Here is a 277,633-nt window from a genome sequence, read left to right on the forward strand (position 1 = left end):
CGCTGCGTTCCATCACAATGACACGCGGTGACATAGGAGGCTTGTGATCTCGCCGGCCGCCGTACTTACTATCTATTACACATGCGCATAGATAACAAGTCACGTGAGATTCAGGAGGCGTGACCTATAGTCCGGCATCCGATGTGGTTGTGCGGGTGGCAGAGCAGAGAGTGAGTGTGCGGGCATAAAAAATACACAGCAGAAGCTGCCAGTTCCTGGCATAAAGTGCAGGCATAAAAATCGCAACAGAATCTGCTATCTGTACCCAGCCAGGCATTTATTGACTGACTTTCTCTCCACTCCATCTGCCAAATCAAGCTATCCCTGTGCAGTTTTCAACTTTTTCCTTCTAACGCAGATTTCCAATAAACTACATCTTTTACTGCCAATACTGATCCCAAAATGTCCAGGAAAAGAAAAGTTGATGGTGAAGGCAGACAATTTAATGACAAATGGGAAAATGAATACATGTTTGTGCTTAGAGAGGGCAAACCACTGTGTATATTGTGTTATGAGACAGTGTCGGTGATGAAAGAGTACAATATACTTCGTCATTTTGACACCAAACATAATGTTAAGTATGGCAAATATACTTTGGAAGAAAAGCATAAAATTGTTAAAGAACTAAAAGGCAAACTACAATCACAGCAGCAAATGTTTACAAAGGCTACAGCGAAAAATGCTGCTGCAGTGAAAGCAAGCTTTATAGTGGCTGAAGAAATTGCCTGTACTTCAAGGTGTTTTTCAGAGGGTGCCTTTTTGAAGCAATGCATGCTAAAAGTGTGTGAGCAAGTATGCCCAGACCAGATACAGAGTTTTCAAAATGTCAGTTTGTCAAGAAACACCATTGCAGATAGAGTTCAAGAACTCTCAGGAAATCTATCATCACAGCTGGCCGAACAGGCATGCAGTTATCTCGCTTTTCCACTTGCTATCGATGAAAGCACAGACAACACTGATACAGCGCAGCTGTCCATCTTTATACGTGCTACGAAGACCGACCTCTCTGTCACTGAGGAACTTTTGGATGTAGCTGCCATGCATGGGACGACGACTGGTAGAGATATATTTGAGGCTGTGGAGAAATCTATAAATAATTTTAAATTACCCTGGGAAAAGTTGGTGGGGCTAACTACCGATGGTGCACCTTCAATGTGCGGAGAAAAGAAAGGCTTGGTTGGACTAATGAAGGAAAGAATGCAAAAAAGTCACTGCCACACACCCTTGATTACTTATCATTGCATTATCCACCAAGAGGCTATGTGTGGAAAAGTTCTGGACATGAATGACATAATGACCACAGTCATTAAAACTATTAACTTTATACGGGCACGTGGCCTGAATCATCGCCAGTTCCAGCAGTTTTTACAGGAGGTGGGTGCAGAGCATGGAGACGTGCCATACCACACAGAAGTAAGATGGCTGAGCAAGAGCGCAGTCCTCAAAAGATTTTTTGAGCTCAGAGAACAAATTGCTCTTTTCATGGAAAGTAAAGGAAAGCCCTTGCCTGAACTGTCGGATCCCGCCTGGCTATGTGATTTTGCTATGATGTGTGACATATGCGAGCATCTCGCCCAACTGAATCTGAACCTGCAGGGACGCAAACAAGTCATCACGAAGATGTCTGACATGATCACAGCATTCCAGCGTAAACTTCAACTATGGAAGTCCCAACTGGAACAGGACAATCTTGCCCACTTTCCCGTTTGTTTGAGTATCTCAACCACTATTTCTGGTACTTTTCCTTGCAGTCGGCTGGCTACCAAAGTTAGCCGTTTACTAAGTGAATTTGAGCGGCGCTTCTCTGACTTTAGAACACAGCACTCAGGCTTTGACATCTTTGCCAATCCTTTTACAGTTGATGTCAACAATGTGCCCCATCACCTTCAGATGGAGATAATCGAGCTTCAGTCTGACAGTGGCCTGAAATCAAGGTTTCAGGATGTTGAAATTGAGGACTTCTACCCTCTACTGCCCCCTGACTCAATGCAGAGCTCTGACTTCATGCTGCCCGTATTCTATCCATGTTCGGGAGCACCTATCTTTGTGAACAGATGTTTTCAATAATGAATCTGAACAAAAACAAGCACAGATCACGCATTACCGATGACAACCTCCATGCTGTTTTGCGGGTTGCTACAGCCCAAGAAATAAAACCGAACATTGACTCATTGATCCGGGGAAAACGGTGTCAGACATCTAGCCAGAAAACAAAACAATGAGCATTTTAGGTACATTCCAATATTACTGTTTTGCTTGATACCAATATTACTGTTTTGCTTGATAGCATGTGAGTTGGTTAACAGCACTGTTAAGGAAAAGATTGTTCCACTCATTTTAAATTCACATTTCTGGTTAACACTGTCAGTTTATGACTGTTCAGTAAACCGTTCGGCCCGCGATTTAGGCTGGATTTTAGATTTTGGCCCCTTCTCTGATTGAGTTCGACACCACTACTCTAAAGTGAAAGATTTGCATCAGAAGGGACACATCCTAAGTTGTTCATACTTTTATAGTAAGGCAGGGGGTCTTCAGACTCAGAGGAAGTGAGAAAAACAGGTGTGTGGTTCTCTTTCATGTAGACTCTCTGATATTTAATTCAGCAGTAACTCTCAGAGAACTTTTGCTCATTCCTATTACATTCAAAGGCTTCTCTCCAGTGTGAATTCTCTGGTGGCGAACAAGAGCTGAACTATACCTAAAGGCTTTCCCACACTCATTACATTCATAGGGATTCTCCCCTGTGTGAATTCTTTGATGCTGAATAAGGCCTGAACTATAGGTAAACTTTCCCCCACATTCCATACATTCATAGGGCTTCTCTCCAGTGTGGATTCTCTGGTGCTGGTAGAGGTGTGAGCTCTGGCTGAAGGCCTTCCCACATTCATTACATTCATAGGGCTTCTCTCCAGTGTGGATTCTCTGGTGATGAATGAGGGTAGAGCTTCTACTGAAGGCTTTTCCACATTCATTACAAGCATATGGTTTCTCTCCAGTGTGGATTCTCTGATGATGAGCAAGGGTGGAGCTCCAGCTAAACGTTTTCCCACACTCGTTACATTCATAAGGTTTCTCTCCAGTGTGGATCCTTCTATGTATAATGAGAGCAGAGCTACAACTGAAGGTCTTCCCACAATCATTACATTCATAAGGTTTCTCTCCAGTGTGGATTCTCTGATGCTGAATCAGATGGGAGCTCTGGCTAAAAGCTTTCCCGCATTCATTACATTCATAGGGCTTTTCCCCAGTGTGAATTCTCTGATGTTGAATAAGGTCTGAAGTTCGATTAAAGCTCTTGCTACATTCATCACACTTATGGGGTCTGTCTCCCACAGGAAGTCTCTGATGTGAAATAAGGTTGGAACTCACAGTGAAGTTGTTCCCAAAATCATTATATTTCTCACTTCTCTCTATCACAGGGGTTAGCTTTTCCTCAACTGTCACTTGACCAAAATCTTGTATCTTCCTATGCAGTTTTTCTCCAGAAGAGTTCCCCAGCTGCCTGTTGAGACTGACTTCTTTTTCATAGGCTTCTTCAAACTTAAGACCCTGAGAAATATCCTTTTGGAATCTTCCCAATAGCACCCCATGTGATTCTGTATCTTCAGAAATTTCTTGGTCATGCTCAGTTCTGGTCTCACCATCTGGCACAATACAAAATACAAACATCACTGGTTCCTTGTGGAAAAATCAAAACCAGAGGACAGGATAATCATGGGCATGCCTCTTACCTGCCCAGGTTGTATGTAGTAAGGCAAAATAAAAGAAGAGGAAACAGGAAAGGAAAAAGGTAGGAAGCAAAACTGAGATACCAGCTAGAAGTATAGAGAAAATTGGATTGTAAGGAGAGAATGGATCAGGTAGAGGCAGGGAAGAACATGTTTAATGAAGTGAGCAAGTCTTCGGAGAGGTTAAAGACTGTAGATATAATTTGGGAGATGGTGACTACCAGAACTATTTAAGAAAAGGTGTTGAGAAACAGTAGCAGAGCAGGAAGGAACACCAAGGTTGAAATCATTAGTAATCCCTTACGGCCCTAGGTCAGTTGTTGGCAAACTGCGGCTCAGAGCCATGGTTTGCCACTCTGTTCACTAATGAGTTTGCCGACCACTGACCTAGACTCTGATTCCAACAACTGCAGGCTGTTGTTGTTCCTTGTGATTAAGTCCCTATCCCAGTGGTCAGCAAACTCATTAGTCAACAAAGCGGCAAACCACAGCTCGCGAGCCGCAGTTTGCCAACCACTGCCCTACGGGAAAAGAATAATTGTTTGTAGCTGTGCCATGTATGTCTAATTCAGGAAACAAGCAAAGTCCATTTGTGGGCCTTACGCCTATGATGTAAGAATATGTAAACAATATCCATTTATGATTTCTCTATTTTCACTGTCTTAAGAGTTTCTAAAGGGAACTTCACATTTATAAAGGGTCTAGATGTTAGCATTTTTAGGCTGTCAATAAAAAAGTGTTAGAACCAGAAATAGCTATTTATCCCTTACTTGAACAGGTATCTTTCAGAATCTCTCTCTTCTTAATTCCCTTCAAACCTAGGACCCTCAGCTCTTCCTCAGCCTAGATATCATGTCAAAATACAGAAACGGGAACCCTGGTTGGCATACCAGAGGATCTTGGGTTTGATGCCCAGCCAAGGGCATATACCTGGGTTGCAGGTTCAATCCCTGGCCCCAATCAGGGCGTGTTCGGGAAGCAACCAATTAATGTGTCTCTCTCATATCGCTGTTTCTCTCTCTCTCTCTCTCTCTCTCTCTCTCTCTCTCTCTCTCTCTCTCTCTTTCTCTCTCTTCCCCTCCCCCCTCCCTTCTATATACTCTAAAAAAAAAATCAATGGGGAAAAATCGTCATTCCTCTGATGAAGATTTAAAAACACACAAAAAACACACACACAGAAATGGGAATCCTGCTCACTGGAAAAAACATGGGACAAGGCTTTATCCTGCTCATATCAAGCAGGCCCAGAGCTCAATCCCTAACTGAGGATCTGCAGGTACAGAAAGGAAATGTCAAGGAGGTCTCAAATAGGAGTTAGGAAGACCTGGCACTGCTCAGGAAAAAGTTTTCACTGAAAATAGGAAAGAGACAAGGAATTAACAGGCTACAGACTAAAGGTTAAAAAGATAATTGCTCCCGCCGGGACCGTTTTGGCTCAGTGGATAGAGCGTCGGCCTGCGGACTGAAAAGTCCCGGGTTCGATTCCGGGCAAGGGCATGTACCTTGGTTGCGGGCACATCCCCGGTGGGGGGTGTGCAAGAGACAGCTGATCGATGATTCTCTCTCATCGATGTTTCTAACTCTCTATCCCTCTCTCTTCCTCTCTGTGAAAAATCAATAAAATATATTTAAAAAAAAAAAAAAAAGGGGGTTCCAGAATGTTCACCTGGGCACAGGCCAGTACTTCACATGTTCAGGGACCCCAATTTGTTAATCTTTTGGAAAAGTCTCTGGATTATATGTTAAATTCTAAGAATAGCATGGGAAAAAGCATCATATCTGGACTTAAAAGACCAAGGCTTGAGCTGCCACCAACCAGTTATCAGACCATGTGTAAAACATTTAAGCCCTCTGACCTCTCTTTCCTCACCTATAAAGTGAGGATAATTCTTGCTACTTCCACTGCCATTACTATGAGGATTAAATGAGAATATATATGTGAAACCTCTTTATAAACTGCAAAGCACTATACAAAAGGGGTTACTATTACTGTTAGAATTTTCTGAGACTAAGTCAGTCCTTAGTTATTTCATCAACTCAAATGTTACTAGCCGGACTGAAAGGTCTCAGGTTCGATTCCGGTCAGGGGCATGTACATTGGCTCTCCAATGTACATTGTACATTGGCTGCGGGCACATCTCCGGTAGGGGATGTGCAAGAGGCAGCTGGTCGATGTTTCTCTCTCATCAACGTTTCTAGCTCTCTATCTCTCTCCCTTCCTCTAAAAAAAAAAAAAAAAATCAATAAAATATATTTTTTAAAAAAATGTTACCAGCAAATAAGGAAGCAAAGAAATGCCAAGGGAGTTTTATTGAGGAAGCATAACTCCTTACCCAATGAGAACACATTCCCATAATTCTCCAGCATCACATCTCTATAGAGATCCCTCTGAGCAGGCTCCAAACGCTTCCACTCCTTCCGGATAAAGTATACAGCCACATCTTCAAATGTCACCAACTCCTGAAACAACACATTCCTGCATGAAATTTCAGGGTGAGGGTAGGACTGGCAGCACCAAAAATGAAAATTAAAATTGGGATGGGGTTGAGTAATATTTGGGAATCTGGGGAAAGGTGATTAGGGTGAAGAGATATGAGAGTCCAAGAAAGTCTTACTCAGCAGGAAAGGACCGCAGTCCTGATGGAGTGAATTGTGGTTGGGGCATTGAATGGGATGTTGCTATACCAAAAATGTCCACAAAATGGGAAAGAAAAAGATAAGGGGACCACAGCTTACCTGAGACTTGGCTTTTAGGAGTGCAGCTGCCAGCATCTCATCCCCCAAACTGTCCTTGTTGGAAAATTCGGGAACTTTTGAGGAAGGAAGATCTGAGGACAATAAAAGTGTCTATGAGTGAGTCTATCTGCTGCTGTCTGGCCCCCCAACTTACAGAAAACTCATAGGGTCCTGGGACAACCTAGGACCTACTCCTCTGACATTTCTAAGTTCACTTCCTCTGCAGCTACTAAGGTGTTATAACAGGTACATTTAGTGTGGGCCTATCCTAAAGAGAGATGTGTAAAGCCCTATTGATTCTTGCTCTCTACTCTGCCCTCAGTCCCTTTCTTTCTCTCCAGTCACTCTACTCTCAGTGAAAGTTGCCGTCCTATAATTAGTGATGGATGTGTTCTTGTCTATTCTCCCAAACTTGGCCAGAAACACAGGCTGTCCTGCTCATATCCCTTCCATCATTCGCCACATCACTGAATTCAAACTATCGCATGATGTTCTCTCAGACCAGAGGAAAACTAGGAGCTTCACCCCATCTCTGACTGAAGACGTAACACTCCATGCCTCAGATCTATAAATCCCAAAACACTATTGGCTGCTGCAAAGCCCCTAGAAAATGGAATTTGGTGACTGTCACAGTTTTCTTAATCTTTCACAAGGAACCCACAGACCTTAATCATATTAGGATTCTAGCAATTATCCTAGTACTTGAAATTTCAATAGATGATTATTGAATGATTGAATAAAAGAATAAATGAATCCCCTATTCCATACCACTCTCAAGCAGGGACTGAGGTTCCTGAGATGCATGATCAGCCTGAGTTTCCATGGATAAGGCCAGAAGCTCGTGTCTCTGGTCTCCTATTTGCAGACTCAGCAGGAAATAGGTTTTCTAAATGAGAAAGAGGAAGCACTGCAGAAGCAAAACTTCAAGGTTCAAAGATTTTAAAAAACACACAACCCATCTCCTTAATACACAGGGGAACTAGCATTTTAGTTAGTACCTAAGAACAATAAGAGAAAAATGCAGCAACTGGGGCTAGTCTTTAAGACCCTGATGAATATACATTCTCCAACTCCCTGTAATGAAATTATAGGAGAATCACTAAAAGTTCCTTGACTATATCCTACCTTTGGCTCCACACAGAAACTGAGGGATATTTTTTAAAATATATTTTATTGATTTTTTACAATAAAATATATAGTATTATTTTATTGATCTCTTCCTCTCTGTAAAAAATCAAAATATATTAAGAAAAAGAGAGAAAGAGAGAGAGAGAGAGAGAGAGTTAGAAACATCAATGAAAGAGAATCATCGATCAGCTGCCTCTTGCACACACCACACTGAGGATGTGCCCACAACCAAGGTACATGCCCTTGACAGGAATCGAACCTGGCGCCTTTCAGTCCGCAGGCTGACGCTCTATCCAGTGACCAAACCGGTTTCGGCTTGAGGGATATATATATATATTTTTTTTTTTAAAATATATTTTATTGATTTTTTACAGAGAGGAAGGGAGAGAGATAGAGAGCTAGGAACGTCGATGAGAGAGAAACATCGACCAGCTGTCCCTTGGACACCCCCTACCGGGGATGTGCCCGCAACCAACGTACATGCCCTTGACCGGAATCGAACCTGGGACCTTTCAGTCCGCAGACCTACGCTCTACCACTGAGCCAAACCGGCTTCGGCTTGAGGGATATTTTTAACAGCAAAAATTGGAGAATACTAGTGCCAAATAATGACATTAATAGAATGAAATACTAAGCAACTATATCAAAATGAAAAGTATCAGAATAAAGTGAAAAAAAATAGTACACGATTAGATTGCAAAATCATACACATTTTGAGAATATTTTTTGGGGGGGAGTCGGGGGGAATATTTGGGCCCAGTTGGCATGGTTCAGTGGTTAAGCGTCAACTTATAAACCAGGAAGTCATAGTCCGATCCCAGTTAGGACACATGCCCGGGTTGCTGGCTGGATCTCCAGTTTGGGCATGCAAGAGGCAGCTGATCAATGGTTCTCTCTCATCAATGATGTTTCTTTCTCCTTTCCACTCTGAAATCAATAAAAATATACTTGAAAAATTTTTTGGGATAATGGAGAAAGCTATTTGTTTATAGAGGAGAAAAAGAAATCTCATAAACACTAGAATTGGCAGGAGAGAAAAAACACTTTATTAAATTTCTAGCTGTTATATTAAATTTAGCTATTATTAGAGGAAAAGGGACCATGAAAGAGCACCCAAATAACAGAGACCAGAGAAACTTCTCATTTTAAAAAACCTGGGGAAACAACACCTGTTTCACAGAACTAGGTCAAACAGCTCTATTAAATTAAATGAGATAAATTCTTCCCTTTCTTTCTAAAATGGTTTTCTGCTTTCAGTCCCAGTCATAGGTGAGACACTAAGAACTTGAGCCCTTTTTGTGGTCTTCCTGAGTCTCATTATAGGAACTGGGTGTATATATTTACTCGGACTTAAAACACTAGTCCCAGCCCTGGCTGCTTTGGCTCAGCAGTTATCCTGTTCATAACAAGCAGGGTTCAGGGTTCAATTCCTGGTTAAGGGCATGTACCTCAGTTGTGGATTGATCTCTTGTCCAGTCAAGGAGCATGTGGGAGGCAACCAATCAATGTTTCTCTCTCCCCTACCCCCCTTCTCCCTCCCTTCCATTCTGTCTGAAAATCTGGGGGGGGAAAATACCCTTGAGTGAGGATTAAAGAATAATATATATATATATATATATATATATATATATATATATATATATATATATGGATAATATGCTAAGTGTCCAACTGTCTGGGTAATGATGTCACGTAGCAATGACCAGCTTCCTCTCCCTAGTGGCGACTAGCCTCCTTACAGTTTTTTTAGCCCAGGAACACACTTGCTTTATAGCCAGGTGCAAACATTTCACACTTTAATTTTTATTTTTTTAAAGTTTCCCTTTTTTTAAAAAAAGTATATTTTATTGATTTTTTTACAGAGAGGAAGGGAGAGGGATAGAGAGTTAGAAACATCCATGAGAGTCATCAATCAGCTGCCTCCTGCACGCCCCCTACTAGGGATGTGCCAGCAACCAAGGTACATGCCCTTGACTGGAATTGAACCCGGGACCCTTCAGTCCGCAGGCTGCCACTCTATCCACTGAGCCAAACCAGTTTTGGCAACATTTCACACTTTATATGTCTGTGAAGCGTTTTCCTATGCCTCATCTCATTTGATTACAACAGAAGTCCTGGAGTAAGTAGATAGGAGACTCAGTGGAATCCTATTTTCTTTTCATTAGCCAGAAAATGGAGATCTATAAAGTTTAGAAACTTGACCCAACTGAAAAGAAGAAATGGTAGACCTTGAAAATGACTTCAGATTTTCTCACTGAGCAGAATATAGTCAAACACTGCTGCCGTTAAATGTTTTACCCTTTGTTCCCCCTATATGATCTACAATAATAATATGCTTCATGTTGATATTTACTGCTGTGTTGCTCACAATTATCTGAAAGAGAAGTTGTGGTGCTTCACTGGGCTGGAAAAAGTTTAGCTACATCAGAAAGCATATCTACTTAAGCAAGTTTATTCTATATATATAAAAGGCTAAGTTGACCAACACATGCATGATACATTGAAAGCTCTCGCTGGCACCAATCACATGTGTGTTTTGATCTGTCATTGCCGGTTTGAATTTGGTTGGCACTTCTATTATGGAGAAAGGGCGAATATCGAAATTAAAATATATTTTCTAGCCCTAACTGGTTTGGTTCACTGGATAGAGCATTGGTCTGCAGACTGAAGGGTCCTGGGTTCGATTCAGGTCAAGGGCATGTACCTTGGTTGCTGGCACATCCCCAGGAAGGGGTGTGTGAGAGGCAGCTGATCAATGTTTCTCTCTCATCAATGTTTTTAACTCTCTATCCCTCTACCTTCCTCTCTGTAAAGAATCAATAAAACGTTTTTGTGGTTTTTTTAAAAATATTTCTTCCAATTATTTTCCTTTCAATCTGCATGAATCCGTGCACTGGGCCACTAGTAAGTAAAAGATTAGTCCCATTTGGTATGTTTCCTCTCACTGAGAAGGTAGCAACCAACTTTATTTTTATCTCCCTTCTAATACATTTCCTTGGGTCAGAATATAAATCCCTGAAGAGAGACCAATACTTAAAAAAAAAACAAAAAAAAAAACAAGATTACTGATTACTGTTTTTATCCCTACTAATGTCCCTAAACCCCCAAATATTACAACAAGCAAAAGAGATCTTTTCTCTGGTCCTAGTAATTAAATGTAACATTAACACCTAATCTAAGGTTTGATCTCAGGTAAAAGTTTCCCTTCACTAAATACTGTGGCAAGAATCAACAGATCTAAACCCTGACGGGGTAGCTCAGTTGGTTAGAATGCCATCCCAATACACCAAGGTTGCAGGCTCGATCAACAGTCAGGGCATATACAAGAAGCAACCAATGAATGCATAAATAAGTGGGAACAACAAATCATTGTTTCTCCCCTCCCGCCTTCCTCCGTCTCTTTCAAATAAATAAACAATTCTAGAATAGATGCAGCAGCCATCTAAGCATCCTTATCCTCAAGCAAGAAAAAAAAATACACAACACCCTGGATTTTGTTTACAGCCCCTCTCTATACTTATTTGCTCATATAACTCAAAACTGAGTGCCGCTGAAACCAGTTTGGCTCAGTGGATAGAGCATCGGCCTGAGGACTGAAAGGTCATGGGTTCGATTCTGGTCAAGGGCATGTACCTTGGTTGCAGACACATCCCCAGTAGGAGGCATGCAAGAGGCAGCTGATCAATGACTCTTATCGATGTTTCTAACTCTCTACTCTGTATCTCTCCCTTCCTCTCTGTAAAAAATCAATAAAATATATTAAAAACAACAACAACAAAAAACAACACCTGAGTGCCAACTATATTAAAAAGCTCTACTAAAAGGAGTAAAAATCCAGGAACAATATTTGCTTTATCATCACAGACTGCTGCATTCCCACGGGCATAAAAAGGGAAGGGGCCTGGTCTGAGAGCCACTGAGAGTTCAGAGAACTCTAGTCTTTGGGCAACAAAGGGGTATATAATGCTCACTACCAACACCATTCACAGCGAAAAGCATTTAAATATATATATATATATATATTTTTTAACGATTTCAGAGAGGAAAAGAGAGGGAGGTATAGAATCATTAATGATGAGAGAAACCTGCACGACCCTACAATCTGGGCATGTGCCCTGACTTCCCAGCTCATAGCTCCACGCTCAACCACTGAACCACACCAGTCAGGCTGAAAAGCACCGAATCAGGTATGAGCCAGGCCCACCAGCTCAAGGTGGATAACATACCCTCTTGCCACTAACACTCTCCCAGCTAAGTCCCTTTAAACAATGTCTCTCAGAGCTAGCCATCTCTTTGTTCCTATCAACCAACTTTACAATTTCCTGGACTGTTAATTAGCACCCGTCCCCAAGAAACCAGCTCTCCATCCAAACTCTCCTTGGAAAGAAAATCAGAGGCTCTGACTCCAGAGACAAAAAGCAATGCTCCCTTCTCACAGCCGGGTTAACCAGAGCTGGAACTCAAAGGCATATTGTTGAGAACAAGTCCCCAGTGTCTAGAGCAGCAAACAATGTTTCTCGTAGAAAAAAAAAAAAAAAAAAAAAAAAAATCTCCATTGTGCTCCCACAGCTTCAGGTGCTCCACTGCCAATTCCTCTTCCCGGAGCTGCTTCTGGGCGCTGAGAAAGATGACCCGGTGGTGAAAACGAGCCATGGAAAGCTTTACCTGCTGTAATTCTTCCCTGCTTTCTTTGGAGCTCTCTCTCCGCAGCAAGTACTGGGAACCTCTGTTCAAGTTCCTGGGAATTCTGACTTCAGTTGATGCCAATGCTGTACGATTAAGGGGAAAGAAGAAAAAAAAAATTTAAATACTCACATAAACTCCACTTCTAATCTAGATATTTACAGATAAAGGGGAAGGGGGAGAGATGCATGCTAAGAAATACTAATGAAGACCACACTGGTATTTGTGTCCCACAGCTGAAGAACGTTGAGAGGGAACTGAAAGTTCTCCAGGTCTACCTCCCATTCAGTGTAAGCAACGTCTTCTAAAGTTCCTAACACTGTCAGCTAACTTGCTGGATACTCTCAATACTTCCGATTCAGCAAGGGTGTCTTCTGCTCCCCGGCTGCACAGATGGTAAGCCGAAAGCCTAAGCCCTTGGACCTTCACCTTACAGAGGCCTCATGCCCTGTGGAGCTTCAGTGATATGGAATCTTCTTCCACACAATGTTCAAAACCGAATGATGCCCCCCTCTCTCAAACATCTCTTCTTAGAACACCTACAGTTTCTTTCTTTCTTTTTTTTTTTTTTAGACTAAAGAAAGTTGGTATCTTTTTTTATTTTTATTTTTTTTAATATATTTTATTGATTTTGTACAGAGAGGAAGGGAGAGAGACAGAGAGCCAGAAACATCGATGAGAGAGAGTCATCGATCAGCTGCCCCCTGCACACCCCCTACTGGGGATGTGCCCGCAACCAAGGTACATGCCCCTGACCGGAATCGAACCCGGGACCCTTCAGTCTCCAAGCCAACGCTCTATCCATTGAGCCAAACCGGTCTCGGCTTTTAAATATATTTTATTGATTTTTTACAGAGAGGAAGGGAGAGAGATAGAGAGCTAGAAACATCGATGAGAGAGAAACATCGACCAGCTGCCTCCTGCACACCCCCCACCGGGGATGTGTCCGCAACCAATGTACATGCCCTTAACCGGAATTGAACCCGGGACCCTTAAGTCCGCAGACCGACGCTCTACCACTGAGCCAAACCGGCTTCGGCTACAGTTTCTCTAATTAGTCCCTCAGTTTCATGTTCATCATCCTCTGGAAGTTTACACATGCCCTTCAGAGGTTAAATGGCACGTCAAAAGCGTATCAAATTAGGGATCTAATAGTTACAAATGGGAGCCAAACAGCAGTACTCCTCACCATAAAAGACTCGCTTTACGCCGGAGGATTACTCCCACAGGCTGAGTCTGCACTCCCTCCCACACCTAGTCTAACCATGCACACTTGGAAGAACTCCTTCTCATCCTAAAACCCAGGTTAGTAAAACCAGGCCTCCTTTGCTGCCGCAGGCGCGAAGAGCTGTGTAAACCTCCCCTAACAGCGTCTCGGAGAGCTGCCAAGTCGGCGTCCCTGTCCTCGGCGGGTTTGAAGACAGGGACCCTTCCACAGCCACCGTGGAACTTCTAAGTGCTCGAGCCGGGCGCTAGGCCACCGAACCAGAACCGGAGCCCCTTTCTCCCCTCCCCTGCCGGGGACCGCCCGGGGAAGGGCGTCCCGGGGGCAGCGGCGTCGGGGCCCCGCTGCGGGCGAGGGAGGGAGCAGCGCCGTCGGCACCCGCTCCGGGCGGGCGTGGGGATCCCACGGGCCGCAGCGGCGCGGACACCACGCCCTTCCCCGGCGACCACAGCCTCCGTCTCCCCGCGGGCCCTGAGGGCGGCCGGACTCACCCTGCAGGCAGGGACGGAAGACTTGGGGGGTCCGGACACGGACCAGGCCCCGCTGGACACTGTCACGGACCCGCACACCAGGGACAGAACAAAGAACGGAAGTTCCTCAGTTTCGCTTCCGGGTCGGGCCTTCCCACCACCACCACTATCCCTTGCCCGCTCCCCACACACCTGTTTCCTCTAGGAAGCGGATGTCTCCGCCTCTCGGTGATTTGCTGACTGGGCACTCGAGCCTCACGCCCCGCCCACCGCGCCCCTCCGCCTCAGGGCGCATGCCCAGGCGCCGCAGGCCCGGCTAAGGCTGCGAGGCCGGGCGCTGGGGCGGGAAGGTGGAGCCAGGTGCATTAGCTTTTGCTGCACAGATGGTCTCCCCAGGGCGCCCAGTGCCTCTGAGCGACCCGGGTCCCAGCGGAGTTGTAGTCAACTGTGGAAGGATTTATCCATATGAAAAAAATCAATTTCCAAATAAATTAAGTTGATGCTTCCAAAGTTTTCTGTTATATGGGAAAAGGGCAGGACACCGCAAAATATCCCACAATACGTATTATGAAGTATGGTAGCAATCATACTTGGGTAAAAACTGCTGTTGGAATTTTAACCCTGCTATTCTGGCTTCTGCACTCACTTACTTGCTTAAACAATAGGGTAGTTATCTCAGCTTCCAGATTGACACCTGGAGGCTAAGGCAGTTTTCTTGTGCCTGTGGACCAGGACCACAGGAGATTGATTCCCGCTGACTCAGTAGCTCCAGGAGTTGAAACTGCAGATAACCTTTAGAGATTAACTTGGCTCAGTTCTGCTTCTGTAACTATCTGCTTTTGCAAGATAGGTCCATATTTCAACGTCCAGCAGGATGTGCTGGGAACGACCCTGCAGGCTGTTCCCAGCCCTTGGAATTTAGAATTTAGAACAAAGGAAAATTTTTGTGGTTTAGACCTTTAAAAGGACTGCCTACACCTGGAATGGCATGGTTGTGAGTGTGGATTCCACCTGCATATGGTGCTCTCTCGGCCGTCCTGGCCAGTTCAATAAATCCTTGCCTGTTTTGTTTTGTTTTGTTTTTAATATATTTTATTGAATTTTTTACAGAGAGGAAGAGAGAGGAATAGAGAGTTAGAAACATCGACCAGCTGCCTCTTGCACACATCCCCACTGGGGATGTCCCCTCAATCAAGGTACATACCCTTGACTGGAATCAAAACCCAGACCTTCCAGTCCACAGGTCAAAGCTCTATCCACTGAGCCAAACCGGTTTTGGCTTGCCTGTTTGTTTGTTTTTTGTTTTTGTTTGTTTTTAATCAATTAGCAGCCTCCAGTGGTCTTATTTTGACTCCAGGGTTGGACCCCACAACATTATTTTGAATTAAAGTTATTTAAGAAACGCCAATGCAAGAACTTTCTGACCTCTCCCCTGTCCCCAGAAAGCAGGAGATCCCTCCCATGTGAAAGGTGCCCTTCCCGCTGGAGTTAGGGAACTCAGAGGCAGGTGAGGGGGAAGAAGCTTAAGGTAAAACCCTTGTTACTAGGTAACTATCCAAGCCTAAGCTTTGTGTAGATGAGATTCCTCACCAACAAGCATACAAACCTGTCCTGTTGATTCTTCACCAATTTATTGTTTGTTTTAAGAAGTATAAAAAGATGACTAGTCTATCATTTCTCAGACCGTCATCTATGATTTCCCATGCCCACATTTTACATTGGTTTTTCTCCTGCGAATCTGGCCTTATATTAATTTTATTGTTAGTCCAGTTGTAAAAACTCAAGAATAGAGGGGTGGGATGGGGGTTGGGGACATGATATTGCCCCTCTCCAACAGTTCCATATAAAAATGCCCCCATAAATATTAAAATTTGAAGAAAACATTCCAGCCCTTTAGGGAGTTAAGGTGCAGATAAACCTGCATGAGGGATGACAGCAGAAAAGACTTGGGGAAGATACTGATCCAAGAAAACAGGAGGACCCACTGAATGTTGTAAAAACGCTTTAGGCCCATGGTCGGCAAACCGAGGCTCGTGAGCCACATGCGGCTCTTTGCCCCCTTGAGTGTGGCTATTCCACAAAACACAGCCTGGGCGAATCTCTCTCTCTTTTTTTTTTTTTTTAAATATATTTTATTGATTTTTTTACAGAGAGGAAGGGAGAGAGAGAGCGCTAGAAACGTCGATGAGAAACATCCATCAGCTGCCTCTTACACACCACCTGCCGGGGATGTGCCTGCAACCAAAGTACATGCCCTTGACTGGAATTGAACCTGGGACCTTTCAGTCTGCAGACCGACTGAGCCAAACCGGTTTCGGCAGGGCGAATCTATTTTGAAGAAGTTGAGTTAGAAGAAGTTTAAGTTTAAAAAATTTGCCTCTCAAAAGAAATTTCAATCGTTGTACTGTTGATATTTGGCTCTGTTGACTAATGAGTTTGCCGACCACTGCTTTAGGGAGTGAGGGCAAGGCTTAGTGGTTCACTCACTTTTATGCCTTCACAGGAGGAATTCTGGACAGGTTGTTCCCTGTTCAGGGCAGCTGGGTGAGGGGACAAGTGGGAACTGAAAGTCAGTCTGATCTCCAGAAGGGATATCCTTTTTACTTTGAGAATTTATAAGATTTACTCTCGCCCAGCCAGGTGTAGCTCAGCGGTTGAGCATCGACCCAGGAACCAAGAGGTCACTGGTTCTATTCCTGGTCAGGGCAAATGCCCAGGTTGCAGGCTCGATCCCCGGGGGAGAGTGGGGAGGGGCATGCAAGAGGCAGCCAGTAGGTGATTCTCTCTCATCATTGATGTTTCGGTCTCTTTCCCCCTCTCCCTTCCTTTCTGAAATCAATAAAAAATAGATTTAAAAAATTTACTCTCTTGCTGAAACCGGTTTGGCTCAGTGGATAGAGCATCGGCCTGCGGACTGAAAGGTCCCAGGTTCTATTCCGGTCAAGGGCATATATCTTGGTTGTGGGCATATCCCCAGTAGGGGGTGTGCAAGAGGCAGCTGATCAATGATTCTCTCTCATCAATGTTTCTAACTCTCTATCCCTCTCTCTTCCTCTCTGTAAAAAATCAATAAAATATATTTAAAAAAAATAAAGAAATAAATAAAAAATTTACTCTCTTATCAACTTTCAAATATGCAATACAGTACCGTTAAGTATAGTCGCCAGGCTACTAACTCTTTTTCTAATGATGCACTGGGACGTATAGCTGTAGACCTGAGTCATCTCCCACTGCTACCTCTACTGCTCAGGTCGAAGCTGTGGTCACTCTCACCTGGATTAAACAATAGCTCCACTTATGTGCTTCTATGCCCTCTACTGTCTTAACCTCCGTGCATCAGCCTGGGTGACCCTTTATAGCCTTCAGTCAAATCAGATCATTCTGATTCAGTCTGAAAGCCAAATCCTAATAATGAGTGGCCCATCTGTCATCATCTGTCACCTCACTGATTTCATCTCTTATTACTTTCTCCCTCACTCAGTTCTGGCCATTGACTTTGTTGTTATTCTTGGCACACACCAGCAGTCTCCTGCCTGAAGACCTTTGCAATTTCTCCCTCTGGAATACTTTTTCTCCATATAGTCTCATATCTTACTCTCTTATTCCATTTCAATCTTCCCCTTCCACGTAAAATACTACCCCTCCAATCCCTCTTAATATCCTGGTATGTGCTTATTATCTATTTCTTATAACTAGAACGTGAGCTTTATGAAGTCAGAACTTTGTTTTATATAGTGCTGTATCCCCAGCACTGGAATCATGCCTGCTGCAGAGTGGGCACTCCTAAATATCTGTGTTTGTTAAGTAAATGAACAATGGATGGGTGGATAATTTATTGACAACACCCTGACTCAAAGTAATTGGTGAGCCAGTCTAGATTATTTTCTGGAGGGCTCTCACTTCAGTGCTCAGTATCTTTTCTTTGCAGACTCTCTGAGCAGATATTTCCCATCAGTCATTAACTCCACCCTGTGGAAGGAAAGTTAACAACAAAGTGATGCGTTGTATTTTAGTTTTGTTGGAAGGTAGGAAGAGAATGGTGAGATAGTTGTTTTAACACAATTGCAACTTGAGTTTTTCTTGGTAGTTTTTAATATAATGCATTTTTTAAGAAATGCTTAGTAAGCCTTAGGCAGTGTGGCTCAGTGGATAGGGCATAGGCCTATGGACTGAAGGGTCCCAGATTCAGTTCGGGTCAAGGGCATGTACCTCAGTTGTACGCTATATCCCCAGCTCCCAACCAATCAATGATTCAATTTCAAAGTCATTCATGAATTTCACAATAACCATTGCTTTATGGGTTGTTTAATCACCTGAATAGTGTTTTGAAAGCATTTGAAACAATAAAAAGACAAAGGAGTACTTTAATGTGTGAAACAGCAACACAAACTATCAACTTTATTAACACCAGAATAATTCTTGCCTTTATTTTAGCCTTCAATATAGTTGAGAAACATTATACTCCTTAGAAGCTGCCTATCATTTAAAAAGGATATATATATATTTTTACCTCATTTTTCCTAAGAGAAGTAAGGCATATATGCTTTTTTCCATAAATATTTTACTTGGCTGAGAGGTTTTTTTCACTGGGGATTAGAATGAGATAACCTTTTTATTCACTTTCTCTTTGCCAGAAGACCTCTCTCTCTACAGGATTTCTCAGGCCCCTTCCTTTGAGGGTTGCTGGCCCTTCAACTTCCCTTTATCCAGGCTCCTATCTGGAAAGATTGCTTAATTCACATAAGTCACCATTATCATTGGAAAACATCTCCCAGTACCTGCTAGTTCTGGGCACTAGCGTAGGCTCTGCAGGGTTAAGGAACAGGTCTCTAACTGCTTTACAGAGCTTACACTTTGGGTGAGGTACAGACACATTAAAAGAGCCAATCAGATGGATGTGCTGGGGTAGCAAGAGCAGAGATAAAGGCAGTGTACACAACGTGATTGCATGTAGAAGTAGGGAGAGGGTCGGAGTAGTCTCTTTGCCAGAGGTGAAACTCATAGAATGGAGAGTGCAGGGAGGGTGGGAAGGGTTAAACATGCTGAGGATGTTCCGTACTGTAGGTAATACCAGTGTTTGGAAGAAGGAATGATAGGATATGCAGATGGAGCCACTCAAAGACTACGCTCCATCCAAAACTCTTCATCCATTTATTCAAAAATTATTTAGGGCTGAAACCGGTTTGGCTCAGTGGATAGAGCCTCAGCTTGCAGACTGAAGGGTCCTGGGTTCGATTCCGGTCAAGGGCATGTACCTTGGTTTCGGGCACATCCCCAGTGGGGGTGTGCAGGAGGCAGCTGATCAATGTTTCACTCTTACCGATGTTTTTAGCTCTCTATCCCTATCCCTTCCTGTCTGTAAAAAATCAATTAAAAAAATTATTTAGGTACCCAAGCTTAAGGTACTGAATTGGTTATAGGGTTTTACGATGGTTAACACAGCAGAAAGCCCTTAAGTGGGAGTGGGACGTGTGCAATGAACAGATGTGAGGGAGACTGTGACTGAAACATGGGGACTAGCGGGCAGAGAAGTAAAGGTCAGGGTCAGCCCTGACCGGTTTGACTCGTGGATAGAGCGTCGGCCTGCTGACTCAAAGGTCCCGGGGTTCGATTCCTGTCAAGGGCATGTACCTTGGTTGCGGGCACATCCCCGGTGGGGGGTGTGCAGGAGGCAGCTGATTGGTGTTTCTCTCTCATAGATGCGTCTAACTCTCTCTCCCTGTCCCTTCCTCTCTATAAAAATCAATAAAAAAAATATATATATATAAAAAAGTCAGGGTCGGCTGGTAGGCAGGGACCAGATCACATGGGGCTTGCAAGCCACCGCTAGCAGCTTGAATTTTATTCGGAGGGCAATACTATGACATTTCATTCATTCTGCAATAGACTTGAGAGCTAGGCTGTTTTTGTTACAATTTCACTAAGTAGGAAAGGTTGCAGTGGGGCCCAGAAATTCGTTCCCGGCCAGCCGCAGCCGAGAGGTGGTGTCAAAGTCAGCTCCCGGCGCCGCGGGCCTCGGGCTTTCCCCGCTGGGAGGGAGGCCGCCCTGACCCCCCGGGGAAGGGCCGCTGCAGCCCCGATCCGACGCGGCGCGCGCCCGGGGACACTGCGCATGCGCCGCGGCCCGACGGAAGCCGGGAGGGGGCGGGGCCGAGGCCGAGGCCGGCGGGCGCGGGGGAAAATGGCGGCGGCGGCGGCAGCAGCGGCGAACGGGACTGGCGGGAGCAGCGGGATGGAGGTGGATGCAGCAGGTAACGGGCCCCGCGGGATCGGTTCTGGAGGCGGGTCATGCTTATCTTCGGGGTCGTGAAGGCCGCCTTCCCGGATCCTGGAAGGTCAGGAGGGCGGACGGAACATCGACCCCTGGGATAACTGGCGGGAGGGATGTACGGCCCGGGCGGGCTCTGCCGTCTCCGGGGAAGGACACGGGGCCTGGATTCTCACCTTCTCTCCTCTTCCTCCTCCCTTAGTCGTCCCCAGCGTGATGGCCTCCGGAGTGACAGGGAGTGTTTCCGTCGCTCTTCATCCCCTGGTGATTCTCAACATCTCAGACCATTGGATTCGCATGCGCTCCCAGGAAGGGCGGCCTATGCAGGGTGTGTTAAGCCTAATTCTACAGCCTGCTCTGGTCATCTCCCTCTGTTTTCCTTCCTTTCCTGAAGCCAGTTACCCCTCGCCCAAATCACCGTTTCCCCGGTACTTGGTTCGCACTGACCTCAGACCCTCAGAATGTGATCAGGAAGCTTTAGGATTCCTTACCCTCTCCTGTGTGTCCTTCTCTCCCCCAGTGATTGGGGCTCTCATCGGGAAGCAGGAGGGCCGAAATATCGAGGTGATGAACTCCTTTGAACTGCTGTCACACACCGTGGAAGAGAAGATTATCATTGACAAGGAATATTATTACACCAAGGAGGAGCAGTGTGAGAGGGGAATAGGAGTGGGCAGAGGAGTGGGAGGAAAAAAAAAATGAAGTGGGGAAGATGGAGGAGGTTGGGAAGAAATACACAGGACATGGGATGAGTACTATGGAAAGTGAAGGCAGGGTAATTGGAGAGATCTTAGAAAAAGAACACATTCAGGTATTCTGTCCCCAAAAAGTAAAGGATGAATTATTCTAAACTGAGCCACGATTTGAGTGGGGTGGGAGAGAGGAGAAGCTCGTGAAAATACACCAAGAGTTTCAAAGTAAGGAAGGATGGTTTAAAGAAATACATTGTGCTCTGGCCCCTTCCTCCCCAGTTAAACAGGTATTCAAGGAGCTGGAGTTTCTGGGCTGGTATACCACAGGGGGACCACCTGACCCATCCGACATCCACGTCCATAAGCAGGTATGCATTGCTCACACATGTGCATGCCGGGTCAGAAAATGGAGGATGAGGGGAGGAGAGATGGGCATTACCACTCTTGTCTATCGTCTTCCTCTTCCAGGTGTGTGAGATAATCGAGAGCCCCCTCTTTCTTAAGTTGAACCCTATGACCAAGCACACAGATGTGAGTACACTGACTCCATGCTCACTTTGTCATGCTTGTCTATCCTCATGCTTATCTTTTATCCTCATCGACTTTTATTGTATGACATCTATTGAGTTGAACCTTCATTCTGCCACTTAAGAGCTATGTGACTTTAGGTTACCGGTAGTCATTTAGTCATTTAACCTCTAACCTGCATTTTCTCATGCATTTAACCTCTGACCTGCATTTTCACATTTAACAAGTGTGGGTGTGTAAATGGGAAGTTTGATGAAAAAAATCTAAAGTGAAAGGGCCAAGCCCAATTTTTGGCACATAGTATAGGTTCCGGTACATTTAACGTGAGAGCTGTTCTCCATCTCTTTACAGCTTCCTGTCAGTGTTTTTGAGTCGGTCATCGATATAATCAATGGAGAGGTAATGCCCTTTCAACCCTCAGATCCTGCCCCTGGTGTTTCCTGCTTTTGACTGTCCCTGTGTGCTCCACAGGCCACAATGCTGTTCGCCGAACTGACCTATACTCTGGCCACAGAGGAAGCTGAGCGCATTGGTGTAGACCATGTGGCCCGGATGACAGCAACAGGGAGTGGAGAGAACTCTACTGGTAACTGAGGCTGGAGGGGTGTCCTTGGACGTGGGGGGTGGAAGGTGTGTGGTCACAAGTCTTCTCAACCATGGCCTGTCCTCATCCTTCAGTAGCCGAACACCTGATAGCGCAGCACAGTGCTATCAAGATGTTGCACAGCCGCGTCAAGCTCATCTTGGAGTACGTCAAGGCCTCTGAAGCAGGTAGGAGAGGGGTCTCCCTGGCACTCTTCTTTCCTGGTGAAGCGACAGTGCCCATATTAATGCAGTCACTTTTTGTGCCCTCAGGAGAGGTCCCCTTTAACCATGAGATCCTTCGGGAGGCCTATGCTCTGTGTCACTGCCTCCCAGTACTCAGCACAGACAAGTTCAAGACAGACTTTTATGATGTGAGTGTGAAACCCAGGATGGGGAGGTGGGCATAATGCTGCCATTACCGCATGCAGGACATGGGACTCAACTGTCCCCTGGGCATACTGTGAGGAACTGGTTCTTTCTGTTCCCTCAGCAATGCAATGATGTGGGGCTGATGGCCTACCTCGGCACCATCACCAAAACGTGCAACACCATGAACCAGTTCGTGAACAAGTTCAACGTCCTCTATGATCGACAAGGCATCGGCAGGCGGATGCGGGGGCTCTTCTTCTGAGGGTACTTGGAGAGATGACGCTCAGGGGTCCCTCTGTGCTCCACGGGCCACGACTGTCGCAGCGGGGAGGGGTGCTACACTCCCTTTAGAGAAGCCTGTCATCAATAAAAGGGGAGCAGCTCCTCGGCACCCCTTTCAGTGGCTCTGTCCTCTTGTCAGGTACCCCAGATTCCTCAACCATCTTAAAGGAGACCCGTGGTTCCAGCCTTGTGCAGAGGCAGGAATCCCCTATCATCAGCTCTTCTCCATACTTTTCAGTGACTGGGGAGTTCATTGCCACTTGAGGTGACTGTCTAGTCAGGTGGACTATTGAGCAGAAAACTGCCTGCTTCCATCTACACAATCTGTTTAATGTCTTCCTGTAAGGACTACTTTCCCAAACTTAATCCTTTTCAGACTGGAAGAGGGATATTAAGCACATTTCTGAGACAACTGAAAGCTTTGATCCTTTGGGCAGTGAATATTACTGAGGTTTCCTATTTGTTGTTTGTTTATTGAATGCTTGTTACACTGGGTATATATTTGCCTGACCTACAGACATCTCAGCCTGATGAGGCAGAGGTGCTAGTGTTTATACTTTAGAGATGAAGCCAGGTGATAAAAACATGGGGATTGTCCTGTGTGATTACTTGTGCCAGGCATTACATTTCACATGCCTTCTTTCAGGTCCTTGGTTTCCATCACCCCCTGAATAAGACTTTCAAGTAGGAGTTGGGGACTAGGGAGGTGTAATGAAGTGCAGAGGCGTTTCCGAAGGAAACGGAGAGGCTGGTTCCTCAGAACCTGAGTGACACCTCGATGTACACTTGAGCTAAAGGGGATCCAGGGAACAGTTTCAGTACAGTGGGATTCTCATCTCACACCACATCCCATATCTATATGAATGGCAGGTACTTTACTCTGTATTTATGGAGTGGATGAAAGAAGACAAATATGAAGCAAACAGGTTATGCATATAGTACACACAGTACTTCATTTTGACAAAAGGCAGTAATCTATAAACACTTTATTAGCAAAAGGAATGAAGAAAAGTGCAGCTCAGGAAACAAGGGATCCTTTTCCCTCAAGGGCAATTCGGGCCTTTAAAGGGGGAGGGGAGTTTGCACACACTATGCGGAGTAGACTCCAGCGTCACAAGCAGGTTGGGATCAGACAAAAGTGATCCGAGTCCGGGCAGTATTGACCTGCCAGACATTTAGTTCCTCATACTCATCCAGAGCTGCCTGGAACTGGGCAGGTGTGAAACCACGAGATATGCAGCGCTGCTCGGCCTCGGAAAATCGGACACTTCGGCCTTCTGAGACCAACTCACGAACGGTGGCAAATATCACATCTGCTGGTCTTTGGGTCCTGAAGGCAACAAGTGTGAGTGTGTAAAGTCAGGGTACAAACAAGAGCATCCAACATGTCAGAGAACAGTGATATTGCAATTCTGAAGCCACCATCATACATGTGTCGTTGCAGAAGCCACAGGAAAAGTGGTCTGCTAAAGGAACTCCTCATTTCCGTTAAACCACTCACCTAGCCGTTTGTCCCTTGTCACTCAGCAGTGAGTCCTTTGACATCTCCATTAGCCTTATGGCTTCATTCACATCTTCCTTTTCTACTGTGTCCACCATTCGCAGACGTGCCTAAGGGGAAGGTAGGGACAGATGGGAACAGGAGGAGGGGAGTGGAACAGTCAGGGCACCCCCTTCTGTGTTGCCTACTCAGAAAACCAGTGGAGGCCCCCTTCCCTCCCCTCTAAACATCCGCAGTGTGGGGCCGGCACTGTCAGACCGAGACAAGTGCAATGCCCAGGGCAGCGTCCAGCAATTGCCCAAGTCTCCGCCTCTCAACACTGGCCAGTCCCGGTGTTCAGCTGTCTTGCGAGGGAGACTAGAGCCTTCTGAATTCCAATGGGCTCCCCCGCACCATGACAGATGGAGCTTGGGGAGCTCAGCCAAGAAAGCGATTGGCAGAGAGGTATCCCTGGGGCTCGGGAAGTGCTAGCTCAGCAGTAGGTCAGGTAATCACACTACCTGCACGAACAGCACTTTGGAGCCCCCAGGACTAAGGTCCAAGATGTGAGGGCAGAAATGAAGATTTCTAGCACAGGATCTAGGACATAATGAAATTCACCCCACCCACCCCCACAGTGAGGTTTGAGCAGAAAGGCCTTTCCCTCCGTGGACGCTGTGCGTGCCCTGCTGGAGCAGCAAGTACCCACAGTGCGGTAGCACGAGAGGACCACTATCTGCACTGTCAGCACTTTAGCCCCAGCAGGGCCTGAGTGGAAGGGAGGCGGCAATGAGAAAGGACAATGTTACTGCAGGCTGCCCAGTAATAGTCAAAACAGATAACCCTCAGCAGAATAGGAACCGGGCACTCACCAGAGCAGTGGACAGTCGCAGAATAGCCAGCAGAGTCCTGGCAGAAGTATAGGTGGCGTCCTTACTAGCCCAAGCCTCTCGCCTCATCTCCACATACGCTGCTGTGATATAGTCAGCCAGAGACTCTGGCACTGTGGGCTGCTTCTCCCGGCACATAGCTATGTATCGTCTATGAGTTTGTGAGAAAGCAGAAGAGAGATGGAGGATGCTTTTTCTGTATAAATTTCCCATTTAAAAAATCTCTTGCCCTAGCCGCTTTAGCTCAGTGGATACAGGGTGAGCCTGTGGTCTGAAAAGTCCTATAGTTAGATTCCAATCAAGGGCATATACCTGGGTTGTGGGCTGGGGAACCTGCCAGAGGCAGCCAATCAACAATTATCATTGATGTTTCTTTCCCTTCCTCTCTGAAATCAACAAAAACAAAAACACCCTCTTGGAATTAGGAAGGAATTTTTAAGTAAAAGAAAAAAAAAAAAATAGCTATCTTTGTGGCTTGAATATCACTGATGGATTTCTTGGTACATCTAAAATTATTTTGATTTTTGTCCTCTCCTTCTGAACAAGATATGGCTAAAGGGAACAAATATATTTTGTTTGCTTTAAGACAACTGTTCACTTGAAGAGAATAGGTGGCAGGGAAGAAAAACCTGGGGGGCCACTGGGAGCCCTATCACAGGCCCGTGGAGAACAGTGGCTTCAAGTATCCTTGGAGCAGGACCCAGCCTTGCCTAGAATCTGAACCTGCCTCACCCAAGACAGGCCAGTGATGTGCAAGATTAGTTCTAATGTGTGTTCTTCTGTGGCCAGCCTGGGGGGGACTGGACTCTGTTCTCAGACCAGAACATAGAAAGGGATGCACAGGGTGGTAGTAAGACTGAAAGCTTTCAAGAGACACACAAGGCCCAAGATACTGCCACACAAGGTGAAGCAGAACTGTCCTTCCTTACTCAGCTCTCCTACCTCATAAGCTTCATGTCCAATGGTTCAAACTGGGCGGGAGGCTGCCGGCTGTGCTGGTGTACATAGGTGATATGCTGGGCCAACCTGGGAATAGTGGAGATAAGGAGGAATACTCTTTTTGGTGCTATGCACCCTGTGCCCCAACTCTTATCTCCCTCTTCCCTGGGCTCCATCTCCTCACAGTATGGCAGGGGAAACCATTACTAAGAAATCCTTACTAATGTTTCAGCCCAGACCCACCATTTCCCTAAGAATTGTGGAGCCATTTTCATGAGAATTTGAGGGCTTTCCAATTTCTCCTCCCTCCCAATCATCTCTAAGATATGTCTCTTTGAGTGTTGAGCTTAATTCACCGTAGGTCATTGTCTCGGTCAGGGCGATCCTGGATTAGCCAGAGAAGGTCAAATCGAGAGAGGAGTGCAGCAGGAAGCTGTATGTTCTGTTCCAGACTTCGGCGAGGGTTGTAGCGCCCATAGGCAGGGTTGGCAGCAGCCAGGATGGAACAACGGGCATTGAGGGTGGTTAGAATGCCTGCCTTGGCAATGGAGATGGTCTGTTGTTCCATGACCTCATGGATGGCTGTGCGGTCGGCCTCAGCCATCTTGTCAAACTCATCGATGCAGCACACACCCTGGTCAGCCAGTACGAGGGCCCCACCCTCTAAGGTTAGTTCTCCAGTTACAGAGTCTCTCAGCACAGCTGCTGTAAGCCCCACTCCAGAGGAGCCGCGACCTGTTGTGTACTGGCCTAAATGGCAGGGTCAGGAAGACAGGAAACAAGCAGACATGTTTAGAAGGGAAAGGAACAAGGAAAAGAGCAAGAATAGGGCAAGGACCCAAGTAATGGGGACAGTGAAATGAGGTCTGCACTGACCTAATTTACTTGCTCACCAGGCCTTCCTGGGTAAAGATCTATGGGGTGCTGGCACTATCTCCCTGCCCCAACCCTCTCCCACCTTTCAAACCCCAAAGAGAATAAATGTGGCGATCCTATTCTTGTCGTCTACATTTACTTCCTCCCCAAGTCCGGTTACTCACTGCGGGGGGCCAGGCGATCAATGTAGGACAGGAGCTGAGACTTGGCCACACCAGGATCCCCCATGAGGCAGATGTTGATGTTGCCTGGAAAAAGAAAGTCCCCACAACTATTCTTTTAATACAAGCTGTCCAGCAACAGAGAAAAGTATTTCTGAAGCCTCCCCCACCACCATACTCAGGATCGTTCCTTCTGATCCATTCTAGTGCCCATGAAGCCAAGATTCCAACTCTTGCCTTCCCTTGTCAGAGCCTCTTCCCCATTTCCTCTTACCCCTGATTTTCATGCCCCGAGGAGACTGGTCCACTCCTCCCACCAGAAGGAGCAGCAGCGCCTTCTTTACATCTTCATGCCCATATATTTCTGGAGCAATGGAGGCCGCCAGCTTTTCGTAGAAATCCTCCTCTGAGGGAAAGTGAAAATTAGGAAAAAGAAGTGCTAGGAAGAAACATTCCAATCTTTCCCCCAGGCCCTCACCTGCAATTTGCCTCAGCTCCTCCCTGCTCAGCTCTCCAGACCCACACTCATCATCCTCACTCTTACTCATCTTCACAATCCGATGGGCTTCCAGGTAAGTTTCTGAAAGTAAACCCTTGAACAGGAAAAGACCATGATATCAAGTCCACACGGTTCCTTCAGGAAGGAGTTCCGGACAAAACCCTTTGTTCTATTGTTTTATTGTCAATAGTTTTCTCTGTGGGTGGAGTGAGAGTGAGTGGGCAAGGGGAAAGAGGGAACATTTCCTCCCTCCAAACCCCCTTTCTTACCTGTACCACCTGTCGGAACCCAGAGCGCAAGATTGGCAAGAAGATACCAGTGACACTGATGTGGTCCCCAGGCTGGGCAATCCGTGTGTTCTCTCCTTCTACCAACACCGTAATGCTACGAGGGATATTTCCCACGGGCACTTGGTCACTCTGGGGGATAAGGGGCACAGACAAGGAAAAAGAAACATAAGGCCCTTTAGGATAAGGTGACCAGACGTCCCAATTTTTTACAATTTGTCCCGTGTCCCAAATTGTTAAAAAGCGGGACGTCTGGTCACCTTACATTAGGATCTAAGCTCCTGTTCAGGGATCCCACTCTTCTACTTCTTGACCCACTCTAGCCAACAGGAATACAAAAATACAAAAGCAGAGATCTCCTTTACCTCTCCCCAGCTCAATAAAAACATTTCAGTTAAATATGCCTCTTGCCCTAGATGACTTCTCTGCCTCACTTCCTCCTATTCTGTCTTCCACTTCGTGACTAGAGTATTCAAAATGACTCCCAAGCTCCACCTTCCCTGGGCAATACTCCCAAAGCTCACATGTTCTTGCATCTTCATCTCCTGGAATTTTATGAATTTGGAGCCTCGTGTCTGTAAATATAGTCGCCCTCCTGAACGGTTGGTCTGGCACTCTTGGCTCGGGCACATAATCAAAGGCATGAAAGTGGGAGACTGGATCTAAGATGTAAGAAAGCACCAAAGGAAGTCAGAAGAAAACGAGCCACTTAAGAGTCAGTCACTTGCATCATGTTTTCTCATCATGGAACTGTCAAGAACATCTTGAACTATTCTGGAATAACAGTTGACAGGGACAAAAAACACTAATGGGTGAAAAAACCTCTCTATACCAGAAAAACAATGATAGGTGAAAACACAGATGTATTTTACAACAGAGAAAAGGTTACCTCATAGACAGAAATTCTTAAAAAAGACACTAACAAGTGCATCCCTGTTCCCTATTTCATACATACCGGCTGGTAGGTCTCTGCCCCACACTGGTCACAAGTGTAAGTAGCCACCACCATTCTGGGTTTAACCTCAGAGACCCGAGTGACGATTCCACGCACAGTTACCAATTTCCCTACAGAGTCAGCCTTCACTTCCCGGATCACTCGAGGCTTATTACTACTTGGGCCTTGAAAGTACAGCTCACTGCGAGAGAAAACAGTCATTAGCAAGGTCCTGAAGAACCAATTCCCACACCTTTCCCCACTGAGATCACTCACAATCTACGCATGAGTTCAGGAGGGTACTGGTTCTGGGGGCTTCGGGCTGCCCCAGGGTCCCGGCTCCGCTGCTCCATCATCAGTCGGTGCTCAATGTAAACATCCAGGACATCTTTACTTACCACCTATAGCAGAGGAAGGAAGATGGGGAAATGAGGGGCAGGCCCTAGCCAGTTTGGCTCAGCAGATGGAGCATCGGCCTGTGGAATCAAGGGCCCCGGGTTCGATTCTGGTCAAGAGCATGTACCTTAGTTGCGGGCACATCCCCAGTAGGCAGATGAATAGATGTTTCTAAAATCAACTATATATATGAGGAGCAGGATGGAGTATAAAGGTCAGCAGGCAGAAATCAACGCCCTCCTTTCTGCTAGCTCAGAACACGTTAATATCTGAGAAGCTCCCTGACATAAAAGTTCCTTGACCTGAATTTCCTTGCAAACACTCACCTCTCTCTCCTTGTACTGAGGCAGCAGCTCCTGAACAGAATCAGCAAAGAGCTTTGCATAGCGCTTGGTGTTCTCACAAATTGAATCCACCAACTCGGGGTCCTCCTCGGCTACATCATCGAGGTCTATGTACATTGCCACTTGTTTCCGATGAGCCAGTTGAACCTGGGGCGGGGAAGACCTCAGAGTTAAGTTTACTGTGCAAGGAACCATCGCTGTGAGCTTAGGACAGATTCCAGGTCTCCACAGGGAAGAAATAGTGTGGGACAGCAGTACTCACTTCTTAACCCCCCAAAGACGGCTTCTCAACTCCTTAATTATCACCAAGTATGGGGCACTGAACTAAACATGTCATTTACAGACAAATGTACTTGTTGAAATAAGCCAGGCCACCTTACAGCTCTTTAAGGTGCCATTCCCTCCAATCTTAAGACTTACCAACTGGTTCCCATACTTGAACTGCTTTTTGCCAAACTCGTCATCCTGGTAAAACTCTTGTAGGAATTTCTTCACCTTTTCTATAATGTAAATGTAAAATCATGATGATCAACGTTCCTTTCTTTCAGATACCTTTTTTGCAAACCCAACAGAAATATAAGAAACCCACTCTTGTTTAAGTGACTAATTAGTTATGTGAACATTTAAATCACCCCACCCCAAATAATTCTCCCCAAACTGGGCAGAATTCCTTTTCACAAGTCTGATTCATCTAAAGAATAAGGGTCACTTGGCAGTTGAAAAATTACCCAACACCCTCCCCCTGGGGTAATTTCAGTGTCTGCCTTCGTTAGAAGTCTCAGTGCCTGTTCCCAAAGGCCTCCCAACTCCCAGCAGCAAACTCAAGTCTCAAGGTTCTTAGCTTTTCTTCCATAATTATCATCCCCCCGCTTTCTTTCGGTCCCCTAAACCTATGCCACTAGTCCCATCCTCCACCCCACCCCCTCTACCGCCACTGCTTCCGCTCTTAGTAAACAAAGAAGCACATGGGCCCAGATGCGGCCGCCTCACGGCGCGGGATTCCTCCGCCCGGGGGGAGCCGGTCTGGCCATTAGCCAGCCGGTCCAGGGCCACGCCGTCTTCCCCATCTTGGCTCCTTACTACCTCCTCTAAGACTCGCACTAAAACCCTTAATTCCAGGCACGCCCCTGCTCTAGGCGGCTCTCTCGGAGGCTACCGCGCGGAAGGACACTGTTTACACACGGGAGCTCCCTCCAGGGCGTCGCGCAACTTCCGCCCGCCTTCACTTCCGCTTGTAAGTTGGCTTAAAATGGCCAATCCCCGCGCGCAGCGGCCCAGGTCAGCCCGCCCCCGGGGCTTCGATGTCCCGGGAAGACGCGGCTACTCCAGAGTGCCGAAGCGCGCGGAAGGCAGCGGGGCCAGGAGTGCCCGACTCTACGCCCTAGATAAGACCTTCTGAGGCCCCGGCCTCTCCAGGCGCTACCGTCTCCACGCGAACCCCCAACGGGGCTATCCGCCGCCCCCACTCCTTTCCCGAACACCATCACTAGCTCTTCTCCGACCTCGGGTCTCCACGTGCCTCCAAGGCACCGTGTGCCTTAGCCACGCCGCCTCTGGACCCCGGCTCCGGCCTCGCGCGCCGAGCGGCGGCCCCCGGGACCCTAGCTCACATCAACAGGTGCTGGCCAGGAGCGTCCCCGCGCCGGACGCTCCTCCCAAGCTTGCGAACCCTCACCTTTCTCCAGCGCGTAGTCCTTATGTGCCATCGCTGCTGAGGACCGTGCAGCAGCAGCAGCTGGAGCGCTCAGAGCTCTCACTCTCCCGTAGCAGCGATCGCTCCCGCTGCAGACTGGGGCTGACCAACCGAAATTGGCGCGAAACGTCGCCCAACACGTGACCGGCGTAGCCGCGTATGGGCCAATCCCATAAGGGGATTTCTGTCCCGCCCTCCCGCCGCGGGCCCAGCCTCGACCAATCAGCAGGCGTACTTGGGCTGAGTGACGGGGAAGTGGCGTGAGTTAAGAAAGAGACAGGTTGGGAGGGGTGGGGCAGGCGCCGGATTTCCCGCGTCGGAGACTCGGTCTTAAAGCGCCAGCCTTACACGCGTCCCTTTGTTTCGGGGCTGCTGTCCCTTTCCTCTCCTAGTCCAATCTGCAGAACGGCCATGATTTCCCAGTTCTTCATTCTGTCCTCCAAGGGGGACCCACTCATCTACAAAGACTGTATCCTTGACCTACGAGTCCAGGGGGGGAAGCTGGGGTAAGGAGTAGTGTCCCAGAGCTGGCTTGTGTGCCTCCCGGTCCTTAGCTGCCCTTCAGTCCGTGGGGACAGTGGCGGCCGGGATGTGGCCGAGCTCTTCTACCGGAAGCTGATGGGACTGCCTGGAGAAGAGTCCCCGGTTGTCATGGTAACCAAAAGGGGGGTTTGGAGTGCTATTCTTGCAGGCTCGGGTGGAGGGGACGCTTCCTCCCATTCGGGCCTGTGTCCTTGAGAGCTTCCGGTTGGGGTGGAGGCCGTGCATTCCTCCAGATACTATTAAGGAAAGTTTATTGAGCGCTAACTATATGGCAGGCACAGCTCCTTACATGCCTCATTCCTCAGCACCTCTGAGGAACTCTCATTAACTCCACTTTACACTTGGGGAAACTGGGCCCTTGGGAGGTTTCTAGTTTGCCCGAGGTCGCACTGCTGGGTAGTTGGGGAATCAGGGTACCAGCTAATCAGAGTACTAGTTGGGACCCTTAAGCACAACTCTCTTCCTGACGTTCCCCTCCTCCCCCTTCTGCCTCAGCACCACGATGACCGTCATTTTATTCACATCAGACACAGTGGTCTCTATTTGGTGGCCACGACTTCAGAAAACATTTCTCCCTTCAGCCTCCTAGAGCTGCTCTCTCGGTGAGGAGGGCAGGGCTGGGCAGCTGGGGGTTGGGGTGTGACCGGAGGAAGAGATGCACACTCCGTTCTTTTTCCTCAGGTTAGCCACCCTCCTGGGCGATTACTGTGGCTCCCTGGGAGAGGGGACCATCTCCCGCAACGTGGCTCTTGTCTATGAACTCCTGGATGAAGTGTTGGTGAGGTTCAAAGACGTCCTGCGTTGTCCCCGTTCCCTAAAGATCTATTCCTTGATTGTGAGGCTAAGTCCACTGCATTTCACTTCTTTTCCCCCCACTGGCCACCCTGAAACTGTTCTTCCTCTGTCTGTAGGATTATGGCTATGTGCAGACCACATCCACAGAGATGCTGAGGAACTTCATCCAGACTGAGGCTGTGGTCAGCAAGCCCTTCAGCCTCTTTGATCTCAGCAGCGTTGGCTTGGTGGGTAGAGAGAAAGAGGACCAGGGGGGAGAAGGTTTGGCAGGGGTTGTCAGACCTTGAGGACTGATTGTTTGGGTGCTTTGCAGTTTGGGGCTGAGACACAACAGAGTAAAGTGGCGCCCAGCAGTGCAGCCAGCCGCCCAGTCCTGTCCAGCCGTTCTGACCAGGTGAGGGACTAAACAGGTTCAGACCCCCTGATTTTGTTTTAGGGGAATCCCAGAGTCCAAGATCCCTGCATATCTTCCCACCTCTTCTAGATTTGGATAATCCAGTCCCTTCCTATACCTCGTCCACTAGTCAGCCTCCAACTACCCAAATGCCCTCTCTTCCTCAGAGCCAAAAGAATGAAGTGTTTTTGGATGTGGTTGAGAGACTGTCCGTACTGATAGCATCCAATGTAAGTTTGGGCCCCCAGATGGTATCTGGCAAACACATTTGGGGAGGTCATCTCTGGGCATTAACCCCTCTGCCACTCTCAGGGCTCACTGCTGAAGGTGGATGTGCAGGGAGAGATCCGACTCAAGAGCTTTCTTCCCAGTGGCTCTGGTGAGAAGTCTGCAGGCTGGGCCTAGGGTTGGGGTTGGGACAGACTTCTTGGTGGGGTTTGTGGTGCTATTTGGTGGCCTTTTCTGATGTCCTTTTTTTTTTTTTCTGACAGAGATGCGCATTGGCTTGACAGAAGAATTTTGTGTGGGGAAGTCAGAACTGAGAGGTGAGAAAAAAGTAGGTCTTTCTCTCCTACCAGAAGTTTCATGGAGAGAAGTTAGAGACAGATCCCTACCCCATCCCTGCTCTTCTCTCCCAACATGTGGGTTAGCAGAGGAGTCTTTCTTTCTAGGTTATGGGCCAGGAATTCGGGTGGATGAAGTCTCATTTCACAGCTCGGTGCAACTGGATGAATTTGAGTCTCATCGAATACTCCGCTTACAGCCACCTCAGGGCGAGGTCAGGATGGGCTGGCCTAGCCCAAGGGAAGGGAGGCAGTTCAGGTGTGAGGGCACCAGACTGATCTCTTGTTTCTCCCTCACCGTAGCTGACTGTGATGCGGTACCAACTCTCAGATGACCTCCACTCCCCACTTCCCTTTCGGCTCTTTCCCTCTGTGCAGTGGGACCGAGGCTCAGGCAGGTGAGACCATTTCCAGTTCTAGAATTTCTCTGGAACCCAAGTCCATAGGTAGATTTATTGGGGAGGGATGGTGGTTAGTGGTATAGGTTACAAATTAGAAAAAGGCACCGGACCCCCAAGTGGACTCAGTCCCATGAACGCTAGTGACTAATAAAGTTGAGTAGATTTCAACCCTTCTCTCTCCTTCCTTCAGTACATGTCTGGGGGCTGGTGAGATGCCAGCAGGTTATGGCTAGAGCAAGCATGTCAAACTCTCGGCCAGTGGGCTGCATGCCTTGTTTGCGTGCCAGCCACGAGTTTGACGTGCTTGGGCTAGTGTAATGGTATTGTATTCTCTCATCCAGGCTCCAGGTTTATCTGAAGTTACGATGTGACTTGCCCCCAAAGAGGTATGAGTGGGGTAGCCAAGACTAGTTCAGCTATGAGGAGTAGGAGAAAGGGCCCAGATAGATACCTGTCGCTATGGCTTTCAGTTGCCGCCACCAGCCTAGGAATCAGTTTAGTTAGAGGCTTGAGAGTTTGGGGAGGGTGGGGTGGCACTTGTGCTGAATTCCAGCTGTGACATTAATGAAGCATGGAGACAAGCCGTCACCTTTCTGGGGCTGACTGTTCCTTTCACGTTTGCAGCCAGGCTCTCAATATCAGGCTTCACCTTCCCCTGCCTCGAGGGGTGGTCAGGTGAGTGTGTGTATGCAGTGGTTTTACCAGCTTCCCTGGACGACAGGATGGCACTGGGGAGGAGAGTGTACATAGACTGTGGGGGTGACCTGGCCTGCCCCTGAGGCAGTCAGGGGCTGAGCCCAGCACCTTCCCAATCTCCAGCCTGTCTCAGGAGCTGAGTAGCCCAGAGCAGAAGGCAGAGCTGTGTGACGGAGCCCTTCGCTGGGACCTGCCTCGTGTGCAAGGCGGCTCTCAGCTCTCAGGCCTTTTCCAGGTATCGGCTGCTGGTTCTCTAAGGCCCTCCTCCACTTTCAGTCCCAACTCCTCTCACTATAGTTGCTGCATTGTTCCTAATGTAGTCACCTTCCTGGCCCTGGGGCTCCCCTGCCCACCTTCTTGTCTTCAGCACTCACCCCTCTGCCTCTGTCCCTCACAGATGGAAGTCCCAGGTCTGCCTGGGCCTCCTGGGCAAGGACAGTCCACCTCAGCGCCTCCTCTGGGGCTGGGCCCCGCGAGCCTCTCCTTTGAACTTCCCCGGCACACGTGCTCCGGCCTCCAGGTTCGCTTCCTCAGGCTGGCATTCAGACACTGCAGCAATGCCAACCCCCACAAGTGGGTGCGGCACCTAAGCCACAGCGATGCTTATGTCATTCGGATCTGAGGCTCCCCAAACAAGGACATGGGCAGGAAAGATGGCGGCCTGTGGTTCAGGAGGACGATACTGTCTTCTCCATCCTCTGGCCTGTGGTAATGGATCTGCTGGAAGAGACCTGAGTCCTAGAGACCACGAGGGCTCCACAGGTTAGATCCTGCCATTGTATCGGACACAGGAAGGACTGAGGTGAATCACAGCTTACAAATCCAACTTTTATTATGAGCTGGCTGTACAATATCTAAAAAGAAAGTTAAGGTGAGGGAAGCAAATGACTTACTTCCTTCCACCGTGTGTGTGTGTGTGTGTGTGTGTGTGTGTGTGTGTGTGTGTGTGTGTAGAGAGAGAGAGAGAGAGAATCTTGGGAAGAGAGATTGGCAGTTGTGTGACAGCATCAAGGGGCAGGCTGAGGCGAGCCAGATCCAGGGGGTTGGGAGCCATTAGCCTTTGGAGTCCCTGGAGCTGGAGGAGGGCTATCTCCAGCTTCCTGTTTTCCCCCACAGAGGGCACTGCCCCCAAGTGGGGAAGGGGCTGAGGATTGGGGAGGGACCGGGGAAGGGTGGGAGGTGGGGCCTCCTTTGCCATCCCCTGTTGGGGGAAGAGAGACCACTATGTACTTCTGGACACTGCCGGGGCCGGAGGGGGCAGTGCTGGGGGGTGCAGCTGTGGCAGTGGAGACCAGCTTGACAATGGGCTGCACACTGGGGACCGTGGTAGTGACAGGAGACGTGGTGGTGGAGCCTGAGCCAGGGGCTGAGGTGCTGAGGGACAGGACCTGGGGGAAGAACGGAAAGTCAGTGTCTGTTATCTTGCATCCTCACTACTCCCCAGACCTGGGGGAATACCTCACTTGCTCCAACCAAATAATTCGTCCTCTGATTCATCCTCAGGGGGAGAAGCTGTGGCCTTTGGGCCCCTGGGAAGTGCTCCTTCTAGCTGCTGTTTTGGGCCCAGAGGTGCTCCTTCTAGCTGCTGTTTTGGGCCTAATCTGGGGCCTCAGGACAGCATGTGACATGCTTCCCATCATCCCTGGTCCCGTGGGGCCGTACATACCTGTTGGGTGGATGAGGCACTAGAGGACGATGACATTACAATAAACTTGGTTGGAGGAGGGGAAGGCTGAGGTGGAGCAGCAGCTCGTGCAGACACCAGTGTCTGGACGGGCAGTGCGATGGAGCCAGGGACCTTCAGCAGGCCAGGGGTCCGAGGGCCCGGCTGAGGGGCCTGAGAAAGGGTCAGCGTGGGCCGGGGCTGCAGGAGGAAGAGGCAAGAAGAAAATGTCAACATCTGAGAAAAAGGGCTCGTCTTGCTCCTGAGCTGGTCTCACTGGGGTGGGGGTCCAGCTGCCTCCAAAACTTCTGACTCAGAGGGCCCTGGGCTTTCAAAAAATTAGTGCTCAGCATGGGCATGCCTGTAATCCCACATCCCAATGCAAACCAGGTCTCTGTCTCCCCTCGTTATTCTTCAATCCTCCTCTCCATTTGGTCACCCCTCCTCCCTGGACTGTCACAGACCTGAGTGATGGTCAGGGTGGTCCTGTTGACCTGTTGAGCCTGCAGAGCAGCTTGAGCCCGGGCCTTGACCACATGGGAGCAGAGGAGGGGTCCAAGGGACCCAAATTCTGCCCGATAGGCATCCTGATTGTCAGGTGGTGGGCGCAGCTTTGCCAGAACAGGGGCACAGTGCTTCTGTAGAGATAAAGCAAAAAAAAAAAAAAAAAGAAGAAAGTTGAAAGAGGGCTGGGATTCCCGGAAGCATGGTGAAGGCGTGAAAAAGGATATTACCATTTCAGTATGTTCTTGCTGGCATAGCAGTGTGTATAAGGAATGCTATGGTTTTTCTTCATAAGAAAACATAGGCACCAATTGTTGTGAACAGAGAACATGCTAAATACCCTGGTGCCATCTGAGGTAGTTTTGGTCCATAGGGCATTTGCCTTACACAGAATGGGCCACAGTGATGCAGTAGCATGAGGGGTAGTGCAGCCTGGAAGCCTTGAGAGTTAAGGCTTATTTCTTATCTCTTTCTTTTTTTTTTTTTTTTAATATATTTTATTGATTTTATACAGAGAGGAAGGGAGAGAGATAGAGAGTTAGAAACATCGATGAGAGAGCCATTGATCAGCTGCCTCTTGCACACCCCCTACTGGGGATATGCCCACAACCAAGGTACATGCCCTTGACCGGAATCGAACCTGGGACACTTCAGTCCCCAAGCCAACGCTCTATCCATTGAGCCAAACCAGTCCCTGCAAGACCTCTTATTTCTTATTTAACTCCTTTGTGCCTCAGTCTTTTCCATCTGCTAAATAGTATTGGACTCTGAGGTTTCTCTGAATATGAGGCAAAGATGGGATAAATGAATAAAAGACCACATTCTTGCTAAACATTGTATGTGTATATGTGTGTGGGGGGGGCGGGGGGGGAGAGGATGAGTGGGAAGAAGCTGGGGGAGGGCATGGGGGATCTGGTCACCAGGAGGAGGCTCTGCACGTGGTCAGCTCCAATTCGGTCAATGTTGCTCAGCACAGGGCCATCCAGGACACTTCGGATCCGCTCCCCCTCCTGCTGCAGCCGCGGCAGAATCAGAGTTTTAATCACCTGTTGGGAAGGAAGGGGTCACCACAGAGGCTCCCAGGTGGTAGGTATTGCCCACTATGATGTGATGCCTCCCTCCCCCAGTGCTTCCCCATGGGGGCCTGACATCGTGTCCCAGCTCGGCCAGGCCTGCGATGGAGCCATAACGTGTAGTCCATGGAGTCTTCTCGTCCACCCAGCTCTGTAAGGGGATGGAAAATAAATCCAGGTAAATGGGCCTGAAAGCCTAATTGGTAAGGACCCAAGTCTCAAACACACTTTTCCTTATAGATCATTAAGACATTACAGATATACATGCATACGACTCCAGTCCCATTCCCAATCCCTCTGCCGTTGTTTTCAATTCCTCCCCACAACTGACCCACCACTGCTCTCACTGTCCTGGCGACAACCCTGAGGTAGAGATGTGAAAGGGCTACATTCCTTGTTCTGGCTCACCTTGGTGAAGGTCTTGGTGATCCGGGACTGGATGTTATTAGTGGTTGTGCTGAAATGCTTGCAGATCTGGGCCACCAGGCGGGCAGCAAAGTCCCGGAGTGCCCAGTGATTGTCCACATCTGGCCTCAGACACAACTGTCTGCTCACGATGCAGGTCATCACAGCTGGAATCAATTCATGCACCTAAGAGAGAAGTGATAAGGCAGCTAATTATGATAACTGGCTTCCTGTTGGTGGCAGTGAGGTCTCCAAAGCCTGGGATGAGAGGTGGGTAGGCAGGACCACTCACGTATTTTTCTAGATACAGGGTAGGGTTGTCCATCAGTGCCTTCACCATGCGCATCAGATAGATGAGCAGGGCCAGGTTGTTCTGCACCACGTTCACACGGACCTGGAGGAGGGAGAAGTGACAGGGCAGGGAACACTAGATTAGTTTTCCCTGCCAACTCCTCACCCCCTGGAACCTCATGCCAGGGCTTTGACCCCATGGGAGCAGAGGAGGGGTCTGAATCCTCTCACCCCCTCTGAGATGAAGGTGCTGAATCGCGGCAGCATCTGGTAGAGCCCTGGGTCTGTGGCGATGCTCTGAAGGGCTTCCTGCGGGAGGAGGGAATGAGTGAGGCGGGGCAGATACCATGGGGAGAATCTGAGGCCTCCGAGAAGGGGACTTGCGGTAAAGGCAGGGTTGGGGGGGGCCTCACCGCTCTCTTGGCTTCACAGGACCCCACGCAGGCTTCAGTGATCTCCTTATAGTACAGTTGCTGCTCCACAGACAACTCGTGTATACTTCGGGACTTTAATCGAAAAGGGCCCCCCTCCAGGAGGGGAGGTGCCTTCTTCTCTTTCCCTGTGTAAATTGGGAAGATGGGCTTGGAAAAGAAAGCTCCAAAAGAGGCCTTCGTATCAGAGAAACCTTGACCCTCTGTGCTGGGTGATCCCTTTTGGGGCTTTCTGACTGACCTCACCAATTCACCAGTGACTATCTGGCTTTGGGGAAAGAGCCCGGAGAGGCCTGGCCTAGCAGGACTGACCTTTGCCATCAGCTGGAGCAGCCCCTTGACCTTTGCTTTTTAAGGGTCCATCTTCCTCCTGGCCGGGCTTTGCTGACTTCAGGGGTTCTGTAGCCTCAGCCTTCTGCTGCTCTTTGGGAGCTGGTGGGAAAGCAGTCAGTTGCAAGAGTGTTGAGAGAGGTAGAAGGTGTGTGTGTGTGTGTGTGTGTGTGTGGTGGTGGGGGGGAGAGGGAGAAAGGCAGAGGGGTGGGCTCTGGGCAGGGAGGTTACCTGGAGGTGGATTCTCTGGGATAGCTGGCTGGCAGCCTTCAATGCTCAACCAATGAGCTGTGAGGAAGGAAGGTATCAAGCTGAACTGCTGCACATGAATACTAGGAAGTCACTCCACACAAAGGAATGTGTGTTTTCATTCCTGTTCCCACTTCCTGCCACTCACCAGGGATCCCACACTGAGGGCTTCATCCCTGTGAGTCTCCTTAAACCCGTAAGCATTGCCCCTCCTTTCCTTGCCCTGCCACCCCGCTCTCCTCTCCCCCAACCTTTGAGGCAGACGTCCAGGGGCACCCGGGGCAGAGGGGTATTGATGATGTCACTCAGGTCAACCTCCTTCTCCTCATAGAAGTAGAGTTCCCGGCCCCCACCGGAGGCGAACCGGAAAGGAATGAACTCTTGAGCATGGAAGCCATACAGTGGCTATCTCAGGAGAGAGAGAAAGGCAGCAGGATGAGAAGGGGGGCCAGGGAAGGACTGTTCTCACCCCCATCCCCATCTCAGTCCTGTGTGTCCCAATCACCTCCACATTCTTTAGCTTCAGTGCATAGTCAATGTCACTGGTGGTGAGCTTCTGCCGCTTCCCCATGTGCATGAACTTTAAGGCATCCTGGGGTGGGAGAACAAATGTCAGCCTCAGACCCCGAGGAAGAAGAGGGCCTGGGCATCCTCCTTCATACAATGCAGGACGGGGTAGAGGGGCCAGGTGACCTGTGCGATCTCCTTGATGCGGTAACTGACTTCGTCTGTCAGCAGCTGACAGGTTTCTTCCTGAATCTGGGCGATGCCCATCGACTCGGCCACCACCTTCATTGACTCCGAAGGCAGCACCGTGTTGCTGAGCTTCAGCTTCTTCTCCTCAGCCATGCTGGAGCTCTTCCGCCCTCCTCTGAAGGATGGTGCCCCAGGGTGGAGAGGTGGAGACCCTGGCAGGGGGATGGGGTGGGCAGAAGAGATAAAAAGAAATGTGAGACCCAAAGTAGAGGGGTTGTCTGCTCAGGAGAGGCCACAACAAATGGAGGAGAATAAGGATGGCAAGAATTCGTGGGACCTTCTGTCCATCCCCACATGAGTCAGCATTGGGCGTAACAGAAGGAGGTAGCAATTCGATCCAGTTAAACGTAATTTATTGAGTTCTGATTCTATGCCAGGCACTATACAAGTGAGGTATAATAGGGATGATCTTTTTATTTTATTTTATTGATTTTTTACAGAGAGGAAGAGAGGGGGTTAGAGAGTTAGAAACATCAATAAGAGAGAATCATCGATCAGCTGCCTCCTGCACCACCCCTACTGGGAATGTGCCTGCAACCAAAGTACATGCTCTTGACCAGAATCGAACCTGGGACCTTTCAGTCCGCAGGCCGACGCTCTATCCACTGAGCCAAACCGGTCTCGGCAATAGGGATGATCTTCACTCTCAATTTAAATACTACAAGCCCTAGCATTACTGTGCTGTGTTACTAGGGCAGGTTACTTAAATTGTCCCTGGTTTGGGTTTCCATATTTCCATAAAACACTTTTTTCCTAAGGTTGTTTTACGCATGCTTCCATCTCTCTTGTCCCTTCTTGCATTATTACTTGACACAAATACAATCCTGGTTAAAAGCACTCTCCCACCTTGAGCCTATATTCTTGTACAATTCAATATGAGAAAAACACACAACCATCATGGCTAATTACCACTTTAAATTCATGGCCATAAACTTCAAATGGGCCCTTATCCTGCCAGACAAGCATACTATAACTCTGTGCACTCAGTCTCCCTCTGTCCTGTGTGACCACCTTTCTCCTTCCTCACCTTTGGCCATCAGAAGGGACCTCCAGACTTTCCCCATGTCTACCCACCAAGTAGCACTGGTATCCACATACCCTGTCTTCCCACCTGTTGCTATAAATTGTTCATGCCTGTCACCACCTCCAACACCATTCCAGTGTTTCTCCCATCTCTCTCTATCATCAATTGTGCAACCTACCAGGTCATTTCCATCAGCCTACAAAATGCAGTTCTTTTTCCTGGCTTAAAAACAGCCTTAAAAAGGAAGGACATTCTGACACATGCTACAACATGAATGAATCCTGAGGACGTTATGCTGATTGAAACAAGCCAGTCACAAAAAGACAAGTATGGTATGATTCCACTTGTGTGAGGGTCTTAAAGTAGGCAAACGCAGAGTCAGAAAGTGTGAATGGTGGTCGCTAGGGGCTGAAGGAGGAAGTTATTGTTTAATAGGGACAGAATTTCAGCTTTACAATGGGAAGACTTCTGGAGATGGATGATGGTGATGGTTATACAACAATGTGAATGTATTTACCGGTAATGCCACTCAACTACACTTAAAAATGGTTAGGATGGTGAGCTTTATGTGTATTTTACCAAATTATACATTAAAACACACCTTTTACCTTACTTTATATGTTATACCCAATTTTTTCTCATTCTTGCAATAAAACTCCCTCAAAAAGTTGTCATAACTTTGTTTCTAATTCTCCTCTCCTCTCTTGAACCTACTCCAATGGGGCTCTTGCTTCTCTAGATCCCTGACACTCTCAAGGTCACAGGTGACTTCACATTGCCAAATCCAAGGCCCACTCTGTCATCCTCTTTCACCTCAAAGCAGTACATAGCATAGCTGATTACTACCTTCTGAAAACTCTTTTTTTTTTTTTACTCCACTGTGGCACCAACCGCTGGTTTTCCTCCTACCTCACTGGCCATTACCCCTCAGTTTCCCCTTCCGGTTCTTCCTCCTCACCTGCTTAATGTTAGAATGTCCTAGTCTCAGACCTTATTCTTCTCTGGCTACACTTACTTACTTGGTGACCACAACCTCTCTGTTTTCAGTATCACTAATAGGGTGACGATGGCCAACTTTATATCCCAGGCCCAGAGCCCGCATCATCTACAACCCGGATAACTTCGATAGCCTCCTGAGAAGCTCTCCCGGCTCCACCTTGCTCTTTACTTCTACTCCCAACACAGCAGCCAGAGTGATTCTGTCAAATTAGACATCAGATTGGGTCATTGTTCAAACTCTGTAATGGCTCCCCGTTTACCATCCAGAAAAATCCAAAATTCCTATTATGGTCTACAAGGCCCTCTCTGCATGACATCTCTGACCTCCTTTCCTTCCTCTTCCAGCTTTTTCCAGCGCCACTGTCCGCCTTGCTGTTCAAACCTGACAGACCTGCTCTTGCTTTATGGCCTTTGCTATTTCTTCTGCCTGGAATGCTCTTTCCCAGATGACAGTTTGACTGCCTATTTCCACCACCCTGTTTAATACCACATACTCCACCCCATCCTTTCCCTCCCCTTGGCATTTAACATCTACTATATATTGTATCATCTCCTCCTCCTGCACCGTATGGACAGAGATCTTTGTCTACTATGTTCACTCATGTGTTCCAAGTCAGCAGACTATTGCCTGAGACACTGTAAATATTCAATATATATTGATATTTGAATAAATGAACCAACTGTGAGGATCATTAGAGATCTAAGTGCTCCACACCCACTCGGTACCAGTATTATCAAGACGAACAAGTACAGACCCAACCTTGGAACCTACTGCTTGGCCACCAGGAAAGGGGCTCGCTTACAGCTGGTGTGAGGACCACTGATGCCGGAAGCGTTTAGGACTGACGGCGGGATGTAGGTGGGTGGGGGCTGGTGAGGACGTGCTGGAGGCGTGAGAAGATGGGAGACCAAAGAGAAGTTGGTTCTTCTCAAAACACCCCAGCTTTCCTCCACTTTGGCAAGTCTTATTCATTCCACACAAATTCGCACTGTGCCTGGAGCAGGGCGTGCAAGCAGCGGTCGAGTCGCCGCGTCCTGGAGATTTACTAACCCACCAACACCCTGCCAGAAAAAGCTCACAACGCTCGACAGCCCCTCCTGTCAGTGCAGTCGGCAGAAAGGCTTAACTGCAGCTAGAGCCAACAGGAAAACGAAGGTCCCCCAGGCCATGGGTCCAGCTCGAAAGGAGCAGAGCGCCCACCTCATCCCCATCATCCCTCCCATGCAAACACACAAGAGTCCCCACGCATACGGACACACAACCAACAGTCCTCTTCCTGATCCCCACACAGGCCCGCCAAGGGGTCTAGGCCATGGTACCACCCGACCCGACCTCCTCCCGCCAGCCGAGCGCGCCAGGCACGAAAAACTCTCACCGCCGCCGAAGCGCCGCTCAGCCGGCGCTCGGCGCCATGTTGGCCCCGCCCCCTCCCGGGAGCCGGTCCTGGCAGAGAAAAGGAGCAAGTCCCTGCCCTTTCTCTGAGCAAGAATAAGTTCGTTACACTCACGGCCTGAAATTAAAAAAAACTCTGCTTTTTATACATACATGTCAGGAGCGGACACTTCTGTGGTAACTCCTTCTGTGTATTTCCTCACTACCCGGCGGCCAGGACCTGCCAGAGGCGCCACAAAACCCAGGCGGGGACGGCCGGAGCGCGGAGGGCCCCGCCCCCTCCTGGGTCGGCACTGCGCGTGCGCCTCCGGGGATAGGCTGGAGACTATTAGAGTTGCCGCCAAACCCCTCGGAATTAAAAGGGCCCGCGGCCTTCCCCGAAGTTGGTTAGAAGGCAAGGGGTGTTTGGTTGTGGGCAGCAGCACTTTGTCATGGGACCTGTGCCGTTGGGGATATTGCTTTTCGTTTTGACTGCACACTTCCCAGCATGGGCTGGGACGCCGAAGGAGGAGGACGATGACACAGAACGCTTGCCCAGCAAATGCGAAGGTATCTGAAAGGAATAGCTCTTTTGGCATCCCTCTGCTCCACCTCCTTTGTTCGGGCTGGACCAAATGGACCGTGATGGGTGGGTCACTCAACCTCCTTGAAGACCTTATGGAGGTTTTTTTGGTGGAGTTTGGCGGAAGTCGAATGGGATCCAGGGCTATCCCAAATCTATAGCACTACAATTCCCAGGAGACATCCAGAGAGAGAGCCCGCTTTTTCTGGCTGGTCTGGGCCCCAATGGTTTGTGGGAATTGTAGTTCAGAGACTATGCCCAGGATCACCAAGCTACTGAGCATCTTGTGTGCGCGCGTCTCCCCTCACATCCCCCACCCCTCCGCCCATGCCACTAGACGCTAGACCTCAATCTGGAGATCCTGCAGGAGTGGGATGTTAGGCTCACCTTGTGGATATCCTCTGCTCCACCTCGGCAGAGACACTCCCAAATTACAGGTTCCGCGTTCTCCTGTCGGGGCTTGGGGATGAGTGAATCAGCCCTTGAAGCTCATAAATGAAAGAGGCCACACAACTGGGAGAGATTCCCCATAGGTGTGAGGCTTTCCAAAGGGTGTGTGTGTGTACTGTGTGGATTTTACAGCAAGCAGTATCTTCTGTGGTTGCACTATTTGTGGGTCCCAACTGGTGTTAGGCAGTTATTTATTGGGCTCCATCTGGATGTACAATAGCAATAGAGAGCAATAATAGGGAGAGGGCGTTTCAGAGCTGGGCCATTCATTGAGTGCTCTGGTTCCCTAGTTTGCCGCCTTCCTGACTCTAATTTCTTCCCTGGATTCTTTTTCTTTTAACCTGCATTTCAATATCGTTGTTCCTCAAGACTTAGACCTAATCTCTACTCTCCTTTCACTTGTGCCCCTACTCCTCTGTCAGGATTTGTAAACACAGACCCAATCTCGTCTGTCCTTGCTTTAACACCTGTGCAGGCTTCCTGCAGTGATTAGAGCACAGCCAAGATTATTGTTAGGGCAGAACATATGTTTGTTTTATGACACCTCCCACCTCCTTCTTTCTTTTCCATAATCAAAATCCCAACCCCATAGTGCCCATACTGAAGCCACACTGCACTCAGCAGCTAGTGAGCCTGCCTTATCCTTTCTCACCTGTTTTTCCCTTTGCCTGGAATAACCCTCTCACTTCTGCATGTAGTTCTCCAAGATACAATTTAAATGTCACCTCCTTTGGAAGTCTTCTTTCATATCTGTCACCTCTCACTGTATTGTAAAGGAGGGAAAGAGAGTATCTGTGTCTCCCAGATCTTAGAGCAGTACCTGGCATATTTTAGGCACTTTGGTTACTTGCTCCCGGTTAGTTCACTTGGCACTTTTGTATAGGCCACTCCTTTCTTGGGACCCATAACATGCCAGATCACATGATGGTGCTGGAAAGACAGTGGTGGAACAGATGCAATGCTCACCCTTAAGGAAATCCCACGCTAGCAGGAAGTCAGTATGTAACCATTGAATGAATTTTGCATTTCCCAATGAGATTAAGTCTCTTGATCTTTTTTTTTTTTAATATAAGGGAGAGATAGAAACATCGATAAGAGAGAATCACTGATCAGCTGCCTCCTTCACACTCCCTCCTGGGGATCGAGCCCACAACCTGGGCATGTTCCCTTGACTGGAATAGAACCTGGGACCCTTCAGTCCGCAGGCTGATGCTCTATCCACTGAGCCAAACCAGCTAGGGTCTTAATCCCTATTGTAGGAATCATCACACCATATTGCCCTCTTTCTATTCCCACTGCATTGGCAGTGTTTCATGGATAGGGATGGTGGGTCTTACCTGCTCTCTATTGCTATTGTGCATCCAGAAGGAGCCCAATAAATGACTGCCTCACAACAGCAAAGACTTATACACTGCTCACTTTGTGCTGGCATATTGTAAAGGCTTTACATGGATGGATTTAATCCTCACCACATCCCTATAAGGAGATACTATTATTATCTCCATTTTAGAGGTGAAGAAACCAAGGCACAGCAGATTGCTACACAGCTTACTAAGCGGCTGCGTCAGGATTGTAAACCAGGCTGGCTCCAGAGTCTGCATTTGTAACCAGCAGGCTCTGCTGCTTTTGCTCATCTGCAGAATGAGTTGCTGGCATGTTTGTTTCTCTCTCATGTCCCTTTGGACATCTAGTGTGTAAGCTGCTGAGTCTGGAGCTACAGGAAAAGCTGAGTCGCACTGGACGATCTCGAGAGGTGCTGGAGCTGGGGCAGGTGCTGGACACGGGCAAGAGGAAAAGACACGTCCCTTACAGCGTTTCGTGAGTCCTTCTTGATGCCCCTCCACCTTTCAACCCCTAAGAGAGCTCTGGGAGCTCATACAGCATTCAAGGAGTCTTTGTTTCCCCTCTCCCCGCAGAGAGACAAGGCTAGAAGAGGCCTTGGAGAATTTATGTGAGCAAACTCTGGATTACAGTGTTCATGCTGAGCGCAAGGGCTCACTGAGATACGCCAAGGTCAGACTCCTCCCCAGGGCAGGATCCCACTGCTTAGGCCTATATCTTCTGGAGCCTCCTTCTCTACCTCTTCAGTGTCCCCTCCTCATCTGTAGGCTTCCTCATCTCACCCTCACAGAACTTACCCTTCACACTCCGACAAACTGATGTGGTGGAAAGGGAAAGGAAGAAGTTGAGGTAGTGGGCTGGGCTGATCCAAATTCCCATCTCACAGGGGCAGAGTCAGACCATGGCAACGCTGAAAGGCCTGGTGCAGAAGGGAGTCAAGGTGGACCTGGGGATCCCTCTGGAGCTGTGGGACGAGCCCAGTGTGGAGGTCACATTCCTCAAGAAGCAGGTAGGATGGCATCCAGCCCAGGGAGGGGTGAGAAGGGAACCTGAAAGGGGAACTAGGTCCTAGACAGTTCTACCTCTAAGCAGGGAGAAGGGGGCAGAGTGAGGACTGTCACTGATTGACAAGCACCTGGAGTATATCAAGAAGTAATAATGGAGACTAATAATAAGCATTACCACTTACTGAGTGTGCGAATTTGGAGCCACATACGTTTCAGCTGCTGCCTCATTTTGCCCTTACAACAACCTGATTACCATTTCCCATCTTACAGACAAGGAGCTGAAACTTAGAGTTTAATAACTTACTCAGGAGAGTAGGTGTTAGTAAATGTTTGTTGAATGAATGGGGATCACACATCTAGTAAGCCACGTTTAAACTCCTGGCTACCTGCATCTCCGAGGTGGGGGTGGAGGGGGGTGGGGAGACAGGTAGTAAAGAGCGAAGAGGAAGGTTCCCGGAGCCCAGCAGAGCAGATACTCTTCTGACCCTTCCACTTGACCAGTGTGAGAAAATGCTGGAGGAGTTTGAAGAAGTCGTGGAAAACTGGTACTTCCACCATCAGGAGCAGCCCCTGCAGCGTTTTCTCTGTGAAGGTCATGTGCTCGCAGCTTCTGAAACTGGTAAGTGTGTGGGCTGGTCCCTTTCCTGCCAGGCCACAACACCCCCTATCCACAGGGCCAATATCTAACTTGTTTTCTATCACCCAACTTAGCATGTCTACAGGAAACGTGGACTGGAAAGGAGATCACAGAAGGGCAAGAGAAGACAGAAGGGGAGGAGGAACAAGATCAAGAGGAGGAGAAGGACAAGGAAGAAGAGATGACCAGCACACCAGGCCACTCCAAACATGACCCAGAGGATCTTTGACCCTTGTTTTTGAGCCTCCAGAAAGGGCAGGGGTCGTGGAGAGGTCTCTGAAGTCTGAGCTCTCTCTACCCCACAGCTTTTATGGTGTGTGTGTGTGTGTGTGTGTGTGTGTGTGTCTCACCCCTAAGCTTGTAGTTGTTCTCTCCCATCTGGTCTCAGGCAGAATCCTGATGGTACAGCATAACATAGCTATGGGGAGAAAGGTGTGAGCAGTAGGTAGAAGCCGTACCCTCTGCCTGTCATCTAGCTCCCTTAACTGTAAGGTGTGGAGACAATAGTGAAGGCTTTCCTCTTTAAAAATCTCTACTACTTCTAAACCCCACCCAGAGGTCGGCAATGGCATAGGAGTTGTGGGCCTTGGGAACATCACTTTGCCTTTTTTTAGACCCTTACAAGGATGAAGCCAGAAGGGCATTCTCCGCAACTTATACACACTGCCTGCGAAGGCTACATGCCCACAAACTGTGACCGAAGAGGGGAGGGACACTGGATGGGGTGATGTTGATAAGTTAGGTGGAGTAGACACACTTAGTCTACTTCATATTAATTTCACCGATGGCCCCCCACATAATTTCACAAGTGCCAAATTTTTTATATATCGCTAGTAAGCTTTCTTTCTTTCTTTCTTTCTTTCTTTTTTTTTTTAAAGTATCGGTTGCAACCTTAAATTTCAATCAACTACCGTGCACACATCGTAGCTGGCTGATGTGGCAGCGCCCCGCCCAGAGAAAAGGGCGGTTGGCTGCCGTCCTATTAGTGCTTGGTAATAACGTTGCAGCCCAGGGAAGCTGGCAGGGATACCAGGCCGAGGACGGTATTTGGGCCGGGGGCCTGGTCCGCGCTGGCCGGAAAACGCGGCCGGGTTAGAACTCCTTGGGTGGTCCCGTGCCGGCCGCCATACTTGGGCTTATGGGAGCTCGCAGGGGACAAAATCCTTCGCGTTTTCCCCCGTTTCCATCCTTGCCTCAGAACCTAAGGGGCGTAAAGCTGGGTCCAAGGTAGAGAGCGGCTTAGGTTATAGTGAAGGAACTAAAAAGGGCCTCCTTGGGAGGGTGACGAGCGTGGACCTACCACGAGACGGTGGCAAGGCGGGGGCCCTAAAAACGCTGAAAAACGCGCCGCTTCACGGGAAGAAAAAGGTTGGGCGATACCATCCATCCTCGGAAGGGGGCCGAGGGCGATACCACTTTAAGAGAGGGGGCGGCAAGAACGGAGACCACTTGTCGGAGGTTCCGGCGAGTGTGGGGACCCTAAGGGGCTGGACCTGGGCCCACAGCCCCGCTTTCGCCGGCCATGAGCAGTGTGGTGCGGACCGAGCGGCTGCGCGGGGAGGCCCCGCTGCGGCTGCCCGGCGACCCCTTCTCCGTGGTGGTTCTGCTGCGGGGCTACGTGGAGCCGGAGGGAGTGGGCGGCGCCGTGCGCGCCGACGGCTCGGTGACCCTCATCCTGCCCTGCGCCTCCAGCCGCCTCCAGCCGCGGCCCGAGAGCGGCGAGGCCAAGACCGCCCTGGAGGAGGCCGCCCGGGGCCCCATCCTCGTGGACACCGGAGGCCCCTGGGCCCGGGAGAGGCTCCTGAAGGCCCTGGCGGAGCAGGGCGTGGCCCCCGCAAACGTGACACTGGTGGTGGGAACCCACGGACACTCGGATCACATCGGGAACTTGGGGCTGTTCCCAGGGGCCGCCCTGTTGGTCTCGCACGACTTCTGCCTCCCCGGGGGCCGCTACCTTCCCCACGGGCTCGGGGAGGAGCGGCCCCTGCGGCTGGGGCCGGGACTCGAGGTGTGGGCCACGCCCGGCCACGGCGGCCAGCGGGACGTGAGCGTGATGGTGGCGGGCACGGTCATGGGCACCGTAGCAGTGGTGGGCGACGTGTTTGAGAGCGATGGGGACGAGGACTTCTGGCAGGCCTTGAGCGAAGACCCGGTGGCCCAGGAGCGGAGCCGGAAGAGGATCCTGGGCACTGCCGACGTGGTCGTGCCTGGTCACGGAGCGCCCTTCAGGGTGGTCAGGGAAGCCTGGAATCCAGAGGCAAAGGATCCTTTGGCCACAAACGAGGAGGAGACCGGGAAGACACTGGGCGCCTGCGAGGAAAGCCCTCCCACCCAACCCCCCAGCCAAGGAACTGCCGTCTAGATTCGGAGAGGACCCACCCAGGCAGCCAGAGTCAGGAGTCAGGGTGGTCACTTCCAGCGAGGACAGAGTGCTCTGACACTGCTGTCACCAATATCACTATTTTTGCAACCAAACTAGGACCAAGAACGGACCAGCTGTGCCACCTCTGGGGGCTTCGTTAACAAAAGGGGAGAATATCCTTGGGAGAGTTGTCCCAAATAAAATTTGGAAACTGCATTGAAAATCATACCGCCTTAATGTAAATGTGAAATATTAACAGCGACAGTTATGAAAATGTAATCAACAGCAAACAGGGGACAGCTTTTGGCTAATTGTTTACTTCTCATGAGGTTGCAGGTTGCTGAGAGAAGGTGCAGGACATAGAAGTAACAAACACCACAGCCATCTGACATTAATTTATTCAAGGAATAGTTATTTACCTCTTGCTCTGTCTCAAACACCATCAACAGTGAACAAGTTAGACAAACTCCCTGTCCCTCATGGATATTACATTCTATTGAAACGGACAAGTAAACAGTAATAGGACTAAATCAAATATAGGTTTGGTTAGTGATATGAGGGGAAAAAAAAACACAGGCTGAGAAGGGGATACAGTTCTGAGGGGTGGGTAGTCAGGGAAAGCCTCTGAGATGATATTTATTTAAAAAAAAATATTTTATTGATTTTTTACAGAGAGGAAGAGAGAGAGATAGTTAGAAACATCAATGAGAGAGAATCATCAATCAGCTGCCTCTTGCACACCCCGTACTGGGGATGTGCCCGCAACCAAGGGGCATGTCCTTGGTCTGGAATAGAACCCGTGACCTTTTAGTCCACAGGCTGACTCTCTATCCACTGAGCCAAACCGGTTTCGGCGAGGAGATGATATTTGATCAGAGAACAGGATGAGGAGAAAGCTGGACAGCTTGATCTACTTGAGCAGCAAGAATCCATGGAGTTGGAAGTGGCAATAAATGAAACTGCAGAACTCCTGAGATTGAAGCCTTGGCTTTTGAGCAAGCCAATGACCTGTTCTCATATTTTAAAACAACCACTCCTGTTCTGAATAGAAAAGGGGTTAGAGTGGAGCGAGAATTGAACTGGCTGTGGTTGGGAAGCTTTGCAGTCTTCCAGGTGATAGGAGTTGATGGCAGCTGGCCCATATCCCAGAAGTCCTCTTCACCACTATCCCAGCCCCCTTGCCCTCTGTCCACACAGCTCTAGGAATGGCAGAGTGCTTAGGGGTGGCAGATGGAGAGGGGGAAGTCCACCTTGTGGGTGATGAGCTTCCCTGGGTGGATGCTACCAGGCAGGACCAAGCTGGAGGCCATTTCCCAGGTGTCTACAAAGGCCACACATAGGTCAGCAAAGTCAGCTCAGAAAAGCCAGTTCACCTGGAGAGTGAACCAGTCACATGGACTTGTAGGGTGTTGACCAGCTTGATGACCACAAGAGTGCAACCACAGGGGCCCAGATAAAGATGGCCTCAGGGAAGGTGGTAAAGTAGACCCCAGCGTTACCAAGTGTGAGGGTCCTGGCCAGTCCCGGACCTTGGAGTGCAGGGAAGCCACTGGTGTGTAAAGGATGTGCAGGGACCCGCTGTAGGCCTCCTAATGCAGCACTGTGCTCTGAGTGGTCTCCACAGCCATGTAGGTAGATCCTCTGGTTTCAGGATTGTGGGGAAGTCAGGGGCTATTAGAGCTGTGCACTCCTACCTTGGACAAATTCCTGTCCTCACTTACTTTCCAGAACATAGATGTTCTGCTCATTACCCAGGCCTGGTCATTCGGGGCAACACATCGCTTTGGCCACACTGTCTTCAGGATGGACAGGTCACCTAAACAGGTCTAGTCTTGGTAATATTAAGGTTTTTGCTAGAGCTAGTGGAAAAGTGTCCAGTTTTTTTCCTACAAGACTGACATGGAAAGATGCATCATCCTGCCATTTGTCCAGACAGCCCACTGCTGCTGGGGCCACCAAATGAAAACTAAAAATGAAGCTGATCAGCAGGGGCAAAAATGAGCAGTTAAGAGAAACAGACCTGATGACAAGTTTGAAAATCAGATCCTCTGCCTCTCATCAGTCACCTGGGCTGACTAATCAGCTCCTTTCCTGCCTAAGCTTCTTTGACTGTGTTTTCAGTTGTTTGTAGCAAGAGGAGTTCTGAATGGATACACACACTGCTGAAATGAGCCATTAAAGGCAGAGAGGATAGGTGGAGAGAGGGTTAACAGAGGGAAAGCAGTGCTTAGGGTATTAGGAAGTTGGGCCCAGAGTGTATGCTTAGAAATTTCTTTAAAGCTGCTTTTTCTGAAAACTCTCAGGAACACTTGTCCTATATGATTAGTTTCCTCTACTCATAAATATTCAATGACTCCACATTACCTGCAGGATAATCCAAACTTAACTTTCTGGTCCTTTTCAAGTCAAAGTTTGTCCAGTTTGGCTAGACTGCCTGCTTCTAGACAAGCCACACCCCCTCTTTCTCCCGCAGGCCTTTGATTTTGTTCTTTCCCTGTTGTCTTCCCTCTCTTCTTCACTTTCCAGGCTCAACTCAGGTCACCTACAGAAACCTTCCCTGGTGTTCCCAATTCCCAACCCTACTTTAAACTCCTGTAATGCAGTCTCTATATTATTCACTTAGCCTGATATTGGTCATCCTCCCCGCCACATATGTCCTCTCCCCATGATTCCCCTTGAGAGCAGAAACTATGCAAGATACTTCTCTGAATGCTGTAGAACTCAATATTTTGTCTACAAATGCCATGAAATAAATATATGCTATTTTTCTTTCTTTTTAAAAAAAATATATTTTATTTATTTATTTTTCACAGAGAGGAAGAGAGAGGGATAGAGAGTTAGAAACATCGATGAGAGAATCATCGATCAGCTGCCTCTTGCACTGGGAATGTGCCCACAACCAAAATACATGCCCTTGACCGGAATTGAACCTGGGTCCTTTGAGTCTGCAGGCTGACACTCTATCCACTGAGCCAAACCGGTCCCAGCAATATATGCTATTTTTCTAATCTACCTGGTTATCTGTTACCTGTTACCCAGCTCTGATTCCTTGTCTAGGATTTAGATGTCAATCCCTGCCCAGCCTCTGAGAATTTCCAACATCAAGTCAGTGTATGCAAACAAAGGGTTGTCTCTCAAAGCCCTCCCTATTCACCTCTTCATAAGGCTCCAGGTGTCTTGATATCTCCTGTCATGGACATTCATGGCAGTGTCACACAGATACACCCATCACTGCCATGGGATGGAATCCCTCATCATGTGGATGACATGGCCCACTAGGCAGCCCAAAATCCTATCAACAGTGCAGAAGAAACATCTGGAGCAGGACACCATATCTCAGTGGTAGAATCCAGAGAGCTTGGGAGCTAGAGGTCCAGCATGTTATGGGGGTCATGAGAAGAAGAATATAACACGCTAACTAGTAAAAAGCTAACATTTTTTTTTTTGAGTGTTTACTGTGTGCCAAGTGCATGTACTATAACCATCCTCTTAAAATAGGGAAATTAAGTGAAGTGAGTTGGTAAATGTCAGAGCAAGCATGTGAATGAAGGCTTCCAGACTCCAATGCCCATTCCTTAATTACTCTAGGTAATTAACATAAGTAGGTAATGAACATAACTCTCTAGGTCAGCTAGCCTCTACTCCAAACTATCCCAGTTGCACTCATTCAAGCTGCTCTTTTTTCTTGGCTGCCATTTGGCTGTGCGTCAGAGAAGCCCTGAAGGAGAGCTTTGTTGGTCCCATTCCTGGAGAGACAAATGTTTGTGATAAGAATGAAGGCATGCTGAGGGCTAAAAGCTTGATTTTAGGTAAGAGACTCTTCACAATTTCAACTATGTCTATTTTTTTTTAAATATATATATTTTTATTGATTTTTTACAGAGAGAAAGGGAGAGAGATAGAGAGCTAGAAACGTCGATGAGAAAGAAACATTGACCAGCTGCCTCTTGCACACCCCTACTGGGGATGTGCCCGCAACCAAGGTACATGCCCCTGACCGGAATCGAACCTGGGACCTTTCAGTCCACAGACCGACGCTCTACCACTGAGCCAAACCGGTTTCGGCGAACTATGTCTATTTTCAAAAAGGATTCCAAGTGGCTACCACAGGTGTATGTATATAATCTATATATAAAAGTCTAATGTCCTAGTTGTCCCTTTGATTGACCATTTGACCAGTTGTTATCATGTACACTGGCCACCAGGGGATAGATGCTCCGACCAGTCAGTTAGTTTGCTGCTGGGGTCCAGCTGATCAAGACTTGGTGAGATGGGCTGGTCACACCCTGGAGCCCTCCTGGGGTCCCTCCCCAGCCCCAATCGTGCACGGGGACCTCTCGGGAGATGTTGGAGAGATGGTTTCAGTCTGATCCTCGCAGGTCAGACCAAAGGACCCCACTGGTGCACCAGGCCTCTAGTATAGATAGTATCCTACATAATAAAAGGCTAATACACAAATCAAACTAATGGCAGAACGACCAGTTACTATGATGCACACCAACCACCAGGGGGCAGATACTCAATGCAGGAGCTGCCCTCTGGTGGTCAGTGTGCTCCCACGGGGTGTGTGTGTGGGGGGAGTGCTGCTCAGTCAGAAGCCGGGCTCATGGCTGGCGAGCAGTGCTAAGGATGACTGACTGCTGTGGGGAACTGGCCTACGTCGTAAGTTGGACATCACCTGAGGGCTCTGGGACTGTGGGGGCTGAGAAATCCCGTCCCCTCTCTCCCCCGCACCCCAAGTGCACGAATTTTGTGCTTCTGGCCTCTAGTTATTAACATAACGATTAAAAAGAAATAGGTAGAAGGTGAAGAAAATTTTATCAGGAACTTGAAAATTTTATCAGGATACTTCCTGAAACTGAACACTACATTCACTATCTCAGTCTGGCTTCATTCTAACCACTCCACCAAAACGGCTCTGGATGACATGACTCATGAATGTCATAATTGACAAATCCAAACTTCCTAGCAACACACACACACACACACACACACACACACACTGGATTTTGTATTTTTCCTTTTGTAGTAATAGAAAATATAAGAGCTTGTTTGGAAAGAAGTTTTTTCTTGTGTTTACATTCCAAAAGGATCAAGGAGTAGATGAAAACAGACAAAAGCATGATTGGAAACAACCAGACCGTTATGAATATGCTTTAAAAGTCATCTAAAGCCAAAACCGGTTTGGCTCAGTGCAGGAGCGTCAGTCTGCGGACTGAAGGGTCCCAGGTTCGATTCCGGTCAAGGGCATGTATGTGCCTTGGTTGCGGGCACATCCCTAGTAGGGGGTGTGCAGGAGGCAGCTGGTTGATGATTCTCTCTCATCGATGTTTCTAGCTCTCTACCCCTCTCCCTTCCTCTGTAAAAAAATCAATAAAATATATTTTTTAAAAATTCATCTAAAGAATGAGTGAATTAGCTTTTATTGTACAAAAAACCACCCCAAAAAGCAGTGGCTTAACACCACAGAGATTACTTCTTACAATCCCGTGAGTTATCTAGACTGCCTTGGCTGGAGCTGAATGATCCAGGGTGGCCTCATCACTCATCGGATGCCTCAGCTGGAATTGGTGAACCGGCAGGGCCTCTCTCTTCGTGGTTTCTCAGTCTCCAGTAGCCAGCCCAGGCTTGTTCACATGGTGGCAGAGGGATCCCAGTGTTAGGACAGAAGATGCAAGGCCACTTGCAGTTCAGGTTGAGGTTCAGAAATTGCACAATATCACTTACATCACCTTCAAAGCAAGCCATAAGGCCAATCCAGATGCAGGGATGAGGAAATAGCCTCCACCTCTTGATAGAAGAAGCTGCAAAGAATTTCTGTGTTTTTGTTCGTTTGTTATTGTTGTAAATGTACTAGGATGGGTGTGTGCATGAATTGGTGAGGCTAAAAGTTCAGTGTTTGGTTAAGTCCTTTTTATACTTTGCCTTTCCCAGATCACACCACGCCATTCCCTCCTCACTCCCAGAAGAGGGCAGCAAAGACCATGGTTCAGCTATCGCTGCTTCAAGATACCTCACCTGAGAACTCCATGTCCCTAACTCCATGTCCTCCTCCATGTCACTGACATCATTGTTTCCTTGGGAGGCCTGTACAGCATAGGGATCTGGGAAGGCAATGACATCTTAGTCCTGGGAGAAGGGCATTGAGAAGAGAAGGAGTAAGTTCACTTGATCTTAGCCAAAAGGCCGAGAAGCGATGAGAAGGAGTAAGTTCAAATCCTGGCTCGCTATTTGCTGGCTGTGTGGCCTTGGGAACCTATAACCATTCTGGTTCTTCATTTCATGTCTCAAATGAGTACAGCCTATGCCATATAGGGTTGCTAATGTTTATTTTTTTATTTTTTAATATATTTTATTGATTTTTTACAGAGAGGAAGAGAGAGGGATAGATAGCTAGAAACATCGATGAGAGAGAATCATCGATCAGCTGCCTCTTGCACACCAGAGAATCATCGATCAGCTGCCTCTTGCACACCCCCTACTGGGGATGTGCTCGCAACCAAGGTACATGCCCTTGATCAGAATCGAACCCGGGACCCTTTAGTCCGCAGGCCAACACTCTATCCACTGAGCCAAACCGGTTTTGGCTAGGGTTGCTTATGTTTAAATGAGGTGATGCATGTAAAGGCTTAAATGATGTCAGTTATTATTGCAAGGGAAGTAGAGTGGCTAGGCTGGAGGGCATCCCTTGGGTTACAGGCTGCCTAACAGTGTTCAGACACTTGCAGTCACTGAACAGAAGCACTAGAGAAGGGATCTTGGGCATGAGCTATGTATTGTAGTTTATTTTTGGCAAGAAGGACAGAAGCTGAAATCAATTTTTTTTTAGACGCATGCAGGCAAATCCTACAGGTACTTTTATTTTTGTCAGCAAGGGAACGAGGTGAAGAGGGAACTGGAACAGATGGCTATTTTTCTTAGGTCCTTGGTGGCCTTTGACCCCTGCTGGCTTCTGAGTCATCTGTGTCTAGCTGGGATTATTATGGGAAGTGGTGATCCCTCTGTGCAGCTTACTCTTCGGAAGTCATCATTCAGTCACACTCCTTAGGTCTTTTTTTTTAAAAAAAAAAATATATATATATATATATATATATTTTATAGATTTTTTACAGAGAGAAAGGGAGAGGAAGAGAGAGCCAGAAACATCGATGAGAGAAAAACATCAATCAGCTGCCTCCTGCACACACCTTACTGGGGATGTGCCCGCAACCAAGGTACATGCCCTTGACTGGAATTGAACCTGGGACCCTTGAGTCCGCAGGCTGATGCTCTATCCATTGAGCCAAACCAGCCAGGGCTCCTTAGGTCTTTAAGATAGAGTATAGAGTCTCTTCCTGGGGGCTCTCGTGGAGAAGGTGGCTAGGAGGTGCTGACGATGAGGGTGAGGTCAAATTGGAGAGGGTAAGGAAGGCATAGAGGATGCCATCAACCTGTGTGAGAACAGAAAGAGAAGGGGGTTAGAAGTGGAGGGGGAGCTGACCTCATCTCACATGAGTGATCTCATACCTGAGTGCCCCGCTGATACCTCCGTCCCTCTATTCTTTCCACCCCTTCTTCTCCAAGCTTCTCTTTAATTCTTTCAGGCTCTAGTCTGAACTTCTTACCTTTGGGTCCGACTTGGAGTTTCTGTGTAGGAAAAAAAAAAAGTGCCAGGATCAGAGCATGGCAGCCAGGGAGAGAACTGGGCAGAGGGCTCAGTAGTGAGGTCATCTGCTAGGTCAGGACCAGGGTCGGGGGAGGGAGGGGGGAGGCATGGGAAAGAGGAAAACGCTGGGGGCACGTGTGGGGAGAGAGTGTAAGGAAGAAGGAAGGGCCAAGGTGGAGAGCGGGGAGTGGTGGCGGTAGAACTGACCTTCATGCCCAACGTTCTCGTTCTCCTCCTCAGCGTTAGGGAAGGATCCCCTGTGTGGGAAGGAAAGGGTGGGAAGTGTGTTAGAGGCTGGGCAGAAAGGAGTAAAACCTGCGTCAGGCTGGTTCTCTCGGGGGCTCTGCGACCTGCTTGGACCAACTCAGAAGATGTAGGCAATGGTTTGAGGCTCAGAGGAGGCTGCCTGGACGAGTCTGAGAGGCAGTTTGTGGTGTAGCCCGGGAGAGGCCTGAGTGCCCCTGAAGGAGGACTGCTGTAGGGAGCCGCTGTTGTAGGAAGGGCACCGGAGGGTGGATTCCTGTCCTCTCTGCTGGCCCTGCCTCTGTGAGAACTGGAGAAGGAGAACAGTGACCTCACCTCACAGCCTCTGGGTGGGGGTCAGGCCTTGGTCCCAGGAGGAGACACCGTCCTGGGATGGGACCTGAGTAAGGCAGCTGGCAAAAGGCAGGGAGGGAGGAAAGGTGGGAGGGGGTCTAGGGAAGGGAAAGTGTAGAAATGGGAGGAAGGATGGAGAAAAGGAAACTGGTGGGAGGGTGAGGAGGACCAGTGCTCAGGGCAGGAAGGAGATCCCAGCACAGAGGAGAGGAGGCCAGGCTGGCAGCTGAGGGGGAAGGTGCTCTGAGAAAAGGCAGACGGTAGAGCAGCTGGAGGCAGATGATTCTTGTGGTTCCTCTGAGCACCTCACTCACCAGGGGGAAAGGCAGAAAGTACAATGAGCAAAAAGAGGGAAAATGTGGGAAAGGTAGATGTGTTCCAGAAGGATGATGTCCAAGATGGAAAGAAAATAGGATGAACAGAAGGAGAAACTTAGGAAGGGGGACAAAAGAAGGTGAAAAGGGGATACCAGAGAAAGAGAAAAGGGTGACATTCTGGGAAAGCATCAGAGAGAGTAATTAGATCCTCTGTTCTCAGTAAGAGAAGTGCTATCTGCTATGGCACGTAGGAAAATGTGGATGGGAAAGTCGAGGATGAGAGCAGCTGTGAAAGGCTTTCTAGCGCTGTTCTCATAAGGATACTTCCTGTTTCCTAAGTCCTCCCCCTCCCCTGCCCCTCTGTCTCACTATGAAGACAACACTCACCTAGCTGGGGCTCTGGCTCCAGTTCACAGACCTGCAGAGGAACCAACAGCAGGTCAGCGTGCCATCCATGCTCTCTGCTCCATCCTACTCTGAGACCGCCCTTGGATAAACCAGGGCAGCAGAGCAGCTCTGCTGAAACCCAGGCTGGAAGGGCCTAGGACTCAGAGTGGCACCAGCTGGCATCCTGAGGCGGCCCCACCTCTCCTGGTTTTGTCCTCAACACCAAGTCAGGAGAGCAGCTCTTCTCTGCACCCTGTGCCCCCTCACCCTGCCCTCTCTCCCTAACTTTCCCTCTGCTTCATTCCACTCTCTTTGAACTCCTTGTAATCTCTCAACCTTCTCCTTCCACTGCTGAGCCCGGCCCACCTCTCCTCTCCCTCCCCCTCCCCCATCTTGTCACAGGCACCATCGCTCCTCCTGCTGTGACAAACCAGCCTCTGATGCTTTCCTTGGAGTGCTGGCTGTTTCTCTCTCCCACCTCTGAACCTCAGGGCTGGAATCTGTGTACACTGCAGCCTGTTCTCTCTTCCACCGAGGACTCTGCTGTTCTTCCCCACATCCCTGCACTCTCCCCCTCCCCCTCCCTCTCAAGTCTCTCCAGCATTTCCCAAGCATTGGGCCCTGGTTCACACACATCCCTCCACCACAGTCACCTTCCTGTGAGGTCTGACACCCACAGGGACAATCCTCTCAGGCACTGACTCACCCATCCCCCAACTCCAGTGACCTCCACTCCCCTCCTCCATGCCCTGGACACTATTTTTTTTAATCACCAGGAAAGAAAACTCTGAAATATTACATGCTAGTATTATTTTTATGCTGTAGCTCTCTTTCCTCCCAGCTCTCTTTTGTCATCACCCCCCCTCCCCCAACACACCTGTGCTTTGACCTCCCTGAACTCCTGTCCCCGGATAATCCACTTTCTTTCAGGTTATCCAGGCTGACTCAGAGTCCCTCACCCTCCATTGGTGCCCGTTCACCAGCTTTTTGACCTCCCGATTCCCCTGTCGGGCCACACTGAGCTGACAAATCACCAATCCTGCATAGATGTCTATGGCATGGAATGTGGCTTGCTTACCCAGTATCCACTCACCTCCTCTTACTCAGTTACAGAGCCTTGATTTTATTTGGAGTGGCAGCGTGCTCCCCTACAGATAGGTGTGGGACATATGACTGAATTCTGGCCAATAATGCCCCACCAGCATGGCTCAGTGGTTGAGTATTGACCTATGAACAGGAGGTCAGGGTTTGATGCTGAGTCAGGGCACATGCTCAGGGTGTGGCTCGATTCCCCCTTCAGGAGCATTCAGGAGGCAGACAATCAATTATTATATCTCATTATTGATGTTTCTATCTTTCTTTCTCTCTCCCTTTCTCTCTGAAATAAATAAATTTTTAAAAAATTTTGGCCAATAAGATATAAGGGAAGTCTGGGTATGACTTTCAAAAAGGCTCTTTAAAAGGAGAACGGACAACTGGGCATAATCTATTGTCCTTTCCTCCTTTCTTCTGTTTCCTACTTGAATTCAGAAATGATGGCCAGAGCCTTAGCAGCCACCTTGGACCAGGAGACCACCTTCAGAATAGGAGCCAGTATCCAGGACAGTTAGCAGAAAGGGAGGAGCCTGGGTGCCTAGGGACAGTGGCCTCTGTTTTCTGCCTCCAGGTTCTTTATTTTATGAGAGAAAAATAATAAACTGTGTTATTTAAGCTATGGTTGCTTCTTCTGATCTCTGATGCTAGCTGCTAACCAGAACAGAATTGACAGGTCCTACAGGTTTTAAACTGCATGGGTGAATACTGCTGGGGAGAAACACCATCATGTGCAATGATGCTTCTACCGATTCACAGCTTCTCATCCGAGTTGAATCCTTAAACACTATCTTCCCTTTCCTCAGTGACGATGTCACATTTTCTCATCATCTTCAACCCTCATCCTCACTCAGGAAACAACCATGGTGTCTTTTTGCACTGCAAAGTTTATTTATTTTATTTTATTTTTTATTTAAAATAAATCTTTATTGTTCATATTATTACAAATGTCCCTTATTTTCCCCCCTCCATTGCTCCCCTTCATCAGCTTCCCATCCCACCCTCTGCCCTTTCCCCATCCCCCATTGTCCTCATCCATAGGTGCACAGTTTATGTTCAGTCTCTTCCCACACCCCCCAATCCCCTTTCCCCCAAGAATCGTCAGTTCACTCCCCTTCCATACCTCTGATTCTATTATATTCAACAGTTAATATTGTTCATCAGGTTTTTAAAATTCCCTTGGTTTTTAGATTCACTTGTTGATAGTTAAGTATTTGTTGTTCATAATTTTTATCTTTATCTTCTTCCTCTTCCTAAAGAATCCCCTTCAGCAATTCATATAATTCTGGTTTGGCGGTGATGAACTCCTTTAGTTTTTTTTTTATTTGTGAAGCTCTTTATCTGGGCTTTGATTCTGAGTGATAGCTTTGCTGGGTAGTAGAGTATTTTTGGCTGTAGGTTCTTGCTATTCATCACCTTGAATATTTCTTGCCATTCCCATCTGGCCTGCATGGTTTCTGTTGAGAAATCAGCTGACAATAGTATAGGTGCTCCTTTATAGGTAACTCTCTGCTTTGCTCTTGCTGCTTTTAATATTCTCTCTTTGTCTTTTGCTTTTGGAATTTTAATTATGATGTATCTTGGTGTGGTCCTCTTTGGATTCCTTTTGTTTGGGGTTCTATGCACTTCCTGGACTTGTAAGTCTAATTCTTTCACCAGGTGGGGGAAGTTTTCTGTCACTATTTCTTTCAGTATGTTTTCAATATCTTGCTCTCTCTCATCTTCTGGGACCCCCATAATTCTGATGTTGGTTCACTTGAAGTTGTCCCAGAGGTTTCTTACACTATCTTCAACTTTCTGGATTCTCTTGTCTTCTCGCTTCTGCAGAGAAGTGTCTTCTGGCTCTTTATGTTCCAAATCTTTGACTTGATTCTTGCGATCTTCCTTTCTGTTTTTAGGACTCTGTATAATATTTTTTTATTTCAGAGAATGTATTCTTTATTTCTAGTTGATCCCTTTTCATATCCTCATAGGTCTCATTTATTTTATCAGCCTTTTCTAGGAAATTCTTAAAAAACCTTATAAGTGTGGTTTTGAACTCTATGTCCAGTCACTTTTTGTCCTCAATTTCTTTAGTTTGTGATCTGTTTCCTTGTCTCAGCATTTTTGCAGCTTCCCTGAGTTGGTAGCCTTAAAAGTCACTGTGTTCAGCTTGGATGGGGCAGAGTTTCAGGTTGGAGCCTACAGCCTTGGCTTCCGTCAGCCCTGCCCCATGAGTTTCCTGAGTCTCAGTGTTCCTCACTGTCCTTCGGTACTCGCTGCTTTGGTACTCGCTGCAAGCACCTCTGAGAGAAAGGTGCCCTCAAGTTTCGCCCACTACCAGACAGTCTAGTCTCTCCTCCAATGAGCCCAGAACTGGGGTTCAGTGCAATTGGAACTGGGGCTCAGCACAGTCCGGAGCTTTTATCTTCTTCCCACTAGGGAAGGCCAGCCAGGCACTCAGCTGGCTCAGTCCTCTCCCCACATGCACACCATGTCTCTGTACCTTAGGCTTTTACAGTTCCTCTGATTTTCCTTCTGGTTTTTTCTTTCCTTCAAGTTGTAGAATTTCCAGTCAGTCAATTTTCCTGTAGTTTTGGATAATGTACATTTTGTATTTTAGTTGTATTTTTTGAAATTGTTGTGCGAATCCCCAGTAGCTCGCCGTGATCGTATAGTGGTTAGTACTCTGTGTTGTGAAATTGTTGTGCGAGGTTGCAGTTAGGTGTTTACCTATGCCGCCATCTTGGTTTCTCTCCGCAAATGATTCTGTACTGCAAAGTTTAAACACAATTTGTATGCAGTTGAACTTACAAATATTTCTACTCATGGCTTTTAAGCTTTATGTCTTACTTAAGGGGGTCATTTCCACCCCATGATTATAAAATAGTCTCACATGCTCTCTTCCAGTACTAGGGTTAGTTTTCTTCTTTGAATCTTTGATCTTCATGAAATTTATTTTGGTGCAAATGATAAGGTAGGGAAATGATGTTATTTTTCTCAAATGGTTATGCAATTGTTCTACTAATATGTATTGGTTAGACATTCTACCTTTTAACATACTAAATTCCTGCATATATTTGGGTCTACTATTATTTTTATCCTGCCTATATTTGAATTTTTTTCTTTTCTTCCATTACTTTATGTTTTGTGCTGTGCCAGCACAGCCAAGGGTTAGGTGAGCCTGAGGAGGGGCAGTGAAGATTAAAGAAACGACAGACAAGGGAATACAGCTAGATCTCCCGTGCCTGGGTGAGGCCGAGGCTTTATTTTATAGTGAGATCAAAACAAGGGTAGTGGTTAACATGTTTACAATGTTCTTGTGAGTTTCACCTTGTTTAGGCAGCACTTGCTGCACCTCCCACTGCCCATTAGCTACCCAGGAAGGAATTAGGGAGGGCTACAAGGTCAGGCTTAATTATGCTAGGAGAGCTCTGCCCTCCAAGCTGGGATTTGTTTGGGGCCCCGCCACAGGTCAATCTGAGGCTTGACCCTACAGCCCCTCCCTACAATCTTTTATCTTTTTTTTTAATGCTAGTATTGCATAACTTTAATTATTGTAGCTTAATAATTATAAGTGCTGATGCTCATCTAGTTGAAGAATCATTTTTCTCCCTGAACCATGGTCTTTGACCTCTTATGTTCCCTAATTCACTTGGTGGTTTCATCATAGCCTGTTCACCCAAGCTGTAAACATGGGACTTCTGGCTCCCTCACATCTACATCAATCCAACCCCCATATCTTACTTGTTCCTTCTTAATCTTTTCCAAAATCTGGCTCTCTCCTTCCACTCAAGCTGCCATTGCATTAGTCTAGTCTGGCCCTAGTCTGGCCCATGTCTGGTACCTCCACTGCAGACGGGATGTATCTGCAATCCCAAGTGAGGAGGCTATCTGGCTGCTTCACATTGCCTTTGGGATCTAAGGCTCTTGGATGTGATTTACAAGGTCCTCTTTTCCCATCTCTTGCCTCCTCCATAGCACTGACCTGCTTACAGTTCCACACATAGTTTCCTTCTCCTAAAAGAACAGTGATCTCTACACCACCCAGCTAATTGCCACTTGCCTGGCTAATTCTTTTTTATTCTTTGAGACTTTTTTTTCCCAAGTGTCACTTCCTCTGGGAAGTCCTCCTTGATTACCCCCTCCTTTACCTCAACTACTTTAGCTCTTTCCAAATGAATCAATAAGCCTTTCAGGCAACTGCCCCTATCTTGCCCTCCCCAATTAGTTCCATGAAGGGGTCTCTGCTTTATTTACTCTTGTATCTCTAATTACAAGTCAGGCCCTTGAAAACAGGTATCCCACCAATGCTTGTTGAGCTCAGTCAACTTTCTGTTTCTTCTTCTCTCTCCTTAATTTTCCAGGCAGACCTCCCCTCTCCATGAACAAAAAGGTGAGGACTGATGAGAAATGATTAAGTCAAGAAAAGTTTTGGAGAGGAGCTGGTTTGGAGCCATGGTTTTGACTCTCAGACAGCACTTGAGGAGATCATGAACAATGAATATTCCCAAGACTAGACCTCATGCCAGCAGGGATCTGCAATCATCCCGGTGCAGGTGATTATGAGAAACACCCAGTTGGGAAGACTGGGGAGAGAGCAGGGTGCTGGACCACTCACCTTGGCTTCTCTTCCACCAGAGGTAGACTATCAGTCCCAAAATTGCGATTTTGAGCACAGTGCTGGCCACTGCCAGGCTGACCACAACTTCCTTACTGAGGCTGTCTGTGGTGGTGGTGGTGGTGCTGGTGGTGCTGGTGGTGGTGGTGCTGGTGGTGCTGGTGGTGGTGGTGGGGGTGATGGTGTTGGTGGGGTCCATGATGGTTTTCTCAGTGGCTGAGAAGACATGAGAAACAAGCAAAGATAAACTCTTCCCTAGGTTGGGGAACATTGGGTGTGGGGAGCAACCCTCCGGAGCTCTTACACCAGGAGGGGAGTGACAAGGAGAAGTGCGGAAGGCTGAGAATCCACATTACTCAGTTCAAATCCTGAATCTACCACCGATCAGTGCTGTGACTCAGAACCTCATTTCATCATCTACAAATAGGGATAACTAGATGACAGGATTAAAAAAACCAACCCATTTATTGTGGTCAAAGACACACAGCATAAAATTTACCATTTTAACCACATTTAAGTCAGTACGAACATTTACATTGTTGTGCAACTCTTACCGCCATAACACTTCTTTCCAAAATAAAACTCCATCCCATATAGGCAACTCCTCATTCTCTCCTTCCTCAGCCTCTGGCAACCACTATTCTGCTTTCTGTTTTTATAAATTTGACTATTCTAGGTACCTCATAGAAGTGGAATCCCCCAGTATTTGCCCTGAAGACAGGAAAATCTATATTTAAGATTCCATGCCTCACTAACTAAGATAGGAAGGACTATTAATGCAGTACACCCCATACTGGGTTAAAAACAGGTAAGGATAACAAGTCAATAGAGGAGGTAAGAGGCTAGTGGTTAAGAGAGTAGGCTCTGGGGTTACACTGGGTTCAAATGCTGTCTGCACCAGCAGTGGGAATTTGGGCCAGTGTTTACGCTCTGCAAGCCTCAGTTTCCCCATCTGTAACATAAAGATGATAGCAGTACCTACTGTTATTGTGGGGTCATGGTGCAGACTCATTAGGGCAGTGCCTACCAAGGATTCAGCCAGACACAGTGCACAGCCTGCAGGAACTGCCCTCACTGCTGCTGCAGAGGGGCGGCTAACAACCAGCACAGAGGAGCGGGAGCAGGATGGAGAAGGGGACAGCACAGAGGCTCCCATGTTGGGGGCGGGGGGTGGAGCTCTGAGAGAGGCAAGGAAGGTAAAGAGGATTAAGAAAGGAAGAGGGAGATGGGGAAGGAGAATAAAGAAATGGGACTGGGGCTGAAACTGGTTTTCCTCAGTGGACTGAAGGGTCCCGGGTTCGATTCCGGTCAAGGGCATGTGCCTTGGATGCGGGCACATCCCCAGTGGGATGTGGGCAGGAGGCAACTGATCGATGTTTCTCTCCCATCGATGTTTCTGGCTCTCTATCCTTTTCCCTTCCTCTCTGTGAAAAATCAATAAAATATATTTTAAAAAAAAGAAAAGAAAAAGAAATGGGACTGGGGAGGGAGCATGAGGGTCATGTTCTGGGAAGCAGGGAGATTGGGACAACAGGTGCTGGGTGTTACCAGGGGCTGAGGGGAGGGGTGGGAGATCCTTGGGCCGCTGTTGGGTCCCTCCTGTGTGTCAGGCTGAGCTCATGGCTGTGGGGGACACTGACAGGGGCCAGCGGGGGCTCCACCTACAGACACAGGACAAAGGAAAGGCAGGCCACATCCTGTAAAAGCCAAGGCCACCTGGAGGGCATGGGGTGCAGGCAGGAGGCAGGGCTGCGGCCCCACTTGGAGCAGGAAGGGAGGATAACCAGGTGGGAGGTGCTGAGGCCTGGGGGTGGGGTAGGGGCTGGGTCTGGAGGGGGCAGTGAGGAGGATGGGCAAGGAAGGCAGCCCGAGTTTGGGGGAGAAGGAGGTGAAGAAGGAAAAGCTGGCAGAGGCCTGGGAAGCAGGCGGGGCAGGGAGAGGAGTCTGAGAGAAAGGTCGGGAAGGGAGGAGCCTGGACCAGTCCTGGGGGACGAGGGCCCCAGGGGCCGGGGCGGCGGGACTCACCTTTGGTGATGGTGAGGTTGGTCCCTTCCAGGGACTGCCACTCCTTCACGCCATCGTCCCGTGTGGTCAACCGGACTCGGAAGAAGTACTTAGTCTCATCCTCTCTCCGCAGGTTAGAGATCCGGAGGGAGCCACTCGTCTGGCCCTCTTTCCAGTTCAGGGAGAGGCGGTTTTTAAAATTCTCATGGGTGAACGGCGGGGTTGTGTTGTAGATGAACTCTCCAAAGAACTGTTTCCATCGCCAGAATATATGCACGTTGGGATCGCTGGCTAACTTCCAGGAGTAGCAGAAGGAGAAGGGGATGTCGATGGAGCCACCCTCAGGGGCTGAGAGGTGCCTTGGTTGGTAGACTCCATGGGTAGGGTTTAACTTGCATTCTGCTGAGCCACCTGGAGGAGGGAGGGAGAGGGAGGGACTTTGAAGCCACTTGGAGGGACCAAGAAGCTAACCCCGGCCCATCTGGCACCCTCACCTCCGGGCGGAAGTGGGACAGATAATAGGACTGTCCCTCTGGCTGGGTGTCCCCCTCTCCAGGCTCGGGGTAGACAGGAGGGTGTGGGATGTGGGGGACCCAGCACTTTGGGACCCGCCCAGCCCATTGCTTGTTGCAGGTGGGAAGCCTGGCTGGCCACAGCCCCTCCCGGGCTCCCCTGGGCCCTGTCAGAGCCAGGGCGTCCTGGCCACTCACCAGCCTGCAGAGAAGCTGCCGGCAGCAGGGGCAGCAGCAGGGGCAGCAGCAGGGGCGGCCCCATCGCCTTGCTCTCCTGGGCGGTGAGACAACAAGCAGAGCTGGCGGAGGGCAGGCTCGGTGGAGGGGCGGCCTCAGGCTGGTCTGACCACGGGGAGGGCAGGATCAGGCTCCTTCCGAGGACTGGGGGGGGGGAGCCTTCCCCAAACAGCCTGCCCCAGAGCGAGCAGCACTTCCTTTACAATCTGGCTTCTTCTTTTCTGATATTGCAGAAGAGCTTCCCCTGTGGTCAGTGACCAAGGGCCATGATATGGCCCCAGTCCCCATCGTCATGGGGTGTGGTCCTGACTGTTATGCCCAGATTTTAAGATCCCCAAGGACCACCAGGGGGCCGAGTCCGATGCAAAAGCAAAGAGCCTTTATTAGCCGGCCGGGTGAGCGACTAGCGGGCGACTGCTCTGCCATTCTCCACGCAGGGAGACCAGAGAGCACCCGCGACCCTTCGTGTGGGACCACTTTTAAGCCCACTTTCCACATCCTGTTTTTGCAGACCAAGTAACCCAAGACAAAACAGTTTTTCCCAAGCTACATAAGAGTCATGCCAGTGACGGCCATGTTGTTCACAGGTCATCCTGTTCTTCAGAAAGCTGACAGTGTTCTATGAAAGAAGGTCCACATGCTGGGAAGGGGCCATGAGACCCTGTCTCAAGGCCTGGCCTGGTGACAATTCTATCTGGGCACAGTCCATGGCCTCTCTGGAAGCATGCTCAAAAATTCCCACTCTCCTACACTGACCTTGGCTGCTGGGACCTCTCCCTCCCACCTCAGCTCCCTGTCTCTGCCAGAGACTTTCTCATCTCCTTGGGGCTGACACTTCCATCTCCCCAGAGAGTGGGCTTTCTGGAGGCCATCCCTTTACCCACAGAACTCAAGTGTGGATCTGAGGGCCCTCTGACTTCACCCTTCATGTATGAGACAACCAAGGCTCAAGAGGGTGTGCCCAAGTCCATGGCCTTCAAGTGGTGGGTCCAGGACTGGATCCCCACTCTTGCTGAATCTCAGAGCCTTCTGGATGCTGGATGCTGGCTGCACCAGAGTCTCTAGGCCTCGGCACCAGATGCAGAGCTCTGAGGCTGAGCCGCAGGAGGCTGTGTTTTTATAAAGCTCCTTGGATGATCCCATCCACCGCTGTGGTAGCCCTGGCTAATCCAGAGTCTTCCCTGGCAGAGGGGGTTAAGCTCAGAGCAGTAATGGGGTCACCCAGTGACAGCCCCTGAGACCACCCCTACTGGAGGGCACTGCCAGCCTGTGACGGGTGGTGAACTGGACCTTTAGTGACTCACAGGAAGCTCTGCCCATGGCCTCCCCAGAGTGAGCTTGGCATCAACTTGCTGAGTAGACTGTGGGAGTGGGTGGACATGACTGCATCAGAGGAAGTGACCTTGATTGGAATCGAACCTGGCACCTTTCAGTCCGCAGGTCTACCCTCTATCCACTGAGCCAAACCGGTTTCAGCCCAACTGCTTTTTCAATCAGTTTCTTCCCCTTTTCTCCCACAGCCCGCCAGGCAGCCCGCCCCTCTCCGTGTCTGCTTTTCATACCCTTCCTGCCAGGCCTGGGAAAGAGGTTTCACATTTGTATGGAGGCCTCTTCTCTGACTCAGTCACAAAACATCATTGCCTCATTTCAGCTTCACAACATTCTGTGGGGGGTGTTGTAATCTCCATTTTACCCACAGGGAAGTTGAGGCGCAGAGCTTAAGGTCATTCAGTCCTCTGGGCTGTGAAAGATGCTTGGGTGGCCTGGCCAGTGTGCTCAGTGGTTGAGCGTCAACGTATGAACCAGGAGGTCTGGGTTTGATTGCCACTCGGGGCACATCCCCGGGTTGTGGGCTCAGTCCCCAGTGTGGGGCGTGCAGGAGGCAGCCAATCAACAAGTCTCTCTCATCACTGATGTTTCTATCTCTCTCTCCCTCTCCTTTTCTCTCAAAATTCAATAAAAATACATATTTTTAAACATTAAAAAAATAAAATCTCAACTTAAAACGAGCTAAATATTTGAATAGATATTTTGCCAAAGCAGATAGATGAGTAACTAATAAGCATGAGAAGATGGGTAATACCATTAGTCATTGGGGAAATACAAGTGACCACCACCATGAGGTGCCATCAAACACCTGGTAAATGACTCACATTAAAGGGCGGACCAGACCACCTGTCAGCAAGGATGTGGAGCAACTGGAACTCTCAGACACCACGGGGGGTGTGTGAAATGGCACCATCACGTTGGCCGTTCCGTAAAAATGAAGCACACACCTAACTATGACCTAGTCATACCGCTCACCGGATGGCAGTGCTGACCAGCCAGGCCAGCACCACCTGGGAACTTGTAAGACATGCTCATTCTCAGGTCCCCTCTTGACCGGTGAGGTTGAGAACCACCAGAGTTCGACTGAGGGCTGCCTCGTGTGCTCCTTTAATTTTCACAGCGATTCTGTGAGATGCAGGAATTTCATTCTCACCTCACAGAGAGAGAAACAGACACTCCAAGAGTTTCCCGCTCTCCAGTCTCCTCTCCCTCTGGCGTGTGAACCGCCCTCAGGTCTATGGGCCTTGTGAGCTGGATGCTTAACCCAATGATTGCTCCCAGGCCCTACAGCTTATCCTCCCTCCCTCCCCTCTCCTCCCACAGCCTTTCGCAGAGAACGCTGATCATTGTGCCTCGTTCAGCTGCTGCTCACCAAGGTCTGGGGAAGCAGAGTGCGTCCCTGAGGTGGGGCAGGCCCGGGAGCCATGGCCCAGTGACACGCCGTCTCTGAGGGACAGGAGGGGAGGAGAGACTCGGGGGACAGTCCTGGTCCCTGGCCTTCCCCATAGTCTGTGCCTCTGCTGACATCACCCTCTTTACTTCCCCCGTTTTCCCTCAGGGCAGGGGACCCGAGAGGGTTATCCTGGCCCTGGGGGGCGCAGCCTGCAGTGAGCCCTCCAGGAACCAGAGTCCCCTGGGAAGGGAAGACTCGCCATGTGACACACGTAGAGGGAGGCCCAGACCCCAAGTTAGAGCTGAAACAGGCAAGGATGACCCTCCCACTTTCTGGCTGCCGGGAGCTTTGCAATTGTATTAAAGGTGTTTTCTTATTCACTGTATCCTTTTTAAAAAAAATGTTTCTTTTATTTTTTTAAATTTATTTTTGAAAGTATTACAGATGTCCCCTTTTTTTTTCCCCCTCCATTGACCCTCTCCGCCCCACACCGGCCCCACACCGGCCTTTGCCACATTACTGTCTGTATCTCTGGGCTATAAATTCCTCACCTCTCTCCCCCATCTTCCCTCTGAAATTCTTCAGTCCGTTCATGGTCCTGTGTCTCTGGATCTATTTTCTTCATCAGTTTATTTTATTCATTAGATTCCACCTATGAGTGAGATCATGTGATACTTATCTTCCTCCTACCAGCAATACTTTAAGAAGATAATACCCCATGACCAAGTGGGATTTTTTCTGGGGATGCAAGGCTGGTACAATATTCACAAATCAACAAGTGTGATACATGACATAAACAAATTGGAAAACAAAAAATCACATGATCATATCAATTGATGTAGAAAAAACATTCGATAAAATCCGACACCCTTTTTTTTGATGAAAACTCTCCGTAAAGTGGGAATAGAGAAATCATACCTCAACCTAATAAAGGTCATGTATGACAAACCTACAGCCAACATCATACTCAATGGGCAAAAACGAAAACCATTTCCCCTGAGAACAAAAATGTTCGCTGTATTCTTGTTGTTTTTAAAAAATATATTTTTATTGATTTCAGAGAGGAAGGGAGAGGGAGAGAGAGAGGGAGTAACATCAATGATGCATGTCTGTGGTAGGAGAGAGGGAAGGGAATGGTACTGGAGTGCTTCCTGAAGAGAGAGAGAGAGAGAGAGAGAGAGAGAGAGAGAGAGAGAGAGAGAGAGAACACCCATTTTTGCCTTTTAAATTGAAAGGTAAAAACTGATAAATAGCAAAAATGTTTTTTTTTTTTTTGTTTTTTTTTTTTTTCTTATGAAAGAATTCTGTAAGAACTGAAAGCTGACACAGGTTTGGGTTCCTAAGACCCAAGCTGTGAAGAAGTGGCTGTGACTGTGACACATTGTGCCATATTAAGGTAAAATAACTCTGATAAGGAGGGGGGGTGGGGGGGAGATGGGGGGGGTGGAAAGTTAAGCTGGTATATATTTATCGCACCTTTATTCTTCAGCATTATTTCACCAGTGAGGCTAAAAATTTACAAGTTGCTATAATGCCGTGGTTTGTGTTTTTTTTTTCTTTTGGATTTGAATTAATTTAATTTTTTTAATTTTTAATTTTTTAGCAAAAACAGAAATATATTATTTTGGGCTGCAAACATTGCCCAGCTCCTCCGCTGCCTGGAGACAGGATGCCTTAAGACAGGGAGGTGGAGTAGGTTACCAAACACTGGATAGGTGGAGTTTGGAGGGCGGTAGGTGGCTCAGCCTCTGGCCAAGCTTGCCCAGGCATTGCACCTGTGCCCTGAGTTTCTTGGAAACGGCTGAAATGGCTTTTGTAACCTTTGGGTTGTCATTGTAACTGTCTTAACTCCCTCTTGTGGTTCCCAGTATAAATTTGCTGTAACACCTGTGGTTGGCACTGCAGTTCGGCCTTTACCGCGGTGAAGTGCTGTAACGGTAGTCGCTGGCCAGCTTAATAAAGGCTCATAAACTTTGATCTCTGTCTCTGGTGGTCGTCTCTTGCGGGTCGCCCCATAACAATATCTTTGGGAAAATGTATCAAATGTCTAACCCAAGAAAGATCTTCTTACCCTAACCGGTTTGGCTCAGTGGATAGAGCGTCGGCCTGCAGACTGAAAGATCCCAGGTTCTATTCAGGTCAAGGGTATGTATCTTGGTTGCAGGCACATCCCCAGTAGGAGGTGTGCAGGAGGCAGCTGATTGATGTTTCTCTCATCGATGTTTCTAACTCTCTATCCCTCTCCCTTCCTCTCTGTAAAAATAATCAATAAAATATATTTTAAAAAAAGACCCTTTTTTATTTTTTAATTTGAGATACAATCCTATATAATAAAGAGGTAATATGCAAATTGACCCTTATGCCCTCACACAAGATGGCTGCCCCCATGTGGTCAAAGATGGCTGCCACCCTAACCAGTTTGGCTCAGTGGATAGAGTGTCAGCCTGAGGACTGATGGGTCCTAGGTTCGATTCCGGTCAAGGGCATGTACCTTGGTTTTGGGCACATCCCCAGTAGGGGGTGTGCAGGAGGCAGCTGATCAATGTTTCTCATCGATGTTTCTAGCTCTCTATCCTTCTTCCTTCCTCTCTGTAAAAAAAAAAAAAAAAAAAAAAAATTAATAAAATATATTTAAAAAAATCAATAAAACTCATTAAAAAAAAAAAAAAAGATGGCTGCCACAAGATGGCTGGCAGGGAAGGGCAGTTAGGGGAAACCAGGCCAGCAGGGGAGGACAGTTGTGGGGGACCAGGCCTGCAGGGGAGGGCAGTTATGGGGGACCAGGCCTGCAGGGGAGGGAGGGCAGTTAGGGGAGACCAGGATGGCAAGGAAGGGAGGGCATTTAGGGGTGACTAGGTCGGCAGGGGAGGGCAGTTGGGTGGGATCAGGTCTGCAGGGGGGGCAGTTAGGGGCAACCAGGCCAGCAGGGGAGGGGTAGTTGGGGGCAACTGAGCCAGCAGGGGAGCAGTTAGGTGTCAATCAAGCTGGTAGGGGAATGGTTAGGATCAGGCTGCAGTCAGGTGAGTGGTTGGGAGCCAATAGTCCTGGATTGTGAGAGGGATCCCAGATTGGAGAGCATGCAGGCTGGGCTGAGGAACACCCCCCCCCCCCTCCAAGAGCACCAATTTTGTGCACCAGACCTCTAGTTATCAAATAACTTTGTTAGTTTCAGGTCTACCACACAATGATCCAATGTATACATACAGTATATTGTGAAATGTTGACTGCAATAACTAGCTAACATTCATCATCACACATAGTTACAAATTTTTTTCTTGTGATAAGAACTTCTAAGATTTACTCTCTTAGCAACTTTAAAATATGCAAACCAAAATTTTTAAGGCTTTTAAACTCATATTTAATTACAATATTATTGTAATGATGACACCTTACTCCCTAAACATTTCTGTCACTTAACATAGGAGAACTATTTGTAGGTACTAATTTTTCAGATTTAACTAAATTCTATAGGTGCGAAAATCAGTATGACTAAATGATTATTAAAATTCTACTTCTATTGTAGATGTTCAAACCACACTCCAGCAAGTGGCATAGTACAGAACAATGATGAATTGTTAATCACAGTCTTTCAGTTGGTCCATTGATTTGAATGTGGTAAAAGTTGAAGGTAAAAGTTGAAGGTTGACCAGTTAGCTCTGAATAGAGCAATCCTCCTGAGTCCCCAGATTCTCCAGTGGACCCCATTCAATTGCCTTCATCTGACTCCTCCAGAGATGAGGTGCTGGTTAAGTTCTCATGCAATACTGTATTATTTACTACTAGAGGCCCGATGCATGAAATTCATGCAAGAGTAGGTAGGCCTTCTTCCCCTGGCTGTTGGCACTGGCTTCCCTCTGGCACCCAGGACCCGGGCTTCCCTTGCAGCCTCAGCTTCTTCCAGAAGGTTGTCTGGAAGGATGTTCAGAAAGACATCTGGTGTAATTCGCATATTATGCTTTTATTATTATAGATGACAGGCCCAGTGCACAAAATCTGTACACTTCAGGGGAGGGGGTGTGAGGCACCCCCTCAGCCTGGCCTGCGCTCTCTCACAGTCCTTGCTCCCCTCGCTCCTTATTGCCTGCCTGCTTGCTGCTCCTTACCATTTGGCTCTGTGTTCCTTAGTGCTGCTGCTGCAGCATAGGAGGGACAGGTTCCTGCCATTGCTGCTGCGCTCACCAGCCTTAAGCCTGGCTTCTGGCTGAGCAGTGCTCCCCCTGTGGGAGCACACTGACCACCAGGGGGCAACTCCTGCATTGAGAATCTGCCCCCTGGTGGTCAGTGCACATCATAGCGACTGGTCAATTTGCATTTTAGGCTTTTATTATATAGGATAGCCACCATGCAGTTATTACATCACCAGAACTTACTTATTTTATAACTGGAAGTTTGTACTTTTTGACCCCCTTTATTTATGTTACTCATGCCCCACCCTCACCTCTGATAACCTGTATCAGTGAGCTAATTTTTGTCTTTTTTTTTCCTTCAGATTTAAGACATAGGTGTGATCATATGGTTAATTGTCTTCCTTTATCTAACTTATTTCATCTGCATAACATCTTCAAAGTCCATCTACATTGTCACAAATGGCAATATTTCTCTTTTTTTATGGCTGAATACTATTTCATTGCATATACATGCCATATTTTCTTTATCATTTAACCCATTGATGGACACTTAGATTGTTTTTATGTCTTGGCTATTGTAAATAGTGCTGCAATGAACAATTGGGCCCAGATATCTCTTTAATTTAGTGTTTTCCTTTCCTTCGGATAAATATCCAAAAGTGAAATTGGTGGGCCATTTCAGTAATATTTTGTTAGAGTTATGTTTGACTTTTGTCATTCTTTTAGAACATCAACTATATTTCCTGAATTATTATATACTAGAGGCCTGGTGCATGAAATTCATGCACAAAGGGGTGGGGCCCCTCAGCCAGGCCTGCACCCTCTCCAATCCAGGACCCCTCAGGGGATATCCATAGGGTTTGGGCCTAAACTGACAGTTAGATATGCCTCTAGCAATTCAGGACTGCTGGCTCCTACCTGCTCACCTGCTTGCCTGCCTGCCTGATCATCCCTAACACCTCTGCCTGCCTGCCTGCCTGTTGCCCCTAACTGCCTCTGCCTTGGCTCCACACTCTTGACTCAGGATTCTCTCCTCTGGCCGGCCACAGGCCTGGGACCTGGCATATGTTCTTGTCCAGAATCAAACATGGTATCCTTTACTTCTTGGGCCGATGCTCTATCCACTGGGCTGGCTTCACCTGGGCCAGCCGCAGGCATCTGGGACTGCAGGGTGGGCAGCTTTTCTCCGTCTCCTGGGTCACAGGCATTGGCGCTCATGACCACAGGGCAGGTGATGTTTCTCCATCTCCCAGGCCACAGGTGTTGGCGCCTGGGACCGCGGGCAGGTGGCTTTGCCCGGCCTGGCTTTTTCAGGAAGAATGTCCAGAAGGTCATCCAGAAGACATCTGGTCTAATTAGCATACTACCCCTTTATTAGTATAGATTTGAAATGTTTATCTGTTGCCTTTGTAGTTGATAATACTTTAGCTAAGTGTAAAATTCTCAACTTTTTTAGTTTGTCAGCTTTGCAAGCATTGTTCCACTGGCTTCTAGTAATGAATATTTTTAAATTTGTTTTTTGGTGTGTTTTGTTTTTGTAAATATATTTTTAATAATTTCAGAGAGGAAGGGAGAGAAACATCAATGATGAGAGAGAATTAGCTGCCTCCAGCATACCCTCTACTGAGGATTTATAGTGTCATGTAATGTTCTTTATCTTGAATTGAGTGATGATTATATGGATATTTACATTTGTCCAAATTAATTACATACTTAAGATCTATGAATTTGACTAAATATAAATTATATCTCAATAAAAATGAGGAAAAACAAAGATTAGAGAAGGAAAATATGTGTATTCATATAACTCATAACTAACTTCTGGACAGTATCAACATAATGGAGGTGGTGCATGGGGTAAGATTAAGGGATGTGATAGTATTTGTATTGATCAGGAGTGATTATACAGATATTGATAAACTGAAGGAAACAGGGGTAAGTAAACATAAGATTAAAAATAGAGCCTCCTCAAACTATTCCAAAATAATCAAGAGGAAGGAAGATTTCCAAGCTCTTTTTACAAGGTCAACATTATCCTAATTCCAAAAACAGATACTCTAAAGAAAAAAAATTATAGGCCAATATCCCTGATGAACATAGATGATAAAATCCTCAACAAAATATTAGCAAATCACATCCAGCAAAAATAAAAAGATCATTCACCATGATTTTATTGCTCATATTTGCAGCAGTATTTAAACTGTTGGCCACTTTCTCCTCCTTGAAGTCCTATCCAATATTGTTGTTTTTTTTTTATAACTGCCCGAGTCTCTTACCTTCCTGACCACTCAGATGCTGTCTCATACTCAGCATTCTATTTGTTAAGCCCTTGCACACATCTCTTTCTCAAAGCCAGACCCCATCCCTTGTGCCCTTATTTGTATTCCACACAACATTAAGAACAGCAGTTTGTCCAGATTGTGACCTTATTTTTATTTTATTCTTAAAGTTTTGTTGTTTTTTTACTTGGGAGTAAGATATTCTTTTTCTTTTCTTTTTCTTTCTTTCTTTCTTTCTTTCTTTCTTTTTTTTTTTTTTTAAAGATATTTTATTGAGTTCAGAGAGGAAAGGAAAGGAAGAGAGAACATCAATGATGAGAGAGAATCATTGATTGCCTGCCTCCTGCAGGCAACCCAGGCACATGCCCTTGACCAGAATTGAACCTGCGACTCTTCAGTCCATAGGTTGACACTTTATCCACTGAGCCAAGCTGGCGAGAGTCAGACTGTGACTTTAATCAATACTGGTTGCCTGATATTTACACTAAATGCCCTATTTCCTAAAAGTGCATCCACCCTTTTGTCCTCTTTTCTTGCTCTCATTTTCTTTCTGAAAACTAAGCCCTCTTACCTCATCACAGGATACTTCTCAACACTTCCTGTTCTTTCTCTCATTCCTCTGTAAAGTCTTGATTCTTCTCTTCATAGCAATTCACAGGGTAACACCCTGCTGATGGCACCTGCAAACACATGGATGATGTGGCCACTCAAGTGCCCAGAATGAGATCAAATGTGGGAAAAGGACAGCTGCAGTAAGAAAGAGAAAACCACACTTCTTCGCAGAATAAACTTAGAGAACACAACAGCAAAGAAGGAATGTGGGAAGAAGGCTGTAGGCAAGAGGAGATTAATCATTGTAGAACAGTTTGGTCCAAACCCCCAGACAAAGAATAATAACTTCCTCTTCCCACTTACATGTGAGCAGTAAATTTAGCCTTAAGTTTTCTAGCAGCAAGGTCAAAGCTAAAGGATACAAAATGTTTTCTTTCCCAGTATAGTAAGACAAGACTTTGTCAACTCCCTGTTAACTACACCATAGAGGACACAGGGAAGGGAGTTGAGCTGTTTTGGGGAGAACTTGAGATAACAAGGTCCCTGAGGGGAACGGGGGTTTGGCTGAGTAGGACCAGAGTTGCAAGGGCTAAGGGAAGGGAGTCAGGCTCAGGGGACTGCAAGGTGAGGATCCAGCATGCTGGCTTTTTTCAGGTCAGCGGGTTCCATGACAGGCTATGGTCACTCTCAGCTAACTCTTCCTTAAGTGTTCAGGCAAGGCTGGGTGCCAAATTCAAAAGAAATACTCACCTAAAACCATATCCAGGTGGTTTCAGGCATCTGCCTTATCCTCAGAGTATATACATTGAGAGGCCTGGGCTCTAGCCCTGCTACTAGTCCAGGAAATAATTTTGAGCATGGTATATAAAGTCCTCAGGGAGCTTCTTGGTCAACTTGGCTATCTGCCCACTTGTCTCGGCCCATTCCCAACTTGAAAATATAGTGTAGTTTTGAGCATCACTGTTTCTCAGCCTGGAGTGCCCTTCTGAGACTCTGTGCCTAGGTAATCCACAATCATCTTATCAAACTCAACTCAGATATCTGTGGAATTCTTCTCTAGACCACAAAGGCTGAGTTACATGTCTGTCTTGTACATTCTCACAGCTCACTTCTATTACAGCATCTAACATGTGAACCTGTGATTAACAGGCACATAATTACATACTCTGATTAATCCAAGTTCTTTCAAGAAATGGAAGCCAGCCGAGACCAGTTTGGCTCAATGGATAGAGCGTCAGCTTGGGGACTGAAGGGTCCCGGGTTCGATTCCGGTCAAGGGCATGTACCTTGGTTGCGGGCATATCCCCAGTAGGGGGTGTGCAAGAGGCAGCTGATCGATGACTCTCTCTCATCGATGTTTCTAACTCTCTATCTCCCTTCCTCTCTGTATAAAATCAATAAAATATATATATAAAAAAATTTAAAAAAAAGAAAGAAATTCTGCTGGAAAAGAAAAAAAAGAAAAAAAAGAAATGGAAGCCAATTCTGGCTGATTAAAGGGTAAGGGGCATTAATAAAAGGATCCTGAGTAGCCCGCATACTGCTGGGAGACTGGAGAAGCTAAGCTTCCAGGAACTGTACTTTATGCCATCAGCACCACTGATGTCCAGCTGAACAGCAGGAGAAATCCCTCAATGGTTTACACTGTACCAAGGATGCCATTTCTATGCCAGGAGCCTGCTCTTGCAACAACCATAGAAAACGAGGTACCGTCCTAGCCAGTTGGCTCAGTGGATAGAGCGTTGGCCTGTGGACTGAAGTGTCCAGGTTGATTCCAGTCAAGGGCATATGCCCAGGTTTCAGGATTGATTGCCAGTATGGGGTGTGCAGGAGGCAGCCTTTCAATGATTCTCTCATCATTGATGTTTCCATCTCTCTTTCCCTCTCCCTTCCTCTCTGAAATTAATTTTAAAAAAAGAAACATATATATTTATTATTATTATTATTATTTTAAACTAGGTGCCTCTGTGACCACCCTCACCAGCAAAATGGATTCCGGTGGACTTCATTTTTCAAGTTACTCACATCTGAATTGAAGGATCTGAATATTATGAAGCCAAGAGAAGAGATGGTTTCAGCAAGGAAGGAGTGGCCCATTATGCAGGAGAAAAAAAATCAAAAGGTAAGGATTGAAAATGGTTCATGGGATTTACCTCAAAGAAGCTCTTATTTACCTTGGTGAGAATAGTTTACCTTTGGTTGATTTAAGGAAAAGTGGATTGAGAAGTGAAAGGGTGTGATTCTCTTTAGCCTGAGGGTAGAGTCTGTTGAGATTCTAATTTATTCAGGGCTCTCCTATTAGATTTGCCACTTTGTATAAACCCTTGACCTTGTCTTGCCTCCTTTGCAAGGCTACAAAACAGATGCTAAGGAATTAGACACAAACCCACACAAATGACAAACTTTCATAAAACTAAAAACATGCAAATGAGTACCGTAAAACTAGGGACACGTCTGTAAGATCGGTGGATTGTAACAATGGGCAGGATATCGTCCAGCACTATACACCGAGTGGCCAGATTATTATGATCTCTGAATGCATAGTAATCTGGCCACTCAGTGTATATTCTATAGAATAAAAGGCTAATATTCAAATTGTCCCCTCAACCAGGAGTTCGACCAGCAGGCAGGCCGGCCAACTTGCCCATATCCCCACCCCCTGGCCAGGCTGGCTGGACCCCACCCATGCACGAATTCATGCACCAGGCCTCTAAAATATACTGAGTGGCCAGATTATTATTATGCGTTCAGAGATCATAATAATCTGGCCATTCGGTGTATAGTTTTGTAAGATGTTAGCATTGGGAGAAACTGAGTAAGTGCATGAGAGATTTTCTGCATTATTACTTACAATTGGGTAATCTTCAATCACACCAGTAAAAATTTCCCCCAAAGCGAACTTAAAAGAAGGTATGTAAAATATTTCATTTATGTAAAATCTTTCATTAATGTACACAAGGATTGTCTCGTAGGGCTAACAGCAAACAGACATCGGGGTAGCCACTCTTCTCCGGATCATTGTGAGTTCGGACTCCCATTGTCGCTCTGACCCTCTTCACCATCCCTATGGCTTTCATCCACAGCCGCCCAGGATCCAGGGAGGCGCTCAGGTGGGACAGATGAAGGAGAGGAGGAAGTGCACCTCGTTTTGGACTATGAGCCTCACGGGGTGGATGCTGTCCGGCAGGGCCAGGCTGGAGGTCATTTCCCAGGCATCCACAAAGGCCACCCGGAGGTCGGCGAAGGCGGCTCGCAGGAGCCGGTTCACCTGCAGGGTGAACCAGTCACTGCCATACACGGACTTGTAGCCCGTGTTGGCCAGTTTGATGACCACGAGCGTGTGGGGCTCGCGGGCCAGCAGCGCAGCCACGGCCGCCCGGATCCCTGCCAGTCGCTGCACAAAGATGGACGGAGGGAAGGTGGTGAAGTGCGCGCCCAGCCCCAGCACCACCACGGTGTGGGGGCCCCCGGCCAGGCCCCCCAGCTCCTGGACCACGGAGTGCAGAGAGGCCACGGGCGTGCGGAGGGAGCGCAGGGGCCAGCCGTGGGCCCGCCAGTGCAGCACGATGTTCCGCGTGGTCTCCACGGCCATCAGGGGCCCCGTCTGGTACGTGGCGTGGAGGTCCACCGGCTTCAGGGCTGTAAGAGGACAAGAGAGGACGTTTAAGGGTTTAATATAGGATTGTGTACCATCCTCTTGTACAAACGAAAATATGAATCCCCATTTCCCAGGACATAAGCATTCTGTCTCTAAAACCGAATGCACCCCTGCCCCCGAGTTTCCCACGGTCTCATTACTGCCCATCCAACCACCTATGCAGCGTGCTTTTATTTCTCTAAGGTATTTTTGACTTCCCTCCACTGGGTGACTTCTTCAAAAACACCTTTGCTTGCCTTCTCTAACACTACATTAGCCCTTTCCCCCCACCCTTCTGGCCGTTCTTTGCTCAGCTGTTTGCTTCCTATTTTCCCTGCACTGTGTAACCGAGGCATTCCCTAAAATTCTGTCATTATCACCCACTTTTCTTTACTATCTACACCTTAGGGAATTCATTCATTCCTACCTCTTCAGTGTTTGACTGAGAGCTGATGGCCTGCCAGCTTCTATTCCATACTTCCAACTTCCCAGTCAATGTTCTCTCTCTAATGATCCTCTCTCTCTAATGATCCGCCCTGGCCCTGAACTTTGTACATTGCCTTGGCAAGTGAATCTGCCACTGCTGCCTCACACCTGTTGATGACTTTCTAATGTTTTATTTATTTATTTTTCTTAGTTTTCCATGGGGAGGCCGTTAGTCATATCTGATACCTCTGTGTCTTAATCTGAAGTCAAATAACTCATCAAATCCTATTCATTATTCATTTTTAAGGTTTCCTATGTCTAATTCTTACATCCAACGTTTAGCTCAGGCTCTTAATAACTCTTGGCGACATGAGTCTTTACAAGTACAAATTGGCACGGTTCTGGGTACTTCTGTATACAATGTGAAAAAGAGACCTTGTCCTTGCCCTCATGGAGCTACTGTCTCTTGGGGGACACACAGAGAGAGATCGAGAGAGATATTGATTGATTTCCTGTGTAGAAGGGAGGATGGAGATTTTGAGGAACTTAAGGAGGATGGTGCCTCTGGAGCAGAATGTATGGCGGGAGGTGAGGTTAGAGATTATACAATAGGTGCAGTCTTGTCATGTAGTCCCTTACCATCATGTCAATGATTTTTATTTTTGTGCCAAGGAAAATCAGAGTCCATTGAAGGTGAGTAACATGATGCAACTTACATTTTAAAAAGCTCATGCTCGCTCCTTTGTGAAAACCTGGGATGGAGGCAGGGGTACTAAGAAGTGAAATGGGAAGTTCACTTTATAACAGGCCATGACGGAGAGAGGTAAAGGTAGAGGCAAGAGGGTATTGTGCATTAGCTCTCCAGAACTTACTCATCCTGAATAATGGAAACATGTATATTTTTATGTAGATAGGATTAGAAAATTAATTGGATACTAATTTCTGGTTTTAGCAATTGGGAGATGATGATACTGACTATGCTTTAGGATGTCTGAATTATATTTTAGTGATTGGGGAAGGAGAACGGTGACCCAAAAGTTAGTGCTATATTGAATTTTGGGATGGTTGAGAGCATCAACATGGAGATATCAAATTGGTATTTGGAGTTCAGAAGAGAGGTATAGACCAGAAAAGTAAATTTGAAATTCATTATAATTACATATGGCATTGGAGCCACAGGAACGGGCAAGATAATTTAAGAAGATTATGACAAGGGAGAAAAGAAGAGGGTCCAAGAATAACTACAAAAATTATTATTTAGATAATAGGTAGAGGAGGAGGAGATTGAGAATGAAATACAAGGAAAATAAGAGGAAACCAATTGTCATAAGAAGAAACCAATTACAAGTAGTGATAGGAAAGTCAATGTAATAAAATGCTTCTACTTGAATGGGTTATATTTCTCATCTATTCAATTAAGACAAAAATCCAAACCAAACAACATAGGCTGTTGAAGCTATGAGGCAACAGGTTAATTTGTTCATTCTTCTTTAAAAATATATATTTTATTGATCTTTTATAGAAAGGAAGGGAGATAGACAGAGAGTTAGAAACATTTATGAGAAAGAGACATTGATCAGCTGCCTCCTTCACACTCCCCATTGGGGATGTGCCCACAACCAAGGCACATGCCCCTAACTGGAATCAAACCGGGGACCCTTGAGTCCGCAGACTGACACTCTATCTACTGAGCCAAACCAGTTAGGGCTAATTTTTTTTATTCTTTTTGGGCAAATAAGATGGGGACTTTTGACAATATCAAATAATTTACTTTGTATTTACTATTTGATACATACAATTACTTGGAGTCTAACCTATAAAACTACTTGGACAAATAACACCATATGATGAGTTTATTCTTAGTGGCATTGTTTATAACAGCAAAAATTTGAAAAGGACCAGGTGTCTAGAATATAAGGAACTTTCATACACTGAGTCTTATACAGCAATAAAACAGAATGTGCTGATAAAGAGATATATCCCAAATATAGTAAGTGGGGGGAAAGGTACAGAATGTGCTATGCTATGTGTTACCATTTGCTAATGCTGCATTATGTACCCATCATACCCTGATGAAAACAGCTGAAAAAATAATGAAAAAAGTTTTAAAAATTATCATGAGAGAAGAAGGAAAGCATAGGAGATTAAAGAGATAGATTAGGACTGATACTTGACTATTATTTGTGAGTAAAGATAGCAGAGATATGAAGCTCTGGTTTTGCCATTCTCAAGAGTTGGTGGTGTGCTGTCTTTGGAGATTGTCATGTCATGAATTTATTACGTCTATGTGAATTCCCCTTGCACAATTATTAAACTTTTATTTTCTCCTTTTTAGAAAAAAAGAGTTCGTGTGAACATGGATCAAAGTCCTTTGGCAATCAAGGAGGAAAACTTTAGTGAATGGGTTATACTTTAGTGAATTGAATACTTTGTGCTTTTGATTGAAGCTCTAAAAACTGACTTAGAGCCCTAGCTGGTTTGGCTCAGTGGTTAAGATTCAATATAATCAAATTGAAAACCCCAAAAGAATTTTGTTTAATTCCATAAGTTAATTAAAAGATCCATAGGGGAGCACAAAAGGGGGGAAAAAAATCAAGACTCTAAAAAATAGCCAGGACCGGTTTGGCTCAGTGGATAGAGCTGTCGGCCTGCGGACTGAAAGGTCTCAGGTTCGATTCCGGTCAAGGGCATGTACCTTTGTTGCGGGTACATCCCCAGTAGGGGGTGTGCAAGAGGCAGCTGATCGATGATTCTCTCGCATGGATGTTTCTAACTCTCTATCCCTCTCTCTTCCTCTCTGTGAAAAATCAATAAAAATGTATTTAAAAAAAAAAAAGACTCTTTAAAAAATAACAAAAATGTAGGTTTTGTCCACCAGAAATCCAAAATTATTACCGCACTATAGTAATGAAGACTGGGTGTACCAATACTGGTACAGACAAATGGATTCCTTAAACAGAATTGAGATCCCCACCGGGACATATGGACCCCAATTTATGATGAAGATGCACCACACAGCTGTGGGGAAAGGATGAACTTCTCCATCACGGTGCCAAGTCAATCATGTATCCAAATGCACAAAACTTAAAAAATAAAAAAGGTGTTCTCTCATCCCTAATCAGAGAAACTCAATGAAAACCACATGAGCCATTGCTACACATCCATAATTTTTCCAAATGCTAAAAATTGATCATATCAAATGCTGTCAAGTATGTGGAACAACAAGAACCGCCTGTGAAAGAGTAAACCAGTAAAACCACTTTTAAGAAATTGGCAGAATCCAAAAAGTCTCAAAACACACCTACTCTCTGATTAGCAAAACCACTGCTAGGTGACATCCCACAGAAACACATGCTCCTGTAGACTGTAGGTAATTGCACAAAAAATATTTATAGCAGCATTTTTCATGATAGTCCCATCAACAATAGAATGTAAAAGTGCAGTGTATATGATGTAATCATACAATGAAATACCATATAACAGTGAAAATGAGTGAACTGTAATTACATGGAAGTATGTGGATGAATCTTAAATACATAACATTAAGCAAGTGAAGCCAGTCATAACAGGATTTACAGCATATGTTTTCTTTTATATGAACTTGAAAATCAGGCAAAATTTATATATATTGTTTAGAAGTGTCTAAGTTGAGAAAACTATAAAAACCAAAGGCTAATAATTGGCTAATAGCCTGGCTATTGTGGGTCAGTGGTTGAACCTATGAACAAGGAGGTCATGGTTCTATTCTAGTCAGGGCACATGCCCAAGTTGCAGGCTCGATTCCTAGTAGGGAATATGTAGGGGGCAGCTAATCAATTATCTCTCTCATCATTGATGTTCCTATCTCTCTCTCTCTCTCCCTCTTCTTTCCTTTCTAAAATCAATACAAATATATTTTTTAAAAATAATAAATTTGAAATATCAATATGAATTCATGATTTTTAGGGCAGCTATTGATCATATATCAACCATATATCTATATCTTCTTCTGAATATTAAATGGCCTAGAAACAATGTTACCCCAATAATAATGAATACTTACAGTGCCCAGATATTAATTTTTCATTTACCATGAATCCTTAAAGAATCAACAAATTCCAAGTCTAAGCAGAATAATACATAGAGAACTTGGAATACCTCATGCCAGAAATCAAGGAAACTCTCCAATGTTGGAGGTATATCAAAAAGGACATAGGAGCCACCTTGGTAGAGATTGTGAAAATTTGAATATTAGAGAAAATGATGAAAGAAAGTATTTAGAGAAAAGAATGGTTTTATAGTAAAATATTAGCTGATTATAAACCAAATCTATAAAAATCCATGTATCTATAACGATACTTGAAAAATAGTCATTTGTCACCATTTTAAATCAGCTTTCTTCCTTGTAAGTTGGTAATTAAAGATAGTTTAACGTTTTTCTTGTCTTTTCGGGAGAAGCTATCTTTCAAACTAACCTATTAGCTCCAGTTAATGAGAGAAAGCATTTTTTTAAAAATAAAAGACCAGCCAATATGAGTAAAAAGAACAATAAGAGTTAGAAAACCACCCTTTGGTAATACATATAATGATTGATAAAGGCAATAATTGTTTATTGTGGTAAAATCATAATAAGAATGATTAATGGGAACTTCTGGAATTCACACAATGCCAAAATACCACCACTAGATTCCTTTCTGGTCCCAAGGGGAAAATACACTGCACTGTGGAGGGATCAGCTTGAATCTCCTTATCCAGTAGTCATTCTTATCATCACTAATGATAAACAATCAGGTACTGTGCATCCCTGATATGCTGCAAACAGAATTTACATCATTTATGTGTTCAATCTATCCAGCCTTGAACTTTCAATTCTAGTTTATAGGAAATGCAAGAAATAGAGGACAAACTAAATGTCACCATAATGAAGCAATCAGAAATATCCAGAAGATGGAACATTTGACAGGAGAGCTGGCCTGACTTTTCCATAAAGGAAGGTGAAGAAAAGAAGGACTGGCCTAGATGTAAAGAAATTAAGGGACAAAGCAACCACATCCCGGAATGGATTTTGGCTTTGAAAAAACAATTGTATAGAATTTGAAGGACAATGGAGGAAATTTGATTATGAACTGGATATTAGATTTCAGAAAGTGTTATTCATTTTTTAATTGTGATCATCTTATTTGGGTAATGTTTAAAAATATTCTGTTTTTAAAAGATACGGAAATATTTGATGGTAGAATGTCACGATGTCTGTAATTGTCTCAAACACTTAAGAACATTAAAGTAGCCCTAACCTGTTTGGCTCAGTGGATAGAGCGTTGGCTTGCAGACTGAAGGGTTCCAGGTTCGATTCCAGTCCAGGGCATGTATCTTGGTTGCAGGCACATCCCCAGTAGGAGATGTGCATGAGGCAGCTGATCGATGTTTCTAACTCTCTCTCTCTATAAAAGAATATTAAAGTAAAAAGTAGCAGGTATGTGCTGATGGGAATGTGATGGAAATAATGCTGGTGGAGAAGATGATGTAGGAGGAAGGAGGGAAATGGATAGAGAGATGTCCTTGAATAGGCAAGATGTCCTTGAATAGATGTAGAACCGAAGTAGAAGGATAGGAGCATGGGGAATTCATTTTCAAAAACATGTAGGAAAACAGAGGACACTAGTACAGATGCTGGTAGGAGAGGCAATGTGGTGGGAGTCTGGATTGTCACTTCTGATTGCTTTGTTTTGTTCAAGAAAATATACAAGGTCAGCAGCTGAGTGTGAGATGAAGACACTGAAGTGGTCACTGAGGAGAGAGGTGCAGAGGTCCCAGGGCAGAGGCTCTCAGACATCAGAGCCCAGCAGCATCACCGGAGGCTTGTTGAAACAGACGGAGCTCCTCCCCAGAATTTCTGATTCGGATCTGGGATGGGGCCAGAGCCTGCATGTCTCACCAGCTCCCAGGTGCTGCCAATGCAGCCAGCCTGGGACCACATTTTGAGAACCACATTTTGATTATTGTGCAGCATTAGTACCTCCTAGACGTTTGTGGTCATGCATTTACCAATGAGAACAGCATGAGGGGACACAGCAGGGGTGTGTTCAGGGACACAGGTATAGTTGCAAAAGAGGCAGAGGGTTGTATCATCAAGATCAGCACATAGCTGGCTCCTTCTTATCATTCTGGGCTCAGTTCAAATGAAACTGCCTCAAAAGGATCTTCCCTGACCATTTATTTAATCTTTACCATCTTAACCTCCTCCTCTTCACCATCTTTAACCTTCACCTTACTTTTCCTCACAGAGCCTTTTAATACCTGGAAATGTATGTATATTTACTGTGTCACAGTGTCTGAGTCTTTCCACCAGTGTATGGACGACGAAACAGGAATCTTGATATTTTTGTTCTTGTTTACTGTTACGTTGCTAGAACCTAGAACAGTGCCTGGGTATCATAGGTGTTCAATAAATATGTATTGATGAAAAACAAGGAAGGCAAGAAAGGAGAGAAAGAGACAGAAAAACAAAGCACCACACAAGAAACGAAATCATAATATTAGTTTGACTATGAAGAGAAAAATACTTACATAATTATAAAAACATCAACACAGCTCACTGATGTGGCTAAAATAAATACATTGGAAAGGTGGAAGGGGAGGCTAGCTAGAGCAGCAGATCCCACTTCCCTGCCTGGACACAAAACACCCTATACAATCCTCCATTCTCCCTTCTCCTCTCCCATCCCCTCTTCCTCTCTTTCTCTCTCTCCTCACCACCGGCTGGGTAGCAGAGGATCCAGCAGTGCCTTCTGGGACGCCCTGGGGACAGTGGAGACACAGGGTGAAAAGAACCTGGGTTCCAGAGCCCCAGCTTTGCGGATAGTGGTGTGGAAGCCTGCCCTCGAACAAAGGACTTTAGGTGAGTTCAGGATAAACATGCATTGTGTCAAGCCACTGAAATTCTAGGGCTTTAAAAAAAATTATTATTATGGCAAAACAAGAGGAATATAAAAATGGATTCATTAGGAATTCCTGGTGTATTAGTTAGGGTCCAACCAGGAGGAAAAAAAAATCATACATTCGTTTGAATAGGAAAAGTGACTATAAAGAATGGTTAACAATAACAGGTGAAAGAACATGCTAAAGAATACTGTAGTGATGAGGCAGAGGACGTGAAGTCTGGAATAATTTTTTAGCTTACTAATTTGTTCTAATGTGGTGTCTGTTCCACTGTTTATTTCGTCTATGGAGGGTTTTAAAAGAATATTTCCATTTATAAAATATCTAATTGGGCCTTTGATATAAAGAATTCAAAGTAACGTATACATTGATTGAAATAAAATTGACCCCAAGAGGGATCTGAGTTCCCTTCGGCATCTGGCAGAAAAGGTGGAGTGTAGAGTGCTCGTGGGCACTGTCCCGCCTGTCCCGGTGTGGAGCTGAATGACGCCCTCACCCAGTGGCAGCAAGGCCATGGAGTTGCTTCTCCATTTTCACTGGGGTGGTAGCAACAGAGCCCCAAAGAGAGCTAGACATACACTCCCCCTGGGCCTGCCGCTACACCCAAGTAGTGCGAACGCTTGTTAAAAAGAACGGAGGTAAACTAAGAGCCACAGTCTCACACCAGAATACCCAAACTGTCCAGGAAACAACAGAAAAGCACATATCATCCCAAGAACCATGGCAATCACAAGTTGAATGAGAAAAGACAATCATGCAACAACCCCAAGATTGCTCAGATGTTGGAATGATCTGGTAAGGATTTTAAAAGCAGCCATTGTACAAAATGCTAAATGGGCCATTAGGAACACTAATACTATTGGTAAAGCTAAAGTGTAAAAGATTGACATTCCCAAGTGTTGGTGAGAATAGATAGGAATTGGAAGTCCTATCCAGTGATGGTGGGAATATAAACTGATGTAGTTAGCTTGGAGAACAGTTTGGCAGCTTCTTAAAAAGTTAATCATATGTATTTACCTACCATCTAATCTAACCATTTCACATTAAGGTATTATTTACTCAAGCAAAATGAAAGCATATCCCCATATAAACACTTGTGCACAGCCTTAGCTGGTTTGGCTCCGTGGAAAGAGCCTCGGCCTTTGGACTGAAGGGTCTGGGGTTTGATTCCAATTAAGAGCACATGCCTGGGTTGCGGGCTCAATTCCCTGTAGGGGCGTGTAGGAGGCATCCAATCAATGATTCTCTCTCACCATTGGTATTTCTACCTTTCTCCCTCTCCTTCTCTGAAATAATAATAAAAAAGACTTGTGCTCAAATATTCATAGCCACTTTTACTTGTAATAGCTAAAAATTGGAAACAACCCGAACGCCCATTAACAGATGAGTGGATAAACAAATAACGCTATATCCACATAACAGACTACCTCTCAGCAATAAATAAGGAACAAACTGTTGCCACACTCAGAAATGTGGGTGAATCTCAAAATGAATGATGTTGTTTGGAAGGAGCCACACACAGAAAAGGGTATACATTGTATGGCTCTACTTACATAAAGTTCTAGCAAACGCAAACTAAGCTGGAAAGACAGAAGGCAGATGTGTGGCTGCCTGGGGAGGAGGGAGGGTGAGAGGGAGGGGTTAGCAAGGGCCCCCAGAAAAGGTTTCTGCCAAGTGAATATGTTAATCATCTTTTTTGTGGAGGTTGTTTTCCAGGTGTACGTATTTGTTATAACTTACTAAGTTGTACACTTTATTTTTATTATTTTTTAAATTTAATAAATCTTTATTGTTCAGATTATTATAATTGTTTCTCTTTCCCCGCCCCCCCCCATAGCTCCCCTCCACCCGGTTCTCACCCCACCCTCTATCCTTACGCCCCTGCAACTGTCCTCATCCATAGGTGTGTGGTTTTTGTCCAGTCTCTTCCCTTATCCCCCACACCCCTTTCCCCCAAGAACTGACAGCCACTCCTTTTCTATGCCCCTGATTCTATTATATTCACCAGTTTATTCCGTTCATCAGGTTTTTTTTTTTTTATTCACTTGAGTTTTAGATTCACTTGTTGATAGATATGTATTTGTTATTCATAATTTTTATCTTTACCTTTTTCTTCTAAATTGTACACTTCAGATATATTCTACTTAGGATTTGTCGATTACAGCTCGATGTTTAAAATAAAGAACCTCAAATTAGTGCCAGTGACTGAAGATGACAATATGGCATATTTCTAAACTTTCTAAAAATTTCTAAACTTCTAGGAAGACAGGAATGTATCTGAACTACCTGAGATCAGAGATAATATGCTTTAGGTGGGACTTCCCTCAAAAACATGGTGAGCAGGAGCCTCAACTAGTCTGTTGCTAACTTTGCAATTGAGTTCACAGAGACTATGGCCACTGAATACTGGGCCCAGCCCGGCTGTCATTCAGGCTAGCTTTCCGCTTCTACCTTCCCACTCCTCAGATATCTTCGAGAATTGTAGCAACTCCGTATGAGGTACTGGCTGTTTGGAAATAACTTTTTAAAAAAATAACTGATATAGATGCTGTGTTTGCTTTTCCCCCCCTTTCTTCTAAATGGGAGGCTATTCAGAAACCCTGTGACAAGTTTCTGTTCTCCATTCTTCATCTTGACTAATCAGAGAAGTGGTGCACGCGGGAGAGTTGGGATTGTGAGAGGCCGAGGAAACAGCGTGCATGCCACAGAAGTCACTTGGGCGTTAGGTGCTGGGAGAACCACAGCTTTACCAGGCGTCCTACCCGCTCCCCACGGGGCCACTCACAGGGCACGGTGTCACGCAGGAACTCCCACCACTGCCGCAGCGTGGAGTCCCCTATCATGTGGACGACGCGACCGGCCAGGCAGCCCAGGACGCTGTCAGCAGTGGGGAAGGAGCGGCTGGAGCAGGACAGCGAGTGCCACACGTGCCCGTGGTAGAAGCCAGAGGGCTTTGCGGCGGGGAGCCCAGGACTGCACGGGGGCCGGGAGGACAGGGCTACGGAAAAGGAGAAACCAGAACACAGCTGACATTTCCATATCATAAAATTCCGGGCTGTCTCCTATGTGCTTTACATAGATTGCCTCATTTACTTTTTTGCAAAAGCCCATGAAGTACGATGCTGATCTCCAGTCACAAGTGGGGACACGAAAGCCCCGGATTGTTAGCAATGTACTTGTGGTCAAGAACAGTGACTGGCAGAGATAGCATTTTACCCAAGAAGTCTGACTTTACATCACAGATTACTAGCCATTATGCATACTGCCCTGGCAGGAGAACTGGGGCTCAATCTCAGTCCAGGAAAAAAACAAAAAACAAAAACCCTAAGTCTATTCCCCACCCCCCACCCGCCCGGTCCCCGGCAAGTGCCAGCCCCACTCACCCAGGCTGCTGTTTCCCGGGGCCGCCCTTCTGACTTGGATGGGAGAAATGCCCTGAGGAAGCACCTGGTCTGTCACTTGCCTGGAGAAACACCGAGAGTGAGCACTGAGTGGCTGAGCAGGCGAAAGCCGGAAGCCAGTATAGCAGTGTTTCCCAAACTTCTCTCAGGATGAGAATCACCTGGAGGAGATGTTAAAACACAGGTGATTCTCCTCATGAGAGAAGTTTGGGAAACACTGCAGTACAGGAATGTGATGGTGGACTTGTAAGGTCTTCTCTGCCTAAGTCCTAAAGGAGTGTGAGGCAGTTACAGTACAATAAGCCCTTTTATTTTATTTTATTTTATTTTATTTATTATTAGTATTTTTTAAACAATAGGTCAGTCTCTGACCATCACTTGATTTTTTTTTAAATACCGGTTAAATCTTTATTGTTCATATTTTTACAAATGTTCCTCATTTTCCCCCCCTCCATTGCTCCCCTCCACCAGGTTCCCATCCCACCCTCTGCCCTTTCCCCACCCCCCATTGTCCTCATCCATAGGTGCACAGTTTATGTTCAGTCTCTTCCCGCATCGCCCCACTCCCCTTTTCCCAGAGAATCGTCAGTTCACTCCCCTTCCATACCTCTGATTCTATTATATTCACCAGTTAATATTGTTCATCAGATTTTTTTTAATTCCCTTGGTTTTTATTTTATTTTTAATTTTTAATTTAAAAAAATATATATTTGATTGAATTTTTTACAGAGAGGAAGAGAGGGGGATAGAGAGTTAGAAACATTGATGAGAGAGAATCACTGATCAGCTGCCTCTTGCACACCCCCTACTGGGGATGTGCCTGCAACCAAGGTACATGCCCTTGACCGGAATCTAATCCAGGACCTTTCAGTTCGCAGGCCGATGCTCTATCCACTGAGCCAAACTGGTTTTGGCATAATTCCCTTGGTTTTTAGATTCACTTGTTGATAGTTACGTATTTGTTGTTCACAGTTTTTATCTTTATTTACTTTCTCTTCTGAAAGAACCCCCTTCAGCAATTCATATAATTCTGGTTTGGCGGTGATGAACTCCTTTAGTTTTTTTTTATTAGTGAAGCTCTTTATCTGGCCTTCGATTCTGAGTGATAGCTTTGCTGGGTAGTAGAGTATTTTTGGCTGTAGGTTCTTGCTATTCATCACCTTGAATATTTCTTGCCATTTCTGTCTGGCCTGCATGGTTTCTGTTGAGAAATCAGCTGACAGTCATATCGGTGCTCCTTTATAGGTAACTACCTGCTTTTCTCTTGCTGCTTTTAATATTCTCTCTTTGTCTTTTGCTCTTGGAATTTTAATTATGATGTGTCTTGGTGTGGTCCTCTTTGGATTCCTTTTGTTTGGGGTTCTGTGCACTTCCTGGACTTGTAAGTCTAATTCTTTCACCAGGTGGGGGAAGTTTTCTGTCACTATTTCTTTCAGTATGTTTTCAATATTTTGCTCTCTCTCATCTTCTGGGACCCCCATAATTCTGATGTTGTTTCGCTTGAAGTTGTCCCAGAGGTTTCTTACATTATCTTCAACTTTCTGGATTCTTTTGTCTTCTTGCTTCTGCGGAGGAGTGTCTTCTGGCTCTTTATGTTCCAAATCTTTGACTTGATTCTTGCAATCTTCCTTTCTGTTTTTCGGACTCTGTAGAATATTTTTTATTTCAGACAATGTATTCTTTATTTCTTGTTGATCCCTTATTATTTCTTGTTGATCCCTTTTCATATCCTCATAGGTCTTATCGACCTTTTCTAGGAAATTCTTGAAAAACCTTATAAGCATGGTTTTGAACTCTATATCAGTCTCTTCTTTTCCTCCATTTCTTTTGTTTGTGATCTATTTCCTTGTCTCGGCATTTTCACAGCTTCCCTGAGTTGGTAGGGTGGCTTTGGGTGCTAAGGTGTCCTATATGGTTCAGCGAGTCAGCCTCCCAGTTACCTGAGGTGGACAATCTTGGTGTAGCCCTTTGTGGGCTGTGTGTGCAGTCTTGTTGTTAAGCCTTGCTTGTTGTTAGTATCACTGGGAAGCGTAGATCTCCAAGCCAATTGGCTATGAGGATCAGAAGTGTCTCAGCTAGGAGGGTTTCTGTGTTCCGCTTGAATGGAGCAGAGTCTTGGGGTGGCACAGACAAGCTTTGTTGAATCCCACACAATTGGTTGCAGACAAGCTTTAGATTCCTGTCTGCCCCTCCCTAGGAGAGTCCTATTGGCAGCGAATGAGGAAGCTAGCCACTGGAAGGGCTTCTGTGCTCTGCTTGGATGGGGCAGAGTCTCGAGTGGTGCAGACAAGCTTTATTCAGCCCCTCCCTATGAGGGTCTGGTTTCTGAGTCCCGCAGTAATGGCCTCTGGCTTCACACACCTCTGAGAGATCTCTGCCCACTGCCTGACAGTCTGGCCTCTCCCTGTCTGGGGCCATGTATCAGCACAATAGGGTGGTTCTGTTTTCCTCCTGAACAAGAAAGCCAGCCGCACATTAGCTGTCCGCCCTCTCCTCGCGCAGGGAGTAAGCTGATAGCGAACTCAGCCTGCCCTCTCCGCGCTCCACAAGCAAGCCGGCAGCGAACTCTGCTGTCGCCTTTTTGTGCGCACAGTTCTCCGCACTTTCACAGTTCCTGAGGTTCAGCGCGCCTTCTCTCTCCTTCCCACATGGTAGAGCCTCCTCTCAGCCAGCCGTCCGGTGCTTCAGGGTGATGTTTCCCCTGTTTTTCACTTCTAAATTCAAATTTGTTGTGGTAGGCTGCATTCGGGTGTCTACCCTATGCCGCCATCTTGGTTTCTCCTCACAATTAGCACTTTTAAATTTATTTTATTGATTTTGTACAGAGAAGAAGGGAGAGAGATAGAGAGCTAGAAACATCGATGAGAGAGAGTCATCGACCAGCTGCCTCTTGCACACCTCCTACCGGGGATGTGCCCGCAACCAAGGTACATGCCCTTGACCGGAATCGAACCCGGGACTCTTCAGTCCCCAAGTCGACGCTCTATCCATTGAGCCAAACCGGTCTCGGCACAATTAGCACTTTTAGAGGGAAGCAGTTACAACCAAGAATCAGAAAAAAAGAAAAGAAAAAAAAAGTGATGGAGGAAAGAGAAAATCTTATCAGGAACCTGGACTTTCTGCCATCAACCTACCCAGGAGCTCCCCGTTTACTGACAGGCCAGGTGAAAGAACAGCCACATGGGATCGTATAGTTCTTCTCCGCTAAAGAAGGATGCACAAGCATGCCAGGGGAAAGAAACGCTCTTTCCTAGCACTACTTTCTGGAAGGAACATGAGCAGAATAACTTTTGTTACAGAAAACTCAGGCCGTGGAGATCATGCTCCCTCGCCACTTACGTGTGGGCTGTACCCAGAGCTGCCCAGAGGGCACAGTGAGGAAGGAGGGGTGTGTGCGAGGAGTTTTGTGGAGAGAAACACTGCCCCAGCCAGATTACATCCCACATCACAGTGGTAGCATGTGCATGTGATATAATGGGATGAAAAAGTAACCTGATCTCTGTGACCTTCTTCCTCAAACCCATAACCCACCTTTCATCATAAGAAAGACATGATGGTTTGGCTCAGTGGATAGAGCATCGGCCTGCGGACTGAAAGGTCCCGGGTTCGATTCCGGTCAAGGGCATGTATCTTGGTTGCGGGCACATCCCCAGTATGGGGTGTGCAAGAGGCAGCTGATCAATGATTCTCTCTCATCGATGTTTCTAACTCTCTATCCCTCTCTCTTCCTCTCTGTATAAAATCAATAAAAATATATATATATAAAAGAAAGACATCAGGAAAATTTCAATAGAGAGGGATACTACAATACAATTAACCAATACTCCTCAAAACTGTCCAAGTCATCAAAAATAAGGAAAGTATAAGAACCTGTGACAACCAAGAGCCTTGACGACTAAATGTAATGCAATATTCTGGATGGGATTCTGGAACAAAAAAAGGACATTCAATTAAAATAGCAATGTTTAGCTTCCTTTTATCTCATGAAAGACACACATTAAATACTACAATTCTGTGACACACCAAAAAAAAAAAAAAAAAAGCCATATTTTTGCTGATCTGACAAAAAAAAAAAGATATAATTTTGATTCATTCACACTCGACAGCTATTGTTATGTTGGCTGTTATTTTTTGTTTGTTTGTTTGTTTGACAGTCTAAGGGAAAAAAGGTCAGTGCCCCTGACTAAATAGTCAGGTATTATATGTTTTAAAAATTCTTCCAGCTCACCTTTGAAAATCACTGGTTCAAAACTAAAGAAACCTAAATAGACTATAGACTTAATAATAATGTATCGATATTGGTTCATGAACTGCAACAAACATGCCACACTAATATTAGATGTTAATTATAGGAGAAATTATGGGGGGAAACGGATAGGGGAATTTCTGTACTGTCTGCTCTATTTCCTTTAGATCTAAAGCAGTTATAATTCATAAAGTCTAGTAGTAAAAAAGTTCCACACAGATGTTGTCAAAGAAAAACAAAAATATTTGTCTACAAAAGTCTTACGCCCCAATATTAACAGCAGTTTGATTCATAATCGCTAAAACTGGAAACAACCCAACTGTTCAAGAGGTAAATGGGTAAATAAACTGTAGTATATCTGTACAATGGAACACCATTCGTCAATAAAAAGGAAAAAAATTACTGATATGCAGCAACATGGAGGAATCGCAAAAACATGTTACTGAGTGAAAGAAGCAGATACAAGAGTACAAACTGTATGATTCCATTTCTATGCAGTTCTAGAAAAGGCAAAACTAATAACTACTTTCAAGAAAGCAAATCAGTGTTGCCTGGGGCTGGAGGTGGATGAGGACAATTGACTGTAAAGGGACACAGGGCATCTTTAGGGTGGAAATGTTCTATTTCTTGATTGTGGTGACAGTTAGTGGGTGTACACATTTATTAAAACTCATTGCCCTGGCCCTGGCCAGTGTTGCTCAGTGGATAGAGCATAGGTTGCAGGCTCCTCCCTGGCTCGGGTCCCTGGTCAGGGCTTATGCAGGAGGTAACCAATGGATGTGTTTCTCTCTGTCTTTCCCTCTCTCTTCCACTCTCGCTAAAAATCAATGGAAAAATATCCCTGGTTGAGGATTAAAAACAAAAAAAACAACAAAACATCTTATTAACCTGCACATTTCAAACAAGACTATTTCATTGTGTATAAATTATACTGCAATAAAGCAGATTAAATGTTTTAAAAATTTCATCAAAACAAAAACTCGGACAATAGGAATGTGAGTTGCTGAGGAGGCAATGATGAAATAAATAGCTATTAAATAAGAATAAATATTTGAATGTGTGAACTGCTGTCTTTAGAACTGATGGACGACAGTTCCAGTGAGGCTGGAAATACTGTTGGGCAATCTTTTTGTTTCCACTGTGCTCCCATTGCAGGACACTTGAGATTGGGAGAGACATCTTTCTTACCTCATCCTTCTTCCTTCACTTCCCAGGCCCGGGAAGCACCTCCTAATCAACAGGGGCTTTCTTAACATTCACTTCTTTATCAGGAAACATGTCAACCTCTGCACCCATCCTCACTTCCTGCCCTCTCTACTCAGGAGACGTGACACTGTATCCTAATGCTACCTCCTTCTGCATCTTTTAGATTGTGCTACCTCTTTTCTCTCAGAATGTAAACATAATCACATCTGCTCCATTGAATAAACTGCCTCTTCCATCACCTCTTCCTATCGCTGCAACTCTGTCATGTTCCTTTTCTTCATAGGACAACTTCTTAAACCACCCATCTGCCTTCTTTTCCTACCTCCTATGCACATTTTAAAATTTACTTTTTGGTGTACCCAACATCCCGCTCTACAGGTTCTTAATGCTTTGCCAGGTTTGAATTAGATCTTAAATGTTCCTAACATTGATTTTTATGCATATACTCTAGAGTTCAGATAGAATTATATTATTTTATGTTTATTTACTATTCAACATATTCTCCATTGGTTTGAATACTATTATGTTTAGGTAAAGTTAGTTATCTTCATGGATTTAGTCTATTTTATGATTTATTTAACTGTGCCTAAACAAATGCCACATTTCATGTCAAGAGACATGAAATTATTTCACACAAAATATTGAAATATAAAGAGAAGAAAAAAATATATACCATGAAAACACTAAACAAATGAGCATTGTTATAATATTCATAGTGCCAAAATTAGATCTTAAGACAAAAAGCCAGGAAGTAACATTAATAATTTACCATTAGCATAAGACAATCACAAAGCTGAATATACTTAACACCGTAACCTTGAAAAGTATAAATTGAAAACAGCCTGAATCACAAAGAGAAATAGTCAAATCTACAAACATAGTATGATGATTTATGTCTAAGCTAATAGATTGAGCAGATAGAAAAATTAGTGAAGATATACATGTTTGGAATAAAAATGTTAACAATCTAAATCAAATAGGTTCAGAATTCCATTCTGAAGAAATAGAGAATACAAGTTATTTTATTTATTTTAAAAAATATATTAGTATTGATTTTAGAGAGGAAGGAAAAAGGAGAGAGAGAGATAGTAACATCAATGATGGGAGAGAATCATTGATCGGCCACCTCCTGCCTCCCACAACTAGACGTGTGCCCTGGCCAGGAATTGAATTGCAACCTTCTGGTTCATAAGTTGATGCTCAATCACTGAGCAACACTGGCTGGGCGAGAATACAAACTATTTTTTAAGAAAATATAGACTACAAACAAAACTTGGTAATTTACTGGGTCACAGATAAAATTTCAAAGAATTAATATCAGAAACCTTATTTCTAGAGGGAGAAACCAAGATGGTGGCATAGGTAAACACCTGAATTTGCTGCCTCTTACAACAACTTCAAAACTACAACTATAAAAGACAAAAAGAACTTCATTCAGAACCACAGGAAGGCTGGCTAAGTGGAAATTCTACTACTAGAAGGAAAGAGAAAAGCACACCAAGACTCAGAGGAGCTGCAGAAGGCAGAGGTACGAAGATGTGCAGAGAGCTGGCAACTGAGTATGTGGTTGCCTTTTCAATCTGGAGGGAGACACAAGCTCCTGAACTCCAGTTCTGGGTGAGACTCTGGGGACCCAGACTCATACGGGGAGAAACTGGACTGTCTGGCAGTGGGGGGAACTCGAGGGTGATTTTCTCTCAGAGTTGCTTGCAGCAATTACCAAGGACACTGAGACCTGGGGGCCTCTTAGGGCAGAGCTGACGGGAAGCCATTGCTGTTTGCTCTGCCCTGAGACTCTGCCCCATCCAAGCTGTGCACAGAGGCTTTTGCATATGAATGGCCCCGTCCTTTGAATTCTAAACTTACCTAATAAACTGCAGCTGAGTCAGTGAGACCCAGAACATCCAAAAGAAGGCCCAAGGCCCCACAGCAGCTTGCATTGCTTCACAGCTGGGCCTCATCTGGGCACCTCCAAAACCCAAACAAAGAAGAGGAATCTGCAGATCTCTCCATAGCTCCTGCTGGGTGGCCTCAGGCAGAGGCTAAATTAGCACCTCATTGGAAATCCAAGAGCCAGTGTACCCAAGGGTCAGAGGGGACCATCTAGATTACAGCTCCTCAGATCCATAAGGGACACACTCAGGGGGTATACTCAGTGAGCACCAAAGCCTCACTGAAGCAAGTCTTGCCTCATAAGGGTGTCTCAGATGAGGACAGTGAGGGGGGTAAGGGCAGAGGGAGGGGTGGGAACTGGGTGGAGGGCAGCTATGGCGGGGGGAGGGGAGAGAGGAACAATTGTAATAATCTGAACAATAAAGATTATTTAAAAAATAAAAAATAAAAAGAAACCTTATTTCTAGTCATAATGCAAATAAATTAAGAAAAGAAATGAAGATAGCTACCTCCCTACCTTATATTCAGAAACTAAACATAATTCCTAAATAATTCATGAATTAAAGAGAAAAATCACTGTGTAAATTACAAGCCATATGAAAATATATAAAAATGAAGTTTCCATATACAAAAATTTACACTTGATCTTAGCCAAAAGGCCAAGAAGCGATTCATATACAAAAATTTAAAGAATATAGGCTAAAGCTGTACTCTGAAAGAAATTTATAGCCTTAACTATTTTCATCTCATATAAGGAAGATTGATAGGTTGGTGAATTGTTCTAAATCATGAAATTAGAAAAAAAGAAATAAGGAACTATAATGAGGTATTCCACATATGCTTACAGAAGAGGCTGTTCCCATTGGGCGCTCTCACAATTACTCCTTCACCAGATTCCATCCCACTTTGCTAGAGGCTGCTGCCTGCTCCTGCAGGCCTGCCCCAGTTTTCTGCTTAACACAGGGCTGCTTGCCTAAAGCTCTACACTTTCAGTAGGCATACTGTCTCTGCTGGTTATTACTGGCCAGTGGTGTCTTGATAGGAATATCTTTTCATATTAATAAATATAATTCTATGTATATATAAAAGAAATACATCATGAAATAAATAAAGAGAACAAATATCAAAGATACTAGCAGGAACAAATGAAATAGAATGAAGATTCATTTTTCTGATAATATGGCAGAACCAAGTAGTCATACCAACCCTTTCACTGAGAACCACTAAAAATTCTGAACAAAAAAACCCCATCTTCAATGATTTTGAAAAATAGATTTTTAAATAATTGAAGATCTAACTAAACAAGGAATTTTAATGTATTCATTTATTTTTAGATGAACATCTAAGGGCAGGCAGGAATTTGAATAAGTAAATGAGGCACTCAAGACACGTTTGCCCTGAGGTTATTTGCTCTGTCTTGAACATCTTATCTCTTACCTTTCTGGAGAATTCCTATTTTTTTTTCTTTAAACCCCAGATCAGTTGTAACCTTCCTTAAATGGATAGCCTGATCAGTACATATTTGTTTAGAAATGTCTGTCAGGTAATAGATGCTCAATAAGCACCTGTTGGATGAGAGTATAAATAAATGAGTGATAAACTGGGGAGGGTCATTGTGTCACAGGGACGATATTTAGAAAGAAGGATGTGGCTTAGGGGTTGGAACAAGCTTCCCTGCTCATGTTTTCTTACCGTGCCAGCAGGGCCTCATCATGCAGAGTGGTCACATTCAGGTAACTCCCACTTGAGTGCCCAACTAAAGAGTTGCAGGGCAGGGTAGAGGGCTGAGCACAGAACCAGAGTTCACCCGAGTCCACATTTCTGTACCGGCAGGTAGGCCCTCTTGTTCCAATGGACAGAGGGTCGACATTGCAAACCACAGTCTCTTCATTTCCCGTGGGCCCGCGGAAATACCCTCTAAAATCAACAGTGGCTCTTTTCTCTCTCCAGATTCTTCGCAGAACCCCAACGGCCTCGCTGGAGTGGATCAGCCGCACTTGCACCTGGGCCTGCCCAGCCCACAGAAGGGGGAAGGACAGCAGGTATGTGCCATTCTCCAGATCCTGGACATCCCCGGGGACCCCTGCCTTCAAGTCAGGACCCAGCAGCTGTGCTCGAAACAGATCCCCGCCATGGGACTTGGGCCTGCCCCGATGGTCTCTGGCAACAAGGATGGCCTCCAGGTAGCCCCCCAGGACATAGCTGGCCTGCGTGGGACCCCTCAGGTGGTAGGTGGAGTTCTTGGGGCTGGTGGAGGCCAATAGGTCCTTTTCTTCTTCTGGGCTTGAAGGCCAGTACAAAAGGTGGGTCAGGTTGCCAAACTCCTGGGAGACAGACTCCAAGACGGAGGGCGATTCTGTGGGCTTGGGGGCAGATTTCGAGGCACAGCAAGGTGCCGGGGGACGAGGGGTGGTGCTGTCAGGCCAGGGCAACTTGAAGTAGAAGATCTGTGGGTAGAGAAAAGAGAATCTATCAATGGTTTATGTTTTCTTCACCTTCTTTTAGGAAGGAGATTCCCACTTACCAACACCAGTCCCCTCTGCCAGGGTCCTATCCTGCCTGCACCAAGCTGTCTGTCATTCACTGGCCTGGTGTCTGAGTCACTGTCAAGACACTTAAAAGGAGCACTTCCTGTGAAGATGAAGTTATGTCTACGGATCTCAACTGTATCCCTTATCTCAGCCTTATTCCCTCCACTTCCACCCTCATCCCCATGCAACATGCACAGAGGTACGTGCAGGCCTACATCTAATTGTCATATCTCTTACCTCCCAGAACCTGACATTCTGGTTAAGTGCCCTCTTTTTTCTCCCTATTTCCTCTCTCTCACACCTTCCTTCCCCGCCCCCATCTCCAAACTAGATTTCCAAGAGAGAATTGGAGGTGGGCAAGTCCATTTACTTGGTGCTGTTGAGGGTTAAACAAGCAGGAGGTTAGACTGTCTCTTAGGGAGCTCCCTCCCTAATTGGGCTCAGTGGACAAAAGCAGCAATTGGACCACAGAAACTATTGGAAAAGGAAGAAGCTGTAGAAAGTCAGAGACAGAGGTGATGGCTGGAACAAGAACTGATCTATGGCAGATTCTTTTCTAGGAAGACACGGTGTTTGCTACGACAGAGACTCTCCTCCAGGGGCCCAGAGCTCTCTGGTGCCACATTTCAGAAACACAAAGCCACAAATGCAGACCAGGAAGAGCAGCAGAGGGAGGCCTTATTTTGCGTGGGAGATAGAAGAGTGGGCCTCGGTGCCTGACCTATCAGATACTTATTTATACCCACCCATAGCCCTTCTATTCGAGCAGTGTGATTCAGAGAAGAAGCAACCCAGTGACACATCTCAAAGTCCACGGCAGCATGTGGAGGGCGTATTTGAGGCTGAAATCTCTGTTTTGATTGCTGGAGGAGAAAACACTCACAAGATTGGCTCCCCTCCGGGCTGGAGAGAAGCAGGATTCAACATCATAGAATCTGGGCTCAGATCCAGTATTATGTGGTTTCTTGGGATGCTTAGCCCTCACTGGTCTCGGAGGAAAGTATTACCTGGTAAGGTGTCTGGTCCTGATGGGGCCTGTGTACAGACCCACATCCTGGGCTGGGAGAACATCAGGGCAGCACTAAGTTGGCAGATCACAAGTCAGAATGGCTTCTTGTACATTTTTTTAAAAAATTGTATCTGGTTGGTTTTATATACATACATATATATATATATATATATATATATATATATCTTTTATTGATTTTTTTACAGAGAGGAAGGGAGATAGAGAGCTAGAAATGTCCATGAGAGAGAAACATCGACCAGCTGCCTCCTGCACACCCCCTACCAGGGATGTGCCCGCAACCAATGTACATGCCCCTGACCGGAATCGAACCTGGGACCTTTCAGTCCGCAGACCGATGCTCTACCGCTGAGCCAAACCGGTTTCAGCTTCTTGTACATCTTAACAAAGGGCAGAAACGTGCCAGGGAACACGTCTCATATTCCCAGCAGCAGAGACTGTTTTGCCTCCTGTTGCTTGCAGATTTTGCCAGCACACAAAGGGTTCTGAAAATTTGAACTGACCTGCAAAGTGGCCAAAGGTTCTGTTATGGCAAATTTGAACATATTTGAGAAAGACCAAAAGCATCAGTTCAACACGAAAAGAATTATTAGTTGGGGGAGGTTACATGAAAATAATTATTAGCTGTTTTGTTATTCCTATGTCATATGCACATTACATATATTCTTTGGCATGTGAAAAATATCCTATATAGGCCGAAACCAGTTTGGCTTAGTGGATAGAGAGTCGATCTGCAGACTGAAAGGTCCCAGATTCGATTCCAGTCAAGGGCATATACATTGGTTGCGGGCACATCCCCAGTAGGTGTGCAAGAGGCAGCTGGTCGATGTTTCTCTCTCATCGATGTTTCTACCTCTCTATCCCTCTCCCTTCCTCTCTAAAAAAAATCAATAAAATATATTTTAAAAAAAGAAAGAAAAGAAAGAAAAATATCCTATATAATAAAGAGGTAATATGCAAATTGACCCTCATACCCTCACATCGCGAGATGGCTGGCCCCACGTCATCACAAGATGGCCACCCCCATGTCAACACAAGATGGCTGCCCCCATGACATCACAAAATGACTGCCACAAGATGGCCACTCCCATGTCATCACAAGATGGCTGGCAAAGGAAGGCAGTTGGGGGGGAACAGGCATGCACGGGAGGGAAGTTGGAGGTAATCAAGCTGGCAGGGGAGCAGTTAGGTGTCAATCAGGCCGGCAGGAGAGTGGTTAGGGGGGAATCAGGCTGGCAGCCAGAGTGGTTAGGGGCAATCATGCAGCTAGGCAGGCGAGTGGTTAGGAGCAAGTGAGGTATTCCCCCAGGTCTGGGGAGTAGTGAGGATGCAAGATAACAGACACTGACTTTCCGTTCTTCCCCCAGGTCCTGTCCCTCAGCACCTCAGCCCCTGGCTCAGGCCCCACCACCACGTCTCCTGTCACTACCACGGTCCCCAGTGTGCAGCCCATTGTCAAGCTGGTCTCCACTGCCACAGCTGCACCCCCCAGCACTGCCCCCTCCGGCCCCGGCAGTGTCCAGAAGTACATAGTGGTCTCTCTTCCCCCAACAGGGGATGGCAAAGGAGGCCCCACCTCCCACCCTTCCCCGGTCCCTCCCCAATCCTCAGCCCCTTCCCCACTTGGGGGCAGTGCCCTCTGTGGGGGAAAACAGGAAGCTGGAGATAGCCCTCCTCCAGCTCCAGGGACTCCAAAGGCTAATGGCTCCCAGCCCCCTGGATCTGGCTCCCCTCAGCCTGCCCCTTGATGCTGTCACACAACTGCCAATCTTCTCTTCCCAAGATTCTCTCTCTCTCTCTACACACACACACACACACACACACACAGTGGAAGGAGGCAGTCATCTGCTTCCCTCACCTTAACTTTCTTTTTAGATATTGTACAGCCAGTTCCTCATAATAGAAGTTTGGCTCACTCATCTAGGGGAAATGATGAATGACATAGACTGATGAACAAGAACAGACCCGGAGACAAGGAGGCATAGATCAGACTGTCGGACCTCAGAGGGAAGGTAGGGGAGGGTGGGGATAAAGGGGAGAGATCAACCAAGGACTTGTGAGCATACATATGAGCCTAACCAGTGGTCAAGGACAACAGGGGGGTGGGGGCATGCGTGGGGAGGGATGTGGGATGGCAATGGGGGAATGAGGACAAATATGTGATACCTTGATCAATAAAGAAATTTAAACAAAAACAAAAAAAGAAAAAGAAAAAGTTTGATTTGTAAAATAAATAAATAAACAATAAAAATAAAACCAATGGAAATATATCCTTCGGTGAGGATTAACGGGGGGCGGGGGGGGGAAATTTTAAAATAACATACCCTTTGAATGTGTAAGCAACCCCCTTTTTCCAGACTCTCAGAGTACAACCTCATACTACTGAGGCCACAGAATCTCTCACTGTTGTTTAGTTGTTGTTTTAAAATATTTGTGTGTGTTTTCATTAATTTCAGAGAAAGGAAGAGAGTGATAGACATGTTAGGTCAGAGGAATTCCAGAAGCTGATGCATGCAACCGATGGTGACCCAGATAACAGACTAGTTCACCAGTCAGATGGTGACACAAGCGCTGGTCCCTTCCTAGAACCTGTGACGGACCAGTGCCCCAGGCAGACGGTGGCGCAGATATTGGCTCCATTCCTGGAATCCCTGCCCGAGGCTGAAATTCCACCCGCCCTCAGCTCACGTCCTCACTGACACCTGTATAAAAAGAGTGCCTCAGCTCCCGCCCCTTGCGACTTCTCCGGGCAAACCCTTTTGACCCGCCTGGACTCTCTCTTTGTTCCCTGCCCCGAGAACCTCACAAGAAACATCGATGATGAGAGAGAATCATTGTTAGGTTGCCTCCTGCAACCTAGGCATGTGCCCTGAATGGGGATCCAACCGTGACTTCTGGTTCACGGATCAATGCTCAACCACTGAGCAGCACCCCTCATTGCTACCTTGTTCCCCGAATGCAACGTCTACATGCTGGAAGGGTTAATTGTTAACATGGCACAGTGTTTGGACAGGCTCAAGACTTGGACTGAGGAGAGGGCGCAGTCCGCTCGTGGCCGCATGTAAGTGCCAGCTTGCAGGGCAGAGCCCTCCCAGCACAATTATAGCCAACAGCTGTGGTCGTAAGCTTGAACCTATGTGGTCCAAACATGTGGCCCCACGTGCCTAAGTGATATAGGCTGCAAGGAAACAAAGCTTGATCAGGTGCATGTAATTGCGTAGGGTCGAAACCCACCAGAATGTTGTCAACATCTTGACCACGCCCTTACTATGTCTCGTGGCATCTGCTATCAAGATCCGGCTTGTACGTAGTCCGTGGCGCTGTCTCTCCATGAGGGAGCAGCGTCCCACCGAGACCCAGCTTTCATTATCTTGTCTGTCTTTTCTAAGCCTTTCAGCCGCTCCGACTCAGGGTCACTGAGCCTGGCTGAGCTGGCGCCGCACATAGGCACGCTGGGGCTGAGTATGCCATGGCCAGGTAACCACTCTGTACCCACCAATTTAGAAGAAGTATGTGTCTCTCCATTTCATTCTTTTAAAAAATATTTTTTATTGATTTCACAGAGGGCGGGGGAGGGAGAGAGAGATAAAAACATCAATGAGAGAGAATCATTAATTGGTTGAGTCCCGCACAACTGCTTCTGGAAATCGAGCCCACAACCTGGGCATATGCCCTGACCAAGAATTGAACTGTGACCTGGTTCATAGGTTGATGCTCAACCACTGAGCTATGCCAGTTGAGCTCTGTTTTATTCTGAATTCAAATTCAGAGATTTCCCTGCATTGATTTCCTCCACCTCTCGAATTTACCACAAATGAATTTCATGTAAATCCTACCCCCCTTTCATGTAACACCTCCTCCTTTGATTCTAAGGTATAAAGTAAGCTATAAAATGGCCATTCTCTGGAGCCTTTTCTCAATCCACTGAGATTTTGCTTCCTGGCAATTGTCAGTTTGGCTCAAATAAATTCAGAAAAATTCTCTACAGGTCTTTTGTCAACAGTAAGAAATTAGGGTCTCCATGCCAACCCCCTCTATATTTTTAGAATAAAGACCAATATGTGAACTTGCTGTCTTGAGGTTGAACCCCTTTTGAGAGAAACCAGAAGAAATTCATATTTTTATGTGAAATCTCATACTGTTTAAATATCAATGACCTATTCAATAACCAATTGTTCTAAGCATGAGTTGCAACAGGCCAAACAAAATGCATCTATAGCTACATTAAGCCCCCAAACTCCAGTTATGATCTATGGACAAACAGGGAAATGCCTTCTCTTCCAGGTATTCCTAGCTTCTTGTCACAGCCAAGTTTCCCCAAAACACCACAGAGGTTACTCCAGCCAATTGCCCACTTTCCTTTTGGACAGGGATTTTTTTTTCTTTCTTTCTTGAATCCCTGATTTTCTGTGCTTAAAACGCAGGGCTGTACACCACAGCCTTCTCCCTCTTTCTCATACCCGGTGACAGGAAGGATCAGAGAGCTAAGAACAATGTGAGCTGCTCCCCTTCCCCTCCATGGGGACTTCCCTGGAGCACCCTCTCCTGGGTTTGCGTTTCTAACTCCTTAACAGACCCCAACACCCAACCGCTGCCCTTCTCCTAAGGGTGAGGTTTCACCTTGCAATTGCTGCCGCTGGAGTCACCCTGGGGCAGAGGGAGGGAAACGGAGAGCTCCCTGGGTCCCTCTCCCTGACTTCAGGCAGCGATCAATTCAACCTTGAGGTTGCACAAGGAGAGAACAAATGAGCCCGGGGGCAAGAGGCAGTGGGGCAAAGGGTGTACTCACCCAAGCCAGAAAGACCAACACCAGGATCAGAATCTTGCGTTGCCCCACGAATGAACCCATGGCAGTGCAGACTTTCCTCTGAAGTAACCAGTGAGAACCATGGATCTAGGTGGGATATAAAATAAAAATGTAACAGGCCTTGTTAAGTTACTGAGTTACTTCTTGTAACTTTCCAAGAGAGGTCCCTGTTCCGCCTGATACTATCCAGGGGTCCTCAAACTTTTTAAAGTGGGGGCCAGATCACGGTCCCTCAGAGAGCTGGAGGGCCCGACTATATGAACTACTAATTCCTACTGTAACACCTCGGCTGCGCTCACTGCCCAAAAAACCTGGCGGGCAGGATCAGACTCCTCTGTGGGCCGCATGTGGCCCGCAGGCCGTAGTTTGAAGACCCCTGCAACTATTCCAGACTCCATGTCTTTCAAAACCCACCTTTCTAAGTCCTAGGTTTCCCCCAGAATTTAGAGTCCCTTTTTCTGGACTTTGAAACAATTGCAGCCTAGAGTGAGCAGCGTCCAGTAAGAGTCCATTCTGGGGTGTCAGGTGAGTCTTTGCACTGATGACCTCTTTTATAATTGGTTTAGTTAATATTTCACCACCCCAAACCCCACCCCCCAAAAAACAGTGAGAGAACGGGTGTGGTCATTCGCTTGTACATTTTCATAAAATACGTTTGGTGCTCATTGTAGTTCTTCTGCTGATGCATCAGATCCGCAGAAGCAGGGATGGGGGAGTGCTTCTCCTGCCCACGGCCATTTGGGTATTTGTAACATCATTCGGGGCCCATGCGAAATTATCAACTTGAAAATGAGCCTACTCTATTTGGCTCAAACATTTCATTAACTCGCCCTCAGTGCCTTAGCAGGGCCAGACCAAATGGTTTCCGGGGCCTCTTAGCTCCAGGTGCAGAGACTCCCCACCCTGCAGAACAGGAGGACGTTAGCGTGAGGGAGGAGAGGGCGTCTGTCTGTCTGAGAGGGACAGAGGGGTTAGTCCAGAGGCTGTGACGGAGAGGTGCCTGAGGTCTGCCAGAGTCAGAGCGGATTTCAGTGTGTCGATGCCCACCGCCCTGAAATACATGCTATGAAATAATATAAGGTTAGATAGAGAGCTGCAATATCAAATCCTAAGAGAAATACAAATATGCCAAAACAATGACCAATGTGGCGTGGGAGTGGACGGGGAGGGGTCAACGAGGGAGGGAGGGGAGGAGATATATGTAATACCTTAAACAATAACAAGTAAAACAACGACAATGGTCAACATTGTTATTTCAGCTTCAAATTAGACTCTAAGACTGAATCAGCTGGAGTAAAAAGGGACCGTACAAACCTTATCAGAATTTCCTAATCTTCAGTCATGCACTAGGAATTTCATATGATTTTGGCTTGTCCATATCCTGTCTACACTTTTTTTTACTTAACATTTTTCTTTAAACTTACTCATTATAAAAATTCAGACATTCATTTTGAAGAGAGAAGCAATAATGCCGACAGAAGATAGGTGTGGGCCCTTGTTGGAAGCTGCCCATTGTCCTCACTAGCAGAGAGTGTGGACAAGGAACCTGGAAGGCGGTCAACCTTGAAGCTCTGAAAGGTCAGAGCCAACCACCCACTGTCTAGTTGAGACAAAGATAGCTGGAGCAACTTCCACCTTCTACCGTGTTTCCCCGAAAATAAGACATCCTCCGAAAATAAGACCTACTTACAGGTTTCCTTCTGAGTGAAATATAAGGCATCCCCCCGAAAATAAGGGCCCCCCCCCCCCCCCAGGCTAAGCATGAGAGATTTGGTCCACTGATTCTGAAAGAAATGGAGTCACAAGGAATTCACCAGGAAATTCAGGAATTGGATTGTTATGATGATGTTCCAGAAGATGACATGATTGTCATTGAATAAATGAGTAAATTCTTGATACTGTAGGATTCACAGTTTGTCTGGTTTGTGTTGACAACTGAGGTACTACCATATCTTATACAGGTAATAAATTTTCTTTATTTTTATTTAACAATAAATGTGTACCGTATTCTTCTTCATGGAAAAATAAGACATACCTGTGACAGTTGGCCCCGTCTGCCCAAACGATAAGGACTCTGGAGACAGACCAGGCCAGGGGGAAAAAGTTTAAAAAAATAAAGTCAGTCGTAACTCAGTGCCTGGAGTTCCTTTGGGTGGGACATGCAGACCTCCCTCCGGATCCGGCTGGAAAATTGGGGTCATAAAACACCGCAGCATCCTGCACTCCTGTTGGGAGTCAGGACAGACATTCTGTTTGAAGCAAAACAGGCCAGGTTGTGTAAATCACCTAAGGAACAGCTAAAGATGGCCAGTTCTTTGTCCTGAGGGGCCAATCAGAGAGTGACAGACCAACAATGGGATGGGATGGGAAAAAGAGGTATAAGAGGAGGGACTGCCCCTCCATGGTGCTCTCACCTGGGTGTTTGCCGGCTGCTGTGTCAGCCAAGGTTTGAGCCCGGATTCGAATCTGTAATAAACTCTAGCATGCTTAATCAAATTGGCTCCGGTGGTTCATCTCTTGGGGACTCGCTTCGTAACATTTGGAGGCTCCCCAGCGAGATCCCACCAGGGGGGCTTCTCAGTAAGCCCCCCTAAGAAATTTAAGAAATTTCAGGTCCTTTGGAACACCGGACCACGCCCGGATCTGCCTGCTGGGCACTGGTAAGTCAGGCCTGGTTTCTCTTTTAAGTTTCTTGAAGCTTCTTGTCCTGGTTTGGTACGTACCCTGTTGTCGTGAACGCGGGAGGCGGGACTCCGCTGAACTCCCGGTTTACAACCGAGGTGGTGACGACCACCGACCACCGAGGTCTGGTTTTGGAGTCTGGGGACTCCCTGGTTCTGTCTGGTTTTGGAGTCTGGGGACTCCCTGGTTCTGGTCTGAGTGAGTGTTGTTCTGGTCTGAATGAGTGTTGTTGTGAGTGTTGAGAGAGTGCGGCCGCAATCGAGTGTGTGGGAATTGGTAAAAGTGTTTTCGTTTTTCCTCTTTTGGATTTGTTTTGGACTTATTTGTTGCCTAACCGTTTATAGATTGGGAAGAAAGAGAGAAATGGGGCAAGGAAACTCAAAGGAGAGTCACCTAAGTCCCCTTGAATGCATGGTTAAAAATTTTCCGGACTTAAAAACAAGGTGAAGGCTATGGTGTTTCTGTAGATGCCTTCACTCTCCGGAGACTGTGAATTGGAGTGGCTGACATTTGGGGTTGATTGGCCTTCAACAGGGACCCTAGACATGGGGCCCTGCACGGGAGTCCGGCGGATAGTCTATAGGAGCCCCGGGCATCCGGACCAAATTCCATACATTGATATCTGGATTGATGTTCTCTTTGATAACCCCAAATGGCTGAAGGAGTGTGGTTGTCTCCCTGACAAAGGAAAATTGGGAAAGAGACCTCCCAGGTCCATTTTACTCACCTGGCCACAGGCAAGCAGAGAGAAGCCAAGTCAGGTGCCTTCAGCACCCCCTGTTTTAGAGGCTCCTGAGGAAGACCTGATGTCGGGCCTGAAATTCCCTTGCCCACCCCCTTATGTGGCCGCTACTGTCTCTACGACTTCGCCAAGCGAGGGGAAGGGGCCTTACCCCCCAGTGAGATCTCAGACGAGAGTGGAGTATCCCCCCTTTTCGCAGAACCCCCAGGAGCTGATAACTTTACACTCACCAGCCCACCCGGGATGACTGCCAGCAACTTTTAAACACCCTGTTTACTACAGAGGAGAGAGAATAAAGACTGAAGGGAGAAAACAAGTTCTTGCTGCCCATGGGGAGCCGGTTACAGATTCAGCCCAGATTGACACCGTCTTCCCTTGGCCCGCCCTAATTGGAACCCCAGTTCAACGTTAGGGGGGCTCTTGAACATTACCGCCAGGTTCTGAGAACGGCAGCCCGAATTTCGTAACATTTGTACTATGTACAAATGCCATAACAAAGCTGCCGCTCGAATGCCTACCAATCTCTCTAAGGTGACCGAGACCAGACAAGGGCCATATGAGAGTCCCGAGGCTTTCCTCGGGCGACTATGTGAGGCCTATAGAACATACACCTATAGATCCTGAAGCCCCGGCAAATCAGGCAGCCCTTGTGGTCCAATTTGTAGCACAGTCAGCCCCAGATTTTAATTTGAAGGTATGAGGTTGTAACAATTATAGTCCAAAAAGGTTAAAAGCAGAGACCGAAGTCTAAAATTAACTATTTACAAGAAGGAAGCTTGAGCTGGCAAAGTCACCAAGTCTGCCCAGCGAGCTCAAAAACTAAATGAATCTTATTTCAGACACCTGCCTCCACTCAGTCTTCATCAGTGCTGGAGGAACGGTCTCAGAACTGTTTGTTTCAATTGGCCATTTAAGTTTAATGTGATTAATGATTACAGTACATTGTAAAATCTTTAAAGGAAAGGAAAAATATTTTGTGGACCACTTAGGTCCTTGTGTATATGTCAACCCTTAAGTTATAATTTTAAAATCAGTAAGAGCTTGTCAGAAAGTTCAGGGAGTCCGATTGCAGTGTAGGGATCACCGGTTCCCCCAAGGCACCTTCGCTAGCAAGAGGCAAGCAGTGGACAGCCTGATGAAAACGCCCAGGTGGAAGCACCGCCTTCGCCACCTGGGACCCGCTCATTCCCTGCCTCCATTCACCTCCAGGAGTTGTTATGAGTAGCTGGAGGCGGTAAGGCGAGGAGGAAAATTCCCCTGTGACCCCCCTGTACCCCAAGGGGACCCCCCCCCCAAAAAAAAAAAAACCCCAAAAAAATAAAAAGGAAAACCCCGGTGACTGCTTGGACACTTTCACCGTGTCTGTTAGGGGGCTTAAAGGCGCAGCTAGAAATTCTCCTGTTCCCCTTTTCAGTCTTACTGGAATCTGAGATCTTTATCTATAGAAAGAATGTGGCAGTTTAAATTTCAAGCTGTTGGAGGTCTGGGAACAGAGTGCTGGACCCGCTCCCTCTTCCCTCTGCCTTTTCTAAATATTTTAAAATAATGGAAGATTTGAGGTATGGTTATAGATTTTTGAAGGACATAGAAAGAAGGTTTAAAAGCTAATGTAAAATAGTGAAAGTTTTTATGAAAGTTGTACATGTGATGAGAAGGAGAAACAGGGAGAGAGGGAAAGAACGAAACAGAGACTTAAGAAAGAGACTCTGGGAGTCCGAGAGAGAAGGATTTAGACAGAAGGAGAAACAAAGATTGGAAGAGAAAGTGATATGAATGTATAAGTGTAAGTATGTATGTGAGAAAGGGAGGGAGAGAGATATGAGCTAGAGACAGGAAAGGACAGATATTAGAGAGGGAAAGAGACAGAAGGTGAGGCCAGAAGAGACAGAGACCATCTGAAAGAAAGGGAGACTTAGATTCCAAGGGTTTTTAACCTTGAGGAAGAAGACTGATAGGACCAGGGCTCCTTTCAATTAAGCCCCCAAGGGCAACCTTACAAGTGAGAGGAAAAGCTATTAATTTCCTGGTGAGCACTGGGCAGTTTATTCAGACTTGACAGAGCCGATGGGACCTCTAGGAAGATATCAGTCCAGGGAGCCACCAGACAAACTGTTTTCCTTGGACATCAAGAAGGACTGTAGACCTAAGAAAGAACACGTACTGGAGGAACGCAGCCGCTGAACTGGACTGAAGTAGAACAACGGGCCTTTGAGGAGCTAAAGAAGGCTCTCATCTCAGCACCTGCCCTAGCTAGCCTTGCCAGATGTCACGAAGCCCTTCCGCCTTTATGTGAGTGAGGTAAGGGGCATTGCCAAAGGGGTTCTCACTCAGACTCTAGGTTCCTGGAAGAGACCTGTTGCCTATCTGTCTAAGAGACTAGACTCTGTGGCAGCAGAGTGGCCAGTGTGCCTCTAGGCAGCGACCACCATTGCATTGCTGATGAAGGAGGCAGATAAGCAGACTCTGGGCCAGGAGCTAGCCCTGACAACACCCCATGCCGTTGAGGCCCTCTCTTGAGGTGCTCCAGAGAGATGGATGTCAAATATCACCCAGTGCCACGCTCTTCTCCTGGACCAGCCCTGCGTCTGGTTCCATAAGACACTGGCCATCAACCCTTCCAGCCTGCTTCCAGATGATCCAGAGGAACCCATTCATGACTGCATAGAGGTAACAGACGCAGTACTGACAGATGTCCTGCCATCATCACCAGACAAGGTACTGTTCACGATGAGAGCAGTTATGTTTGGGATGGAATCTGATATACAGGGGCAGCAGTAGTCACCCTAGACCACACCATTTGGACACAGTTCCTGAACTTTTGGCCTTAATCCAGGCCCTTCAATGGGGACACAGTGCCATCCCCCAGGAAAGAGGATTACCAACTTCAGAGATTTTAGCTTATTTGAGTCCATCTGACTCCTGAAAGCAGTTGCAATAGTGCACTGCAGAGGACATCAGAAAGGGGAGACAATTGAAGCCAGAGGAAATAGAGCCACAGACCAAACTGCTAAGGAAGATGCCCAAAGACCAGTAGGGCCTTTACAAGTCTGCCGGACCCCAACCTACACCAAACAAGAGGAGGAATTGGCTGAACAGAAGTAAGCCATCAAAGGACCAGATGGTTGGTGGGCCCTACCGGATGATAGACTGCTGGTCCCAGAGGCTCTAGGTCAGACATTAGTTGCCCAGTTACACCAGGTTACCCACTTAGGTGTCACCAAGACTTCTGAACTTCTGTGAGGCAGATACTACGAAGCTTAGGTAAGGTAAAAGCGTCACTAGAAGTACTGTCTGTGCACAGGTAAATGCTAAGCAAGGTAAATGCTAAGAGGGTCCCCCTGGGAATTCGGGCCCCAGAGAAATTCCCCAGGAGAGCATTAGGAGGTAGATGTCACAGAGATTAAGCCACCAGCATTAAGGTACAAGTACATGCTAATTTTTATAGACACCTTCTCAGGTTAGGTTGAAGTATACCCCACTAGGACAGAAACTGCCTTTATATTATAGTAGTCAAGAAATTACTCCAGGAGATTATACCTAGATTCGAACTGTCATAGGATCAGATAACAGCCCAGCCTTTGTAGCAAGGTATCTCAAAGTATAGCTCAAGCCTTAGGACAGGCCTGAGCGGAACTCTATAAAGTTTAATTAAATTTGTCCTGGAAACCGGTGAAAATTGGACCAACCCCCTGCCCTTCGCCCTATTATGGGTCAGGGGTACCCCTTACTGGGATGGGTCCCCCCCTTTTTTTCGATCATATATGGTAGACCTCCCTCCATCCTTTCTGGGGTCAGGGAGAAACTGAAAGCTAGAATTCATAACCATTCCCTTGCTCAAGTCCTTACAGGCTCTGCAATTTATCCAGAGAGCCACCCATAAGCTTGTTCCAGATGCACTGCCAGTGCCCCCCATGGACCCTGTACACCCCTTCCAGCCCGGAGACTCTGTGTGGGTAAAGAAGTTCACTGTCCAAGGACTCACCCCAACCTGAAAGGGATGCTACACTGTTATCCTGAGCACGCCCACGGCTGTTGAAGTAGACGGCACCCAGACCTGGCTACACCACTCCCAGCTCCTGCACAGAAAACAACCTAGATCCTGGCAACCAGCAGCCTCACCCGTGAGTTCCCTAGCCTGGCCTGGGAGGAGACTTGATGCCTGCAGGAGGGGAATTGGACTTCAGTGAGGACTGTACTAATGGGAACTGTGGTACTAGAGGTTTTAGTAACTGTAAGAACATTTTTGCTAGCCAGTGAGAAAGTCCGGGGCTAAGTAATGCTACATGTGCAAGGAAATGGGAGAGCAGAAAGAGAGGAATGGAGAAGACAAGAAGGAAATTGGTATGAAAACTTATTTTCCTGGCCCCCCCTGGTTAATGACCTTAATAACAGCTATAGCAGTTAAGAGGGCCCCAGTCCTTACTCCCCTTTTACTGGGAATTGGAATTGCAGGATCAACGGCTGTGGGAACATCAGCCCTTGTTAAGGGGAACCAGGACTAAAAAGAATTGAGCCAACAGATAGATACTGACCTTAGCACTCTTGGAAGTACAGTCAGCAAACTAGAAGGGTCACTGAGCTCCCTAGCTGAAGTTGTCCTCCAGAATAGACGGGGTTTAGACCTACTTTTTCTCAAGCAGGGAGGACTTTGCCTAGCCCTGGGTGAAGCTTATTGTTTTTATACCAACCACTCTGGAGTCATAAAGGAGAGCCTCACCCAACTAAGAAAAAGATTAAAGGAAAGGGAGGAAGCCAAGGCCAGCCAGGGGAACTGGTATGAAAGCCTCTTTACGTGGTCCCCATGGCTAACAACTCTTATTAGTGCCTTAGCCGGCCCCCTCCTCATTCTATTGCTAGCTCTAACCGTGGGTCCTTGTTTGTTCAGATCTCTGGTAAGTTTAATACAATCCAGAGTCCAGGACCTTAAGATCATGGTCCTCCAAACTCACTATCATAGTCTCAATACGGAGGACCGGGAGGAGGAGGAATCAAGGATTTGATTCCCCGATAAGACCAGTAGGGAATGTGACAGTCGGCCCCGTCTGCCCAAGAGATAAGGACTCTGGAGACAGACCAGGCCAGGGGGAAAAAGTTTAAAAAAATAAAGTCAGTCGTAACTCAGTGCCTGGAGTTCCTTTGGGTGGGACATGCAGACCTCCCTCCGGATCCGGCTGGAAAATTGGGGTCATAAAACACCGCAGCATCCTGCACTCCCGTTGGGAGTCAGGACAGACATTCTGTTTGAAGCAAAACAGGCCAGGTTGTGTAAATCACCTAAGGAACAGCTAAAGATGGCCAATTCTTTGTCCTGAAGGGCCAATCAGAGAGTGACAGACCAACAGTGGGATGGGATGGGAAAAAGAGGTATAAGAGGAGGGACTGCCCCTCCATGGGGCTCTCACCTGGGTGTTTGCCGGCTGCTGTGTCAGCCAAGGTTTGAGCCCGGATTCGAATCTGTAATAAACTCTAGCATGCTTAATCAAATTGGCTCCGGTGGTTCATCTCTTGGGGACTCGCTTTGTAACAATACCCTGAAAATAAGACCTTTGGGAGCAAAAATTAATATAAGACACTGTCTTATTTTTGGGGAAACAGGGTAGTTTTATGTAAATTCTTGCTGATTGGCTATTATTGGAATTGCCTGCCTAAAGGCTATGGGTGTATCCCATAGTCTTAATAAAAGAGATAGAAAGGCCAGAGTGGGGGTGAAATCCTTCCCCTTGAGTTAGGCCTGTCCCCCAATATTTCCAAATTAATATTTTCTACTCTCTTCATTTGTGTGCGGCCTCCTCCACAGCCCGAACCCTGAACCTGAACCCTGAGCCACACGGGACGTGAAAAGAAGCTCATTACAAACTGGAGCCCAAACGTGGGACACTACAGGCCCTGGCCAGTGTGGCCCGGTGGATTGGAGTGCTGTCCCCTACACCAAAAGGTGCAAGAGGCAACAGAATGATCTCTCTCTCTCTCTCTCTCTCTCTCTCTCTCTCTCTCTCTCTCTCTCTCTCTCCCTTCCTCCCTCTCTCAAATCAAATTTTTAAAAAGTAAAGGGGTGTGTATCTACGCTATTTATGAAAATTTCAAATTACAGAGGAGTATAAGGAAATAACAACAAAACTCCCACCACTCAGCTCTATCACATTGTAGCTCTATGGTTTTGGGTAATGTTGAGGCAATATGACCCCAGTTTAGCCATGTGTTCTTAGTTTGCAAATTTCCTTTTTTTTTCTTCTTCTTCTCAACTTCTTTATTTTACAGATAAAGATATGAGGCCCAGAAAGGTTATGACCTCTTCACAAGCATACAGCTAGCTAAAATGTTGCAGAGCCTACAAACAGATCAAAAGTTTCCTGATAACCCATTTTCTTTCAACTTTCCCTGTCATGTTTTAATTATTTTTCTGTTCTTTGTGTCCTATTCCTTTTTTTTTTTTTTTAAATTGTGTCAGTTTCAGATGTTCAGTGTGGTGTTTAGACAATCTTATATTTTACAATGTTCCTCCCAATATTTCCAGTACCTACCTGGCACTGTACATATTTATTATAATATTATTGATATATTTCCTATAAAACCCTTCATCTTGCCTAACTGGTTTGGCTCAGTGGATGGAGCGTGGGCTTGCGGGCTGAAGGGTCCCAGGTTAGATTCTGGTCAAGGGCATGTGCCTTGATTGCGGGAACATCCCCAGTGGAGGGTGTGCAGGAGGCAGCTTACCCATGTTTCTAACTCTGTGCCCCTCTCCCTTCCTCTCTGTAAAAGTCAATAAAATATATTTTTAAAAAAATAAAAACCCTTCATCTTGTCATCCCCAGACCTCTCCCATTTGGCAACCATCAATCTGTTCTTTGTATCTATGAGTCTGTTTCTATTTTGTTTGTTCATTTATTTTGTTCTTTAGACTCTAGGTATCTGATAAGTGGAATTAGAGGGTTTTTATCTTTCTCTAATTGATTTATTTCACTTACCATAATACTTACTAGGTCTATCCTTGTTGCAAATAATAAGATTTCATTCTTTTTATGATATTTTAATAAAATATTGTCTCCTGTTACTTTCCTAAATTTATTTATTTGTTCTAATAGTTTGTGTGTGTGTGTGAAATCTTTAGGGTTCTCTATATACTGTATTATGTCATCTGCAAATAATGACAGTTTTACTTTTTCCTTTTCAATTTGGATGCCTTGTATTTCTTCTTCTTGCATGATTGTTGTGGCTAGGTTTTCTGTACTATGTTGAATAAAGGTGGTGAAAGTGGACATCCCAGTCTTATTCCTGATTTTAAGGGAAACACCTTTAGTTTTTCTCTCCATTGAACATGATGTTAACTTGGGGATTATCATATATGGCCTCTATTATTGAGGTATGTTCCCTCTATTCCCATTTTGCTGAGAGTTTTATCATAAATGGGTGCTAGATTTTTTTACACCTATTGATATGATCATATGATTGTTTTCCTAAACTTTGTTTATGTGGTGTATCATGTTAATTGATTTACAGATATTATACCAACCTTACATCCCAGGAATAAATCACACTTAATCACAGTGTATTGTCTTTTTAATATATTGCTGAATTCAGCTTGCTAATATTTTATTGAGGATATTTGTATCTATATTCATCAGAATGTACTTTTAAAAAATATTTTTAAAATTTATTTTAGAGAGGAAGAGAAAGTGAGTGAGAGATAGAAGCATCAATGTTGAGAGAAAAATCACTGATTAGCTGCCTCCTGCACACCCAGACTGGGGATGGAGACTGAAACCTGGGCAGATGCCTGACCAGGAATTGAACTATGACCTTCTGATTCAAAGGTCAACACTAAACCCCTGAGCACACTGGCAGGGCAGCATTTACTTTCTTTGTAGTGATTTATCTGGTTTTGGAATTAGGATAATGCTGGCCTCGTAAAATGAGCTTGGGAGTCTTCCCTCCTCCTGACTTTTTTGGAATAGTTTGAGAAGGATAGGTGGCAATCCTTATGAGTGTTTGGTAAAATTCACCTGTGAAGCCATCTGGTCCAAACTTTTGCTTGTTGGGAGCTTTTTATCATTATTATTGTTTTAATTTTGTTGATTATAATTGTTCTGTTCAGATTTTCTGTTTCTTCTTGGTTCAGTTTGGAAAGATTGTGTATTTCTAGGAGTTTATTCATTTCTTTCAGATTATCCAACTTACTGTCATATAGTTGTTCATAATATTTTTTCATAATCTTTTGTATTTTTGTAGTGTCAGTTATTCTCTTTCATTTCTGATTTTATTTATTTGGATCCTCTCTCTCTCTCTCTCTCTCTCTCTCTCTCTCTCTCTCTTTCTCTCTCTCTCTCTCAATGAGTCTGGCTTAGGTTTATCAATCCTTTTCACATTTTGAAAGAACCAGCTCTCGGTTCATTGATCTTTTGTATATTTTTAGACTCTATTTTATTTATTTCCACTCTTATCTTCATTATTGTCTTACTTCTAGTCACTTTGGGTTTTGTTTGTTGTTCTTTTTCTAGTGCCTTTATGTGTAAGGTAAAATTGTTTATATTATATTTTTCTTGTTTCCTCGTGTAAGCCTGTATTGTTATGAGTTTTCCTATTGGGACTGCTTTCACTGTGTCCCATAGATTTGGGGTTGTTGTGTTTTCATTTTCATTTGTCTCAAGGTATCTTTGATTTTTTTCTTGATTTTATTGTTAACTCATTCGTTGCTTGTAGCCTCCATGTCTTTGTTATTTAGCCTCCATGTCTTTGTGTGTTTTCAGTTTTTTCTTGTAACTGATTTCTAGTTTCATACCATTGTGGTCACAAAAGATGCTTGATATGATTTCAACCTTATTAAATTTATTGAGATTTGTTTTGTGCCCTAACATGTAGTCTATCCTAGAAAATATTCCATGTCCACTTGAAAAGAATGTATATCTACTGCTTTGGGGTAAAATGCTCTGAAAAAACATCAATTAAATCCATCTGGTCTAATGTGTCATTTAAGGCCACTGTTTCCTTGTTGATTTTCTGTCTGGAAGATATATCCAGTAATGTCAAGGATAATTAAAATCTCCTACTATGACTGAATTATTGCTGATCTCTCCCTTTATGTCCATCAAGATTTGCTTTATATATTTAGGTGCTCCTATGTAGGGTGCATAAATGTTTTTAAGGATTATATCCTCTTGTTAGATTGATCCCTTTATAATTATGTAATGTCCTTCATTGTCTCTTATTATAGCGTTTGTTCTAGTCTATTTTATGTGATAGAAATATTGCTACTCCAGATGTTTTTCATTTCTGCTTGCATAAAATGTATTTTTCCGTCTCTTTGCTTTCAGTCTGTGTGTGTCTTCCGTTTTGAGGTGGGTCAATTGTAGACAACATATATGTGAGTTTCCCTTTTAGGATTGCTTTCACTGTGTCCCATAGATTTGGGGTTGTTGTCTTTTCTTATTCATTCAGACACCCTATGTCTTTTTTTTAGAATTAAAAGTATAATTTTGTTTAAATGTTGCTTGTACATAATCTATAGTAAGATATACAAACAGTTAAATTTGCATAACAGGAGGATTTTTAATACCACTTTAAGTTCTGTTTACAACAGCATTGGCTATACTGCAGGATGACAGATATGGCACTCTGGTTTAGAAAACAAAGAGTACTTGCTGCTCTGGCTGATACATTCCCACTAGTCTTTAGTGGATTAAAAGTGGCCAGGATTCACAACCCAGCATTTGGTGCTCAGAAAAGATTTTGATATTCTGAAAACTGAAATGAAAATGTTAATTCCTTAACAATATACTTTTACTAAAAAAAATTATAAGTGTACCAATATTATGATTTAGTTTGGGGCTATCAACAGAAAATCAGCGATGTCATGTTTGTGCTGCTGATGTGTGATACTAAGTGGTCCTCTCATCTCCTTTGCCTAATTTATATGAGAAAAAAGTTTATAAAAAAATTTAAACTAAGATCTTAACAGTGGTCTTAAAATATTCAGTAAATCGTTTTAAACAGATATGCTGTCATCAGCCTTTATTGTTCCATTTATGGAGTACAGGTAGAATAGATTTAGCATAATTCTTAAAGGCCCTGGGGATTTTGGAGTGATAAATGAGCACTGGCTGACACCACCAGCTGCATTAGCCCATAACAAGAAAGCTGTTCTGTCCTTGGAAGTTCTAAAGCCAGGCATTGACTTCTCTCTAGCTGTGAAAATCAGCATCTACTTCCAACACGACCTTCATCTACATTAAAAATATATATTTTGTTGTACTCTACTTCATTAATTATCTTAGCAAGATCTTCTGAATAACTTGCAGCAGCTTCTACCTCAGCACTTGCTATTTCATCACCTTGTACTTTTTTTTCAATTTAAATTTTTATTGATTTTCTACAGAGAGGAAGAGAGAGGGATAGAGAAACATCGATGAGAGAGTCATCGATCAGCTGCCTCTTGCATGCCCCCTACTGGGGATGTGCCCGCAACCAAGGTACATGCCCTTGACCAGAATCGAACCTGGGATCTTTCAGTCCGCAAGCCGACGCTCTATCCACTGAGCCAAACTGGTTTCGGCCACCTTGTACTTTTATATTATGGAAACAGCTTCTTTCCTTAAACCTCATGAACTAACTTCTGCTAGCTTCAAACATTTCTTCTACAGCTTCCTCAACTCTCTCAGCCTTCATAGAATTGAAGAGACATAGGGACTTGCTCTGGATACGCTTTGGCTTAAGGGAAGGCTGTAACTGGTTGAATCTTCTATTCAGGCCACTAAGACTTTCTCCATATCAGCAATAAGGCTGTTTCAGTTACTTACCATTCATGCGCTCACTGGAGTAGCACTTTTAATTTTTTTCAAAAACTTCTCCTTCCCATTCACAAATTGGCTAATTGTTTGGTCAATGAAGCTCAGCTTTTGGCCTGTCTTAACTTTTGAGAAGCTTAATCATTTATAGCTTTTTATTTATAAGTTATCCTTTCACTTAAATACTTAGTGACCATTGTAGAATTATTAACTGGCCTAATTTCAATATTATTGTGTCTCAGGGAAAAGGGAGTCCTGAGGATAAAGTGATGGGGGAATGGCTAGTTAATGGAGTAAGTATATAAACATTTATCGATTAAGCTCACCGTCTTATATGGTTACGGTTTATGAATTCATGCACCAATGGGGTCCTGGCTTGCGGGTTGGGCCAAAACTGGCTCTCCAACATCCTCTGAGGGGTCCCAGATTTCAAGAGGGTGCAGGGCAGCCGAGGAACCCCACCAGTGCACGATCAGGGCCAGGGAGCAATGTGGGAGGTTACCAGCAGAAGGGCTCCAGAGCATGTCTGGCCCCTCTTACTCAGTCCCCATCAGCTGGACCCCAGCAGCAAGCTAACCTACCAGTTGGAATGTCTTCCCCGTGGTGGTCAGTGAATGTCATAGCGAGCAGTTAAGCTGCCTTAGCATATTACACTTTGATTGGCTGAATGAATGTCTGGATACTTAGCATATTAAGTTTTTATTATATAGGATAATAGAGATCACTGATCACAGATCACCATAACGTCTATCTATATAAAAGCTTAAGCGACTGTCACAACTGAATGGATAACTGAACAGGCTGCATGGGGCAGCCAGGCTGGCAGGGGGGATTAGTGAGGGGCGACCAAATTACTGAGCAGCAGGCTGAATGGGGAGACCCAGCCGGCAGGGGGGGCAGTGAGGAATGACCAAACAACCAAACAGCAGGCTTCGTGAGGTGACCAGGCTGGCAGGGAAGGTGGGCAGTTGTGGGTAACCAGGCTGACAGGGGGGGAGGGGCAGTGAGGGGTAATCAGAAAGGCAGGCAGGTGAGCAGTTAGGAGCCAGTAGTCCAGGATTGTGAGAGGGATGTCTGACTACTGGTTTAGGCCCAATCCCCGAGGAATCTCAGATTGGAAATCGTGCAGGCTGGGCTGAGGAGATCCCTTCTCATGCACAAAATTCATGCACTGGGCCTCTAGTCTATAATAATAAAAGCATATTATGCTAATTAGACCAGATGTCCTTCCAGACGATCTTCTGGATGAAGCCAGGGCTCTGAGAGAAGCCTGGTCCTGGGTGCCTGCCAGTGGCCAGAGGGAAGCCTGGGTCCTGGTGTCAGAGGGAAGCCGGTGCCAGCAGCTGGGGGAAGGAAGGCCCACTCTTCATGAACTTTGTGCATCGGGCCTCCAGTATATAATAATAATGAAAATATTTTAAATATTACAAGAATTACAAAATGTGAAAGAGAAAACACTGAGTGAGCAAATGGTGTTGGAAAAATGGTACTGATAGACTTGCTCAATGCTGGGTTGCCACTAAACTTGAATTTATAAAAAAATGCAACATCTGCAAAATACTTTAAAGTGAAGCACAATGAAACTAATGAAAATTATACTAAAATACATATGGGGGAAACACTGGGGACAATTTATAATAACCTTACAACATACTACTTTAAAATGTAAAATTCATAAATATAAAATTATATTAATTATTTTCTCCATTTGTTCTGGTAAATATTTAAAAATATATATATATATACATATATATATATATATATATATATATATATATATGTATATATATATATTTTATTGAGCTTTTACAGAGTGGAAGAGAGAGGGACAGAAAGCCAGAAACATCGATGAGAGAGAAATATTGATCAGCTGCCTCCTACACACCCCCCCCAATGGGGATGTGCCCTCAACTAAAGTATATGCCCCTGACTGGAATCAAACCTGGGACCCTTCACTCTGCAGGCCAATGCTCTAGCCACTGAACCAAACTGGTTTCAGCTGATAAATACTTTTTGAAAATAAAAACTGAAAATCCAAAATATTCACTTTTTCTTTTTTATGTCATACCTAATTAGAAAAAGCCTAGATTTAAAATTTAGAATTAAATTTTGAAAATACTGCAAATATATATATATATTTTTAATATATTTTATTGATTTTTTACAGAGAGGAAGAGAGAGGGATAGAGAGTTAGAAACATCGATGAGAGATGAGAGAGAATCATCGATCAGCTGCCTCTTGCACACCCCCTACTGGGGATGTGCTCGCAACCAAGATACATGCCCTTGACCAGAATCGAACCCGGGACCTTTCAGTCCGCAGGCTGACGCTCTATCCACTGAGCCAAACTGGTTTCGGCTGCAAAAATATTTTAAATAGAATTTTAGTTCTTTACCATTCTTTATTTTTTTAAAATCTTTTTTATTATTAAAATAACAAAGGCTGCTTCCTTTATTATTATTTTTTTATTTTTAAATGTATTTTATTGATTTTTCACAGAGAGGAAGGGAGAAGGATAGAGAGCTAGAAACATCCATGAGAAAGAAACATTGACCAGCCGCCTCCTGCACACCCTCCACCAGGGATGTGCCCGCAACCAATGTACATGCTGTTGACCAGAATCGAACCTGGGACCCTTCAGTCCACAGACCGATGCTCTATCCACTGAGCAAAACCGGTCTTGGCTTTACCATTCTTTTAAAGGTTACATAACACATTAGAGCAAACGTTTTTCTCAATAGTCACAAAATCAAGTTGAAAACACCTTTTTGATTAAAGACAACTAATAACTGAGGCAGGAGAGTAAGAATCTAGGAAAATTCCTAGATGAAAGAAATCAGGAAATGGAGATAAAATATTAAATAGGGCCAAACAATCATCTAGCTAATCACAAGACCTCATCTTCCTTAGCAAAAAAAAAAAACAAACAAAAAAAAACACTTGAGAGCAAATGGTTTATACCTCTCCTCCTTAAGTATGGAATAAATAGCTAAATTGCCCTAGTCAAGGAGATAGATAAAGAGACCCAATTAATGTCATTTGTGCCAGCAAAACCCAAGGACAGATGAGGTCAAGGGAACAAATAACAATTAACACCCCCTCCCACACACACACACACACAAAACAATTAGAGCCAGACATACCCCAGATGGCAAAGCAGTAAAGCTGACCAAAGAATAATCCCAAACTCCCCAGTACACTCATTTTGGTGCATCAGCATATTAAAGAGCTTACCTGGAAAGCTGGTGAATTATTCGGCTGAAACTCTCCGCAGTGACCTCCCCGAAGATCCCTCCACCTTCCACACCCTCCCCACCACCCGATGCCCTGCTTACGAGAGATAAAAGCCCTCTGGGCAAAGATGCCAGAGCCAGATCTGGCTCTGGAGAATGCCCATGCCTTTCTTCCCTCTCAGGCATGCATCTTGACTCTTCTCTCCTAAATTCTAAGGGTCCCCATAGGACTTCCAACCAGGGAAACAACGGGCAGCAGCAGCTTGTCCTGGACTAATCCCCTGAGCCTGTCTGCTGGTCCCTTTTCTCTAACTTTTCTCTGGGCAATGTCCACTCTACATTTTAGTTGTATTCCATTGAAATTGTTGTGTGCTGCTGCGGTTAGGTGTCTACCTGAGCGGCCCCCTTTTCTCTAACTTTTCAATGAGCTGACAACAACTCAGTGTGGGGCCCACTCCTTCTTCATAACATTTCTAGAGAGCCAAAGTAGAGCACTGCCTAGGCTCTCTCCTGTTGCTTCTTCTATCCTAAGCCTTTCAGTCAGTTAAAAGCAGCCCTGCCTTGGCTCATACATCTGCCACTGCGACTCTTACTTCTCAGTGAGTCCATGCAGCCCAGTGTGGCCCACTTCTTTCCTATAGTGCTCCTTGATAGATCCTCCCTTCCCCAACTGATGGATGGAGTATGATGTAACCTGCACCTGTGGCCTGGACATTCCTGAGCACCGAACCAGGCACCTTATATGGACTACATATTGAACCACCAGTCAGCACCTGCCAAATACCCTAAGCCCTTGGTTTCTAAGTACCTAAGTGCCTAATCATGCGCCTTATATGAAACCACCAATCAGCACGTGCCGAGTACCCTAAGCCTCATTTCTTTCCATTTCTCCCCTCAAAAGGCGTGTTCCCCTCTGCATGTTTTGCTGCTCTCCCCTTGTGAGACAGCCCAGCGGGGGTCCTTCTCCTCTAATAAAGCCCGTAGTCCTGCTTTTTGGCCCTATGTCTGATCTTTCATTTGGTATCCAAGTCTGGGAGAGGTGCATGGGAGTGTGGACGATCTTTGAACCTGGCCCCGAGCTTCTGACTCCTGCTCTGGCTCTGCTCGGTGGCATGGTTCTGAGTTGATTGGCCGGCCCTGAACCCTGCCATACCAGGACACGTGGGGATCTCATCGCTTTCTCACTGGTAGGCTTCAGGGACTCCCCCCCGCCCCCCCCCCCCCAATCCCCATCATTCCCTTGACGTGGAAGGGCCTCAGAGCTTTCCCGTCTACTGGGCTACATGTTCTATGTTCTATGAAAGCCCAGGTACCTGGCCAGGAAACTGCTCTACTCCGTGGGAAAGATCTTGGGGTGACGGGCTTGGAACCTTCTCTCGTCTCTCTCTCCAGGTTGGCTGAGGGAAGGAGGATGCTCCTTCTTTCCTCCCCAACTTCCCGGGGCCCTTCCCTCCGGCCCAAATGGGGACCTCTCGGCCCAAACCCCCTCTACGCACCCTTAGGATGTCTCCTCGCCAATCTCTCGACCCTTGGTCTTTCTGGCTACATCAAACCAAAGAAGCTCTACCTGGCCACCATACAAACTCAACAATGTCTCTCTGTGGCCTGAAAACGGCACTTTCGATTCCAATGTCCTCCAAGACCTAGATAATTTTTGCTCCTGGACAGGAAGGCCTCAGAGATCCCCATGAACAGGCTCCCCCTGACACACTCTCGCCCTCGCTTTACTCCTCACGTTCCACCCATCAGACCCTCCTCTCGAAGTCCTCTTTGCCCTCTCAAACCTGTCCTCAGCCCCTTTATCTGTCTTCTGACTGCTCTTTCGACCCAGCGGATGATTCCCCTCCACGTGTCTCACTCCCGCCGCCCCCTTACAATCCTGCTGCAGAATCCACACCCCACGCTCGACCTCTGAGAATTCTAACCGCCCGCCTTCCCCTGTGCTCTCCGCCTAATCTCTGCCCCTGGGACCACCAGCATCCGAATTCACAGGTAGCTGGCCATTCCCTTCTCACTTTCTGATCTTCCTGAGAGCCCAAATCCTGAGAACGTGAGCTCCAAAACAGCCTTTCCCATCTAACACTCATTCCCGACCCCAGGAAGACACCCCTGGTGACGTCCACCCAAAGACTGCCTTCCGCAACAGCTTCTTCTATTTCCACATCCATTCTACCCCGGAGGGAGGCAGCAGGAACTGAGGGCATAACCTGAGTCCACATCCCATTCTCTATGTCCAGCCTCACAGACTGAGAGGCATCTCAGGTTTCTTTTTCCACTGACCTGACCACCTTTACTCCCCGACATATGCCGTAAACGTAAAAAGCAAACAAACAAAAAAAACCAGATACAGGTCCACAAACCCCTCAAAAATACCCCGTTAACCTGACCTTTAAGGTATTTAATAATAGTGACAAGAAGACCCAAATCCAAAATCAAAGGCGAGATCAGGCCAAGGCTGAGGCCCAGTAGGCCTTCCAGCTCCTAGCCACCGCTTTCAAACCCAAAGGAAGTGCCAGTTCTCCCGCGGGTAAGTCAGGGGCTAAGCCTCCTCCAGGCCCACGCTTCAAATGCAGCAAGGAAGGACACTGAGCCAAGTCCTGCTCAAACCCAAGACCCCCGCCTGGGCCCTGCCCAAGATGCGGAAGGAAAACCACTGGAAATCAGACTGTAGTCTGGCTCCTCCGGGTCTCACCTCAGCCAGTCCAGCACAGCCGCCCTCTGCATCCAGTTTGGAGCTCCCAGACCTGCTAGGACTGGCCACCGAAGAAGCTGCCCAGGCCTGTCAGGGTCCCAGGTTTACATCACCAGGACAGAGCCTCGGGTAATGACTGTGGTGGCAGGTTAGCCAATCTCCTTTTTAATTGACACTGGGGCCACTTATTCTGCCCTCTCTGAATTCGCTGGGACCCTTGTCCACTCCTCAGTCTCTATTATGGGGGTTGACAGATTAGTCTCACAGTCATCAGTCACCTCACGTCTACACTGCATCTTACTAAATTCCCCCATTCACTCTTTTCTCATTCTACCTCAGTGCCCAGCCAGGACTACCGTGCATCCCCTCATAAAACCCAGTTGTTCCAAACCACAGTCACCTACCTCAGTTTCACTGTCTTGACCCACAAGGCCAAGCCAATCCTGAGACTGTAAAAACCTAATTTCCTTATCTCATCTATGATCATTATCTCTAGGAAAAAATGCCACGTTTTAGAATTCAAGCGGCTAGAGGCCTGGAAACATGCTTCAGGGCCTCCTCCCTCCTCCCTCTGCCTTTTCTCCAGCCCCATCTTCAACTGCTTCTTTCCTTCCCTTTTTCTTTCCCCTTGGATAACAGCCCTTTCTAATATCCATTCCCACTTTCACTGCAACACAATCTTAATCACTCATCTGCCACCCCTTATTGGTAGCGCCATGGTGACTACCCTCTCAGCTTGGAGTGCGGAACTAGGAAAAGGAATCTCATACCCTTTAGTCCACCTCTTCTCCTTACACCTATCAGCTTGTCTCTATGATCAGGGATTTTTCTTCCTCTGTGGGGAAAACTCATACATCTGTCTCTCCATCAGCTGAACAGGAACCTGTACTCTCATCTATCTCTCACCCAATGTAGATGTAGCCTCCAGTGATCAGTCTTTACCTGTCCTCATCACCCATCATATCTGACACAAAAGAGGGATCCAGATAATCCCTCTCCTCCTAACCCTCGGCATCACAGCAGGGGTTGGAACTGCCATAGGGAGCTTAACCACTGCTCTATCATACTTTGAAACCCTGTCTCAGGACCTACAAGAAACATGTGGATGCCCAGCAAGGGGCAAAAGAACCTTACCCCCAGGGTAACTTATTATCCCCTTTCATATTACTAGTGAGGCAACTGAGACCACTATTCTTTTCTCCCCTAAAAATAACACCTAGGTCCCAGTTGTATTTCAGCTCCAGGCCCAGAAAAGCAACAAAACCAGTTAAGTGACACTGTGGAGCCTCAGGACAAGTTTTACCTCCCGTGACTCAACTGGATCGCTCTCAAGACTTTACCAACCAGTCTCTTGGGGAATTATGCTGCTGCACCCCTCGTCCAGCACAGAAAACACTACCTGTTTTTCACTCACTTACCCCATGGCTCCTCCCACTATTAGGCCCTCTGGTATCTATTCGTTCAGTTTTGCTCTTTGGCCCCCTTCACTAGTTTCTTGCAGAACAGAATGCAGGTGTTCGCCAACCAGAAGATGGGAGAGATCTATCTGGCCTTGAATTCAGAACCTAGCACCAGAATCCTTGAGACCCCGGGAAGACACCCCTGGTGACGTCCCCTCTCAGCAGGAAGTAGCTATGGAAGACGGATCTTCACACCCTCACCTTGCCTGGACTCTCAATTTTTAAAAAATATTACCAAAAGCCTGGAATGATAGATCCTCCTTTCCCCCAACTGATGGATGGAGTATGATGTAACCTGCACCTGTGGCCTGGACATTCCCGAGCACCTAACCAGGCACCTTATATGGATTATATCAATACATTGAACCACCAGTTAGCACCTGCCAAATACCCTAAGCCCTTGATTCCTAAGTACCTAAGTGCCTAATCATGTGCCTTATATGAAACCACCAATAAATGCATGCTGAGTACCCTAAGCCCCATCCCTTCCCATTTCTCCCCTCAAAAGGCGTGTTTCTGTACGTGTTGCTACTCTCCCCTTGCGAGACAGCCCAGGAAGGGTCCTTCTTCTCTAATAAAGCCCGTAGTCCTGGTTTTCGGCCCTCTGTCCCATATTTCATTCCTAGAGAGCCAAAACAGAACGCCACCTAGGCTCTCTCCTGTTGCTTCTCTGTCCTAAGCCCTTCCCTTGTTTCGCTGTCCCAGCTTTAGTAAATGTACTTTAAAATCACCTGGACTCATATTGTGAAGTCTTTCCTGCACAAAGTAAAACCCCCACACACTACTGGGCAGCCTGTGGCAGACCTGCTCTGGGTCTGGTCCCTGTCCTGTTGCATTCTCTGGTGATCCAGATGGGACCTGGAGTTTTACTCTCTTTACTTTCTCTCTAATTCACCTTTCCTGTCACTTCTGGTCATTGGTGTGGTGGAAACTTGCATGTCAACTGCAAAATAAGTATTTCATGAAAATGTGCCTCATCAACCCTTAGATAGAGGGTAAGCCTGTTCCCTGGATACAGAGTAACCTGCCCTCTTGACCATCTTCCAGTGACACCTGGGTGATGGGGTCCAGTGAATCAGGACCTGATGATACCTGCCCTTTTCTCTCCCCTCATTTTGCAAGTATGGAGCCGAGTCCCCTATCTGAGCAGATTAAATCCATCCTCAGGGCATCTACTTCCAAGATCTTTGGCAAGGCCACCCTCAGAACACAGGGTAAACATGTCCATAGAACATGTATCTCTTAGGGACCTGACTTCCTTTACCTGGTTCACGGTATATTAATCAGGCTCCCAAAAATGCTATTATTGTGCTTCATATTTCCTGGTCCTCTATCTGGAGCATTTATTACACTGATTTTGACAACTTCCTTCTTTTCATGGTACATCTTACCGTCTGTCATTGGTTTATTTTTCTCCCATATAAACAACTCTTTGGGACGTTACATATGCAATTCCTTGAACTGGGGGTGACACTATATTTGCTTCCACAGTTCATTCGTGACTTTTAAAGCTTTGAGAGTCTCAACAGATTTTCCTGTTGGGTAATTAGGAGTGTAAACAAGGGTAAAATAATTGAAAGGGGGGGGGGGCAGCCACTTTAAAAAAATAACAGCTGAAGTCACCAAAGCTTAATATCTCCCTTCACTCTCCTCCAGACTCTTTAACAGTTGTCAAGGACAAATAAAAATCTTGTCTTCTCCACAATTATTAGTAACTAGTGGCCCGGTACACAGATTCATGCACATTGAAAAGAAATTAATTAGAATAAGTATTTTAATATCGTTATTCTCCCTTTATCTATAATAGAAGTGTCAACCAAATTCACAATCAACAATGACAGATGGAAGCACATGTGTGTGATTGGCACCAGTGAGAGCTTTATGTGTATGGTATAGGGAGCGGCTACGGGGTCAAGCCTCAGACTGACCTGTGGCAGAGCCACATACAAGTCCCAGCTTGGAGGGCAGAGCCCTCATAGCACAACTGAGCTTGACCTTACAGTCCTCCCTTGTTCCTAGGAAGCTAATTGGCTGTGGGAGGTGCAACAAGTGCTGCCAAAACAAGGCTTGAGTAACGAAATAGGTTTGAAACTCGCAAGAACATTATAAATGTCTTGACCACTCCCCTTGTTTTGCTTGTGTGAACTGATTATAAAATAAAGCTTTGGTTTACAGGCTGCATCACTGTTTCCTCATCCTTCACCACCTGTCCTCAGGATCACCCCTGGCTGTGCTGGATGCGGTTCAGTGTGACACATGTGTGAATCAACTTAGCCTTTTATATATATAGAATAAAGTTACTTAATTAGTCCTGCTTTCTGATTTGGCTAATTTTTTTCTAGCCCAGTGAAGCACCCCAACTTCTCTTTCAGATAATTGTCAGCAACACAGCAGTAAATATCAACATGAAGCACATTATTATTGTAGATCACACCGGGAGAACAAAGGGTAAATATTTAACTGCAGCAGTATATATTCTGCTCAGTGAGAAAACCTGAAGTCATTTTCAAGATCCACCATTTATTACTTCTTTTCAGTTGGGCCAAGTTTCTAAACTTTAGATCTCCATTTTCCAGCTAAAGAAAAGAAAATAGGATGCCACTGAGTCTCCTATCTACCTACTCCAGGACTTCTGTGAGGATTAAATGAATGAGGCATGGGAAAAAACACCTCACAGACATTTGGTTAAAGCATAAAATGTTTGCACCTGGTATAAAGCAAGTTGTGTTCCTGGGCTAAAGAAATTGCAAGAAGGCTAGGGAGAGGAAGCCGGGTGTTGCTACACGATGTCATTAGCTGGGCCCACGAAGACCATTCTGGGCCAGGCTGGTCTGTAGGCCACATTTTGCGCCATGGAGTTTTGGTAGCATTGGCTGCAATTTGATGAGCTGTGGCTCCAGGATGGTGGTGGGGCCTGTGTCCCGCTTGGAGGAAGCTGAGTGTTGCTCTGTCGGTGCCAGGTCTTCAGTGCCATTTCTTTGTAAATGGCCAGTGCACATCGCTGCAGCTCCTGCATTGAGTGTCTGCCCCCTGGTGGTCAGTGCACATCATAGCAACTGTTTGGATGGTTGGAGGGACACTTCATCCCCTGGATTTGGAAGCCTCATAATCAGTCATAAGCTGTATTAACCAGGTAAAAAAGAGACAAAATGGGCTGTGCCAACAGCATTCCCCAAGATTACCCACTAGGATGGCTCCTTAACAATTGATCCACCTTTACAGGCAATGATCAAAAGAAAAAGAAGAAAAAAGAACAACCTTTTCTTTTGTAATGTCCCCAGACCTCAATACAATCTCAGGAACGGGGAAGTCTGATCTGTAAATGGAACACTGAATTATGACACTATTCTCCAATTAGATTTGTTTTTGCAAAAATGAAGACAAATGGAGTGAAAAACCTTATATTCAGATATTTATGGCCCTTTACAAAGATAGGGATTTAAGGAAGTCTTCTAGGATATTCCTTAATTGTCACAATGTCTGATGAATTAACGGACACCTTCCTCACACCCCTGCAAGCAGCTGGCTTCTGTCTCTAGTAGATAAAACAGAATCCATCCAGAGGGTGGAACATCTGCTTCCTAGCTCACTTCACAGCTGTCACTCAGAGTCCAGCTGCTCCATATAACCCCTCCTCCACTACAGAACTGCTAGCACTCACTCTAATTTGTAGCCCTGTCACTACCAGGAAGGGACCTCAAAATCATCCAAACCGTAGCATGTTGACTCTGGGTGGAGTATCTAACAGGAAGCCTGGTAAAAAAATTATTTGCATACATGTTTCTTTTTCTATTTCTGATCTGTCCCTTTGCAAAAAACAAAACAAAAGAAACACACACACACACACACACACACACAAAAAAAAAAAAAAAAAAAAAAAAAAAAAAACAACAAAAAAAAACTTGATTGGTTTACTAAAGATCCTAGCAAATTCACACAGGGGTTTAATCACACTGCTTTACTGAAACAGGTAGAATAAAATGTTCCCCAAAACTGCACCATCAAGTCAAGCCCTACCAGAACAAATTGCTCTATCAAGTTAAACCCCACCAGAATTATGGCAGTTATCAACAGAATAATTCTAAAACAATGGTTGAAGAACTACCCTGACTTCTTTTAAATATTTTTTATGTGTTCTTTTAAAAAGAATTTTTTTTTTTTGTTCATCTTCACCTGAGGATATTTTTTCCATTGATTTGTAGAGAGAGTAGAAAGGAGAGGGAGAGACAAAGAGAAACACTGATATGAGAGATACCTCGATTGGTTGCCTCCTATATACACCAGGCCCTACAACTGAGGTATGTGCTCTTGACTGAGGAATCCACTGAGCCAAACCGATTAGGGCTAATTTTTTTTTTTTAATCCATAGTCAAGCCATCAGTCACAACTCATTCATGAACTTTAAAGCTTTGACAGTCTCAATAACTATTGTAGCTGGGAAAGTTCCTTCCTGCGTCTCATAATAAGTGTTGCATAATCCCAGAACAATTGGAGTTTCTGATGTATACCCAGATATCAGTATTCCAAAAAAGTTTAAAGCTAGCCAACCGACACCCTGATTTAAAACCCACCTTTGGGGCATGGAACCTGAGGCCCTATCTCAGTGCTCTCACCCTCTGTAGAACCTCAATAAATATGCCTTTGCTTTTTATCAGTGTCCCTGTTCTTTTATATCAGGAGACAAGCACGCAAACTCATCAGTAACATTATGACCTAATGGAGGGATTTACAGACTGTTCTCTCCCACTGCTGCACTGTAAATGAAAAGCAGTGCATATAGAAGATGCTAGGGCTTATCCTGATAAATTAGCCAGTCATCATGCTACATCAACATTGCATATATAGACTGGGGGAGATGCAATCCCAGATCAGGACCCTAATGAAGTCTATTAAACTGGGACAGATGAAGAATAAGAGGGAAAGGACCGCTGGGCCTTAATACTAGATGCAGTGGTTAACAATGTGGACTTTTTTTTTCAATAGATGGGGTTACACATATGTTGATATACAGTATATGCGATTTGATATGTATGCTATTTTGTTGTATTGACGACAAGCTTCAAAACTTCTTATGTCAAATTTGCTGAAGGTGTTAACATCATAGATATTTTTTGTTTAAAAATGTTGAATTTCGTGCCAGGAAAAAAAAAAAAAAGAGCATTTGTGGGAAGTTTTAATTCATTACTTTATTTTGAAGAAAAGTGCTGCTGAATACTTCTGAAGCTTATAGTGAACATGCTCCAACTGAAGATACTTGTGAACGCTGGTTTAAATGCTTTAAAAGTTATGATTTCTATGTGAAAGACAAAGAACGTCCAGGTTAACTGAAAAAGTTTGAAGACCAACAATTACAAGTATTAATGGATGAAGATGTGTGTCAAACTAAAAAAAAACTTGCAGAAAGATTAAATGTTGCTCAGCAAACAATTTTGATCCTTTACAAGCAATGGAAAAGATTTTAAAGGAAGGAAAATGGGTTCACATCAACTGAATGAAAGACAAATGGAAAACCGAAAAGGCATCAGTAAAATGTTGCTTTAATGGCATGAAAGAAAGTCTTTTTTGCATCGAATTGTGACTGGCGATAAAAAGTGGATTTATTTTGAGAATCCCAAATGCACAAAATCATGGGTTGATCCAGGTCAACCATCAACATCGACTGCAAGGCCAAAAAGCTTTGGAAAGAAGACAATGCTCTGCATTTGGTGGGATCAGGAAGGTGTGGTGTATTATGAACTTCTAAAGCCAGGTGAAACAGTTAATACTGATCGCAACAACAAATAATCAATTTGAACCATGCTTTGATAGTGAAATGACCAGAATGTGTCAGAATCCATGGCAAAGTAATTTTGCTTCATGATGACGCACCATTATACACTTCAAAACCAGGTAAAGAAAGAGACATATGTACTACTATTTGTAATACTTTAAACAATAAATAATAATAATAATAATAATAATAATAATAAAAACACTAGTTAAAGACGCGTTAACGTATCTTGCCTGGGAAGTATTAACCCTGCTATATTCACCAGACCTTGCCCCTCAGATTACCATTTGTTCGGATAGATGGCACATGCACTTTCTGAGCAGCACTTCAAAGCATACGAAGCAGTGGAAAATTGGGTCTCAGAATGGTTTGCCTCAAAACAAGAAAAATTCTATTGGGACGGTATCCACAAATTACCTGAAAGATGGGGGAAATGTGTAGCTAGCGATGGACATTACTTTGAATAAAGCACTTTTGATGTTTCTCTTGAAATTAGTATGTTTTCTTTGATTACAAAATCTGCATTATTAACCAGTACACTAGTAGTTACTTATCTCATAGAAGGCATAACAAACTATACTATTAAGCCTGGTAACTATTATATAACAAAATAAAAAAGTTTACTTAAAAAAACACACAAAAGATTTAACTCCACCCTTTTCTCGGAGTGTTTAACAAACGCAATAGGAAAGTACACAAAATCCCCTTGAGTCTGTTAAGGGCTTAACACGTCCAGACTTGAGGAAATGCCTTTTATCCAGGAGGCAACCCCAGTCAGCTTGAGAATGTTACAAAAACTAGCCTTGGAATCGCAGGCCCCCACTGAGCAGCTGATAGAGTTAGCTTTCAGTGTTTGTAACAACCAAGACAGGGAAGAGGAAGAGCAAAAGGCCACCAGATGGAAACAAAAGGCATAATCACTTGGTAGCCACAGCTTTAATCCTATGTATTCCTGTCGGACACCTACAGGAGCGCCTGCCACAAACGCAGGACCCACTACCTCCAGGACCATGCCCCGTCTGCACAAATGTCCTAGGCTTCCCAGGGAACTCCGTGCCTCCAAACCAACGATGTTTAAAACACCTGAGAACAGGCCGAAACCGGTTTGGCTCAATGGATAGAGCGTCGGCTTGGGGACTGAAGGGTCCCGGGTTCGATTCCGGTCAAGGGCATGTACGTTGGTTGCGGGCATATCCCCTGTAGGGGGTGTGCAAGAGGCAGCTGATCGATGACTCTCTCTCATCGATGTTTCTAACTCTCTATCTCTCTCCCTTCCTCTCTGTACAAAATCAATAAAATATATTTTAAAAAAAAATTAAAAAAAAAAAAAAAACACCTGAGAACAGATGGTGCCTGAGGTCTCCTACTGCCTCCACCGACCATCTGAAACCATCACACCAGAGGAGTCTCCTGGTGGCCCTTGAGGTGACAGGTAAGCCCATTCATTTTTAAATATATATATATATTTTATTGATTTTTTACAGAGAGGAAGGGAAAGGGATAGAGAGTTAAAAACATCGATGAGAAAGAAACATCGACCAGCTGTCTCCTGCACACCTTCTACCGGGAATGTGCCTGCAACCAAGGTACATGCCCTTGACCGGAATCGAACCTGGAACCTTTCAGTCCACAGACTGATGCTCTACCCACTGAGCCAAACCGGTTTTGGCAAGTCCATTCATTTTTATTGGACACAGGGACTGCTTGCTCTGCTCTGACTCACTCACAGGGGCCTCTTTCTTCCAAAACCTATTGGATCACTGGGGTGAATGGGCATCCTCAACGCTACCATTTCATTCATCCCCTCGGCTGCTGCCTCAGGAATATCACTTTTAGTCCTAATTTTCTTGTAGTTCCAAGGTGCTCCATTCCTTTATTAGGGAGGGACAGCTTGTCTAGTCTAGAAATGACCATAGAAGATAATGAACTCTCATTATTACTCCTGATGGCCAACTTAACTTCTCACCCTGAACTAAAAATTAATAATATTCTACAAAAAGCTTGTCAAACTCAAAGGCTAGCACGAGCCAAATAAACCAGGTTTAAGTCTATGTGGGCCGCAAAAAAAAAAAATTCCCCCCCCCCATTTTCATAGAAAGTAGGTTCATTTCGGTAGAGACATGCTGAATTTAAAGGGCTGAAATAAACAAGTAATCGTTAACATAAAATAATAGAACATTTTAATAAAGATTAATATTTTTTCTTGAACATTAACTTATCAGACACTGAATAACTGCACAAATTAATAAGCGTAATACAAATAAACCTATTTTTCTTGTTCTCCAAAAGCGAAATACTTCCTGTTGCACACACCAAACAAGTCAGCACAAGACTGGCGTGGCCATGGGCTGCTAAAGTATTCGCCGCTAGTATTAGTGGAGAGAAATGGTGCAGCCTGCGCATAAGGCTGGTATGGGAAATGATTGCAACACCATTAAAGTAACCAGTCATTAGCGAACATTGTAGTTCGCTATTAATAATTATGTATAAAAGGATATTGTAAAAATGAAGTTAAAGTTTTATTAAAGCGTTTCTTGCATACCATTATATTGGGTGGGCTGCAAAAATATTAGTTGTGGGTTGCATGCGGCCCACAGGCCACGAATTTGACATGCTTGTTCTAGAGTCTGTCTTCTTCGCAGCCAATCCTGAGGTATGGGAAACTGGAATACCAGGCAGGGCAATAGGAGCAAAACCAGGGGCACCCCACCCTAAAAAAACAGCATCTTTTAAGACCTAAGGGATTGACCCTCTCATTAAATATATACATATCTAAAGCATGGGCTGCTCAGGCCCTGCCAGTCCCCAAGCAATATCCCTCTTCTCCTAGTACAAATGCCAAATGGTCGTGACCGGTGTGGCTCAGTGGATAGAGCGTCGGCCTGTGGACTGAAGAGTCCTGGGTTCGATTCTGGTCAAGGGCATGTACTTTGGTTGTGGGCACATCCCCAGTGGGGGTGTGCAGGAGGCAGCTGATCAATGTTTCTCTCTCATCGATGTTTCTAACTCTCTATCCCTCTCCCTTCCTCTCTGTGAAAATCAATAAAAAATATATATTTTTTAAAAAGCCAAATGGCAAATACCAGTTTGTGAAGGACCCTAAGGGCTGTAAATAAGGTTGTAATTCTGGTACATCCTATAGTTCCAAACCCATACACTACCTTAAATCCCAGGAGAAGACAAATATTTTACTGTATTAAATTTAAAGGCTGCCTTTTTCTGCATCCTGATTCCCAGGACTTGTTCCCAGTACTTGTTCACATTTGAATGGACGAACCCCCAAACTAGGGAGACTTGCCAATATCCATGAACTGTACTCCCTCAGGGCTTTAGGAACCATCCCCATTTGTTTGGAAATCCCTGAGCCACAATATGGTGATGATGTTAATTTCTAGTACTAACACAGAGAACTCAGATAAACATTCCATCCTGGTGTCACACTTCCTTGTAAACAGAGGATATAAAGTATCTCCCCCAAAAGGCCCAAATAACCTCCCAGAGATCCAATACCTGGGATACCCACTTACCTCAGAAGCCCGGACCCTGTCTCCCCAAAGGAAGTAAGTCATACTGGCTCTCAGAGTCCCACCAAGTAAACAACAATTGGAGAATTTTTAGGAATCGCTGGCCTCTGCCACCTGAGGATACCAGGTTTGGGGCCAATTGCTAACCCTCTACATAAGGCTTCTGACAGAAGACGGCAAAGGGCCAATAGACTGGACCCCTGAATGTCAACGTGCCTCTGAGAAATTAAAAGTGAAACTGCTCAGGGTATCTGCTTAGGGCTGCCAAGTTTAGAAAAACAGATTACTGTGCTCACTTCAGCAGCACATACACTAAAATTTGAACGATGAAGAGTAGCATACCACCCAAATTTGTGAAGCGTTCCATATTTTTTTTTAAAAAAAGAAAGAGAAATATGTAAACAGATAATAATTTAATAAAAAATGTAAGAAGAGAGAGAGAGAGAGAGAAACAGGTTACTTTGTATATAGCGGAAAGATAGGAAGTCCCCACCCAAAATTTACCAGCTTACTTTCCAAAATGCTGGATGCTGCTCTCATGGCCGGCTGGCCACATTCTTAACCGGCTGTAGCTGCCACTGCTCTCATAGTAGGGAGAGGTGGATAAACGTACCTAGGTCAGCCACTAAAAGCACAAGCCTCCCATCAAGTAAATAAAGGGTTTATCCATGGCCTCCGGAGGAAGGCTTAAATAAATATAGTAGAAAGTCTTCCTCAACTCTCCTGAATTAACCCTAAAGCCTTGCCAAACTCTCAATCCTACTACCCTCCTGGCAATAGGAAGGTAGCCTACCAGGTCACATACCAATGCATAGAAACTATTGAACAAGTCCAGCAGGCCTGGCCTAAAAGATGAACCTTTACCTAAACCTGATGCAGACTAGTCTACGTATGGCAATCATTTTACACAAAATGGGGTCAAAAAGGCAGGTATGCCATTGTCAGTCTTCAAGAAACAACAAAGGCAAAAGCCTGCCCCCCCTCTACGACTTCGGCCCAAAAAGCTGAACTCATAGCACCCACTAAGGCCTTACAACCAGGGGAAAAACATGAGTTCATATCTACACCGACTCAAAGTATCGGTTTCTAATGTTACATGCCCATGCTACCATTTGGGAAGAAAGAGGACCTTGAACAGCTAAAAACTCCCCATAAAACACCCTTTAGGAATTTAGAACTCCCGGCAACTGTAGCACTGACCCAAGAGATAACAATGATACACTCACTGCCAGGGCCACCAAAAGGGAACACAGATATGATCAAACGCATTGCGTTGGTAGATCCGGAAACGAATATAGCAGCATTGTCTTCCTCAATCACCCAAAAGGCAGCTCTGGCCCCTGACTTCCCTCAGCAACCAGAAGGCCCTTCTACATAACGCTGAGGAAATCTTTTGGACCATAAAGAATGGATTCTCTAGAGACCCACAGGCTGGATATCAAGGGATAATAAACATTTGTTACCTCAGAACGCTCCATAATAGCACCCACGAAAGGAGAGGTGTTCTTGCCATCCTTGTCTCCCAGCTGGTTATGATATGAGCGTGTTACAAAAACTGTACAGGAAGTGACCCAAGGATGCATTCTGCTCCAAAATAATCTCGAGTTACCACCTTCTTCCTCCTCCCTTCCTGTCACCAATACAAACCAGGGTACATATATCCTGGGAAAGATTGGCAAATTGATTTCACTCAGATGCCTTCCTAAAACTGGATTTAAACATTTGCTAGTATTTGTAAACACTTATACTGGATGGATCGAAGCCCTTCCTACCAGAACACACAAAAAGCCACTAAAATAGCCAAGTACTTAGAAAAATCTTACCTTGGTTTTTTTTTTTGGAAGCTTCCCAAGAAGCTTCCAGAGTGATAATGGACCCTCTTTTGTAGCCCAAATTACCTAACAGCTAGCTCATGCTTAGGAATCAACTATCCCTTATTCTCATCATGGAGACCTCAACCCTCAAATAAGGCAGAAGAAGCTAATCAAACCCTAAGAAGGACTCTAGCCAAGCGATGCCAAGGAACCTCAAAGTCCTAAAGAAAAGTGAAAAGTCAGCCCCTTTTCACTCACCAATGGCAGAGGCCGTTCTCAGCTCTGCCAGCCGATGTCTTACACCGTTAACCTAGGACAAATAAGTTAAACCAGGGGACAAGGTCTACTTAAAAACCTGGAGGGACGACTGTCCTAAGTCCCAGCCACAGCCCAGATGGAAGGACCCACTCACATCAGGTCCGACTGAGCACCCCAACTGCAGCAAAGCCACCAGGGATAGAGCCGTTCACAGATGTCACAGCAAACATATTTCCTGTGAGTCCCCACAGAAACCACAAAATGAGACCTGCCTTTAGGACCCATCCGGGGCCTCTAACTCCTTTTCGAGAACCTGTTACAAATGAGTCATGTGATGGCGGGGCCTCAGTGTAATTGTCTTTCTCATGTTTCTGACACTATTTTCTCCTAGCCTGTTGGTATGCCCAGCCTCCATCCCCCAGGAAGAGATTTCTTCTGTTCTCGTTGGATATAATCCCTATCAAATAAAGTCCCAGGTCCTCCACTCCACTCAAATTATTTGAATTTTAGCCAGCAATATTTATCCTTCTTGTTTTCGTATTCCTACCATACTCAAGACCCCCCTGAAAAGAATGGAAGACTAATATACTACTACACGTTTCCAATATCGTTGCTGCTGGAAATTAACTTTTTGATTGCTGGATCTGCCCTAAACAGCCCACCACAAGAGCCCTCCCTCTTCAGTTTCAATCTATAGCCCTCAACTTAAATCTAACTCTACTAGTAGGGTCCCAAATAATTTTGAAAAGACTAGTACTTTTTTTAGTAAACCTCCTTTCAGTTTCTAGCGACTTTTCTCACACCAACCTCATCCTATTTGTTAATCAGACTAATAACTGGCCAGTTTTGAGGCTCTTATGCAAGATCCTTACAGAACTCTGCTGTCATTATATTACATCCAACCAATCCTATATAATAAAGAAGTAATATGCAAATTGATCATCACTCCAACACACAAGATGGCTGCCCCCAAGTGGTCAAAGATCCTGCCCCAAGGTGGACACAAGATGGCCGCCACAAGATGGTAGAGGGAGGGGCAGTTGGAAGAGACAAGGCCTGCAAGGGAGGGCATTTGGGGGTGATCAGGCCTGCAGGGGAGGGCAGTTAGGAGTGATCAGGCCAGCAGAGGAGTGCAGTTGTGTGTGTGTGTGTGGGGGGGGGGGGGGGGGACCAGGCCAGTAGGGGAGCAGTTAGGCATCAATCAGGCTGACAGGGGAGTGGTTAGGGGGTGATAAGGCTGGTAGGCAGAAGCAGTTAGGGGCAGTCAGGCAGGCAGGGAGGTGAGCAGTGGGAACCAGAAGTCCTGGGTTTCAGATTGCAGGGAGTGAATGGGGGCTGAAGGACACCCCCCCCCCCACCCCTGTGCACAAATTTCATGCACTGGGCCTCCAGTATAGCAATAAACGAAATAATTGTGTCCTATCTTTGATATATCCAAAGATTTCTTCTAACAATATTTTCTGTACCCCCAATCTGACACACTGGTGTCCACTAAGCTAGAGAGTCCAATCAGATGTCTGGGAAACAAATTCTCAAAACAACTCCCAAAACATTTGCAGTTATTGACAAGGAGAAACTAATGTTAACTGGAAACTTGTTTACCAAGTCCCCACAGCACATAAAGCCCCCACAGGGCCAAGGGAATCCTTCTTTTTAAAAAAAAAAAAAAAAAATTATTTTTTTACAGAGAGGAAGAGAGAGGGATAGAGAGTTAGAAACATTGATGAGAGAGAAACATCGATCAGCTGCCTCTTGCACATCCCCTACTGGGGATGTGTCCGCAACCAAGGTACATGCCCTTGACCGGAATCGAACCCGGGACCCTTGAGTCCGCAAGCCGACGCTCTATCCACTGAGCCAAACCAGTTTCGGCGGGATATCCTTCTAAAAGGAGAATTCCCTTACCCCTGACTTCAGGGAGGACACCTACTGAGGTCCAACCCTATGGGCCTAGCTTTCTTTCTTAAAAAAATTTTTTTTGAAGGAGGAATGCACAAGGCCAAAATGGTAAGGGGTTATAAATTTACTAGAGGCCCAGTGAATGAAATTTATGCACGTGAGGCAACGGGGGTGGCATGGGCACAAAAAGGTCTCTCAACCCAGCCTGCATCCTCTTGCAACCCAGGATCCTTTGGGGGATGTCAGGCCTAAAGCAGCAGTAGGACATCCCTCTCACAATCCGGGACCCTGCATGTACCAGTGACCATGCTTTTTATATAGGTGAAAGGCATCTTGCTGTTGTATGGGCAGCTACATTTTTAAAAAATATATATATTTTATTGATATTTTACAGAGAGGAGAGAGATAGAGAGCTAGAAACGTCGATGAGAGAGAAACATCTACCAGCTGCCTTTTGCACACCCCCCACCGGGGATGTGCCCGCAACCAAGGTACATGCCCTTGACCGGAATTGAACCCGGGACCTTTCAGTCCGCAGACCGACGCTCTACCACTGAGCCAAACCGGTTTCAGCTACATTTTTTTTTTTTTTGGTCCGAATTATAAAAAGTAGTATATAACATGATCCTTCTGAGGCTGTAGCACCATTTTCCCCGTCTTATGGTTGGAAAAACTGAAGCAGAGAGAAGTTAAATAATTGGCTTTGTCACACAGTTGTAAGTGTCAGAATCAGGGCTGACCACAAAATGTGCAAGCAAGAGTCCATGCATGTTATCACTGCATCATCCTGTTTTTTCAGTGTTAAGGTAGCCTTTCCAGGTTTTAATTTTTAAATCTAAGAGATTGTTCCCAATATATAGGGTAGAGTCCCTAGGACTAGCCATCTATGGGGTGACAGGCAAGTGAGGGGGTCAGGGGTACTCTGCTGGCACCTGCCTTGGCTGCTGGCCTGGCATGGCCTGCTGTCTGGCCCCACCTCCCTGAGCACTGCCGCCAGTCACCTCCCCCTGGTGGTCAGTGAATGTCATAGCGACCAGTAGTTCTGCCATTCAGTCAATTTGCATATTAGGGTTTTATTATATAGACTTAGGTCATCTGGATAGCAGATGGGCTGAGCTCCAAAATAGCACCAGCCCTCAAAGACAGGGAGTCAGATTTTTAAAGGACTCCAGGCAGGTTTTTTCTGGGTGGAGAATTCTCTGTTCAGGTCTGGATTCTGGGAAACTCTGGAGGGGAGAGATAACAGTCTTAGCAAGTGGAATGTGGTGTAAACAAGTAGAATATCCATTGTGAAGTGGCCTAAAGGTCAGTTCCCAGGGGAGGAGGTATTGGTTCAATTATTTGATCAAATCTAACAATATTTTTATTGATTTTGAAGAGGAAGGGAGAGATAGAAACATCCATGATGAGAGAGATCATTGATCGGCTGCCTCCTGCATGCCCCACACTGGGGAACGAGCCCGCAACCGGGCATGTGCCCTGACTGGGAAGTGAACTGTGTCCTCCTAATTCATAGGTCAGCATCAACCCCTGAGTCATGCTGCCTAGATGCATGTAGATACTCTTGTTCTGCCAGTAGCATGAGTTTCTTAGGCAACATGTCTCCCCCCACACCCAGGTGTGAAACACCCTGGATGTTGCACAGTAATTATGGCATTTCCTGTTTTGTCAGCCTGAGGAGAAACCATCCTCTATGAGTTAAGCAAGATATGTCATTAAGAAGGAAGACTTGAGGCTACAAGGCCTCAACAAAGGATTTACAGTAACTTTGGGATGTGATGGAGATTTCAACATGGCTTATTTTGGCTTCTACTATGTCAAAAACACTGTAGTTTTTGAGAAAATGTGGGATCGGTCTTCTTTTGGGCACAGTAGCCTCAGTCATTAACATCCCATTTGATGTTGCCAAAAGAATTCAAGGGCTTCAGCCAGTTCCTAGAGAGATCTGTACAGAGAGGCTGTTTTAAATCGATGGCAGCAGTCTACCAGGAAGAAAGGATTTTAGCTTTGTACAAAGGCCTGCTTCCCAGGACTATGAAACTTTGAGCAGGTGGTGTGGTGATGCTGCTGGTTTATGAATGCAACTATTCATGGCTTCAGGAGAACTAGTGATTGCCTGTGAAATGTATTTACCCCTTGAGATAATGCACATTTGCTCTATAGCACCTTGAGACTGTTAATCAGCTAAGCTGATGCAATTATAAATTATACAATTGTATAAAATTATTTTTAAAAAAAATATTTAAGCAGAAACCGGTTTGGCTCAATGGATAGAGCGTCGGCTTGGGGACTGAAGGGTCCTGGGTTCGATTCCGGTCAAGCGCATGTACCATGGTTGCGGGCACATCCCCAGTAGGGGGTGTGCAAGAGGCAGCTGATCGAAGACTCTCTCTCATAGATGTTTCTGACTATCTCTCTCCCTTCCTCTCTCTACAAAATCAATAAAATATATTTTAAAAAAAGATTTAAGAGAAAAACTTATTTTGATACTTCAAAAATTATCTCAAGCCCGGCTGGTGTGGCTCAATGGTTGAACATCAATCCATGAACCAGGAGCTCATGGTTAGGTTCCCAGTCAAAGCATATCTGGGTTGTGGATTTGATTCCCAGTAGGGGGCCTATAGGAGGCAACTGATTGATAATGCTCTCTCATCATTTATGATTCTCTCCCTCTCCCTCTCTCTGAAATCAATAAAAATATATATTTTTAAAAATTATCTATAGACAATTTGAGGTTGTAGTTATGGCTATATGTTTCATAAACTATAAGAAGAATATGAAGCAATGAGGTATGTAAATTAAATATATAAAAATAGCATAGAAATCAGATATATTTCATACAAGCAATATAAATTTTATGACATGTTTTAATTACATTGCTTCACAATAAAAATCCATTGTATTAATAATCATTTTTCCCGGGAGGCCAAGAAATGCTTAAAGGAAAAAAAAAAAAAAAAAAAGACAAAATTTAAACAGTCCATAAATAATATTTAAAATTCACAAAGAAGATATTTTTATTTTTTTTAAAGATTTTTTTTTATTGATTTCAGAGAGGAAAGGAGAGGGAGAGAGAGACAGAAACATCAATGATAAGTAAGACTCATAGATTGGCTGCCTCCTGTACGCCCCCCAACTTGGGATGGAGCCTGCACCCCACACATGTGCTCTGACTGGGAATCGAACCATGACCTTGTGATTCATAGGTCCATGCTAAATCACTGAGCCATGCCTGCCAGGCAAGAAGATATTTTAAAATTGCACTAAAATGGCCTTTTAAAAATGTTGACTTTTATGTTAAAATGTAAGTTTGTTTGGTTTTCTAGTAATACTACACATTTCAGCTATATTTTCCTAAATCTACTTCATATTTTGCACTATTATTTAAAGCTGGCCATACTTTGAAATCCTGATATTTGAAGTCCTGATATATGACAAACAGAAAACGTGAAGTTATATTAAACTACTCTCCTTCACCTAGTTCCCTTTGAAAACAAGTTTTGTTGCTAAAATATGTTCATGTTAAATCACAAGTTGGAACCACTCCTTGTATTGCCTATATTTGCATATAAATATCTTTGTTCAGAATTCTTATCTATGCCATTCTTAAAATCAATGTTTAAAGTAAAAGTACAGCCCTAGCCAGTTTGGCTCAGTGGATAGAATCACAGCCTGTGGACTGAAGGGTACTGGGGTTCAATTCTGGTCAAGGGCACACGCTTGTGGACTGGATCATTGATGTTTCTGTCTTCCTCTCCCTCTCCTTTCCTCTCTGAAATCATGCTCTAGGGCCTGGTTAACTGTGACCCATGTGGTGGTGTCCCAGTCTCTGCATATAAACGGGTGATGAGCTGTAGGTATAGAGAATAGTTGGGAGTGGCCAAATAAGAGTGATCTAAGACATCCAATGTGTGAGACCTAGTATTTAGCATATTACCCTTTTATTATTATAGATTGCTTTTTCTGATGGAGTCAGATAGTTCTCATAGAGCTCTTTCTTTTTAATTTAATGCTCAGGTCTCTCTCTTCTTCTATGTCATTTTTAGAGTCACATCTTCGATATTACTTCATCTGATCGGCTTTGTTTCCTATGTTCATCTCTTGATCTCCTTAATTAAATGCTTCATCTTTAGGATTTTGTCTGGTTCTTTTTTAAAGCTTCAATCTCTTTGGTAAAGTAAATCATTTTGTTCATTAATTTGTTTTTTGAGTGCATTAAATGGTCTGTCTATATTTTTTCACATCTTATTGAGTATTTTCAGAACTGAAATCTTGAATTCTGTCATTCATATCATATATTTCCATGTGTTCCAGTTTGCTTTCTGGAGATTTTTCATTTCCTTTTTGAAGTGCCTCACTTCAGTGGTTAGTCATTGTATTTGCTGCACTCCTTCTCTGCCTAGGCATCTATATATTACTAGAGGCCCAGTGGTAGGGTCCCTCTCTTTCCCCAGCTGGCCCTGCTCCCTGGTTGAACACCCAGAAGAACATCCAGTTGAGGGGATAATTTGCATACTATGCTTTTATTATATAGGATTGGTGTTTCTCTAGCAGCTTTCTATAAAGAGGTCTTTCTACTGTTTCCCAGTAGATGGCACTAATCACAAGTGGTTTTTTTTTGTTTGTTTGTTTTTTTAAATATATTTTATTGATTTTTACAGAGAGGAAGGGAGAGAGATAGAGAGCTAGAAACGTCGATGAGAGAGAAACATTGACCAGCTGCCTCTTGCACACCCCCTACTGGGGATGTGCCCGCAACCAACGTACATGCCCCTGATCGGAATCGAACCCGGGACCTTTCAGTCCGCAGACCGACGCTCTACCACTGAGCCAAACCGGTTTCAGCACAAGTGTTGTTTTTTGTTTTTGTTTTTTGGCTCAGTGAAATCCCAGAGCTGACCTCTGTGGCTGCCATCAGTATGGCTGGACAGCTTGGGGATGGGTTTTATTTTGCCCCCTCAATAATGGCCAGAGATCTCCACTGAGTCTTCCCCCACACCCCCCAACAGGGATCAGTTATCAAGGGTGTTGGGAGCCAGCAGAGTTGAGATAAGCAACTCAGTCTTAAGAAAATAGAATTAAGTTCCTTCTAGCAGAAGTTATGCGGTGCCCTGAGGGCTTGGCCAGAAGATAAAATTAACCTGCAGCTTAGCATCTTCCTGCTTAGCATCTTCCTGCCTCTTCCCCTTCCTGATCCTCCCCCCTAGATAGCCCAGCCTTGGAATGTTGCACCTTGGAATGTTAACATCCTTGCAACTTCCCCTTCCTGATCCTCCCCCATGGACACTGCCAGGGACCCCTCTGCATGGGCGGCCCTGCCCCCCTTTGTTTCTGCTGTATAAATACAGCCATTTCAGAGAATAAAATTGAGGCTTGATCAGAACCTTGTCTTGCCTCCATTCTTTCGCGTTCCTTGTTTGCCTCATTCTTTTAGGTGGTTCCTGCGTGCCCCCGTTGTTGCCCCGCAGGTCGGGACAAAATGGCGTCCTACGTGGGGCGCTCCTGAGGACCTCCAACGAGAACGTCTACGGGAGAAGCCCTGGCCAGGCACCCCCCAGAGTCGCCTCGAGGACCCGCGAGTGAAGACTCAGCATTGGATCGCCACGGTCACGCCCGCCGTGAGACAGATCAGAGTAAAGGTAGGTAGATGATTTTTCAAACAAGATTTCAGAACATTTCACCCCTTCTTTTGCTCGATTGTTATTATTGGTTCTCTCGGTTGGTTCCTTCCTGTCCACTAATAAGCACTCACTTGCCGATCTGGGGAAGAGTGAAAGGTACCCACTTTCGGCTGTGAGAACTCCGAATCACTTGAACTAGTACCGTCTCCCGGTTTTCTTGGCGAGAATTCTCTCCAATTAGATCTACTCTTAAAACCTTGAGCTTGCTTTGTTTCACACAAGCAAGGGAGTAAAGGGTAGAGTCGAAAAGAGAGTAATTCCGCCTGAATTCCTGGGTTGACGAGAAAATTCAAGCTGACCCGGCACGGGGTTTATACGTCCCGGAGGCTTACGTGGAGAAGGAATCTCTTTGAGAGCCATCCAATCGACCAATAATGGGGAATGCTTTAAGTTGTCATGAAATGTTCCTTGACGGTGTCAAGATTTCCCTCAGAACGTGAGGAGTAAGGGTTAAGAAAAAAGAATCTTAGAAAATGGACTCAGGGAGTCCCCTCAGGCACGAGGAATTAAGGCTAGAAAAAAAGGATCTTAGAAATGAAAGTGCTCTTTAGAGTGAATGTTGAAGTCTATGTGATCACAAAACAATGTTGTTTTTTGTTGAAATTAGAATCTTAGTATATGTATGGAATTTAAAATCTATAATAAGTGGAACTCCACTGCTGAAACTACCTCTGACTTAATGCCTTGTTTAAAAATTATAAGAAAACTCACAGGGAAATGCAAATCTTGACCAAATTGGGTATTAATTATTATTTCAGAAAGCCAAAAAGAAAAAAAATTGAGATCTGTCTATCTTTTAAGCATGAAAAGAAATTCAGCCAGATCTGTTGCTGATGCTTCCCCTGGAGTAAGCAGAAAATGGGGGAAGGGAGAGACATGAGGCGATCCAATATAGAAGCCTGTTCTCCTAGTATATTAAATTAACAATTTCCTTTCTCGCCATAAAAAAGTTTTAAAAATTTAGAAATGCGTCTGGGATATCTGTGCACGTGTAAAGAGAAAGCTAGTATAAGACTAAATGCGCGCACGTCCGATTTCGGATATTAGATAAGTCTTGAACTAGCCTTAACTTTTTACAAGAGCTACAGAAATGAAAAACCCAGAACTGATTCTTTTTCCTGAGAAAAGCAGCGAAAAAATCTTCTTGAAAGAAATTCAAGCTAATTCCAGCAACAAGATTCTCATTTCCATAATAAAGAAGAGTTTTCAAAATGCTAGTGAACCTTATTAAAAAGTTAACTTTTAAGGCCTTCAAGAAAATAAGTAAATTTGTCTCAGTCATAGAATTTATCCAAAGTAAATACTTTAAAGATCTAATCTAATCTAAGTCCAGATAACTGGCTACATCCTTTGTTGAGGGAGGAAAGGGTAAAGGCCCTTCCCCCAGCAGACAGTTAATATAGTGTCCTGCCAGTAGCCATCTTAAAGAATGTGATAATTTACAGTCGAATAAACAAAACCTAGTTTCCCAGAACCACTGGCAAATAAAAATTAAAGTTCAAATTTGCCTCATAACAAACCTAGAGGACAGAATTGAATCTATTAATTGATTATGTCTTGTATTTTTCTTAGAAATATAAAGTGTTAGTTGGTCCGAAAGTTGTGGGTTATTGCTAAGCTGATTAACATAAAGTATTATTAATCTAAGAATTACTAAATATATTTAACTTGCCAGCTTTAAAAATTCAAAGTTCAAATTAAATTAGGAGAAATTATAGAGTTGTAGTGCTTAAATACTTAAAGCATAAAAACTTATTTTTAAGAAAATAAAATGTATTTCCTCTAATAATTAGGAATTCAAAATAAATTGCTTATTATTGACCTAATTAAAAAGAGAATTAATTCTGTGATCTCCACCAAAACTTTTTCTATACAAAAACTAGTCTAAATCTAATTTATATCTTAAGATAATAATAATTAATAATAACAGATATTAAAATATTTAAATCATATATAGATATTTATTTGATGGGTTTTTTTCCCCCCCATGTTAAAATTTCAAGGCCTTACTTTTTAAAACAGATCTAATATACTTGAAATTGCATGGAAAGCTTTATCAAATAAAAATTAATAGGTATATATTAAATATTATGAAGGTTTTCGCCTGTGGGAAAGGCAAAAACAATATATTTCTTAAATATAGCCAAATTTTTCAACAGCAATAAAATTTCAAGAAAGACAAAAGCCATGCTTGAATCAGACCAATAAAATACCAAACCTATAAATTTTACTGAATAAATTTCTTTGCCATTATTTTTTTAAACTAAAAATACCTACTTAAGTTACTTTATAGATTAGCTTTTACAATATAATCAATGTCATATAAATTAAGTTACATGAGAAGCCAATGTTTTATAAATAATTGAATCCTAACTATATATAGCCACCTATATTTTAATTAAGCTAAAGGCAAGGCAACATTTGTGGCTTATGAATTCAAAAGTAAATTTGCTTTATTTTTAAATGACTTGCCATGATAGCAGTCAGCACCTGTGCATTCCTACAGGTTGCCCAGGTCCAAGAGCAAGGAAGGTCAGTGTACACACCCTTCTATATAGAAGTCAAAATACTTAATATTTTATATTCTACCGGGAACCCTAGCTTAGGGGCTTAATTTATATCTAACACAGAGAATAGTATTAACAACCACATTAAAAGAAATTTTTTATCTCAGGTATTAACCATTTTAACAGATAGATCCAGTTCTAGAAAGGCTAGATATACTACAGCAGAGGAGCAAAGGTCCTTCAAACCTCTTATATTTCAATAGAAATACAAGCTCTTATTTATACCTTAACAGATTTTACTACAAAGCCCATCAATCTATAGTAACAGTACTTATATGGTAAATATAGCAAAAATTATTAAAACAGCTATTATAAGGCACATTAATTCAGAGGAACTTTTCATTTAATTTTCAGTCTATAAAATGTTATTTGAGAATGACAATTTCCATATTTTATTAGAAACAATGTCCTCAGTATATTATCCAACTTCCTATACCAACTTTAGAGATAAATCCCCAAGGACTTAAACCTAATCAAATCTGGTAAAATAAATGTCATTCAGTAGTGGAAAGAGCCATTGGTACTCTTAAGATCATTTTAAAAACAAAAAAGGGGAGACAGATATTATGTGTCACCTCAAGAGAAGCTCAGTCATACTTTTTATACTTTAAAATTTTTTAAATTGTGATGCAGATCGTACAGCAGGCGAAAGGCATCAGGCCTCCTGTACAATAGCCTCCACCGAGTCAGCTAGGTGGAAGGAAGCATAAACCAGAAAAAAGTTTTATCAAATTCAGTAATAATGTGGGGCTAGGAGTGGCTGTACATTCTTATACTAAGTTATCTAATCAAGTAATCAATGATGTCCAAGCCCTCTCTAGTACCATTAATGATCTCCAAGACCAAATTGACTCCTTAGCTGAAGTTGTTCTACAAAATAGGAGAAGGTTAGACTTACTCAGAGCAGAGCAGGGAGGGATATGCTTAGCCCTACAGGAACGCTGCTGTTTCTATGCCAACAAGGCCGGAATCGACTGAGACAAGAAAGCGGCAGAAAGAACTGTTCGAGAACCCTCTCTGGAGCGGACTAAACGGACTTCTCCCCTACCTTCTCCCCATCCTGGGGCCCCTCATAGGTTTCTTATTAATCCTATCCTTTGGCCCCTGGGCTTTTCGGAGGTTAACAGATTTTGTAAAACAACATATTGACAGCATCTTGGCCAAACCCATCCAGGTACATTACCACCGTTTAGCCGTAGCTGACCATGAGCAAGATTATGAACTTTACCATCGCTCCCTCCCTGTGGGGACAGCATGATGACCAGAGGAATGCTTACCTACTCCTCACTGGGAGAAAGGTATGGGTACCGATATGGGTGCAGAGCAAAGCATTGCAAGGGAAGGTCCAAAAAATTTCCCGACCCCCTCTTCCCAAGGGAAGGTCACGGGAAAATTTCGACCCCCTCTGGATGTCCCTATGAGCATACCTGGTTTGCATAGAGGTTGGTATCAATACAAATCCAATCGGCTCTGCCTCTCCTCCCCAAAAGATACCAAGAGCCGCTAACACTGGTGGGCCTGGGAAGCCCACCGGAGGAACCAGGTCACTACTCCCCCAATCGGTTAAGGCCCACCCTCAATTAAGACAAAGGGAGGAGATGTTGGGAGCCAGCAGAGTTGAGATGAGCAACTCAGTCTTAAGAAAATAGAATTAAGTTCCTTCTAGCAGAAGTTATGCGGTGCCCTGAGGGCTTGGCCAGAAGATAAGATTAACCTGCAGCTTAGCATCTTCCTGCTTAGCATCTTCCTGCCACTTCCCCTTCCTGATCCTCCCCCCTAGATAGCCCAGCCTTGGAATGTTGCACCTTGGAATGTTAACATCTTTGCAACTTCCCCTTCCTGATCCTCCCCCATGGACACTGCCAGGGACCCCTCTGCATGGGCGGCCCTGCCCCCCTTTGTCTCTGCTGTATAAATACAGCCATTTCAGAGAATAAAATTGAGGCTTGATCAGAACCTTGTCTTGCCTCCATTCTTTCGCGTTCCTTGTTTGCCTCATTCTCTTAGGTGGTTCCTGCGTGCCCCCGTTGTTGCCCCGCAGGTCAGGACACAAGGGAAATAGTGATTCTGTTGTAATGGTTCTCAGTTTGCTCCTCAACTTGATGCCAAGAATGATGGGAGGAGAGTTTTGGGAATCTGTGGCTCCATTTTTTTGTTTGGAACACTGACTACCTGATAGCAGACAGTCATGGAAGAGCCTCTGTACTGTGTCCTTGCCCAGGCTTCTGGCTGGCTCAGCCAAATCTCGCACCACTCATTCCTAAAGGAGTACCAACCAAGACTTTTCCTCCTGGCTGCAGGGCGCTTCTGCTACAGCCAGCTTTCTCTCCTCTTCTGGTTGAAGTCTCTTAACATTTTGCATAATACTAATTTGGTAGTAATGATTCCTTTAGCTTTTTCTTGTCTGGAAAGCTCTTTATCTTTCCTTCCATTTTATTTTATTTTTTAACTAGGGGCCCAGTGCACAAATTCATGCCCCTAGAAAGGAATTGTGGGCCACAAGACTGTGGTAGGCACGGGGGCAGGTCTCAGCCCATCCTCTGCACCCCTCCCGCTGCAGTCCCTGGTCCTCTGTCTGCCGGCATCCCTGTTCCCACCGCTGCCACTCCTACTCTCTGAAGGCGCAGGCCCTGCTTGAACCCACTGATGGTGCGAGTGATTGGGGCTGGCACCGTCAGTGGGTGTGAGTGATGGCTGCTGCCTTGATCACCCCTCAGGAGCAGGGGGAGGTGGAGAGGCCCTCAGGGGCCATTAGGGGCTGGTGCCAGTAGTGGGTGCAAGCAGTGCTGGTGTGGGGCAGCAGGTGTGAGCGGTGGCTCTGGTGCCAGCAGTGGGTGAGAGCGGGGCGGGCAGCAGGTGCAAGCTCCGGATAGGACCAAGGCAGGCGTACGGGAGCAAAGAATTTTCAGTAACCACTAGAGACTTGCCCCGATGACAGAGACTGGCGCCCGCCATGGCCTGGCACCCCACTCACCTGCTCCACCATCCCTCCATGACCGACACCCACCATGTTCCACACTCTGCTGCCTGCTGCTGATGCCCGCCATGTTCCACATGTGCCCCTGGTGGTCCGGCACACATCATAGCAACCGGTTGTTCAGTTCCGCTGTTTGTTCTATTTGCATATTAGCCTTTTATTACATAGGATGAGGTCACTCATTGTAATTTATTTATTTATTTATTTATTTATTTATTTTTAATCCTCACTCGAGGATATTTTTTCATTGATTTTTAGAGAGAGTGGAAGAGAGAGTGAAAGACAGAGAAATATTGATTTGAGAAACACATCTATTGATTGCCTCCTGCACACACCCCAACCAGGGCCTGGACCAGGGAGGAGCCTGCAACCTAGGTGCATGTCCTTGAATGGAATGGAATCCGGGACCTTCCAGTCTGTAGGCTGACATTATATCCACTGAGCCAAACTGGCTAGAGCTCCTTCTATTTAAAAAGATAACCTTGCTAGTAGAGTAGTCTTAGTTGTAGGTTCTAGCTTTTCATCACTTTGAATATTTCATGTCAATTTCTTCTGGCCTGAAATGTTTCTGTTGAGAAATCAGCTGACAGTCTTATGGGAGATCCCTTGTAAGTAACTAATGCTTTTGATTTGCTGCTTTTAAGATTCTCTCTTTGTCTTTAACCTTTGGCATTTTAATTATGATGTGTCTTGGTGTGAGTCTCCTTGGGTTCATCTTGTTTGGGACTCTCTGTGTTTCATGGACCTGTATGTATTTTTCCTAGGGAAGTTTTCAGTCATTATTTCTTCAAATAGTCTCAATCTCCTGCTTTCTCTATTACCCTACAATGAAGATGTTGGTGTCATAGAGATCCCTTAAACTATCCTCATTTTAAGAAATGTTCCTTTTTGTTGCTTTGATTGGGTGTTTTCTACTATCTTGTCTTCCAAATTGCTGATTTGATCCTCTGCTTCATATAATTTGTTATTGATTCCTTCTAGTGTATTCTTCATTTAAGATGTTGCATTCTTTATTTATGACTGGTTCATTTTTCTTTTTGTTTTGTTATTGTTTTTGTTAATCCTTACCCAAAGATATTTTCTCCATTGATTTTCAGAGAGAGTGGAAGGATAGAGAGAGACACATCGATGTGAAAGGGACACATTGATTGGTTGCCTTCCACACATGCCCTGACTTGGGCTGGGGATTGAGCCTGCAACTGAGAAATATGCCCTTGACTGAAATTGAACCCAAGACCCTTCAGTTCTTGGACCAATGCTCTATCCACTAAGCCAAACTACCTTTTTGTTCATCAATTTATAATGTTCCTTATTATCCACAAATGAGTGAGATCATGTGGTGTTTTTCTTTCATTGACTGGCTTATTTCACTCAGCATAATGTTCTCCAATTCCATCCAGATTGCTGCAACCTCTCTAGTTTTTGAGGCTGTGATGGTTTGTTTTATGTGTCAGTTTGGCTAGGCTATGGTACCCAGCTGTTCGGTCAAACAGCAGTCTAGATGTTGCTGTTAAAGGAAATCAGAATGTGTCCCCACAAAATAAGTCTCTTTGACAAAAAAAATTATTTTGAGCTAACGGTAGTTTTTGTAAATAGGAAGGACACTCTGGCTACCCCCCTTTTCTTCCTGAAAGCAGGTCAAACTCTCATGTGGACAATATCCTCCTTATATCAGGAGGAAAGTAATATTCTTATCACCAAGGATGGAAAGTTGAAACCTAGACGATTCTGTTAAATAGGCCTTATTAAAATAATTATTACCTTCTTTATCCTCCCCACATAGTTCAGTCACATTTCCACAAGTGCTTCACTTTGTTCCACCTAGTATAAAAGTCTTTGGGTTTTGCCACTTCTTTGGGCCTTCATTTCCTTATGAAGGCTCCCATGTCACATAAAATTTATATTAAATTTGTATCCTTTTCTCTTATTAATCTGACTTCTGTCCATTTAATCTTCAGGTCCAATTGAAAACCCTAAGAGGGTAGAGGTAAAATTTTGCCTCCTATACACTGTGAGGGTCTTTAAAAAAAAAAAAGATATGATGAATACTTAATTTTAAATAAAGGAGATTAGCTTCCGACTGTAGGTGGACCCCATTCAATTGGTTAAAGACTTTAAGAGAAAAGACAGAGGTTTTTCAGAGAAGAAGGAATTCTCCTCTAAACTGTAATAACATAGAAACCCTGGCTGAGTTCCAGCCTGCTGCCCTGCAAAATTCACTCAAAATAACACATGAACTCTTCCCTGAATTTCCAGTCTGCCAGACTACCCTATAAATTTTGGACTTGCCAGCCCCCACAAATGCATGAGCTAATTCCTTAAAATAGCTCTTTATTTCTCTCTCATTCTTTGTAGAACCCTGACTAGTATAATGGTTAACTTATGGCTAATTTCTGTTGGTCTTGTGTCTTTGCTGCCTCCTTTAGCATTCTCTTTCTCTTCAATACAGATCCCTCCCCCCCCCCCCCGAGAAAGTAAAATATTTTAATATATGCACATGGAGAATACACATAGGCATGAAAATTCCAAAGACAGTAAGGCAACATTGGATATATAAGAAATTTTAGACAAAAGAGAAAATGGGGTGGAGGGACAGAGTATTAGATTTTAGAAATGAGAATGAGCGATTAACAAGAAATTGAGAAAGAGTGAACATACATAGCAGGAAAATTCTTGCTAGGCAACTCAGAAACAATGGAACACAGAGGGTATCTAGCTAACAGGCCCCTGCTTGAAGCCCTCTTATTTGCCATAAATAAAAAATGTACAGTTTCTAAAAAGAGGGCTGCAATATGCAAAGTTAGTGTTACCATTTGGGGAGAGAAACACTGAATAGGTTAAGAAAAGAAAGCAGGAATCAAAGGTTTGGGTTTTTGTTTTTTTTTTAATCTTAAAAAAACTTTTGCTCCACACAGAACCTTTAAGAAATAGAATTATTATTGTCATAGCCCATTCAGGTTGCTCTAACAGAATATCAGAGATGAGGAGGCTTATAAAATAGACAAGTATACAAAACCTATCTATTGTTCTTATTGAAATGAGTCAACACAAAGCAGAAAATGTGGTGCTAGTTTTCTTCTTCCTCTTTCTCTGTAATTACTAGGGTGCCATGCAGCTTTTTCAGTTTGGGCACTCTCTTGGTTGCCTCTGTAATCCAGTTCCCCTAGCAGGATGCTTCTCTTCCAAAGGATTGCCTACAAACACCAGGTGTGACAGTTCTGCCAGCCTCACAAACTCGGCCCAGTCTTTGGCCAGGGTATTAAATAGGTAGGGAATAATGAAGGGATTCTTCATTACATGGATCCCTTCCAACTTCTCAATAAAATTGTAGGAGATCAATAAGAAGCATGGAGAAGGATGCACATTCGTCTTCCCCATAGGGGGAATCTGGACATAAAGCTTTATCTCTTTGGCTTCAGATGGCTTCTGACTGGTTTTCTCTTCCCATCTGGCTAGGGTTTCTTTGATTGTTGTTACTTTTGCCATGCCTCGAATGCTACTATCACTCCAGGTTTTCTGTTTGTTTTTTGCTTTGAAACTAGATATCTTTGTCTCTTACATACAACCTCCTTTCTTTTTCCTAGTACCAGTTACTACTGTATGAAACAGCCATCAATAGACTTCCAACCCCGACTGTGCCTCTCTTAGTTCTCTGAACCCTGACATATATATCCATTCAACCAGCACTTTTCAAAGACTACAGGGAATAGCCATGTGCTTTAGGCATGAAATGTTGAAAACATCACAGCCTTGGTCTCCATGCCTCTCAAGGTGTTAGTGAGCTAAGCAGGCAAACAAAGAATTGCAGTGACGTATAGTCAGTGTTACACTAGATATGAGAACCTCTTAGGTACTGGTGGGACAAGGTGAGTGTGCTGAAAGGGGGCCAAGTTGTGGGTAAATGAAGGGATGTGCGATTTCCAATCAGGAGGCTCTAGTAGGCTGAGAGAGGGAGTATTGAGATCATGTGGAAATGGCTTGGACAAGAAGGAGGAGGCCAGCTCTGCCACTAGGATGGATGTAAACACGTTATCTATATCTATAAAAGCCTAAGTGACCGTGCAACCAAAACAACCGAACAGACAACCGAACAGGCTGCATTGGGCAGCCAGGCCGGCAGGGGAGTGGTTAGTGAGGGATGATCAAACAACTGAGCAGCATCCTGCATGGGGCAACTAGGCTGGCAGGGGGGTTAGTGAGGGATGACCAAATGCTGAACAGCAGGTTGTGTGGGGCAACCAGGCCAGCAAGGGGGGGGGGGGGGTTGGGGGGGGAGGAGACAGTGGGGGGTGACCAGGCCAGCAGGGGGGGGGGAGTTGGGGGTGACAGTTAAGGGTGATCAGGCAGGCAGGCAGGCAGGTGAGCAGTTAGGAGCCAGTGGTCCCTGATTGTGAGAGGGATATTCGACTACCCTGTGGGATTGGGCCTAAACTGGCAGTTGAACATCCCTCAAGGGGTCCCAGATTGAAGAGGGTGCAGGCTGGGCTGAGGGCTCCCCACCCAAATTCATTGCCATCTGAATTTCATGCACCGGGCCTCTATTCTCACATGTCAGAATTTGTCCCCTCCTTTTCAAAAGAAGAAAGTGCCATGGAAGGGCAAAGAGCAGAGTCAGAGACCATGAAGCCAAAGGAAAAAAGTCTCTGAAACCAGAATGAAGTCCTAGAAATGACTGGGATAATACAGAAAAAAAACCAACACAAAACTATTCCACTTTCAGTTTAGCAATGTGCTAGATCCTGGAATATCAAAGGCACACTAGGTCCTATGTCAAAGAACTCCGAGTCTAAGACAAGTCGCATGAGCACTCACCAGAATGTTCTTCCCCCGGGGAGAAAATAATGGCACGATGTACTACTCCCTCAGATCTCTGCTTAGCTGTCACCTCCTCAGAGAGACTGATCCTGCTCGCTTGATATAAAATAGCACACACACCACTCCTCCCAACCTTTCATATCCTCCCACTCCACATTTTTTTAACCTTTTTATTCAAGTATAATATATATACAGGAAAATTTTATATTATACATATACCTAGTTAACTAAATTTCACAAAATGAATGTACACAAAACTCCAGCATCCAAATCAAGGAACAGCATTAGCAATGCCCAGAAATACCCATCTTGTCCAGTCTCAACCCTTCCTCCATGGATAATCACCATCCTGATTTCTAACAGAATAAATTAGAATAAATTACATAAATGGAATCACACAGAATGTACTCTCTGGGGATTGACTTCTTTCACTCAACATCAAGTTTGTGCAATTCATTCAGGTGATTGTGTGTCATTTTCATTCATTCATTCTCATTGCTTTATATTGTTTCATTACATGAATATGACACAACTTACTTGTCCATTCAATCATTGATAGGCATTGGGGTAGTTTTCAATTTTGAGTTATTAGGAATAAAGCTTCTATGAACATTCCAGTACATATCTTTGGGTGAACATTTCTGTTGTGTATAGACTTTGGAATGAAATTGCTGGGTCACAGACTTACATTTAAAAAAAAAAAGATTTTAAGAAATTATTAAATTTTTCATGTATTAAAAACAGTATTTAGATATATATTCATATGTACAGACTTAGAACTTAAGAAATAAACTATTACTGCTATAATCCATTCGGGCAGCTATAACAGAATACCAGAGGTAAGGGGACTTGTAAACAACAAGCACTTATTTCTCACATTTATGGAAGCTGGGAAGTCCAAGATCAAGGCACCAACAGATTCAGTGTCTAGGGAGAGCTCACTTTCAGGTTCATGGATTGCCATCTGTTTGCTGTGCTCTTATAAAAGAGACTCTGAGGTCTCTTTTATAAGAGCATTAATATCACTCATTAGGTCTCTATCCTTATGACCTAAGCACCTCCAAAAGTCAGCACCTCCAAACACCATCACATTAGGGATTACGTTTCAACATATGAATTCGAAGGGAAACACAAACATTCAGTCTATAGCAATTATCAACAATTTTAGACTTTTTGTACTTCTCTCTGTCTCATCCCCCTCTCTATGCCAATAGTAACCATTATTCCAAATTTTATTATTCCCTTGATCTTTATTTTTTTGAGATAAATTTCCTTGTTGTGTGCATATGATCTCCCTAAATGATATATTTAGTTTTTTGGGTTTTTTTTTAATGTTTTTGAACTTGGTGTAAATGGAATTCTGTTTATTGTTCTTCATAGCACTTCTCACCAATTAACATTTATTTTCTTATTTATTTATCATCTTGGTCACCCTCTCCGTCACAGCTCCTTGAAAACAAACAAAAATATGTCTTTTTCTTACTCGCTATTGTACGTCCAGTTCCAAGAAGAGTGTGTGGTACATAGAAGGTGCTCAATGGACATTTGGTGAATGAAATAATGAGAGAAACTTTGCTTTCTATATGACTAGTATGATTCAAGCTGTTTGTGAAAAATGAAACAATCTGGATGATGGCTAATAAGCATTGTCCTGCTAAGGGCAAGAAAAACGAGTGCAGGAAATTCAGTAATATTAAATGTAGATTAAAATAACAGGAGACATAGTTGGCCCATGGAGTGATGGAAAAAGCATCAGCCTCAGCAAACTTAGACTGGAATCTGGCTTTGCCACTTGCCAGCAATGTCCCTTAGAGCAAGGCTCAACCTCTCTTGAGTTTCCACTGCCTTGATTGCAAAATGAGAATATTATTACAGGGTATGTAATGTGAAGGTTAGATGAGTTCATGGATGGAAATGTTCTGAACAATAAACACAAAGAAAAATTATAGTATAAACTGTCATCAATACTAAGACCAGAAAGGCTTTGCGAATTAAACATCTCCACAAAACCCTCTTTTTACATCTTCCTCCAGTTTAAATTTTAAAAACATACCTTCCTTATAAAAAGGAAACTTCTCTAATTATCTTTCTCCTCAAGCAATAGTACTTTTATTATTATATAACAAATTGTATAATTCAATTGTTATTATGTTCACAAGTTTGTGCAATCGTCATCACTATATAATTCCAGAATATGTTTATCACCCCAAAAGAAACCCCATGCCTATTAGCAGTCACTCTCTATTATCCCCTCTCCCCAGCCCCTGACAACCACTAAATTGTTTTCTGTCTAGTTTAGATGTACAGAGAATCACAATATGTGGCCTTGTGTGTGTCTGATTTCTTTAACTTAGCATTATGTTTTCAATGTTTATTCATGTTGTGACATGTATCAGTACTTCATTCCTTTTTTACAGTGATATTTGCATTGTATGGATATGTCATTTTTTTATTTATCTATTCTTCTGTTTAGGGATATTTATATTGTTTCCATTTGGATGGTATTATAAACGATGCTGCTGTAAACATTTGAGTATAAGTTTTTGCGTGAACATATGTTTTCAATTCTCATAGGTAGCTATCTAGGAGTGGAACTGCTAAGTCATACAATAACTCTATATTTTATTTTTCCAGGAACATCGGATGTTTTCCAGATCAGCAGCACCAATTTACATCCCATCCCCACCAGCAATGTGAGGGCTCCAATTTCTCCACATTCTCTCCCAACAAATGCTTGTTTTTATTTCTAGCATCATCCTTCACTTTACCTATCAACACTGCCTCAGTCATATTAGTATTAATTTAAATAGTTTAAATTAGTAATTTAAACTATTTACATTAAAACACAACATTCCTAAGTGACACCATATATTTAAGAAACGGTCCAGCCCTAGCCAGTTTGGCTCAGTCTGCAGAAGAAAAGGACTGGGGTTCAATTCCGGTCAAGGGCAGGTACCTTGATTGCAGGATCCTCCTTGGCCTGGGGCCCTGGTCAGGGCTCCTGCAGTAGGGGATCAATCGATGTGTCACATCGATATTTCTCTCTGTCTTTCCCGCTCTCTTCCATTCTCTCTAAAAATCAATGGAAAAAGATCTTCAGGTGAGGATTTAAAAAACAAACAAACAAACAAAAACAACACTGAGCCATGCTGACTCCAACCTGGTCAGCATGGCTCAGTGGTTGAGCATTCATCCATGAACCATGAGATCACGATTCTATTCCTGGTCAGGGCACATGCCTGGGCTGCCAGCTAGATCCCCAGTGTGGCGTGTACAAAAGGCAGTCGATCAATGACTATCTTTCATCATTGATGTTTCTATCTCTCTCTCCTCCTTCCTTCCTCTTTGAAATCAATAATAAAAAAACACATATGTATTTTTACAAAAAGACTCCAAAGTACTGTTTCTAATTTTTTTCTGGCAGAGAGTATTCAGAGTTGAAGCTGTGTTGCCCAGCGAGGGATTCAATTCACCATAACAGGGCTCCTCGCAGAATCCCAGGAAGGAGCCGTTTGGGGAACAAATCCTGGTATGAAACGGAGAGCTGCCTGGAGGAAAGGTGAGGGTAGCAGTTGAACAGCTTCTCACAGGCATGTCACGTTATTCTCTTGCTGTGGTCACCTGTGCGGGCAGGCTAGCCAGGTAAAATACCTCCAACGCTCCGCTCACAGGGTCCCATCCTCCTCCCTCCGCCCTGCCCCTGAGGGTGCACTCCGCCAGCACTTCACCCCGCTACTCGCGCTCCGGCTTAGAGGGGCGGGGACATGGGTGTTAACGAGGGTCTGCGACCAATCCGCGTGCGTCTGGGACAGCGCGATGACGTAGCCGAGCTCCAATCCGCATCCTGGGGGTGGGGCTGGAGGCCGACTGGCTCAACGCGACGCCGGGCAGGAGGCGGAGACGCCCTGGTGGGAGCACGTGACCCGGTTCGGAGCCGGAAGCTTCCTGTCCGGCTGGGAGCGCCCCAGCACCTAAGGCAGCGATGGTGAGTGAGGACGCATGCGCGGGAGGACGCGCTGGGGGCTCCTTGTCCCCAAACTCTTTAGTTGCCCCTTCCTCGGCCGGCAGTATGTCCCCACCTCCTAGCCGCCCTGGACGGAGAGGGATTGTTGAGGGCTGAGGAGGGATTTGTGGGCGGTTGTAGTGTGCGGAGGAGGATTGGACAGGGGGCAGGAGAGAGAGGCCAGTGGGGCTGCGAATGCCTCCGGGGGTAGCAACGGTGGGATGTGAGAGAACAAGGGGGAGCCCAAGAGCAGAAGGTGAGGACACATTGAGGTTCAAGATTGGTGTTGCCATACCTGGTTTGGCTCAGTGGATAGAGTGTAGGCCTGAGGACGGAAGGGTCCTAGGTTCGGTTGTGGTCGAGGGCACTTTGCCCGGGTTTTGGGCTGGAGCCCCAGTAGGGCGTGCAGGAGGCAGCCAATCAATGATTCTCTCATCATGGATGTTTCTATCTCTCCCTCTCCCTCTCTGAAATCAATCAAAATGTGTCATATCGATATTTCTCTGACTTTCTCGCTAACACTCTAAAAATCAATGGAAAATTTTTAAAGAAAATGCCATTCTTTATATATATTGATTTCAGAGCGCAAGGAAGAGAAACATCAATGATGAGAGAGAACCATCGATTGGCTGCCTCCTGCACTTGGGGATCGAGCCCGCTACCCGGGCATGTGCCTTTGACCAAAATCGAACCCGAGACCCTTCATTCCGCAGGCGGATGCTCTATCCACTGAGCCAAACCAGCTAGGGCAAGACAAATACCATTTAAAAAGAGAAAAATCAGTGTTGAAGGCCATGTAAAGAGAATGGGAAAAGGGGCTGGAATGGCCCTGGCTTGGGGAAAAGAACATCTGGGGCAGGTCATGAGAGACTTGGGTTGAAAATGAAGAGAATAGAGGCCTCCTCCTAGCAATGCTTCTGATTGCATCTTTACCCGCTAGACTTCTGCACTGACCCACGGGCTGGAGCGAATTCCCGACCAGCTCGGCTACCTGGTGCTGAGTGAAGGCGCAGTGCTGGCGGTGCGTTCTGGGCAAAGGGGGCGGGGGAGTCCCCCCAAGTTCCACATGGCCTGGTGATCCCTTCTAACCTTGCCCAGTTGAGCTTAATTTCCCGTTATTCTTGGTCTTAATTGGTATAGTACACTTTTAATAATCTCTGGAATCTCAGTATAGTAATTATTCTGAGGTAAAAGGGTTTGCTAACTTTACCAAAGTCAGACAACTAGTAACAGGTTTGTTGATAACTTGTATTACCCATTATTTTTGGTTATGTCTTTATTTGCTATTTATTGAAGAGGCTTTTTATTTTGTTTCTTAGTACAATGTAGTGTTAGCTTTCTAGAAGTTTTCAATCTAGCTAGAGAGACAGGCTTATGGTCAAAAGTTTTAAGCAATGCCAGGGGTCAGGATTACTGAGAGTTCAGAAAATGAAGGATTCAACCCTTAAGGTTATTAACTTGTGCTGTGAAAAGGAATCCTTGAAGAACAAAAAAGTCAGCTGGGCTTAAAGGAAGAATGGTTGTGAACAGGCAGAAAAGGAGAGGGCGGAGATGGATACATTTGCAGGAGTGATGCCTGTTTTGATGGTGCGTTTCTGTTGAAGTTTGGGGGAAGAAAAGGGTGTGTAAGAAAAGATGTGATTGTGGAGGCCTTGCAAGACTGGGGCAATAGGAGCTTTGAAGGGTTTTTTAACAGAAATATGAGCTGATAAGAGTTGAGCAAGATTGTCCTATTGGGTGAGAAGGTGGGCTGGAAGGGGAGGAATCCAGAAGCAGGCAGGCTGTTGCAGAAGAAATCTATGTATGAGTCAGGACTGGTGGCACTGAGGAGGAGCGAGGAGAGAAGAGAATGTAAAGGAAGAATCAATGACTAGAGAGAGATAGGTAATAGAGGAGATACTTCTCCATTCGGTACGACTTTGCACCTACTACAATGATGGTTCCTTTAACAGGCAATGACTAAAGGAAATTTACCGGGGAATGGGAGCGGGAAGGGGAATTTTGATGGCTTGCCTTAACTTTAGACATCAAGTTTGACATAGAATAACAGCAGTTAATATATTGCTAAGAGCTGTTTTGACCCTCAAGAGCCCATATGATAGCTGCTGTTGGCTCTAATTCAAAGATAAGGAAACTGAGGTGCAAAGGGTACTGAACTTAACCTAGTGGGAGGCTCATCCTGAGGAGGCAGGGAGAAGTGTGACAGTCACTTGAAAAGAGGAAGCCCAGGCCACTGATATGATTACCCAAGTAATGTAATTGGAGTGTGTGTGTGTGTGTGGGGGGGGGGGGGGCATCAAGGACAAAAGGGATATTTCTTTCAGATTCTGCAGACAGGAGGGCAACAAGTGGGAAGCCAGGAAAAGATAGAGCCTTGAAAGTCAGTGATGTTTAAGAATGTGGTTCTATCAAATAAATGGTGACAGGGAGAGAAATCAAGTCTCAAGGTATTCGAAAAGAATGATCAGTAAAGAAATGGATGGGAGTCACTGCTCAGGGGGGGAGAGGGGGCAGTATAAGCATGAGATCCAATATGGCATCTAGAAGGGCAACAATATCATAGGAAAGTTTTAGGTTTGTTTTCCAAAACGGGTGACCTCGAGGGTGCTAGGAAGTGGAGAGGAAGAGGGTACCAATGCCAGAGCCAAAGTGGTTCCTGAAATTCTTTCCCAGTTCTGTTCCCTAATTTCTGCCGCCCTCCCCCGTCTGCATGCAGTCATCTGGGGATCTGGAGAATGATGAGCAGGCAGCCAGCGCCATCTCTGAGCTGGTCAGCACAGCCTGTGGTTTCCGGCTACACCATGGCATGAACACACCCTTCAAGCGCCTGTCGGGTGAGCCCCACCCCCTGCCTTTACTGGTGGGGATAGGAAGTAGGGTGCTCCCAGAGGTGGAGTGCTAACCAGGGAAAGATCATTGGTCTCCTATCAACCTGGGGTCCCTGGCTCTGGCCACTTTCTTTTCTTTGGGATTCACCCCTGTATCACCAAGTATGAGGAAGTATTGAATGCAGACACCCCATCCTCAGATCTCTGAGCCTCAAACCACCTAATTTCTTTGGCTCTTGATCCCCGCCAGTTGTGTATGACCCCATGGAGGCCATTACACCCCACTAACTCCGTGTTCCCTTCCCTCTCCGTGCTTCGGGAAGGCGTGTCTCCCTCCAGTGGTCTTCGGAGAACACACGCTGCTGGTGACCGTGTCAGGACAGAGGGTGTTTGTGGTGAAGAGGCAGAACCGAGGCCGGGAGCCCATTGACGTCTGAGCCTGCCGAGGGCGAGGGAAGAGGTGGACTGGATCCGTGAACCTGTGCCTGCTGCCAGCCCGGAGGCCTTCTGCTCACCCTCTCCTCCACACCCCATTACCTGAAAGGGCAGAGGCTCGGCGACTCTGCGCAGTGTTAGAGGGAGCACAGGGGGCCTCCTTCCTAATAAACATGAGTCTGGTGTTCCCAGGCCTGGGGAAGTGTGTATGGAGGAGCTGACAGGAACTGCCTGGCAGGCATGCTGGAGGGAATCATTTGGAGCTCTGGTCTCTGCTCCTGCCACCAACACACAAACAACAGCCATTCTTCTCCCTCCGGAACAGCCATTTAATAGTCTTATTTCAGTTGGAAGCAGTAGTTGGAGAATAAGTTACAGGGACAGACAAAAAAACAAAAACAAAACCCACACAACTTAAAGTGCTTCAGGCCGCAGACGTAAACATGAGGGGCGGGAGGAGGCCGCCACCTATGGCCCCTCACCTGAGACAGGAGGGCCATTGTCTGGGTCCCCATACCATCACCACCCTCTAATCTCAGCCCAGGGAGGGGGGGGGGGGGCAGATTTCAGAGGCAGGAAAGACAACTTAATGGGAGTGAGAAACCACTGTAAACTTAGAGCCCGGGAGCAGGGTGGGGACCGGGAGCTCTTGGAACCCTTGCCCTGACCAAGGGGTGGGACCAGCCCTCCCAGCAGTCAGGGGAATACTGTTGGTTTAGTGCTGCAGCCACACCCGCCCGTTTCACAGCTTTCCCCGCCTCAGCAGACACAGACAGGCCACGGCCTCCTCACCCACCACGGGAGGCACCCCAGGGGGCACAGCCTGGAGCGAGGACCCCTCCAGAGGCATTCCGTTCCTGGGAGTTTAAGGGAGCCGGCAAGGTGCTACTTTACAGGCTCCACCACCAGCACTTTGCACTCGCGCTTGGCAATCTTGTCCAGAGAGAGCACAGCCTTTTCTGGGGGCAGGTAGAGGGGGCGGCCAACTGGGGAGGCCACAGGGGGTGTGATGGCCCTGCGCTCCATCACACTGCCGGACCTGGAGGAAGGCAGAGGTGGGCTCTCGTTAGACCTCGGGCCGGCTTCCGGCTCCCTCTCCAATCCCGGCGGAGCCCAGTGGCTCCCCTCCCCGGGCTCCATACCTCATGAGGTGGCTGCGGGAAGGCTGCTGGTGGGAGAAGGACTGAGAGCGGCCCAGGCTAGCCTGGTGCCTCTCCACCAGGTCCCGGACAGCTGGGCTGCTGGGACTGCTCTTCCGAGAGAGGGGCCGGGCCTCGGGCGGAGGGTGGGACACACTAGCAGTGAACTGGAGCTTCAGTTTCATGTGCTGGCTCAGCTGGGGTGGAAAGACACAGATCAGCATTCCCACTTGGCTTCCAGGCCCCAGACCTTCCAAATCACCTTTCCCCTTGACGGACCAATACTGGATGGAAATTCCGCCTCCCCTCAGCCTGGCTTTGGTGCCATCCATTGTATTTCCTCGCCAGCAGCCCTGGTGCCTCCTATCCCAACGTTCTGCATCACCCACCACCCCGCCCACCCTCTCAGCACCTCCCAGCCCACCTCAAAGAGCCCCGCCCTTAGAGCCTGGAAGGCCACACTGAAGGTGAGGGCACTGCCCTTCCGGGAAAAGCCGAGGTTGTTGAGGGGCGTGTGGCAGACAATGGAGTCCAGGGCAGCCTGCATGGCCCGACGGTCCTCCTCACACAGCTGCTTTCCTGCGGGGCAGAAACAGCGACCAGTAAACATCTGTATAGAGTTCCTCGCAAGGGGCTTCCATGAGCACAGCCTTGATTAATCTCCAAAGTCACCCTGTGGAGTAAACTGAGTATATCTTTCGCCAAATGTTATAAATAACAGCTGATATTTATTGTGTGCTGAGGTCCACTCTAACCACTTCATATACATTAAGTCTTTAAGTCACCATCATATCCTCGTGGGGGGAGCAGTATTATTTTCTCCTTTTTAGGGATGAGGGAGCTGAGGTTCAGAGAGGGTAAGTAACCACCCAGGGTCACACAGCTTGTAAATGATGGAGGCAGAAATCAAACATGCCAGGGAGCCAGCATCAGTGTCAGTGCTCTTAAGTCATCCTGCCCCACTGTCTCTAAATTTCCTATCTGTGACACAAGCCAGAGCCACATGTCACCCACCTCCGTGACTTCTTCCTTTCCCCTCCCCACCTTCGGGACAAAGGCCCAGCCTGGCAGCACCCTACCAGCCTGTGCGTTCTCCGGGGTCCACACGAGCCTCACAGCAAGGAAGTCTTGGAGATTGTTGAGCAGCGTGTAAGTGACAGTGAAACGCTCGTAGGTCCGAACTGGGGACTCACAGGAAGCAGTCATCACAAAGCACGGGCGGTCTAGGCAAATGCTGGGCAGGCTAGAAGCAGCGAGAGAGGAAAGCAGGATGGACGTGATTTGAAACAAAGGTGAACAGGGTGGTCCCACCCAGGGTCCCTCACTCACCGGTAGTGGGTGTAGATGCTCTGGGTGAAGGGCAGCTTTGGGGTGGACCACTGAACCACGGCAATCAAGGGGACTTCCAGGCCCTGTGGAGGAGCAGAGGGGACCATCATGCGAAAGAGATCCCCTCTCATCTTCGGGTAACACCCTAGCATTTTCTTTTTTTGTTAATCCTCACCTGAGGATATTTTTCTATAGATTTTTAGTGAGTGGAAGGGAGGGGGAAAGAGAGAGAGAAACATCATGTGGGTTGCCTCCCACACAAGCCCTGACCAGGGCCCTCCATTGAGCCTGCGAACAAGGTTATGTGCCCTGACCCAGAATCAAACTCAGGACCCTTCCGTACACAGGCCTATGCTCTACCCACCCAGCTAAACCAACTAGGGCCCACTGCTTTTTCTTAACCTTTTTTTCTTGAAATCACCAGCCCCTTATACTCACCTCCTTGGCCCCTGGAGGTGGCTGCTCACCCACCCTCAGCTGAAACAGGAAGTTGTGTTCCTCTAGGGCACTGAGTGGGCAGGGGAAGCAGCCAGAGGTACCAGGAAGCCGACAGAAGGAGCCCATGGAGACCTCCCCAGATTGGTGACTAGTTCAGAAGAAAGGGAACAGAGCTGCATCTTTCCAGGCCAGAGCTCTCAGCCCTGAGCCCAGCCCCAACACTTTGCAGCCCTGCCCCTTCCCAGGACCTCACCAGACATTGTCCACCAGCAGCACAGAGCCATCGGGCATGACAGGTAGATAACTGGCATTGAAGTTTGGGAGAATACGTATATCCCAGATGGAAATTTCCTCTTGGGAAGAGCTGTTCAGCACTGTCGAAGGCAACCAGCTCAGTGATTATCTGGACCCCTCAGATCCCACCTTAATCCCCCCAAATGGACCTATCCCCCCAAGTCTGCACAGGGTAACTGCCACCCAATCATCGCCCTTGCTGCTACCCAAGACCTTAGCCACCAATCTGCTCACCCTTGAGAACAGTCAAGTGTTTTCCAGCCACAGTGAACTGGCGGCATTTCAGAACTGGAGGGGGCAGCAGAGTCAGCAGGGTACTCACTGCGAGAGAGGGCAGGAGCAAGAACAAGAATTGATGGGCTGGGCCTGGGCACAGCCCTCACGTCCAACCCACAGTCACTCCAGCATTTTCTCCCTGCATTCTCCCCACCTTGGGCCTTGAAAGCACTCTGCTCTCCCCGGAAGGTCTCCCCAGGAAATCGGGTCTGCAGCAAGCGCAGGTAGCCTTGATCTCTGACCTCTGGTGCCTCGACCTCCCGCTTCCACACAGTTACTACAATCTGCGCAAAAGGAACACGGGGCCACAGTCAAGAGGAGAGGTGGCCACCCAGCCTTAGAGAGAACAAATGAATTAGGACAATAGCTTCACCCCTTGCCAATCTTACCTTGGCCTTCGGTGTCCCTGGGGGCAGTCTATCCAGTGAAACAGTGAGTGGGAAGATGACCTCATCTGTGGACACAATTGGCTCTTCCACAGGCAGCTAGGGGTGTGCAAGGGGTGGAGGTTAGGAGAGAGGCAGTGCCCACTTCTGTCCTCATCCATCATCCGCCCCCAGCTTCCCTCCCATGTCCTTCTCCTGTCCGGTCTTTGGGGCCCAGCAGATCACCCCAGTTCCTCACCGTGGTCACTCCCCCTGAGGTAGCCGGACCCGGGCCGTGGGTGAGAAGGGGGCTGCAGCCTCGAAACAAACCCCCACCGCCCGGATCCCCGCCCCCGGGGGGTTCGGGATCCTGGTCGCCGGGGGCGCCCCCGGCGCTGACCGAGGCCAGGGCTGCCAGGGCGGTGGCCAGTTCTGCCCAGGCCCCTCGGGAGCCCAAGCCCGGGCCCCCGCCGGCGCCGGAGCCCGCGCCCCCGCGGCAGCGCAGCACCAGCAGGAAGCGGACGGTCTCCCCCAGGTAGAGATGGTTGCGCCGGGGCAGCGCCCGGTAGCGGCCCGGGTCCCCCGCCAGCTCCGCGCGCGGCGGCAGCGGCACGGCCGGGAAGTACATCGAGTAGTCGCACTGGGACTCCATGGGGCCCGGCGGGAGGCCCCACGCCGGACGGGGGCTGCGCGCGGCCCGCCGGCCCAGAGACCTCCCCGGGCCGGGAACCGGGACCACCGACCCGGAACCGAGACCCCGCGGGGCCGGAACCCGGTGCCCGGAGAATGACTGGAGAAAAGCCGGAAGCGGAAGGGAGGGGGCGTGGCCTGAGGGCCCGGAATCTGTGAGTGACGGGCCCTGGAGGAGAGGGGCGGGGTCCGGCCGCAGTTGGATTGCAGCAAGAAGGATTTAGGGGAGACTCTAGACAGGCTTTTCGGAGAAGTAATATTAAAAAGAACCCGCCGAGGCCGGTTTTGGAGCGTCGACCTGCGGACTGAAGGGTCCCAGGTTCGATTCCGGTCAAGGGCACGTACCTTGGTTGCGGACACATCCCCAGTGGGGTGTGTGCAGGAGGCAGCTGATGGATGTTTCTAGCTCTCTATCTCTCTCCCTTCCTCTCTGTAAAAAATCAATAATTTTTTTTTTAAAGAACCCTCTCTTGGTAAGGTATGTACACATATAATACCTTAATTTAAAAAATGAGAAAAAATAAAATTAAATTAAAAAAATAAAAAAATAAAAAAAAATAAAAAGAACCCTCTCCACCCCACGCATCTATCACAAAGATGCAGTATCCCCTTCCCTTTCTGCTCTACATAAAGCAAGTCCAAAAGTTTCAAATTATTTATTCATTCAACAAACATTTTCATAGTGAAATGAGCGTAGCCCAGGAACAAACATTTCACAGAGACATGGACGGATATTTCCAATCCGCCGTGTCCCAGACTTCCTCTGGCTTAAATCGTGGTTTGCTCCTCCAGGGAGCCTTTGAGTGCTACATGGACCTGCCAGGGGGCTGGAAAGGGGAAGGGGCACAGGGGGGTGGAGGAGTGCTGCTGGGAGCTGAACAACCGGAGGCTTTGGCCCAGCCTGGAGGACTTGGGGCCCACATCCATGCAACGTTCCAGTCATCCTGTAGGGAGCAGACTTGCTTTCCCGGAGAAGCAGAAATGTCAGCTGGCTGTCCCACAATGGTCACATGTGTCCTGTGGCTTAGCTGCTCTTTAACCTAATACTCAGTGGTCTAATGCCTATGGGGCGAGTAGCTTTGAAGTCTTGAAGGGCAGAGAGACTTTTGGAGGGAACTGCTTGGCATCCAGCTTGTCCTTGTACTGTAGCTCCGGGGTGGCCAGGCGCTCACACTCCTCCCGCTCTTGGAGGCTCAGTCCGCTCCGAAGCGCGTAGCCCAAAACCTTACCTGACCCAAACTGGAAAGGGCGGAACCGGCGGTCAGTGATGTATTTGGGGTCTAAAGCCTCACCCCCCAGCAGACAGTGTTTAGCCAGGGCCTCTCGGCGAGCCCTGAGCTCGGCCACCGCACTCTCCAGGCGACCCTGGCCATATTGCTTTATGCGTGCCCACAGACTGCGGTTGAAGTGAACGTAAAGAGCCCAGTCCAGGTTGTTCCAGACTCGAGCCCGTGCAGTTAGTTGCCTGTCCTCAGTGGTCAGTCCACCATCGCTGACCGCATTTCTGCCCCGTTCACTTCCAGCCTGGGCATTGTGCATGAAGCCCACCACATCATCGAGGCCCCAGCACAGGGCATCTGCCAGCAGAACCAATGACTCGTCAAAGTACTCGGCCACCAAGACCAAGTCAAAGACGGAGTCCAGCCAGGCCAGACTCCACTGGACGAGGGATGAAGACCCCAAGTCTAAAGCAGCGGGGCTGGGCGTCTGGCTGTGACCATCAGCAGTGGGGGGAGCAGGAGGGAAGAGAGCATTGGGATCCAGGGTGTGGGCTCGAGAGCCAGTGCCAGAAGGCAGGACGTGCAGTGCTGGGGGGTTGGGGTCACCGGGGAGATGAGAATATCCTCTCTTGGTCCTCATCTCGGGGGGGAATGGGAGGCCAAAGTCAAACCATAGCAAGTTGCGAGCATAGTGGTCTCCACGGGCCCCAGGTCGGTAGAAGGCTCGAGGGTTAGCGAGGAAGGCAGCCAAGGAAGGTGCCTTGCGGAAGGCTGAGGAGGTGGATTTATAGTAGGAGAAGGCAGAGCGGGCCAGAGCCGCTGGGTCTCGGACAATGGAGAAGAAGAAGCTGTCAGAAGGCATGACCTGAAGCACCTGCAGAGGAGAGAAAACAGTCACGGGGAGAAGGAAGTGGGCCAGGGAGAAAGGAAGTGTAAGCCCGATGCCCGAAGATCCCCCAGCCTCCTGACAGCTCTGAGAGGAACCCCCAGCTTTTTTCACTAGCTGACAGATCTTGGGCAAGTTACTGATGTCTCTGAGATGCAATTTGCTCAACTACAAAATGGGGATACTTGTATCTTCCTTTCTAGCTCATTGTGGAAGTTACATGGATTAAAGAATATGAAGGAGCCGAAACCGGTTTGGCTCAGTGGATAGAGAGTTGTTGGTCTGTGGACTGAAAGGTCCCGGGTTCGATTCCGGTCAAGGGCATGTACATTGGTTGCAGGCACATCCCCGGTGGGGGGTGTGCAGGAGGCAGCTGGTCGATGTTTCTCTCTCATCGACGTTTCTAGCTCTCTATCCCTCTCCCTTCCTCTCTGTGGAAAATCAATAAAATATATTTTTTTAAAAAAAAGAATATGAAGGAATCTGGGACGTGGGAAGTTCCTGGAGAACATGTATTTTCTTTGGCATTACTGTTTGCCTTGGTCAGAAAAATCTCTAGGAAGCAAACTTTGTGTTCACTTCTCCAACAAAAAAAACTATTAAGAGTCTACCCTGGAACTCTTGGTCCCTGCTCCAAGAAAGAAACTGGCCTGAGGCCTCTTCAGTGGGGGGTTGGAATCACTGGCAGCAAAGAGGGCAGAGAGGGGCAGCCATAATGCTGCCTCAGGTACAGGTGTCAGGTGGGCAGACGAGCCCAGGCTGGCTGAAGGACAGGGCACTTGTGGGGCTCCTGGGCATCTTGGAGAGCAAGAGGCACTTCTGGACTGGACACTGGGGAGCCATGGTCACCTTGTAGGGAGATGCCCTGAGGCCTGGCACATTGGATTCCACTTCTCGGCAAGAAGGAAGGTGGGAATCAGGTTGAGCCAGGCAGGTGCCCATTAGAAACCAGCTCCTGGGCTCCCTGCCTCTGAATGTGACTGTCATTGAACCTGACTCTCTGACATGCTGTCCTCCAATCTGCTCTGCTAGTATGGGCATGTGTGCAGGGCAGAGCCAGGGAACTGTGTGTCTCTTTGAACAAAGAAGAGAATAGTGCGGAGAATAATCTGTGGCATCAGGTGGACCTAGAATAAAATCCCAATTCAGGCATTTACCAGTTATGTGACTTTGGGCAGTTTATTGAACTTCCGCCATCTATGAATCTGGGTTAACACTTACCTTGAAGAATGTGGAAATACATGGAAGGCGATCGGTATTCAGATGAATGATGGTGACAATGAAGGTCCTCATCCTAACCTTTGGAGAAACCTGCCTCCATTGTCATCACCTCCCTCCCAGCAGAGGGCCCTCCTCGCCCATTAGACCACACTCTTGTGCTTCGGCTGCTTTCTCCAGCTCCGACTTAATCAGCAGTGGGTCTGCAGCCCCCGCTGAACTTCTACCACCTATACACACAGACACACACACAACCCTTCACACACACGTCCACATCACCATGCCTTTCCTGATATTCTGCTCCCTCTAAGAATGCCTAGTGTTCTCCTTACTACAAAATCATCTCCACCCTTTAAAACCTGCCTCTCCAGAAATCCCCACCTCTTTCTGATGAATATTCTTCTCACAGTTCCAAATACAAACATGTACATGCACATATGCCAGGGAAGGCACTCCGACTTTGGAGCAGATGGGCCTGGGTTCAAATATGACCAGGAGACCAGTCACTAAGCCTCCTCTCCTGTATAATGGAGGCACTTGTAATGTCTTCCTGGCAAGGTGATGGTAAGATTAATACCCAGAATTCAGGAAGTATTCAATAACAGTTAGTCCCTCTCCTTATGTTTTCATTTGCACATTGACTTTCTTCCTCTAAGAATTCTCAGCTTTCTGTGTGTTCGGATGAACACGTGAGTCCATGTACCTATCTCCCCCTTTAGAAGTGAGGCTGAGGGGCCCAGGGCTGGGCTATGGCTTGGCATACACCTGATTCTCAAAATCTGGCAGACATATGGTGAGGGGAGTGAGAGGAAGACAGGTCAGAGGGCAGTGGCTAAGCAGAGGTCCTGGTGGTATCGATGGAAGGGGCTAAGAAGGGAAAGGGGCACCTGGAGGGGGAGTTAGGGAGTGAGATTCAGACTTGGCAGAGTGCTGACACCAGCTAGATAAATTGGTCAGGGAAGGAGACTGGAGCATGCACCAGGTGGGAGGGGGCAGGACTTCAGCTCTCAGAAACTCCTGAGGAGAGAACAGGAAATTCCACTGCTGTGGCCCCCCGTCCACCTTTTGGGTGAGGTGACTCCTCGGGAGCCCCCATGCCTAGGGTCTCCTGCACCGAGGGTCCTGGCCACAGGCCTGATCCCATCCCTCTCCAGTCCCACCCACACCCTCCACACCTCTCACCTCTTTCAGGTTGAACCTCATGTGATGACAGAGGATGTGGAAGGGGGGCTGGGTGCCTCCACCCTGAGGGTGGTAGCCTTTGACCCACGAGGCCTGGAAAAGCCTGGGGTAGCCAAACTGGTAGCGGGCAGGGAGGGCGAAGCGCAGCCCCCGTTGGTCCCCGTAGCGATGAAGCAGGCTTAGCACAGAGCTGCTCCCGGATTTATGCGTCTTCAGGAACACCAGTCGCTGCCGGGGAGGACAGGATGGAACAGCTGGTCCTGGGGAGGGGGCCCAGGGCTGTCGGAGCTGCAGCCCAGGTAACCTGGGGAGAGACGGGAGGGAAAGTATCCTGTCCCTCACCAGCAGGTGGACGGGCGTCTTGGGGAGCAAGGACAGCGGGTGTGGAGCCTCCTCCAAGTTCCCAGGAGTCACAGCCCCAGGTAGGAGTGGGAGGAGCAAGTGGGGGGGGGACATCTACCAGGCATTGGGACAAGACAAAACTCACCTCCTTTGGAAGGGCCCGCCCCAGAGCTGGAGGGCAAATCCGATGGTCATGAAGACTCCCAAAGCCACCCCCAGGCTCCGAGGCCCCCAGAGGCGCATGGTCCTGGCAGGAGACAGAGGGCCCATGTGGCACCGGGAAGGGTGACAGGGCCAGGGCCAGGCAAAGAGGCAGAGGCAGCTGTGCAGCCACAGAAGGTGCCGGTTCGAGATTGGGGGTCATTCCCCAGGCCCGTTTGCAGCCCTGGTTGAGTCTGCCCCCTGAGTTAGCAGATTTTTGCCTCTGTCAGCGTCTAGAAGGGAAATGAGGGGAAGGAGGGAGTCTAAGGAGAGGGTAGAGCCTTCTCTCCTGCTATTCCAGCTAGGACTAATTCAGAGGAGGGTGTTGGTGAGGGTGTGTGCTCTCTACACCCAGATCCAGGTGGCCCCACAACTAATACTTCTCTGCCGACTGCCTCCAGCTTCTCCAACCGCCCAGAGTTTCCCCCTGAGCCTCCGGGATTTGGAAGGGAAGGAGGGAAAGCCAGAGACCCTTCAAGAAAGATGGGACCCATCTGCTCAGGACAGTGAGGCGGACATCGCCGGGCCCTGGCTCCCCCCTGAGCTTCCGTGGGGATGAAGAGCCCCATTTGGAGGCTGAGAGGGAAAGCCATAGGGAAGGAATGTGGGTCAGGCAGATAAACCCGGAGAGGTGAGACCACAGGAGTGACTCCATAATGAGTAAGAGCCGGGCATCTGGTGTAAATTCAAGCATCTCTTTTCCCTTTTGGCACAGGGCCCACCCCAGTGTGGGAGGGGCTGGGGGAGATGCGGGCTTATTTACAAAACCCAGATCCCCAGACATACCCTCACAACCCACCCACCCCCAACCCCATTCCCTTTTCAACCCCATCAGTGCCCCCAGAGGAGACTCAGTGGGTGGGGCAGGAGAGAGAGACAGATACTGATTGAGGAGCGTTCAGTTTGGAATTCCTTCCCAAGCCCCAGTTTCCTAATCAGCTGGGAGTCCGACCCACCCCTTCAGATTACAACCCACAACCAGGGGCACAGCCCTTCCAACAAGCCCGGACAGTCCCTCCGGGACAGCCAGGCGCAACTCCAGACACAGAAACCCGTATTTGCTACTTAAAGACCTGCCCTCTCTGGCATCCCTCCCCTAACACAGCCCCCAGGCCTTGCATTGTTTCTGTGTCCAGATTTCCTCTATTCCTTCCACCCATCTCTGTCTCCTCCTATTATCCTCAATTCCAGCCCTCTGTCCCCTCCAGCTTTGGTGATAACCACCCCCTCCCCCCAAGACTCCTCCCATAAACTCGAGTCCTTCCACTGGCTGCAGCCTTCATGTCACTTGCCCACTCACCAAGCCTCCTGAGGGGCAGCAGGGTAATCAGGATCTGGCCTTCCCCAGCCACCGCCCCGGTTCCTCACTCTGCTAAACTTTCCCCATCAACTTTCTCAGCGCCCAGGCTCCTCCCCTCTCCCTCCCTTTGTCTGGCCAGTCCCGGCAGCTGCTTCAGCTTTGATCGAGTCTCTGGGTCTCTCCCTCCCTGCATCTTTTTTTTCTTTTTTCTTTTTGGGGTCAGGGCACATAGCTGCCCTTGGAAGACACAATTTCTACCCTCCTTTCACACTTAAGGGTCATTTATACCTTTTCTTTCTCTGCTTTCTGCAGAACAAAAGACTCATTCAGGGGACAGAAAGGAGAAAGTAACAGACAAGAGCTGAAAGCAGACATTGGCAAGAACTTGTGACAAGGCAGCCAGAGGCTGACGCAGAGAACAGGAGCCCCGCTCTGGAGGCAGGGGGCAGCAGTGTGGAAATGTTAATGATGCTTCGTGTTCAAGAATTTTGCCCGTAGCAAGATGCTTCCTCACACAGTTCCTGCTTGGTCCTTACGTTTCTCCTCATCTTACAAATGAAGGTCCTCCGATCCAGAGGGTGAACAACTTGCCCAAGTTCAGTATCAGGGGACAGGATCCAAGAGAGGCAGAAGCAAGCAGAAAGAGCCATGTGAGACTCTGGGGCCTCTGCAAGGAGCCAGGCTCAGCGAGGGCTGCTGAAGTTACAGAAAAGTCACACTCAGGGTCCAATAAATTAGTTGTTTATTTGTAAAATGCAAAACTTGTGAAACATGTGGATGGTAGAGGTCATGAATTTTATTTTTTTATTTTTTGCGTTTTAGTTTAAGAAATTGATACTGAAAAACAAACAAACATAGAATCAAGGACCAGAGGTCTTGATATCCTATTCACACACCCAAGTTCCCTGCCCTGCACCCTGCCAGCACCCAGCTTTGTCCATTTCAGAGACCAGGTGAACCCACCACTCCCCACTTCCAACTTCCTTCAAACCCTACCCCCCAACTGTCACCCTAAAAATCTTCCCTTTCTCCTCTTTGGGGCTGACCACCAGAGCCCAGACTTAGAGGCTCAATTGGAGAGACCACAAGTCCTCTCTAAATAAATACCCCCAACCCCCCGCCCCGATACCAAATGAAAAAATAAATATGTGAACACCCACCCAATCCTAACGGGAATCTCCTGGATTTGGGGCCCTAGCCATTCACCCAAAAAGTCCCTAGTCAACCCTCTCTGCAGCCCCCTTCAACTCCTCCCCAGATTCAGCTGAGAGGGGAGGAGGGAAAGGGCCATGAACCCCTCTGATGCCAGGGCACCCGTCCCCTGTTATCGAGGTCCAAGCAGGGCCAGGGCTGAGAGGAGGAGAATGAGAATGGGTTGAGTGTGAAAACCAAGTGATGCCCCCCCAGTCCTGCTCCTGCCCTGGTTCTGGCGGATGATGAAACCTCCTTTGCGGCCAGGAGGACGAGGAGGCCGGGCTGGGGGGGCCACAGCCGCTGCCCCGGCCATCCAGGCATCTGCATAGTGTCCTTCTCCAGAGCCACTGGCATCCTCCTCTGCCGGGGGGGAGTGGGTCAGAGACAGACAGGGGCGGGTAAAAGGGGCAGTGGGAAATAGAGAGGTCAGGTAGACATGAGAATGAGGACAGGCAATGGGAGACAGAAGAAAAGACAATGAGACAGAAAAGAGAGACAGGCAGATGGGAAGAAAGAAAATTAATGTTCTTGCCTTGCTTTTCTGGCAAACTCTGCTTTGGGAAGCCAGCCCAATGGCACCCCAACCCTGCTGGAGGGGAGCGGGGGGAGGAGGACCCTCCCCAATCTCCCACAGTCCTTTGCCCACTGTTCTGTAAGAATGTTTTGGAGACTCTTCAACTGGAATGTGAGCGCACAGATAGAGACCTTCTCTCATACTGGTCTTCTATCCCTAACCTTTGAGGTAAGGGTTCAATTCATGATTGCAAAATGAATGCGTGAATGATAACAAGATGGGAAGGGAGGGACTCAGGAAGCAGTGGGCGGGTCCAAGGTCCAATCCCAAGCAACCAGAGGAGGGAGACCACCAGGACCCTCCTCCCCACCTCCCCGTCCCCGGGGTGTCCAGTCTCACCCCAGTCCTCCAGATCTAGGTCGCGTCCCTGGGCAGCTGCCCTCATCCTCATGGTAGCTGACCGGAGTTGCAGCCGGCGCATCCGAGTCCGGAGGTCGGGGTTTGAGGCTTCCACGTCCACCTCTGGATTGCTGAGCTGCTTGGCCAGGGGCCCTCCGACTACGGGCAACAGGTACCTGCGAGCAGAGCGGCCCTAAAGGCTCCTGCCCCGCCCCGGATTTGGGCCTCGCCCGCCCACCAAGCCGCCCACCTGCCCCCCCACTCTCACCGGCCCCGCCCGGTTCCGGTCCAGCAGGGCGCCGCTTCCTGCGTGATGTCCAATGCCATGCGGGAGTCCCCGCACACCGCCAGGGGCAGCCCGGCCCAGAAGCCCCGGCCTCGGTCCAGCCGCTCGCGGAGCTCCCACACCTGGGAGTGCAGGGAGAGCAGGTGGAGCTGCAGCGCGTGCCCATTCTCCCACCCAGCACCCACACGCGTGCCACCCACCCACCCAACTCACCATCCGGGGCAGGCTGTTGCCCGCAGCTGTCGTGGGCTGCTCCTCCTCCGCCCCTGCGGCCGCGGTCCGGAGCCGGCCCACTTCTTCTCTGGGCGCCAGGGCTCGGTGGGCACGGGCCATGGCCTTGGGGGGGACGCCACATTCCTGAAACACCTGCGGCACAGGGGTGCCCCGCAGGATGAACCGGACACCGAATCTCCATTCCAACACCTACATCTCCCATAGCCCTGCTTCCCCAGGCACCTACAGTGACTCCCTGACACCCAACCCTGTCTCACAATCCCAGGCCCTGGCCTCCAGCCCGTTCTCTCCCGTACTAGAGCTGATACCCACACCGCTCCTCCCGGCCCCCAGGCTGGCACTCCCACGCTCCTGGAGGCTCCTGTACCTTGGTGGACACCCCTACACTGTTTTCCTGCAGGTACATCAAACCTTCCGAGATCTTCACCCCAATGGCCTGAGCTGCCAGCTCAAAGGAAAAGGGGCCCTGGATCTTCTCAGCCAGGAACAGGAGACCGTCTGGAAGGAGGGGGAGAGAGCCAAAGGTGAAATGGGGGGACAGCATGGAGGCACTCGTTAAACTAGGAAGTTCCCACAAATCCTGACCTGGACAGTGAAGTGTTAGATGGGGAGACTCAAGATCTCTACCATTCCCTCCCCCCTCCATGGTCCCCCTCAATGGGGCTTAAAACCCCCTCCCAGTCCATCCCACTCACCCTTACAGGGACACGCTTCTCAGGCTTTCCCGAGTCCTCACCCAGATAGGCCCCCCAGTCGGGGTCCAGGCCCCGGCCGCTGAGACAGCCATGGGCCACGTTGAGGCAGAAGCCCCGGCAGGGCGGCAGCAGGGGGACCCCCCGGCAAAAGGGGCAGCCAGTCAGACGCATTGCGGCCCGCCTGCAGCCTTCGGACAGGGGGACCTGGGGGCAGAGAGCTGGGCTATGTTATCCACAAACACTGAGGCTGCCCTCAGCCAAGCTTAGAGCTGCACAGAGAGAAGTCAAACACCCACCCCGCCTTCCCAGGCCCCACAGGGAGAACTGTGGGTTGGTGACCCCATGTAGCAGCAGGTGAGACCCCCAAAAGACTGCGGAGGGAAGTTCCCGGGGGCCATCTTGTCGATACTGCTTTTTGGGAAGGATGGACCAGTGGGGTCTGAGAAAAGGCTTAAGGACAAGAGCGGGGAAGGATGAAACTGGGGGTGGAAGAGGTAAGGCTAGAGGTCAGGGAGAGAATGGAATCTGGCCTTCAGTAGCAGGAAAGGAAGAGCCGCTGCGGCATCTGAAGGAAACCAGGGGGACCAGTACTCTCATCTCAGAATGTTACGGAGATGAGCAGAACCCCAGAGGCTGACAGGAATATGAGTCATCAGAGGGCAGGAGAGGGTCAGAGATGAGAGCAGGTCATGAATCAGGGCACCAGGGAGACTTCCCTCTGGCCCATCTCCTTCCTGGTTCACCCTGGGGTCCCAGGGCCTGGGGCTAACATGGGAAAGCCCCACGTCTCTCCTGCCAGCTGGCATCTGACGCTTCCTCAGGGGCATCTCCTTTCCCCTCCGAGCCCCACCCACACTCAAGCACCCTCTAACCTTAAGTGCTTCGCTGACCACATCTCTTCCAGTCTCCAAGCCCTTGATAAAGGCCCGGGCAGCCACCATGGCCCGGGTTATCTAGGGAGAAGGAAGAAGGTGAGAAGAACCATAGAGTTGTCTTGTCATTCAAGATCGGGGCCAAGAGACTATACCACTGGGATGAGCAGTGGGGGGTAGGTTTATGGAGTTAACTTGGGGTGGTTAGGATTATCAGGTGGTACAGGAAGGCAGGTACAAGAGGCTCAAAGGAATTCTAGCCTAGAAGGATCAAGGTGAGCTGGGCTTGGGAAGAGATGGAGGGATTGTTTTACAGGGTTTGGAGATAATGGGACTGTGCATCAGGACAAACACTGCACTTACAGCCAGAAGACCTGGGTGTGAGACACAGCTCTTCCATTTACTGTCTGTGAGACCTTAACTTTTGGGAGGTTCAGTTTCCTCATCGGTAAAACAGGAGTACTACCACCTACCTCCCAGAGTTCAAATGGCAATTAAATGAGATACTATAAAATGGAAATCCTTGCCGAAACCGGTTTGGCTCAGTGGATAGAGCGTCGGTCTGTGGACTGGAAGGTCCCAGGTTCGATTCCGGTCAAGGGCATGTACCTTGGTTGTGGGCTCATCCCCAGTGGGGGGTGTGCAGGAGGCAGCTGGTCGATGTTTCTCTCTCATCAACGTTTCTAGCTCTCTATCTCTCTCTCCTTTCTCCTCTGTGGAAAATCAATAAAATATATTTTTAAAGAAATGGAAATCCTTCTCAAATACTAAGTGCCTGATTCACATTTGGTTGAACCAGAGAAAGGCAAGATATTAGAACGAGGAAAGAGTTGGCAGGAAGATGGCTGGGGGTAGGTGAGTGGGTCCGGGATATGTGTGAAACTTCGCACAGGATGAGAGTGGGAGGCATCCAATTACAGGAAATCAAGGAGCACTGGGTCAGGCAGGGTCACTGGGGCTCTAGAGAGTGATCACAAGGTCAGAGATGGCTGACATGCAGGATGTGGGGATCACCAGGTCAGGGGTGACTGGAGCATGAAGGGGCAGTCACTCAGTCGGAGGTGAAGGCACAGTTTAGAGGTCACTAGGTCAGAGATGGCGGAAACTCAGGCCTTGAGACCCCTCACCTGCAGGCGGAGGCGGCGGGGCGAGTCCCCGAAAGGCTTCAGAGAGTCATCAGCGGAGGAGGCAAGGCGAGTGAGGCAGAACAGGTATTCAGGGGAGAAGATGTACTGTGGGTGCAGCAGGGGGAACATTCTCTCCAGGACCTGCGTCCAGAAATCCACCAGGGCGTCATCTAACCCCTCAGCAGACTTCTCATAGTAGTCCCGCAGCCGCGAGAACAGGCCGCTGAATAAGGGGGTATGCTGGGAATAGAGGCGGCCATAGGAGCGGGTGAAGAGCACAGCCAGGGAGTGCTCGGCTGAGGAGAGCACCTCCCGAAAAACCTCTGTGGCAAGTGCAAAGAAAATGGCGTGAGGTGGGATGAGACCAGAGAAGGATGAACAAGTGAAAGAGCAGAGGCAAGAAGAAAGTGGGGAGAAAAAAAGACAAGTGAGTTAGAAACTGAGCAACTCTCAGACTTGGGCAGATTGAGAATGGGGTGGGGCAGGACCCTGGAGAGCCTGGGGTGGGGATGGGGGGGCTAAGACAGGGCAGGGGTGCCTTAGGGATAGAGTAGGAAGTGAGGACAGGATTTACTTGCTGGGATCATGAGCACAGCGAGGAGGTGTGTGGCCAGGTTTGGGGACCCCAAGTCCTCACCATCAAATGCTCTATGCCGGGAAGCCAGTGTGTGAACCAGGAAGGAGCCATTCTCCTCCACCAGGCTTCGGAAAGTAGCCTCCGTGTCCCAGGTCAGCCTCTCCTCTATTTCACTGGAACAGCAAGTATATTCTTGGGGACAGATCCGGAGGTGCTCACCTAGATAGAGGAGACACAAGGAATGGTGGGAAATAAGGAATGGTGGGAAGTGATGGGGTAAAATTCCTTTCTTTTCCTGCCGGTCTCTGGGGGCCATCCCTTCTCTTTCACCTGTCTGGTTTCTTTTCTATTGTCTGTACACACATTCCTACTTGACCCTATACCCACCCTATTGTCCCCTCACCCATTCCCAGTCCTCTGCCTATTGGGCATGGGATCAAATAGTAAGGGGCCAAATTAGTGACCAGAGGGCCCTCAGGCCACCGTCCCCAACATGGCACACCCCAAGCCTCTAAGGACTTACAGGACTGCTTCTAATAGGAAGAATGGGGATTGGAGGGGTGGGGTTACTTGGTAAACAAGAAAGTATTATAGAAGTGCTCTTAGAAATAGCGATGAGAACCAAGTGGACTGTAAAGAAAGCACCAGAGAGATAGGTGCTAATTCCTAGAAAGGGGTTTGGGGTGGGGGTGGAGTACAATAGCCACTATGCGAACAGGAGGGTTACTGTGCTCCTGGTAAGGAAGTTCAGGAGCAGAGGCGTTACTACTATGGGATAAAAACATTACAGCGGTCACTCTGAAAGGGAAGAGTTTCTGTGAGACGGGGAGGACCCACCCCGACCCCTCCCTCGCCCCCAATTCTTTAATCTCCCTCTTTCTCCTCACCTGAGATCAGGGCGGGAGGGAGTAGGCTTAAGCTATATCCCCGGGACCCCAGAATTTGCCGGGTCTCAGTGCAACTCCGGACGACCTTTGCCTCGCTCCCGGGTCCAGGACCAGGACCGGGACGCAGAGGCAGCAGCAGCAGCAGAAGAGTTCGCAGCGCGGACATAGCTGCTGCGACCCTGGAGCAGCAAAGTGGGTCCTACGGAGGAGAGAAGAGCTGCCCGAACTCGGGAAGCCGGTTCTCTGCTGCACGACCGTCCCACCGGCCAGAGAAAGAGCGCGACCTCGGAAAACTAAACCCCAAGGAGGGTAGCTGGGTCGGGCTGGATCAACTGAGACAATGGGAGAGGCGAGCCGGACAGCGGGAGGGGCCCGAGGCGGGGCCTTACCAATGATGGTAAGGAGCCGGCCTCGGAGGCGGGATCTAGGGAGAAATTCAGCCAATGTGGTTGGGGGTCCTGGGCGGAGGGGCGGGATGAGGCTGAACTACAAAGGTTGGTGGGGGCGTGGTCTTCATAGGGGGCGTGGCTACCCGGTTCGAAAGGCGGGGCCAGGGTAAATCCCAGCCTATGGTAGTTGACAGCCCAGAATGAAGGGGCCACTACTGGTGTCCTGCAAAAGCCCCGCCAATGGTGTGTGTGGCGGGTGCGTGCGTGTGTGCGTGTGTGCGTGTGTGCGTGTGTGTGTGTGTGTGTGTGTGTGTGTCTGTGTGTGCGTGCGTGTGCGCGTGTGTGTGTGTGTGGGTGTGTGTGTGTGTGTGGCGGGGGCGGGGGGGAGCGGGAGGGGGAGATAGTGGAAGCAGAGGGGCTGGGGCCGGGGTGGAGTGCGGTTGAATCGGGCCGCTGGAGCACCGAAGCCCACGTGACCGGGCAGCACGTGGGAGAGCTGGTGGCTGCTCGAGGCTGCCAGAGCACGTGACAGGAACGTGGTGAGCACGAGCTCGCTCACGTCCAAGCCTCGCGACAGTTACCAGTCCTGGGCTGAGCCGTTGGACTCGCGCCTGCGCACAAGCACACCTCGCGCCTTCCCGCGTTTTTTCTGGAGTCTTCCACCGCGCTGGACGGGAAGCGAAGGGAAGCGGCGGGCGCCTGTGTCGTAGGTGCGGTGATTGCAGCCATCAGAGGGGTGGACCCCAGGTGGTGACTTTTCCTCAACCCTACTCAGCTCAGGCAGGTTCCTCTTTAACCTGAGAATACGCCCCCTACCTCCCTGTCTCCTCCCCGCCCGCCCTCCCCTCCGCTTCCTCCTCCATACTAGTGGCCTCCGCCATTTCCAGGACCTGAAAGACTGAGAGTCTGTAAGCGTTTAGGAGGTTCCTCAGCCCAAAGAAACTTAACCCAGGGAGGGTCAACTCACCATCGTACGGAAAAGTAGAGAACGCGAACTTTCCTGGCCCTATTCTAACGGCGCCACCACCCCACCCCTCCCCAGTTCGTTAAAAATCTCCCATTCTATTCCGTGTGGAATCAAGTAGTACTAACTTTTTAGAAATGTACGTCTGGGTGCTTTTCGATTTTTGTGTTTTTGTTCGTTACGTGTTTGCCGGTTCACTTGCACCAGGCACTTTCCGCTTCCGAATCGGGAGTGGGGTCTGCTCTGGCGTGTGCCTTGCTCTGCCGTTGGAAAGCAACTCCAGCCCCATAGTCTGCATCTGTGTGTGTGTGTGTGTGTGTGTGTGTATATATATATATATATATATATATATATATATATATATATATATATATATATATATATATATTATTAAAGTATTACATAGCATATGTCTGTCTTTAATGCCCAGGTGCCTTAGGTCAAGACGGTCTTTTGTGTGTGTGCCGCGCCCCCCTCCTTCCCCCCAGTTCCGAGCAGTTCCCTCGGAAAGCAAAGGGGTAGCTGGGAGGGAGAAGTGGGAGTGTAGGAGCCATTTTCTCTCTTTCCTCCTCCAGCTGGTCCACCATGTCGACCCTTCGACCTGCCTCCTCCTGGCTCCGTAGCTCCTCCTCCCCAAGCAGTATGTCCTCCCCACTGCAACGAGGTGGACTGAGGAGCCTGTCGGCGTCCAGTTCGTATGTCAGTGTGCCCTGTGATGACAGGGACTCAGACCAGACTTCAGAGGGGTGAGTGGAGTTGGCAAAAAGTTGTTACCTTGTCTGGCTTTTGCCTGCATGGTGGGCAGCTTTCCCCTCTGTCTTTTTACCAGCGGGATAGTAAAAGATGCTCTGCTGGTTCACAACAGTGCCCCCTTCCAATTCTGCTGGCTGTTTTTACCTGTTCTACACGTTGCAGACATTAAGAATAACACATGCTGTTCTAAATCTGCCACCCAACTAGTCAGACCTTTCCTGAACACATTTGTATATTCAGCATGTACAACCTCTGGTGGAAGCAGGGACCCAGGGGAAGAGGAAGTAAAGAGTTCTTTATTTGTTACCCGACATGTAGTGGGCAACTACCACGTTGTAGTTGGTGTCCTTTAGTGCTTTTATTTGGGAATTTTATATACAGGTACTTCTTGTTACCATTTTTGAGCTTTTACTGTGAAAGTTATAATACTATATCTTGTTGTTTTTTTAATCTTTCCAGAAAAAAAATAATCATATACAAACATCTGATTTATCCCCTGGTTATTTCAGTTGACTTCCTCCAAATCATTCTGTTTCTGGCAATACTACTATTCAGAATCAGATTATATCTATATTATAAACTTAATGGGAATCAATAAAACATGTGTGAACTTGTTTCAAGGAGTGGAATTTAACTTTAGGTCCATATTAATCTCTTGTTTATGTAGAAGAAATATTATTACTTCCCAAGCCATGCTCACTTTTCTCCACATAGCAGTGATCCCTCCACCTGCTTAAGTAGATATTATTTTATTTTATTACTAGAGGCCCAGTGCACAAAATTTAAGCACAGGTGGGTTCCCTAGGCCTGGCTGGCCTATCAGGGCGTTCTCGCCCAGTCACGATTGGGACTGGCCAGCTGGGGCCTGGGGGACAGGGCCTGCTGGGCAAGGGGAGGGATGGCAGGAGGTTTCCCAGCTGCGGGAAGGGACCAGGGTAGGTTGGCTAGCCATGGGAAGTTGGCTGTGGGAGCACACTGACCACCAGGGGGCAGCTCCTACATTTTCAGTGTGCATCATAGTGACTGGTCTACTGGTCATTCAGTCGTAACTGTCACTTAGGCTTTTATATATACTTGTATAGATTTAGAGACTATTAGTAAAGGATTTTAGGTCCTCATTCTTCATCTCCATTGCTTTATTCCAGTTATTTTCCTTTAAGACTTTGTCCCTACTGGCTAACAGCTCATGTCTTCCTGAAGAAAATCTGAATATATTTTTCTCATGGAGACAGGGTACAGTTAGAAATAAAAAGAAATTATAATTTATTTACCCTTTCCTGTTGAGGAACCGGGATATTGTATTTAAGGAGAAAAACATTCCCTCATAGGGATAGTGATTCTTTGTCAGCTGATGAAGGCAGTGACTTTGAAGACAGCTCAAGACGCAATATGAAGAAGAGAGCAGCAAAACGACCGCCCAAAACAACCCCTGTGAGTCAGCTTTTGTTTTTAAACCTGGTCTGGGAAGCAGCCAAGAAAACCTCAAAGAGGCTCAGGAGATATGTTTGATGAAAGGACAAGACTTGTTAAAGAGTTTTAAGAGCCTGGCCAGTGTGGTTCAGAGGTAGACTATGGACCCAAGAACCAGGCTTGTTCCAAAGTAGGGGGTGTGCAGGAGGCAAGTCGATCAGTGATTCTCTCATTGATGTTTTTATCTCTCCCTCTCTTTCTCTCTCTGAAATAAAAACATTTTTAAAAAGTTTTAAGAGACAGAGTAAGAAGAAGGCAAATTCTGAAGAGAAAAGAAAAGAAACGGGTTATTAAGATTCAGAGGAACAAGAATGGGGCTAAGGGACCTTTTAAGAGAAAAAGTTAATAATATAAAAATTATTTCATTGTTGAACTGCCTTGAATTCTTTGTGGAGAAAGGTTATAAATAAAAATAACACCAAAAAAAATAAAATAAATTATTTCAGATCTAAGCAGTAACTCAAACTGCTGTATAATTGGCAGCTTAAGCCTACCTATGTGATGATGAAACTACATGTTAACATCATTTTTAAAAAATACTCATCTCTTTATACTTACTAGGTGGCAAAACATCCTAAGAAGGGGCCTCGAATGGTACGTGGTCATAGCCAGAAAGAATCAGAGCCACCAGCCAGTGATCTCTTTGATGCTGTAAAAGGTGCCAAAAGTGACATGCAGGTAAAACAGTTTCGCTCTGTTTCTTGATACCGTCTCACCTTTTGTAGGGTGAAAAGATGAGGACAAGTGTCTACAAACTTGATTTTAGTGAACATAACCTGTATCAGGAAAGACAGATAAGATCATGAAGTGAAATAAGGGAGACCTTAGATGAGAGAGATTGTTCCTTTCCTATCACCGAGCAATGAAGCAGGGAGAGGCATTGGATAATCTAGAGAGCTTGGATATGGGTGGCAACTTGTTCATTCACCCTTATCACTTTTTAGTTTCATTCTGACAGTTACACCTAATTTCTTTTTCCCTATCTTACATTTTTTTATAACTGATTGTAATTCTGTAATAAAGTATATTAAAAATTTTTAAGTATGTAAAAAATTTTAAATGATGATCCAGAACTTCAGCCCTAGCTCAAGAAATGAAATAATAGTGCTTTAGAGACTCTTCTATATCTTCCTTCTACCCTACCCCCACTGTCCCCTCACTACTCAGAGACAACCACTAGAGTGAATTTTCTATTAATCATTTCCTTGTCTTTACATTATAGTTTTATCACCAGGAAATGTGTTCTTTAATTTAAACAAATGCATCATTCTTATATTGTCTTCTGTGACTTAATTATTTTAATTGTTTGAGATTCACCCATGTTGATATATAATGTAGATTTTTATAGTTTTTAGAAGCTAAAAATTTTCAAGCATTGCATTTTTCTATTTCTATTTTTATTGATTTCTAATGCTATTGCATTATAGTTAGAAAATGTGGTCTTTGAAACTTGGAGACTAGCTTTATGACAGCATTTAGTCCTTATCCAGAAACTATTTCACATGTGTTTGAAGGATGTATGTTCTCCAGGTGTTGAGTCCAGGGTTCTCTTAGGTGAGATCAAAGTGCTAAATGTGATACTGCTTTGATATTTCCACTGTTAGTTTAAGGAGGTTTTGAGATGTTTTTTGGTCTATTTGATATATCAATTATAGAGATGTGTAAAAAGGTGACTTTTTCAATTATTCTTTTTGTATTCATATCCATCTTTGTTTAAATATTTTGAGGCTTTGTTTTCTGGTAAATCAGACCTTTTATTGTCATACTAGGGGCCCAGTGCATGAATTCATGCACCTTGAAAGGAACTGTGGACCACAAGACTGTGGTGGGCACGGGCGCAGGTCTCAGCCCACACTCCATGCTCCCGCCCTGGTCCCTCCTGCCAGGTCCCTGGTCCCCTGTCTGCTGACAGCCTGCTCCAAGAGCTGCCACTCACACACACTGATGGGGCTGGTGCCAGCCACAGGTGCACTGCTCAGGACTGGCAGCCACTGCTCACAACTGCTGATGGCACCGAGCGATCAGGACCGGCACTGGACACGGGCTGTGGGTGCGCAGGGTCAGTGCCCCCACTCATCTGCTCCACCGACCTGCCACAGCTGATGCCCACCATGTTCCATAGGTGCCTCCTGGTGGTCAGCACACATCATAGCAGTTGTTTGGTTCTACTGTTTGGTCTATTTGCATATTAGGATTTTATATCCTATCTAATAAAAGAGTACCAGTAATATGCAAATTGACCATTATCCAACACACAAGATGGCTGCCCCCATGTGGACACAAGATAGCCAGCAGGGAAGGGCAGCTGGGGGGGACCCAGGCCTGCAGGGGAGAGTAGTTGCGGGAGACCAGGCCTGCAGGGGAGGGCAGTTAAGGGTGACCAGGCCTGCAAGGGAGTCAGTCGAGGGCAATCAGGCTGGCAGGGGAGCAGCTAGGTATTAATCAGGCTGGCAGGGGAGTGGTTAGGGGTGATCAGACTGGCAGGCAGAAACGGTTAGGGGCAATCAGGAAGGCAGGCAGCAAGCATTTGGGAGCCAGCAGTCCTGGATTGTGAGAGGGATGTCTTAACTTCCCGTTTAGGATCGATCCTACCATGATCAAGCCTAAATGGGCAGTCGGACATCCTTTGAAGGGTCCCAGATTGGAGAGGGTACAGGCTAGGCTGAGGGGCACACCCCCCGTGCACGAATTTCATGCACCAGGCCTCTATTATATAGATAATGACACTTCTTTATCTGTAAACATTAAGACAAAAAATTGTTTTGTTTTGTATTAACATATCTACATTAGCTTTATTTTATTTATTTTTAAAATATATTTTTATTGATTTCAGTGAGGAAGGGAGAGTGGGGGAGAGAGATAAAAACATCAATGATGAGAGAGGATCATAGATTGGCTGTTTCTTGCATACTCCCTATTAGGGACTGAGCCCACAACCCAGGCATGTGCCCTTGACTGGAATTGAACTCAGGACCTTTCAGTCTTCAGGCTGACGCTCTATGCACTTTTCAAATATTGCCTCTTCCTCATTCTATTATCTTCTAGAATTCAAGTAGATACCATTAGAACTTCTCATTATATTCTCCATGTCTCTTAATGCTCTTTCATTGTTTCTGTTAATCTCTGGGCTGGCTGCATTTGGATACTTTCTTTTACTTAATAATCCATTTTACTCATCTTCTATTCTGCTATGTCCAGTTTGCTTTTAATTTATTAATTGAAATTTTAAATTTTATTATATTTCTCCAGCAAATTTGTCCCTTTCAAAATTACTTGTTCTTTGCTTCTACTTTCAAGCTTCTCTTTCATTTCTTTAATCATAGTAAGCATTCTACACCATTGTTTCCCAAACTTCTCTCATGATGAGAATCACCTGGTGGAATTGTTAAAATACAGATTCCTGAATCCTAACTAAGAAGTGCTAAACTAGAATTTTTGGGAACATATAGGTAAAATTGTATACTTAACTAGTGGGGTGACCAGGCCTGCACTAGTTAAGTATACAATTTTACTTATATGTTCCCAAAAATTCTAGTTTAGCACTTCTTAGTTGGATTTCAGGAATCTGTATTTTAACAACTCCACCAGGTGATTCTCATCATGAGAGAAGTTTGGGAAACACTGATCTACACTAATAAAAGAAAAATATATAAATTGATTGTACCTCCAGCCAATCAGGAGGGAATATGCAAATTAGCAGAACAAAGATGGCAGCGGCCCTGCCTGGCCCCCAGCTGCTCCAGTTCACCTGCTCTGAGGGGGAGGGTAGAGAGAGGGACAGAGGGAGCTACAGGAGTGGTGCTCCTGCCTGAGGGAAGCGAATACTACAGACGCTATCTGGAGTCAGTAGCCTTCAGAGTCTGGCCCGGAGTCAGCTAAGACTCTGGTGGAGTCAGCAAAGACTCTGGTCAGAATGAAGACTTAGGCCAGAGTGAAGGCCTGGGTCCTGGGTGCCAGAGGAAAACGATACTGGCAGCCAGGTGAAGGAAGGCCTATTGCACGAATCTTCATGCAACAGGCCTCTAGTAATTTTATAATCTGATGACTTCAATGTCTAAAGTCTGTGAATATATTTCTGCTGTCTGTTTTTTCCTGCTGGTTCTTACTTTCAGTGCCTTGTTTCTTTATTAGGTTTTACTGTGATCCACTCATTTTCCATGGAGCTCTGTATGTTGGAATTCTTTAGCACCTGGGTTAAAGTTGGGTGTGTGTGTTTTGTTGTTGTTGTTGTTGTTGTTGTTTATATTTTTACTGATTTCAGAGAGGAAAGGAGAGGGAGAGAGAAATATCAACGATGAGAGAATCATTGATTTGCTGCCTCCTGCATACCCCCTACTTGGGATTGAGCCCACAACCTGGGCATGTGTCCTTGACCAGAATCAAACCTGGGACCTTTCAGTCTGAAGTCTCCACTGAGCCAAACTGGCTAGGGCTAAAGTTGGGTTTTTAAGAGAGGAATCTGCATTTACCTGGGGACATTTTCCAGAATCACTTTTAATTATACTCAGTGGCCAGATTATTATGATCTCTAAACGAATAATAATTTGGCCATTCAGTGTATTTGTATCTCAAATGGGTACCAAAAGTATTCTAGACTTTTGCTGGAGATCAACCACCTATTTGCCCTGACCTTTCTATCAGCCAGTGCAAAGGGGAAAACTTTTTTTTTTTAGTATATTTGATATCAAATAAATGAGGTACTGAAGAAAAGTACACTGTGTTCAGAGATCATAATAATCCGGCCACTCAGTGTAAATTCTCTGATTGAGATTATTCTGATAATATAGATTAGGGGTGTCGAACTCAATCAGAGAAGGGGCCAAAATCTAAAATCCAGCCTAAATCGCGGGCCGAATGGTTTACTGAACAGTCATAAACTGACAATGTCATAAACTGACAGCGGAGTGCAGTGATGACAGCATGGTGCGGGCCACATTGCAAGGCCTGGCGGGCTGGATTTGGCCCGCGGGCCTTGTGTTTGACACATGTGATATAGATAGTATGAATATAGACTGAAAATCTAGATCTGAGAGCTGGTTTATGGTTATGAATTCTCAAGGAAGAATTATTTTTTCTCTTCACCTCACACCAAGGTTATATTATAGCTGGCTAGTTTTCTTCTTCTGACCTGTGGGTTTACTTCTCATTCTTGCTTTCATGAGGATGTGACTCTTTGCAGGACCCAGCTTTATGCAGGAGTCTCCTTTCAAACTACTCTTCTTGGAAAGCCCTTAGGCTCAATCTTCTATGCAGCCATCTGGACAGAAAGTCAGCGTTCCCAGGGTTTAATAGAAACCTCCAGGGCAACAGTCAGTTTGCTTATCTCTAAGGATTGCTACCTTCACTTCAATTTAGCCATGTGGAATTTTACTTTTCATTCCAGTTCAGCAATAAATTTTAAAAGAATTTTTAAAGATTTAATCAGAAATTTAGATGCTTCACTTGGGAAGGTCACACAGGATTTATAGTCTGTCATAGTACCAAAAATATAAATCATCCATATTGTTTTCCCAGTCTTTGGTGGATGAGTGGCTGGAGAGCTACAAGCAAAACCAGGATTCAGGATTCCTGGAGCTGATTAACTTTTTTATCCGATCTTGTGGATGTAAAGGTGAGGAAACTCCTACCTCTTTCTGGTCTCTAGTCTTCTGCTACAAGTTATGAAACTTCCATTTAGAGGAGTAGGATTAAGCATTTCCTAAATGAAGGAAGAAGGTTAAAGCATAAGAAAAGTTTCACTTATTTAACTATATTGTTAACTGGTAAATAAGGAACTATGTCGGTTTGGAGACAAGACCCTTTGTGGAAAAATAATTCATCATACTAATAATATTCACAAATTAAAATGGTTCCATCAGATACCCTTTAGTCTTCCTCTCTCTAGATGAAATATTATTTTTTGATTTATTTTTGTTAATCCTCGTCAGAGGATATGTTTCCATTGATTTTTAGGGAGAATTGAAGAGCGAGCGAAAGAGAGAGAGAGAGAGAGAGAGAGAGAGAGAGAGAGAGAGACATTCATGTGAGAGACACATTAATTGGTTGCCTCCTCCAGGAGCCCCGACTAGGGCCTGGGTTGTGAAGGAGCCTGCAAACAAAGTACATGCCCTTGACCAGAATTGAACCCAGAACCCTTCAATCCTCAGGCCAGTGCTCTATCCAAAGCCAAACTGGCTAAGGCTTATTTTCTTATTCCTATTTCTCAGCCACTTCATAGCATATTTCTCCACTGAACCACCAGAGGCCGTGACCTAATTGATTGGGCCAGGTAGTCTTAGACACGTTGTATTATAAGAATCCAGAATGTGTGTGTGTTTATAACCGCCGTTTTCCACTGCTTGATTCCTTTGGGTTTTCTAGAATGATTGCCTTATAGCAGATATACAGTTAGATGATAGCAGATTTGGGTCTTCTAATTCCCCACCTAAGTTCTTTTCAATATATTCCCTAGCTCATCTTCAGATGTATATGTAAATAGTCATGTTGTCCAGTTATTTTCCTTGTAAATACCTAATTTATTCCATTCCTTAGGCACTGTGACCCTTGAGATGTTTAAGAAGCTGTCCAACTCAGAGATCATCCGGCACCTAACAGAACAGTTTAATGAGGTGGAAATAGAAGACCAAGATCATTATACCACTCATTTCAAATCACAAGCCTCATTATCCCCTTCTTTCTGATTCTGGGAAATGGGATAGTTTTTAGAAGTTCAATCGTGTGGGGGCAGAAAGGATCCATAGATATTATCTGACTATGCCCCTAGATTTGAGAAAGCAGGAAATGAGGTATAACAGAGATAACATTTACTATACATTGGATTTTTAAAGTTATGGTTTTACTGATTTTAAAGAGAGGGAGAGAGAAATATTGATGAGGGGGGGAAAGTATCAATGAGAGAAACATTGATCAGCTTCCTCCTGTAGGCCCCTACTGGGATTGAACCACAACTTCAGGTATGTGCCCTAATTGAGAATCAAACTAGCAACCTCTTGGTGCATGGGTCGATGCTCAACCACTGAGTCACTCCGACCTGACTATACATTGGGTTTTGGCATCCAACATCCCAGTGGCTTCATAGACCTGGTAATAAAGTTCCCATTCTTTTCAAACCCTCTATAGGACTCAGGAGACTATCCTCTGACAGCTCCAGGTCCATCCTGGAAGAAGTTCCAGGGTAGTTTCTGTGAATTTGTGAGGACATTGGTCTATCAGTGCCAATATAGCCTACTTTACGATGGCTTTCCTATGGACAACCTCATCTCCCTGCTCACTGGCCTGTCAGACTCCCAAGTCCGTGCCTTTCGTCACACTAGCACCCTGGCTGGTGAGCGCTCATTTTACTCTCTAAATGTTCTGTGGATTGTTAGGGCTTCCTTCTGTTCTCCAGTCCTGGATCTTCTTTTGTACCTGCATCTTAGCTCTTTATTTCAAGGCCATGCTTCTTTTATCCCAAACCCAATTAGTTTACCGTATTTTCTGGCATATAAGACGACCCCCTAATTTTACAGTTAAAACATAGGTTTAGGCCTATATTCGCTGTATAAGACTACCCCCCACTTCCAAGGCAACACCAGTTCTTTTTTTAATAGACCGCCTCTCTGACCCTGGCCAATCTGAGCAAGCTTTTTTTCCATTTAAATGTCGTCTTATACGCCGGAAAATACAGTATCATGACTGGAGTTCTAAAAAAGGGTGGGACACAGTGATCATTTCCAGCTTTACTATGTTTCTCATAACTCACTACTGGGAATATGCTGAGTATTTTTAAAAAGCCAAACAGGGTTAGGGAGAAAGAAAAGTCCAATCTAGAATAGTCTTGGGATTTGAGGGTCACGCTGCTCTAGTTTTTCATTTTTAATGATTTTTATTCCCTTATTTTTTGAACCTACCTTCTCTCCCCTGACTTACATTACATTTTAGTAAGTAATGAGTCCCTTATCTTGTTTTTCTTGACTCAAAGCCATGAAGCTAATGACCTCTCTGGTAAGAGTAGCCCTCCAACTGAGTTTGCACAGAGACAACAATCAGCGTCAGTATGAGGCTGAACGAAACAAGGTTCCAGGACAGAGAGCACCTGAGCGGCTGGAGAGCCTGTTGGAGAAACGCAAAGAGGTGAGAAGCATTCTCTGTCTTTTCCCTCCCTCTCCCATCTGCCATTCACTGTTGCCAAAGCCCGCCTTATCAGTCCCCAAGTGCTTTTCTCTGGTAAGGCCCAGGTCCCCAAGCACTTTTTCAGATCATGCATAACAGAGACTGGCAATAGTTTAATAGACCCATCCTTCAGAGGTCATTGCATGCTCATCTTGTTTCTGGAATGTTGACTCAATTTTATCATTTCTAATTTAGAGTAAATTTTAGGAATTCTCTATAATTTCACCTTTTCTCAGTTTCCTTTGTCTGCATTATCAGAAGTATTTAGGTGTTGTGCCTACATATCAGGCAAGGAGTTAAGTTCTTACTTTCTTGTCAAGTATACAGTAAACAGGTCACCATAAGAATACTAAGGCCAACCGCTGATGTGGAGGAGCCAGGTTTTTAAGGAATGGAAAAGGTACAGGCCTTTCAGTAACTCCTGAATTTTAAATTCTGTACCAGTTAGCTACTAGCTCATGGTCTTGTGTAACACCTCTAAGTTTAAGTTTCCTTTTCTTTAAAAAGGGGTTAATTTTGCCTTTTATGAAATTTAAATGAGAGAAGTAAATTTGCCTAGCCTGGCTCTTAAAAAAGACCACTGGAGGACATAAGCCCTAACAGAATCTTTAACACTGATTAAACCTTTAAACAGCTGTATATATTACTAGATTATACACTAGATCCCCCACCACATACACACACTGTCCCTTGGTATCTGAGACTTCCCCACCATGAAGTGGCAGAACTCACCAGTGTAACTATACCAATTGATCATTTTCCCAACCCTTGCCAAAAATTTCATCTGTGCTAAATTATTAGAGAAGGAAATTTTTTATTTCCCTCATTCCTTCTTTAACTTTCACTGTCAGTATGCTCTTAAATCTTGTGTGTATTAGTTCTATCTCAAATCTTAGACATGTTGTATTACAAGAATACACTAGAGTCTTTCTTTCTACTTCTCTATGCTCTTGCTTCATCAAGTATTCCCCTTTTTGTCTTCAATCTCTTTCTCCCCATGGTTTCTTCTCTCCACTTATATGTAAGCTCTTGAATCGTTCTTTCATTCCACTCTTCTTGAGAAAGTATTTCCTAACTTTATCTTTTTATACACCTGAATCCATTGTGCTGCCTAGCTTCCATTCTCATTTTCTTTGAAATTTTCTCAAACCAGTGACTTCCTAATCCCTATAGCCAATGACCTTTTCTCAGTCTCCCTTTTCCAAACTTCTATAGAATTTGGTACTGATGATCTACCGGTACCTTTCCTCCTTCCCTCCTCCCTCTCCTTTTTCTTTTAAATTTGAAATTTTAAAAAATTCAGAAAGAGACACTGCTAGAACGAACATTATATACAAATTATCTAGATTTAACAACTAATATTTGCTCATTTGTTTTTTTACTATTTTATGTAAATTGTGGACATATTGGTATTTCCACCTAAAGACTTAAATATATCTTCTAAAAGATGACATAGTCCTATATAATCCCAATACCCTTTTCACATCCAAAAATACTAACAATGATTCCCTAGTGAATTTTTTTTTTTTTTTTTTTTTTTTTTGGTGCAAGCTAGAAACCTCTATTTAATTTTCTACACACAAAGGAGCAGTGGTTTGATTTTGTGTCATACGAAAAGGGAAGCTGGGTGGCAACACCTGTGTAATTATACTTCCTTTCCCCACCCATTTTCCTCTTGGATGACCAAGGTGTTTAGTATTATTGGTGACTACATTAGTCAAGGGATCAGCCCACGGAAGGGCTTTTACCCATGAAAGGTCAGGAACATAAGTCCCTAAACACGTCCACATTTGTCCCAGGTAATATTACTGTACAGATGATTACTGCTAACATGGCAAGAAAGACATTCTCAGGTGTCAGGCGTCTGTACCATCTTCTTTACCATGCCTCAGGTGTTCTCCGGGCTGTTTGCTGTCCGGCCGTCCTCCTCCTGCTCATCTTCAGTGGACTGCTTAGAGTCGCTGCCCTCTGTAGCTGGAGTAGTTGATTGTCTGCTGCAGCTGCATGGTGTGGCTCCAGGTGCAAGGTCCTCATTAGTCTGGCTAGTTTCTCTCTTGGATTCAGTTCTTGACTCTGCAGCTGGCCATGGGTTTTTGAGTGCAGTGAATTTCCCTCACCTTTTTCCGATGAATTTTCCACACCTTTTCTCAGTGTATTTTTTTCTCCCTAGTAGATTCTAATTTCAATTTATTTAAAAATTTCCTCATGTATTCCCCAAATGGCTTTTATATTTGGTTAGATATAACTATTATTTAATTAAGGGCTGTGTGTTACATTTAGTTGTTATGTGTCTTTAGTCTCTTTTAAACAGAACCTTTGCCTCTCCCCATTTATCCCCAGTATACATATTAATTTGTTGAAGAGATAGTGTTGTCTTAAAGTTGTCTTATAGTTTTGATACCCTGTAATTTGATATCCTTGTAATTCTCTTTATAATTCTTTTTCTTTAGTATCTATTATTCATCCAGTCTAGGGTTTCTTAATAGTGGCACTATTGACATTTGTGGGGACTGTTCTGATATTGCAGGATGATTAGCAGCACTAGATGGCAGTAGTAATCCCTAGTTGTGACAACCAACAATGCCTTCCAACATTGCTAAATGCCCCTGGGGGCCTCCAGCTGAGAACCATTGATCTAAATTCACAGGTGGAGAACCTTTTTCCCTGCCAAGGGCCGTTTTGATATTTATAACATCATTCATGGCCATACAAAATTATCAGCTTAAAAATTAGCTTGCTATATCTAGTTAAACAATTAACTCACCCCTAATGCCATGGTAAGCAAGACCAAATGATTTCCTGGCCCTATACGGCATGTGGGTCGGACTTCCCCCACCTCTGATCTAATCTCTTCCTTCTCGTTTTTTTTTTGTTTGTTTGTTTGTTTTTTCTACTTCCACATCTTCTGTCAAACAAACTACATTTACTAAAATTTCACTTTCTCACTTGTTAGTCAAAAACATGTAACTACCAAGTAGGGTCTCTGAATAGCCAAAGATAGTAAAAATAACCAGGTGCAGAGGGGATACTACTGTTTTCAAACAAAGAAGCCTCTGAGGTAGCAGTTAACTATACAGTTTCTTCCAGGATTAGGTTTAAAGGAAACATAAGATACCAAGGTTCAGATTGTTCTTTAATAAATATAAAGTGGGTGGAAGCCATACTTCTAAAATATTTTTGTGGCCTTATATTGTTGAGATATTGACCTGTTCCTTCCTGTCCTCCAGCTCCAAGAGCACCAAGAGGAGATTGAGGGGATGATGAATGCCCTCTTCAGAGGTGTCTTTGTACATCGGTACAGGTGGGTTAATGGCTCTTCTCGCTGAAGCAGCTGGTCCTTGGTGATAGAGTTGGTAGAAGTAACAAGGTCGCTCCTTAGCTCAGAATTACTTGTTTAGTCTTAGAACTAATACAGCTAGAGAAAAAACTAACAGATATTTTAGATTAATAATGTTTAGTTTGTTCCCATCTACAAAGGATCTTATAAGCTCTTCTGGGAGAGAAAATAAGGGGATAGGGCTTTGCTGAATATTCTACTCCAACTTTATCCAATATCTTCCCTGGCTCCCATGTCCTGGGGCTAGAGGCTGGAGAGCATAAGAGCAAGAGAAAAAAGGCAGGAATTTTCTAAGTGCACAGCTTGGCAAATCTTTTCTAACCGTAGCCTGCTGTTTCACTATACTAAAGGAGGGGGTTTTATACTGTTTAAAGAGCGGGTAGAATTAAATTAAAAAATTCATCTGTATTTGTTTCTCATTCTTATCTAGATTTTTAGCCTGTACCTTTCAGAACCCTTTAGCTAATTCAACCTTTTCTAGAAGTGTAGTTAAAACACAAATACTATTTGGCCAATGATTAAATTAACTTCCCAAATCAGTTTTTAAAGAGGGCTGGGAGGATAAGATCAACTATTTTATGGGTTGGTAACAGAAGGAAAATGTTTACTTTTTATCTATCATATTTACATCGGGAAGAGTTAATGAAAGGCATGGTACATGTGTTTAGTCAAGAAAATAAATTCTACTATGACGGAGATTATCTGGTAGGATGGAAAGTGAATTTGGAAAAAGGTGATAAGGGTCAATTTATCTCTCTATGCCTAGGGATGTCCTTCCTGAGATTCGTGCTATCTGCATGGAGGAGCTCGGGTCTTGGATGCAAAGCTACAGTAGCTCTTTCCTCACTGATAGCTATTTAAAATATATTGGCTGGACCCTGCATGATAAGGTGAGAATTGAGTCAGTCACCTTTCCTCTATTCCCCTCATTCCTTTCCCTGCTCTAGAATACTTCAGCTTTTCCTAGTCTTGCCACTCAGTTATTTCACTAGTCATCAGTGACCAACCCATCAAGGCACTGAACCTTGTATTGGAGAGGTAGGCTAAGAGAGAAAGACCTATCCAAAGAGTAAAGCACCTCAAAACCAGAGTAGAGAGGAGAGAGAAAAGTAATAACATTATTAATGGGTTGGTAATGCAGGTGCTAGTGTGATAACCAGAGGTTTTTCTCATTATGATTGCTAAATTCTGCTGTGATCCTTTTATTTTTTAAATAATAAGATAGCTGTTCATTGTCTTTTAGGTACCTTAGAATCCTTGGTATAGAGGACACTGAGGCTCAGAATGAATAATTTGAGCGGAGGGGGCGGGGACCGGAGGCCCAGTGAGGGTGCTGGGTGAGGAGAGGAGGGTAAGTAGAGGAGTAGTCAGTCATACTTCCATTTTCCTCAATAGCATCGAGAGGTTCGTCTGAAATGCCTGAAAGCTCTCAAAGGGTTGTACAGCAACCGGGACTTGACTGCACGCCTAGAGCTCTTCACCAGCCGCTTCAAGGTAAAATTGGGACAGTACTTGTGTGCTCGACTCTTTCCTGTGGCTCTCATTTCCCCACCTCATCTTTCTATTTCTATTTCTTAGATATACTAGTATCTGTAGCTCTTCCAGCACCTGCTTCTACTCTCTTTAGGAATCTATCAAATTCTAAAAGAACATAATTTGGTGGGGTGGATACAGTGAGGTTTTGATCAATGTTTTCCTTCTTGCAGGATCGAATGGTTTCCATGGTCATGGACCGAGAGTATGATGTGGCAGTGGAGGCTGTCAGATTGCTAATACTTATCCTTAAGTGAGTCCTGGGAAGTGGGGAAGCAAGCATCTCAGACTTTTACCTTTCCAGCATCAGACAGGTCCTTCCAGGGTACTGTCTCTCCATCTGGCACAGGGTGACTCTTCTTTGTGTGCAGGTTGAAAGACATAGGTCATTTCTAAGTTGCAAGAACTCCAGGGGGAAATTTTTCTATCTTCTCTCTCTTGCCACACTCCTGACTTCCATGCTTCATTTAAAAGTACTCTGTGAGTTAATACTCATCGCTTTTGCTTCTTTTGTTTCTGTTGTGCTAGAAGACTACATCCATAGCCATCTGCTTTTTTCCTTTTCTCTTGGCAGGAACATGGAAGGGGTGCTGACAGATGCAGACTGTGAGAGCATCTATCCTGTTGTGTACGCCTCTAACAGAGCCCTGGCCTCTGCTGCGGGGGAGTTTCTGTATTGGAAGTGAGTGGGGCTCCTTTCATGTGTTTCTTTAACACCATCCTCTTGTTTTCTCTCCCTCACCTGCTGCTGCTCTTGCTAAGAACTCCCCATACCTATTAAAGTCTCTCTCAGAGTCTCCCTCTCAACTCCTTGGGGCTTTCTTTAGCTCTGCACCTGTTTTCTTTTCATACCTCTCCTTGGTTCATTAGTATTTCTTCCCTTATGCTGATTATTTCTTCCCATGCTTTTCCTTGTGTCCATTCTACCAGGCTCTTCTACCCTGAGTATGAGGCAAGAACGGTGGGTGGGAGAGAGCGGCGCCGAAGTCCACACACCCAGAGGACTTTCTTCCACCTTCTGCTGTCCTTCTTTGTGGAGAGTGAGGTGATGTATAGGAAGAAGCTGTTTGGCTGTTGTGCATAAGAGCTGCAGATAGAGAAGGATGGGAGCTGGCCCAATAGGAAGGAGAGACATGGTGCCACTCCCTGGAGTTTTATAATGTTGCTTCAGTAACTTAATGTATACCTCCTTCCACAGCTCCATGACCATGCTGCTTACTTAGTAGACAGCTTGTGGGACTGTGCAGGGTCTCAGCTGAAGGACTGGGAGAGTCTGACAAGCTTGCTGCTGGAGAAGGACCAGAGTGCGTGTCATATGGTAGCCGGGGGTGGGGATACTTTTGACCTCCTAGTAGGAAACCAGGAGATATTTCTTTCCTGTATTGTAAAAGGCAGAGATGCAATGGGCAGTGGCACCACAGAGGTGGGGGAAGACTCGGAGATGGAGGATGGCTAATCTGTGGTTCTGTGTTTTCATCCTCCTGCCAACCCAGACCTGGGCGATGTGCAGGAGAGCACGCTGATAGAAATCCTTGTGTCCAGTGTTCGGCAAGCTTCAGAGGGTCACCCACCTGTGGGACGGGTCACTGGGAAGAAGGTATGGCATGAGGGATGGGGTGGGTTGATTGGCAATATTAAATCCAGACAGGTATTATCTATCTTTATCCTTTCTCTGCCCCTCAAAGAACTTCATTTTTAGAGAGAAAAAAAATCTGAAGGGAGCTACTGAATTCTCTTTTTCTTCCTGAATAGATAAGATTGTGGAGAGGAGAGTTATACATACATGCCAACTGGACCCAGTGTTTCTCCACACCTTTCCCACCCCCACGCCCAAATGACTCTAATTCCAGGGCTTAACCCTTAAAGAACGTAAGATTCAAGCGGATGACAAGGTGAAGCTGACTGAGCACCTCATTCCCCTGTTACCTCAGCTCCTGGCCAAGGTAGAACTGCCCCACTGTTCAGCATCTGGGACTGACAGGATGAAAAGAAAATGGCCTCATGAAGAATAGGGTAAGAATTAACAATGTATTAGTTAATGAGTTGGTCTCCCTCTCAATCACAGTTCTCGGCTGATGCAGAGAAGGTTGCTCCCCTGCTCCAGCTTCTTAACTACTTTGACCTCAACATCTATTGCACCAGGCGCTTAGAGAAGGTGAGGAGGAAGATGTATTTCCTCTACCTTGTTGCTTCCCTGTTATGGCCAAAGGACTTGCTAGTATCTGTTTTTTGTTTATTTGTTTGTTTTGTTTTGTTTTTCAAAAAGCCTGGGTTTAGAAAAATCAGTCTTCACTTTTTTAGGTATCTAATCTTTGAAGATTAATATTTTCAACCCAATTTCTTACCTCCCTCAGCTACACTCCCCTCCCCACCTTTCTTACAGTACTAGCTTCTGCCCCCTTTTTTCTCTCAGCACCTGGAGCTGTTTTTACAGCAACTCCAGGAGGTCGTGGTGAAGCATGCAGACCCAGCAGTGCTGGAGGCTGGAGCCCATGCCCTCTATCTGCTCTGTAACCCTGAGTTCACCTTCTTTGGCCGAGTGGACTTTGCCCGCAGCCAACTAGTGGATCTTCTTGCTGACCGTTTCCAGCAGGAACTTGAAGAGCTGCTGCAGGTAGGATGGGCTGAATGACAGGACATGCTGCACTCGAGTGGGAGAGGGCCACAGACAGGGAACCTGGATCAGTGAGTCCTTGGGAAAAATCCAGTTGTGGACCTTCTTTCGTCCTCAGTCGTCCTTCCTAGATGAGGATGAGGTATACAGCCTGGCAGCCACTCTGAAGCGCCTCTCTGCCTTCTACAAGTGAGCAGTTTACCTCTTCCTTCCTCTTCGATTTCTACTGTTTTCTGCAGAGTTGACTCTTCTATTATAGATCCGTTCTGGTATAACATTTCCCTTTCCTTCCCCCTCAAGTGCTCATGACCTAACTCAATGGGAGCTCTATGAGCCATGCTATCGACTCCTCCGGAAGGCTGTGGACACAGGAACGGTTCCTCGCCAGGCAAGTAGACAAGTTGGAGATGAGGAGGCAGAGAGGAGTTTTTAAGGACCCGTCTCTTAAAAACTCTCTCAGGAAATTTCAGTTCCAGAGATGTGGAGTAAACCACAAAGAAGGAAGATCACATGTGCATCGTCCTTCCATTTCACTCTTGGAAGGTGTACGGTACTTTCCACTGCCTGAAAACAGCTATCCTTTTGGTTTCCTGAGAGTCAAGGATAGTAAGACTGAGAGATTCTAAGAGACTTCAGATAAATTAGGGAGAGGTGACATTTTTACTCCAGATAATAATGTCTGAAGGTCGTCTGGAATCACTTTTCTACCAGAAAAGAATCTCCCCTAATCTCATTTTCTCTCTTCCTTCCTCCCTTTTGCCTCTCTTTACTGCTTTATGTGTACCTCTCCCTCTCTCTTTCTCCTTCCCTTTCTCTCTCTCACTCCCTATCTTCCCCTTACTCTCCTGACCCATCCCTCATTTTTGTAACATTTGGTTATTACAGGTGATCCTGCCAGCCTTGACTCTTGTCTATTTTTCCATTCTCTGGACACTAGCCCACCTTTCTGGATCAGGTGCTTCCCAGGTGAGTATGGGTCTGAGTAGGGGAAATGGGAATGAAGGAGCCTGTGTCTTCATTCTTTCCCCTGAACCACTGTCTCCACAGAAACAGCTATTGAGTTTGAAGGGCAGGATGGTAACCTTCTGTGAACTCTGCCAGAGCTGCCTCTCAGATGTGGATCCTGAGATCCAGGAGCAGGTGAGCATTTAATCAGTTGGGACGAGGGGGAAAGTCTTTCCATGGTTTGAGGAATGCTTTCCTAAGGAGAAATTAGTTGTGTAATTTTTATCTTCACCAATGTTTTGTCTTAATTAAGCATTCTTTTTTTCCTCCTAACAGGCTTTTGTCTTATTAAGTGATATACTTATCATCTTCAGCCCTCAGATGATTGTGGGGGGACGTGATTTCCTTAGGCCTCTTGTCTTTCTTCCTGAAGCCACTCTCCAGTCTGAGCTAGCCAGCTTCCTCATGGACCACGTCTTCATCCAGCCTGGAGAAATGGTCAAGGGTACAGGGGCTCAGGAAGGATCTAGGGCTTGGGCCTGCCTCAGGCAAATAGGACAAGAGGCCTAAATCTGTGACTTTGGTATTTTCCATTCTGTGTTTGATAGGACCAGGTCATTCCCAGGAGGATCATTTACAGATAGAGCAGCTGCATCAGCGGCGCCGCCTCCTGGCTGGGTTCTGCAAGCTGTTGCTTTTTGGGGTGCTGGAAATGGATGCAGCCTCAGATGTTTTCAAACACTATAACAAGGTACAGTGAGGCACCAAGCTGATCACAGGCGCGAATGCAGACACTGTAGCATTATAGAAAGGAGGGTGGGAGAGATTGTGGTATTAGGGTTAAGGGAGAAGTAGGAGGGAAAGGGCAATAGGAGTTTAGAATAAAGGAACAAAGAAAAACGAGTTTGTAGTAAATAATCATTGGAGAAGGTATTTGGGAGGAAGAAATTCATTGGAGGGGACAATATCCATTTCTGTGATCCCAATCTATAGAATGGGGTAATCTAGGAAGAAGAAAAAAAAAGAATGGAAGAGGGTTCAATTTTAACAAGATAACCTAGATGTGTATCTTAGTTTCCTCAACCCACCTTTGCATTAATTTCTGTTTAGTATCTACTATGTGCCAAACATCATGCCAAACACTAAGAGCAAAGCAGTGAACAAAATAGACAAAGTTCCTTCTACATGGAGCATCTCTTCCAATGGTGTGAGATAAATAGTAAAGACTTTAATGCTGGATAAGAATATGCACTAGCAGGCTTACTATTCTCCAAAGAAATGGGCTCAGAGCAGAGTTTCTTCCCTTATTTATTTGTCTGAACTCTGACTTATTTGGGGTTTTACATCTATTGGCTTTAGCTAAGATCTAGTCTAAGTTGTTTTACTCATAGATTTACATTTCCCTACCTGAGTGACTTTTGGAAGGAGACATCAGGAATGTGAAGAAGAAATGTCTTTTCTTCTAGTCAAACACTGTCTCCTCCATTTCCTCTCCCTCAGTTTTACAATGACTACGGCGACATTATCAAGGAAACATTAACTAGAGCAAGGCAGATTGACCGAAGTCATTGTTCCCGAATCCTGCTGCTGAGCCTCAAGCAGGTACTCCCTTCTGCCTACAGTGCCTCAAAACTATGACATGCCTTTCCTATAGTTTACAGATTCTCTGTCCACCCCAACCCTTTAGGATATGAAATCCTTAAGAGCAAGAACTGATTTATTTTCCCTATTGCTTTACATGAAGGTCTCCTTCATAACTACTAGACACACAGAAAGTTTTTTTTTAATCCTCATCCAAGGATATGTTTATTGATTTTAGAGAGAGAGAAACATCAATGTGAGAGAGAAACATTGATCAATTGCCTCTGCTGTGCACCCACATGGGGGATCAATACCATAACCTTTTGTTGCAAAGGACAATGCTTCAACTAACTGAGCCACTCGGCTAGAGCGGAAAGTATTTTTTAACTGACAGGCAGCTTCTACCCTAACTCAATAGAAATTTATTAGTTGGGATATAGAAGTACCAATAATAAAGTGATGGGGAATGTCTTAAGTTTTTTAATCTGTTCTTTTTAATCTCCTTTGGTTGCTATAGACTATTTATTGTTATAGAGCTCTTTCTGCTGCAGGGGTCAGGAGTGGGGATAGTGTTTGGGAGGAAAGAAAGAGTAAATGTAAATGACAACATCCGAAGTCCTTTAGAATTTCTAGGCAAAGAAGGGACTGCTTTATTTTTCTATTTCCACCTTGTTCCTCCATTTCCCAAATGTGTCATGTCTCCTGGACACAGTTGTACACGGAACTGCTGCAGGAACATGGGCCCCAGAGCCTGAATGAGCTTCCAGCCTTCATTGAGATGAGAGACCTAGCGCGGAGGTTCGCCTTGAGCTTTGGACCCCATCAGCTACAGAACCGTGACCTTGTGGTCATGCTACACAAGTAAGCCAGTACTAGTTGGAAGTCAATGTTCCTGAATATTTCTAAGAGGGATAAACCAAAGCCTTTGTAAGGGAGAGCTGGGAGTAAGGTCTTGGAGGGAGGATAAGCATGTTGAGAAAAAGCAATCAGGTTGGCAGATGGGTAGCTGTGCAAGACAAGCTGGCGACAAGAGGAGGGTATACTTGGACAGCTCTGGGGTGGAAGTGGGAAGGGACTACCTTCCTAAAATAATTCTGCTCAACCAAGGGAAGGCATCAAGTTTTCCTTGTCTGAGCTTCCTCCAGCTGGTTCCTCTGGTCAGCCTCCAAATCTAGCATTCCTGGAGCTCCTTTCAGAGTTCTCCCCCCGACTTTTTCATCAGGACAAGCAGCTACTGTAAGTTATGGATGAGTGGATAAAGAAGTGAATTAGGGAAGAAGGGGATGGTGAGGGCCCAGTGGTCACTTCAGCCTCTTCATCCCCCCCCTTGCTTAGACTGTCCTACCTGGAAAAGTGTCTGCAGCGTGTCCCCCAGGCACCCAGCCATCCCTGGAGTTCAGTCACCACTTACTGCCACTCCCTCAGCCCTGTAGAGAACCCAACCGAGGCCAGCCCTCAGGGCTACCCCCACTCCAAGAAGAGGCGCATTGAAGGTAAAGAGCTGTGTATGTGTGCTGTGTGCATAGATAGCAGGGTCCCCGGCACTACTTCCTTTATTGCCATCACCTGGATAAGAAGCATATTGTCTTTAGCCTCCTTCAAACTATTGCCTTTGGTTAAATAATAAATATTTCATTGAACATCTACTATCATTAAGGGTACTAATTTTTATCAGTGTCTATTTAGCCAACTGAAAATAGCAAACCTCTATGAAAAATCAATTAGAAAGTAATAATGAAACCAAAGATTGAACTAAGAAATTTGTACATTTGGAGTGCCCTTTCCTAACATCTTTGATTCTGTATTTTATAAATTTCAAATATTTTTACACAACTCTCATGATTTTTTAACTTAAGATCACTACCTACCATATAATTTACCTAAGGTTTTTCCTTTAAACTGATTTTCTTATATAGTCTCATCCTAAGAGATATCCTAGAAATCACAAGTTTGGTGTGCCAGTATGTTTTCTAGCGTACATTTAAAAATATTAGTCATTCCTCATTCTCCCCATCTCCCAACCCTAGGCAAGACCACTAATCTACTTCATATTTCTGAATTTGCCTGTTTTAGATATTTCATGTAAATGGAAACATATAATATGTGGCCTGTGTGTCTGACTTCTTTCACTTAGCATAATGTTTTCAAGGTTTACCCATGCTTTAGCATATATCAGTACCTCATACTTCTTTATGGCTGAATAATATTCCATTGTATAGATAGGCCAATTTTATTTATTCACCAGTTGACTGACATTTGGGTTGTTTCCACTTTTTTACTTTTATGAATAATGTTGCTGTGGACATATGTTTTCAGTTCTCTTGAGCTATATATACCTAGAGTGAGATTGCTCAGTCATATGGCTACTTCATGTTTAATGTTTTGAGGAACTACCAAACCGTTTTTCCAAAGTGCCTGCATCATTTCACAATCCCAACAGCCATGTATGAGAGCCCCACTTTCTCCACATTCTTGCCAATACTAGTTATTGTCTATCTTTTTTTATTTTACTCATCTCCCAGTGGCTATGAATTGGCATCTCATTATGGTTTAATTTTCATCTCCCTAATAACTAATGATATTAAGTATCTTTCATATGCTTATTGACCATTTGTATTATCTTCTTTAGAGAAATATTCTAATTCTTGCTCTGTTTAAAATTGGTTTATTTGTCTTTTATTGTTGAGTTGCAAGAGATCTTTATATATTTTATATACAAGTGCCATATCAGATATGATATCCTAAAATTTTCTCCCATTCTTGGGTTGTCTTTTCATTTACTTTATGGTATCCTTTGAAAAACAAAAGTTATTAATTTTGTTGAATTGACAGACTGGATGAAGGAGGAGAAATGGCCAGATACTGAATATATTTCTAAGATATCACTAATAGGTTTTCCTGGAAAAACTGGTTGTGTGACGTAAGACAGAGGCATTGAGGATGACACCCAAGAATTTTGGCCTAACAGTTGGAAGGATAGCATTGGCAGTAAGGGAGATGGGGAAGGCCGTGAATGAGATCGGGGCTTTGGTATTAGCCATGTTATTACAGGTGGAGATGTTGGACAGTCAGCTGGGGATAAGAATTTGGAATTCAGGGGAGAGGCAAAAACTGGAATGAATTTGGGAGTTGCTATTAAAAGATGTGAACTTGAATGGCTAAGGAAGCCAGGGAGGTGGAGCAGAGGAGATGCCCAAGGGTTGGGTGCCTCCATTAATAGGCTGGGGAGGTTAGAAGAATCCACTTGAAGGCCCAAGTTTTCCTCTCTGGGCTTACAAGCTCATGGGTGTGTCTCTTTCCTGTTGTCCTCCACTTAAGCTAGTAGCAGTTCACTTTCCAGGTTCTTGGTTTCTTTGTGCAAACATGGCCATAAGAAGGGAAGGTAATGGAGATGTGAATGTTTACATGGTGGCAGCTCCTCTAGCTATGGTGCTGGAGATGGAAAGAGCTAGATATATGTAATTCTATAAGCCTTATTCTTTTTAGTATATAGGGCTATACATTAGTACATAGTGCTACATTCATATTTTAGTCTTATCGTAATGAGGCCACATAGGTTTTCCACTCTCTTTTTAACTTTTTCTAACCAAGTCCTGGGCAGGTCTTGAAAGGTAAAACATTTGTGGCAGTACCTGGCCTACAGTTAATATATATGGACATCTGCTTCTTCTCAGGCTCCTCCAGGCAGCACAGAGAGGACAGCGCTTCATCCCAGGAGGAAAGCCTGCAGCTGAACAGCGTCCCACCCACCCCCACCCTCACCTCCACAGCTGTGAAGACTAGGCAGCCCATGGAGGGGCTGCAAGAGATGGAAGAAGGCAGCTCAGAATCAGAGTTTACCCAAAGGTGAGGACTGAGGGAGAGGATCTGGGTGTCTGATTTGCCACTTTGGTGTCTTGCCATCTCTGTTTTGCTGATTTTGCTTTTCTCCCTTACAGCATTCCCTCATTCTTGGGTCCTTATGCAATCCTTTCTTCCTCCTTTTCCTCCTCCTCCTCTTTTTTTTTTTTTTTTTTTTTTTGTGTGTGTGTGTGTGTGTGTGTGTGTTAATCTTTTTCCCTATATGCTGAGTTTTTCTCCTCTTTAATGCTGGCCACCTTACTTCTTTTTAGCCTTTACTTTTATTTACTGTCACTGATCCTACATTATTCCCAACAGTCAACTACTTTCAGGCACCCAGAGGTCAAGGTTCTTGAGTCCACAGCATTCCCAGACTCCATTCAACCCTTCAGGTGCTGGTCTGGGTAACCAGCTGACCCGGTGAGCTTTTCTTTTCATCTTTCTGTCTTCACTTCAGATCTGTTAGCCTCAATGAAGGGATTCTCCCCTTATCCAAAGCTTCTATGCTGATGCTTCTTGGAATTGTTTTAGCCACCGAACACTTGCTTCTAATGTAATGTAGAACCCTAGTATGTAAAACTGATAAGGGCGGGGCTGCTGATTAAAGCAGGAATGGGAACCTAAAGCCCTGCTTTGTTTACTGCTTCCCTCTGCCTCCCTGGGTGCCTCTGAGACACACTCAGGGGCCTTTAAAGAGCACTTTGGGAACCCCTGTACCATTGCCTTCAGACTCAGCCTTTTGGAAGAGGACGAAGACAAAGAAGAGTTAGAAACTCAGAATGAGTCAGGGGAAGAATGGCAAGATCCCGACAAAGTGAGTGGACCCAGCATTCCCTTCTCCCTCTAGAACTAGAAGCAAATAGGAGAAAGCGAAACTAGAGTGATTCTGCTCTGTCAGTCCTGATGATGCCTTTGCCTCTGAATGTTGCTTAGGATTTTTGAAAGAATCACAGAGTAAAGGAGGGAGGTTTGTAAGTTGCTTTGCACTTTGCTAGAATTTATCTTTATTTTTAAAATAGGGAAAATAAATTTTAAAATACCAAAAAGTACTGGAATAGCATTCCCCCTCTCAATCTCCAAATAAGCATTCTTCCTCTGAATCTAAGAAGTGAAAGGAGTTCTAGAGCTAGAGATAGAAGGTCATCTGGTCCAACCTTGCAGCTCATTCAATAACTCTTCATAATGTATGAGCACGGGCATGGCAACATGGGCACCTGCCTTCCTTCCTGCTTCCTAGAGGGCTGCCAGTCCCTGTTCCTCCACTCACTCCCTCTTCTGCCAGCCTGATGGCTTCCCCAGGAGGGAATGCTGCCAGTCTGGTGGGAAAACAGTTTCGCCACTTTATCAAGTTAGCTCTCTAACCCCTCTGAGCCTCCTCACCTTTAAGATGGAGCTTCTACACAAAACACAAAATGAAAAAAATACAAAAGGATAATAAACTGAGAAGGTTTATGTGTCCACTGCTGTTATTATTCTGCTCTCTTATCTGTCCTTTGAAGAGGGAGAAAGAATGGAATTAAGCATAGGAATGGAGGTCTTATGCTCAGAAGGAAAAAACAGACAATGACATATTTAAACCACAGACTAGAGAGCAATGTGTCTATTAAAATTCTCTAGTCTTTCATAAAATCCCCTCAGGAAAATTTCCGTTCTCAGGTTCCAAAATGGAATGAATTTAAGGAACTTAGTCTGCAGGTCAGAAGAAGAGGCACTGCTCTGATGACTTTGGGAAGTCTAGGTTTGAGCCTCCTGCCCATCCTGCTTTTGCTAATCTTCCCTTCCTGACTGCCTCAGAGACCTACTGCAGCCCTTACACTGTCAATGGAAAGGGAACTTTGCGATTGTTTGCTGTCTGATGGGAGTAGGGAAGAACCTTTCTGACTTTTGACCACATTCTCTCTAGCACTCTTCCCCCAGTGAGCCTGGGCTGGACCTCTTAGATTCTACAGAGCTGAACGTTGAGGTGAGAGGCCCCAAACAGACTGAGAGGCAGGGTACAAGGAGTGTGTGTCTTTGGGAGATTCTGTCCAATAGGTGGGAAGGCCACAGCCCACGGCCTGCCCTCTCAGCTGTGCCCAGAGCTTTAGGAATGGCCCTGGGGGGAAACAGGAGGGGAGTTGTTGTCTGTAGGACTTGCAGTCATATCTTTGCCCTGTGGCTGTGGTAATGTCTTTGTGCTTGCCTTTCATGTTTCTCATTACAGGATTTCTGACATGACTCTGCGCCCCTCTCCATCTTCACCGGGCACCTCAACAATATAACCATTTGGAAAAGCAAACAGGAAAAGCAAGCAAAAGAAAGGAATCTTTACTTCCAGGCCCTGCCCTGGTCTCTGATGTTGTTGGCATAGAGAAGCCGTAGGTCCCATCTTTCCTAAGGCACCAGGCTCTGTCCCTCTGTGTGAGCAGAGGGCCTATTCCCTGCTGGGTTAGAGGGTGGGGCTTCCCCCCAGTATTTGAGTTGAATGGAGAGAGCCTAACAGTTTTCCTATATTTTTGGAACATCTTTCCCAGCTTCTTTTGTGCCCTGATTATTAGCTCAATAAACATGTTTGCATCAGCTGGTTCCCAGGTGTGGCTTGAGATTATTAAACTGATGGAGATGAGGTCTTTGCTAGTGTCTTAAATGGCCCTGCCCAGCCCATGGCCCAATGTGTAGCTGTGACACTGCACACACCCAGGTGCTTAGTAGTAGTATACTGGCTCTCACGGCTCTATTGCGTAGTAACTGAGAAACTGGGTGGGGCAGAGAAGTTGGGGAGAGACTGCCTGCCTTTGACTAGGTTTACCTACTGAGAACAGTTTAGGCTGAAGAGGAAAGGTAGTAAGTATCCTGATCCGCTGGAGGGGGGTCCTTTCTGTCCCATCTACACTGAGGCCAGGCCAGCCCACCCCACACATATCTTGGCATCCTTCACCTAAGGGTTCTTTCCAGGGGTAATTTCATGTCCTCATCCCCAAAATACCTGTAATAATTTGAAAATTTATAGAATCTCAATATCTGAAGATAGGAAACTTAGAAGTTATTCTAAATGACCAACCCTAAAATCTAAGCCTTTGACATCACCTTCATCCTTGCCTTCCCCAGGTAGTTCTCATTAAGTCCTGTCAAGTCATTCTCCAAAATATATCTCTGATCTCTTTTTTCATTGCAGCCATCATCTCTCACCTAAACTGCCATAAAATAACCTTTGGAAATTGGCCTCCTTGAAACTCTGACTTGTTTGTTCTTGCCCTCTGGTCTCTCTTTTCCCTCTGACAAGCAATCAAATATATGAAGACACTATTTGTCACTTTCTACTTTGCCTTTCTCTTCTGTGCTTATTTTTTTTAAAATATGCTTTTATTGATTTCAGACAGGATGGGAGAGAGAAACATCAGTGGTGAGAGAGAATCATTGATTGGCTGCCTTCTGCACAGCCCTACTGGGGATCGAGCCCGAAACCTGGGCACGTGCACTGACCAGGAATTGAACCGTGACCTCCTGGTTCATAGGTTGATGCGCAACCACTGAGCCACGCCAGTTGGGCCAATCTCTCCTTTTAGATATGATTTCCAGTTCTTCCCTGTCCTAGGCATCTGCTTTAATTTCAAGTTCTTTGTGGTCTCCCAGGCTGAAGACCGCCATTCAGCTAATGGTCTCTGCAAAGGAGCCATAACTTCCTGTGATCAGGTCACACAGCCAAACCCATTTCTTCGTTCTGCCCCATTTCCTTCCCCCACTCTCCTTCCCAGAAAGAAGCTGGAAATTGGGTTTGTGAGTCTCCTTTGGAAAGACAGCCTACCAGTAACCTGGGGGAGGAGGGTAGTTGACACTTTCAGAGATCTTCAGCCTGTGTTCAGTTGGAACAGCTCCAAGGAAAGGACCCTTTTCTGTGGAATCTGGAAAGAGAGTGGGAAAACTGAGTTGAAGATAGAGAGGTCACTAAGGATCCAGGAGGGGAAAGATTCCTGAGTTATTTAAATACCAACCAAGCTGAGGGTACTTCACAAGATCAAAAGAGAAACTTGAAAGCTCTGTAGATATGGAGATACGTATACAGCCAGACAGCCCACTGTAGTGGGTTGAGCTCCAACCTTCGAATCTGTGTGTTATACCATGTTCCCCAAATCCTTTACCACTCTCTATTGATAGGTGGGGTTCTAGGTCCTCTCCCCTTGAATATTGGCTCCGTGATTGCTTCACAGAATGTGGTAGATGATGCTGTGCCAATTTCCAAACCCAGACCTTAAAGAAACCAGCAGCTTCCACGTCCTATTTCTTGAGATGATCCCTCTTGGAGCTGGTTACCTTGCTGTGAGAAAGTGCCAAGCAGCCACATGGAAAGGCCATGTGTAAGTGTTAAGTCAGCAGCTCTAGCTGAGGTCCCAAACTACTTTCAGCATCAAGCACCAGAGGTGTTCAGATGTGGATTAAATGATTCCAACACCCAGATTTTGTCTTCCAGCTGAGGCCCCAGGCATCAGACCAGAGACAAGCCGCCCTTCTGTGCCTTTTCCAAATTCCTGACCCACAGAATCCATGTGCATAATGAAAGGGTGGTGGTTACACCACGAAGTTTTGGGTGGTTTATTATGTGGCGCTCATAACTTAAGGCTCCAAATATTTGGGCATCTTTATCAGAATTTTTTATATAAATACCAGAAGCCCGATGCATGAAGATTCATGCAAGAATAGGCCTTCCTGCTTGTGGCTGCCAAGCCACAGGTTCGCTCAGGCAGCCTGTGCAGCGTTGGTGGTGGTGGTGCAAGTCCTTCCCACTCCACTGCTTCCTCCTCACCCTTCTCTGGAGAGTTCCTCCGTGCAGCGCTGTGCTCCCCGGGAGGTGCAGAGGGGAAGAGGTGGGGGAGCGAGGCAGGCAGGGAGGCCTGGAGAGGTTGGGTATGTTAGTGCGTTTCACCCTCCCATTGTGAAAGTGAGATGCAACTGGCTCCCTTCCTCATCCTCTTCCTCCTCCACCCTCTGCCTCCTGCCCTCCCGCCCGCCCTCCCTCTGGATTTGGCAAGATAGGGAGGAGGGAGATCTGATAATTTGGGTTACTGTGTAGGTGGCATTTTTTATCTATTCAAAACAAAGCTGAGTCTCCACCATCGCCCCTTGGCTGGTCCGGGGCTCCCTGGGCGTGTTAACTGTGCATCTAGCGAGCTCCAGAACATGTCCCCACCTGCCTGCGGGCTGCTCCAAGCTAGGGTTTGTTTACCAGAGCAGCAGGGCAGGGTGGGGTGGAGGGAGACGCCAGACACCAGGAGCTATGGCCTCAGGCACCAGAGGGTTGCCTCTGAGGCCGGGGGTTGGGCCATAGGGAGCCTGCAAGGTCAGCTGACTGGTGTGGAGCCCGGCAGGGAGGCCCTGAGGAGGCCCGCTGCCCAGAGGCCTGGAGGGGGGGGGGCTGAGAAACAGGGCCATCACCATCTTTGTTGGGTTAATTTGCATACTCCTGATTGGCTGTGGGCATCACAAAGTGATAGTCAATTTACATGTTTCTCTTTTATTAGTAAGATAGATTTACTACTTGTTTTACTTACACATTAAAAATATAATGGATGATTTAGTGATGAAGTAAATGTTTCTAAATATTTTATTGGTTAACAGAACAAAATACCTTTTTGTGCTAAAAACATTATAGTGAGAGCAAAGTGAGAAACATTTTTTAAATCATAGCTTAACATTTCTGATTCTAGCTGAAATTTATTTTGATAGTTTTAATGACCTTCATAACTGAAAAGAGTACATCTCAAAAACTTATAAATCCAAATGGAATAGGTGCTTCTTTGGCTGCATTTACTATTTTAACCCTTTGCACTCTGAACCATTCTGGACATTGGCTACCAGCTACTCGACGCTGCTTTGCGGCGGAAACGTGCGTTGAATTAACTCAATTCCCCGAAATCACTAATAAACTGCAATGTCCCCCCTGAGAGGGGACATCCGAGTGATATGCTAGAATTCCGATGTCCCCTGAGAGGGGACAGCTGAGTGCAAAGGGTTAATAGGTGAGCCAAGCCCTGGCCAGAGGGCTCAGCGGTTAGAGCATCAGCCCATGTGTGTGTGTGTGTGTGTGTGTGTGTGTGTGTGTGTGTCACATTCATGTTTCTCTCTTTCTCTCTCTCTCCCCATTCCCCATCTCTCTCTCTCTCTCTCTCTAAAAAAAGAAATAATGGAAATGGAAAAAAATATCCTTGGGTGAGGATTAAAAACAATAATAAAATAATAAATGAGTCAAAATCCACTGAAATTCTTTATTTGGAAGACTTGTAACCAGTGAGAAAATGATGTCCAAGAACAAATAGCAGCATTCTTAGAGGGGATGCACATTGTTTGGGACCACAGAACCACTACATACTCCAGCACATAAATTGCAATCCATCATAATCTGTGCGTTTGCCTCTCTTACTTTAGAATGCTAATCTTATTGAGATGACCCATGACATTTGGATCTCAGTGAGGGTGTCACTTAATAGTAGTAAAAGTTAACTTCACTTATCTTAAAAAATTAGAAATGTTCATCATTTCTTTGGCATGATACCAGAGGATACTTGTATATCACCTGAGGTTCACACACCCCACCTTGACGACCACAGTTTGAAGGATTTTGTGCCAGTAAGCTCCTTGCCTGCAGAGGCGGAGCTGTGGGCGTCATGAGCAGCAGCTCCCGTTGGTTAGGCCCAGGCCAGGCTGGAGTGGAGCTGAGGCCAGCTCAGGCAGGGGGCGTGGAGGACCCTGCACAGGCTGAAGCTGACCCGAGTTGATAAGTGACACCAAGCAGTGCTTTTCAGGAGCGTGTCACTGCATTGCCTGTTAGCTTACCGGCAAATAAAGGCTTTCCAACCCTTATTGTGACCATGAACTCTGCCAGGTGAGTTGTTGGTATTCTCTCCTAAATTATAAAGCGAAGGGTTTTTTGTTGTTGTTGTTTTTTTTCCCAGATTGTTGAGAAGAGCCTTCAGCTTATAGTAAGTTACCATCCTTTGAACTCCAAACAACACTGACTCCAGAGGTTACAGGATGAAAAAGAATGTGCTTGGATGACACGAGGATAAGGTGGTGGGATGGGGAAGGTTTATTTTCACACATAGACATCATCCTTCCTTGGGCTCTATAGTTGCTTCCCTGGGAATAGGGTTGAACATTGTGATCCTGGACAGGATACACAAAAAGAGTCATAAGCACAGAACACCCTGTGTGTTGAGTTGGAATAGCTGGAGAAATAGGTACTAAAGAGTGGTCAGAATGGAGCAGAGAAATAGAAGAGTGACAAGCCCACCAAAAATAAGTTCCAGGAACCTAAAGACCTCCGGTGGGCAGAGGAGCCTAGAATCCTGGGGAAACTCGAAGGAAGATATCTTTAATTGGATAAGGTATACCAGAGCCAGCAATTGGACTGAGTGATATAGTGCAGTGGTCGGCAAACTCATTAGTAAACAGAGCCAAATATAAAGTACGACGATTAAAATTTCTTTTGAGAGTCAAATTTTTTTTAAATATATTTTATTGATTTTTTACAGAGAGAAAGGGAGAGAGATAGAGAGCTAGAAATGTCGATGAGAGAGAGAGAAACATCGACCAGCTGCCTCTTGCACACCCCCCACCGGGGATGTGCCCTCAACCAATGTACTACATGCCCCTCACCGGAATCGAACCTGGGACCTTTCAGCCCGCAGACTGACGCTCTACCACTGAGCCAAACCGGCTTCGGCTTGAGAGTCAAATTTTTTAAACTTCTTCTAAAACCACTTCTTCAAAATAGACTCGCCCACGCAGTGGTATTTTGTGGAAGAGCCACACTCAAGGGCCCAAAGAGCCGCATGTGGCCTGTGGTTGCAATAGCCCCTCACAGTAGAGGATGGGGAAGCTGCTAAATCTAGGACCTTTGCATAGGTTCCCCACTGATGGGGTGGAGGACTGCTTTTTGTTTTTTACAAAAAACTTATAATCCAGTTAACATTTTTTAAAGAATATATTGTATTGATTTTTTTACAGAGAAGAAGGGAGAGAGAGAGATAGTTAGAAGCATTGATGAGAGGGAAACATCAATCAGCTGCCTCCTGCACACCCCCTACTGGGGGATGTGCCCGAAACCAAGGTACATGCCCTTGACCGGAATCGAACCTGGGACCCTACAGTCCGCAGGCCGATGCTCTATTCACTGAGCCAAATTGGCTAGGGCCCAGTTAATATTTTTAAACTACGTGTGGGAAAGGCAGCTCAGCATGGTTGTTAATAGTGTGGGTTCCTGGAGCCAAAATTTTTGTCGAGTTCTAGCTTCACAGTGTACTAGCCTCGTGGCCCTGGGCAAGTAACATAAGATGATTGTAAGTGTGAATCGCCCACAACAAATTTAGCTCATAATATACACTCAGGTGTCACCTGTCAGTTTTTGTATTACTTTGATGCAGGAGCCTAAGTGACCTTTATGTAAAAATAAAATGGAGCAGCTATGAGTCTCACTCTACAAACTCGAATGAGGATTGTCTCATATGAAAGGATGGTCACCAATACTCAGGGCTACAGCCAGGCCTGAGCAAAGTGCGGCACCTCCCTAAGCACATACTCCCCTGGGTGACACTGTGAAGCACAGTATGATTTCCTGCGGGCATATTGCTTTTCTGGGAGGGGAAGTCACTTTGTCTAAGCTTGCAGAGCTGGGAAATGGTAGCTCCAATTCACATCCTCCTGGGCCTCATTCTAGAGACCACAAGGGCTGTTTTCATTGCAACTGGACCTGGGTTGTGCCTGAAGGGATTTCACCAAGAAGCATTAGAGCAAGAGGTGGCTGTTATCAGACTTGTGTTACCTAACCTGCGTCTCCAGGCCCAAGAGGGATGACTCGGGGCTTACGTTGAGAGGCTTAATGGCCTTTTGCATCAGCAGAGCTCAAAACTCAGGAGTGTTCGGGATAGCCAAGAAAGTTCTGAAGAGAACAAGGGCCCTAACATATCACAACATAAAAGCATTCTCCTTAGGGTCATGTGATAATGAAGCAGAAATAAGAAGGGGGGACTCTTGAAAAGAGAATTCAGTAGTAGGTCCATTTGTATAAATTTATGATCAAGATAAGTATTAAGAAACAGTGGGGATCCAAAACTGGTTTGGCTCAGTGGTAGAGCGTCGGTCTGCAGACTGAAAGGTCCCAGGTTTGATTCTGATCAAGGGCATGTACATTGGTTGCGGGCACATCCCCTGTAGGAGGTGTGCAAGAGGCAGCTGGTCGATGTTTCTCTCTCATCTATGTTTCTAGCTCTCTATCCCTCTATCCTCCTCTCTGTAAAAAATCAATAAAATATATTTAAAAAAAAAAAAAGAAGAAGAAGAAGAAGAAGAAGAAAGAAACAGTGGGGAAAGAGACGGTTCAATAAGTGGTTTGGGGACATCTGCCTTTCCACCTAAATGTTACACTATTTTACACCATCATCATCACCACCCCAACTTAAATTTCATTATGGCCTAAAAACCCTCAGAGTCAATAATAAAAAAAAAGAAACTGTAAAATTATTTTTATGATTTGGCCTTCCTAAGTAGTATATAATATGTAGAATGATAAAGGATTGATGGTTTTAACTTCATAAAAATAAAAATGGAGAAGGGAATAAACAGGCTGGTGAAAGAGAATTTTGATGTTTTCTAGTCTATATTATTTGAATCTTACACAATGAGAGCTTGCTGAGGGGACATTGTGGCTTACAGATGGAAGAAAATGGAAAACGGTGAGTAATTAACTTTGTACCATGGCTTTTAATCTATCAATTACCAAGTATCAAACCCCCTTATGTTCTTAGACTGTTTGGGGTTGAATAAAGGAGCCACCACCAGAGCCTGCCATCTGAAAGATGGTTGTCCGAGAAAGAAATGTTCCCTCAGGACAGCTTCCTGGAGGTGCAAACTGGGGAGGGTTTCAGAGGTGGGAGACAAGGATCTTCCAGGCTAGGGAGGCTGAGGCCGGCAGCCCAGATGCCTCCGTGCTCTGCGCCCACACTGGGCTGGGCCACCCTGAAGCGAATCCGCTTTGCACAGGGCTCCCACCCTGGCCAGGGAACAGCAGGGGAGGAATGCTGAGAGCAGGTCTGAGTCAGGTTAGGAGACTGCGCCTGAGAGAAGGCCAAAGGTTGGAGAGAATGCTAATGGGGCTGGGAGCAGTCTGGGGACCCTCCTTAGCCAGGCTCTGAGGTGTGGATGGGGTGACAGAGTTTACCCAAAAGACTGGTTTGACTTATGGCTAACATCACAGGATTGCACATGCTGAATCAGGCAGGTGGGCAAACCCGGCCTCAGAAAGGGGACAATAGCCCTGAGCAGGGCCGTCTCATTTCTTTCTTAAAAAAAAAAATTATATATATATGTATATGTATATATATATATATATATATATATATATATATATATATATATATATATATACTGATTTTAGAGAGGAAGGGAGAGGGAGAGAGGGATAGAAACATCAGCAATGAGAATCATTGACCGGCTGCCTCCTGCAGTCCCATACTGCAGCTGGAGCCTGCATGCGGGCATGTGCCCTGGCCAGGAATCGAACCGTGACTTATAGGTTCATAGGTTGATGTTCAACCACTGAGTCACACCGGCTGAGCTCATTTCTTACCGCACACGACAAGAGAGTCTTCAACAACCCTGTGCGCTCTAGCCCTGAGCTCACCAAAGTGCTCTCATCCCAGAGTCAAGCTCAGCACAAGACAGGACGCAAAGCATTCTTATCACGTGTCACTGCTTATTCAGCAGGTTTCTGTAAGTGAACATAGACAGAAGAATCCGGGAGACACTGTGGGAAATGATGCCTGAGTCAGGGAGATGGCAGCAGGAGGGGTAAGTCCCTCCTCAGGATTTCCTCATGGCTGGAGATGTAAGAGGAGTCACAGCTCAGAGTATGCTTTCGACGTGAGCACTTGGAAGTCAGTAATCCTCAGCTGTGGGTGGGGAAGGCTGCCAATGGGGCAGAGTTCAGTTTGGGGCATGTTTGGGAAGTTAGGGGAGAGGGAGTTCTGGGCTGGAGGCTTAAACGTGGGATGGGTTGGCATACAGACTGTGGAAAAGTCCTCAGTGAGTAAGTGATGGGCCAAGTGGGCCAGGCTCTGAGGTAGCCCCTGCTGGCTTTCCCGCTTAGAGTAAGGTGACCGGACGCCCCGCTTTTGGCAGGACTGTCCCACCAAAAGCGGGACGTCCGGTCACCTTAGCTTAGAGGTCTTCCTCTTTCCATTTTCCCTCCACATTTCCTACCCCTTCGCTGGGGACGGTCTGGGCCAGTGCCTTCTTCCTAAGGAGAAACTGGGGTCCCTCCCTTCTGAGGAAATGAGATTCTTTTCAGGTCACTCTGCAGTGTTCTTCCCTTCCCACCTCTACCTTTAACCCCCACCCTCACCCCACCCCGCCCTGTGCCCTTCCCCAAGGCCTGGAGATGGGGCTGGTGTAGGAACCTGAGCCGCCTGCCCTGCTCATCCTAAAGCAAAGAACAGGGATAGAAATAACCCTGTCACTGTCACTTTAATTGTGCTGAGGGAGGGAGTCCCTGCCCTGGGCTCAGCAGCGGGGGTAGACTGAGAGAAGGAAGTGGAGTTGGGTTGCAGAGAGCACTGAGCCCAGCTGCTCCGGGGCCTGCTCACACATGAAAACTTCCTGCGATGAGAGCGGAAGCACAGGTGCCGTCCCCCGCACCGCAGCCCCCTGAGCCTGGGCCAGCGGGGAGCCATGGGCAGGCCCCCGGCCCTGGCCCTGCTCTTGGCCCTGCTGACACTCTGCATCACTGCTGGTGAGTGGGGGCTGGAGAGAGCCCGAGGCCGGGGAGGCCCTGGAGACCACCCTGGGCCCTTCCTGAGTCTGTCTCCCGCAGGGACACCTGAGGTGTGGGTGCAGGTGCAGAGGGAGGCCGCCGAGGCCCTGTCCTTCACTCTTCGCTGCGGATTCCTGGGACCTGGCAATGTCTCTCTGGTGACTGTGAGCTGCGGGGGGCCTGACGGTGCTGGAGGGACCAAGCTGGCGGTGCTGCACCCAGAATTCGGCTCTGAGCAGTGGCCGCCTGCCCTCCAGGCCCGCTGGGAAACCAGAACCAGCGTCTCCCTCACCCTGGAAGGGTCTGAGGGGAGAAGTCTTGGTCCCAACACCACCTTCTGCTGCAAGTTTACTTCCTTCCCTGAGGGCTCCCAGGAGGCCTGTGGGAGCCTCCTCCGCCTCACAGACCAAGGTGGGGCTGGTGAGGAACAAGGTTCGGGGAGGGCAGGGAAGAATTCGGGGCATCGGCCGCGGATCTGGTACGTCTCTCTTTGTGCACAGGGTTCCCTGCCTCTACTTCAGCCTCTGTCCTACGGGCTGACCTGGCTGGGATTTGGGGGATCTCGGGGGTCCTCTTCTTTGGCTGTGTCTACCTTCTCCACCTGCTCCGTCGGCAGAGGCACTGGTGAGACCCCAGCCCCAGCCGGGCCCCGTCTAAATCCTCACACCATTGAGCTAGCCGTGTGCTTTGTTTCTGACCCTCCTGCCTCTCTCCCAGGTCCGTCACCAAGCTTCAGCCACCCCTCAGCGACCCCCTGACACAGACACAAGCAGCGGTGAGCATCAGGGGCCACTCTGGAGCAGGGAACTGAGTGGGCTGGAGCTGGGCCATGAGGGGAAACCTCACCTGGCCCTTTCCCTCTGCCATCCCTGCAGGCAGCCAGCCAAGCCTTCCCGGCCGCTCCCCTCGCCCCCTATGCCACCATCTCCGCCCCCCACCTCTGCCGGGCAGCTATGGGCACGGTCCTTCCACCCCAGCCATTGTCCAGGAGGGAGCCGATCCCCAGCCACACAGCGCAGCGTCCTGCCCCGTGCGCGCCCCTGCCAGCCTCTGCTCGCAGCAGCTTCGTCTCCGTTGAGAACGGACTCTATGTTCAGGCAGGAAAGAGGCCTCCTCACATCTGCCCCAACCTCATCCCCTTCCCTGACCCTCTGCGGCCCAGAGCCACGGAGGGGCGTTTAGGAGTTTAATGAGAGGGGCCCCCCGAGTCCACTCGACCTTCCTCCCCTCCCAGGCCTCTGGGGGCCCCTCCCATTGGTGTTTGCGCACCTTATTAAGCCTCTAATAAGTCCACACACACCCGGCCAGGGCCCACTTGCTGCGGATGTGGCCAGCGCGTGTGCTTGTGTGAGCACACGTGTGCATGAGAGGTGACAAAACCCGTCCCAGGTAGTTTCCTGCACTGCCGATAACCAAGGTAACAAAAATGGTTTATTTGACTGGGGTCGAGTGCCCGGCTAGCTCAGTCGGTAGAGCATGAGACTCTTATTTGACTGGGGTCTTGGCTGGGCCTTGTCTTCTTTGGGAGCTTCAGAGGTTAGAGGCAGTTCCGACCCCTGGAGGCGGGAGCCAGGTTAGAATCAGAGGGAGGAGGGCCTGGTACGGGAGATCCCCTATCCCCCACCAGAGGAGTGTCCTGGGCTGGGGGAGCCATGCCAGGCTGGTGACTCCTGGCCCTGCAGGCCTTGCTGAGGGACAGCAGGTGAGACTGACAGGACTGGGTGTCTGATGGCCCCAGCCAGGATAGTCCACGTTCAAATCCCACCATGCCCTGGGCCAGCACAAGGGCTTCTGGGGCTTCAGCCTGAGAAAAGACCCTGAGTCTGACCTGGTGTCCCTACAACAGGGCTCCCTGAGATGCCTGGGGATGAAGCCCTCACACACACACACACACACACACACACACACACACACGCTCTCAGAGGCAGGGAACCCATCTCACATCTGCCCACAGTAGCTTCCTCGTGCTCCTCTCCTGCTACTGGGCACCAGGACAACTCCTCCTGGCCCCTGGCAGGCGGCCCATTGGACACAGGGACTGAACACACCCTCCCCTCCCACTAGTCTTCCCATCCAGGAGGCGGCTCTCCCTCCGTCCACAGGCCCAGCAGCCTGGCCTCACCACGCGTTTGACACATGAGACAGCGTGTGAGAGCGCTGGAAGCCCAGAGGCTCCACAGGAAGGGGGCCGATTCCTGGGAGGTGGGGTTAGTCCTGGAGCCAGGCTCAGCTACCCCCAGCCATTCGGAGGGCGGTGGGGACACCTGCCCCTTGGCCTCGTCCTTGGTCTTGCAGGTGAGAAATCCCGGGGAGTCCGAGCTGTCCAGCTAGGAGCCACCTCCTCTGCCTCTGGGTGGCTCAGGGAGGCCTGGCCAGAGGCTGTGTCCAACCACAACATTTTCTAGCAGCCAGCTTACCCTTCCAGACATGCTCGGAGTGGCCTTCCCAGGAGCCAGGCCCGGCTAGCCACCAACTCCACACTCGCTAGGAAGAGGATGGACCAGAGGGAGGGAGGGGGTGGAGAAGGGGTTGTCGGGCCTGCCTCCCTCAGCAAGTGCTCCTCCTCCTCTGAGAAGCCCTCCGCACTGTCTCGCCAGCTCAGTGGTCCCCACGGGCCGGGATTTAGGGAGAAAGGTGGGGCTGCAGAGGTCCCTGAGGAGTGAGAGAGAATCAGTGAGGGAGGGGGTGGCTCGGGGCCCAGCAGCCCTGGGATCGTGTTGGGAGCAGGGACGGAGGTTTGCGGGGCAGTGAGGCCTGCAGGAAGGGAAAGTTCATGGAACAAGGGGAGCTCTGAGGGACCCCCGTCCCCAGCCCAGCTCCCAGCCAGACCACTTCTCTGAAAGTGAGTGGGGGAGCCGAAACCGGTTCGGCTCAGTGGATAGAGTGTCGGCTTGCGGATTCAAGGGTCCCGGGTTCGATTCTGGTCAAGGCCATGTACCTTGGTTGCGGGCACATCCCCAAGTGCAAGAGGCAGCTGATGGATGTTTCTCTCTCATTAATGTTTCTGACTTTCTATCCTCCCTTCCTCTCTGTAAAAAATCAATAAAATATATTTTTTTAAATAAATAAATAAAATAAAAGTGAGCTGCGGGAGCGGTCCTCGGGCCTGAGCCTGTCTTTCACAAGCAAGCTCGGGAGGCTCGGCCAGCTGCTCGCGGTGGTATATAGATGCAGGAAGTCTTCACAGCTGGCGTGCCCTCCACTGTCCACCCCCGTGCAGACCCCGCAGTGCCGAAGGGACCAGCTGAGAGAACCACGTGGCCCTACATCGCGGGGATGTGGCTGGGCCAGCGCGGGGGCAGCAAAGCAGGCTCCCTTCTCAGACCCCGCCTGGGAGAGCACGCTCACGTCTGTCCAACAAGTGCGGGAAGTGAGGCCCCAGAGAGAGAGGACTTGCTCAGGGGTCAGTCCTGCATCAGCCCTTCGCCTCCACAGACAGCCATCCATAATCCAAGGCTCGCTCTGTGAGCTGAGCTGGGTTTGAATCCGGGCCCGTGGGACCCAGGGCTTACCTCCCCTCTCCTCTCCGGGGCTCTCGCTTGGCTCCTCTGGCACATGATAAGGTGATGAGGCCCGAGGGATGGAGACTGTATACACCAGGGCCAAGTACCCAGCAACGAGGCCCGGGGTATCTTATCCAGGACTTACACAACCCCAAGGGGCAGGGGTTTTCAATAAACCTATTTAACAGACCTGGACAGCTGAGGAGGGGTTGGGGGGGAGGAGGAGAGAGGACAGGGATGCGCAGAGTGACTACCAGGGACTGGGAGGCGGGAGAGGGGGATGGAGCCGCCCTCCGCTGACCCCCCTGGAGGTGCCCAGCGAAAGAGGGCGCTCTGCCCAGGAGAACAGGATCCTGGGAGGCGACTGGGCTTCACAGAGCTGTGACCCACTCGCCACGACACCGCGATCCCCACCCCCTCCCCGCCTTTGTCTGCACCAGCGGTCCAGCAGCGCACCCCCAGCCCAGCCCTTTTTCATGGTCCAGCCCCAGCCGCTCCCGGGCCCCTCCCACCCCCACCGTCCACCCCCCCAGGTCCTGCCCCTTCGCCTCAGCTCCCTTTAGTCCCCTCTCCATCCCCCTCCCCTCTCCATCCGCCCACCACTGCGCTCCCTGCCGCTCTGAGCTCTGAGCCCTCAGGGCCATTGCGGGACCCGAACCCCAGGAGGTCTGTCGAGGCGCCCAGCAGCCGCCTTCCCGCCCACAGGCCCCTCTGCACACCTGCCGGGTGAGCCCCAGGCCCAGAAGGGCTGCTGGGACCTGGATGCCAAGACCACCGCCCGGTATGCGGCCCCATTTGCCGGCGGGTAGGGTCCTCACCCCCAGCCCCTTCAGGGCGCCCATCCAGCTCAGCTGAGGTGGCCCGGAGGTGTGACTGTGACAGGCTTGGGCCTGAGGCCTGGAGAGAGGAAATCAGACAAGGGGGGTCCGAGGACTCCGCCCGAAACACAGGGAGAAGACTTCTGGCTGGGATGCGGTCGGGGCTGAAAGGGACAGGGTAGAGCTGAGTCTCCTGTGCTGGTGGACTCTCCCAGACCCCAGAGAGAAACCGCAGGCTGTGGCCCCAATCCCCATCCTTACGGAAGAAGACACAAGCACACCAGATTCTAGAGCTGTTGGTCCAGTCGTGGGCAGGGGAGACTCTCCAATTTCAAATCTGATGGTGCAGCTGCGACATCTGGAATTCCCATAGCTGGGCCCTTAGACAGTTCCACTCCCGCATCTGTGAACGGGGTCAGCTGGCTCACCTGGGAAACTGGCCGTGTGGTAAATAAACAGACAAACATTACAATGGTTAAAAGATCAGGGTGCTATGAATAGGAATAATGGGATCTCTCTGTGTAGACATCCTATCTAATAAAAGAGTAATATGCAAATTGACCATCACTCCAACACACAAGATGGCTGCCCCCATGTGGTCAAAGATGGCTGCCCCATGTGGACACAAGATGGCTGCCACAAGATGGCCAGCAGGGGAGGGCAGTTGGGAAGGACCAGGTCTGCAAGGGAGGGCAGTTGGGGGACATCAAACCTGTAGGGGAGGACAGTTGCAGGTGACCACACCTGGCCTGCAGGGAAGGGCAGTTGGGGGCAATTGGTCTGGCAGAGGAGGGCAGTTAAGGGAAATCCAGCTGGCAGGGGAGCAGTTAGGCGTCAACCAGGCTGGCAGGGAAGTGGTTAGGGGTGATCAGGCTTTAGGCAGAAGCGATTAGGGGCAATCAGGTAGGCAGGCAGGCAAGCAGTTGGGAGCCAGCAGTCTTGGATTGTGAGAGGGATGTCTGACTGCCCATTTAGGCTCAACCCCAGTAGGATTGGGCCTAAACAGGCAGTCAGACATCCCTCTAAGGGTCCCAGTGGAGAAGGTGCAGACTGGGCTGAGGGATACACCCCCATCCCCATGCATGAATTTTGTGCACTGGTCCTCTAGTATTTATATAAAACTAGAGGCCCAGTGCATGAAATTGTGCACCAGTAGGGTCCGTTGGCCTGGCCTGTGGGATCAGTCTGAAACTGGCTCTCCGACATCTCCCGAAGGTTCCTGGATTGCAAGAGGACTCCAGCCAGGCTGAGGGACCTCACTGGTGCATGATCGGGGCCGGGGAGGGATGCAGGGGGTTGGCCAGCAGGAGAGGGACATATTTTTAAGGAGAGTGGAAGAGAGGGAAAGACAGAGAGACAAATACATCTACTGGTTGCCTCCTGCATCTTCTCGGCCAGGACCCAGGCCTGGAAAGAGCCTGCAACCAAGGTACATGTCCTTGACTGGAATCGAATCCAGGACCCTTTGGTCCACAGGCCAATGCTCCATTCACTGCACCAAACCAGCTAGGGCCCCAGGGGGAGTCTGTGTAAACTTATAATAAACTTCTACAGTGGTTGCTTAAAAATCTTTTAGTGTGCGAACTTTATTCTTCAAACTTCGTAGGACAAGAACCGTCAGGGAGAGTCTGCGTCCTGAACGCCATGTGACAACAGTAGTGCAACATAGCAGCATCAGCACCAGGCATGACCACAGTGACAGAAAAACTAGGAGAAAGAAAAAATCCTTTTCTCTGACCATAAAAACGGGCAAAGGGGGCACATGTGGTTGAAAAAAGTGGGGGAAATCCCCTGGCTTTTTACTCGGCCTGACCTCCCCCTTCTTCCCCAAGAGGAAGATACAGTCACAGGAAGTGCATAATTAGAAGCAAGTGAGAAAACTAAAACCCTGAGTTTCTGTATTTAAAAGGAGGAAGTTTGAGACCAATCAGAAAGAACATCTGCACCCCTACCTACGTTCCTAGCAGCACAGTTTACAATAGCTAAGATCCGGAAACAGCCCAAGTGCCCACCAGGTGATGAGTGGATAGAAAAGCTGCCGTACGTTTATACCATGGAATGCTCTGCAGCTGTGAAAAAGAAGACTCGCTTACCCTGTGAGACAGCATGGAGGAACCTGGAGAATATCATGCTAAGTGAAATGAATCGGTCAGAGAAAGATAAGTATCACACAATCTCACTCATATGTGGAATCTAAGTAACAAAATAAACTAATGAACAGAGCAGATCCAGAGACATGGAAGCATGAAACAGTGTGGAATCTCAGAGGGAAGGCGGGGATGGTGGGTGGATGGGAGGTATTCAACCAAAGACCTTGAGTGCATATATGTATAACCCATGGACTCAGACAATAGGGTGCTGAAGACCTGGGGTAGGGGTGGGGGCAGGTTGGAAGGGGTCAATGGGTGAAAAAGAAGGACATATGTAATATTTTCAATGATAAAGATTTATTTAAAAAAAATAAAAACAATAAAAAGAGGAAATTTGAGAAAGGGGTTCCATAAGCTGCATATGAAGCCCAAGCCCACCTCCAAGGTATGCATACATGGGGACCTGATCCATAAAAACATACCAAAAGCTTTGAGAACTAAACTATAGTGTAGAGTCCCCACCCCAGTCTCAGAATGGCCCAGGGGCAGGGGATAGGAGGAGGAAGAGAGAAGGGGTAGGACATACACAGGATAAATCCAAACACACAATCAAGTTTTTTAAATGTAAATGGCATTGGAAACACCATATTAAAGAGGAATCTATATGGTTGTAAATTTTCTTCAATTCACTTAAAGTGGTAAAATATAAATTCCACCTCAGGTAACTGGGGAGGCTGAGCCACTGGGCCCTATAGGACACCTAGCACAAAAAGCCACTCTATCAGCATAGGGAAGCAGCCAAAATGTGGAGACAAAGAAACAGGTCACTTGACTTGACTGGACTGGAAAGTGTTAACAAAAATTCTTGTTGGCAGAGCGTCCCATGGTAAAATTGCACAACATGTTATGAACCTAAAGCAGTCATAGTGTAGTGCAAATAAGTTAAAATGTAAAAGCTATCAAGACTACATTATAGCCTGGACCGGTTTGGCTCAGTGGATAGAGCGTCAGCCTGTGGACTGAAAGGTCCCGGGTTTGATTCCGGTCAAGGGCATGTACCTTGGTTGCGGGCACATCCCCAGTGGGGGATGTGCAAGAGGCAGCTGATCGATGATTCTCTCTCATCGATGTTTCTAACTCTCTATCCCTCTCTTTTCCTCTCTGTGAAAAATCAATAAAATATATTTTTTTAAAAAGACTACATTATAAAATTTCCAAAAGTCTCCTATTATTTAAAGTAAAAAAGGGGGTGACAGTGGAAGAATATCATGTAAGGAAAAATATCCTGAGAATAATTTACATATAAAAAAATTGTACTTTAGAAAATTAACCTTCATTCGAAACACTAACAGCAAAATACCCATGAAAAGACACACATGGTGTCAAAACAAGCCAGGGGGAAACTATTTGGGGGGGGGGAGAGAAAAAGAATCCCAAATCAAATTTAAAGAAAATACCGCTTTATTAACTTTTGGTAGAGAATATGTTTGTATATTTTCAGAAAACAACTCCGAGACCACCTGGAATCCTGTAACAGAGAGGAATAGACAGAAGTGCTCCAGCCATGAAGACAGAAGAGACACAACTCAGAGATGGAAGATGCTGACGACACCTCGCCATACCAGCAGACAGCAGCTGCGTGTTGCTGAAGGATGCCCAGGACCAAACCAGAGACGGTCGGACCTGCATTACCACCATTTGTCCACGAACCAAATCTGAAATATCATGGCTGACATGTACACATAGAAACTATTTGACATTGAAACTGGGACTCAAAAGAACTGTTGGCCCAGAAAGGAACTCACTACAGACTGATTCATTTGCTTCTCAGCATAACCATTATGGCTTGTTGCACTTTAGGTCCTTACAAGGGTATTTCTTGGACCATATGATCTCACACATCTAGAGGAAATAATGAACAACACAAACAGACCCAGAGAAAGAGAACCAGCGATCAGACTCTCAAACCTCAGAGGGAAAGTAGGGGAGGGTGGGGGTAAGGGGAAGAGATCAACCAAAGGACTTGTGTGCATGCGTATGGGCCTAGCCAATGGCCATGGACAACAGGGGGGTGGGGGCATATGTAGGGAGGGGTTTGGGATGGGAATGGGGGGATACAGACAACTATGTGAGACCATAATCAATAAAATAAATTAAATAAATAAATAAATAAATAAATAAATAAATAAATAAATAAATAAAAGAAACAGGTCACAAATGAAAGAAATGGAGGAAAGCAAACTACTGGATATACAGTTCAAAACCACAGTTATAACATTTTTCAAGAATTTCCTAGAAAAGGCAGATAAATTTAGTGAGACCTTCGAGGATATGAAAAAGGACCCACTATAAATTAAGCATACACTGACTAAAATGAAAAATAATATATTGTGCAATCCTCCATGCTATCTGTATCCCCATTTCCCTAAAGGACTAAAGGACATGAAGCTGCGAAGAAGCTTGAAGGGATCTAGGTCCTTGAATCACCAATTGGAAGAGAGATGCTCAAGAAGCCCTGTACCGGGAGAGCCACACTGGAACGTTGTACAATCCTGGACTGAACTTCCATTGCATTAAACACGGGCATTGGGGGTTGTTTTTTGGAGCTTTATTTTATCCCATGCACCTCAGGTCCAAGAGTGAACAAATATGATACACAATTTCTTTGGTTGACTATAAACCCCTTTCCTTCCCGTCTAATTTCCCAGGCTACATGATGGCTCTCCTCTCCTATAGCAGGGTTTTCTGCAATAACACACACACACACACACACACACACACACACACACACACACAGCCACTGAGCTCGTTTCCCTTTGTGTCCACCACCCTTTCCCAACATCGAATTCACACTACACGGGCCTGTACCCAGTCTGGAAGCAGGGCAGGCCCTGACTGTGTGCCCGGCTCTCTCAGACAAAGGCAGTTAGAAGACGTCCCTGAAGGGGGTAGCTATAAAGGAAGGGCTGGGCAGGGTGCAGGAACATTAGAAGAGACATACTAATACCAGTATGTCTCTGGTACCAAGGCCAGTCCAACAAGCCTGCTCTTCCACTCCCGGCCTAGAGAGTAGTTACCAGAATCCCAGACCCAGAGGAGGGGAGAGAACTGTGCAGGGAGGGCTCCTTGACAGGCACTGGGGTCAGCACCATCCCTGGAGTCAGGCAAGAGGGACCCTCCCCTGACCCCAGGCTCTAGAAAGTCTTCTGTTGTTGTTGTTCATTAAGTTTATTAGGGTGACATTGGTTAGTAAGACCATATAGGTTCCAAGTGTACACCATCTATGATACATCATCTATATATTGCACTGTGTGCCTACCACCCAAAGTCAAATCTTCCCCATCACCATATATTTGAATCCATTACCCTTTATTACCTTCCCACTTCCTTTTCCTTCCAGTAACCACCCCACTGCTGCCTGTGTCTATGAGTTTTTGTTTGTCTTATTTGTTCATTTGTTGCTTTCAGTTTTATATTTCACATATGAGTGAAATCATACAGTTCTTTACTTTTTTGCCTGATTTGTTTCCTTTAGCATGATATTCTCAGGATCCATCCATGTTATCACAAGTGGAAGCATTTCATTTTTTTTTTTTTTAATGGCTGAGTGGTATTTTATTGTGTATACTAGAGGCCTGGTGCATGAATCCATGCATGGGTGGTCCCTTGGCCTGGCGGGGAGTCAGGGGCCAATGGGGCTGTCTCACCCAATCCCCATCGGGGCCAATTGGGGGCAGCTAGGGAGAGACTGCAGGAGGTTGGCCGGCCATGGAAGGTTGGCTGTGGGAGTGTACTGACCACCAGGGGGCAGCTCCTGCATTGAGCATCTGCCCCCTGGTGGTCAGTGCACATCATAGTGACCGGTTGACCAGTCATTCGGTCATTCAGTCACTTAGACTTTTATATATAATGACCGAATGGTCGACCGGTCACTATGATGTGCCCTGATGTACACATCTTCCTTAGCCAATCATCCATCAAAGAATACTTAGGGCAAGGGAAGTAAAGACAAAAATAAATGAATGGGACTATATTAAACTAAAAAGTTTATGCATAACAAAAAAAATCACCATCAAAACAAAATGGCAATCAACTGTATGGGAGATCTTTGCAAACAGCACCCCCACAATGTATAAAGAACTTACTTAGGCAACCCGGCCAGTGTGGCTCAGTGATTGAGTGTCCCATGAACCAGGAGATCATGGCTCAATTCCTGATCAGAGCACATGCCTGGGTTTCGGGCTTGATCCCCGATGGGCATGCAGGATGCAGCCGATCAATCATTTTCTCTGTTCTTTTCTTTTCTTTTTTTAATTTTTTTATTGATTATAGTATCACATAATTGTTCTCATCCCCCCAATCCCATCCCAAACCCCTCCCTATATATGCCCTCACACCACCACCACCACCCGCCCCCCGTTGTCCATGGCCACTGGCCAGGCCCATATGCATGCACACAAGTCCTTTGGTTGATCTCTCCCCCTTACTCCCACCCTCTCCTACTTTCCCTCTGAGGTTTGAGAGCCTGATCGCTGCTTCTCTTTCTCTGGGTCTGTTTATGTTCATCAGTCTATGTTGTTCATCATTTCCTCTAGATGTGCAATCATTTTCTCTTATCATTGTTGTTTCTATCTCTTGCTCCCTCTCCCTTCTTCTCTTAGAAATCAATAAAATATATATATATTTTTAAAAAACAATAGCTCATACAACTCAACACCAGTGACACTCCTAACCTGTAATGCGGGATCTCATCACTAGCACCCTTCTGCCCCCACAGAGTGCTTTTCCCCACAGCCTGCCCCACGGGGCCTGGACCCAATTGCCATAAAGCCCTGGGGGGTATGCCCTTGTTGATATAGAAGGCCATGGTGAGCCTGTTGTCAAACACAGCCATTAGTAAATTAAATAATATGCACATGACAATGCGAAAGTACTTAATGCCAGTGAACTGTACACTTTATATTTTTATTGATTTTTTGCAGAGAGGAAGGGAGAGAGATAGAGAGCCAGAAACGTCGATGAGGGAGAAACATCGACCAGCCACCTCCTGCACAGCCCCCACCGGGGATGTGCCAGCAACCAACGTACATGCCCTTGACCGGAATCGAACCTGGGACCTTTCAGTCCGCAGACTGATGCTCTACCAATGAGTCAAACCGGTTTTGGCTGAACTGTACACTTTAAAATAGTTAAAGAAAAATTAAACATAAAATTACAGATAAATTATATCAAAAATGAAGGAAGCTCATCACTTCTTACTCACTTTATCATACTTTAGTATAATCTATGCACATAAGGTTAATTACACTACCATAGCTGCATGGTGGGAGTGCTATATCATGACTACTGTGCATTTCTTCCCAGCCCTGCATTCAATGACTTCACACTGGTAGTTACATTAGTCTGTTTCGGCTTTCACAGCAATACCACAGATGGGTGGCTTATGTTCTCACGGTACTTAAGGATGGGAAGTCCAAGGTCAGAGGGCCAGCAGGGTAGGTTTCATTGTGAGGCCTCTCTCCTTGGCTTGAGGGCAGTGGCAAAGTGCTCACATGGTTTATCCTCAAACAGAGAAAGGGTAAAAGTAGTTTCTTTTTTAGAAATATATTTTATTGATTTTTACAGAGAGGAAGGGAGAGTGATAGAGAACTAGAAACAACGATGAGAGAGAAACATAGACCAGCTGCCTCCTGCACATCCTCTTCTGGGGATGTGCCCCCAACCAAGGTACATGCCCTTGACTGGAATCGAATCTGGGACCTTTCAGTCTGCAGACCGACGCTCTATCCACTGGATCAGGGGCATTCTGGTGTCACTGCCTATATGAGGACCTATGCCTATTGGATCAGCCAGCACCCACCCTTCTCCCACTTCACTTAACCTTAATTATTTCCTTAGGGATGCCATCTCCAAATATAGCCACACTGGGGGGTTAAAGCTTCAACACATGAATTTAGGGGTGGAGTGGGAGGGGGAGACACAAACACGCAGTCCATGCAGGAGTTAAACGGTATTGTGGAAGTTTCTACGCCATGGACATTGGCACATGCTACAAGTCAGCACTTCTTTCTGGAAAGCTGTTTGTTGCATGCTGACCAGCACAGCACTGCTCTGAGGGGGAGGGAGACAGGATCTCCTGTTCCCTTCTTTGTAAATCCCCTTCTCTTCTCCCAGTCTGGGCACTCAGCAAAGTCAGGAGTCACCCTTTGCTTGCTGGTTCTCAGCCTCTCATCTCACCTCCTAGAAGCTCAATCGCTTTTGTCAGACTGAACGAGAGCTGAGATGCAGGCACGAGAAGGAGGCTGAAATGCGAGAGAGTCTCAGTCACATGGCAAATGAAGCGTGAATGTGACAGAGGCAGAAACTACAGATGGCAGGCTCTGGAGCCAGACAGCTGGAGCAAATGACTCGCCTCCCCAACCGGTTTCTCTTCTGTAAAGTGGAGACAACAACAGTGTCTCCCTCGGGAGGTGCGCGGGAGGACAGAATGAGGTAACTGGGAAAGCACTGCCCGCTGCCTGGAAAGCTACATGGATCCTATCGCCTGACACCCACCCTATAAAGACCTCTCCGTTCCTCCCATCCACTGCTGTGGGGCCGAACCCTGGGTCCAGAATTAGACTACCGGAGGCTGATGATTGATTAAAAAGCAGGCAAGAATTTATTGAACTATCTGGCCAGGACAGCCGAGAGCACCACACGCAGGTGGACCCCAACGACTGCACCGTTTCAGGGGTAGGCAGTCCCTTTTAAAGGTTCAAACCACAGGAATTTTCCTTTGTTTTAATTTTAAATCCTAAAGACTACATTCTAAAGACTAGGGTCAGCCTGCAGGGTCGTAGCTAGTCACATCCTGCTGGACATTGGAATGTGGCCCTATCTTGCGATAGCCGATAACACAGAAGCAGAGCTCAGAGGTTAATCTCTAAAGGTTATCTACAGTTTCTACCCCTGAAGCTACTGAGTCCGTGGGAATCAATCTCCTGTGGTCCTGGTCCCAGGCACAGGGAAATTGCCTTAGCCTCCAGGTCTCCACCTGGAAGCTGAGGTAAGTATTCCATGTTTAATCAGGCAGGAGCCAGACTTAGCAGGGTTAAAATTCAAACAGCAGTTTTTACCAAAGTATGGTTGCCACTATATTTCAACACGCTGGTCAGCACTGACTGCCCCACCCACTACCAGGTGACAAGGCCCCAAAGCTCCAGGAGCCGTACCCCGTCAGGCCTCAGACGCCTCCCTGTGCCGCAGGCATGCAGCACGGTAAAGGAGCCCTCGGCTGTTTATGCCCAGGTCACTCTGGTCCCTGGTGGGGAAGCAGCGGGGAATGTGCACGCTGGGCTCAGCCCCAGCCGCACAGCAGACGATCACTGGCCATGTGACCTCCGTTGAGACTCATAATTTCACTCAGGACCTCAGTTCCCTCCTGTGCAAAATGAGGACCAATCACAGACCCCGCCTCGCTCCTGAGGCGGCTGGGAGAGTTGTGTTATTTAAAAATGCACCCTAGATTTGTTTAAATCATGTTATGGTAAGACGCACAAACATAAGAAAGACTGTCACAGGGAAAGAAGTTGATACTCACAGATCCCTAAAAACAGGAGGCGTGGGCTGGGACCAGGGTGGGTGGGAGGCAGGGGGAGCCCGGGAAACGGACAGCAGGCTTCGCCATGTTTCCGTGGGACGGGAAGCCGGCAGGGAGAGCAGGGTTGGGAGTGGCCAGTTTGAATGGTCTCTGCAGGCTCTGGGGATCAGGGCTGTCCCGCGCTGTCTGGTGTCTGGATGGCCCTGGGTGACTAAAGTAGCCGAATATTAGCCTCCGGGAGCCCACGAGCCAGAGAGAGGAGGTGGATGGAGTCGGAGCTCTGGACTTGGAGGCTTGCATATGAAAGGCCTGCTCCTCAGCAAGTGCATTGCTGGGTCTGAGAATCGGGCAGCCCTGGGAGGAGCAATCTCTTCCTGGTCAGTGAGGGCCTGGATGTCAGAGCATCAAGGATACAGCAAATATCAAAGGCTGGTTGAGCATCGACCTTTGAACCCGGAGGTCATGGTTCAATTCCTGGTCAGGTCACCTGCTCAATCCCCAGTGTGGGGCATGCTGGAGGCAACCCATCAATGATTCTCTCTTATCATTGACTTTTCTCTCTCTCTCTCTCCCTTCCTCTCTGAAATCAATAAAAAATATTTTTTAAAACAACAAAGAGCCGAAACCGGTTTGGCTCAGTGGAGAGAGTGTCGGCCTGCGGACTGAAGGGTCCCGGGTTTGATTCCAGTCAAGGGCATGTACCTTGGTTGCAGGCACGTCCCCAGCAGGGGGTGTGCAGGAGGCAGCTGATCGATGTTTCTTTCTCATCGATGTTTCTAGCTCTCTAACTCTCTCCCTTCCTCTCTATAAAAACTCAATAAAATATATTTTTTAAAAAAAAAAAACCAACAACAACAAAGAAAACAGCAATCGTTTTTGTTCTCAGGGGAAATGGTTTTCGTTTTTGCCCATTGAGTATGATGTTGGCTGCAGGTTTGTCATACATGGCCTTTATTAGGTTGAGGTATGATTTCTCTATTCCCACTTTACGGAGAGTTTTCATCAAAAAAAGGGTGTCGGATTTTATCAAATGTTTTTTCTACATCAATTGATATGATCATGTGATTTTTGTTTTCCAATTTGTTTATGTCATTTATCACATTTGTTGATTTGTGAATATTGTATCAGCCTTGCATCCCCAGAATAAATCCCATTTGGCCTTTTTAATATATTGTTAGTAGGAGAAAGATAAGTATCACATGACCTCACTCATATGTGGAATCTAATGAATAAATAAACTGATGAAGAAAATAGATCCAGAGACACAGGACCATGAACAGACTGAAGAATTTCAGAGGGAAGATGGGGGAGAGAGGTGAGGAATTTATAGCCCAGAGACACAGACAGTAATGTGGCAAAGGCTAGGGCGGGCCGGTGTGGGGCGGAGAGGGTCAATGGGGAGGGGGGGACAAACAAAGGGGACATCTGTAATACTTTCAAAAAATACATTTAAAAATATAAAGAAACATAAAAAAGGATACAGTGACTAAGAAAACACCTTTAATACAATTGCAAGCCTCCCGGCAGCCAGAAAGTGGGAGGGTCATCCTTGCCTGTCTCAGCTCTAACTTGGGGTCTGGGCCTCCCTCTCCGTGTGTCACATGGCGAGTCTTCCCTTCCCAGGGGACTCTGGTTCCTGGAGGGCTCACTGCAGGCTGCGCCCCCCAGGGCCAGAATAACCCTCTCGGGTCCCCTGCCCTGAGGGAAAACAGGGGAAGTAAAGAGGGTGATGTCAGCAGAGGCACAGACTATGGGGAAGGCCAGGGACCAGGACTGTCCCCCGAGTCTCTCCTCCCCTCCTGTCCCTCAGAGACGGCGTGTCACTGGGCCATGGCTCCCGGGCCTGCCCCACCTCAGGGACGCACTCTGCTTCCCCAGACCTTGGTGAGCAGCAGCTGAACGAGGCACAATGATCAGCGTTCTCTGCGAAAGGCTGTGGGAGGAGAGGGGAGGGAGGGAGGATAAGCTGTAGGGCCTGGGAGCAATCATTGGGTTAAGCATCCAGCTCACAAGGCCCATAGACCTGAGGGCGGTTCACACGCCAGAGGGAGAGGAGACTGGAGAGCGGGAAACTCTTGGAGTGTCTGTTTCTCTCTCTGTGAGGTGAGAATGAAATTCCTGCATCTCACAGAATCGCTGTGAAAATTAAAGGAGCACACGAGGCAGCCCTCAGTCGAACTCTGGTGGTTCTCAACCTCACCGGTCAAGGTGGGACCTGAGAGTGAGAATGTCTTACAAGTTCCCAGGTGGTGCTGGCCTGGCTGGTCAGCACTGCCATCCGGTGAGCGGTATGACTAGGTCATAGTTAGGTGTGTGCTTCATTTTTACGGAACGGCCAACGTGATGGTGCCATTTCACACACCCCCCGTGGTGTCTGAGAGTTCCAGTTGCTCCACATCCTTGCTGACAGGTGGTCTGATCCGCCCTTTAATGTGAGTCATTTACCAGGTGTTTGATGGCACCTCATGGTGGTGGTCACTTGTATTTCCCCAATGACTAATGGTATTACCCATCTTCTCATGCTTATTAGTTACCCATCTATCTGCTTTGGCAAAATATCTATTCAAATATTTAGCTCAAGTTTTAAATTGAGATTTTATTTTTTTAATTAAAAAAAAAATTTAATTGAATTCAGAGAGAATAGGAGAGGGAGAGAGAGATAGAAACATCAGTGATGAGAGAGACTTGTTGATCGGCTGCCTCCTGCACACCCCACACTGGGGACTGAGCCCACAACCCGGGGATGTGCCCCGAGTGGCAATCAAACCCAGACCTCCTGGTTCATAGGTTGATGCTCAACCACTGAGCACACTGGCCAGGCCACCCAAGCATCTTTCACAGCCCAGAGGACTGAATGACATTAAGCTCTGCGCCTCAACTTCCCTGTGGGTAAAATGGAGATTACAATACACCCCCCACAGAATGTTGTGAAGCTGAAATGAGGCAATGATGTTTTGTGACTGAGTCAGAGAAGAGGCCTCCATTCAAATGTGAAACCTCTTTCCCAGGCCTGGCAGGAAGGGTATGAAAAACAGACACGGAGAGGGGCGGGCTGCCTGGCGGGCTGTGGGAGAAATGTGGAAGAAACTGATTGAAAAGGAAGTTGGTCTGCTGCTTCCACCTCCAAAAGTCCAAGGTCGCTTCCTCTGATGCAGTCATGTCCACCCACTCCCACAGTCTACTCAGCAAGTTGATGCCAAGCTCACTCTGGGGAGGCCATGGGCAGAGCCTCCTGTGAGTCACCAAAGGTCCAGTTCACCACCCATCACAGGCTGGCAGTGCCCTCCAGTAGGGGTGGTCCCAGGGGCTGTCACTGGGTGACCCCATTACTGCTCTGAGCTTCACTCTGCCAGGGAAGACTCTGGATTAGCCAGGGCTCCCACAGCGGTGGACGGGATCATCCAAGGAGCATTATAAAAGCACAGCCTCCTGTGGCTCAGCCCTCAGAACTCTGCATCTGGTGCCGATGCCTAGAGACTCTGGTGCAACCAGCATCCGGCATCCAGAAGGCTCTGGGATTCAGCAAGAGTGGGGATCCAGTCCTGGACCCACCACTAGAGGGCCATGGACTTGGGCACACCCTCTTGAGCCTTGGTTGTCTCATACGTGAAGGGTGAAGTCAGAGGGCCCTCAGATCCACACTTGAGTTCTGTGGGTAAAGGCGTGGCCTCCAGAAAGCCCACTCTCTGAGGAGATGGAAGTGTCAGCCCACACTCACCTCCCAATCCCAGCGAGGGTGTGAGATGCAGAGGGAACGGACTGGGGCCTGTGGGACTTGTTTCTGCCCGTGAACTGAGGGGAGGGCGAGGGCCCAAGAGCCAGCTGGATGCCCCTGGGGTGAAGGGCATCTCCACCAGCGCCTCCCTCCTCCTCTCCCAGGGGCCCAGGCTGGACATACTCCTGGCTGCCTTTCCTCTCCTGAAAGAGCCTGAGCTGGTCCTGCTGCTGCCCCTTCCCCCGCAGTGAGAGAAACAGGCTGAGAGGCGCTCAGAGAAGCAGAGAAAAGGAGAGGGAGTGAGGGACAGAGAGATGGGACTGACTCCCAAGGAGATGAGAAGGTCCCTGGCAGAGACAGGGAGCTGAGGCGGGAGGGAGAGGCCCCGGCAGCCAAGGTCAGGACCACACCTGCCAGCATGACGATGGGGACTGGGCCCATATCATGGCTCTTGCTCACTGACCACAGGGGAAGCTCTTCTGCAATATCAGAAAAGAAGAAGCCAGATTGTAAAGGAAGTGCTGCTCGCTCTGGGGCAGGCTGTTTGGGGAAGGCTCCCCCCCCCCCAGTCCTCGGAAGGAGCCTGATCCTGCCCTCCCCGTGGTCAGACCAGCCTGAGGCCGCCCCTCCACCGAGCCTGCCCTCCGCCAGCTCTGCTTGTTGTCTCACCGCCCAGGAGAGCAAAGCGATGGGGCCGCCCCTGCTGCTGCCCCTGCTGCTGCCCCTGCTGCCGGCAGCTTCTCTGCAGGCTGGTGAGTGGCCAGGACGCCCTGGCTCTGACAGGGCCCAGGGGAGCCCGGGAGGGGCTGTGGCCAGCCAGGCTTCCCACCTGCAACAAGCAATGGGCTGGGCGGGTCCCTCAATGCTGGTCCCCCACATCCCACACCCTCCTGTCTACCCCGAGCCTGGAGAGGGGGCCCCACAGCCAGAGGGACAGTCCTATTATCTGTCCCACTTCCGCCCGGAGGTGAGGGTGCCAGATGGGCCGGGGTTAGCTTCTTGGTCCCTCCAAGTGGCTTCAAAGTCCCTCCCTCTCCCTCCCTCCTCCAGGTGGCTCAGCAGAATGCAAGTTAAACCCTACCCATGGAGTCTACCAACCAGAGCACCTCTCAGCCCCTGAGGGTGGCTCCATCGACATCCCCTTCTCCTTCTGCTACTCCTGGAAGTTAGACAGCGATCCCAACATGCGTGTATCCTGGCGATGGAAAGACTTCCATGGAGAGTTCTTCTACAACACAACCCCGCCGTTCACCCGTAAGAATTTTAAAAACCGCCTCTCCCTGAACTGGAAAGAGGGCCAGACGAGTGGCTCCCTCCGGATCTCTAACCTGCGGAGAGAGGATGAGACTAAGTACTTCTTCCGAGTCCGGTTGACCACACGGGGCGATGGCGTGAAGGAGTGGCAGTCCATCGAAGGGACCAACCTCACCATCACCAAAGGTGAGTCCCGCCGCCCCGGCCCCTGGGGCCCTCGTCCCCCAGGACTGGTCCAGGCTCCTCCCTTCCCGACCTTTCTCTCAGACTCCTCTCCCTGCCCCGCCTGCTTCCCAGGCCTCTGCCAGCTTTTCCTTCTTCACCTCCTTTTCCCCCAAACTCGGGCTGCCTTCCTTGCCCATGCTCCTCACTGCCCCCTCCAGACCCAGCCCCTACCCCACCCCCAGGCCTCAGCACCTCCCACCTGGTTATCCTCCCTTCCTGCTCCAAGTGGGGCCGCAGCCCTGCCTCCTGCCTGCACCCCATGCCCTCCAGGTGGCCTTGGCTTTTACAGGATGTGGCCTGCCTTTCCTTTGTCCTGTGTCTGTAGGTGGAGCCCCCGCTGGCCCCTGTCAGTGTCCCCCACAGCCATGAGCTCAGCCTGACACACAGGAGGGACCCAACAGCGGCCCAAGGATCTCCCACCCCTCCCCTCAGCCCCTGGTAACACCCAGCACCTGTTGTCCCAATCTCCCTGCTTCCTTTCCTCACTCTGCTGCCCAGGACATGGCCCTCAGTGCTTCCTCCCCAGTTCCATCTCCTTCCTCTGCTTCCCCATCTCCCTCTTCCCATCTTCATTCTCTGATCCCTTTTGTTCCCACAGCAACCCCCCTAAGCCCTCCCTCCCACCACACACAGCCCTGTGCGGCCCCTCTCCCTCTGTCCTGGTCGTCAGAGGCCCCTCTGCATCAGCAGCAAGGCGGCTCCCGCTTCCTGTGCCCCTGCCCCACCCGAATCCCTCGGTAGGCATCGCCAGTTACCCTGCACCACGACCCCGCAATTATAGCAGGAACCGCTTTCACCTTCCCGTTCCAGACGGGGAAACTGAGGCTTTCGCCTACACAAAGTCACCTTCATGGTTCAGGGGGAATTGGAACCCAGTTTAACCCCAGAGCCTCCTCTCCCAACCATTAGCCACTCAGTCTCACCTACTGACTCGATCATCTTGTTGTCTTGACCTATATTAACCCACTATGGGGTGTGCTTTGTTAATAGATCTTCCTATATTACTCACTGGGATGGGGGAACTTGAAAGGGAGAAGGTATGGCTTATCTGTCTCCAGGTTAGAGAGAGAGGGGCTCTCTCCCAGGCCCCAGCATAAAGGGGTGCATGGTAATCCGAATTACTTTTCTTTAATATATATATTTGTTATTGATTTCAGAGAGGAAAGGAGAGGGAGAAATAGAAACATCAATGATGAGAGAGAATCATTGATTGGCTGCCGCCTGCACGCCCCGCACCGGGGATCGAACCTGCAACCCAGGCCTGTGCCCCCAACCAGGAATCAAACTGGTGACCGCTTGGTTCCTGGGTCGATGCTCAATCGCCAAGCCACACCTGGCTGGGCTCGATTTACTTGTGCTGGCAACTGTAACTATGGCAGTGATGAATCACTCCTCCCAGCCTGGGTAAACCACTGCCCTGTCTTGATCACAGAGCTGGTTTTAGATAATTTATTAAGTGGCTCACAACCTGAATTACATGCACAGGCTTCGTTTTATTCTTCCTGTACCTTCTCTGTGTCTCCTGTATTAATTTCTAACAAGAGTAGACAGAGAGTTTGACCCATGCTAACATAAAGATTTTATTAGTTAGATTTTTTCCTGTGCCTTAGTACTATTGTCAGTTTTTTAATGATACATTAAACATCTACAAGGGTATAATCTGTGTGTAGAAGCTAAAGTTCAATATATATTAATGTCGCTTTAAAAACATATGTACTGGGTGCTTTACAGATGTTTTATCACTTATTGAAACAGTCCTGCAAAAGACAAATACCCTTCGATTCTACTTATATGAGGCATCTAGAGCAGTCAGCTCCTCGACACAGACAGTAGAACGGTGGGTGTCAGGGCCAGGGTGAGGGTAACGGGAAGTTATTTAATAGGGAGATTTCCAGTTTGGGAAGATGACAAAGATCTGGAGATGCTGAGGGTGAGAGTTGCACAACAATGTGAATTACTCACTGCCACGGAACTGCACACTTAAATATGGTTAAAATGGTAAATTTTATGTTGTGGTCTTTTGCCACGATAAATTTTTTTTAAGTCCTGTGATCTAGTTATCCCTATTTGTAGGTGATGAAATGAGGTTCTGAGGTCACACCAATAATCGGTGGAAGGTTCAGGATTTGAACTGGATGATGGATGTGATAAGCCTTCAGCATTTCACCTTGTTAACCCCTTCCTTGTGTGAGAGCTTCGAGGGCTGCTCCCCACCCCAGTGTTCCTCCAACTAGAGAACAGGATGTGACAGCTTCACTCAGATACCTCCAATCCCCTAAGGAAGATTTTGCTTGTTTCTCATGTCTCCTCAGCCACCGAGAAAACCACCACGGACCCCCCCCCCACCACCATCCCCACCACCACCACCACCAGCACCACATATGGCCGCAATGTCTCAGCGTCTGGACCCCTGCCTCAAGGAGCGATCATTGGGGTGGCACTGGTGGGTGCCGTGCTCATACTCGCAATTTTGGGATTGATAATCTACCTCAGGTGGAGGAGAAGCAAAGGTAAGTGGTCAGAGACTCCACTTCTCTCTAGAATCTTCCCAACCAGGTGTTTCTCTGAAGCCACCTGCATCAGAATGAACACAGGAGCCTGTTAAAATTGCAAAATCTTACTGGGGTGAGGTCCGGACTTCAAGTGGTATTAGCATTCTCCTCAAGTGGTGTCTGTGAGTAATCACGTTTGAGGACCACCACTCCAGACAAACCTCTCTCCACAAATCTGATCATTTTTCCAGTTCTTGGTTCTTGACTTAACAATTTATCATTAGTCCTCAGCTTTTGGATCATGGGCAGGGGAAGATCTGCCCTGAGAAAATAAGGAGAGAGGAGCAGATGGGACAGAAAGTTGCTTAGCTCAGCAAACATTAATAGGATACCCCTTTTCCAGGATCTGGCTTATGACTGGAGTTATATATATATATATATATATATATATATATATATATATATATATATATATATATGGCTAATATGCAAAGTGTCCCCTCGCAAGTTTGACCAGGTGACTGGGAGTTCGATCGTTCACTATGACATGCACTGACTGGGGTGTGGTGCAGAATGGAGGAAGGCCCCAGCTGGCAGCTGGAAGGCCCTGATCAGCCCTGATCGCCCGCCAGGCCTGGGGACCCCACCATGCACAATTTTTGTGCACCAGACCTCTAGTAAGTAAACAAAGCAGAGTCGCTGCTGTCAAGGAACTCAGAGGGAACAGGAGGTATTTCAAGGGCTAATTGCCTCACTTGGAAAGAACTATGACAGATTGGAAGGAAGGAAAGGAACCAGGGAGGACTTTCCAGAAGAAGTAATATCTGCAAAGTCTCAAAGACTAAAGAAGAATTTGCCAGGGAAGTGGTGAGGGTGGTATAGAGATCACTGTTCTTCCAAGCATAGAAAACCATTCTGGGAACCAAAAGTAATTCAGTGTGATGGACGAGACACCAAAAAATTTTTTGTGCCAAAAGACACACACTACAAAATTTACCATTTTAACCATATTTAAGTGTATAGCTCAGTGCTATGGAAAAGAAGACCTCATAAATCACATCCACGATTCCAGAGGCAACATGAAGCAGCCAAGAGGCAGTTACACACTTCACCTTGCAGATACATAGGTCTGTGGAGAGAGTCAGATTCTGGAAAAGGGTAAGAGGGAGCCAATAAGACTTGATGATTGGGTTGATGTAGCAGCAAGGAAGCAGGAAGAAGTCCCATGTTTGAAACCAACAAGTGAATTAGGTACCAGAGCAAGTCAAAAGCCTTATTTGGGGGAGAAAAATGATTCCTCTAGTTTGGGATATGTTATATTTGAGATTCCCATGTGGGCAGGTGAGTAGAGATGTCCATCAGAAATTTGAATGTTTGTCGAAACCGGTTTGGCTCAGTGGTAGAGCGTCGGCCTGCGGACTGAAAGGTCCCAGGTTCGATTCCGGTCAAGGACATGTACATTGGTTGCGGGCACATCCCCAGTAGGTGAGAGGAGCAAATGGGACAGAAAGTTGCTTAGCTCAGCAAACATTAATAGGATACCTATTGCAAGAGGCAGCTGGTCGATGTTTCTCTCTCATCGACGTTTCTAGCTCTCTAACTCTCTCCCTTCCTCTCTGTAAATAATCAATAAAATATATTTTTTAAAAAGAAAAGAAATTTGAATGTTTGCATTTACAGCTCAAAGAGACAGCATGGTTAGAGGAATTAATTATTTATGCCCCAACAGCATCCAAAATTGATTTTAAATTATGTTTTAAAAATTTACAAGATTTTTCCCTCTTAGTTATTCTTTCATATTTTTATTGATTTCAGAGAGGGAGAGGGAAAGAGAAGCATCAATAACGAGAGAGAATCATTGATTGGCTGCCTCTTGCACACCCCACACTGGGGATGGAGCTCACAACCCTTACCAGGAATTGAACCATGGCCTCCTGGTTCATATGTAGACCACTGAGCCACACTGGCCAGCCTGCCCTCTTAAATATTAAAGCACAAAGATGAAGAGCATAAAATCTGACTGCCTGCAATCAATGTCAGCTGGGTCAACTCTGGTACAGTGGTACTATTACTCTGTGCTTCACCTTACTCATTAGTAAAATGGGGATAATATTTTTTTTAATATATTTTATTGATATTTTACAGAGAGGAAGAGAGGATAGAGAGTGAGAATCATCGATGAGAGAGAATCATCGATTAGCTGCCTCTTGCACACCCTCCACTGGGGATGTGCCCACAACCAAAGCACATGCCCTTGACCGGAATCAAACCCGGGATCTTTCAGTCCGCAGGCCGACGCTTTATCCACTGAGCCAAACTGGTTTCGGCAAATGGGGATAATATTAGTAATTACCCCAGGGTTGTCATGACAATTAGCATAATGCATTTAGAGTAGCTGCAATACGTAATAAACAAACAGATAAAAGTTAAAGTAATGGAAGAAAAGAAAAACTCAAAATATAGGCAGAATAATAATAGACCCAAATATATGCAAGAATTTAGTAACTTAAATGTAATCAATGGGGGGAAATGAGTAATTCAATACAAAGTGCTGGAAGCATGGAGTGGAGATGACCTCCCTAAGTATGATATAAAATCAAAAAAATAATAAACAAAAATATTGATAAATTCAACTGCATAAAAATAGGGATTTTTTTTTTAATTCTTCAAGGAAAATACCACAGTGGTTACTCCTGACAATGAGGGTGAAGGCCAGAGATGAAGAAAAAAATGTAATATAGTCACTGAGGAAGTGGTTGGTAGTGTTTAAGGATTTGACTCAGGCATGAAGCCATAAACCTGTGAAAGTATCATTGCACATACCTGTATTTTCCACACCAGTATTTAGCCATGCAGTTTAGAAGCCTTTAAGACTCATTGGTTAGGGGTTGTGTTCACTGCTAGCTCCAGAGACCACAAGTAACCGTGGTTTAGATACAGGAGAGCTTTTTCCCTCTCATATGAAAAAAGCCCTGCTAGCGTGGCTAAGTGGTTGAGCTTTGACCTATGAGCCAGGAGGTCATGGTTCAATTCCTGGTCAGGGCATATGCCCAGGTTGTGGGCTCGGTCCCCAGTGGGGGTATGCAGAAGGCAGCCAATCAATGATTCTGTCTCATCGCTGATATTTCTATCTCCATCTTCCTCTCCCTCTCTCTATGAAATAACTAAAATCATATTTTTAAAAATAAATAAATAAAAGGAACTGGAGGCAGGCAGCACAGAAAACCAGTCCTTAGGCACTCAGGTTCCTACCTCTCTGCTAACTGTCCTGTTTAGGATTCTATCCTGAGGGCTGCCTCATGATCCAAGGTGGCTGCATAGATTCCAGCCATTATTTCTGAATCTAAATGGGAAACAGAAGGAAGACGGAAAGGAAAAAAGACTATACTCCAGTGATCTGTTCTCCTGACAGTAAGGATAAGGGGCAGAGATGAAGAAAAATATGTGATATAGTCCAGGAGCCTTCTTGGAAGTCCTATCCATATGTTCCCTTATATCTTATTGGCCAGAATTTAATAATATGTCCCTCACCTATCTGTAAGGGAGCACACTGCCACTCCAAATAAAATCAAGGCTCTGTAACTGAGTAAGAGGAGATGAATGCATATTGGATAAGCAAGCCACATTCCATGCCATAGACTAGTGGTTCTCAACCTTTCTAGTGCCTCGACCCTTTACTACAGTTCCTCATGTTGTGGCGATCCCCAACCACAAAATTATTTTCGTTGCTATTTGCATAACTAATTTTGCTACCGTTATGAATTGTAATGTTTAAATATCTGTGTTTTCCGATGGTCTTAGGCCTAAGACCATCAGATATTTACATTGTAATGTAAGACCATCGGAAAACACAGATATTTACATTACAATTCATAACAGTAGTAAAATTACAGTTATGAAGTAGCAACGAAAATACTTTTATGGTTGGGGGTCGCCACAACATAAGGAACTGTAGTAATGGGTCACAGCATTAGAAAGGTTGAGAACCACTGCCAAGGACACATGCAGGATTGGCAAGTTGACAGCTCAGTGTGGCCAGACAGGGGAATCGGGAGGTCAAGAAGCTGGTGAAAGGGCACCAATGGAGAGTGGGGGACTCTGAGTCAGCCTGGATAACCTGAAAGAAAGTGGATTATCAGGGGACAAGAGTTCAGGGAGGTCAACGCACAGGTGTGTTTAGGGGTGTAGGGGGTGATGACAAAAGAGAGCTGGGAGGAAAGAGAGCTACAGCATAAAAATAATACTAGCATGTAATATTTCAGAGTTTTCTTTCCCAGTGATTAAAAAAAATAGTGTCCAGGGCGTGGCGGAGAGGAGTGGAGGTCACTGGAGTTGGGGGATGGGTGAGTCAGTGCCTGAGAGGATTGTCCCTGTGGGTGTCAGACCTCACAGGAAGGTGACTGTGGTGGAGGGATGTGTGTGAACCTGGGCCCAATGCTTGGGAAATGCTGGAGAGACTTGAGAGGGAGGGGGAGGGGGAGAGTGCAGGGATGTGGGGAAGAACAGCAGAGTCCTCAGTGGAAGAGAGAACAGGCTGCAGTGTACACAGATTCCAGCCCTGAGCTTCAGAGGTGGGAGAGAGAAACAGCCAGCACTCCAAGGAAAGCATCAGAGGCTGGTTTGTCACAGCAGGAGGAGCGATGGTGCCTGTGACAAGATGGGGGAGGGGGAGGGAGAGGGGAGGTGGGCTGGGCTTAGCAATGGAAGGAGGAGGTTGAGGCATTGCAAGGAGTTCAAGGAGAGTGGAATGAAGCAGAGGGAAAGTTAGAGAGAGAGGGCAAGGTGAGGGGGCACAGGGTGCAGAGAAGAGCTGCTCTCCTGACTTGGTGTTGAGGACAAAACCAGGAGAGGTGGGGCCGCCTCAGGATGCCAGCTGGTGCCACTCTGAGTCCTAGGCCCTTCCAGCCTGGGTTTCAGCAGAGCTGCTCTGCTGCCCTGGTTTATCCGAGGGCGGTCTCAGAGTAGGATGGAGCAGAGAGGGCAGGAGAGATGCTGTGCATGGATGGCACGCTGACCTGTGGGTCCCTCTGCAGGTCTGCGGACTAAATGTGAGAAGGATGATGTTCAAGGTGGAAAGACGGCAAGAGTCCCAGACAGGTGAGTGCCTGTTCTCGGTGGGGTGCTGGTTTGGGAAACAGGAGGGGTCCTTATGAGACTGTGTGAGGGCGTCTTTCACAGCTGCTCTCACCCTCCGCTTTCACATGAGCATCCGCACCCTCAGGTGACCCCAACAGGTTGGGCTATACCTGTCCTGCGGCTCTGGCTCCTCCAAAGCAAACAAGCCAAAAACCAAGAACAGCAGACCGAGGGGCCCAGCAGTTTCTGCAATTCTTTCCCAGAATGTCTCCCTTTCTCTTTCTTTGGAAGCCCCTTTCTCCTCCTTTCATGGCCCTTTCTCAGCTTTTCCTTCTGTTCACCTGTTTTCTTTCCACCTGGAACATCATCCTTCCCACGTCTTCCTGTTCCACATTTTTTCCTCTTTCTTGCTCATTGTCCAATCTGCCTTTTCTCCTGGTGATGCGCCCATAATGGCCACAGAATCATCTGCCTCCAGCTGCTCTACCGTCTGCCTTTTCTCAGAGCACCTTCCCCCTCAGCTGCCAGCCTGGCCTCCTCTCCTCTGTGCTGGGATCTCCTTCCTGCCCTGAGCACTGGTCCTCCTCACCCTCCCACCAGTTTCCTTTTCTCCATCCTTCCTCCTATTTCTACACTTTCCCTTCCCTAGACACCCTCCCACCTTCCCTCCCTCCCTGCCTTTCGCCAGCCGCCTTACTCAGGTCCCATCCCAGGACGGTGTCTCCTCCTGGGACCAAGGCCTGACCCCCACCCAGAGGCTGTGAGGTGAGGTCACTGTTCTCCTTCTCCAGTTCTCACAGAGGCAGGGCCAGCAGAGAGGACAGGAATCCACACTCCGGTTTCCCCTCCGGTGCCCTTCCTACAACAGCGGCTCCCTACAGCAGTCCTCCTTCAGGGGCACTCAGGCCTCTCCCGGGCTACACCACAAACTGCCTCTCAGACTCGTCCAGGCAGCCTCCTCTGAGCCTCAAACCATTGCCTACATCTTCTGAGTCGGTCCAAGCAGGTCGCAGAGCCCCCGAGAGAACCAGCCTGATGCAGGTTTTACTCCTTTCTGCCCAGCCTCTAACCCACTTCCCACCCTTTCCTTCCCACGCAGGGGATCCTTCCCTAACGCTGAGGAGGAGAACGAGAACGTTGGGCATGAAGGTCAGTTCTACCGCCACCACTCCCCGCTCTCCACCTTGGCCCTTCCTTCTTCCTTACACTCTCTCCCCACACGTGCCCCCAGCGTTTTCCTCTTTCCCATGCCTCCCCCCTCCCTCCCCCGACCCTGGTCCTGACCTAGCAGATGACCTCACTACTGAGCCCTCTGCCCAGTTCTCTCCCTGGCTGCCATGCTCTGATCCTGGCACTTTTTTTTTTTTTCTAGGACTACATAGAAACTCCAAGTCGGACCCAAAGGTAAGAAGTTCAGACTAGAGCCTGAAAGAATTAAAGAGAAGCTTGGAGAAGAAGGGGTGGAAAGAATAGAGGGACGGAGGTATCAGCGGGGCACTCAGGTATGAGATCACTCATGTGAGATGAGGTCAGCTCCCCCTCCACTTCTAACCCCCTTCTCTTTCTGTTCTCACACAGGTTGATGGCATCCTCTATGCCTCCCTTACCCTCTCCAATTTGACCTCACCCTCACCGTCAGCACCTCCTAGCCACCTTCTCCACGAGAGCCCCCAGGAAGAGACCCTATACTCTATCTTAAAGACCTAAGGAGTGTGACTGAATGATGACCTCCTTAGAGTGAGCTGCACAGAGGGATCACCACTTCCCATAATAATCCCAGCCAGACACAGGAGTGGAAGGCCACCAACGACCTAAGAAAAATAGCCATCTGTTCCAGTTCCTTCTTCACCTCGTTCCCTTGCTGACAAAAATAAAAGCACCTGTAGGATTTGCCTGCATGCGTCTAAAAAAAAATTGATTTCAGCTTCTGTCCTTCTTGCCAAAAATAAACTACAATTCATAGCTCATGCCCAAGATCCCTTCTCTAGTGCTTCTGTTCAGTGACTGCAAGTGTCTGAACACTGTTAGGCAGCCTGTAACCCAAGGGCTGCCCTCCAGCCTAACCACTCTACTTCCCTTGCAATAATAACTGACATCATTTAAGCCTTTACATGCATCACCTCATTTAAATATAAGCAACCCTATATGGCATAGGATGTACTCATTTGAGACATGAAATGAAGAACCAGAATGGTTACAGTGCTTTTCCCAAGGCCACACAGCCAGCAAATAGCGAGCCAGGATTTGAACTTACTCTTTCTCTCTCTCTCTCTTTTTTTTTTTTTATATTTTATTAATTTTTCACAGAGAGGAAGGAAGAGGGATAGAGAGTTAGAAACATCAATGAGAGAGAAACATCGATCAGCTGCCTCCTGCACACCTCCTACTGAGGATGTGCCCACAACCAAGGTACATGCTCTTGACCAGAATCGAACCCAGGACCTTTCAGTCCGCAGGCCTATCCACTGAGCCAAACAGGTTTTGGCACTCCTTCTCTTCTTGATGTCCTCCTCCCAGGACTAAGATGTCAAACACAGATGACTCAGAAGCCACAGGGGTCGAAGGACCTAAGAAAAATAGCCATGTGCTCCAGTTTCCTCTTCGCCTCGTTCCCTTGCCCACAAAAATAAAAGTACCTGTAGGATTTGCCTGAATGCATCTAAGAAAAAAATTGATGTCTCCTTCAACTTCTGTCCTTCTTTCCAAAAATGAGCTACAATAGATAGCTCACGCCCAAGATCCCTCCTCTGGTTCAGGGACTGCCTCGGGCCTGGAAACAAGTTACCAAACACCGGTAGGCAGCCTGGAACCCAAGGTCTGCCCCCTAGTCTAACCACTCTGCTCCCCGGATAATGATAACTGGCATGTATTGTTATGCATCACCTCATTTAAATGTTAACAACCCAGCCGAAACCGGTTTGGCTCAGTGGATAGAGCGTCAGCCTGCGGACTGAAAGGTCCTGGGTTCGATTCTGGCCAAGGGCATGTACCTTGGTTGCAGGCACATCCCCAGTAGGGGGCATGCAGGAGGCAGCTGATCGATGACTCTCTCATCGATGTTTCTGTATCTCTCTCCCTTCCTCTCTGTAAAAAAGTCAATAAAATATATTTTAAATAAATAAATAAATAAATAAATAAATGTTAACAACCCTATACGGTATTGGATGTACTCATTTGAGACATGAACAAAGAACCAGGATGGCTTCAGTGCTTTTCCTAAGGCCACACAGCTAGTAAATGGTGAGCCAGGATTTGAATCCAGTCCTGCCCTTTTCTATGCCCTTCATCTAGAACTCAGGGGTCATTGCCTTCCCAGATTCCTATGCTGTGCAGGCCTCACAGCAGAAACAATGACATAGAGGAGGAGGGAGAGAAGCCAAAGGGAAGTGTGTGGTTAAGAGACAAACCAAACCCATTAAGCCAGTAACCTATTTTATTAACACATAAACCATAGAACTCTAACTTCAGCAAATTAATCTTGTAGTCAGTGACCAATCCCAATCATCCTCTGGGGCCGTTTGAGAGGCTCTCCCTCCTACTCTCAGGGAAGAGGGACGAGAACACAAGAGCACAGAACTACTCCTCAAAGAAGATGAAGTCCTCCATGTCATCTCCATGCTGCAGCTCCACCCCCTGCTCTGGCTTTTCCCCAACATCTTCCATGAGTTGCTCAAGGTCAAGGTCACTGGAGGCTTCATCGTCAGGAGGGAAGAGTCCAGCCTCCTGTAGTTCTTGAAGTCCAGGCTCTTCTTTCCCCATGGCAGGACAGGCCTTGCGATGAGCTGGTAGGATCAGGCCCTCTGGCACTATTATAACTTCATTTTCTTCAGACAAGCTGGGTACCAAAGCCTTGCTTTGGGGAGCTTTAAATTTTTTCTCAGGACCTAAATTAAAAAAGTGAAAGAACTGAGAATCTTATTAAGTCATCTGTCCTTACCTTTTACAAATCAAACTCCAGCCGAAACTGGTTTGGCTCAGTGGTAGAGCGTCGGTCTGCGGACTGAAAGGTCCCCGGTTCGATTCCAGTCAGGGGCATGTACCTTGGTTGCGGGCACATCACCGGTAGGGTGTGTGCAATAGGCAGCTAGTCGATGTTTCTCTCTCATTGACATTTCTAGCTCTCTATCTCTCTCCTTTCCTCTTTGTAAAAAATCAATAAAAATATATCTTAAAAAAAATCAAACTCCAAAGTTAATATATTTTTTTAAAACTCTGGAAAAGATTACCTTTCTCAATAGGAGGAAATGGGCTTTGGAGTCAGAAAGACCTGGATTCAAGCCATGGATTAGCCGTAGGACAGAGACATGAGATAAGCAAATTTTAATCTCTTTGAGCCTCCATCTCCTTATAATTGAAATGGGAAATATCCAGCCATAGAGATGTTTTAAAAAAAAAAAAATGAAAGGGAATAACATGGACATATCTATCTAGCCATTGCATGACAATACTCAATAAATGTTAGTTCCTCCTCCTTACCATTCTCGGGTCTCTGGATCAAACCAAATCCACAACCATTACGTTCCTACTAGAGGATTGATGCATGAAATTTGTGCAAGAATAGGCCTTCCTTCCCCGGCTGTGGCACCAGCTTCCCTCTGGCACCCGGGACCCGGGCTCCCCTCCAGGACCTGGGACACAGGCGTCCCTCGCAGCCCTGGCTTCGTCCAGAAGGTCGTCTGGAAGGATGTCCGGAAGGGCGTCCAGTCTAATCAGCATATTATGCTTTTATTACTATAGATAGTATGTACTGCATTCTACAATCTGAGAGATGGCCATTTTGTTCAGTGTTTGTTCTTTTTTTATATATTTATTTTTTACAGAGAGAAAGAGAGAGGGATAGAGAGTTAGAAACATTGATGAGAGAGAAACATCTATCAGCTGCCTCCTGCACACCTTCTACTGGGGATGTGCCAGCAACCAAGGTACATGCCCTTGACCGGAATCAAACCTGGGACCTTTCAGTCAGCAGGCCGACGCTCTATCCACTGAGCCAAACCGGTCAGAGCAGTGTTTGTTCTTTTTAAAGTAATGAAAAAGTATAGACTTGTTTTAAAATTAACCAGAGAGAAGAGATATAGACATGAACCCTATTTCCTCAAACTTTTTCCAAAGTCTAGAGCCTTACCTGGCTGGTCAGGATCTGAATTGCCATGCACCTTTTTCCTTCCCATTATGGGTATAGGAGCAGCTGCAGGTTCATTTCCAAGAGATCTCTTCACTGATTTCCTTTGCTGAGTCCCATCTCGTCCATCTGCTATTCCTGCATCACCCCACACCCGCAACCATGAAGAACATTTATTTATCTCTAAATAACAACTTGTCAAGGGTCCATTGACTCCCCCATTTAAGTCTCTGTCCTGCATCTTCTGCTAATCTTAATCTAGTAAATTACTTCAATTTCTCCCCCCTCCCCAATGTTTCTCCCCTACCCCCCACCCCATCATCTTCTCATGGTTCTCCTCATGGTTCTTCTCTAGAAAGTTATCCTTCTTGCTAAGAATTTAAAACATTCATTCCTGCTGAAACCGGTTTGGCTCAATGGATAGAGTGTCGGCTTGGGAACTGAAAGGTCCCGGGTTAGATTCCGGTCAAGGGCATGTACCTTGGTTGCGGGCATATCCCCAGTAGGGGGTGTGCAAAAGGCAGCTGATCGATGACTCTCTCTCATCGATGTTTCTAACTCTCTATCTCTCTCCCTTCCTCTCTGTACAAAATCAATAATAAATAAATAAATAAATAAATAAATAAATAAATAAATAAAACATTCATTCCTAAGATTTTTATAATTCAATACACAGAAATGAGGACGCTACAGATTCTCCAATGACACTAGCATGAGTACTGCCGTTTTCTCATGTTTTGGATCTGAGACAATCAGTAAGTTCCAGGTACCTACAGCCCCGTTACACTCTCTGCTTTCACCCTGCCTTAACTGTAACACATATCCCATTTCCAGCTGGCTTGCTTACCTCTGGCCTTCGGGGTTTTTGTCTGAATTTTGGTTGGCTTGGGATTGGGCAAAGTTGGGTCCTAAGTATGGGAGAGAAAAATAAAAAAAAGATAAATGAAGTTACATAACTGTGTTTTAATAGAGTGGGATGCTACAGAAATGATGAGAACAGCCACAGACTGAGAAAAAAAAATATTTGCAAAAGGCATGTCTGATGAAGAACTTATCCTAATATATAAAGACCCTGGGTCATAACGACCAGCAATGAAGGAGGCTTGACCAATTGGAAGTCAGTCTGCAGTCAGTGCTGGGTTGATATCCTTCAGTAGGTGAATGGGTAAATAAACTGAAACATTCAGAAAATGGGACATTATTCAGGAAAAAAAAGTCATAAAGCCATACAAAGACATGGAAATACCTTAAATGCATAATTCTAAGTGAAAGAAGCCAGTCTGAAAAGGCTACATACTGTGATTCCAATTATATGACATTCTGGAGAAGGCAATCTATGGAGACAATGAAAAGATCAGTGGTTGTCAAAGGTTGAGGCATACTGGGGGAGGGAGAAGAGATGAACAGGTGGAACACTCAGGATTTTTAGAGCAGTGAAAATACTTTGTATGATATTACAGTGATTGATACATGTCATTACACATTTGTCCAAACCCATAGAATGTGCACTAAGAATGAATGGTAATATAAACTATGGACTTTGAATAATTTTGGTGTGTGAATGTAGGTTTACTGATTATAACAAATACACCACTCTGGTGGGAGATATTGATAATGGGGGAGGCTATGTACATTTAGGGAAGGGTTAAATGGGAACTCTCTGTACCTTCCTCACAATTTTGCTATGATCCTAACACTACTCTAAAAAAGTCTCTTTAAATATGAAAAAAAATTCTATATTTCATGTACCTGAAGAGAGACTAAGGAAACAAGTGAATGGATATCCTAAGTGTCCACATAGTGGGAAGAGAGAATAGAGGCAACCTAGTGTTCTCTGAAATTGATCCAGTCAGAACCAAAGAACTAAGGTAGGAATTGAGATGATAATCAAGAAATAAGTTCAGAAAGGAAGGGAGGGAGGGAGGGAGGGAGGGAGGGAGGGAGGGAGGGAGGGAGGGAGGGAGGGAGGAAGGAAGGAAGGAAGGAAGGAAGGAAGGAAGGAAGGAAGGAAGGAAGGAAGGAAGGAAGGAAGTTGTCTTGACTGTGCAACTCAGTTGGTTAGCATGTCCTCCCAATATACCAAAGTTGCAGGTTCAATCTCCAGTCAGGGCACATACAAGAAGCAACCAATGAATACATAAATAAGTGAAATAGCCCTAGCCGGTTTGGCTCAGTGGATAAAGTGTCGGCCTGTGGACTGAAGAGTCCTGGGTTTGATTCCCATCAAAAGCACATGCCTGGTTTTTTGGCTCCATCCCCAGCAGGGGCTATGCAGGAGGCAGCAATCAATGATTCTCTCTCATCATTGATATTTCTCTCTCTCTCCCTCTACCTTCCTCTCTGAATTTAAAAAAAAAAAATTAGTGGAACAACAAATCAATGCCCCCCTCCCCCTTCCTCTTTCTTTCTCTCTAAAATCAATAATTTTTTTTTTAAATAGCCCTGGAAGGTGTGACTCAGTGGTTAGAGCATTTGTCTGTGCACCGAAGGATCACAAGTTCAATTCCTGGTCAAAGGTATGTACCTGGGTTGCGGGTTTGATCCCCACCCTGGTCAGGGCATGTTCAGGAGGCAACCAATTAATGTTATATTTATATATATATATATATCTTCCCCCCCCTCCCTCCGTATTCCCCTTCTCCCTTTCTCTCTCCCTTCCACTATCTCAAAAAATTAATGGAGCCGGGACCGGTTTAGCTCAATGGATAGAGCGTCGGCTTGGGGACTGAAGGGACCCGGGTTCGATTCCGGTCAAGGGCATGTACCTTGGTTGCAGGCATATCCCCAGTAGGGGGTGTGCAGGAGGCAACTGATCGATGACTCTCTCTCATCGATGTTTCTAACTCTCTATCTCTCTCCCTTCCTCTCTGTACAAAATCAATAAAATATATTTAAAAAAAAATTAATGGAAAAAATATTCTCGGTGAGGAATACATACATACATACATACATACATACTTTTTTTTTTTTTTTTTTTTTTTAAAGAGAGGTTCTAACCTTGATTGGGTAGCTCAGTTAGTTTGAGCATTGTCCTGATATGCCAGGTTGGGGATTTGATTTCTAATCAGGGCACATACAAGAGTCAACCACTGAATACATAAATATGTAGAACAACATGCCGAAGCCAGTTTGGCTAAGTGGATAGAGCGTCAGCCTGTGGACTGAAAGGTCCCGGGTTCGATTCTGGTCAAGGGCATGTACCTTGGTTGTGGGCACATCTCCAGTAGGGGGTGTGCAAGAGGCAGCTGATCGATGATTCTCTCTCATGGCTGTTTCTAACTCTCTATCCCTCTCTCTTCCTCTCTGTAAAAAATCAATAAAATATATTTTTTTAAAATAAAAATAAAAAAATAAGTAGAACAACAAATTAATCTCTCTCTCTCTCTCTCTCTCTCTCTCTCTCTCTCTCTCCCATTCTCCCTCTCTCTCTTCCTCTCCCTCTCTAAAATCAATAAATAAATTTTTTTAAAAAGAAATATGTTCCTAGAGACGTGATATATTAGAGAGAATAATCAAGAAAATATCTTGGAGACCCTAAGGGACAGGATTATTAGGGTTCCCTGAGGCAGAGACAGGATACTTCCTTAGTAAATATAACCCATGCCAACAGATGCCCTATAGGAACTTAAAAGGAGCCCCAAAGATCAATCCTACTTTTTTCTCTTCCTCCTCCTCCAGGTCTGAATCTTCCTCCTCCTCCTCCAAGTCTGACTCTTCCTCTTCTATCTCCAAGAAGGAATCTGGACTCTTAGCCCCAGTGAGCATTAAGTCTATAACAGGTTTAGGAAGGAAAACTAAATCATTTTTTAATAAAATAGGTGATGAGGTAATGAAGTTGATATCATAGAATCAGTATTCTAAGTCTAACCTTCATGTCCAAGTAGTATTTTCTCCATAAATCATGATCCTAGATTATCATAGTTAGACCCTTTACAAAGTCTCATCACTATTTAATGTGCACCCTCCTTCCCTATCCCATTTTTTCTTCCATTCCTCTCTCCACTCATCCATTCATCTATTCATCCCCAACACTGGCCCAATGATATTCATGGAAAACCTCCTATTATAAAACCTAAAAGTAGGCTGATAACATCTTATATAATAAAGAGCTAATATGCAAACAGTTGTCATGCCCTCACCAGTCACGCCGTTAAAGACTCAGACACTGCCCTGACCAGTTTGGCTCAGTGAATAGAGCATCAGCCTACGGATTCAAGGGTCCCAGGTTTGATTCCAGTCAAGGCATGTGCCTTGGTTGTGGGCACATCCCCAGTCGGAGGTGTGCAAGAGGTAGCTGATCGATGTTTCTCTCCCATCGATGTTTCTAGCTCTCTATTCCTTTCCCTTCCTCTCTATAAAAAAAAATATATATATATATATATATATATATATATATATATATATATATATATATATATGACTCAGACACTCAACACTGGGGAGAGAGGAATGGGAACCAGCCAGGCATAAATGAGCTTGCAAGAGAGGAATGGGGACCAGCCAGGCTGCAGCCCAGGAGAGGGACAAGCCACCCACCCTGAGGTCCTGGGTGCCTACAGCTGCAGCTCAGGCAAAGCTGCCCGCCCATAGTTCCCTGCGGCTGCAGCTGGCCCAGGCAAAACCAGCCCAGGTACTGAGTGCCTGTGGCCAGCCAAAGGAGGGAATCCTGCGTCCTGAGAGGTGGTTAGGGGTGATCAGGCAGGCAGACAGGTGAGTGGTTAGGAGCCAGCAGTCCGGATTGTGAGAGGCATCCCCTGAGGGGTCCCAGATTGGAGAGGGTGCAGGCCAGGCTGAGGGACACACACACACACACACACACACACACACACACTCACACCCCACCCCTGAGCATAAATTTTGTGCACCAGGCCTCTAGTCAGATATAAAACAAAGAAAAGCTTCAGTTGCTGTCCTCATGAAGGAATCCCTCCTCTCCCTCTTTAATCTTACCTTTTCCTTCATCATTATTGTCAGATCCACTGTATCTGCTCCAGAAACCAAACAATTTAACCCGATCCTAAGGGAACCAAGAAACAAACGCATCGTCTACTACTCTCCCAGGGACTATTGTTGCCCGCTGTCTTTAAGATTTTCGTTCTAGGATTTGAATTTATATTCCATACCATTTTCACTTGAAATTTCACATTAGATTTACCTAGATTTTTTTGGAGATTGACTATTATAACATTTTGTTGTACAGTAACATATAATCATATTATCATCTCTTTTTCAGTTTATAATTCAATAAGTAAGTAGTAAGGATAAATTCACTGTCCGTCATTCTCCACCCACCCCCAAAGGCAGAAGTTGATGGTAAACACTGACTCCACATAAAGGAGACGTTAAGGTACATATATCTGAGACTTAATTTTAAAATAGGAGGAAGTATGCCCCTACCACAAACTGTCTCTGACTGAGAGAAGATCCCATTTATCCAAAGGTAAGGAAAAGACTTAAGGAATTGAGGGAATTTGGCCTGGGAAGAAAAGACTATGTAGTTCTAAGACTAAAACTGTATAATGGAGAAGGACAAACCAATTTTCTGCAGTAGTGAACACATAGTTTGCTTTGGGTCTCAAGTCCCAAAGAAGAGCTGGTATGTGGTCTGAACACTTTCCCACCTGAATACCAATCTGTTCTGCCTCCTGAGCCATTATCACAGCTGCCCCCAGTTTCTGGCTGCAGTTCTTGCTCCTGAACTTTTTCTGAAATGGAAGAGGAGAGTCATGATAAATATTAGAGATGTGACCCCAACATACTGCTCACCAGATAACTTTTGTTAAAATATGTTTTTATTGATTTCAGAGAGGAAGGGAGAGGGAGAGAGAGATAGAAACATCAATGATGAGAGAAAATCATTGATTCGCTGGCCCCTGGGGACTGAGCCTGCAACCCAGGCATGTGCCCTGACTGGGAATTGAACAGTAACCTCCTGGTTCATAGGTTAATGCTCAACCACTCAGCCATGCTGGCTGGGCCCAGATATTATCTTTAACTATATTTATTTCCAGCTCCTGGTATTGACATGATACTCATTAATCTTTTGAGCTCAGAGACACAATTCTTGCTTAGCCCCCAACAAAAAACCCTCATCAATTCCGAGCAATATTTTCAACTAACATTTTGATGTCCTCTCCAAAGTAATTCCCATGGAAATTTGAAAAGGCAAGATAAAAGGACTTCAGATGATTACACTTTTAAGCTTTTCACAAGTTTCTTTAGATCCAGCTGTTTGATTTAATACTCACTACCTAATTTTCTAAGGCCCCTGAGCTGCTGGACCTCTGCTCATTTATAAGGCTGGTCAAACCCAAAGCAATCATAAGGAGGAAATGTTCTTTACCGAATGTAATGATTCTCAGCCAGGGGAGGTTTTGTGTCTCCCCGCCCTCCCTGCCCCAGAGGACATTTGGCAATTCTAGAGACAACTCTTTGGTTGTCACAACCAGGGGTGGGGGATCCCTACTGGCCAGTTGCCCAGGAATGCTACTAAACATCCTACAATGCACAGGACAGCCTTCCACAACAAACAATTACCTGGCTCAAAATGTCAATAGTGTCCAGATTGAGAAACCCTGAGTTAATCTATGCCCTCACTTCTGCCACACCTGCTTTGACTAAACTGTAGAAAACTCGTCGTCAGGAAAGCCTCCCATCTGAAGCCAGGGAAAAAGATTAAGAAAAATAATTATCTTGTTACAATCCTGGTAGATAGAAGAGTCCTTCATGAATAACCTCACCTTTGCACACTTGGTCAGACATGAGACTTTCTCCTGATACAGCTTCCCCTGGGAGAATATCAGGTTTAATAAAGGGAAAATTTCCTTTTCAAGTTTGCTGTATTACAACTGACCCCCAAGGGCAGCTCACCACTCCAGTTAGCTCCAGAGACAGCTCCTGGAAGTTCTTTAGCATGTTGACTGGGATCCAAGCACGAGAGACCGTTTCTCCAAAAAATGTCACATGGTACTTAGACTGAAATAAAAGATGGTTATGTTATGGCCTCTTGTCTTTCTCCTTGCTTTGGCCCTCTAGCCAGTAAAGAAGGGGAAGAACTGAGGAGTCACAAGGGAAGGGATGCTGGGCCTCTTCTGCTCCCTTATACTGACCCACCTGACCCACTTATTTCCATTGGTCTCCCATCCTGACCTCAGTAATCCTAATCAATGCATATTTATCAAAACACACGTGTCCTAATAAATACTTAATGAGATACAAATTTGTTTCTATATGTGAGAATTTATTTCAGTTTTTCACTCCAGCTAAGTGTCTGTTTCTACTCATGTCTGCTGATTATGCCTATATTTCTAACTCTGTGCATCCATTAGGATGAAATTGGTCATTACTTTGGCTTGATCACCTACCTGAATCAGAAAAACTTACCGGCAGGGAATCAAGATGAGAAGCAAAAAGAAAATATTCCCCCAGGTCGGGGTCAGATTCTACCATGCCTGGCCACCTGAAGAAGATAGATGCATGTAGGAGACGGAAGAGATGGGTTTAGATGAATAGAATACAAACTCATTAATATACATGTAAAGAAATGAACAATATGTTTCATAACCAAAAATAGATACCCCCACCCCCATCAACCCTCCCAGTGGTCACTACCAGATGACTGAAGACTGAAGTAACTTTCATCAACGTACAAAGAAGCTTAGGATCTTCCTTGTAAAAGTACCTTATCCTTAGGCCTTCCAGCAACTCTGAAAACAAAGTCTTCTGAGTAGAGACATCTCCAAAGAAGAAATTACCCATCCTATCCTCCCTTCTTTTCTTTACTTTATCCCTAATATCTTAATGCTTTAAAAATGCTGTAGAGCCACCCTCCTCTTTCTACCTATTCAGAGTAGAATTGTCAGACCTTTTTTTCCAGGGAAATACAACATCCACTATGAAATTCTAGAGAATATGCTCTTTCAAAGCCTCCAAGCTTAGTACTTTATATTTTCCCCCACCCCAAGCTCTTTCTAAGGCAGGTACCATGTCTTTTCTTTTCTTTCTTTTTAATTCTTACCTGAGGATATGTTGTGGATTTTTAAATTATTTGAGAGATAAAGAAAGAGAAACATCAATCAGTTGCCTCTTGTATGCACCCCACCATGGGGATTTAACCTACAACCGAGGTATGTGCCCTGACCAGGAATCAAACCCACAACCTTTCAGTGTACTGGACAATGCTCCAATCAACTGAGGCACCCAGCCATGGCTAAGGCAGTTACCATTTCCATTGTAAATGTTTCCCATTTCCTTCCTTCTCTACTTGAATCTACCACTCTCTAGTTCCTGAAGGATGTTCCAAGTATGCCATGGTGCCCTACCAGGGGTAACCATATTGCTTGGCCCAGATGATGGATCCTGGGATGTAGGAGGCATAGGCCACATCACTCTCATGCCCTATCCAGGTCTCCTCAGGGATATCACAGCGATTGTACTCCAAGTCTGCCAAAAAAGAGAAGGAAAATAGCTTTGATGAGGGCAGGAGATAGACAGGAAACAGGTATAGGCAGCAGGTATGACCCAAAGGGCACCTGGGAGATGAGCATGGAGGAAGAACAAAGACTCTTGGAGGAAATGCAACCTAGAGGTAGGAGTTCTGCCTCCTTATACTCTAGAGCACATGTGTCAAACACAAGGCCCGCGGGCCAAATCCAGCCCGCCAGGCCTTGCAATGTGGCCCGCACCGCGCTGTCATCACTGCACTTCGCTGTCAATTTATGACATTGTCAGTTTATGACTGTTCAGTAAACCATTCGGCCCGCGATTTAGGCTGGATTTTAGATTTTGGCCCCTTCTCTGATTGAGTTTGACACCCCTACTCTAGAGAAAGAGATTCCAGGCTTCTATATTCCACATTGTTTGACCCTTCTATGTAACTTTCTGGAGAAGGCAATGGGCTGAATTATAGGATCATAATGTCTTTCTTTTATTAAAAACAAACAAAAAAAAAAAAAAAAAAAAAAAAAAACCTATGTAGTTTCAGCTTTTTTTTTTTTCTTTAATATATTTTATTGATTTTTTTACAGAGAGGAAGAGAGAGGGATAGAGAGTTAGAAACAGCCATGAGAGAGAATCATTGATCAGCTGCCTCTTCCTCACCCCCTACTGGGGATGTGCCCACAACTAAGGTACATGCCCTTGACCGGAATCGAACCCGGGACCTTTCAGTCTACAGGCCGACGCTCTATCCACTTAGCCAAACTGGTTTCGGCATAATATCTTTCAAGTAGTTTTAAACATTCTAGTATTCTATGCCACTGGATCGTTCTTACCTGTTTTTCCCTATATATTCCATATTCCTTTCTATCCAACCCAATACCAATAGCCTAATCAAGATTGACAGGATCAGACCAATGCTGCAAAAGATGGAATTCTCTCAGAACATACGTGTGCCTTTCTATATGTTTTTATTTATTTCAGAGAGGAAGGGAGAGGAAGAGAGAGAGAGAAACATCAATGGTGAGAGAGAATCACTGATCAGCTGCCTCAGCAATACCCCCAACCTCTACCCCAGGAGATCGAGCCCAAAACCCAGGCATGTGCCCTCACCAGGAATCCAACCATGACTTCCTGGTTTATATGAATGCTCAACCACTGAGCCACTGGGCTGGGCTCAGAATATATGTTCAGATTCCATGCCCCTCCCCACAACATAACACTTTAGGTTGTCTTCTTCTAGCCCGTTATGCCAGATTCATCTTGATATGACAGGAGATCGTTTTCTTTCCTCCAAAAATTACAAGGACCCTTGGAGTTGAAACTACACCTACAACACAATTAATTTAAAGGATATATGGAGGGAAATAAAGGGTGGAACAAAAAAATTTTTTTTCCATTTCATTCTACCTGTATTCTGGACACAGGACCAATTATCTGGAAGGACTGATGGGTCAATGTTCCCATGAAGCCGCCTCCATTTCTTACAGTTTGGGGCAGAACACTGGACCCAGACTAGACACTGACCTGTGACAGGGGGGAAAACTGAAATTAGACTAAAAAATGTGCTCTTCCTTCTTTAACTCATTTAAAATAGTGTACTCCTCATCAGAATCACATAGCCTTAGAGATCACCTAGTCTAATCCTTACTTATAAATGGGAAAAGTAGGGCTCAGAGAAAACTTCCTGAAGATTAGTCTAAGTTTGTGACAGAGCTACATTTACCCAGGTCTCACATTTCAGTCTTTTATCACACCGTGCCATCATTTCTCTTCTTCATCACTACTATCTTCCTTGCTTGGGTCACTATTTCTCAGTCTAGTCTTGTTCACAGAAATTCATTCCATGCTATTGCCAAAGTGAGCTTTCTAAAATAGAAATCTTATCAAATTTTCCCTACTTAATGGCAGTAGTTCCTCTTTATCTATGAAATAAAACCCAAACCCCTTAACTTTGCATGCAAGGCCCTTTATGACCTGGCCCTTGTGTGTCTCTAGCCTTATCTCCCCTACCCCTGTAACCTCTTACTCCAAAGCACAAACAAAAGCTACCAACATTAGTCCTCTGTAACTCTGAAAATTATCGCCCTGATACACCCCCATTTCCACCTTGGTTCATCTGTCTAAATTATACTTCAAGTTCTGGCTCAAGCAGTATCTTTTCTTAGAAACTTTTCCAGTTATACTCCCAACTTGTAGCTTTCTTATCTATCTTCCTTAGAAGCCCATCTCCCTTGTGACAGGCTTATATTCATTTGTTCTGCACTTACCCAGCGCCTCCTAAAATGCCTGGTATATAATAAGTACCCCAAAACTACAGATTATATGAATAAATAATTCAATGAATTAAATCTCTCTCTTCTTCAGCAGCATATCCTCTAACAAGTAACGATGAGAAATTAATTGTAATGTTTGCAGAATTCCCTGTAATATTCTCACCCTTGACTCTCTCCTTCATCTCCAGTTTTCAAGCCCAAGTACTTTTCCAAACCATGGCTGAACTTACCAAAACCACTTTCCTCTCCTTCTTGTTGGTCCCTGATCTCAGCATGATCCTGTACCATTTTCTTTGGTTGGTCTTTCTGTTTATGCTCATGTCCTTGTTGGGCTTTCTTCATTTTCTCATCTTCTGGGAAGATAAAATAATTATAGGTTGGGGTTATGTGGGAGAGATTCTTTGTAGATAGTAAAGCAGAAAGAAGAATGAAGGAAGAAGAATCATAGCATGATAGTTTCAAGCCATAGGTTGGAAATTTTCAGCCTGCCCACTGTCCCATTCCCTAATTTAATGGATTAAGTATTTGAACCAGATGTCAAAGTATATCTGACTATACTTACGAGCTTTCTTCTTTCTTCTACTTATGGAGAGTTTACTGAATTTCTTCTCAGATGATGCAGGATCTGGCTGGCCTGGCTTAGATATATTTATCTCAGGGATTATTCCATCTTCTTGAGAGGCTGAAATCTCTAGAATATGAGGTACTGTTACCCACTCTCTGAAAATAAGATATTTTTAAATGAAAAGGTAAAAAAAATCCAAGAATAACTTTTAAAAGGATAGAAATATCCTAGGCTCTCTAAGGCCTCCTGATGTCATTTTACCTATTTACCTGCCTATTTTTCCCAATTCAAATAGGTAGCTTTCCTGAGCTGAGACAAATTTACAGAGATATAAAAAATGACCAGATAGGTAGATTAGTAGGTAAGTAGATAGATAACCTTTTATAAATATTAAGTTCACCCTGTAATCAACTCACCTAATAGGGATAAACTTACCTATCAGCATTATTATCAGTAGTAGAAGAAAGTCTTGGTTCCTTGTCTAACTGGGTACATCTTATGGGCTGGGCACAGGAAGTCTCTGCAAAATCAAGCTAGATTCTATCTCTTCCAAAACAAAACACTATAAGCAAAGAAGTAATTTTAAGAAATAACCACTCCATTATTTCTAAATTATTTCATTAAAGTGCCTTCCACCTGTTGCCTAGAAGAGTCTACTTTTGCACTTTAGTCATATCACAAAATGTTAAGTCTTTAAAATTTCAGGAAAAAAATACAAATTTATGTCCTAAAAGCCTTTCCAGACTAACCTGCCTCATTCCAGAATAGCCAGGTAATGTTAATTTTATTTTATTTACTGTGTTTTATATAATTTTTTCTTAAACTTTCCTCAAGGAATAGAATTACATCTAAGAATATCTGAAAATATGAGACCATTTTCCTTAGCATCATGACCTTATTGATAGGATCTTGGGGCCTATGCTACAGAGTTCTTTGTTCTAAAAATAAAATCCTTGAGCAGGTTGAAGCAGTATGGGAAACAGAAAATATACAAGGGTAGGTGGAAACTAAATTCTTCAAAACTGGGAAAAATAATTTATCTTTTCTAAGTAAATTATGAACATAAAGAAATGAATTTAACTTAACTTTAAAAAATCTAGATGAGCCGAAACCGGTTTGGCTCAGTGGTAGAGCGTCGGTCTGCGGACTGAAAGGTCCTAAGTTCGATTCCGGTCAAGGGCATGTATTGTACATTGGTTGTGGGCACATCCCCGGTAGGGGGTATGCAAGAGGCAGCTGGTCAATGTTTCTCTCTCATCAACGTTTCTAGCTCTCTATCTCTCTCCCTTCCTCTCTGTAAATCAATAAAATATATTTTTTTTAAATCTAGATGAAAGTGTATTTACATTCTGAAGTCAATGTAATCTACTTTTTTAAAAGTCTGTACCCCCTTATCTAAGATGGTTTAGCTAAGATGAAGTATTTTAAAGTATTCAAAGTCCCATCTAATATTTTCTTACTTAAGGGATGGAGGCAAAAAAGGAAACTTTCAATTTACTCAACATCTCAGGTAACAGTTTCTCTGCCTAACTGAAACTCTTTTTCTCTCACCATAAGCCATACCCAAGCACTCTTGGAGGGACTTCTGTATCACAATCTGGACAATCTCCTCAAACTCTTCATTGGAAAGATTTGATTTTTCCTGCATAGACAAGGGTAGAGAAGGAAAACTGCTCGTCTTTTCCCAGTTCTCCTCTCTGGCAGCCAGAAAAGCCTTCGTTAGATGAGGCAGTAAACTCACAAGGCTGAGAGCATGAAGTCGATCGTACATAAGGACCCCATAAATTCTATCCCAGATCTCCTGGGAATAAAGGAGTCAAAAAATAGAAAAAGCTGATTAAATTTCTGTTTACCTCTACTTTCATACCCAAACCACCTCAGCCTCTATATACCTACCATTATTTCCTGCTAAATACTGTCATCAAAACATTTTTTACCTTTTTAAGAAAAAAATGGAAGTCCCAAAAAAGGAATAAAAAACTGAAACTACAAGATGAATTTCCCACTGAAACCGGTTTGGCTCAGTGGATAGAGCGTCGGCCTGCTGACTGAAAGGTCCCCGGTTCGATTCCAGTCAAGGGCATGTACCTTGGTTGCAGGCACATTCCTGTAGGGGGTGTGCAAGAGGCAGCTGATTGATGATTCTCTCTCATCGATGTTTCTAACCCTCTATCCTTCTCTCTTCCTCTCTGTAAAAAATCAATAAAATATATTTTTTTAAAAAAAGATGAATTTCCCCAACATGGGAAGATTCTATTTGTCCAGGATGGATGACTAGAAGACACTGTCCCACCAGAGCCCATCAGAATGACTGATACCTTTGCTTTCTTCTCTGCTTGCTTGTTGTCTTGAACCTTTACTTTTTTCTCCTGGTCACTGCATGGACCATTCACTGTGGTCGCTTCCTCCTCCTCCTCTAACGTGGCCTTTTGCAGGTTTGGTCCAACCTCTGCCAGGTTTGGTCCGGCCTCTGCCTCCAGGGAACTGATCCCCATACTCTCCTCTTCGTGTGAGTGAGAGATGTAGGGCATCAGGTTATGTAATTTTTGTGCAGGTGGGATAAAGGGTTTTTTTGATCCTTTCCCATATTCTGAAAGATATTTGGTTATCAAATGGAATTTATGAAACATAGTGTCTAACACAGAGACTGCCAAACACTGCTAATTGAATGATCATATCAGAATTATCTGGAGAAATACTTTAATAAATTTATATTTCTTGGTCTCTACTCACCCACCCTCACTTCCCCTGCCCTGAGTTTCTGATGAAATATTTTGAAGTGAGACCCGATAATCTGAAATTTTACAGGACTATTTTACAGGACTATCTAGATGATTCTGATGTACTTCCAGGCTTAGAAACCACTAAGTAATTCGAAGGTGATAAATATGATAAATATAAACATTTGGTAAACTGAATTACTTAAATATAAAATTTTTATTTTTTCATTTTTTAATATAAAATTTTTTAAATTTGTCTATTTAACTTTGAACAAAATATTATGGAAAATTAAGAGAAAATGAAAAAAATATATTGTTAAAATTAACAGATGATACAATGAAAATTGTAGTGATCCTCCCAGGTATAAGTAATATATTTTTCTTCTGAGCTTCCATATACCTTTTACCTGCCTGGTGACATTCACCCCATTCAAATTTATGTTATAGATATTTATGAGTTCATATATTCCTTGAGCATATAATCCTCTATTTCTAAGATATATATTTCACTCAAAGTGTCTAAAAATGTAGTAACTTTAACAAAGTGGAAATAAAAAATATGCAAACTGAGCTTCTCTTTGTTAGTATTCTGAGAAGGGAAAAATGAAAGATATGTATAAAATGAACCTCCCTCACTCTTGACTCACCTTCTTTACTCTGTAATGTTGTCATCATTCAGCTCAGAAGCTACACTCTTTTGTGTCTCTGTTAGAAAAGAGAAATTAACTGCTAAGGCTCTGATTGAACATGAGTTTAAACTTTCTTCTCTTCCTGTCTTCCTGGGTTCAGGGTTTTTTTTCCTGGAATTCCTTAACTACATGTTCTGCCTTCTTGACTATACTTCTGCCTTCTGAGCAATGCCAATTATATGCCAGGGGATAATTAGAGTTATTGTTTTAAAGATTAGCAATAATTCTTAGTGTTTTAAGCGCTGAAGAGATTAATATACTTATACATCTCTAAGCCACCTGTGGCACAGCAGAATGCTGAGACTCAATTTGTGGGTGATGTACTAACAATTTTTACAGTTTTCCAATTTATACTTTCCACTATTGATATTACTTCTATCCACTTGTTAAAAGAGAATTGCTTTTTTATCAGCCTAAATTTATAACCCTCTACCCAGTTTTTTTATGTTTAAAGCATATAATTCATTCTTATTTTTGTAAAAGTTATAATAAACACTATAACTCTGGTAGGATTATTAGAGGCCATCTAACGTAATAATAGAGTAATATGCAAGTTAACCATCACTCTGGTACACAAACCACGCCCACCAGCCAATCAGAGCAAGTATGCAAATTAACCCGACAAAGATTGTTAATTTGCATATGCAGAGTTAGGGAGGAGTAAGGACTGAAGACAGCATAGAAGGAAGAGGGGGGAAAGTGGAAAGCAAGGCAGCTGAGGCTGCTGGAAGGAAACCACTGGCAGCGCATGCAGGGCAGGATGAGGCCAGGCACACAGCCATGGAGACGGTGGCAGAGGTGGTTGTGGGCACACCCTGCCCATCCCACCTGCCAGGCCCTGCCCGCCACAGAGAGAGAAGTGGGAGGGGGGGGGCGGGAGAGGGGGAGGTGTTGGGAGGGAAGCCTGCCAGAAGTCTTGCAGGAATATTCCTGCAACAGGTGCCTAGTAAAATATAATTTCCCCTTTTTACAGATGCAAATATGCAAAGAGAGTTTAAGTGGTTTGCCCAAAGCTTCAATGTTAATACATGGGAGAGCCAAGCTGAACACAGGCTTTTGCTTTCAAATTCTACTAATACAACATCTATTCTTCTCAGTGATTTTATTTTTGACTGCTGGTTTTGAGTACTTTAAAGACCCTAAACTTGCAACTCAATCTTCCAACTCTGCCATCTCCCACTTATAAAAACCCCACAAAGCAACATAAAATGGATCTTTAAGTTTATATACAGTTCCCTTTAAAGGGTCTGAAAATTTTAAGATCTTCAAATGGTCAAATTATAGTAAACACTCAGTTGTTTGGGGTGTAAAGTTCCTCTCCCTGGTTCCTAAGATGAATTCAAAAGGAGTTGGGGCTTGATGTAGTGTTGCTACAGCATGATTGGATGTAAAGTATTTTTAAGTTATCTTTTGGTATTTTTCTGTTCTATTTCTGAATGTGGATAATGCTGATGTGCTGTTCTACAATAACTACTTTTATATTAAGGAACACATTTTCTCACTTTTTGCATCATAACTCACCACTACCAACCCCCAAATGTGTTTGCTCTAAGAAAAAAGGCAAATTGGAAATTGGGGGAGAAACACTACAGCAAATTCGTCTCCTTCTTTATGATAATCCTAAGTAGAAGCTAGAAACTGAATCAAATTGGTTGCAAAAGGAATATTAATTTGACCACAAATGACAAACGTATTTTCTCTCAGATTCCAGAATCCCAAAAATAATCATTAGAAGTCCCTATGAAGGAATACAAATTTCAAGAAGAGCTATACTAAATGAGAAGTAAAAATTAGTATATTTGAGATGACAAAATTTCCTTTTTTAAAATGTCTATCTTTTAAAAGAAAAATAAATAAATAAAATTTTAAAAATGTCTGTCTTTATAATATGCCTCTGGAGAGTAGTACTGTATGGAAGGGAGCTTTTTACTTGTACCCCCTTATGCATCTCTAACATTTAATAGCATACACATATTATCACTTCAAAAGTTATTTTTTTAATTATAACTTCTTTAAATAAAATAAAGAGTATTTTGATCAATCTAAAAATGCACACATTTTCCGTTAAGTTCAAATCATTATTTAAGCCTCTACTGACCTCTGTAGGAAAAAGTGTATTACTGGAGCCCCAACCAACTGGATAAAATTGTGGATCATTATTGAGTTAACAAACTGTAGTAAATCTATACTAGTATGCAATGATGTGTAACACTTCCCCTTAATCGAGAGTGGGTTTGTGATTAAGAACATTACCTTTAAAGAAAATCTCTAACCTAATCAATAGAGAAAGGAAAGCTAGGAAATCACTGACAACTCAAGTCTCTGCTCCTCTGCTCCAAACTAATTTATTTTCTTCCACAATAACAAATACTGAAATATAGTTCAGAGAAACAATTCTAAATAGTTAATACACAAAATACCACCAACTTTCATCTGATCAGCTAATAAATGACTTCCACTTAAACACTAAAAATCATCACATTGGTTTTAAGAAAAAATCACTTGCTCAGCAGTTCTCAAAGTGTGATCCAAAGACTCCTGGGGGTCCTCTCCCTTTTCCAACTACTTATTGTGCTAGGCTAGGTTTTCTCATATACTTCAATCAAAACAAGGTACAAGCATACCTTGTATATATTGCAGATTTGGTTCCAAACCACAACAATAAAGTAAGTATCACAATAAAGCAAGCTGTAATTTTTTGCTGATGGAGGGTCTTGCCTTTAATTTGTAAAAAAAAAAAAAAAAAAAAAAAGACAAACTAACATTCAACACCCGTGAAGCACAATGAAGGGATGTGCAATAAAACGAGGTATGCCTGTATCATAACAGATTGAATTTAGAAACAGATGAAAATCTAGCTGTCTACTATTAAGCCAAACATGAAAGATATTGCAAAAATGTAAAACAACATCATGTTCACACTAACTTTCCTTTTGTTTACGAAAATATATTTTTCATAAAAATGTAAACATGTAATGAATTTATTATTTTAACATTAATAAATATTTAGCCGAAACCAGTTTGGCTCAGCGGTAGAGTGTCGGTCTGCGGACTGAAAGGTCCCAGGTTCGATTCTGGTCAAGGGCATGTACATTGGTTGTGGGCACATCCCCGGTTGGGGTATGCAAGAGGCAGCTGGTCGATGTTTCTCTCTCATCGACGTTTCTAGCTCTCTCTCTCTTCCTCTCTGTAAAAAAATCAATATATTTAAAAATAAATATTTAAATTTTTTCTGGTTAATTTCTGCCATAGATATAAACCAATCTTTGGAGTCCTTCAGAATTTTCAAGAGTACAAAAAAGCTGCCCTGACTGGTTTGGCTCAGTGGATAAAACATCAGCCTGTGGACTGAAGGATCCCTGGTTCGATTCCAGTCAAGGGCATGTACCTTTGTTACAGGCACATACCCAATAGGGAGTGTGCAGGAGACAGCTGATTGATGTTTCTCATCAATGTTTCTAACTCTCTATCCCTCTTTCTTCCTCTCTATAAAAAAAATCAATAAAATATTTTTTTAATTTTAAGAAGAGGGCAACATGTTTAAGAACTGGTCTAGCTAAATAACTTAATTCAGTCTTGTAAATACTTTTCAAAAAGCATTCATTCTCTCTCCTCCTCCTCCCCATTTAAAATGTGTTCACAAATTTCTTCCTCCTAACTATCCAATTATTCTCTCTATATTGTTTCTGGAATCCTTAGTGTAAGAAAATAAAAGTAAACCCTTTAGAATTGTACTCTAATATAAACTATGCAAGCTTCAAAAACCTGTACTTAAAGACTATATTTAAAATCTTTAAGCTGGAATTGGATTCCCTTTTGGCTTTAATGTCTAATCTGCTTATTTTCATGCCTCAATCAGTAACAGTTGGTTTCTTCTTTCTTTCTCTTTCTCTCTCTCTCTCTCTCTCTCTCTCTCTCTCTCTCTCTCTCTCTCTCTCTCTCTCTCTCTTTCTGTGCTCAGAGAGGATGATTTAAAACATTTAACAAGACAGAAGGAAAAAGAAGATTCCAGCTACCCTACTGCCTTTACTAGATTACCTGACATTACTGTCATAACTACTATAGTTAACCTAAACCTTTTACAGAATCTTATAAATGGTGAACTTAAAGCGTCTTGGTTCAGAGAGGGCAAGGAAACACAAAGATATGGCCACTTATCACAAAAATACACTTTCGGGACTCTGATCTTGGTCTTGCTATCTACGGCCAAAGACGCTTCCAAGTGTGCCGTGTGCCCGACCTCCAACTAGCCTTTTTTTTGTGTTGTTTTCGCTTAAAGAAGCACATCTCCGTCAATTTCCAGATCACCGCACCATTTTTCCTCTCAGGGTGCCAAGGTTTGGAACAGTAAAAGGCCTTAATTCCACCTTTAAAATTTGAGGGCATAACTTTCTGGTGGTCGCCATTTTTCCTCGCTCTTCCTTCACCACGTCTCTCTTAAGATCGGAGGTGTGTCAGTCAAAAGTCCTTGACAGCCCTCAAAGAGCAAAGCAGTGTCTTTCTAGATTCTCTTCCCCCATCAAGAACCCCATCATGAGAGAATTTCCCCTCAGCTGCCCCTCCCGCTGAGACACCAGAATCCTCATTCTCGCTCGGACCCTCACTGCCCGCCACTAGGAAAGAACAGGTTACTTTGTTGGCTGGGGGTAAGGAGCAAGGGTAAGAGTTGTCACGCTGACGAAAGATCCCAAGATTAGCTGCGCCTAACACCTTCATCTATAACCAGATTAAAGATAGCTACCTTCGGAGCGAGGAACAGAGAGACCTACTGCAACAATTCTGCAAGCCCCTCCATCCTCGTCTCACTTTTCCCGCCACCAAGAAAAGGCGCGAGGACACGCATAAGCTCCACAGTTCCCTCCAGCGGCTAATGCTCAGTGCTGAGGCGCATGCGCAGTCAGGAGATGCGTTTGCGCTTGCGCAGCTGAATGTCGCCATCTTCCCCTCTAGCGCCCTGTAAAACTACAAATCCCATGATCCTAGATGGCCTCACTTTTTTCTTTAGGCGTCCACAGCAGTGCCTGATCGTTAATGAACCACATCTTTCTTTTACTAACTTTTCTCTGCCCCCAAGCTGTCTTTTCCTTTTCGTTCCCTGACTCCAATTATTCCATTTAGTCTCCTCCGCACCCGTATTTTAATATTTTGTTTGAGACTCTCCTCCCCATTCTCGCCTCTCCCACCCTCTGGGGTGCAAACAGGGTCCGCACCCCAGCACTGTTGGGAGGGAGAACGGGCCACCTTGCACCCAGTAAGATAGGCGTCGAGTAGCTTCCTCCTCATTGGCCGAGGCAGGGGCAACCAAGCCTAAACCTCTTCCCCCACCCACACTCGTTTATCTTAAGGCGGCGCTCGGAAGGCCTGCGTGCGAGATGGTGGTAGTGGTGAATGTATTGCTATTGGTGGTTGCGGTGGGCATAGGGTCGCAGTCCTCGGGCTGAGGGTCGAGCGCTGGAGTCCGGTGGGGTACGGGAGCGTTGGTATCGGGGCCTCGGGAGACGGAGGGAAGGGCGTGGTGTCCTCAGGTGATCGCGATTAGGGGAAGGCTGAGGAGCGAGAGGACTATTCGCCATTTCGTTGGAAGAGGAAGTTGGACATCAGCTGTTTTAGTGCTGACTTTTTTTTTTTTCCAGCTCAGCAGTGAACATTTTCCAGGGGGGTGAGTTAAAATGACTTATTGTATTTTATTGAGAACAGTTCGTAGGAAGACAGTACACACGCTCCTTCCTCTACTTTTAAGGTTCACCCCCTCGTTCCCCACGGCCCTTCTAGGTAGGTGGGCAAACGGAGACAACTAAGTCATGAATAATTCATGAGGGCCTACCCGCTCCTTAGCCACGCCCCTCCCAATCCTGCTAACGCACGTTACGTGTACCAAACCTGGGGAAGCGACGTCACAGTCCCCGCCCCTAGGACGGCGGGCGGGGCACCACCAGCAGCACGTGCTGCAGCGACCCGCGCAAGCCCAAAAGGATGTGCGCAGGCGCTCCCCGCTAGGGGGAGGAAGGAGGCGGGGTAGGGAGGTTGTTGGGTTTAGAGCCGGGCGGAGACCGCTGAGACTCATTCCTCAGGAACAAGGGTCGGGTGTCAAGGAGACCTTTTCACACCAGCTCCCCGTCCCCGCCTACGGTGGGTGGGTTCGCGCGGCCGAGACAAAGGATATCAGTAGGGACGAACATAGCTGCGAAGGGAAGTAGGGTGTCAGCTTGGGGTGGTGGGCTTTGGGGGGGGATTAAAGGGAGCTATATTTAAACTCCCGGAGCCGTTAAGTTGGTTCGTACTCGGATGCGCGCGCGACCAGGGTGGCGGCGGAGTGCGCATGCGTGATCCCGGGGTGAGGGGGACGCGCTTCGCGGTGCGCGCTCGCGGCCGAGCGGCCGTGGCGGAGGAGAAAGGGGTCGGCGCACGCGCGGTGTGTTCCTGGAGTTCGGGTCTCGCGGGCATCTTGTTTTGGTCTCGTAGGCCAGGGGGCCGCGCTTCGGGGGAGGCGCCAGGGCGCGAGACTAGCGAGAGGAGCTGCGCGCGCACCCAGGGAAGGGGGGAAGGGAGCGGGTGTAGGAAAGGGGGGGGTTAAGCCCCCTGGTCCACCCTCTCAGCCCTCGACTGGGACGGAATAAGGGGAGGAAATGATAGAGATGGCGGCGGAGAAGGAGCCGTTCCTGGTACCTGCCCCGCCGCCGCCGCTCAAAGAGGAGTCAGGCGGAGGGGGCAGCCCCTCGGTGCAGCCCGCCTCCGGGGAGCTCCGCGGCGGTACGCAGCGTGGGCCTGGCTCGCGAGCACACGCCGCCGGGGTCTTGGCTTCTGGAGCGGGCAAGGAGAGCCCCGGGGCTACTGCCCAGCCTCGGGCCAGCCAGTCACAGCAGCAGCAGCGAGGGGGCGGCCTTCAGACGCAGGGGGAGGCCCGCTTGTCGGATCCCCACGGGCGAGCCGCTCCCCCGGACGTGGGGGAGGAGCGACGGGGAGGGGGTGGAACAGAACTGGGACCCCCTGCCCCGCCTCGACCCCGGAACGGCTATCAGCCCCACCGGCCCCCCGGGGGAGGTGGGGGCAAGAGGAGAAATAGCTGCAATGTCGGGGGAGGTGGTGGAGGCTTCAAACATCCGGCCTTCAAGAGGCGCAGGCGGGTTAATTCGGACTGTGACTCTGTGTTACCTTCCAACTTCCTCCTGGGGGGCAATATCTTTGATCCACTGAACCTGAATAGCCTCCTGGATGAGGAAGTGAGCCGCGCACTCAATGCTGAGACCCCTAAGTCATCCCCACTTCCGGCCAAGGGGCGAGATCCAGTGGAGATTCTCATCCCCAAAGATATTACTGATCCACTTAGTCTCAATACTTGCACTGATGAGGCCCAAGTAGTTCTTGCTTCACCACTCAAGACTGGTCGGAAGCGACATAGACACCGGGGACAGCATCACCAGCAGCAGCAGGCAACTGGAGGGATTGATAGCCACTCTGTGCTGCCCACAGCTCCCCCTACTCCCTCACTCCATGGGGAGGGCACCACACAGCAGCAACGGCATAGGGGCCAGAACCAAAACCGTGATGCCCCCGAGCCCTATGAACTCAACACAGCCATCAACTGCAGGGATGAGGTCGTGTCTCCCCTTCCATCTGCCCTACCGAGACCCTCAGGCTCGCTCTCAGCCTCTTCAGCTGCCTCAATTGCCTCTGCACCCCCGTCTTCCTCCTCACGACATAGAAAACGGCGCAGGACTTCCAGCAAGTCAGAGGCAGGGGCTAGGAGTGGAGGAAGCCAGGGTCCCAAGGAAAAGGGCCGGGGGGGTGGGGGAGGCCGCCACCACCTCCACCCACTACCTGCAGCAGGTTTCAAAAAGCAACAGCGCAAGTTCCAGTATGGGAATTACTGCAAGTACTACGGGTACCGAAATCCTTCCTGCGAGGATGGGCGCCTTCGGGTGTTGAAGCCTGAGTGGTTTCAGGGTCGGGACGTCCTAGATCTGGGCTGCAATGTGGGCCATGTGACCCTGAGCATTGCCTGTAAGTGGGGCCCATCCCGCATGGTGGGCCTGGATATCGATGCCCAACTCATCCACTCGGCCCGCCAAAACATCAGACACTACCTGTCAGAGGAGCTGCGACTGCAATCCCAGACTGCGGAGGGGGACCCAGGAGCAGAGAGTAAGGAAGGGACCACAACCATCCGAAAGAGGACCTGCTTCCCAGCCTCACTGACAGCAAGCCGGGGTCCCATTGCTGCACCCCAAGTGCCCTTGGATGGAGCAGACACAACAGTCTTCCCCAACAATGTTGTCTTCGTTACGGTAAGAGGGTCTTGGGGTAGGGCCCGGGTGTGAGGATGAGATTAAATAATGTGACGGGAAGGTTATGAGCCAGAGGGATTTCTGTGTATGCAATCCACACCAGGAGAACCAGATCCTCAAGAGAAGGGTCTGAATCCACTGGGTGTCCCTATAACCTGGAAAGGTGGAAGCTCTACCTGGGCTCCTTTCTTGTGACTGCTAGCCCCAAAGTGGGATTTGACCCCTTTGCCCTGCTCCCTACCTGGACTGTAATCCAGGCCAGTCCTCCTCCTCTAGGGGGTTACTTCCGATGCTCACTAGGGGGTTTGGTCCACATGAGAACTTGTCCTCTAACCTACTGAAGGTGCATGAGGAGATGGGTATCAGACATGGAATGTCTCAGGGTGGAGGGAGGATTAGGTAGGGTAGTGGCTAATATTTGCAGTTTCTCTCCATTGATAGGGACTTGGCCTTCGATAGAGGTGAGTGTCAGTGGTCAGGAACCCAAGTGGCTTGGCCTTGGATCATCTCCACACTGACCCTAGATAATAGGATGGAGAAGAGTCAGGGTCCTCTGTGGGAGGGGAGGGTAACATGTCTTCAGCATCTGTCCCCTGGCTGCCTGCACATAGCTCCTCGTAAAAACACTACAATTTGGCCATCTCCAGGAGTAGTGTTGGAAAATAGACTTTCCAGAGGGTGGTATTGAGTTTAGAAAAAATTTTCTAAAGGATGGATGGCCTCTTCGCTTCTCTGGAAAGAACAATCCTAAAACTTTGCCAGCCCCGCTGAAACCGGTTTGGCTCAGTGGATAGGGCGTCGGTCTGTGGACTGAAGGGTCCTAGGTTCAATTATGGTCAGGGGCATGTGCATTGATTGCGGGCATATCCCCGGTGGGGGGTGTGCAGGAGGCAGCTGATAGATGTTTCTCTCTCATCGATGTTTCTAGCTCTCTATCCCTCTTCCTTCCTCTCTGTAAAAAATCAATAAAATATATATATTTTTTAAGTAATAAAAAAAATAAAACTTTGCCAGCCCCAACTACTGAGAAGGAATCACAGGTCGGTCTCCCTTTCAAATCTGGGTTAGGTCCCTTCGCATAACAGTGAGTCGCTGGGCTTAATGGACAGGGTCTTGGAGGAACTCTAGCATTCTTTCTCTGAAGTTTCACCCCAACTTTGGCGATCTCGTGGATGCTTTGCCAAATTTAAATTAGCCAGGCTTCTTTTTGTTTTGCTTACCACCAATGGCATGCAAAAAAAGTGATACTGAGGGTGTCAAAGATGATTGTGGCCACGGGCTACAAAGCAAGGCTGCAGATTGAATGTGTGGGGCTCTTTTAATGCCGCTGTTGACCTCTCCCCTTCAGGGTAACTATGTGCTGGATCGAGATGAGCTGGTGGAGGCCCAAAAACCTGAGTATGACGTGGTGCTCTGCCTCAGCCTTACCAAGTGGGTACATCTGAACTGGGGAGACGAGGGACTGAAGCGCATGTTTCGACGGATCTACCGGCACCTACGCCCTGGGGGCATCTTGATCCTCGAGCCCCAGCCTTGGTCAACCTACGCCAAGAGAAAGACTCTCACAGTGAGTTGGTATTTAAGTGGAAATGGGTATGTCCTTTAGTTGAGGCAAGAAATACCCCAGAGAAGTGAAAAGAGGACTTTCTGACCAAGGTGAAAAGATCTCCTGGGTGGGCATCATTCTCTAGCAAGGGAGAAGGCAGCAAGGTGAAGTGGTTCCCTGCTCTTCTCCTTAGGAAACAACCTACAAGAACTATTATCGGATCCAGCTGAAGCCAGAGCAGTTCAGTTCCTACCTGACATCCCCAGAAGTGGGCTTTTCCAGCTACGAGCTTGTGGCCACACCCCACAACACCTTCAAAGGTAAGTCTGGCTTATTTTGGGGGGAAGACCAGTCCTGAGGGAGAAGGTACAGACTCTGTGGAGTCTTGAGGTCCTGCCCATCCCTCCTGATTGCACACTCTCCTCTTAGGCTTCCAGCGTCCTGTGTACCTGTTCCACAAGGCCCGTTCCCCCAGCCACTAAGTGGCCCTTGAACAGAAAGTGTGAAGAAGCTGCCGCTGCTCTTAAGGACCTGGGGAAAGAAAATACCCTGCAGTCTTTCCCTTCTGGCTCCAAAAGTTTCCTTTCTTGGATCTGCATAGAAAGCTTTTCCTGTGTTGCTGCCCCAGCCTCCTCCCTACACCTCTGACACCTAAGCAGCAAGCCCAGCTGTTCTGGAGTTACGGCCATCTTCCTCTTCCCCCAGCCCACTGGCTGGATGGCATGGACTGTTTGCTGACCTCTGTTCTAGGGCACAGGAGGGGGGGAATTATCACGTCCTCTGGCCTCTTCCTCCTGCCCTTCCAAGGAGCAATTCCCATTCTCCTCAGCCCTT

The 277,633-nt window shown here is 46.3% G+C and overlaps 18 protein-coding genes, 1 long non-coding RNA gene and 1 pseudogene across 42 annotated transcripts in view; 10 read left to right on the top strand and 10 right to left on the bottom strand.

Annotated features, from left to right (window-relative positions):
• Nucleotides 1–2,562: 2,562 nt before the first annotated feature.
• ZNF3 (zinc finger protein 3) lies at nucleotides 2,563–14,138 on the bottom strand. The gene is made up of 6 exons (XM_084881665.1): nucleotides 13,992–14,138; nucleotides 12,258–12,361; nucleotides 7,233–7,350; nucleotides 6,465–6,556; nucleotides 6,062–6,188; nucleotides 2,563–3,644 (listed from the first exon to the last, which is right to left on the bottom strand). Exons 3-6 carry the CDS (start codon nucleotides 7,285–7,287, stop codon nucleotides 2,575–2,577), a joined length of 1,344 nt encoding a protein of 447 aa, XP_084737791.1. The 5' UTR covers nucleotides 7,288–7,350; nucleotides 12,258–12,361; nucleotides 13,992–14,138; the 3' UTR covers nucleotides 2,563–2,574.
• Nucleotides 14,139–20,102: 5,964 nt separating this feature from the next.
• COPS6 (COP9 signalosome subunit 6) lies at nucleotides 20,103–23,153 on the top strand. Of its 2 annotated transcripts, none has more exons than XM_084881438.1 (10): nucleotides 20,103–20,221; nucleotides 20,441–20,566; nucleotides 20,759–20,890; nucleotides 21,210–21,298; nucleotides 21,399–21,461; nucleotides 21,810–21,857; nucleotides 21,930–22,044; nucleotides 22,140–22,229; nucleotides 22,314–22,414; nucleotides 22,534–23,153. In XM_084881438.1, exons 1-10 carry the CDS (start codon nucleotides 20,152–20,154, stop codon nucleotides 22,672–22,674), a joined length of 975 nt encoding a protein of 324 aa, XP_084737564.1. In that variant the 5' UTR covers nucleotides 20,103–20,151; the 3' UTR covers nucleotides 22,675–23,153. The 2 variants fall into 2 exon arrangements, with proteins under 2 accessions (XP_084737564.1, XP_084737565.1); XM_084881439.1 differs by having other exon boundaries at nucleotides 20,115–20,221; nucleotides 22,137–22,229.
• A 512-nt stretch (nucleotides 23,154–23,665) lies between these two features.
• On the bottom strand, nucleotides 23,666–31,319 carry MCM7 (minichromosome maintenance complex component 7). Of its 4 annotated transcripts, none has more exons than XM_084881408.1 (15): nucleotides 31,176–31,319; nucleotides 29,921–30,000; nucleotides 29,483–29,647; nucleotides 29,037–29,161; nucleotides 28,782–28,962; nucleotides 28,351–28,488; nucleotides 27,809–27,958; nucleotides 27,519–27,633; nucleotides 27,315–27,446; nucleotides 27,044–27,127; nucleotides 26,360–26,753; nucleotides 26,007–26,090; nucleotides 25,047–25,215; nucleotides 24,196–24,305; nucleotides 23,666–24,024 (listed from the first exon to the last, which is right to left on the bottom strand). In XM_084881408.1, exons 1-15 carry the CDS (start codon nucleotides 31,204–31,206, stop codon nucleotides 23,823–23,825), a joined length of 2,160 nt encoding a protein of 719 aa, XP_084737534.1. In that variant the 5' UTR covers nucleotides 31,207–31,319; the 3' UTR covers nucleotides 23,666–23,822. The 4 variants fall into 4 exon arrangements, with proteins under 4 accessions (XP_084737534.1, XP_084737537.1, XP_084737536.1 ...); XM_084881411.1 differs by lacking the exon at nucleotides 31,176–31,319 and adding an exon at nucleotides 30,584–30,675; XM_084881410.1 differs by lacking the exon at nucleotides 31,176–31,319 and adding an exon at nucleotides 30,265–30,577.
• A 141-nt stretch (nucleotides 31,320–31,460) lies between these two features.
• On the top strand, nucleotides 31,461–35,470 carry AP4M1 (adaptor related protein complex 4 subunit mu 1). The gene is made up of 15 exons (XM_084881434.1): nucleotides 31,461–31,662; nucleotides 31,759–31,847; nucleotides 32,232–32,338; nucleotides 32,418–32,514; nucleotides 32,648–32,758; nucleotides 32,845–32,925; nucleotides 33,093–33,155; nucleotides 33,238–33,304; nucleotides 33,417–33,470; nucleotides 33,597–33,703; nucleotides 33,792–33,886; nucleotides 34,231–34,275; nucleotides 34,514–34,564; nucleotides 34,709–34,820; nucleotides 34,983–35,470. Exons 1-15 carry the CDS (start codon nucleotides 31,605–31,607, stop codon nucleotides 35,205–35,207), a joined length of 1,362 nt encoding a protein of 453 aa, XP_084737560.1. The 5' UTR covers nucleotides 31,461–31,604; the 3' UTR covers nucleotides 35,208–35,470.
• Nucleotides 35,393–43,755, bottom strand: TAF6 (TATA-box binding protein associated factor 6). Of its 2 annotated transcripts, none has more exons than XM_084881416.1 (15): nucleotides 43,687–43,755; nucleotides 40,225–40,439; nucleotides 40,037–40,123; nucleotides 39,783–39,936; nucleotides 39,514–39,570; nucleotides 39,265–39,384; nucleotides 38,935–39,080; nucleotides 38,753–38,830; nucleotides 38,523–38,624; nucleotides 38,234–38,416; nucleotides 37,902–37,976; nucleotides 37,673–37,798; nucleotides 36,713–36,886; nucleotides 36,252–36,449; nucleotides 35,393–35,973 (listed from the first exon to the last, which is right to left on the bottom strand). In XM_084881416.1, the coding sequence occupies exons 2-15, from the start codon at nucleotides 40,378–40,380 to the stop codon at nucleotides 35,593–35,595; spliced, it is 2,037 nt and encodes a 678-aa protein (XP_084737542.1). In that variant the 5' UTR covers nucleotides 40,381–40,439; nucleotides 43,687–43,755; the 3' UTR covers nucleotides 35,393–35,592. The 2 variants fall into 2 exon arrangements, with proteins under 2 accessions (XP_084737542.1, XP_084737543.1); XM_084881417.1 differs by having other exon boundaries at nucleotides 43,578–43,733.
• On the top strand, nucleotides 36,987–37,584 carry LOC311621430. The gene is made up of 2 exons (XR_014794831.1): nucleotides 36,987–37,205; nucleotides 37,454–37,584. It is a non-coding gene; the product is annotated as an uncharacterized lncRNA (long non-coding RNA).
• Nucleotides 43,756–43,986: 231 nt separating the features above from the next.
• On the top strand, nucleotides 43,987–50,285 carry CNPY4 (canopy FGF signaling regulator 4). The gene is made up of 6 exons (XM_084881483.1): nucleotides 43,987–44,252; nucleotides 46,407–46,533; nucleotides 46,632–46,728; nucleotides 46,943–47,065; nucleotides 47,565–47,682; nucleotides 47,775–50,285. Exons 1-6 carry the CDS (start codon nucleotides 44,135–44,137, stop codon nucleotides 47,927–47,929), a joined length of 738 nt encoding a protein of 245 aa, XP_084737609.1. The 5' UTR covers nucleotides 43,987–44,134; the 3' UTR covers nucleotides 47,930–50,285.
• Nucleotides 49,223–50,285, top strand: MBLAC1 (metallo-beta-lactamase domain containing 1; the record flags this gene model as incomplete). Its single annotated transcript, XM_084881481.1, has 1 exon — nucleotides 49,223–50,285. One exon carries the CDS (start codon nucleotides 49,223–49,225, stop codon nucleotides 50,060–50,062), a length of 840 nt encoding a protein of 279 aa, XP_084737607.1. The 3' UTR covers nucleotides 50,063–50,285.
• Nucleotides 50,286–57,137: 6,852 nt separating this feature from the next.
• Nucleotides 57,138–67,590, bottom strand: LOC311621445 (paired immunoglobulin-like type 2 receptor alpha). The gene is made up of 7 exons (XM_084881484.1): nucleotides 67,415–67,590; nucleotides 66,726–67,115; nucleotides 64,701–64,916; nucleotides 59,009–59,039; nucleotides 57,915–57,964; nucleotides 57,667–57,688; nucleotides 57,138–57,492 (listed from the first exon to the last, which is right to left on the bottom strand). Exons 1-4 carry the CDS (start codon nucleotides 67,476–67,478, stop codon nucleotides 59,032–59,034), a joined length of 678 nt encoding a protein of 225 aa, XP_084737610.1. The 5' UTR covers nucleotides 67,479–67,590; the 3' UTR covers nucleotides 57,138–57,492; nucleotides 57,667–57,688; nucleotides 57,915–57,964; nucleotides 59,009–59,031.
• A 12,236-nt stretch (nucleotides 67,591–79,826) lies between these two features.
• Nucleotides 79,827–161,868, bottom strand: LOC311621433 (NXPE family member 3-like). Of its 9 annotated transcripts, XM_084881467.1 has the most exons (7): nucleotides 161,707–161,868; nucleotides 161,075–161,190; nucleotides 107,208–107,312; nucleotides 100,553–101,307; nucleotides 91,498–91,577; nucleotides 90,900–91,112; nucleotides 79,829–80,772 (listed from the first exon to the last, which is right to left on the bottom strand). In XM_084881467.1, the coding sequence occupies exons 3-7, from the start codon at nucleotides 107,265–107,267 to the stop codon at nucleotides 80,240–80,242; spliced, it is 1,641 nt and encodes a 546-aa protein (XP_084737593.1). In that variant the 5' UTR covers nucleotides 107,268–107,312; nucleotides 161,075–161,190; nucleotides 161,707–161,868; the 3' UTR covers nucleotides 79,829–80,239. The 9 variants fall into 9 exon arrangements, with proteins under 9 accessions (XP_084737595.1, XP_084737587.1, XP_084737593.1 ...); XM_084881461.1 differs by lacking the exons at nucleotides 161,075–161,190; nucleotides 161,707–161,868 and adding an exon at nucleotides 138,111–138,314 and having other exon boundaries at nucleotides 79,828–80,772; XM_084881466.1 differs by lacking the exons at nucleotides 161,075–161,190; nucleotides 161,707–161,868 and adding an exon at nucleotides 140,334–140,369.
• LOC311621828 (dynein axonemal light chain 1-like) lies at nucleotides 156,371–156,789 on the bottom strand (annotated as a pseudogene). Its single transcript has one exon. The product of its transcript is annotated as a dynein axonemal light chain 1-like (transcript).
• Nucleotides 161,869–161,979: 111 nt separating the features above from the next.
• On the top strand, nucleotides 161,980–165,575 carry LAMTOR4 (late endosomal/lysosomal adaptor, MAPK and MTOR activator 4). The gene is made up of 4 exons (XM_084881486.1): nucleotides 161,980–162,103; nucleotides 163,062–163,142; nucleotides 164,838–164,955; nucleotides 165,289–165,575. The coding sequence occupies exons 1-4, from the start codon at nucleotides 162,101–162,103 to the stop codon at nucleotides 165,384–165,386; spliced, it is 300 nt and encodes a 99-aa protein (XP_084737612.1). The 5' UTR covers nucleotides 161,980–162,100; the 3' UTR covers nucleotides 165,387–165,575.
• Nucleotides 165,576–165,689: 114 nt separating this feature from the next.
• TRAPPC14 (trafficking protein particle complex subunit 14) lies at nucleotides 165,690–170,033 on the bottom strand. The gene is made up of 11 exons (XM_084881471.1): nucleotides 169,485–170,033; nucleotides 169,250–169,345; nucleotides 169,015–169,144; nucleotides 168,819–168,905; nucleotides 168,544–168,664; nucleotides 168,291–168,438; nucleotides 167,853–167,935; nucleotides 167,603–167,766; nucleotides 166,948–167,102; nucleotides 166,527–166,720; nucleotides 165,690–166,423 (listed from the first exon to the last, which is right to left on the bottom strand). The coding sequence occupies exons 1-11, from the start codon at nucleotides 169,875–169,877 to the stop codon at nucleotides 166,270–166,272; spliced, it is 1,725 nt and encodes a 574-aa protein (XP_084737597.1). The 5' UTR covers nucleotides 169,878–170,033; the 3' UTR covers nucleotides 165,690–166,269.
• Nucleotides 170,034–170,557: 524 nt separating this feature from the next.
• On the bottom strand, nucleotides 170,558–176,371 carry GAL3ST4 (galactose-3-O-sulfotransferase 4). 3 transcript variants are annotated; one of them, XM_084881475.1, is made up of 4 exons: nucleotides 176,265–176,371; nucleotides 174,909–175,010; nucleotides 174,422–174,725; nucleotides 170,558–172,009 (listed from the first exon to the last, which is right to left on the bottom strand). In XM_084881475.1, the coding sequence occupies exons 2-4, from the start codon at nucleotides 175,004–175,006 to the stop codon at nucleotides 170,978–170,980; spliced, it is 1,434 nt and encodes a 477-aa protein (XP_084737601.1). In that variant the 5' UTR covers nucleotides 175,007–175,010; nucleotides 176,265–176,371; the 3' UTR covers nucleotides 170,558–170,977. The 3 variants fall into 3 exon arrangements, with proteins under 3 accessions (XP_084737601.1, XP_084737599.1, XP_084737600.1); XM_084881473.1 differs by lacking the exon at nucleotides 176,265–176,371 and adding an exon at nucleotides 176,084–176,204; XM_084881474.1 differs by lacking the exon at nucleotides 176,265–176,371 and having other exon boundaries at nucleotides 174,909–175,048.
• Nucleotides 176,372–177,485: 1,114 nt separating this feature from the next.
• GPC2 (glypican 2) lies at nucleotides 177,486–183,402 on the bottom strand. The gene is made up of 10 exons (XM_084881472.1): nucleotides 183,050–183,402; nucleotides 182,223–182,381; nucleotides 181,586–181,908; nucleotides 180,459–180,539; nucleotides 179,628–179,790; nucleotides 179,259–179,389; nucleotides 178,871–179,023; nucleotides 178,640–178,779; nucleotides 178,372–178,547; nucleotides 177,486–177,818 (listed from the first exon to the last, which is right to left on the bottom strand). Exons 1-10 carry the CDS (start codon nucleotides 183,213–183,215, stop codon nucleotides 177,589–177,591), a joined length of 1,722 nt encoding a protein of 573 aa, XP_084737598.1. The 5' UTR covers nucleotides 183,216–183,402; the 3' UTR covers nucleotides 177,486–177,588.
• A 637-nt stretch (nucleotides 183,403–184,039) lies between these two features.
• STAG3 (STAG3 cohesin complex component) lies at nucleotides 184,040–210,926 on the top strand. The gene is made up of 34 exons (XM_084881487.1): nucleotides 184,040–184,188; nucleotides 184,978–185,148; nucleotides 186,484–186,586; nucleotides 187,187–187,303; nucleotides 192,140–192,236; nucleotides 193,157–193,233; nucleotides 193,745–193,949; nucleotides 194,586–194,737; nucleotides 198,004–198,077; nucleotides 198,880–199,003; nucleotides 199,509–199,607; nucleotides 199,820–199,899; nucleotides 200,221–200,328; nucleotides 200,577–200,691; nucleotides 200,845–200,950; nucleotides 201,140–201,243; nucleotides 201,497–201,589; nucleotides 201,712–201,801; nucleotides 202,060–202,260; nucleotides 202,379–202,449; nucleotides 202,561–202,648; nucleotides 203,146–203,226; nucleotides 203,308–203,400; nucleotides 203,542–203,710; nucleotides 203,820–203,956; nucleotides 204,706–204,807; nucleotides 205,499–205,647; nucleotides 205,894–206,022; nucleotides 206,122–206,279; nucleotides 208,461–208,632; nucleotides 208,945–209,046; nucleotides 209,356–209,440; nucleotides 210,530–210,589; nucleotides 210,830–210,926. The coding sequence occupies exons 2-34, from the start codon at nucleotides 184,988–184,990 to the stop codon at nucleotides 210,836–210,838; spliced, it is 3,711 nt and encodes a 1,236-aa protein (XP_084737613.1). The 5' UTR covers nucleotides 184,040–184,188; nucleotides 184,978–184,987; the 3' UTR covers nucleotides 210,839–210,926.
• An 8,658-nt stretch (nucleotides 210,927–219,584) lies between these two features.
• PVRIG (PVR related immunoglobulin domain containing) lies at nucleotides 219,585–222,871 on the top strand. Of its 4 annotated transcripts, none has more exons than XM_084880536.1 (5): nucleotides 220,154–220,384; nucleotides 220,466–220,825; nucleotides 220,906–221,029; nucleotides 221,123–221,180; nucleotides 221,281–222,871. In XM_084880536.1, the coding sequence occupies exons 1-5, from the start codon at nucleotides 220,324–220,326 to the stop codon at nucleotides 221,593–221,595; spliced, it is 918 nt and encodes a 305-aa protein (XP_084736662.1). In that variant the 5' UTR covers nucleotides 220,154–220,323; the 3' UTR covers nucleotides 221,596–222,871. The 4 variants fall into 4 exon arrangements, with proteins under 4 accessions (XP_084736660.1, XP_084736661.1, XP_084736662.1 ...); XM_084880537.1 differs by having other exon boundaries at nucleotides 220,158–220,384; nucleotides 220,466–220,816; XM_084880534.1 differs by having other exon boundaries at nucleotides 219,585–220,825.
• A 15,757-nt stretch (nucleotides 222,872–238,628) lies between these two features.
• On the top strand, nucleotides 238,629–249,137 carry PILRA (paired immunoglobin like type 2 receptor alpha). Its single transcript, XM_084881480.1, has 7 exons — nucleotides 238,629–238,865; nucleotides 239,164–239,553; nucleotides 241,905–242,102; nucleotides 247,118–247,181; nucleotides 248,260–248,309; nucleotides 248,533–248,564; nucleotides 248,739–249,137. Exons 1-7 carry the CDS (start codon nucleotides 238,802–238,804, stop codon nucleotides 248,865–248,867), a joined length of 927 nt encoding a protein of 308 aa, XP_084737606.1. The 5' UTR covers nucleotides 238,629–238,801; the 3' UTR covers nucleotides 248,868–249,137.
• A 1,440-nt stretch (nucleotides 249,138–250,577) lies between these two features.
• On the bottom strand, nucleotides 250,578–271,855 carry ZCWPW1 (zinc finger CW-type and PWWP domain containing 1). Of its 5 annotated transcripts, none has more exons than XM_084881456.1 (18): nucleotides 271,710–271,842; nucleotides 266,927–266,984; nucleotides 265,878–266,149; nucleotides 265,111–265,201; nucleotides 263,995–264,079; nucleotides 263,557–263,714; nucleotides 263,225–263,347; nucleotides 262,129–262,245; nucleotides 260,604–260,724; nucleotides 259,666–259,741; nucleotides 259,153–259,257; nucleotides 259,023–259,070; nucleotides 257,904–257,987; nucleotides 257,233–257,299; nucleotides 255,937–256,052; nucleotides 253,130–253,190; nucleotides 252,286–252,420; nucleotides 250,578–251,044 (listed from the first exon to the last, which is right to left on the bottom strand). In XM_084881456.1, exons 2-18 carry the CDS (start codon nucleotides 266,952–266,954, stop codon nucleotides 250,737–250,739), a joined length of 1,995 nt encoding a protein of 664 aa, XP_084737582.1. In that variant the 5' UTR covers nucleotides 266,955–266,984; nucleotides 271,710–271,842; the 3' UTR covers nucleotides 250,578–250,736. The 5 variants fall into 5 exon arrangements, with proteins under 5 accessions (XP_084737582.1, XP_084737583.1, XP_084737586.1 ...); XM_084881457.1 differs by having other exon boundaries at nucleotides 265,123–265,201; nucleotides 271,710–271,840; XM_084881460.1 differs by lacking the exon at nucleotides 259,023–259,070 and having other exon boundaries at nucleotides 263,225–263,344; nucleotides 265,123–265,201; nucleotides 271,710–271,855.
• Nucleotides 271,856–272,654: 799 nt separating this feature from the next.
• The window catches only part of MEPCE (methylphosphate capping enzyme), a 5,165-nt gene continuing 186 nt past the window's right edge, over nucleotides 272,655–277,633 (top strand). The window contains exons 1-4 of the mRNA XM_084880951.1: nucleotides 272,655–275,253; nucleotides 276,602–276,820; nucleotides 276,993–277,119; nucleotides 277,229–277,633. The exon at nucleotides 277,229–277,633 is cut by the window's right edge and continues 186 nt beyond it. Coding sequence (XP_084737077.1) covers nucleotides 273,595–275,253; nucleotides 276,602–276,820; nucleotides 276,993–277,119; nucleotides 277,229–277,281 — 2,058 coding nt within the window. The 5' untranslated portion in view covers nucleotides 272,655–273,594 and the 3' untranslated portion in view covers nucleotides 277,282–277,633. The remainder of the gene's footprint in view (nucleotides 275,254–276,601; nucleotides 276,821–276,992; nucleotides 277,120–277,228) is intronic.

The sequence above is a fragment of the Pipistrellus hanaki genome (assembly GCF_964339955.1).
Source record: "Pipistrellus hanaki genome assembly, chromosome: 4".
In the NCBI taxonomy this organism is placed as follows: domain Eukaryota; kingdom Metazoa; phylum Chordata; class Mammalia; order Chiroptera; family Vespertilionidae; genus Pipistrellus; species Pipistrellus hanaki.

Excerpts from the sequence above, each read along its gene's own strand:
- ZNF3 (XM_084881665.1), bottom strand. The coding sequence starts at position 7,287 with ATGGAAACTCAGGCTGATCATGCATCTCAGGAACCTCAGTCCCTGCTT. Across the intron at positions 6,557-7,232 it reads TCAGTCCCTGCTTGAGAGTG|ATCTTCCTTCCTCAAAAGTT; the intron begins GTATGGAATAGG and ends TATTGTCCTCAG. Across the intron at positions 3,645-6,061 it reads TGGGAATGTGTTCTCATTGG|ATGGTGAGACCAGAACTGAG; the intron begins GTAAGGAGTTAT and ends GTATTGTGCCAG.
- COPS6 (XM_084881439.1), top strand. The coding sequence starts at position 20,152 with ATGGCGGCGGCGGCGGCAGCAGCGGCGAACGGGACTGGCGGGAGCAGC. Across the intron at positions 22,230-22,313 it reads CGTCAAGGCCTCTGAAGCAG|GAGAGGTCCCCTTTAACCAT; the intron begins GTAGGAGAGGGG and ends TTGTGCCCTCAG. Across the intron at positions 22,415-22,533 it reads TCAAGACAGACTTTTATGAT|CAATGCAATGATGTGGGGCT; the intron begins GTGAGTGTGAAA and ends CTGTTCCCTCAG.
- MCM7 (XM_084881408.1), bottom strand. The coding sequence starts at position 31,206 with ATGGCACATAAGGACTACGCGCTGGAGAAAG. Across the intron at positions 28,963-29,036 it reads CCTGAACTCATGCGTAGATT|TGAGCTGTACTTTCAAGGCC; the intron begins GTGAGTGATCTC and ends TTTCTCTCGCAG. Across the intron at positions 27,447-27,518 it reads GGAGCTGAGGCAAATTGCAG|AGGAGGATTTCTACGAAAAG; the intron begins GTGAGGGCCTGG and ends ACTTTCCCTCAG.
- AP4M1 (XM_084881434.1), top strand. The coding sequence starts at position 31,605 with ATGATTTCCCAGTTCTTCATTCTGTCCTCCAAGGGGGACCCACTCATC. Across the intron at positions 34,276-34,513 it reads TGTGACTTGCCCCCAAAGAG|CCAGGCTCTCAATATCAGGC; the intron begins GTATGAGTGGGG and ends TCACGTTTGCAG. Across the intron at positions 34,821-34,982 it reads AGCTCTCAGGCCTTTTCCAG|ATGGAAGTCCCAGGTCTGCC; the intron begins GTATCGGCTGCT and ends TGTCCCTCACAG.
- TAF6 (XM_084881416.1), bottom strand. The coding sequence starts at position 40,380 with ATGGCTGAGGAGAAGAAGCTGAAGCTCAGCAACACGGTGCTGCCTTCG. Across the intron at positions 39,385-39,513 it reads CCCAGAGAATCCACCTCCAG|CTCCCAAAGAGCAGCAGAAG; the intron begins GTAACCTCCCTG and ends CTTTCCCACCAG. Across the intron at positions 38,831-38,934 it reads CCTGTGAAGCCAAGAGAGCG|GAAGCCCTTCAGAGCATCGC; the intron begins GTGAGGCCCCCC and ends CTCCTCCCGCAG.
- CNPY4 (XM_084881483.1), top strand. The coding sequence starts at position 44,135 with ATGGGACCTGTGCCGTTGGGGATATTGCTTTTCGTTTTGACTGCACAC. Across the intron at positions 44,253-46,406 it reads CTTGCCCAGCAAATGCGAAG|TGTGTAAGCTGCTGAGTCTG; the intron begins GTATCTGAAAGG and ends TTGGACATCTAG. Across the intron at positions 46,534-46,631 it reads CACGTCCCTTACAGCGTTTC|AGAGACAAGGCTAGAAGAGG; the intron begins GTGAGTCCTTCT and ends CTCTCCCCGCAG.
- LOC311621445 (XM_084881484.1), bottom strand. The coding sequence starts at position 67,478 with ATGGGGCCGCCCCTGCTGCTGCCCCTGCTGCTGCCCCTGCTGCCGGCA. Across the intron at positions 67,116-67,414 it reads GGCAGCTTCTCTGCAGGCTG|GTGGCTCAGCAGAATGCAAG; the intron begins GTGAGTGGCCAG and ends TCCCTCCTCCAG. Across the intron at positions 64,917-66,725 it reads CAACCTCACCATCACCAAAG|CCACTGAGAAAACCATCATG; the intron begins GTGAGTCCCGCC and ends ATGTCTTCTCAG.
- LOC311621433 (XM_084881461.1), bottom strand. The coding sequence starts at position 138,152 with ATGACTTACTTCCTTTGGGGAGACAGGGTCCGGGCTTCTGAG. Across the intron at positions 91,578-100,552 it reads GATGAGGCCCTGCTGGCACG|GCAAGTGACAGACCAGGTGC; the intron begins GTAAGAAAACAT and ends GTGTTTCTCCAG. Across the intron at positions 80,773-90,899 it reads CCTGCGTGACACCGTGCCCT|CCCTGAAGCCGGTGGACCTC; the intron begins GTGAGTGGCCCC and ends GTCCTCTTACAG.
- LAMTOR4 (XM_084881486.1), top strand. Across the intron at positions 163,143-164,837 it reads GTGAAGGCGCAGTGCTGGCG|TCATCTGGGGATCTGGAGAA; the intron begins GTGCGTTCTGGG and ends GTCTGCATGCAG. Across the intron at positions 164,956-165,288 it reads ACCCTTCAAGCGCCTGTCGG|TGGTCTTCGGAGAACACACG; the intron begins GTGAGCCCCACC and ends GTCTCCCTCCAG.
- TRAPPC14 (XM_084881471.1), bottom strand. The coding sequence starts at position 169,877 with ATGGAGTCCCAGTGCGACTACTCGATGTACTTCCCGGCCGTGCCGCTG. Across the intron at positions 169,145-169,249 it reads CAGGGACACCGAAGGCCAAG|ATTGTAGTAACTGTGTGGAA; the intron begins GTAAGATTGGCA and ends CCTTTTGCGCAG. Across the intron at positions 168,665-168,818 it reads ACACTTGACTGTTCTCAAGG|TGCTGAACAGCTCTTCCCAA; the intron begins GTGAGCAGATTG and ends TGCCTTCGACAG.
- GAL3ST4 (XM_084881473.1), bottom strand. The coding sequence starts at position 176,124 with ATGGGTGGAAGGAATAGAGGAAATCTGGACACAGAAACAAT. Across the intron at positions 174,726-174,908 it reads GGCGGGCCCTTCCAAAGGAG|GTTACCTGGGCTGCAGCTCC; the intron begins GTGAGTTTTGTC and ends GTCTCTCCCCAG. Across the intron at positions 172,010-174,421 it reads TGAGGTTCAACCTGAAAGAG|GTGCTTCAGGTCATGCCTTC; the intron begins GTGAGAGGTGTG and ends TCTCCTCTGCAG.
- GPC2 (XM_084881472.1), bottom strand. The coding sequence starts at position 183,215 with ATGTCCGCGCTGCGAACTCTTCTGCTGCTGCTGCTGCCTCTGCGTCCC. Across the intron at positions 179,791-180,458 it reads TGGTCAGCGAAGCACTTAAG|GTCCCCCTGTCCGAAGGCTG; the intron begins GTTAGAGGGTGC and ends CTCTGCCCCCAG. Across the intron at positions 178,780-178,870 it reads GCAACAGCCTGCCCCGGATG|GTGTGGGAGCTCCGCGAGCG; the intron begins GTGAGTTGGGTG and ends CTGCACTCCCAG.
- STAG3 (XM_084881487.1), top strand. The coding sequence starts at position 184,988 with ATGTCGACCCTTCGACCTGCCTCCTCCTGGCTCCGTAGCTCCTCCTCC. Across the intron at positions 199,900-200,220 it reads TTGCTAATACTTATCCTTAA|GAACATGGAAGGGGTGCTGA; the intron begins GTGAGTCCTGGG and ends TTCTCTTGGCAG. Across the intron at positions 203,401-203,541 it reads ATCCTGAGATCCAGGAGCAG|GCTTTTGTCTTATTAAGTGA; the intron begins GTGAGCATTTAA and ends TCCTCCTAACAG.
- PVRIG (XM_084880534.1), top strand. The coding sequence starts at position 220,324 with ATGGGCAGGCCCCCGGCCCTGGCCCTGCTCTTGGCCCTGCTGACACTC. Across the intron at positions 221,030-221,122 it reads CTCCGTCGGCAGAGGCACTG|GTCCGTCACCAAGCTTCAGC; the intron begins GTGAGACCCCAG and ends CCTCTCTCCCAG. Across the intron at positions 221,181-221,280 it reads TGACACAGACACAAGCAGCG|GCAGCCAGCCAAGCCTTCCC; the intron begins GTGAGCATCAGG and ends CCATCCCTGCAG.
- PILRA (XM_084881480.1), top strand. The coding sequence starts at position 238,802 with ATGGGGCCGCCCCTGCTGCTGCCCCTGCTGCTGCCCCTGCTGCCGGCA. Across the intron at positions 239,554-241,904 it reads CAACCTCACCATCACCAAAG|CCACCGAGAAAACCACCACG; the intron begins GTGAGTCCCGCC and ends ATGTCTCCTCAG. Across the intron at positions 248,310-248,532 it reads CGAGAACGTTGGGCATGAAG|GACTACATAGAAACTCCAAG; the intron begins GTCAGTTCTACC and ends TTTTTTTTCTAG.
- ZCWPW1 (XM_084881456.1), bottom strand. The coding sequence starts at position 266,954 with ATGATGACAACATTACAGAGTAAAGAAG. Across the intron at positions 264,080-265,110 it reads GTGCTTGGGTATGGCTTATG|AGACTTCCTGTGCCCAGCCC; the intron begins GTGAGAGAAAAA and ends TTGATTTTGCAG. Across the intron at positions 263,715-263,994 it reads ACTGATAATAATGCTGATAG|AGAGTGGGTAACAGTACCTC; the intron begins GTAAGTTTATCC and ends TCTTATTTTCAG.